The following is a 251,421-nucleotide window of genomic DNA, read 5'->3' on the forward strand; positions in this document are numbered from 1 at the left end:
AGTATTGACATGGAAATTTGTACCATTTTGTCTCAAGTGTGGCGGCTTTGGTTCAAATTTGAAAGAAGCCTTTTTAACTGAAACACTGATAACAGCGCAGCTGTTGATATTCCATATTATAGAAACCATCAGGATAACAGAACATTGACAAATGTTCATGTCACTTGTAAACTAATGTTGTATACCTCGGTTCCCTATTTTACCTTCAAAATCATCCATTCTAACATGTTATTCATTTTCTTTTGTTTTTTGTTTTTGTACCGTTGCAGTAGCAGCAATCAGAAATATAGATAAGATAAGAGGTAACACGTGAGTCGAGGAACAATATTTGCAGTATATCACTGATTTATCTATGTGGACGGAAATGTGTTTGGGATTAAAGATTGAAAGGGGACCGCTTATTGTGCTTGTAGTCGTCAAGGGAAACTCTTGAAAAAAAAAAGTATACCAAAAGAAACGAACTAATTACAACTGTACTGAACAAAGATGCACCCAAGGCAATGCTTTAACACTAGTTAACACTTTTTTAATTTTACGCAAATGAGCCATAAAATAAACAAAAAAAATAATGTATGAACATGTTCCATTACTCCATGCTTTGCACCAAACAAAGATAGTTAACGTAAATATTCGCCTTTGGTTCAAATCACCTCATCGTAATTTTATCACAAACTAAAGCGATCATTTCTAACTTGAATTCAGTCCTGAAAATATGCGATAATTGGGCGTGGCAGCTGTTTTCACCTTGAATCAGACTGAATGCTGCATATGTGACGAATCTTTCTCGTTGCCATGGAAGTTATGCACCTTTAAACGTTAGGAACACGTTTGTCACTCTCTGATACAGACTGTAAAACGTTTTTGATCAGGTGAAAATGAATTTCAGCTGCACTTGCCTTGCTTGTATTATCTTTTAACCTTTTGAATTCTTTGATTACATCTCCTATGTTCGGCAAATATGTTTGAGAGTGCAAAACGTTTTTGTCGTCAATGATAACGGCAGGTCAAATTCCAGTTTCCTTTTCTTTTGTCTCTGTTTGAATGTAGTTATGTAATTTCATTCTTCCCCTTTTTTGATGGTAAAGATTGCTGTATATAGAAAACTTTTCAGTATGCTGTTTTTATTATTATTATTATTATTATTATTTTCGTTTTTGTAGACCAAGAAAATATATTAGTCAGTAAACACTCCATAAAAGAACGAGTTCAAAAGACAGTCATCTGTGACGAACAATCTTTTTCAGTAAAAAAAAGTTTCACACGCGTGTAGATTCAAGTGGTGGGTGTACTTTCAAGAAAGAGAGATCCCTTTCTATCTTCTCATCTTAGAAAAAAAAATTAAATATCATGAGATCATATACAACGCTTTAGACATACTAAATAACTGGAATTTGTGTAAAACTGCTGTTTTTATTTCTCTGCTGTCAATAAAGCTGTGTGTTCAAGGCTACAAGTGATTTGCATTGTAGATTTATGACAAAAATATTGATAAGAACTCTTTTCAGAAAACAAGCGAGAACTCAAGTGAAAGCTACAGGTACATACAGAACTTCGATGCAAAAAAAAATGATAAAAGTGATATCGATATAGTATTCCTAAAAGAGACAAATAGTTAAATTCGCAAAGCTGGAGAATGTGTTTATGTTACCATCCAAAATGGTTTCAATCTTGCAAGCTACAAAAGACTAAAAGATATAAAAGAATAACGATATCAATATTAATAATTATAATGATAATTTTACACGTGATGAAAATAACAGTTACGATAATGATGACGATAAAACTACTGATAAGGATAGTGGTAGTAATGATGATAAAAATTGAGCTATTTCTGACAGCTCGTCACGGTCAGCTATTTACTTCTTTCTCTCTACTCCGTGTAGGTCTGAAGGACTGAGTGATAAAGCTAAAATGCCAGTTTTTAAACCCAGTTTTATCGTAGATAGGAAAACATGTTATTAAAAGATCTGCTGAGATGGCAACCGCGTGATTTAAAACTTTTTTTTTAGGCGGCTTGAGAATAAATTTTATTCTTTTGTTTTCATCACAATGGCAAATTTTACCCAGTAAGGTGTCAGAAGCATCGGAGGTTAAATAAATTCAGAGTCATTCAGAACCAATTCTGTTAGCTTTTTTGGCGCCCAGTTTGTGCACTAGTGCGATGTATTTAAATAAACAAGTGAACTCGAATTACTGACAGTCAACAAGATTTCTCCATTAAGCGCTCACTATACAACTAACAGAGGTTCATGTTAAATTAAACTAAAATAGATGTGAGGTTAGATCGTAATATCTTGTAATTGTATCGGTCGGAGGTTAATTCATCTTTTTAAAACACTTTATTCAATAAATCGCCCATAAATGAGCCACTTTGCGGGTGGAGGCTTAACAAGTCAATCTATTTCAATGCAAAAAGAAATAAGGCAAAAATGTGTCACATCTGAGCTGAAGTGCGAATAAGACAAAGAAAAAACATTAATAACGCTTCTGTCAAGCTTGAACAAACAAACGTAAATTTTGTTTACAATAACATAAAAGCTAAGCTTTTAAGTGAGAACAGTTCTTTTGGCTGAGGAACTATGACCCTCCGGTTTATCAAATTTTCTTGCTGAAATTCCTCCTGTAAATTTCTATCGAAGGTGAGGAAACTTGCTGCTGAGCATGATCAGACGTGCTTTACATTTTCTTTATTTCTCGGGAATGAGGATAAAAATAATTTTTTTTGTTTTTGCAGGTGTTTGACAGATGAATTAAAATTTATGTATTAGTTTAAAATCTCTGAAGCCAATGAATATTTAAATTTGTGGTTTTTAAAAGAAAGGATATAGACTCGTGGCTTAAGGGCGTATCATATGATTGACTCAAGCACAAGGTAGCATAACGGCTGAACAAAAAAATTCCGTCCTCAACACGTTGACAAACTTGTTTTTTTCGAGTGAGGAATAACCTTCAAGTTCTGAAGGCTGTCATGTCGTGGTACACATACAGCAGTCTGGCTGTCAGCCTCGTAGCTGTAACAGGGAATGGAGTCGTTGCCTGGTTGATTATAAGGCGATCTAGACTACACACCTTAACTAACTGGTTTATTCTCTCCTTGGCTGTGAGCGACCTAATGGTTGGCTTGAGCATAGCGCCCGCGAATATTGCGTGTAAGAGGTTTGGCACATGTGACATTTATCTTAAAGGTGCATTTGAGGAACTTTTTCTATACGAGTCTATTTATAACCTGTGCGCCATGACAGCCGATCGCTTTATCGCCATCGCCTACCCACTCAGATATCCATATTTAATGACTTACTGTTGCACTAGGACGATTATTGCGATCTCGTGGTTTTTACCCCTGTTCAATTTCTCCCTTCATTTTTGCTGGCTCTACGCTGAGCCTGAAACAAGAAAAGCCTGGTATCGCATTTTTACTATCACAGAAACGATTTTCATGGTGGCTGTTCCATGCATTTTGCTAACTGTTGCGAATGTGAAGATAATCCGAGTAGCACAGCTACAGTCAAAAAGAGCTACAGTTCAACTGCGTCAAGTAAACTTTAATAACAAGGAAACATTCTCAAGAAAGCCTCCAAGAAAGGCTGTGTTTAAATACAGAAAATGGCACTCGAGGGTGTATACGGAGTCAGAAGAAAGATCCTCATCTAATAGTAAGCACCTTTCATGGCTGGAAATGAGAAGCAAAGAAGAATTTCGCCGAAGATTTCCGAGACGAAGGCTGCCGAGATCTTCCGTTAAAGTAACCGTTGCAGTCATAACGATCTTTCTTGGGTGTTGGACTTTGTCCTTGTATGCATCATTGTGCAGTTATTTCGACTTGTGCAATCTATCGCCAGATTTGCTTGATATCTCTTGGCTGTTAATGTTGTTGAATCCTGCGATGAACCCCATCGTGTTCATCGCGTTTAAGAGTGATCTAAGGGAAGAATTGAAAAGGAAAATGGCTACCTTGAAGAGCTCATACATCTTTAACAAAGAGACTCCTTGAATAACAAAACGACTAAAGAACAAATTAATATCATAAATAATATGAAAAATAGTGACAACAAAAAAAAGTTAACGTTTGACTCATGAGTCACATTGAATTTTAGCCATGAGTACAATAGATTGTACTATGAGTTGTGTCATTTTGTTTCGTGATCTAATGAATTATACAAACTGCAGCTTCAATGATTTATATTTCGTTAGAATGGATCAGCAAGCTGAAATGAGGATGCAAGGAGATGGTTTTATCAGACACAGCTTACTAGTGACGAAATGCTTTCTGGACACAATATTCAAAGACAAGGAATTTTAAAGAATAAAACACATGGTGAAAAACAGAAACAAAATTGAAGAAAAACTTCAGTATCTGCTCAACAATCGCAGGCGCCGCTTCCTGAGAAGTTCTCCCAAATATTTGTACACTCGAGGACCTCAATGTCAGTGTAGACGATAGTTCTGTTTAAAAACCTTCGATAGTATTTACTGTTTGGGAGAATGGCTGCATTCACAGTAATTGGATAAAATCGAATTTTCATTTGCTTGACTGTCAAGGTACTCATCCACGCTCCTGACAGAGGTTAGAAAAAAACTGGTTATTACGTAACCTCCTCTAGCAACATCCGGGTGACTCAATGGGGTTTAACCATCATTCGCCAACAGCCTGAAATTTAACCGTCAAAATGGATAAATTCTTACCGTCAACCACCAAAAAAGTACTTCTATACTAACCATCAAGCAGTTGAAAGGTCTTGCAGATCTCACTCTTTAAACCGATTGCTAAGAGCAGTTCTAAATATCGAAAAGTCTTAAGAATGGTAAAATATTCTCTTGTTTTTGTAATGTACTCATTGAACGGTTATTTGTAACGAGTATCGACAAAATTTTGATCATTAGAAATAGCTTATTTCATTTATTTATTAATTTATTTCTGACCACGCCACGCCGTGTCATTCCCGCCGTTCGACCACGTTGAGATCACGTCGAGCGTTTTAATAGCCGTCTTTATCATTTATCGTACAGTCGAAGATAGAGCTGTCGAGCGATACAATACACGAGTTTCTATGGGAAAAAGGCCAAAAACACAAAAGTAGTTATCATCAACATGTTATTGATCCGCTCGGTTTCAACGACTTGATTACATAATCAAGCTTGAGTTAGGTTCATTGGGAAATTGCAGCACAGCAATTCAACAACAACTCGACTTAGTGCTACTAAAACTATTTACTAGAGGTAGAGACGTTGAATTAAACGGTGAGACGTGTTTTTGTACGGTGCTATTAAATTATAAGTATTAATTTATAGAACTACGAATTCAAATTTTTTATTTTACAAGCGTAGAATTCTTTAGCAAAGCGATCGCTTATGTTCGAGTTCTGTAAATTGCTCGTTGCTTTAATTTCGTTTGCGGTCGGAGGTCACAATAATCAGATCTAGGAAGTTCTGCCATTGATATTTGCGCCTCTAATACAGGGAGTAAGATATTGGTAGAAACCAATGATTAAAGGTCGTAGAGATACGCTTCACCTTACTTCGTAAGAGAACGACTAAACAGGTCTGGATACAATTAAAAAATGCAAACAAGCTCTATTTTGAATTAAACTTTAGACTTGCCGTAAATGTTCCCTGATAATGTATTTTTCGAAAACTAATAAAAAAGATAGGTCTCCGTACCAATAATGAGATATGATGCGCTTTTCTGCGAATTGAAGTCAGAGATGAAAAAAAATTGAGAATAGCTCAGGTATGCACTTTTTTATGTTTGAAATTTTTGATCAGCGCCGATGAAAACTAAGACAAGAAAGTAATGCTCTCGCTTCGAAATAAAATGACAATCAACTTGATCTTAGCACGGCTTTCTAAATCTATTAATTTAATTCAGTCTTGAACGACTTCATTCGTTTAAAAAATTAAATAAAAAAAAACCAAAAAAAAAAAATAAAACTGGAACGAAGTCTTACTCCTAAGTCTAACCGTTTCGTTGATGACTAGTTTAAATTAATTTCGTTCTTTCACATAGGAACTCGTCGTAAACAACTCCATCGTTGGGTCACTTGATTTCTACATGGTTTCGCCATAATTCCTGATAATTCCGTTCAAAATGCTTTTCAACTCGAAGAAGGTGGTGCTTAAAAGAGATGTATTGTCATAATTGAGAAGAATATTCAGTAAACAAGGGGAAAAACGACGACAATTTCCAAATTATCCTTTACAAAATTATGAAGAAAAACGAGTAGTGCTGAAATCTAGTAGCACGAAACGAAATGACAGCGACACAAATCATAGAAAAAAAACTATTTAGTGGGCTTCAAAATTTAATAGATGAATCAGCAGACTCGAGAATAAACTGAAATGTACTAGTTTAAAAGTTTAATCGCCCATATGGATTCATAGTTAACAACTTACTTGCCGTATCTATAACTATCCTCTGTTTGCGCTCGTTACATAACTCTCAAAAAAGATAATTTCGTTGTCCTTAGTGTGGTCTATAAAACCGAAAATTCAAAGGTGATGGTGATCTTTAAAAAGCCGAGGCGATGATTCTCGTTGCAAGGACTGCTAAATCACTTTTCAACACAACGCGACGGCGTTCTCGACCCAGTTTCTATCGGCATTTTTGCTGCGCGCGCCGTTCTGAAATGACGTTCCCGTCCTCTTGCTAAACCACTCTATCATTTGCATCCACGAGTATTAAGTTCGTCCACGCTTTTAGCTATTTTTCCTCCTTCGATGATTGGTTTAAATTTCTCTAAATTAGAGGGGAATAATAAGTACACCAAAATTATGCACACAAAAAATGTAGGTCACCGCGCTCGTTCAAGAACTTAAGATCATCGTACCCCTTAACCTAGTCCATTAAAAAACGATACCGTGGTCACTGAATGCGCGCGCGCTTATTCGCCTGATTACGTGATTTTTTTGCGCAGTTCAGGATGTGCAGTGCAGTATTTAGGAATCACCTTAAGCTGCAGAGTTTTCCTGGGAAGTATTGGATTTGCCTTATTAAGCTCCACAAGGCTTTTCGCTTTTTGATTTTCGGCGACGTTATTGCTGTGAATATAATATTTTCAATTTTATAAGGCAATTTTCGTCCTTTTATACCAAAGCAGAGTTTAAATTGATTAAATTCACTGAGTGGGATGCGGTTTAATGCGAGCTGCAGCCAACAGTTTATATAAGCCTGAGATAAAGTGTAAAGCTATCTACTCACAAACAATTAGTGACTCGTTACTTGCCAAACGTCTGCAGGAGAACTTAAGAAGTTGCAAGTTAATGACAGCTTTCTTATCTCCTCATCCTCATATTGCGATTTATTTACTCGATCAATTTTTAATATTTCGTGTTTGGCTCGGGGACTTAAAAACACTCAAGAAAATTAATTCAGAAATGCCTAATTTCGGTAAAACTGAGGAACACTTTTAGACACAATTTTACAGTGCTGTGTTTAAAGGATCACATCGACACCTTCCAAGAATTTGCTTGAATTGAATTTGAATATGATATGTCAATTTGAATTTTGATGTGTTATTTCATATAAAAAATTCATTTTAGGTATTAACAACAAATCCTCTCTGTTTAGGTAAAGTGACTGAAACAACTTCCTATCAACGGACTGAGTGGAAGCAACTGATGTTTGATATATCCTGCTTCTATTTTCAGCCTCGGCCTCGGCCTCGGCATCACAAAACTGATATTGTCAAGGTGAGTCAGAACTGAGTATATATTGACAACTTCGCAAGGTGGTTTAAATATTTTGAATAGAGTTTGACTTTCACCTGGCATACTTAACTAAGATAAATAGTTAATCTCCCTAGCATTCTGGCTTGTGGTGTGTTTGATATAAATGAAACAAAAAACAACAAAAAAGATGTCTTCACTGACTGAAGATCGCTGACATTAAGGAATGGTAATGGTTTTTACTGAGTTAACTGAGTTATAGGTCAGTGGTTCGATGTAGGTTGTATATCGCTATATGTAATCGAAACTGAATTATTAAAATTTAAACAAAAAACACAAAAACAAACTGAACATAAGCTTCTAAGCCACGATCACGAAAGTCCAAGATGAGAACTCGTATATGCATACAAAATGATTTCCAGTAACCTTGTATTAATTAAGCCGCTGGCTGAATAGATGCGATTATCAATTCCATGCTTTTTTCCCTTCAAACAATGAAGATAAACGTTGGTGATGAAAATTCATCTAGAGTCCTGCGAGGTGTCTGATCGATAGTGAAGGCCAATGGAACACTTGAACAATTTTCAGCAAAATTTTTACCATATGGTAATTTTAAATAGTGGTTCATTTACTTAATTTGAAAATTTCTGAATATATCCCATACATAACAGGCATGGGAAGGATTGCTTTCAACTCAGCGTACTGTACACAATGCTTTTGAAATACCTGATCGGTTCCAATTTATTATTTCAAGTTTTTTTTTCAAATTTTATGTGTATCATTTTCTTCCCTCATGTATGCAGAGGTGAATGCAGAATATTCCTACACTCCTTCTTTTTCGTATTCGTACAAACCAGAAATATTTACGATGAAATTAATAGTATCTATTCATTTCGTTGTGTTTCGTAGGAGATAAAGACTATCAAAAAAATTGCATCCATGTCAGCAACCAACACTATTGAGGGAAAGGGAGCCTTTTGGTACTGGATCCTAGTCTCTGTAATGGCCTTTGTAATAATATGTGGAAATTCCCTGGTCATATTTTTGATCGTTACACGCGCAAGACTTCATGTGACGCCAAATTGGTTCGTGCTGTCGTTATCGATCGCTGATCTCTCTGTAGGACTGATTGTGGCGCCATCATACATCGCTTACACGTTCTGGATTGATGCCAATTTCGGAGTGCTCGTTATGTTCTACAACTTACTTTTTTATGCTTCAGTCGGGAACCTCTGCGTCATGACTTTTGATCGTTACGTTGCTATCACAAGACCTCTTCGGTATGCGTCTGTAATGACAACTTCAATGGCACTGCAACTGATCGCCCTGGCGTAGGTTCTGCCCATGATGATAACGCTGATGCCTCTATGTTGGAAGGATCTCAAATGGAGTTCGCCAGCTGCGCAAGATGCATCCAACAGCACGTTTGATGGAGCAGAGCGGGCCAATCAAATATACTTAGGGATAGTCCTGGTTTTATTTGAAATTCTCCCTTGCATTGTCATGCTTTTGACTTTTGCTCGTCTATATTTCGTTGTTAGAAACCAAAGTCGCCGAATAAAGGCTTTAGAAATAGCCATTCGCTTTAATTTAGACATCAGAACCCAGCGGAAGAGGAAGATTGAAAGATCAACTGTCAACGCGTTTTTCGCTGTAATAATCATGTTTGAGATATGTTGGGTGTTATCGGCTTACAGGGCATTTTGCAGTTATTACAACGTCTGTACAATTTCGCTACTTTTTGTCCAAACATCGAGGTTATTTCTCTTTTTCAATTCTGTTGTGAATTTCTTTGTATACGCCTTGCTGAAGAGTGACATTCGAGATGAGATAAAGCAGTTGATCAGATTTTGATCAAAGGTTTCAGTAGGAACAGTTACTATACAAAAGGAAAAGCAAAGAACACTTTTACCAAAGAAACCAAGTGTTTTCATCATGCGCCAGCGTGCGAAAAAGAAGTTATCTAGCCTCTTGCACGAAATGTTTTAATTATCGTAAAATCATTTGGAGGCGGCGGTTGATTGCACCTACTTACGCCCAAAAGAAATTGGGCGGAGCTTGATCCAACAAACTTATACAGGTTCATTATTAATTTGATGATTGTAAAGCAGTATGTGCATATCGGTTTTGTTCGTACGTGACGGGGCTTTATTAGCTATCTATCTACTAGTTCTTCCATTGTCACCTTAGTTCACTCCTAGCTCATTCTAGCTCATTAAACCCAGTTATTTCAGCATGAAGGTTGAAACATTTCTGTAAATTGAAAAACTTTTTGATCATTGACTTTAAGACAAGCAATATTAAAGGAGAAAAAAATTGATTCCACACGTGAGGGCATTATAAAATCTCTCCCATTATAAATGAGGTAATTAGCAAAACATGAAACAGCAAAAAAAATTCATAGAGGTTTATTACCGATTTTAATGTAAAAGCTATAACGAGTAAAATGTCAAGGGCTCAAAGAAAGATTGACATACAAAATCCGTTTGTATTTTTTCCTAAAAAATTGTCTCCGATTGATCACTTTCAGCAGCTTAAACGCCCTTTTCTTGTCATAGAGAGTAGTCTTTGTACCGATAATAAAAAAAACAACAACAACAACAACAAACAAAAAACCAAAAAAAAAAACCAAAAAAAATTATATTTGTCTTCTTGCCAAGCAAAAAAAAAAATTCGCTCCATTCAGTCTATTCAACGTAATTTGTTTAGCGAAGTTATCTCCCCAAGTGACAGGCTGTCTCCTTTCATCATTGAGGGTGAAAAGAATTCGTTCAAGGTAACCGGAAAGTTTCGTGGGCTCCTCTTTCAAATGAAAGGAATCATATTAAGATATTCAAAAAGAATACGTGCGCATCTCACAATCTTGCTGCTTGCAACAAGAAGGCTTAAGTTTGTGAGTATGCCTCAAAGCAATTTGCCTAGCCAAAAGCAAAAAAAATAGAATAAGAAAAAAAAAATTGTTTCTGTGTCAATGCGTTTGACGTCTTGATTTTAAACACCAGGCGAATGACACGTTTTTGCTCCGTGACTGGCTTAGCTTATCCTACTATTTCCGTTAGCATATGTATGCATATCGAGCACTGTCACAGACCTCGCTTTGCAAACATCGGCTGAAAGACGAAATTATTGCTTTCCTCTGTGGTTTTTTCTTTGAACTCGATTAATCCACTTTACTGTTTTTCATCATTTACGGTGCTGTCAGACTCTTATTAGGAACATTTTAGCACGATAAAGCTTGTCAGCTTTAGTAGTTAATAACTGGAAATGAGCATCAAGTGAACATTAGACAAAAGAAATGGGAAATTTAGCTGTTTTTGATTTATTAACGTGGATGCTTTTTCCTTTAATAACTTATATTTGTTATTGAGCAATCTGAGTTCAAAGCGGCAAAAACGTATACAAAAGTAAACTTCAAAACTAAAATTACCTTATTTGCATGTTCTTCAGAAAATGTTGCGAGGGAAACAGCTGCTCTTACTTCCGAGGCAATCTAAAGTTTGGAGATAAAAATTACATGCGTCAACAATTAATGCTAAAGACTGTCTGCCGAACCAATGAAAAGATTGAAGCGCTATCTATAAGATCTTAATGTATAACTTTTACGTGGTGGTGTTGATATAAAAATACACAGCCAGGAGTCGTTAGGCATTAAAGTTCGCGTACTGTGCATCATAAGTGTACAGGTTATCACGGGCTTGTTAGATACCAGCACGCAGAGGCTTCTCTTGATCTTAAAACGTCTGGCGACGAAAAACCGATCCAACTTTTTTCGGTTGTAAGAATTAAACTGAAGTGGTCACAAATTTTGAGTTTTATGGATACAAGGAACGAATCTGTTAATGCAACGCAGACTTCACCTGCTAAAGGCTTAAAGAAAGATGAAGTTTGGTTTTGGATTATCTTGGGTTCTACTGGAGTGGTTGCCATCCTTGGTAATTCTATAGTCATATTCTTGATTACAACTCGTAGAAGGCTGCAAACAACCTCCAATAGCTTCATTCTGTCCCTCTCTTGTTCTGATTTGTTAATATCCATCACGACAATACCGGGAGCTTTCATTTGTGATCGCTTTGGAGTACAGTGCTCTCTCGTATTCTGGAACTTCTGCAATTACTTTCTTTGTGCCTCGGTAGTGAATGTTTGCGCGATGGCAGGAGATAGATTTTGTCGAGTGGTATTTCCTTTGCGCTATCCCGTCTTAATGTCTCCTAAACGAGTGACATTAACCATTTGTATAGGATGGACGCTGCCCATATTTCTTTACCTTATACCATCGCTTTGCATTACACTGATCTCAACTACCGAAGCCAAAGACGCCGAAAGGATTTTCAGAGTTATACAAATATTTGCGTTCGCCGTTTTACCTTGTGCTGGGCTTTTACTTGCCTTCGCCAAAATATCACGCATTACCCTAAAGCATTCAAAACGTCATCGAGTTCAAGTGGAGCAAATCACTAGCAACTCGGCAATTCCGCAGCGAAATGTTAGACAAAGCAATCGAAAGTCTTATTCCGTTCTGGTTCTCGGCGCAGTAATTTTCTTCTTCGTGTTATGCTGGTCTTTCACTATCTACAGAGGCCTTTGCAACAGCTTCTCCTTGTGCCATGTACCGCTCACAATGGTGTACGCTTCAAGGATTTTTTTGGTGGGCAATACCGCAGCTGATCCAATGGTATATGCTATTCTTAAACAAGATATCAGAAGGGAGCTCAATCTCACGTTTGCCTTCATTAAAGGGAACAATTTGCAAGTGCAAGAACTGAGGACGGAAACCCGATTTGCTGGACAGTCGTTGTATTACTAATCAACCAAGCAGTAATACAGTTATGTGGACCATACAGTCGGGGTGTTACCCAAATAGATCCTATAGTTTACCAAGGGTATTCTTCTATGTGCTCTCTTGATTTCTGTGGTGTGCTTCTTTTCATATAAAGTCTGTGTCTACGAAGCATTGGAACCGGAAAATCAAAGAACAGAGAGAAAAAAAGCGCTCAATTTCGAATAGCAACAAGCGGACGAGGGTTTGAAACAGTAGAAATAGCATTTCATGAAGAATAACCTGAAATGGCAAAAGACGCTTCATAGTATTTATGCTTTTCACGTGGTGTTCCATTATAAAAGTGATTCATGCGTGTCAATAGTGCTGAAACTTGGTAGAATTGCGTTAATATCTGACAATTTGAGACAAACACAAAAATAAGGAAATTTAGACAATAAGTTTGCAATCATATTTAATTCGAAATAATAGGAACAAAGATTTTGCGGAATGTCTGGTAAGGAGAGATAAAAAAACCATTATCATAACTTTTAGTCAACATTTTTGAAGAAACTTTTGAGGTTTTTCTCTTGCAAACTTTCCTTTGAAGTATAAATATATCACCTATCAAGGCAAGTTTCCAGAGGGCTTTTGATTAGGAAGCTGTTCAAAATCGATGGTCGAGCAAAAGTGAATCCAAGCCTTTTTTCAAGGAAAGCTAAAATTTTTTTTCAAATTTATTTGTAAACGTTTTGATTTGTGAAGTGTTTGTTATTTCACAATATTTTCCTTACCAACACTTTGCAGATTTTGACAACGAGCTTGCTCAAATTGTACTTTTCTGTTGAATTAATATTGACATAGCTTTCTGGGGCATATTCTTAATAAGAATGACCATTAATTGTCATGGCATCTAAATTTCTATCTCAGTGCGCGTGCATATCATGTTATGGACGGATGAACTTGAAACCTAAAGTGCCTGACTTTCACTCTTCCTTCTGAGAGCAGTAAACTTTCGAGAATATGTACCTTGGTTCCTTAAGATACATCGTATGATTTATCTATTGTATTGAAAAAATATATTATTGCTGTTTTCTATACAAAACTGGAATTAGTGCCATCACAATGTCTCAAAGACGTTTATTGTGTGGTGTGCATTTTGTGTTTTATTCTATTTGAAATATATTTTAAGTTATGCCGCCCACACGTGTGAATTCTTTTATGCACTTTAGCAGAGTTCCATTTGTCGTACTGACGATTCGATTTTAAAAATTTATCGAGAAAATTTTCCCCCTTCTATTCTTTCGCATTAGCTTTAAAGTTTCACTTTAGAAACCCAAGCTTCCAGCTATCGAAAACGTACGAGGAACCAATGAAAAAACGCACGTGGTTATAACCAGTACTGTCATAAATGGGATAAGACTGGCCCATCATATCTCTTAAACTAGCACGATGACCTATCTTTTTAATGCGATTTGGTAAGGATCATTTATGGAAATTTTTAAAAAATAGTTAATACCTTTTTTTTTCTGTGGAATCACCTTAAATATGTTCTTCAAGTACACCAATTCTACCAAACCTTGTTAAACGAACAGATTTCTCTGAAAGTACTCATCTTAAAGCTGCTTAGGCAGTGAAAAGTCTTTAGGGGATTATGGAAACATAGTGCCACAATAAAATAGAGAGGGAAACATTACTTTGATTCTTAAAAAACATAGTCACTTAAAAATGATGAAAACAAAGACGAAAACGCAAGACACGAACCATAATAGCGAGTTTATTGGTTAGAACACCGCGTAAGTCTTCGTATCTCAGTTCGAATGTCTCTTTTCATCAGTTGACACCAGAGTTTGTGCAGATGAAATGCAAGGAAATTCGGTCTAAGACATGTTTTTCGACGGAACACTCCAGATAATACCTGCATATTGACTTATAGATATCAAACTTCCAGCACATCACAAACAGGATAACCACATACCAACAACTCGTACAGATCTCTCCTGAAGTCGTCTTCTTGAACTTGGTATGAGATTGGCATTAGAAGCTTGGTTGAAACTCAGTTGAGCTATATCGCTGTTTTTCTCCTGAGTGCTCGGATCGTGAAAGGTATTTTTAGGTACATTAATAATGAAATTTCAGGTGGTAGAAATTCGAAAAGCATCAACATAGCTGCGGTACAGGTCTTCTTCGCTTGGTTTTTGTCTTCGTCAGAGATGTGGTTACGCCAAGTGAACGGTAGAAAAGCAAGTGTTGCGGGAAACACCCAGGCATTTATTATCGCTTTGCGGTCATGAACATTTGGTATTTCAGGGCACGCACGAGCGCTAAGTATCTGTCGAAAGTCATCAAGCGGGTATTGGCGACATAAATGGCTAATATGGAGTTAAATGCCGTAAAAAAATACAACAGCATTACAAGAAATTCCTTCCTTCTGGCAGATGAAAGAACAAGATGGAAGCAGTTGACCAACACACAAGTCTACCATAGACAGGGATAGGACGAACCAGTTGCAAGCGGTGTGAAGATTTCCTAAAGTTAAGATAATAAAAACAAAAAGGCCATTGCCATACATTGTTAAGCTAAAATTACACATTGCAAGATCCAAAACCACGTGGGTACTTCAATACTTTTGCCGACTTTGGATCTTTCGGCTGCGTTGCTCATTCGATTTTCTATAAAGTTTAAGGTCATTTCCTTGATGTTGGCTGTCACTTGAAAACCTACCTTTGGAAAAGAGTAAGAAAGTTTCATATATAATCTTACGTGGTGTTTTTCTACCAATCTCAGTAAATAATAATTTCCAGTACAGAAGAGAGGATGAAGAAGAAAATACAGATTTCACCATTTTTTCGTTAGTAAAATTGATCTTATTACCTCCTTTTAGCTCGGCTTTCCTCGAGTATAAACGTTACTCTATTGAGTGTAGTATTCGTAGCATCTTTGATTAAAAGATTGATCTTTACAGAGGTTAATAAGATAGCACATAAAGAAAACATATTGTATTTATGGAAAGTTACTAATTGGAGATTCTGAATTTCTTTTTTTTTTTTACCTTGACGTGAAATAAAGAAACACAGAAAGGTTTGAGGCAGTCGATCAGTTGAACGGTTAAATGCGACACTTCATAAAGGAGTATGTGCATCTACTTTGAATCTCCTCCGGTAAACTTTTTACTATGAAATCTGGTCAAGCTATTATTTTTTTATGGCACAATCCACTATGAAGTTAATCTCCTTCTTATTTGCGGTGTTTGCTTATCAAACAGGAATCGAAGGTAAAAACCGCAAATAAATGTTGACCCTGGAAGGCGCCCGGTTTTTGATATGGAAATGTCAAAGTCATATGCAATTCAATCAAAAACATTGTTTTATTGTACCGTTCACGATGACAGAAGATATTACTTTTCAACGTTGAAAATCAAGCACTCTTCTATGTCTTAAATCCTTATCTATCTTTATTTTTTATAAAGCAGGCCGTCTTTGAATACAAATCACTCATCTATGCAAAATAAATAACTATTTAGGCCTGTATTTTCTTTTCTATTTGATCTTCTCTGTCACATCCTAACCCAACAACAGCACAGGTTCTTAACAAAAAACGGCTTTCGAGGCAATCATTTTGATTTCCACGTTGCTTTTTCCACTTTGATGAAGAAACTATGCTGGTGCTTGAAATCAAAATTTATTTACATTCAATACAATGTCAAATTGAAATCTTATGCATTTCCTCCTGTTCGATAGTTGTTTTTTTTTTTTTCAATTTCACTCATAATCTTTATATTTCTAAGCAGTTTTCCGACTTTTGCTATGCATCAAAGTCGCACAACATTCGAAAATTCTTTTTTATTTTACATTTTCAATATTGACACTATCAAATTATTTTGCTTCACATATCCATCTTCTGTTAAAATTTTGTTGTATATAAATTAGAATTATAATTTCTTATTCAGTTGTCAATTCAATTCAATACAATTGTTAGTCCCGAGGAAAAATCGAGATTATTATCAGTAAAAACGTAACCTCCGCTATTGCGAAATTCTTGAAAGAAAAACAACCCGGACAAATATAGAGCGCATTTATAGATCTCTATTGTAAATAGAAAGAGGAAGAAATCTCATATCATCATTTGGTTTATTTACCTTACGTGTTTGCTTTTGGTGCGACTGTTTACCGAATGCAAAAGTAGTCATTCGCAGTATTAATATTTCTCTTTTCTCATCAACTTTCCCAAACGGCCGATAACTGTATATCGTACTTCGTAAAAACTAAACTGGACAGACGTGTTTTTTTCTTTCGCGGTTTCCTCTGACATATGTTAAGTTCGATGTTTTATATTTCAATATTTTGATTCAATTTTCTCTTTTTTTTTGTTTTGTTTGCCAGATCAATCATTTTATTTCAGTTCTTAATTTCAAGTAAATTCGAATGCGCATTTCAATTATTTAGCCAAATTCAGTCTAATTCGCGGTATGTTTTTACCTGAAAAAGGCGTTTTTTCTCTAATGATAGAGCAAGAGAGCATTTTTCCCCACGCATTTGTATAGGAGTATGTATCATTCCACATATTTGTATTGCTTTTCAAAGTCCCTGCCTTTTCATGATGAGTCATGATGAGCCTCCCCTCAGCTAAGCGGCGTCGAAGTTGTTTTATTACGCCTTAAATAAAAGGAAAGTAAAGCAATAATTTATCTGACATGATGCTCATTCTTTGTCTTTGAGCTGGAGTTTTCAATTTTAAGCGTTTTCAACTAAATTTTACAGTGTTTTTTTTTTGCGTGTGTTGTTTTGCTTGGTCCTCAGTCAATATTATTCGAGACCCAAGCTGATCAGTTTAAAATCTTCCTTCAATAACGTATGTTTCGTTTGCGAAAAGCATAAAACTCCCAAGGTATAGCCTGTGGCAGGCTAGGAAAACCTTTTCAAGTCAATTATTACGGGTTATAGCCCTGAGCTACGGGAATACATCTGTTTTCAAGTATTCTGAGTGAGAAAATTGTAATTCAGTTTTGCTTTTCCTGAACGGAAATTTTAGCGAATTGTGAGTATGTCTCCTGCTAATTACATGTACACACACAACATCCCCTTTACTCGCCAGCCCGTCAAATTTAACATGCGGTGATTCCTCAGATTACAACTGGTTGGTCTGAAGAGAAACACAAAAGAATCGACGGAAAAGTGAAGGATCCATCAAATATTCGAAACCGTTAAACCCCTTTCAGGATTTTTTCCCTTATTGTGCTGATTAAATCAATTACCGAGCATTCGCTGCAACGAAAATTTAAAACCTTGTACAGATAAATGCTTGTTTTATTGATATCATATGCAAAACTCATTTACGTTGTTGAGTTATCCAAGAGCCATTTCCTTAGATCTCCCCTTTATTGCAGTTATCGCTGCCACAACAAGAGTAAACGCAATCCTGTTTGTCTTTACAGAACTCTTTACACACTGACTCTTCACTGCACGTTCTTCGGTAATAGTACTCGTTCTTCCCCTTAGCCTTCTCTTTCATGATTACGCATTTCCATCCGGGTTCACAGTAACGAGGTTCCTGATGGTTCGTGCACTGGTCCCACGAGGAAGATTCCAAGCACTCATAGCAAGACAAACCTTCCCCTTCGTATAACAAAATAATAAAATGATTCATACATCAAAATAATACTTCTCTGTTTTCTCTAGATACTTGCCTAGAACAATGTGACGCTAATGTCTAATTAAAAAGCCCTTATACAGTTGGTGATATGATGATTATTTAGCAGTGTAATACTAACGGTATATCAATGGGATAGAAATCAAAGGAGTTAAATCATCCTCAGTTGATACATGTCCAGAAGCTCATTCGAGTGAGGGAGGCAGAGGTTCATTCGATTGAGGAAGGCAAAACCGAGACAGCACTTTTCACAACAGCCAATCAGAACAGACGTGAAAATTAGAAGGAACCATTCCATTATGACTCAGATCAGAAACAGGACACAGCCAACAATAGTTGGCTGCAAAACCATAAAGGAAGTAGTTGAATCATCACGGCATGACCAGAGAAAAACTGGTACAACATGATTTATTGCGGTATTCTTGAAAAATTGTATACTTGCAGCAGTTGAAATCATTGATCTCTAAACCATTTTAATTAAGTATTCAGTGGTTTTGCACTACTATTTATGTCATTAGTGTTTCAAGTTCCAGATGATGGTGTAAAATGATTTTAGAACCCATTATAACGATGCTTGACTCTAATGTGCAATTATAATCCAACGGAACAAATCTAACCATGTGAATGTGACCAATTGGTCTGTTCCTTCGTTTCGTATCCAAAAAGGCGCATCCCTGATTGTATTAATTCTACAGAAATTATTGTCTCATCAAACGTTTGGATTTTACATCAGAAATCTTTTGGTCCAGTATAGAATTAATCAATTATGGCAACCAATGTATCATAGAAATCATGAATTTCTAAATTTTTTCGTTAAAAGATAACAATTTTTTGCCCAAAAATCGGGGGCAACCATTGAAGCTCCTGTTCTTCAAATAAAGGCCGTTTTTTCTATTATTTCATATTAATATTGCGACCATTCATTAGCCATTTTAAGTCCCTTGTACGAAACACTTACCACGTGGAAGCAAAAGCAACACCAAACAAGTTACGGATAAGGGCACCTTCATGGTCTGAAACTGTCTTCACTATTCTTCGTTTCTCAGTTGAGAGTGAGGGTGTTTTAATTAAGGTGAGTGTACTATTCGTACTGATTAAATTTTTTATTTTTTTCAATTAGCACTACAAATTTGGAGTCATTTTTTAATTGGCAGGGTTCTTATGAAAATAAATAGCCAGTGCAAACAAAGCGTATCAATATCAAATCATCTGCTCGTTTCGTGTTGTTTTTTTGGCGTGAAGTAACCCTAGATTTAATTAGTAAATGATCATGCAACAGAGCCCAAGTTTAACCTAGCAGCTGAATCAACAAGAAAAAGAGATAAACCATGACGTTTGGAACAATATATCAAAATTAAATCACAATTAACTTCTGGAAAGAATGAGAATTTCAGCATTCTTCCTAAGTCCATTTTCATATCTGTCTTGGGCTATATCGATATTTTGTTACATTTCGATGAACTAAAAAACTTTTTGTCGTGACTCAATGCAGATTAAATATATTTAAAATACTGCACACCGAAGGTTGAACAAACATGCCCATTGAATATATCAGGGAAGAGGAATTATACCACTTATTTACGTGTTAAATAAGATAAGTATTTGCCTTAACTTTTTCTTTTTTGAGGGAATGAAAAATGAATTCTAATGGTATTGCTCTTAACAAAATTTTCTTATAAATTTCCCTTTTTTCTATTTCCGACTATCTAAGGTGTATCAAGTGTTAAGAACGAATCATCTAAATCATCATTATCTTACAAATCATACTTGTCTCGACTTATTGAATACTGAATTATATATTGCTGAACATTTGCGCAAAGAAACTTCAATGCATCATCCTTATGGGAGGGCAGTATCGTTGATGTAGCATAATCGTTGTTAATCGATCAGTGTGCTTTCAGCTCCTTAAGTTCATCGGCATACGAAACAGTTCCGGAAGATGGAAGGTTAGAAATGGAAGAAAACCAGCCCTGAGATTCCCTGCAAATTGATCGCTTGAACATTTTTCATGCATCCTAGAAAAATTCAGTGCGATTGACGAGTCTGATGTATCGTCAAAGGTGCACAAGCCTAACCTTTCTGGTTTGAAATATCAAGACTAATGGGTCCTACAGTATGTGCGCTTGTAACAGGACAGTGCCTTCACACAAGGAATCACCCTACGTGCGCAGAAAGTTAATTTAACAGCCCCTAGCTTGATGTTTTCTCTCCCTTCCAAGATTGAGAGGGACAATGCTGGCGGCTTGAAGGAAGTATTGAAATAAATAGAGGCATTAAGAATCAAAATACAAGCACATAGATGGTTAAAGAGAGTTAATCAAAGAGTATAACTTGGCCGCACCTTTGACAATATCATAACCTCATTTTCTGAGTACAATAGTTCATAAGCACTCAAAAAGCCATAAAATTTTACGAAAAATGATTCTCAGTATAAAAACACGAGCCAATAAAGTTTCCTTTCGGACCAAAGTCTTTTTTTGTAGATTCTTAGTTCATCGCACCACTCTTATCGAGTTACGATTCGACTCACTGCTGGCTCTAGACGATCGCTCTACTAGCAAGATGTTTTCCTTCGATCTTCTCGCTGGCCTTTTGCACGCGTAGTACAGTTCTTCCCGGATATCCTTTTTCAGAAACGCATAAACAACGAAGTTTATTCCCGAATTCAATAAAATAAGAAGCCGCGAGGACTTGACCAGGGCTTCAGATACATTACACAAATGAAAAGTTCCACACACTGCACGACACACAGAGGGGATCCAACAAAGTACAAAAAAGGCTATGACAGCACCGAGCACTTTGACTGTCGAGGAACGTTCACGCCGTCTACGCGATTGATTTCGCCGACTTTCGGCTGCATTCCCTTCATTAAATCTCAACTGAGTGATATGCTCGGCCGATAGTCGTCGCTGTTTCATAGCTGCAAAAAGTATCCGAATGTACGAATAAACCAGAAAGATAGACGGAAGAAAAGAGACAAGAAATATTAGTGTTAAGATATGAACTTTATCAGCTTCTTCTTGAATGTGATTTGGAGCTTCAAGCCAGAGAAGAGAGCCAAAGGTTAAAATTCCTGGAAACATCCATGACGTGGAAATAAGACCTACGATTAGTTTCGAGGTCATGCATCTGGTATATTGTAAGGGCCTAAGCACGTAGAAATAACGGTCAAATGTCAGCACGCAGAGGCAGTATATCGATACGTTGATTGGATAGTTATAAAACGACGCGCGCACTTTAAGTGGCCAGATACACATTTGTGCTTTCCAAAGGCAAAAAAGCTCTGATGGTGTAACAATCAAGCCGGTACAAAAGTCCGCCGAAGCTAATGCTAGAACAAACCAGTTTGCTGTACAGTGCAAACGCCTTCTCGTACAGATCAACCACATAACCAGTCCATTGCCAAGAACAGCTACCAATGCTATGACGGACTTTAAGGGCCAATAGACCACATCGGGCAGAGATACTTCGCTTAGCAAATAACTAGTACTCATTTCGTCCACTCCAGGTTGAGATAACTGAAATAATAAATAATAACAATAATAATAATAAATAATAGAAAAAGGTCACCTACTCTTTTCGTTAAATCTAATAGCATTGCCCTTTCTACAAAAAGGATTTCGTTCCATAAAGAACTAGTAAATAAGCAGAGTACATGGACTTCTTTTCAAAAAATCTTTTAGTGGCTGCGCCAATAAACTGAGTAATGATTTCAAAAAAAAATTTTTGGCACTGCGCATTGAAATTTATATGAATATTCAACTCGTCATCGGAGAATCATTGTTTAACTTAATTTTATGCGATAAGCTCAATTCCTATAACAAAAAGTTTATAAAAGGAATAGAGCCCATAACATACACCTCATTTTTGACAGCTTCATTTGGTCAAAGAAGTTCGAAAGGCTAGGCCTAGGACTGCTCTCAAATTATCGTCTCTTAGATAGCCTGGAAAATCCAAGGATACCAATCGTCATTTTCTAACGGGTTGCAACTATTTTTAAAGCTTGGATTGCGGTTTTCCTATCATCTACAAATACGTGATTTCATTTCAATTTAGTTTAACCAAAGAAATTAGATATGAATTCAGTTAAAAGCGGCGTTTTTTCAGTATATTCGTTACAGCCGCGATCGCGGTTCAATACAGAGCCCGTATACTTTTGTCGATTATCATATGTGACCATTTGTAATGTCCTCGGCTGACGCTAAGTAAATTGGTGCAACATTCTCATGGTTGTTGAGATATGGTAACTTTCAGTCTTTTAAGGCAGCAATACATGAGATGAATATTCAAAAAGAACCTGCCCATGGAAACATTGAAATCACTGATAATGTAAATAGGTTAAAAATTAATCTTACTTCATGTGACGAGGAAGTGAAATATGAAAATTATGACCACCAAGTTGCTTACCTTAACTCAGGAATTAAATGAATTTGATGGTAGGTTTTTATATATCTAAAATATATTCGGGATCTTTCCAAAATCTCTGAGCGCCAGAGTAATTGTATTGAGTAAATATTCAACACTGAAGCAGTGTCACACGCATGCATCCAGTTTGACAGCTTGCCATGCTGTGTTTACTCTGATGTGTGCTTCATTTGAAATATAATGAGCTTTACTTAGGCTTGCATTCCAACTTTAACACTATGCTCTCGAATGAGTACTCAATCGATTTCCTTAAATACATTTGGGGAAGTTTAATCAAGCTGAATTTTGTAAAACGAATAAAATTAAATTGGGTCATAACTTTTTTTAAAATGCGGTTCCATAAGAGGTAACACCTTAAAACAAATTGCAAGACTCTATTTCGAGTGCACTTCTACCACTATTGAAACAGCTGTAGCTTCAACAAACCCGACGCTATTGTGAATGTGTTTGTATCTTCCAAATACTTCTTAATTTAAGCGTTAAAGGAGTCTCCTTTATTCATTTGATTGAATTCAATGGTGATACTTTATATCCTCTCGGCGTGTGGAATTCAGAGAATATTTTGAGACTCTTGGAGAGGAAAAGCCGAATCAAACAAAGTCAATTCGCTATATTTGCGTAGATTCTCTCATTTTATTGCTTTCTTACATTAGCAAGTCGATAAAGTCACCTCAGTTGATAAAAATATCAACATAACAATAAACTGCAGCTAACCTCAGCTGTTGATTTACTATCTGAATTGGGATAAGAGGAGGGTAAGCTAGGTGATGGTCTAATAATTCTTTCTTATTCCCATCATATTATCTTCCCGAATATCCATGAGTCAATATCATTTTCACTAACTGATGTGCTAAGATAGCTAATGGATTATGCTTCTGAAAGACGCCATTGTTATTATCGTGCGCGGATCACTGACGTCTGGGATCCTAAACGAGTTAGTAAAGGATTAAGTCACTACATCTTACCGACATCCTAAGACATTTAAGGCCCTAAAATCGACCATTTGGGCATTTTAGGATAATAATGAGACGACTCAATTAATATTTACTCCACTTGCTGGTACCTTTATGCAAATCAAGAAAGCAGAGGCTCAAACAAAAAACGCCAAGTGCGCAAGTCTAACATTACCTTATTACCCTCCGGTCAAGCACACAATCCACTTCCAAAATCCGCACACCTGGGTCCCAGGTCATCGTCGGCAACGTGGGAGGGGAAAGAAGCTGTCCATCCACGGTTGAAGATTTCTGTTTACTGAGGTAGTAGTAATCTAACTGCACGCCGGCCATGTACTAAATTCAACACGTCTTGGCGGCATTTGGGGCGTGCTGATGAACTATCCGCCATGTTGAAAGTGCCTTCCAGAGAGTCTCCCTTGATTTCGTAGTAATTTATGGTGGCTGTGAGCCTGCGATACTGAGTTTTATGAGAACCCTTACGTTTCTTCGACGCTATTGGAGAAAATACAGAAAAGATTCGGTGATTCCGTTAGATTACAGCAACCGGGGGTCATATCTGAAGACAATAACTATAGAAGTAGTAGTAGTAGTGGTAGTAATAGTAGTAGTTTGTTACAAGAGCTATTAATTATCCCAGTACTCCTGCAAAATAGTTTATTGTAAATACTGTGGTTCACATAAAAAATGAAAATGTAAAATAATTAATTATTTACCATTAAATAGAAAAAGAGTTGACCCGTCAGCAGCTGGAGAGCAGATTGATGATTTTTTTTTCCTTAGCTTAGTGAAAAAGGCCACTGAAAAATTATTACGATATTATTACGAACTACGGCAAATTGTAATTATGGTGGTTTTTACGTTTATTATAGAGCATCCTGGTTTAAGAAATGCAGAACTGACTCAATGAAGTAATCATACTACAATAGAAGTACTGGTTACGCAAATACGTTTCCAGAGAAAATTCCTTTTTCCTATTTCCTATTTTTTATTTTCGAGGTAGGTTTTAAAGCCGTTACCACTCAGTTGCTAACATGCTTTTAGTTCATTTGTATAGCTTTGGATTATTTTAAACATTCCGAAATCTTCTAAATAAAACTTCTAAATTTCTTTCTCATTTATTTCCCTTAAATAATGAGAAGATTAGCACTTGTTCTGGATGTAGTGTAGTCAGGAGAGAAGTGTATGAGTTTACCAAACTTTGGAGGTAAATGGGAAAATTTCTTTTCGGCAAGTGGTCTCGTGGTTTCCTATTCACATTCGGAAGAATCAAAGAAACGGAGAAACAGCAGGGGACCTCAAATTCTCCCATTACGGCAGGGAAATATCTAAAAAGATCAAATCTCATTGGAGTTTCACAATTGAACTAGGAGTTATGAACGGAAAAAGCGCCATGAAATCTGATCAAGATCCTTCTTCTTAATTATTTTTAGTACTTAAAAGAATATAATTTATTTCTTGATTAACAAGATTGAAGAACGAGGTTGAGTTTAGTGGATCAATGTTAATTGAGAGTAACTTGCTTCGATAGCACAATTTTCAAAACGTTTATTCAACCTTATAGAAGCGTCTTCTTCGTAAAGTTACCTTTACTTCATTTATCACTTCAGAACACTTTTATTTGTTTTAAACTAAAGCACAAATGTCAAAGGATTATGAAGCCCTTTAAAGATTTTGCAAGGAAAGATATAGCTACGCGAGTCTTTCACAATTATAACCAGCCTGAAAGAGCAAGTTAGTAACGTGCGTCATAATTTCTCCAGGATGAGTTGTCCATCACATTCTCATAAAAGCCAAGCCCACAATTTCAGGAGGGTTCCCTGTTTATTTTACATAATCACCATCATGAGAAAGTTACTGACTGATAAACATTTACAAAATAGTATTTTAACGATAAAATGGTCTCATAGCTAAAAATAATGCAAATAATTTTCATGTTGTCAATAGACTGTCAAAATTAATTTCGGTGCAGTTTTATCGATACCTGCTCATTTTCAAAAGTGTTCGTGGTGCTACACAATCAACCATGTATTATGATAACTGAAAGTGCATCTCCGATCTCCAATAAATTCACCCCGGTGACACAAGTTAAACTGAACAAAATAAGCCTAAGGATAAATGGTGAATATTGCGATTGAATAATCTGATTTGATAGCCACTGGCTATTAAAGAAAACTGCCTAAATGGTCACTAAGTGTCAGGCATGATAAAGAATTGGCCACAGAAAAACTATTAAATGCCACAATTTGCATGAATTAACTCGAAGGCCAGTATATTGGAAAAGACGGGCTTGAAAAGCAGCACCTGACACAGTTTGTTTCACTGGTTTATTGTTCTTGTCTTAGTATACAACGGTTAAGTGGCTCGTCTTGGAAAGAAGGAATTGTGGACGCACATCTATTGGTTGTTAAATTTTTTCAGCATGTGGTTCTGGATTATCGCCTTCCTTCTAACGTTCATAGCAATTTTCGGTAACGCTCAAGTTATTTATCTTATCTTGACGCGAAAGCACCTACGCACAAAATCAAACTGGTTCGTGTTGTCACTCGCTGTAGCAGATCTCGCTTTAGTTTCTGTCTTTATACCGCCTCACTTCTCTTGCAGCATAACCCACTGCAGCCATCAGATTGTCATTCTTCATTTTGTGTCATATTTTGGAGAAGCGTCTGTTTCCAACATGATCGCCTTCACAATGGACCGTTACTTCGCCATAGTGAGGCCACTGAAGTACCCGCTCATTATAACAAAAACAAAGATTGTCCTTCTTCTTATCACCGCCTGGATGGCGCCCTTGGTACTGGACCTTATTCCTACGTTTTTACTGTCCAACGAAAATATTTCTCGTCTTCTAAGCATGGTAATTTTTCAGATAACACCTTGCTTTTTGTTAGTGATTGCAACAAGGAAAATGATCAAAATAGCGAAAAACCATTCGAGGCGCACGTCAGTGCTGTTGAAACAGTTAAGGTTCAACCATCGGAAGGAGCCAATCAGGAGAAGCAAGCCAGAGGCATCTTCTGCTCGCTTGATCACTGTGGTGGTGGGAATTTTTTTAATCTGTTACATATGTCAGTCTTTATCTTCACTGTGTGCCTGTTTTCGATCTTGTAAAGAATCACAACCCCAAAATCTTGTTCAATATACCTTAGCATTGCTACTGATCATAAATTCTGGTGCCAACCCTTTCGTCTATGCGCTTTTTAAAAGAGACATGAAAAAGGAACTTTTTCAAATCTATCTCTGTAAATTACGAAAAGGGAGATGAAAATTCAAGTCGGAAACTACACTAAGATCAGAGCTAGTAAGAGCGAAAGACGCTATTGATCCGGCTAAACAAGACGGTTTAGTTAACAGGATTCCCTGCAAATGCGGCAAAGTTTAAATCGGTGAGACTGGAAGACCAATGCAATACAGAATAAAGGAGCACGACCGACACAACCGACTAGCCCGTACCCAGACCTCCGCCGTTTCAGAGCACGCCCACAACACAGGATACCAACCGCTTTGAAGTAAGGTTAAGTTTATTGATCGTGGAAGGGCCAGAGAGGCTATTCACATAAGACTTCACCCTAGTGACATCAACAGGAACAGTGATATAGAAATTCCTGAAGCGTGGATGCCCACCTCCGAAAAACGAAGACGTAAGACAGCGGACCGTCGAGGGAACAACTCACTAACATCGAGGATCGAAACTCGCTAATCACAACTGTGGAAAAAACCAACCGACCACAGCGGAGAATCCTGCTTTATAAGACGACCCGAAACCAGGAGCCTAATTACCTGACGTAGACTAGTAGTAGCAGTATGCAGTCGAAACGTCCCGATTCACAACACAAGTACCCACGAGTACCCACAAGTACCCACATCGCGAGACAAACGATAATACCCTATTATTTATTATTATTATTATTATTGAGATGAAAATTTTTACCCTGAAGCTCTTCCAGACATTTCTGGTATGTAAATAACTTCTTTTATGAGCCAAAATGTCTTTGCATGTAAATAGAGTTAATAAAGGCCAGTTTAGAACCAGAATAGGCCAAATTGATGTACAGCTTCATAAACTCCACAAGCAAACAATTGTGTTACAGTAACACCTGCCTGACAGTATAAAAAGAGAATTTACATGATTACATAGCGCAAATGTATGTAGCTTAAATTAGTATTCCTCACTCTTAATGGGTTTTTCATTCATATTTAAAACATTGGACAGAATCAATCAATTTTTTTTAGCATAATGTTGTAAAATACGGCTTGTGTCAACAACCCGCACGTAATTGTGTTCCGTTAGTTATGGCCCAAAATGAAGCCATTACAGAAAAAGTGTGTTGAGATGCCATCTTTATATCACCTCAAGGCAACTTTTGTCAACTTCGGGATCCATGTTTACAATTTATTGCCGCTATATATTTAACTAAGCTCCGGTCTAGCTGTTTTAATTGAGCTTCGTTCTTGAATAATAAGCATTTTACAACCCTGTGCGTCTACGACGTAAATGAAAAAAGGAAATAATTGAAAACCCACTGTTTATCTTCAAGATCTCAATAGTTTGTTTTTATACTGGCTATCTAGCAGTTTAATGGCTGGCGGTAGAGCATAATACAAAGATGACCAGCTTAATTTTTGGGAAGAATTACCGCTTAAATTTCGTATTCAAAATGCGGAGAATGTTGGGAGGCAGATAGAAATAGCACAGATAATGAGAGAGATGAATCTAAAAAAAAGGTTTGATAAAGTGGAAAGCAAAGATAAGCTTATCCTTCTATTGGTAAACTATTAATGTAAAGCAATTTTTAAAAAAAATCCTGCTGTATTTTTAATTGCTATTTTCCTTTCTCTGTAATGTCAATGCTTTTTAGTTTTGTTATTAATTATTAGTTATCTAAATGAAAACCTCTTTATTCTGATTGGTTGTAAGCAATGTAGTTATTAACTGACCAAAATACATACGAAAGTTAATAGAGGGTAGAAAAGACTGAATTCAGTACTAATTCAGTTTCTCCTGAATTCCAGGAGAAACTAGCGACAGAGCGCACCACCCCAATCGAAAGGCACCAAGGGTTCTCAACCTGTGTTTTTTTAGCCGTCTTTACTCTCTGTTCTCTGATGCAGAAAATTCACTTTCCTTTTTTGTTTTCCCTTTAACCATCCTCACTCTGATTGGCTGATTGACTCTGATTTACTCTTACTCTGAGTAACTCTGGTCGACTCTCTTCAGTTATTCACTCGGTTGACTGACTCCCTCTCTCTCTTTGATTCTCACTAATACTAACTCAAAAGCTCATGCTTTTATACACACTATTGGTAGGCAGAAATGTGAATGTAGCCAAAGCAACCTCGGAAAATTAAACATTTCACAGGACGAAATTGCAAGAATCCGTAAACGGAAACGTGGCAGAAACATGTTAAACTGTTCTGGAAACACGACGGATAACTTGTGTTTCCGTTACCGGTTTCGTGACGTTTTCTCGCGTTTCCGTTGCTGCGTATACAACGGAACCGGACCACTTTTTGTGCATGTTAAACATAACGGAAACATGGAGTTGCATGTTTCCGCCACTTTTCAGAAATATGGAAACATGTGATTTCGTCCTGTGTTTGTTATCAGAATAATAGCACAAACACTGTCACAAGAAAGTGGCAAATGAACAACAACTAATCAAACGATCAATTTTTAACTGAATGCGATCCAAGGAGAAGTCAGCAGACTAACTAAGCACGTCAACTAATAAAATTCAGACCTGACAGGCTCAATCAGTCATTCGTCACGATAGCTGAAATCCAAATTAATTCGGATTTTGTATTCAAATCTTCACCAAAAGCTATATAAGCAAACTCCTAAAATCTTGATTCATTAATTACAAACTTTACATCAACATGTTCAGCGGAGCTTTGAGATTTTTATGGTTTAGAAATTTCTGAAAAAAAAACATCATTTAGGAAATTGTACGTTTGACTAAAAAATTGTCTGGTCTTGTCTTGTTTTAAGATACCATTTGCGGGTTTAAATAATTTTTTTTCATGTTATTTGCGCAAAATGCTTGCTTTTAAGTTATAAACAAGTAACGAAATGATATTTTCCATGCAATCTAGAATTACTTAGCAATCGTACTTTTTTTAAAGACTACTTATCCTGAGGGGTCGTGCATTTTTCCTTGATAAAAAAAATGACGCGTATTCCTTTTTTTCCAAATTCCCCCCAAAAATTATTGGATTACTGGGCTGCAAAAAGTAAAAGAAACGAACTGAAACTCGTTTTATTGCAAAAATGTTGAAGTCTTCTTGAAAACCCTAATTCTAAGGGAACCATTACTATCAGTTATCGATACATCCAACAAGATATAATGTAATTCTACGACAAAAGTGTCCATAGCAATCGCACTTATAAACCTGTTGTTAAGTGAATCGACTTCCTTGCAGATCTAACAATGAGAGGGTAGGTTTCGCAGATTTAAAATCAAGAAACTAACATAAATGAACTGACTTAATTGTGCTTTTCTGTCTTCGTTTGAATAAATGCCACTAACACTTTAGGGTTGCTGTCGCTCGCTAAATGATTGTTTTTTTTTTTCTTTGTTTTTTTTTTACTTGGTCATCGAAATGCAACATAACTCTATTTAAATTTACAGGGAACCTACGGGTCCAAAGCTCGCAAAAGCCCCACACGCTTTTGTAGTCCATCGATCGTTTTTTGATCGGCACTGTGAAATGTATTTTCTTGTGCATGCGAACGCAAAGGCAGGTAATTCAATTTGTCAATCATCGTTAGTTTTGTGTTTAATTGCTTGCGCGCACTTACCATTGGACCAAATCATTAAAAATTTAACAATTGGTTCATACGTCAGCGTGCGTTCATCGAGATATGAAGCACGCGGGAAGTTTGGAGAGCACGAAAGATGCGTAAGAGTTGCTCGAGGCGTAGCCGAGAGCAACTCTAGCTTCTTGAGTGCTCTCCAAACTTCCCAAGTGCTTCATATCTCGATGAACGCACAGCTGATGTATGAACCAATTGTTTTATAACATTTTCAACCCGATGGAAAATTTTTTTCGCGAGGGATTTGTTTGCTGACGTCATGAGCGTGCTCAATAGGAATATGAAGCACGCTCGCGCAATTGAATTTGATTAGACAAATTTACTAGCTATGTTATTATACTTTTTCATTTTCTGCTTTTTCTTAACCTTAACGATTTCGTCAAAAGCGACGCTTGTACTTAGTAGTTTCCGAAAGACACCCCTGAAGATCAACAGGAACCTTAACTTTATTTTGAAATTGTAAAGTTAATAGCAAATAAGTTATGGCATATTCTACTGCGATCACCTTTGTAGTTGCGTAAACGTTTGTCACGACATCGAAGATTTCAGGTGTACGCGGCAGTTCATAATTACATGGTTTAAGAAAAACTTTATGCATTGCAAAATGTAAGTCGTCTGGTTCAACATTGCATAATGACACTCCTTTCAAATCTTAATTTGGTTCAATGAACGGTGAGAACCCCAAGGCATTTCCACTGTTGCTATTGGTTTCACCGTTTTATTTATCTAACGGGTAATCTTTTTTACCCAAAATCAGTTGCTTAGTACTAAAATTCTCACTAACAGCCATCGTGAACCTTCTTTGAATTCAGGTTTATCCAGACGCATACAGTACTGCTACAAAAGTAATGTAAACGATAGGCGTCCACTATCGCGTTAATCGCCATTTAACGACGATATTTGAATAATATTTTAGTTGGAACAATGTATCGGCATATATCGCAGAACGATTGTCTAACAGCCCCAATCTATTGAAATCATTTAACTCGTCAAGAAATTAAAATGTGACAGGCAACCTTTTGTGATGAAAAGTTCAGTCTTAAAAATTCTCCACGGCATTTGATCTATCTTCATCATTATGAATTTGATGATCTACGCTATAAATAAAGGGGTAAGTTTCTAAAGAAACTGTGGTGCTGCGTCGGTGGGAGAGTATAGCAGGTAATTTAGTGTTAACAACAGGTTTGAAAACGTAATTAGCCACCGTAAAGGGTAAAAAAGCTGACGTTTCGAGCGTTAGCCCTTCAGCAGCTAATGCTCGAAACTTACCCCTTTATTTATAGTGAAGGTTATCAAATTCATGATGAAGATAGATAAACTGCCGTGGAGAATTTTTAAGGCTGCATAAATATATAATTATCTTTATATATAAATATAAATAAATATATTTATAAATATAAATATCTTACGTACCAGCTGACGCAGCATGGTAGTTTCTTTAGGAACTAAGCAGCTGCCGCCTTTATAAAAGCTACCTTGGTCAGGGCAAAAAGTTTTCACAATCAGTAACACGCAATTGCTGATCGCGAGAGAGCCACCCTTCGATATTTTTATCCATCTGCAGTCAAATTATTTACACACATAATTAACAAGCAAACATCTGTTTGCCTAGTAGTACAGCATGGCCGACGAATTATGTCTAACGCTCCCTACATCAAAGTGGAACATTGTGTTGACCACGACTCTCGGCCTGTTGATCTCCATTATCGCGTCTACAACAAACGTATTAATACTCACAGCAATCTATAAGAAGCCATCACTTCATACTATCACATATTACTGCCTAGCTTCCTTAGCAGTTGGTGATTTATTTGTCGGAATCGTTGCTCTTCCGCTTTGGATTACAAGATCTTTGTTATCAATCGCCGACGAGGAACACCCCCTTAGTGTAGCTGTAGACTGCGTTTATGTTCTGTCTGTTGGTACATCAACATATAACTTGTGTACAGTCAGCTTAGAGAGATACGTCGGAGTTGTTTTGCCTTTGCGGTACAACGTCATTGCAACCAGAAGACGACTTCAGTATGCAGTAACGACCGTATGGGTTCTTTCAAGCAGTATCGCCTGCCTTCGTTTGGTTATTGATGAAGATTCTTACTGGTTGGTGGCCATATCTACATTATTTTTTTTCCCGGGAATAACCATTTCTTACAGTTACGTTTGCATTTTCAAAGAAGCGTCCCGACATTCAAGAGCTATTGCTCAGCAGAGCGGGTTCCCTTCACCAGTGAATCAAATCCACAACAGAAAGGCGTCCTTGACCATTGCGATAGTTATCAGTGTGTTTTATTTGACAGCCTTACCAGCTTTGGCCTTTTCCATAGCTGAGCTGGTCTCACAAAAGCAAATGTCTTGTGAACAGAAAAAATCATTCGAGTCTTGGGGAACTTGGGCGCTCTTTTCTGCCTTCTCGAATGCAGCCATTAATCCGTGGGTTTATGCTGCCCGGAAAAGTGAATTTAAAGATGCTTTAAAGGTGTTGAAGATTTGGAACTACATGCGTTAGGCATAAGTTATTATGGGCTGGTCAGTTTGTGTAAGTTATTTTTTAATCATGAAGATGGAAAGCAAATAAAAAAGTTTTGGAAGACCACAAAAACAGCCCCGTGAAGATTAAGAAAAATTGAAATACAGTGAGGCTATGTTCCACGAAAATGGAAACTTCGCACGGAAGCAGAATTTTGTTTTAATTTTTTGTTGGAATAATCAACTCACGTAGATTTCAAAAAAAGTACTGATGTATATTTTTCGGTGTCAATAGTTTTTGTTTTCATCGAGAATAAGTTATTCCTCCTTGAACAGCAAACGTTGATATGCAAATAACACAAACAATTCAATCCAAAAAAAAATAAATAGCTTAAATTGTCGGATCTTGGCTTATCAGTAAAACTTAGGCATTCTGGAGTTTTTAAAGCTTCACCCATTACATTTAATAAAGCGCTGAAATATGTAATGGCTTTGAAATAAAAAAGAAAGCTGTGAAGACTTCATTGAAACTGGCTGAGTCAGAAGATCTCAGAAGTAAAATTTGCATTTAAGCTGAAAGAGAAAAAATATCTAAAACAGCTGCGGTGACATAAATATTCAATTTAATCTCCTTCCTTTGTCTAAACGATCTCGCCTACAGTTTGAAAATATTCAATTTAATCTCCTTGCTTTGTCCAAACGATCTCGCCTACAGTTTGAAAATTGGGTCCTTTAAAAAGGAAAAGGGCTTTTCCAAGGGTCGTTGATCGATATTTAATTGACTGCAATTTCTTTTAAGTCAAATGTGCCCCACGTTTTTAGAGAAAATATAAAACTACTGTTATAAAAGGCCTATAGCATTGTTCCGACGTTCTTGGCCTGCAGAAATGGTACGTGTTTTCTTTTGTGAAATCAGCTTCATGGCGCAGGCTGACTGAGGATAAAAGCCTTAGTAAACTTTGTTGAGCGTTTGGTAAGCAAACACAAAAAAATATTGGATCCATGCTGATAGTCATACGGTCTTTAAAAATTGCTAGAGCTCGTTTCCATAGCAAAACAGACCTTCAGTTTCATAGGCCAAGTGGTATGCGGTAACATACAGAATTTCTTCAAGAGTTCCAATTCTTTCCTTGAGAAGTTAGCTGAAATCATATCCATCGATATCGGTATCGTTTTCTGCATCTTAAGTCAACTGCTTGTAATTTTGGAAAATCTGCCTTCCATTGTTTTAATAGATTGTGCCCCTTGCATTACTTTTTCTTCAAAATGAACTTTTGACTTTTCGCTGGCACAGTTGCATTTCTGCCAGTGATGAAAATTTTCTTCATTAACGATTAATCCTTTACACTAAACTGATTGAAGTCTAACTAAAAACAAAATGAACGTTTTTGACAAATAATGATAATGTCTGGTGGGCCCATAACGTTACTTTGAAAGTGAACATAAGATTGGTTAGAATAGCACCAGCATTTCTCTAGCTTCTCTTTTAAGATATGTGAGCTTTTATAAACTAAGCACCGTTTTGACTATTTTTTGATGCATCGTATTTAAATGTTTTGAAATTTCGTTACCTGCCGTTCAGTAATTAGTTCGAACTGTGTTTAAATTATAATGTGGAACTTTCATAAAACGGGTAAAATCTTATTTTAAGATGTTCATTACAGGGAATAAAATAAATTTAGCGTTGACATCCTTTAAATGTTAATTCACGCTGCAAAAGCTATTGATAACATATATCTATCCATGAGTCCAAAACAAGTCCTTTGAATCAGACTCGTTTTCATGGGTATGTATAGCCACATGGCCCGTTATTGACAGCCGGAACTCAATATCTTTAATCTTTAGTGAAGTTTTGCGTTGGATGTCAAACGTGGCAGAATAAAATTAACGGCATACTTTGGCCATCGTCGTCAACAGAAGAAAGGAATGGCCGACCAAGCGTGCCAGGCCTTACCAACAGAGGGATGGAACATTGTATTGACGACTTTTCTGGGTCTTTTTATCTCCTTTATAGCTTCTACAACAAACGCATTAACAATCCTTGCAATCTTCAAGAAAAGATCACTCCATTTTGTCACATATTATTTCATTGCTTCTCTAGCAGTTGGTGATTTCCTTGTCGGAATTGTCGCCCTTCCACTTTGGATAGCACGGTCTCTTCTAAAAGTCGCCGACGAGGAGGACCCATTAAGTTTTGCTGTGCGCTGCTTTTACTTTTTTTTCGTCGGGATTTCGACGTATAATTTGTGCACTCTCAGCTTAGAAAGATATGTTGGTGTTATCTTGCCTTTACGCTATAACGAAATAGTAACCGTTCGACGTTTTCAGTACGCGGTAGCGTCGGTGTGGGTTCTGTCAGGCATCACCGCTTGCCTTTGTTTGGTCATTCATGAGGATACCTACTGGTTTGTGGCCGTTTTTGCAGTGTTCTTTATGCCGGGAATTGTTATTTCGTACTGCTATGTCTGTATATTTAAGGAAACATATCGTCACTCGAGAGCAAATGAACAGCTGCAAGCCGGTTCGGGATCAACAAACCAAACGCACAACAGAAAGGCGTCTTTAACGATTGCAGTTGTTATTGGCGTATTCTACATGACAACCTTGCCTGCTCTGGCTTTTTCCATCCATGAGGTTGTTTCAGGGAAGAATGCTCCGTGCCAAACGAAGAAAACACTCGAATCCTGGGGAACATGGGCGCTGTTTTTCGCCTACTCCAATGCAGCTATCAATCCATGGATATATGCTGTTAGAAAAAGAGAATTTAGAGATACTTTAAAAATCTTGATGTTCTGGAAACACTAGGCAGGACTTGGACGATGTCTTTGCTAATCACATGAAGGAAACAGAGAGGGAAGAAGAACATGCCTCGATCTGACTGAAACAGCAGCTGGTTTAGATATCTTCAATTTCTTTAATCAGTTAGCGAGCACAGAAACAAAGCCGGATGTTAATTATTTCTTCGCGAACGGAGCAAAACTTTTTTGCGTCCTAAATCAAGCCTTAGCGTGGTCCACAGAAACTTTTGTGTTGTTTTAAACAACCCTTATCTCTTTATCTGGAAAGAAAAGTTCAGTTGCCTGCATACGTTATGGTTCATTATTTACTTTGATGCAGACCAATCATATAAATGCCGAAAAGACCATATTACTAATGGCTTTGAATAAAGTGACATTAGATTCTAGGGCTGACGACGTTCTAAGATATGAAATGGACAGGTGAGAGTAGAAAATAGAAAACTGAGAATAATAATCGATTAGCAGCTGCACTGAACTCTATTTTGTATATATTAACTTACTGGTAGAGTTCGACAGCTCTGTCTCAGAACGGTTCGACTAAGTCGGGTAGCTTTGGCCCTTTTACTCGCCCGAGTGACCATATTTATACATTAACGAGCAGAAAAGTGACCAGAAAAAAGAAAAATGTCAGTAAGGGGATGATTGGTTGATCCAAAACCAAATCCTCTGAGATAACATCATTGGAATTGTATGACAGAAAGAAAGGAGAATTACTACTGAGATCTAGGGAGTGAAATTTAACTCTTTCGTTTTTTCAGCTGGCCTGACTCTGGATTAGATGATGATAAGTGAAAACAATGAAGGAAAAGACAGAAAAATCATCGAAGGAGATTTTCGTTTATTTGCTAATAGCGTTTTATCATATAAAATGTCTTGAGAATCTTTACGCTAGTTCTCTTGCTAAGAATTTTTAGCAAATCTTCGTTCTGCTAGGGTTTCATAGGCCTAATGCAAGAATGTTGTAGCCTTAAGCAAGAAAGCTAATCAAGCAAAGCCAATTTAATTAACAAAGGCAGCATGCGTAAATATCAGAGATGGAAATTGTCGGAAATATGCTTGGAACTCATGAACGAAAACGAACATAAGTACTTAAGCTGTAGAATAAAGATATCTCAAATACACACGGAAAAACCTTCACATTTGATAGACTGAAATAAATCGAGAAATGAGCATCCACTGTTAAGAGTTATTACATGTTACACAAAAGCAAGAGACACTCCTTTGATAAGGTTACAAGCCCCGGGAAGGGTTACTGACTCGGTCGCGTTTTAGTCACCCAAAACCCTAACCCGTAATGAAATTAATCATAAGGTAACCCAAGATAACTTGGTTAAGCTGTTAATGAAATTCATCTGGCAACTCAAGTGTTTACTTGGTCGAAGTCCTCACTTAAGAAATAAAAATATAACCTCTCTTTTTAACAATTGGTTATACATAACAAATGGGCGGTTAATCCCCACAAAATCCTGATTAGGGAAACCACTGGTGTTTTAAATTTAAGCTGAACCGATCACGTATCAAATTTAAGTCTGTCACAAAATTTCCTCATAACCTTTCCCTTTTTGTAATGAAAATAGTCGACCCGATGATGCAATACCTAAAAAAGATTAAAAAGTTACTTTCTTCCCTCCTTCCAAAAAAAGCCTTTTTTAGGCTGAATGATTAGTTACCAGCCACTTTACAAACACTTAGACCTGAGTGCGGATGAGATTAAAACTAGGTCAACGATATTTTTAGTGAAGATATTCATAGTAACTTCTAATGTGGCTGTCGTGCATCGTTTTATGAGCAGCCGGATTTAAATTATGAACCAATATTTGTAGATCTCTGTAAGCACACAATTTAGGCTTGAGGGATAATCTTCTGATAAAGAAGAGCGCTTTTACTTTATACGGTCATATGTGGATAAGACCGTATAAAGACTTATTGTTTGAGCTATCGCATTGTTCCTTCTTCTGTTTCATCGGTTTATGAAAATTTTCCTCTGGCGACAAATTGATTTGATATGAATGAATTATTCTGTCATATGGGAAGTGCCAAGTGATGACACATTCAGAATTGCATGATAGGGGGTCTTTCAGCAAATTATGTGATTATGTCAACTTCCTTGCACCAGCGCCTGATCTTCGTTTCATATCGATTATAATCTTAAAGCAACACCATTTGTGTACATTCAGAAATGAATTGGTACTGGATTCTTGGCTGGATTCCTTCAGTATTTGCTATTTTTGGAAATGGAGCGGTGATTTATCTGATTTGCGCGAGGCCCAGACTCAGAAACGTCCCAAACCACTTCGTACTGTCTCTAGCCTTTGCGGATTTCGGTGTAGGTGCTTGTTGTTTTCCAGTGCAATTCATATGCAGTTTAAATGCATCAAACTGCAGAAATCAAATCGCCGATGATATTGCCGTGCTGATGATTTACTCTTCGAATATTAATCTATGCGCGATGACTATCGACCGCTACTTGGCCATTGTACGGCCTCTAACCTACATGTCATTGATGACAACGAGGCGGGCTCGATATCTGGTCGCCTTCTCGTGGTGTGCGCCGTTGTTTTCGTATTTTGTCCCTGCGCTCTGCACCAGTCTCTGTGGTTGTACTATAAACGTCAACATCACTGTCGTCGTGTGGACCTCCATGTTCGAGTTCATTCCATGTGTTTTACTTCTGACTGTAACCTCAAAAATAATAATAACTGCAAAGAGACACTGTCGACAACTTGCGAAGATGAATAATCAATTGCAACATAACCAGCCGAATCATAAAGATCAAAAGGGGGTTTCATCGGCGCGTGTAATTGCAACAGTTGTGGCTATTTTTATTGCATGCTACGCGCTTGAAGTGTACAGCTCTTTATGTCATTTTACCAAGTTCTGCGAGTTAACAAAGGATCTGCGCAGAGCTGTGTTTTTTCTGGTCGTAACAAACTCGGCAGCAAACCCGATCGCCTATGCCTTGTATAAACGTGACATAAAAAGAGAGCTCAGGAAAACATTCTGCAAATGGAGATCAACTTCAGCAGTCAGGCGATCCACAAGTCTTTCAACAAAGGCATGAACATTTGAAAGGGGCAGGCGAAATTAGCATTTCATTCCCTTGTGTTTCAATCGTTGTCAACAAACGTCGTTTAGCAGGAAATATGTATGTACTTGTACAATTAGAATCAAATTAATAAGATTTAGGGGGCAAATTCGTTTGCATGTTATCGGATATTTGGATTATCTCCCCACATTACTCAAGGACTGAGAGAAGTTGATTTATAATTAATTTTACTGCGTTTAGGTTCTCCTTTCCCCTTAATCATGTTTATTTTTTTTCTCAAAGCTCCTTGAGCAAACAATGTGAAAAGTAAGCCTCATTAAAAGATCATTTCAAATAAACCGTTTTGATCATACTTGACCCACGTGAAGTTGTTAGGAAAACATTCTGGAGGAGCGATTTGATTCGATTATAAATGGACTGAAATAACACTTATCGGCAGCGTAAAATTTGATGTTCTGCATTTTTGATGAGTTCTGAATTGTTTGGCATCATAGTCTTACATTGGAACAACTTTAACACTTTCAAATTGGGGAATGGCGCGAGAATCCTGATGCGATTACAAGTCACGTTGCCTCAATCTTTTCGACATCAGCAAAATGGAAGAGGAATTTCTGATGTCTCTTGGTAGGCTAATATCATGACGTTATGATTATGTATGTAATTAACATTTTTACAATCGGATATTTGGAGTCCAAGTACTTTTCCCACGGGAGGATCCTGGTCTCGGCCTGTTTTCCATTGTAAAGAAGGATATGCTATCACAAGCACGACTTCACATTATGAAAATAACACGCCCTTGCTTTCCGTCTATCCTTCGTTTTTATTTCATTTTAGCTGAGTAACACGTTTTCTTGCGTCATTCTGATGGGTTACTCCCTTTCTCAAAAGGGGATGCGAAAAGGTATGGTTTGATCCTTTTACACGGTCACGGTAGTGGGATCACATATTAAATCACTGGGTGCGAACGTGGTGTAAGCATTCCCAAAGTTTCCTACACAACTTTGCTGACTTTGAATAAAGGAGGTAAGTTTCTAAAGAAACTGTGGTGCTGCGTCGGTGGGAGAGTATAGAAGGTAATTTAGTGTTAACAACTGAGTTGAAAACGTAAATTGGCCACCGTAAAGTGTAAAAAAGCTGACGTTTCGAGCGTAAGCCCTTCGTCAGAGCGATTGAAATTTTGCTGACTTTGACTGAGCAAACGTTTACCAACATGTCAAAGACAGACACTAATGATTATGTGACAACAACAACTGTCGAAAAGGCAACAGTTGAACAATTTAAGTAACCCTAACTCGCAATCATATCTACACATTTTGAGGTTACATGAGTGAAATACCTATCTTAGAATATGGGGCAAAACTAACATAATTAAGCTACACGTTTTTGGGTTTTTGATTCTTAAACTCACCAGCCGGCGTGGAAGCATCTTCAACTCAAAAGTGAATGTTTTTCCCTGATTCTCCCAGTTCCTTTTGAGCCCTCATGTCAATATGCACAATTAATCCTTGACTGCCTTCAAATTAAAATAAAAAAAGAAGAAGAAACCACAATAAGTTGTTCAGCCCGGCAAAAAGTGCAAATATCTCTGGCTGATCCTCGATGTGATAGATCTAGCGCATGGCTATGCTTCAAAGCGTGCTTTGCATGCAGATTTAGATATGTTAATCGCAGTCCAAACAACAAAGGTTGTGAATCAAAACCGAACGAAGATGTACAATTGTGTTACATTTTTGTACATTGCTGAAATCTCACTGCAAATTTTAGCGACTGCGGCAAATAGAAATAGGATGCAACAAACAAAAGGTTTCTTTGAGCCGAATAATGATTTTGAGCCTTTTTTTTTTTTATTTAACCACGAGAAATATAAAATCTTGATTTTCAAGTATGATTCAAGCCTAACTCAGTAAACAAACATAATGACGACCAAGTTTGAATTGAAAATTGAAGAGTAGAGGATTTTTTGAAGAGCGACTGCACTCAAAATGAGCACCATATCGTATTTTGGGTCAGGTAAAATCGGCCATAACGTTTATTCGTGCAATGGTGGTCTCACTTTCTCAATTCAGTATAAGGCTTAAATAGCTTTTGTGCTATCATTAAGGCTCCACTTGAAAAAAGGCTTTTATGGGCCCGTTTAATTTGTCAAAGGTCCTGGTTTCTTGATAAAATTTGTCCGAGACTTTTGAGAAACGGGGTCCTGCTTGGCAACGTTAGCTCGTAAGTTCCTGATTTCACTCGTTGACATGACATTACTAATCCCCAATTAAGTAGCTAGCGGGTGATTCCCGGCGAATTAACTAAACCGATGAAACCAGTGCACCAGTCATTATAAGATACCTTAACGAGCGAAGATGAATTCCAAATGATCTTTACGTTGAGAAATGACCATCACATTTCGTTCTTCCACTCATTAGCCAATAGCCCACTAGACACCAGCTATCCCCCTCCCTTTCTGCCTCTCATCCACTACCGCCTCCTGAACCTGAGACCATCGGCCGTTTGATTTTTTAATCGCTTCCAGTCTGCCGGGTTAAAAAGAATGGAGAGAAAAGATACGTGTTATTCCCTTCTGTGAATCTTTTAGACGAAATTCTTATCAGGATCATGGGTTAAGCTTCCCCCTTATTTACAAAAATTTGCCAAAAGTATCTGCCGCTGCGAGCAGGATTCGAACCTGCGCGGGGATACCCCATTGGATTTCAAGTCCAACGCCTTAACCACTCGGCCATCGCAGCTCCTTAGTGCTACTGTTGCCAGGAAAAGTATAGATACTTACGCTTTATGAATAATACCAAAATGGCTCATAATTACAGAGTTTATTTTTTCACCTTCTCGAGCACAGGAAATTGAAATGCAAAGAAATACATGCATTTCAACAAAACAATGTTGCTTCTGTAACCTTCCAAAACCTAATAGTTGCATGAAATGTTCAAATTTAGGTTCAGAAAGCCTACAATCAGTTCTTTTTCCCATTGAAATTTCAGTGTTCGTTTATGTAAATTAGAGAGAATCTTCCTTGTCTAACAACCGTTACCATGTTATGAAGTATGCCACCATTGGTAAGTCTTGGTAGAACTAATTTAAAGCAAATCGGCTTTGAGCAGAGAAACTGAGCGATAAGATTCAGTAAACCCTAGTACGATAGTTGCAAGATTTTTATCTGAAACTTGTTCGGTTCACTTTTGCCAGCTCAAAGTTAAAATCTCTAGTAAGTTTCAATATTCAAATAATTGGTTCTTTTTTCAATTAGTCGTCCTGCAGCTACGCTTTATGTCACTCTCTTAAAGTAAAATCATCACTGAGAGGGATTGGAGAAAAACATTTCTTTTGGTCAAATCGTGTTTGCTTCATAAACTAATGAGAACAATAAGAAAAATTTTAACTTTAAACTTTGAACAACAGTTTGGTAATATATGGTTCAATTAATAAGTATTTCATATGCAAAACTCCAACAAAGGTAAACGTATTTATCCATCTATTTTTCAACCAATTAAAAAGTCTCACGCTGCGAGCAGGATTTGAACATGCGCGGGGAAATCCCAAATGGCTTTCATATCCAACGCCTTAACCATCGCGACGCTTCATAAACTAAAAGTTAAGAGGGCTTTACATTCACCTTGGACAAGGATGTTACATATGTATAATTTGAAACATTTTGTATCAGTGCTACAAATGGTGCGCGCTTTGGCGCCTTTTCCGCTTACATCAATCAAATCACACCACTTTACAAGGATGTACCCATGTAAGAATCTACTTGAGAAACTTGACGAGACCAACCCCACCCCACTGCACTCGCTCTCATTTAGCCTTAGAGATACCCACTCAAACATTTTACTTTGGAGGCCATGAATCATGGCTAATCTGTTCCGTATACATGTGGTTAAGATTCTAGAGTATTATGCCCTGGTAAGACCTTGTAGACCTTTCCATGAAATTCTAGGAACATTAGTTTTAAAGATTTGATGAGATTCATCACCTCATTTTAACGTGAACATCTCTGATATTGCATCTGATAATATAAGTACGACATACTATCATATTTTCTGTTTTGGCACAAATTCTTGTCTGATTAGTTACGTGAAGTTTTATATGAAATAATTCATATTTGTACTGCGGTTGTAGATGAAAGTGAAATGTGATCATCGCAGTAAATTTTCCAATTTAAGCACTTGGAAAGAAGAAGCCTGAAAAAAAAAAAAAAAAAAAAAAAAGTTAGTTACGGTTGCTACGTACGGTTTCGTAAGAACGCCATTCAAGACATGTAATAAAACAAATGAATAAAAAGTGAGGTAGTGCTTCAAATAAGCTTTGTCCTTAAGTCGTGATGCTGAGTAAACGGTGATAAATGACCTCTCCATCAAGTCCTTTGTGACACGGTAGTGTAAGTGTGGTACGAAGAAACTCAGCGAATGCTGATCACTTTCCCGTTTGTTGGTCGTCAACAGAGCAACTGAATTTAACGAATTAAGAGTGAATTTCAGTATCATGGGGAGCTTTTCCAACATGTGGATAAAATATATATTCTCAAATGGTACATGTAAAGTGCGTTAGTACTCTTCAAGCATTTTCTTTTCGAAGGCTTTTCTTGTTATATGGACTTATCTTTGAATCTATGAACTGTTTGAATATTTATGTTTCCAACATTGAAAAACGTTGCTAAGATTTCTTATAAGTTCATTCGACCTTCACATTTAATCACAGCTGCGATGGCCGAGTGGTTAAGGCGTTGGACTCGAAATCCAATGGGGTCTCCCCGCGCAGGTTCGAATCCTGCTCGCAGCGTGCACTACGTACCGTTTTGCCTTAATTGGTAACAAAGAAAACGAAGATTACTGCTTTCCTGCCACAGAGCAAATACTTTTCGGGTTGCTTCCAATTTACCTCCCCCATAACCTCGTTTTATACTGAATCTAAAGCTATTTCAGTAAAATTGATTTTTGTTACTGCTGGCCTGTTAAGACAAAATGCAACTCTTTAGTCGCTTTAGTTTGCAATCTCGTCAAGACACTAGCTAATTTTGCATCTTCGTTTGTGATTATATTTTTTTTAAGTAGAACGTAGACTTTGCATAATTATAAGAAGAACTGGTGAGCATGTAAGAATAATTTTACCAACTACCTTACATAACTAATTAAAGATGGATATAGAACGAAAACAAATCGTGCTTTATGTACAAAAATGTATATAAACTCCGAATAACTTGCTTAGCTAAAGCAAAGGAAAAGTTCACTGATAAAATCATCAACATAAAAAGCAACTATCTAGAATTCAATATTTCAAATACTTGTGAACGATAAATAGTCTAAAGGTCAATATTTACGAAGAGAATAATAAAAAAGGGAAAATATAAAGGTTGGTTTAAGCGAAAGTTTCTTCCCCCCGTTCGATTGGAATTGTGGGCCTCTGGAGGTCTCCTTGTTAGGTCTTTGTGTAGACTTAATGTTCATGCAAGATGACTAAAATAGTGACAACGATGATGATGATGATGATGATGAAGTGCTGAGGTGAAAGAAACAGAGACATGTCCAAGCTTGATCCTCACTCGGGCACCAATGATTTTATGACTTTTGATGATTAATGACTATAGCAGCTTAACTTTACATTATAAATAAAGCCATCTTGTAAGTTATTATCCAAATACAGTACTTATTGATTAATACCCTCATGCTACGTTTACTCTAAGATCAGTCCAGCAAATGAAATCGGGTCACTGATTAGCCTATCAGATTTGAGAATTGTACGGTAGCATCAATGAATGTGATTCTGGCTTTGAAAGCAATTTTTCAGCCTCGACCAACCAGTAAATTTAAAACATTTATTGGCTTCACCCCATGAAGCAGTCCCGAGACAATTAAGAATGTCTTATGCTTTAGAATCTACAAATGTTTTGCCTTTTTCTAGAATTCTAAAATCGAAATGGGATTTTCCCTCTCGGTGACAAAGGGTCCTCACTGGAAGGTAAAATAACTATATATATTATAAGAGCAAAAAACTTCAAATGTCTTGGTAAATCAAGCTGCTAGCGAGTATTTCATGCCAAATGCGTTGAAGTACAATTTACCACCAGTGATTTTTACCCCACAAATTATCATAATACTTAGGATGCATAGTGAGCTGGATAATCGAATGCATTTTTTTAATTCAATAATTCACTACAAAGCATCAGCATGTGTTCAAATACACGCCTTAATATCATTTACAACTGAACATAAGCCAATAACCTTAAATAAAGTGATTCAGGAATCGTTACCTTAATTCCTAAACTAGAAAACGCAACCTCAAGCTTTGTTACCCATTATCCATCATTCAAAACATCTGTTGTAGGTCATTCGCAACATTTCCTTAGCCATCCTTGGTTAATTTTTCTCGCAAAAAATTAAAGTGCCCACTGCATCTTATTGATTTGTTTATTACCTTCTCAAAATATTTAGTCGCGTCAGTTTGTCTTAGCGTAAACATCATTCTTATAAAACAAACCCAAAATTAATTTAATTAGAAACCTGTAAAAGCTATTATGTAGACGATAAGTTTATTTATTTCGCAACCCGCGTAAACAACATTTTTTTCAAAGAAAGCTGTAAAGCTTACACTTTGGTTGTTCTTTTCGGAATTTGAATTTTACTGCAAAAGCTACGTAGTGTCCAATATATCCCGATGGCAGCATGGTACTGGATTACTGGTTGGATTCTTAGTGTTATGTCCCTCGTTGGCAATGGTTTCACGATATGCTTAATCATAACCAGACGCCGATTGTTCACTCTTCCCAACTGGATTATTCTCTCGCTGGCCTTGGCCGATTTCCTTTTTGTCTTGAGCTACTTTCCGGCTTCGTTTTTCTGCAATGTGTTCTTCCATTGCCATCGTGGACACCGCATTATGATGGCGTCCGTCTTCATGTATGCTTCTGTAACAAATTTGGTTGTTCTGACCATCGATCGGTATATCTCCATTGCACTGCCATTACGATACGTTGTTATGGTGACTACTCGACGTGTTTTGGCCGCTATCATTTCAGCCTGGCTTCTTTCGTTATCCCTTGCTCCAATTCATTATTTGGTAGAGAGGACAGAATCAAAGGATTTACAAAGAACGTTTGAAATAACCCGAATAGCAGTCATGGAAGTAGTACCCACTGTTGTTTTAATTACTACTACTATTCGAATGCTATTGATTAGAAAAAAGCACCGTCAACAAGCCGCCATTCAAGTCGCTCAATTACGTTACAACAAATGGAGGGGGGAACCTGATTGTCACTTCAAACTGTCAAGAACGCGGAGAGAGATGTCAACTGTTCAAATAATATGCGCTGTAGTAACTGTCTTTGTCGTTTGCTATGCCACAAATATTCTTTTGTCTTTTTGTATTGATCTTCATATCTGCGACCCACCGACTGAGATCCGGGATCTTTTAGGGATCTTGTTGATTGTGAACTCGTTAGTTAACCCTTTTGCTTATGCATTTTTGAAAAAAGACATAAAAAAAGAGTGCGAGGGGATTTTATGTCGAAAACAAATAGCTGACAAAACACGATGAAGTTCTGACGATTCGTTTGTCAATAGAACCGGCCACTAATATTAACGACTTTCTTGAAAGGTGTGGGTTTTTTTTCCCTTTTTAAAGTTTCCTGTCGTAAAGAACAATGGCTGTTTACTGTATGTATCTAATAAGATATCAACCAAAACTAACTTGTTCGCAGTTATGATAATTGGGCTGAGGCCCCCATAAATTCCAGCAATTATAGACATGAAAATTTCACAGAATTAAACAACACAAGTCTGGACGCTTTAAACCAGCTAAAAAATACTGTGTTATTGCTACCCAATGCATACCAGTTTTAAAGAGATTGCTAAATAGCTACTTTGATGTACAAATTATTCAAAAAGAGAAATTTGAATGGCCTCGTTTAATCCACAACGATAACAACTTGGTTTCTACTAATACCAATATAATGAATTTAAAATGGTTCGGTGAAGCCAACGCAACCTGTTAAAATACTAACTACTTGGTGTGTTTCTCCTTAATTACCTCTTCTTTACAACAGTTGTGTTTATAATTCATAAAAAGCAATAAAAAAGACGATTTTAATATTCAGGTTTGTCAATAAAAGATGAAGTCTTTATGAGGGGCAACAGGACAAATGTTTTCATCGATAGAGGATTAAAAATATAGATCTGAACTGGTTCTAACATGACATAGACATAGGAATATCTTATAGCAGGCAGCAGCACGAAATAAAAAGAACAAGCGACTTTGCCGGACACCTCAGCCATTGATGATAAAATCGTTATTTATATTTACTATCGACAAACATCTTAATTGCAACGCCTTAAAAATCTACTATTTGATAAACCAGTCAAGATAATGATATTCTGGTGGACTCCTGCTTTTTTCATCGCCATTGAGCTGTAGAAAACGTACACTTACAACTGATATCAATGATCTATGTTTTCCTTTTCCTATTGTTTTCCTTCTAAGTCATGGATATGATACCAAGTTACGTAACTATTGCATGGCTTTTAACCATCACAGCAATCATTGGAAACGGTCTGGTTATTTATCTCATAATCATCACAAAACAACTTCACACGACGACAAACTGGTTTATTCTGTCGCTTGCTGCGGCCGATTTGTCTTTTGCCGTTTGTTTTTTTCCCGTGGCGTTTTTTTGTGAAACAACTTTCGCCTGCGACAACGTTCTCCGTGGCATAATTGCGTGGCAATTCGCTACCGTCGCCATTGCAAATCTCTGTGCAATGGCTACCGACAGATATATCGTCATCGTAACTCCATTCAAATACGTTCGTATTATGAACAAAAGACGAGTTCTCCTGCTCACTGGTTGCGCTTGGGGAGTACCCCCTCTTCTATATCTACCACCAAACTTATACATGCACTTTGTCGGCGCAACTGAGAACATTCACCTATTATTCCAAGTCATATACAGTGTTCTCTTTGAGATATTGCCTTGCGTCTTTCTCTTAAGTGCGACAGGGAAAATTCTGGTCATATCAAGACGTCTTTACCGACAGACTGCAATAATGCATGCGCAATTGCGTTTTAATCAGATTAATCTCAGGCAGAACAAAGGACAATTTTCCGCCACAATTATTATTATAGTGGTGGGGCTCTTTGTTCTACACGATGGACGTAGTGGGATCCGCATGTTTCTACTTTGATGTCTGTGGACTAACTGATGAATTTCATCACGTTAGAAAGCTATTGTTGATCGCTAATTCCGAGGTTAACCCTTTCCCGTACGCTTTTATCAAAAGAGACATTAACAAAGAATTTAAGAAAATGTTTAAATTTCGAAAAGAAAGGCCGTAAGAGACATGACTGTACGAAGTCTAAGGACTCATTTCTTCATCGACAATTCCGAAAACTCAATTTCGCCGCTCGGTAGTTAAGACACAGCGGAAGCCGGCATTAAAACAGAGAAAGTTTGAACCAGTTTGTTTCGTTTTGTTTTCTTCCTCACATATCACCGAAAGACATATTCATTGATGGTTAAAAAGGATAATAACTTTGCACAACTCGGGAAAGTTCTGCGAAATATTACACAAATAATTCAACATGGATTTCTACTGAGATCAACAGTGGTTACTGTTCGTGATGTCGTTCCTTTTTCAGTTCAGTTGATTTAAATAAAAGCAGGCTTATACCTTTAAAACATGGAATTCACCAAAATTATTTGCTTATTTAAGTTATGGAATTAGTTACTTAAATAATGTAATAATACGCACTATTTTGGAACAAGTGGTATGAAGCTAAGATTCTTTTCATAATTTCATTTTCAAGTTATGCCTTGACTGCCGGTAAAGTCTGAATTTATCCTTACACTTAAAGCAAGATCACTGGGCGAGCTGTCTAATCGGTACGTTCTAAGCAGTTCTCTCCTGAAATCTTTCTTTAATAATCCATACGCCACAGGATTTGCTGCGGAATTGGTTAAAATTAGAATGGAGGAAATTACATAGACGGATTCAGGTGGTAGATGTTCACCAAAAACGGCCGCGATCCGGACGCAGACACCAAACAGGTAACAAATTAAGAACAAAATGACAATAGCAACGATGAGCTTTGTGGAAGAAATATCTTGGTCCGGGAAGGATTGTCTTCTGCCTCTTGCCTCAGAATAATTGAAATCTAACTGGGCTATGACTACGCATCGTTCTATGCGACACCTTCGAGCTATCAGCAAGATTCGCACAATGGCCAGGGGAAGAAGAAGGCAAGGAATAATTCCATATACGAATAATGTGCCGATGATGAAAACTTTCCAACAGGTTGTCCTTTGTGCCATTGAATTGGCCAAGTACGTCCACGATAAAGGCAGAAGCGCCGTGGCAGCTGGAAAACACCAGGCGGCCAATATGCCGAACATAACTCTTCTTTGAGTCATAGTGGTCAGATACTTCAGTGGCTTGATGATCGCGATGTATCGATCTACAGTCAATAAACAAAGGTTTGTTACGGAAGCACAGAGGAAAACATCAACACACAGCCAGTGAATATGTCTCTGGTAGCAGAATTCTTCCGCTTTACAAGCTCTGTAATAAGGAAGGAACGAAGCCCCAACAAATAGATCAGCTGCCGCTAAAGATAAGACGAACCAATTTGCTTTGGAGTGAAGCCTTTGCCTGAATGTGATCAGATATATAACAAGGCCATTGCCCACGATTGCGGTCGCAGTAATGATCCACTGAAGGACAACGACAAAAGTTTCTCTCCCTTGCATAGTGATTCGTTCGATATCTTCGAGAACACTTCTTCCATTCCATTACGTTTTAATAGATCAGGTTGTTACGAATGAATAAGCAAACATTAATTTCACTTCACTTTCTTGTCGTTTCGTTTATAGAAGAGCTGAAGGTCACAACATATTAATAAACCATAAGGGAAGATTGGCTGCTCTGACCACCATGGCATTAATAGAAAGATAAGAGTCTAAATTTAAACCACGAGAAAAAAAATAATCTTACGCTTCCAAATGCCATAACGTAGCTACGCAAGGCCATTTCCGAGTAAATCTCCCTATTTTGGACTGAGACGAGTCATTTTTCTCTCTCAAAAGCGTGATTTTTAAAACGCTCCTTTCCTTTGTCACGAATACCCTCTCAGCTGGGGACCCTCTGGAAAGTACCCTTGACATTGTTCTAAATTTGAACGACAAATCATTTTTCATTTTGCTAAGTGAGGTTACCCACATCTAAAACTTCCAAAGAATATCAGCAGCTAAGAAGCTTACATGGAGCTGTTCGACAAATTCAAGTTAAAATATACGGTATACACGCTATTTGAAAAAACTATCTCTATCTCAAAATCTAAGCCACTCGCACTATTAATATCAACAACGACAACGGGTAGTGAAATATCGAGTTTATTATAAACAGCTGGGAAATGCTCTTTCTTGGATGTTAATGCATTGAATATGTGCTGGCGAGATTCTTGTAAACTGTGGTTCGAGTGAACGATTCAAAAAGGGAAAAAACTCTCACTGAAAGGTCGAGATATCTGCACGATTCAGTTGAAAAAGGACACAATTCATACGCCACAAAGATCCTCAAACGATCATCCAGGGACAGACGGTACTCCACTTCATAAAGATCTTGGCCTATAGCAAGATTGTCTCTCACACAAAAATGTTAGAACTTTGAACGGAAGCGTAAACCCGCGAGGTGCCGTTTTCTTCGCTGATCAAGCTGAGGTAAATTGCCTTTTCAACACAAAATAAAGCAAATTGTTTAATCGTTTACTTGATTATTATCAGTTTTAGATCTTTTTTCAAATAATGGGATATTGATTTATCCTGATCTTATCAATTTCAATATTGCAATGTTTATGCAAAAATTTCGTAATAAACTTTATCCTTCGCCAAGGCTTTTAGTTTCTGAACAAATTATTGTGTTGCGTTGAAGGGCAAGTTAACCAATCGGTTGGTGATCACATATAAATAGATAAAGGCTGGTTAACCAAAGCAGCGAATTTTCAAAAGCTGAGGGTTAAGAGACCGATGAGAGCTAGCTCTTGGAAATGTTAATACTTGAAACGTAAGCTATTCAAAATTCGCTTGGGCGGTTGATGATTATACGATTGTTTTGCTTCACACCTTGATGTATTCTCACCAAGCACCCGTCTCTCACGAGAGCCCAGCCCTCTCCTCCCCCCTTGTCATTACGCTTATGGCTTACACGGGTGGTGTAACACACATTTTCAAAGATAACATGAATTATATGCCTCTAAATCCACATAGAGTTATATCTTGCGTTTACAGGGATTGGAACTATCGAGCACGACCTGTGTGTTACGTCTATTGCGGCAACACGGTTTTCCTGTGATCAAGAGCTTTTTCAATGTTACGTTCCTTAAACGTGCTTAGATATCAGTAACCCTTCATCTTTATTATTTGATTAATGAAGAAGGACATTAACTATCGCCACTATCGTTGAAACTCCGTTCAAAATAATGGAAATGAAATAGAAACCGCCAAACACCTAGAGAAGGCAAACGCAGTTTCAGATCAGTTCCCCAATCCATTTCTTTTACAACCAACCTCAAAAGTGGATGAAACAAAACGGAATAAAAGAGTTAAAACAGAAACAAAAAGATCGGGGAGGGGGGCTTCCGTTATCGAAGAGTCTAATGGTCAACGTCAATAACTAATAGTCAACGTCTTTTTTAAGGATACATATAATGTACTCCATACCATTTAATTAAACAAATTACAGTGCAAGGAATATTTATCAACAGCCTTATTTAGTACTTTACGCCACCAATTCACTTTATTGTTTACAACAGTCTTTTACGTTCTATTACTTAACTATTAACCAAATCCACATACACACTCAAATGTGCTGAGAAGATTCAATTCAAAAGGAAAACAAAGTATTTCCTCTTACAAGCATGTAAAAAGTGTCGAAAGAATCTTTATTTCATATATATTGGGATTTACACTAGTCGTTCGTGACTCTGATTGGACGAACGATGTATTTTCACAGTCGTTCCCTTCCAATCACTGAATTGAAATGTGAAAAAATCTCAGTTCGTATAGATTAAAAACATCATAGCATGGAAAGTGCTTGAACGATTTTTTACAGTCGTCGCGATGCATCAAAATACTCACTCGTTCTTTTTTTTTCAATGCATCGCAACTCGCGCATAACAATCCGTTCGTGCGCGTTCTCCACGGAATAATCTGTACCAAATTATCCTCTCTCAAATAAGCGCCGCTCCTCTCCCTTCGAGTTTCTTCAAGGGCGAAGAGACAAGGAAAACCGTCAAGATTCAACCCAAGGAGAGTTACAGTTCGCCGAACGGAATGATTACAAGACCCTCCCTTCACCACTACCCCTGGTTTATTCATTATTTTAATCAGTGCCTAGGATTTCCATTCATTCAAGGAAATACATTAACTCAGGGAAAAAACGAAAATGATCTCAAGCACAAACTTATCTTATAAAAATTCAATCAATAGTATTTGAATTATTTCCATCAGAGCTCATTTTGAAACTGAAGCAATCTGCAAGTTACCTTAAATTACTTTAAGTGACTAAAACTATTACTCAAGCAAATAAAGGGCGTGACTTTCTTAAGAAACAGTGGTGTAACGTCAGTAGAGGGGTATAACAAGATAATCTGGTTTTATCAACTGAGTTAATAATGTAAATTGGTCACCGTAACGAGTTTCTAAAGCCAACGTTTCGAGCTTTAGCCCATCGTCAGAGCGATGACGAAGGACTACCTCTCGAAACGTCAGCTCGCTTAACCGACACGCTCGCCATTTTTCACCGAATGAACACAGTGTAAGTACGAAGGATATGACTAAAATGTGTAAGTGGAGGAGAGAGGATGAACCGAAGCTTAAGTACCTTTAAGACGTGACGATGGGACGAAATTGACGGGAGAGGAAAATGGAGAAGAAAATTCATGTATTCTATTAAATATCAATGCAGAGATCCTGAGTCCGATGCAGCCGAGTTGATCATTTTTTTAAATCACTGTAGGTTTCCAGAAGTCTTCGCTTCTTCCATTCTCCTGATGTAATTGGTGGATATTTATTTGAGCCATCCACGCACTCAATAAGTGCATCATGGTCTGGGTCGACAAATAATACTAATGAACGGCGAGGAACAGAGTGTTTTTGTTCAGCTTCTGGAATCAACACACGATGGACCTGGAAGAGAGAAATTGGTTGACAAAAACAAGAAGTTTTCATATTTGAATGTAGCTGAAAATTTAAGCTGAAATTGCTTGAATCTAAGCTGAAAGTAACAAACATTCAATGAAAATGAGAGAACTTATCATCTAAAAAAAAGATAACAATCGGTGTAGATTAATTTGGATGAACACCACAATAAAAATTAAGTTCATAGTAGGAAAATAAATGTTCGCTATTAGTGCTGTGCAGGAAAAAGGAAAAACCTCTATTTACTTTTTCGTCATCTCAAGTGGTTGTCACACAAGCAAGCTACTGTATACAACCTGGACAAGTGTGGAGAGATGCTATAAAAATGTGACCTTGTGCCTCAAAATTAACGTTATATGTAGCAAAAAACTGCGTACTTCACATCAACATACTACATGCTGTTATAGCCGAAAATATTTCTCACTGCACGAGTGCATTTTGTTCTCGTTGACCCCCAATTAGAAAATATCTAAAAAGATTCGTTCCAAAACTAGCCAATAAAGGAACATTTAATACCGTGGACTTAAGTTTATCAGCTGTCCATCTCTGCATCAGGTCTGCAATATTCACCACTACTGTGCCTTTCATGGGTGTGGCTGGTATAAACTGGCCATCGACATTTTGTACCTATTGCGACATTATTCAGAAGAACATTTATTCCCACCGGTAAAGCCCAGCCAATTTAAACACAAATCATAAACAACCTCTCAGGTAAGCCCCTCTCACATTTTTGATCATAATGGCTACGTTATTGGCCCTGATTTAAGCTGTCAAAGTTTTGAACGGCTTGGCTTCAAAATGCATTGACTCTCAACTAGTAAAATATTTTTTGCAGTCCTGTGTGAATGTTGCAGTACATTCCATGGTCTCAGAGTGAGGACATTATTAACTCAATTTTGACTCAAGTAGATGATTTTTGTTTTCGGTTTGTTTGCTTTTTTTCCCCTTTATTAGGAAAAAGTGAAAGGTTTCTATAAAGATCAAGTATAACCTTTCCATTAAAGTAAAAATATGTTAAAAAAGAAGAAAATTAATAAGTGCGAGGTTAAAATCAAACACATGAGTATCATCATTTGCCCAAAAGTTTCCAAGGTTCTTAATACTCCTCCTCAAGTGAGCCCCTCTCTAATGAGCTCCCCTCTCTCAAACAAAGTCATTCCTCTTCTGCCACCCCCTAGGGGTATAGATGAACAAATAAACATAACATGTACAAATATGGATGTGAATTTTAAAAAATTGCAATCCATCATCATGCAGTGAAAATGAATACAACATCTGCAAAGAAAGGAAATGACTACAAGACTGTTTAGATATTTGATTGTGTGACTTTTCCAGTTGTCAGGCTGATGATCAAGTGGGGAAAAAGAGAAGCCCTGAAAATATACCTTTAAAGTTAGTTATCACATTATTATTATGGGAAATTTGGGTAGAAGTGTGACTAATACTTTGGCAATGGTAATGAGTTTGGTTTTAGTAAATCGTGGTGTAATGTACATGAAAACGTATAATGAAAAACTCTATAATCACATTTGATGCTGTAAAATCAAGCATTCTTGTACCTCTAAGCCACCTATGTCATCTTGAAACAGTACTGAAATAGCACCATAGTCAGTATGCTCTCCACATCTGATCTGGCCAGGTTTGACTTTACTTAGATCTGATATCTTTGGATAAGCATTATACCTCATTTGAACTGCACCCTCAGTGGTTCCCATCTTATTAAAGAATTTGGTAAATGTATTGGATTCCTGGAAGAAAGAATGGCAAAAGAAGCTTAATTTTTAACTCATGAAAGATGACAGGGCTACATCTTTGGTAACTCCATCAACTTGACCAGTAAGCCACATGATGGAAACTGGGCCAAACTTTGTAATTCCTGGGAGTGTACAAATTTGTACTAAAATAACATACCAGTTGAAGACCAATGGCCATTGCAGTGAGAATCCTTAATGCAAGATCACTCATAGACTTGTAAAAAGAGTGCACAATGCTCTTAAATTGTGGTACTTCTGCACTGGGCCAGTTCTATAAGGACAAAGAGAATTTACATTCAATACCAAGTGCCAAATGAAATAATTTACTTGATAACATAATGCAAGAATTGAAACAGCCTGCAGAGCATAATTTGTTAATTCCTCCAAGCCAAGTGAGAGCTTGTCATGTTTTCTCTGACTTTTGCAAATATCTTTGCTTGATGCCTTCTTAGCTCACACTTCTTAATCTTGACAAAATGCTGAAGGTTAACTTGGGATGGACTGGCATCTGATCCAGGATCAGTGGATGATTCTTTCCAGAGCTTATCCCCATTTCCATAGCACGATGTGCCTTACTACTACTCCACCTGGACACCATTCTAGGTCATCACATGTTTAACCCCCTAGTATTTCATCATATTTCCCTGAAAGTTCCCTGGAACCAATTTATATTTCCAGGAGGATGAAGATATTTTCTGGTCCAAAACACAACATATGTGACCCACCCAGGTCTTGACCCTCCATCAATCCCCCTCCCCTATCCCTTAATATCATAGAAGATGAGATAAGCCCTAACAGTGTAGACATAATTACTGTCTAGGGCTGAGTAGCACTCATACTTGCTTCATACCATCCAACATACATATCAGTGCAAGTCAAACCACTGAATGTGATTCTGCAGCAGGAAACACAAAGCTATAATGATCACAAGGACTGTAACATACTGAACCATATTCTTCACCCTTAAAATTTGTTACAAAAAAGAAAGACTTACAAAAGTTCCATCATCAAATGACTCAAGATCAAAAGATTCCTTCAAATCTCCAGGTCTGTCTAAGTTTGTTCTATAAAACAATAATACAGTATAAATACAGTATATACTATATAAGACCAAGCATCGTAAAGAGTTAAATATACAATTAAATACATTTCAATGGTATCACATACCTTTCAGCTTCTACAGCATCCCAACCATTTTGAGATGATACATTTTGGGAAGTGATTTTTTTCTTCCTATACTTAGCTTTCACTTCAGGACTTAGATTAAAAAACTTGTCATATGTTTCAAACACAGCATCCAACTGTAGAATGGCAAAGGAAAAAAGAAAAGTGTTTTCATTATGTAAGGTACTGCAATTCTAATCCCAGAGCAGACAACTGCGTGATTAAAGGTACATCAGCCTCTGAGATTTAAAATCTAGAAATATTAGATTTTGGACAAAGTGACCTCTTCCTCCCCTAAAAGCTGAAATTCACTAAATGCATTTCTTCAGAAATCATAAAAGACTCAACTTGAATATGACTACAACAAACAACAACAATTATACTTTTGTGGAGATAATGTGCTTGATTCAACCTCTTTTATAGAAAAAATACACTGTTTCTCATGATTTTATATTTCCAGGAAGATTTAGCAAATTGTTTGGGAGACCAAGAGACACTGTTGTACAATCAATTTGTACAACAGTGTTAGGTTATCAGGTTAACCAGGATACCATGTTAGGTTACCAGGTTATCCAGGAGACTCCTGGATAACCTGGGAAAGTTGGTTTATAATTTCATGCAATGTTTGGGAGATAGTGTTAATACGAGTATACACATGGAATATACTCAGGCAATTTGTAGAACGTTGATGTGTGATAGATTTTCATTGAACCCTGACATTGACTTGATCAGAAAATTAATTACCTCCCTTGGCCTTACAAAACAAATAACTATTGAACAACTTCAAACAAAACAACTGAAAAATAAAACTGACACTGAAATTTAATGCTAATGAGACTTTGGCTTGTAAGCACGACCACATAAGTTTACAGCTGATTAAAAGTCTCTTCTGCACGTTTTAGGAGCGATAAAGAGTGAACGGAAAGATTTCCGTATAGTTAACCCCCATATTATTTTAAAGCAAGCCGTAGTTCCGAAGCCAATCCATTGTATTCACCATTCTTTTCTTTATCCTAGAGCTGTATGAATAACGAAGTATGGGGCTGTGTGGAAATTTTGCTAAGTGGACAAACTTTGAATTTAAATTTCATCTTCCATATATGAGTTCTGTTACATCATACATTTACGCATAGTTAAGGGGCAGCACGTCGAAACCTGCACTCAACATTATTATTATTTTTTTTTTGGTTTGTTTTTCTTCTTTATTCTAATAAAAGAATATCACTTGCGATTATTAAGCAACAAACTTACCTCTTCTTGTGGAATTCCATGATTTTTAAGGTACACAAATCCAATCGTACTAAAAGCTCGATATAGTTGATCAGCAAGAGTTTTAATAGCTTGGCTGTTATTGTCTGGAAGATTCGCGTTTTGAAGGCTCATGGCACTGAAGTCAACAATCGGGATTGCACAAGTCGCAGCCGCCATTTTGATCAAACGTTTTAGAGTAGCCCTGGGACGAGCTGTTCAATGACTAAGGGTTAGTCTTTCGGGTAACTCTTTCGGGTAGTTCGGGTTGCTTTCGGGGGGGGGGGGGAGAGAGAGGACCCTAAGAACGAGGTTGCTCAAAAAAACGACAGGAAAACAATCGTTGCTAGGGAAAGGCATAAGGGTATCTAGATTTCCACAAAATTTGCTTCGAAAGATTAGCCAAATGTCGTTGAGAAATGCTTATGAAAACTGACAAATAGGTAAACACAACAGGCCAAATACCGAATACTCGTACTTTTAGTAACACGAGGAATCTTACAGCGTTCAAATGGTATCAACACCACACTGAATTAGTAATTTCGAAAGTTGCACAAATAGCTTGACTAACTATGGCTTGGTCGATACCATTAAAAGAAGTTTTTAACAGGGTGTTCAAACGTAGATTTACAACTAGAATATCCATTCGCAGTGGTATCAGTGGGAATCCTGAATCCCATTCAGCGAGCAAGATCCATGCATCACCTACAATTTTCGTTTATCAAAACTAAAAAAAACTATAAAACTTACCTCCTCTATGCAACTTTCGGAAATAAAGGTAAGTCTTGTGCTAATGCGTGTATAGAATACACGCCTAATCCGACAGTTTTAAAAAAATCTTCTGTCAGTCAAACTTCAATCACAAAGCCTCTTTGGTTCATGGCCTGTTCTCAGAGCTGCAACCGAACTGATCACATCCTACATTTAAACAGTGAGTTGATTATTGATGTGTGACTGATCTTAAGATCATCGTCTGCATAGACAAAAGGCGTGCGTCATTTAATGATCGTCTTCCTCTTTTCAACAACATCCGTTCATGGCGTGCCGTTTTAAAAATGATGTTTGCCTGATTCTTTTGAGAAGAGTAAGGTAACCCAAAAGTATGTTCCGTGGGAAAAGTTTGATTTTTTTTATTCCAAACAGCTGTGTCTTCAGCTGCTGATCACAAAAGACGTCAAAATGAGTTGAGAACATCACTCAGACACACAGTCACTCAATTCTCATTGGCCCGCCGACATCTACGTGATTTCCGTTTGTCGTTTCTCTTCAAGCCAGAATCCTCTTTGCCAGCAAACTGATTTCTCAAAAGCTACTCAGTTTCATTCTAACCATATTTATCAGTCATATTTTATCGAGCACATTACGCCTCAAAATAAAACTTCAGCAGGAGCTATTAAAAAAATTTTCCCCACAATAAATGTCTCTTTGGAAATAGATTACAAAAGATCTCAAAATGGATCAAGAGTGTCAGCTTGACACACTCGCTTGAGTTTCAATGGCCTGCGAACACATACGTGATTTCCAGTTTCCGGTTTCCGATTCTCATCTGAGCGGAAATGCATTGGCTTTCCAGTGGCTAACGTCTCAAGAGCGCGACTCAGTTTTATTCTTAAGAGATTCTCGAGTCATCTTTGCATCGGCAGAGGGAGAGTTCAGCCTGAACAATTTGACCCTTGAATTATCGTTATGTTTCTTCAGCTACAGATCACGGAAGAGCGGATGTTTATGTATTTCTAGTTGTCGCTTTTTTTTCTTCTTTTTCGGCCATGAACGCGTTTACCTTTGTGTGCGACCACAGTTAAAAGCTATCTGTGATCACAAACAGTATGTTTGTGGTGCTGTATTTAAACAGTGGCTTGATTATTGATGTGTGACTGATCTTGAGATCATCGTCGGCATACACAAAAGGCGTGCGTCATTTCATGATCGTCTTCCCCTTTTCAACAACATCCGTTCATGACGTGCTGTTTTAAAAATGATGTTTGCCAGATTCTTTAGGGAAGAGTAAGGTAACCCAAAAGTATGTTTTGTAAGAATAGTTTAACTTTTGATTCCAAACAGCTGCGTCTTCAGCTGCTGATCACAAAAGACGTCAAAATTAGTTGAGAATATCACTCAGACACACTCACATAAGTCTCATTGTTCCGCCGACACCTACGTGATTTCCGTTTGTCGTTTCTCTTCAAGCCAGAATCCTCTTTGCCAGCAAACTAATTTCTCAAAAGCTACTCAGTTTCATTCTAACCACATTTTATCAGTCATATTTTATCGAGCACATTACGCCTCAAAATAAAACTTCAGCAGGAGCTGTTAAAAAATATTCCCCACAATAACTGTCTCTTTGGAAATAAATTACAGAGGATGCCGAAATGGAACAATGGACCTTTTTACAGTTCCCGGCGCCATATTGGATTAGTAACCGCGCACACACGATAACGAGGCTGGGGCTGACCCAGTGTCACAGCGGATTTGGGCCCCTCGCGGATTTGGACCCCTGGTCCAAATCCGCTAGCGGATATGGACCCCCCCGGTCCAAATCCGCTAGCCGATTTGGACTCCCCTCCGCGGATTTGGACCCCCAGCAAAACTGAGTGAAACATCATCCTTGACGTTCTAGTAGAAATACTTTACGTTCCAGTGCGTATTAAAGTATGTTTTTGATTCAAAACATGCAATTGGCAGCTGGAAATGACCCTTTCTGCGAAAGTCGAACACCGTTAGATTCAATGATAGACAAACTTTTGACTTTAATTTATTTTGTTATTGTTCAATGCCCGAGTGTTTGGACGACATGGTACAGTGCGAGTTGTGCGAGGAATGGTTGCACATGAGCTGCGAGGAATATAAGACTGCCCTGGAGGGCAAGCGGCTCTGCATTGTCTGCAAACCGCTAGACTCTAAACGTCTTCGTAATTGTTAAGATGTTATTTCTAAACGGTTAATATTCGTTGAAATTAGAAAATAAGATTGAGTTCGATGTAATAGTCACCACTTTAGATAGGACGTAGACATTAATGTTGATTTGCCTTTGAAAATAAGCTGAGAGTTCCAATTGCTCAGAATGGAAACATTTTTACTTACCATAGGCTTTACGAACGACTTTTAGTAGGAGTTGTTACTTCGTTCTTGTTCAGAAACTGTTTAATGTTATTTAATTAGAAAATCAGACTGAGTTATTTTTGTGACGGGATGCAACAGTTTGCACTAATGTTATGACGTTTCGTATTAATGTTGATTCGCATCAGAAGAAGCAAAGATTTACTGGAACAATTTCAAGAGTTCGAATGCAGTAGTTTGTTTGCATTTAATTATTGCCTATACTGGACGACTCGCTATAATACATGCGGCAGAATTGGAACGAAATGGCTGTTTTTCTTTACCTTTACTGAGGAATGTTGTTCTGTGATGGAAAAGAATATCGGCAAAAAGCTTCCAAATAGAATTAGTGACCAAGTATGATACAAACTATGCTAAAAAGAAACGTTTTGTAGGGGTGTCCAAATCTGCGAAGGGGGGTCCATATCCGCTAGCGGATTTGGACCGGGGGTGTCCATATCCGCTAGCAGATTTGGACCGGGGGGTCCATATCCGCTAGCGGATTTGGACCGGGGGTCCAAATCCGCGGGGGGTCCAAATCCGCTGTGACACCGGCGGTTCTTTCAAACAGCTGATATGCTGACATTTCACGTTCTAATGCACTTTTCAATGCGATTTCTCCCTTCAAAATGGTTCTTTAATACAACAATATGGAAATTTCGTCATTAAATGACACCCAGAAACTCGAAGCAAAAGATCTCAGGGAGATTTTAAAATCTAATTCAAAATCGACGGGCGGAATTAGAGCCGACTTAAAGTTCATGCTTTGCTGATGTGACACGTCCTTCCATCAAGTAGTGGAGAAAACTGAGAACTTCTTACAGATGTCTAGGACCTAGAACAAAACCAGAGCGACTTCAGATACTAAGCAACTATTGTAAGGATTTCAGCCCTTGGATGGTCGAGCGATCTCCGTAATTTACCTTGATTAATTTCATTCAGCTTTACGATTACCTTGTTGTTTCACGAGAATATCGCCACATCGTGTTAAGAGGAACGCATCACAGGAAGTACCACAGAAGTTGTTCAGTACGGCTTAGAAAGCGAGGCAAAGGCTGTAGCCCTCTAGGTAGAGGAGATTTGTTATTGCTGCTGTTGTTGTTGTACCATATTCTTCAGTTAAAGTTATTCCCATTTTGTTTACCAAGATGTATTTAGTTTGCCATTTGTACATTGTATCTTATGGGAAACTATACAATTCAAACGTGATTTCCGGTTTCCGATTCTCTTCTGAGCGGAAATGCATTAGCCTTCCAAGGCTAACGTCTCAAGTGCGCGACTCAGTTTTATTCTCAAGAGATTCTCGAGTCATCTTCGCATCGGGCAGAATGGGTTTCATGTAAGAATAAAGTTTAGCATGAGCAATTTGACCCTAGAACCCTCGTTATGTTTCTTAAGCTACAGATCACGGAAGAGCGGATGTTTATGTATTCCTAGTTGTCGCTTTTTTTTTCCTTTTCGGCCATGAATGCGTCTACCTTTGTGTGCGACCACAGTTTAAAGTTATCTTTGATCACAAATTGAACGGGTGCACAGAAAATGGAATATTGTTATCTATGGGTGTGTGGCTGATAAACAATGTAGCGCTGGACTGACTGTGTGCACTATACAAGCCAACGCTTCTTTCCTTCTCCATTTGAATTTCTCTCTCTTTGTAAAAAAAAACAAGGATATTGAGTATACTAGATCATGGAAAAGGTGTCAAAATGTGTTCAGAGTTAACCATAGAGATGCAATCTACCTCTCAAGTTCCACTAAGTTTTATTTATACCACATAATGACGTCATTATTATTGACTATCATTGTCATCGTTTCGTCATGATGGGTGTATAACTTATATATCTAATAAAATAAATAAAGTATTGTAAAGTTATATTGGTCATTTCTAACTTCTCTTTAAGTAATAAGAAAAATTATTCAAGCATTTTGATCTGTAATTTTCGCCTACGATCTATAACACTGCAACAAATGGTTGCTTTGTTATCATTCAAAACAAATAGATTCCATATTCCCGTGGGTATGTACAGTACAGACCGCACAAGATGTCCAAATGTGGTAAGAACATCAGTGACACACTCGGCTGCGCCCCAAGTGCCGCTTTTTTGTTCTCACCACATTTTGACATCATCTGTGATCTGTTACTGAACAAGCACACAGAAAAGAATTTTGATAGATCGTTAAACCAAGATAACTACATCGGCCAACCAGAAAAAAAAACAAAAAAAAAACATCAGAAGGAGCCAATAAAAATGAAACTTAAAAAAACAACCAAATTGTCTTAAGTGCGAGAAAACGCGAGCAACCATGGTTAAATTCATTGGTCAAGGTGACATAAGTTCTGTCTAAACCAATCATTGAGCACCATGAGAATTATCAAAAATAAGAGACCCAGATTTTTCTCGTAAATTAATGGAAAAAAACCCTATCAATATGTTAGCATTAAAAATGTATTCTTCACTGAGATAAAGATAAACGTAATCCAATAGTTAAAATTCCAATTGCATTGGCATGTTTGTGAAGTTTAGGTTCACTTGCCTCACTGTCAATAACTATATGTGGCAGAGAGTTTTCCCTTGATCCATTCTCCAGCTGTAATCGGTGGATATTTGCTTGAGCCATCTAAACAACTTATTAGTGAAGACGGATCTGGATCAACAAAAAACACCAATGACCGACGAGGAACACGCCGCTTGATTTCTACTTCAGGTATTAGTACTCGGTGAACCTGAAAGAAGATTCAATTCGATAAACGTTCTGATTATGCACTATATCCAAACCATTATGCAAAGATCACGCTGCATTATCAAGGTCCTTGTAAGATAACTGTGGGTGGAGTAAAAATGAGGTAAGGAAACGTTTGTACTCAAGCAAAGTGGCCCACCCAGTAAAAGCTTACCTTACTTTCCATACCATGAAGTGTCAAGGAGTGTCACTACCCCTCTCCTTCCAACACTGGCTGGGATGCTAATCTATTGCTAGGTTACCCCCCAGTATTTTATCAAGCTACCCTGAAAATTTGCCAGTACCCATTTATACTCCTGTACAAAGAAAGGCAAAGTGAAAGTAAAGTGTTTTGAACCTGGACTGCTTGACTGATCAATTGATTTATTTGTGGCAACAAATTTTGAGCATGAGCCTGACAAAAATTTACTGGTGAATACTACGCACTCCAAAGAAAATGTATCAGGAAAAGAATAAAGACAAAAAAAAAGGTGCAAAATCAATAATAATAATAAAACACATACACACATGTATGCACACAAAACAGGGCATACAAGGTACAGTTACAATAGAAAGCCCTAACAAATGTAATATTTGTAAAATGCTGACTTCTAAGAAATGTTCTAGTACACATTTTAACACACAGAGAAGTTGTCATGATTATCTATTGTCTGCTAAATTCATACCGTAGATTTAAGTGTGTCACTTGTCCATCTTTGCATCAAATCACCAATATTTACTAGTACTGTTCCTTTCATGGGTGTAGCAGGAACAAATCGCCCATCATATTTAATGTTTGAAACCTGCATTTAGCAATAAGTACAATTTAGTATGATACTAATCAAAACTATTAAAAAATCATTGGACATGATTTGTCTTGGCCAATGTGACTTGAGACCACTAGAGACAATGCAAGAATCATTATTTTAATTGAACAATGCAAATAATTCATTTGTTCTGTTTTAACTATTTCTCCCTTAACACTATAAAGCACCTGGATTCTTTTTGAACTTTTAACTTTCACCTTTTAAGTTCACGTTCAAAGATTTGCTTTTTTGACAAATGAAGTCTTAATTGTGCACTGGGAATTATTTTGCTTTCATCTCCCAAGTACAAGTGTCCCCTTGGATAAAAGAAAAACTTTATTCTAACCTCAAGTCCACCCACATCATCCTGAATAAGCAATGTAATGCCACCATAATCAGTATGTTCCCCACAGCGTATCTGGCCTGGCTTCACTTTCCTGATGTCTGCTATCATTGGGTAGTAGTTGTATCTGAGCTGAGTGCCACCAGAGGATGTACCCATATTCTCAAATGCATAGGCAAATTTGTTGGGCTCCTTGTTATGAAAACATGTGGTGGAAATGTTACCTTAAGTTTTCAATCAAAACCATTACTTTAAATTGAACCATGGGGTAAAGAGTCAAAGAAAGGGCAGAGTAGCAGAGCAGCAGAGCAGGGAGTGCATTCAAAACTACAGATAACAAATGTTTAGCACATGATATGGTACTCAATTAATTTTATCAAATGAACAAAACAGGATATGCTTTGCATCAGTCCATGGTCAATCTTTGGACTTCTATGCTTGTGAAGTGGCTGTACAAAATCTTAAGATTATAATAGATAACATGTGATTATAATAATGTGACTACAAAAGATCAAATCTTACTTATCATCAAAAGTTACCTTCAAAATAATATGTAAGATGGAAATCAAACTTATGGCAACTTACCATTTTTAGGCCTATAGCCATTAGAGACAGCACTCTTTTACTAAGAGCCATAAGGGACTCATACATAGGAGTAATAGTTCTCTGGAAAATTGGGACATCTTTGTCGGGCCAGTTCTGCCATGGTAAAGTTGATTTAAAATAAGCCAAGTGAAGCTACTCCATATGTGAAATTAATGATCATTTGTGTGCATACTAAATTTGTTGGCTGTCATTAAAATCATAAGTGTGTTTTTGTGAAAAATAACTTTAGGTGATCACACTGCGTGTGAGAGTTAAGTTTGCAATATTTTCCAATGGATAGAATGACAACAAACTTATTCTACATGCTTGTTTTGAAAGGAAAGTAACAGTGCCACTCACAAAGTTTTCATCATAGACTGCACCCACATCAAATGATTCTTTGAGATCTCCAGGTCTCTCTGGATTAGTGCTGTGCATAAATTAGACAAAGAGACTTCAATCATGATTTTATAATCTGCACTGGACTGTTAACTTGCAAATAATACATGGTCAGTATGGTCAGTTCAGAGCAAAGGAAGTCATCCTCTTTAAGACACTTGTTGGTACTGGCTGTACTAAAATAGGTAGACAAAGGTATTGTAGCAAAGGGAAGCCAAGAGAGACCTTGGCTTCCCTTCCCCTCAGAAACACAGAAAAAGAGTGAGCACATCCATGTCCGCATTAGAACTTGGAAATGAATAGAAACTAAGACTAAAGATGGGTAAACTTGAGGAACATGTTGACATGGTAGGTCTCTCCTAGCAAGGGATCACAAACCTTTCTCTCTCAAGAGCATCCCAACCATTTGAAGATGTTCCTTTATCCTTAGTGTACTTTTCCTTTACATCTTGGTTTAATTCAAAAAACCTGTCAAACGTTTTGAAAACGGAGTCAATCTGCAAGGTAAAACAATCAGAAAAATGACAGAAAAGTATCAACAGACCTATCACCACCTCTCACTCATGGTATTGTTGTGCCTGGGCACTAATAGCTAACTTCTTACGAGTACATGCTGGAAAGATGCCCCCCCCCCCCCCCCCCCTTGATAAACTTGATCAGCAAGGTCTTCAATGTCTTTACTGAAGGATCTTTGTTTTCTAGACTCAAAGCACTGAAGTCCACGACTGGGATTTCATCGGTAAGCCATGTTATATTTAAGCGAAATGTTCCAGGCTTTCGTGCCCAATCTCTTTTCAACCGAGTTTTCCTTGTTCGGTTGTCTAATAGACGTCATGGTCTACTTTTCATTTAGCTACGTAGTAACTTCATATAGTTAAAGTTAGGAATTTAGAGGGAAGTCGTTTTCAAAAATAATCAACCTCAATCTCATAAGCACTGATGGGTGATATAACGTATTTCCCCTTGGCGCAATTTGTCCACATCGTAAAGTAGCGTAAAGACGTAAATTTTCTTTCGTGTGGTTAAGTTTGATTCGTGACGACATCTACTTCGCACCCTCGTAAAAAGCTGAATTCGCTTACCACTTCTTGGGGAATACCATGGTTTTTTAGATAAACAAATCCAATTGTACTAAACGCTTGATAAACTTGATCAGCAAGCTCTTCAATGTCTTTACTTATTTTGCTGAAAGGATCTTTGTTTTCTAGACTCAAAGCACTGAAGTCCACAACAGGGATTTCGTCGGTGGCCATCTTGAGCAAAATGTTCCAGGCTTTCGTGCCCAATCTCTTTTCAACCCGGCTATACATTGCTGATTTGATTCCATGTTTGGCTCTCTAATAATCGTCATACTCTACTTTTCATTCAGTTACATAATAACTTCATAGTTAAAGTTAGGAATTTAGAAGGAAGTCATTTTCAAAAATAATCAACCAACCTCATTTTGGAAACGAGCACGTGGCTCCAAAAAGAACCAAAAAGAAAGGCAAAAACTGGCGATAAGTTTCTCTTTGAATCAGAGCAAAAATCACAAAATAAGTTATTGCTTACCAATGTTCCCGGGTCTTGATTACTAGCTATATCAAGAATTACGGTCTAAAAAATTGTCTTCTATTCCAACGATCTTGGGTACACGGGGTCTTATTCTTAACTGAAACCTTCACTATAATTTTCTATCTTAAAAGTAATAATCACGGAGGCGTCAATCTAAACTGAAAATATTTCGCAGCTTCTCTCGGAAGCGGTAACATTCAGTTTTATCGGAAGCGGTTACAAAAAGGGTCAGAAACCTGGGGTTTTTGGTAAGTTGTGCCAAAACATATCAATGTATATCTTCAACTTACCCATCTACGCACAGTGTGGGTCTGTTATTGCTCCTTGGCCAATTTGAAGGAAAAAATTAAAATCAATCATGAATTGGTCACTCGCATCTCCCGCACTTAAAGTAGTTTGCATGTAGCTATATATAGTAATCACGAGTATCTGAGTGTAACAATTTAATTTGTCACAGTGCTGATTGAGCGTTTCCTTTTGGTTCTTAGACACTCATCAGAGGACACTTCTAGTAGTTGGAGGACGGAATACAATAGAAAGAATTTGACAAGCATTAAAAAGCACTTCAGTCTGACAATATGTGCAGCACACACATCACCTACTACACTGAAGGTAAATTATGCTTCGAAAGTACCCGAGTTCATCATTCGGTTTCGCCAGGAAAAATGAGGGACAAATGTCGAGATGTTGCACTGTTTCATGAAATACTGAACCTCATTAACCAAGGCTTAACCTGTGTCGGCCAGCACTAGGTACTCTACCTGATTTTTATGTTATGACCCGATCGCAAGCCCAGAAAATCCTATTTAAATCATCGCTAACTGTTCGTGCCTTTGACACATATTCATCTTCTTTCAATCGTATCTGGTGCAACGCGTCTTCGGAAAAAGAAACCCGTATACCCCTGAGGAAGAGAAGCAAGATGATCCTGACTCGAGCCCGAAACTTTCGATCTTGAATTCAGCCAGCAAACCATTAGGCCAGCCACAAAAACCAGCAATTTCAGTATCGTCACAGATTCACGGTGAGAAGAGCGATACCGTATGAAATGCTTAATTCTGATAAAGAGCTATATTGCTTTCTCCAAATGGCTATAAACTTGATGTCAACATTTATTTCGCCAATCCTTTCTCTATTGTATGCTTCAGTCTTCTACAAATCGAACCTGACATGACGAACACAATCAGTTACTGGTTTCAATCACCTCCTAGTATCCAAAATCTTGTGAACTGTTTCAGTATTCGTAAGTCGCTTTGAGCCGTTGCCATAGGTAATCATAGGCCGTTATTGGAGGATACTTCTGAGATCCATCAAGACATTCAATAACCGTGTCGTCATCGGGGTGGACAAAAAAGGCTAAAGAACGTCTGGGAACGCGCCGTTGACACTCTTCTGATGGAATGGAAACTCGATGGCGCTGAAAAAAAGAAACCACAAGGAAAAGGAGACATGGAAAAGTAGGAAGAAACTTATTTTAACTTTGAAGTGTTCTTCTACCACCTTCTTTAGGGGTGTGGGTAGATGTTATGACCAATAGCCACCTTCTGGATACCCCATCGTTATTTCCTTCATAACGTCACCACTTTAATACGATTAGCCACATGAGGAATAGGAATTTATCCCTACAATCACAATTTATCGTGTAATAGTTCTGCTTCAAAAAGTTTACATAATTTTCTCCATTCTACTGAAGGCAGAAGTATTGCTAGTCTAGGTAAAACCATTCTCTTTAGAAAACTTAGTATTTTTTACACAATCCCACCCCTTTTATGCGGCCACAGTGGTGGTAATATCAACAGATTTCTGTATCAGCAGGTATCTCCTTACCGTTGACTTCAGCCGGTCACCAGTCCACCTCTGCATGAGGTCTGCTACATTGACCACTATTGCTCCTGGGAGGGGAGGGGCAGGTACATACTCTGAACATCCAAGAGGTAAGACCTGCCAAAAGGAGTTAAATTAATTTAAAATCAGGGTATTTGAGCCACACAGGGTTTGAAAATTTTATGTGTAAACATTTTTTGATTGACTTTTGATCCAACCAGGGGTTCACTGGGTTAATCAAAACTATAACAAAATTCTCTTACGTTATTGGTTATCACCAGCCCAATTTAATCACTAATAGAACAGTGTGCTCGTCTTGCCAGTAGAAGTGGACGTTTTGCGTCATGTGCGCTAGCTGTTGTCGTGCATTTTTCCGAGTATCTGTTGCTTTTTTTTATGAAATTGTATAATCGATGTTTAGTTTCTTTCTCAAATGTTGCCATAGTTTTGATTAATTGATCACGGGGCTGAGTGGAGTTGTCCGATTTTGTTTGTCACTCGTATGATCACAGACCAAATTGGACTCTACTCAGTCCTATCAACATTATAAATGGTAAGCACTTGTAGTCTTTGCAAGTGATATACTGAAACAAGGGAGAATCATTTTGGCAGCTGATTAGCTTTAATGAAAGGACTCTTCAAGGTATAAGAAGTAATAGTCATGATACCTCAAGTCCCGGCATATTATCTTGAAAGAGGAGAGTTATTGATCCATAATCAGTGTGTTCTCCACAACGGATTTGTCCTGGTTTAATTATCTTGTCATCAGGAAGGCATGGGTAGTGTAACAGTCGTAAGGTGGTGCAGTTCTTAGAACTGGCCATTATCTTGTGAGTGTTTGTAAAAACATCTGGATCCTATGAAAAAAAAAAAATTGCAGAATTTTTTCTGATGTACCTTACCCTTTAACTCCCAAGATCTAATTATCAATTCTCCGCTCTAGTAGCTACACATTTCCTTGTAAATTTGTTGGGAGAATTTGGTGTTAAATCAAGATAACAACTTCAATTTGATAAGTTTGAGTATTCTCACTCCCTGCTCACTGGATAATGTACAGATATTATAGGGAGAAATTACATGTTATTCACTTCTGAGAGTTAAAGGGTTATTAAGAGGGAGGCCATATTCAAAAACAAGTTTAACTGATGAAAAAATTTATGTTTTTTGCTGTTGAGCTGAATGTACAATGACTTACATTTTCCTTCAAATATGAAAAAATAGTAATGATCACAAATGTTGGTTATCCAAGAGTTTATATCTCAAATGACTTTTCACCCATTCATTAATTTTAACCCCTGGTTGCTCTTCCATTTTCAGAAATTAAGATTGTGTCCCTTAAAAATCCACAGTCTTAGTTGTAGGCCTGATACCCTGTTTCAATTAAGACATTTCAGCACATTTTCACAGTATTACAGTCTGTAGCACCTCAAGTTGCAGCCCAAGTGCCATGATGTGAAGGATTTTCAAAGACAGGTCAACACAGATATCAAAGAAGGAGGCAATCTCATTTTGGAAATTTGGTACTTCATCATCTGGCCATGCCTATAATATAGGTCAAAGAATGCAAAGATTTGTAAGGTAATCAGAGTGAATAGCCAAAGAGCAATTATAATACACTGAGTTATGATATGAGGTGGCATCTGGTATATATGGTGACATCTTAACCCTTTAACTACCAAGATCTCATTTTAGTAATTCTCCTTACTGTCTATCATACAGTTGTTGTGATGTTAGTTTGGAGAATTTGGTATTGGGTCAACTAATAATCCCCTTATTGATATTTTTCTTTTTTCTCATCACTTGTCTGCCTCAAGATTGTCTTGATATTGTACGGAGAAATTCTGTCTTGGTCACTCATGGTATTTAAAGGGTTAAAGGATAACACATCATTCATCTTTTCCCTTAGCTAATGTCTTCATTTGTAACTATTTGAACATGAATGATAACTTGATGAATAACCAACTACATCTGGCAGATGCTCAGTATGAAACTGATTGAAGGCACTGAGTTGAAATTAGAATGATATCTGTTCAAGTAATTAAATATTTCTTGTGCAATTTGGAATATATAAGATTGCAATTTGCTTTCACTTGGACAGGCTTGAGAAAGTTTTCAGTTGTTAAAAAATGCTTTCACGCTCAGATATTTCAAATTATATTTAAAATCACTTGATTATCTGTATCTATACATACAAATTTCTATCTACTTAAAAAAAAAGAGATGGCCTTACACGCTGATGAGTTTGAGGCTCTGTTATGTTAAAGGCTTCCTTGTGATCAGCAGGTCTGTCTGGACTAACTCTGATAACAGACAAAAGGCAGAAATGTACTTGCATTCATTGAGTAAACTTGAAAACATATTTCAGCTCACACCTTGAAGGGTAAAACTCAGTTTTCCTAGTAGAGCTTCCATCTGGGAAACTGTCTGCTTGTCGGAACAGATTATGTCTGCAAACAAATACTTAAGCATATTTTGGTGCCACATGAAAGCTTTAATTTATGTTCATTTATCGAAACACAGTTAATACTCAGTAATTCATTGATCTCTTGAATTTTGCATAAATCTTGAAAATGAGAGAAGACATTTTTCATGCCACATTGTATCAAACCAAAAAAAAAATTTGAGAAACACCTTACTTTTCTCTCTCAAATGCCACCCATCCATGACCACTACCACTGGCCGGCCTCGCATATTTCTGCTTCACAGTAGGATCCAGTTGGAAAAACTCATCACATAACTTGAAAACTTTGTCAATCTGCAAAAAATACCAACTGAGCCTATATAATGGAAAAATAGTTTCTCAAAAAACATGTGCGCTACTCTGTGTAATAAGATCATGAATGTTGATATCATTCCTCATTGATAATTTTATCTATACATCATGAATATTTAAATTCATTCTATGTTGTGTTGATGATTTGTTAAAAAATAAAACCACATAAAATGGGATCCTTCTCAGTGTAAAGCCAGAAAAATAATCCTTTCAATAATTCAACAAAACCTATTAAAAGCATGAGATTCTGCTCAGTAGAATAATCAGTATTCAGAAGAGCACAAACAAGATTTTTACAGCAAGAATCCTTTTGAATGTGAATGTTCAAAAAAGCAAGCTAAGGAGCAATCAAAACACCAATAATCATTCTTGGGTGAAAGACAAAACTTATTTGAGAAGACTCAAAATTGACATTCTTCTCTTGAAAACAAATATTGGGTCTACAGGAAGAAATGTAATTGTTCTCGTAAGCTTGCTTAAAATATAACATAAGTATTATCATGAAAGGTATTATTATCTTAAGAGAAGAATAGTGTTTCATCTCAGAGGAATACCTTATTCACTGGATCTTAACCAAAGAATGTGTTTTCTTGGGGAAAAAATGTATTCTTCCAAACAAGAATGCTAAATACATGTCTTTGAGTTTCTTGGATTACATAATTACAATGATGATGCAATCCCCTCCAGAAATGTTAACATTGCAAAATACTTTTCTCTCTCTCTCTGTTCATTCATGTCATTCATTTTGTTGATCTTAAAATTTATTTTATTATGCATTTATTTTTATCATTTGTATAACCACCTGACATTACTTTGATCACAATAGTAATGCAATCTTGTGTCATTTGCTCTTTGTAAATTGAATACAAAAACAGAAAATAAGGGCATGAAACACCCCTACAAAATATCCAACTTTAATTTTAAGTACCCTCTGAAAAAGGTTAATGCCTCTTCTGAATCTCTTGGGTAGTCAGTCCTATTTGGACTATTGTTATCTGAAGGCAGAACTGTTCATGTTTTTTCATCTGCTTCTGTCTCTTTTAGGTAGTTGGTCATTTTAGACTGTGCAATTTTATGTTAAGACAAACCAAGTTTGGGTATGGATCTCATATAAATTAAAATGTACTGGTATTGATTGTACATTATTCTTTGCATGTTGAATTTTACATTAGCCATGGAAAACCCCGTTGAAAAAGCAATATTTGTTGTAGTAGAAACATTACTTTTCCTCTTGCCATGAACAACCAACTCAAAAATTAATCAACAATATTGTAAGTGCATAACCTGTTGAATTTCTCTCTGGTGATTTTGCCATCATTGTTGTTTTCTGGGAAACCGTCTGCTTGGAACAGATAATGTCTACAAACAAGTCTTTGAGCATATTATGGTGCCACATGAAAGCTTTAATTTGTTCATTTATTTGAAATACAGTTATTCCTCTGTAATTCATCAATTTCTTGAATTTTGCATAAATCTAGGAAACAAGAAAAAAATTCTTCATGCCACATTGTTTCACCAAAAAAGAGTTTGAGAAACACCTTACTTTTCTCTCTCAAACACCACCCATCCACGACCACAACCACTGGCTGGTCCTGCATATTTCTACTTGAGTAGTTGGTAATTTTAGACTGTGCATTTTTATGTTAAGACAAACCAAGTTTGGGTATGGATCTCAAAAAAATTTAATGTACTTGTCTTGATTGTACATTTTTTCCCTCTGCATGTTGAATTTTACATTAACCATGGAAAACCCTGTTGAAAGCGCCATATTTGTTTTAGTAAAAAAATTACCTTTCCTCTAGCAATGACTAACCAACTCAAAATCAGAAATATATTGTAAGTGCATGACCTGTTAAATTGTCTTTCTGGTGATTTTGCCATCCATGTCATTTTTGTCTTTTTAATGTAGGTGCTGCCCTCAAATCTTGTAGATATTTCATTTACAAAAAAAGTACTGAATTAATGGTTAAAATAACCTCGTGACACATTCCATCACATTTACATTTCCAATTCTAACCTTTGAGATAAAATTTTAAAGCTCCTACAAAACCAACCTAATAATGACATCTTTTATTGTCAAAAATAAAATATGGAAGTTTTAAGGAGGATATTTAGATGCTTGTTCTTATCCTAAAAAAAAACAATAAAATTAGAGAGTTCGTTGAGAGCAGTACATGCTTTGTACTAGCCTTGATTACATCAGTTCAGTTTTTTTTCTTTGCAGCTGGTAAAAAAGCATTTAACTAAACTGATTCTCAATATAAGTTTGCATTGATTATACTCATTTTGATTCATTAGCCTCCTTTTACATTGACCCTACACTGGGAATACTTAAAATTAAAGTTGGATAACAAAGCCATGTTTTGCACCTGGATTTTATGTTAAATTTCATATTCTTTTTTCTAAAGAGCAAATGACACAACTTTCCATTACTACAATGATCAAAGTAACTTTAAGTGTTTTTACAAACCTTTTCTGCATTAATAAATTTGATGACTAACATAATGAATGACTTGATTGAACAGCTTGGAGAGCTGATAAAGAGTTTCACTATGTTTAAGTTTTTTCCAGGGATTAAAACATTAGTGTTCGTAAACCAGGCCTGGAAGAAAGACAGAGACAGAGAGACTGGGAAGCCGCTAGAAGACCCATAGAGAAATAGAGACCCAGAGATTCCAGAGACCTAAAGACCCTACTAGAGACCCAAAGACCCAGGGACCCATAAACGTAGAGACCAACAGACCTAGAGAGCTAAAGACCTAGAGAACTAGAGACCTAAAGACCAACAGACTCTAAGAGACCCTGAGGCCCGAAAAACCCCAAGACCCTAAAGAACCACAAATCCATTTGATCGACGATACAATTTGTGACATTACTTATGCATTTTACACCACATATGAGCCCAGATTTCTCCTTCAGAATTGTACGCTTTTCTCTAAAGACGAAGAATCTGAACTTATTAATTCTTCCTTGAGGAGAGGTGAATCTTTCCAAATAATTTAATTTCTTTTCAAAAGAACTAAACCTAAGAATGAGATCCTTACCTTTTCCCGTGGAATACCGTGGTTTTTAATATAAACGAATCCAACCGTACAGAAAGCCCTGTATATTTCATCTGCGAGCTGTCTGATTTCTAATGCGGTGGACGATTCAGCTGTTTTCCCCAAACACATGGCGCTTAAGTCGATGATTGGTATGGTTGACTCCATGGCTGCTTGAATCCCTGTTAATAACTTAATATGTGAAAATGGAAAGTCATTGCTAGTAATCCTTTAGAAGATGATGATGAGCTGCTGATCTATTAATATTAGAAGTCTCACGTTCATTCGGGTGTGTAAGATTCACGAAACGTCCTATAGAGAATTACTAAGACGACTTACATTGATCAAAATTCGCGCTCGAGATTTTTTTTCCTCGCGCTCGATTTTTTTTCCTCGCGCTCGAATTTCTTGCTTTTTTCGCGACTTTTTCCCTAACTTTTTTCTCGACTTTTTCAACCGCTGGTCTTACTCGTCACAGGCTCATTCCTGCACGAAGGGGAAACATGACCGACTTAAGCACAATCGGCCCAAGCTTCAGGTAGGAGATGATTAAGTCATGGCGAAATTATAAGAGTTTGTATAGGAGCATTTACGACCGCTCTTAGGAATAAAACAATACGGTCAAATTCTCAATAAAAATACATAAATGGATTCTTTTCAACATCGTAAGCGGTTAGATAACAAGCAATGCATTGTGGAAGTAAGGTGAGGCCGGTAATGAGGGAGCAATGTTCCAGCTAATAGGGGAACCGCATGATGTTCTTAGATTTGTATTCTTAAAGAAATTTAAATGATATTAGTATCATCTACGACAGTATTTTGGGTTTGCATTTGAAAATAATACAACTTGAAATCAAGAAAACAAATGAGAGAAGAGAATTATGTAAAATAATTTTTTCTGCTCTGCCTATTCCTGAAGACACGCATTGTAATCAGTCAATAACAGTCACGTTTTACTTATGTGTACTAACGTCCCATCTTAAGTGCTCCTAGGTGCTTCATACTACAGAAATCAGGTTAAGCTCCAGCCGCATGGGCCTCCTTGGCTCGTATGCTCCTTCACCTTTTTAACTAATTAGTAATTATTCATTTCATGCTTTCTTATTGCATAGACTCGTCAGAATTCGGAGGGTGCAGGTTGTGTCTGATATGATTGAAGTGTTCAGGGATCCATCACTTATGGCAGCTCAACTAAAAGTGCACATGCACATGGCCAAGAAGAAGTCGGAGCAGATGAAAATGGAGTTTTCAGGGACGCACTGTCAGCGTTCTGGACAGCATTTGAGAATTCCAGCACAGTTGGATAAGATAAACGACATGACTTTCAAACTCCAGAGTGGGAAGCCATAGCTAGACTCCTTGAATTGTAAAGTTAAATAGGTCATTCCTGATTGCTACACTTTTTGGAGAAAGCGAGGTGACACAGCAAGTGCTACTCGATTCTTTCTTAGCCTATTTGTCAAGGGATAAAAGGGCTTTGGTTGTGCATGCTTTAAATTAACGGTTCTTTGGAAGATGAACACAATGACGAGTGGCTTGATTTCTTATATAGATTCGAATGTAAGCGAGCTCCAAAGCCTGAGCAGGGATACAATTTTAAAAATCGTTCACAAAGAGCGAATACAAGCTTGTCAATACATTATTGACATGACATGAGCCATAACGTAAATTGAGGACAGCCACCCTTAACTTCACGGAAAACTTATAAATTTATTAACTAGAACCATTCCAACAAACAAAACTGATGAGGTGATCGATCTCCTTGAAGTTATCCCACAACCGCAAAATGTTGCCTGGAGAAAATGTCATATTCTACTTAAAAATTACCTGAGAGATCTAGATATTGAAAGACTGACACCATATGTTTGGACAAAATTAAGGTTACTTTCACTAGTCTAGATGGCTTTGAGAGGCGTCCCACTGCTCATGCGTGGGCACCATCGGTATCTTTAGAGTTGCCCTCAACATACTAAAACTTTGCAGACTTGAGACAAGAAATGAACAGCATCATCGACCGTGAATTCTGGGAAATGAACATTGCTTAAAATTGCTCTTTACTTGTTCTTCTAGTTTACATTTAGTTGTCCCAGTTAAAAAAAAATGTATGTATAATGTTTGGCCCTAGTAGGACACTCTCATTTTTATGACACTGCTTTTCAGATTCCCTTTCTCGTTCAAACTATAATAACGAACATATTATTGACAACAAAATATTGTTCCTTCATGGCAATGTTATTGTATTCGCAAGATGAGTCCACAAGGGAAATTTATGTCTACACCGTCAGGATCAAGAATTTTTAGGAGGTTCCTGAGAGTATCTTTGTCAACACAAAGGCCGTAGACCTGTGAGTCTTTGGGTCATTTATCGTATTTCCGCTACCACACAATTCTATCTTTATGCATCCACCAACCTCACGGAGATTACTAAGATTTTTCCGTCGCCCAAGACCACGAGACTTTAAAATTCTCTTCAATTGGCGCATACTAAAGTAAAACCCGTGGGTTTTTAAATCGATAAGAAGCAAGATTTCTTTGTAATGCATTCCCAAATGAAAATAACTCTCAGTGATATCTTGCCTTGTTGTAAGATAGGCAGGTATGGAGGTAAAACTACCCGACACTGACACATTTATAATAATAATAATAATAATAATAATAATAATAATAATAATAATAATAATATTATTATTAATTAATATCTATATTGCGTATTTTCCATGAAAATAATCAAATGCTCATAAGAACATTTCCAGTGACAAATAGAATAGTGATAAAAGTAAAACCAAAAATCAAACTCGCCATCTCTAAGTCTTTCTATTCCTTCTCACTACGCGGAAAGAAGGATGCAATTTATGACCAGCGGTTGAAAAAGTCGCGAAAGAAGTCGCGAAAAGAGTGGAGAAAAAAATTGAGGAAAAAAAATCGTACATAAATTTTGCATGGCACCAATCGGGTTCCGGAGATAACAGCAAAAATGATAATAACTTAAACAAAAACCGGAGAATCATTGTACACTTTTGGTGACTCCTTGGGAGATGATGATGAGTTGCTAGCTTTTGCTAATCCAATAGCTTCACGGCATGTTTGTGACACGTGTTAGCTACGTGATATTGAAATTGTTAGGTGAGAGTCACTACATTTTCCATCGATCTCATAACTTAGTGTTATACTAGAGATCTGACCTAGCTGACCTCCAATAATATAATTAATTTATTCCAATAATTGTCACAGAATTTCATTTTATAACTTTTTTTATTATAATCTGATAGTATTGGAAAAATTATCAGTAAGTACACTTTCAGTAATAGTGAACTGCAGTACAAAAACAGTACATCAAAGCTAGCACAGGAGAGGTAATTAAAAATTGAAGGTAACATTATTGATATTTTTAAAGATATTAGGCAAATGGCAACTATTTACATTAAACAACTAAAAGAAAAATTGCTGTAACTCTGAATAGGAAAATGTATCAAGCTGCAAGTTACCCTCATCCTCATGGTGTTTATCTGAGGGAGTTATTGCATTGTTGCACTCAGAGATCTGATAGAGTTCCTCTAATTTGCCTCTTACTTAAACTTAATATGGATATTTTGTCTTTAATCCTTCTAATTAAATGTAAAATTTGCAAAGTTAATACAGTATATACAAATTATAGCAACAAAAATATTTATAAAGCAGCTGTTATTGAGTGTTTTAAAACAAAGCACATTTCAAGGCTATTAGAAAAGATTGAACATGATCATTGAGAAATGTGGTTCAAGTTCAAGGAATGGAAAACAAAAGAAGTTGATTTAATAATTATGTACATTGAACTAAGTACCTCTCCAGGACTGATTGTATTTAGAAAGTTACTTTGTCTTGTAATGAGATTGTGAAGCACAGGCTCTTAGATCCATTAAATTAACACTAATCAGTAATAAAGTGAAACAATTCCCTTTTAAAAATACATGAAATGTAACATATGTGTCATTTTCTAATCAGTTTTAGCACTTATGTCTACAGATAACAAAAAGGCTGATTAATTGGCTGAGAAAATTTTGAGTTCTTTACATTATGCAAAAAAGAATACTAAGAGTGTGATTTATAGAAAGTGTAGAGCTCTGTTCTAAAACATCATTCCATTCATTGTCATTTCTTTGGTGGCAGGAAGGGTTGACAAGTCCAAGTCATTGAAGTAAGGATGATCCAAAGCTGCTTTGGCTGATATTCTTTTAGCAGGATCATATTTGAGCATTTTCTAAATCAAAAAAGGAAAATAAACACTCTGGCTTGAAAAGTAAACTTTAAGACTGTGTTATCAGTGGTCTAATGAGGGTTTTTAAGGCCTTTTGCCTTTTGAGATTTCATAAATAAGACTTGTAGGGCTATAACGTAGCCACAGGCAGCAATCCAACCAACTTGTGAAAAAAGCTATTGAAGACACAATTGATACCTCACCTCCTTGCATTGGCAAAGCCTCATTATAATAAGCTGTATTGCACATCCATTAGCATATATTTTTTAGCAACAAAAATAAGCTTACACTGAAAGTTTACTACTTTCTTCCCTAAACAGGCAGAATTAAGTAAGCCAAAGTAATAAGGAAGATGTACCTCTAAAAGATCAAGCCCATTATTATCCAACTGTGGTACTACTTTCCTCAGTCCTTCTCCACTCCATTTAGGAAAGTTTGGTTTGTAATCAGGAAGTTGTAATACTCCAGGCCAGTTCTGCTCTGTTGGTGTACCTAGGATTCTTTGAGAAACGAATGACACAGTCTGTAAGAATCACAGGGCTCAGAACAATTTAGGAACAGCTACACTCATGTTGGCCATCTGAAGATGCTTTAGCATAGTAATGTAAGAGACCACTTAGAATGACATGCAAACCATAGACTGGTGCATTTAGGTCAAATCTCTTCTGGTGGCACAGTGTTTGTAATGCAGCTGTTGTTTTTAGCCTCAGAAAATATGTGTACTTATAGTATATAATACATAAAATATAGGTAGTATAACCATATAACCATACGGTAACTATGAAATAAGCATGATGAAAGCCTGTCTTGTCAACAGTTGAAACTTTTCTCAGTGTTCTTGAGTGATTCTGATTCTGTGAAGCCTTTGAGTGAAGGAGCCAATTTTGTAGCAGAGTATCATGCAGGTAGAGGCTGGGGAATTTAAATAATGGATTTCAGAGAACTGCATACAAACCTGAAAATACGGAAAAGTTGATCAATTTCTGAATCACCATGAAACAATGGTTTCTTTGTAACCATCTCTGCAAATATACATCCTACACTCCAGATGTCAATTGGACATGCATACCGCTGGCCTCCCAGGAGAACCTCAGGTGCACGATACCACAGAGTTACCACCTGACATAAAAAATAATATTTTAAGCTAATTTTTTAACAAAAGAAAAAAATTCATAAATAACTATGTTCAACATGCACAGCAAGTTGCAAAAAATCTTGAAAACATAAATTCAAATGAATACTACTCTGAGACCAGTCTATATTTTAATATACATTTTAATAAAAAGTTGGCCAAGACAGGGTTCAAAATAAACAGAGATGGTCAGCAATGGTTTGTAAGGTAAGCATAGAGAAGACTTAAATGCTACAGTTGAACTTTAGATAACAAATGCCTCATATCATTGTCTGTGATAAGAAGAAATATGATTTGTATCCATCAAGTAAATTTTCAACATATTCTGCCCAGGGAAAAGGTGAACTATCTCATAGTTATTAAAAAACTAGCAGAAGGTTTTGAAGTCAATTAGTACTTTTTGCACAACAGTTACCAACAGTTAAATTTAACATAAACATTATTACAAAAACATTCTAAACAAAAACTTATTGAACAGGTTATTTTATCAAAGTATAGCTGTTATTTGATAAAACCGCTTTCTAGGCAAACAGCATCAAGAGGGCTGAAAGCTAACAGCGGAAGGACAATTGTTTTAGAAGAGAATCACTAAAGCCAACTGTTAACCCTTTAATTCCCACGAGTGACCAAGACAGAATTTCTCCTTACAATATCAACACAATATCAACCAGATAAGTGATAAGAATAAAGAAAAATATCAATTTGGGGATAATTAGTTAATCCAATACTAAATTCTCTGAACTAACATCATATGAATTGTGTAGTTGATAGTAAGGTGAATGAAAAATTTGATCTGGGAGTTGAAGGGTTAATGTAAAACCATGATTTGGGTTAGACCTTGTGTAAATAACTAGCTGCTTGAGTTCTATGGGTTCAGAAAACCCCATTTTTATGATGATTTTCTAAAGGGGTTGAAATTGTGTTGTTTTCTCTAGTACATGTACATGAAGTCTGTGCTCCAAAGACAACAACTGCAAGATTACATACAAAGTTTACTATTCCTACCTCATGAGTGTAAGCTCTTACAGGGATTCCAAACCCCCTCCCAAGGCCAAAATCAGCTAACTTGATGAGCCCATGCTCATCAATCAAAAGGTTCTGGGGTTTCAGATCACGATGCAAGATTCGGCGACTGTGGCAAAAGTAGAGGGCATTTGTGATTTGGTAAAGGTAGCTCTGTAGGAAAATCAACCTAAGATATTAATTTATTTTACACATGTCACATCAAATGTCTTTATTCTTCAATGTACCGGTACACTCCTGTAAATCAAGTCACCTCACCAGTCCAACATTTCACAATATTAGAAAAATAACACAAGTTGCACATTAGATCACTCATTTGTTCTCTCTTATCATACATTCCATCTTAGAAAATTATTTTCATTGGTTTCATCATTGCACCCAATAAAATTTTGAATTTTTCATTTTCCGCTATTGCAAGTTGTAATTTGACCATCATCTTTACAGACAAAAACTTGAAATTAATTTGACTTCAGCAATGTTGACTTGAATGCTACCATCATCCAGCACTGGCACCATTCAAACCAGCTTGTGACTGAACTGGCCAGCATGGGTAAATATTACCAATAAATAAAGCAGTCCCTACTGATGTTGTTAACTTTATTTTGGGAACTCTTATGCACTTGTACTCATATAAAGGCCATCTAAGAATGCTCTGAAGGCCCATTGCCTCCATTAGTGAAACAACAATTGTCAGTTTCAGCTGAATGATACATGCATATTTGGTACTGAAAACTATCATAAGCATACCTTGATTAACATATGGTCTAGCGATCCTTTTGTTGAGTCCAGGTGCTTCTTAAGATCACACAGTAGAAATTCAAACACCAAATATAGTTTAGAATCTTCATGTAGAACATTTTCTAGATTGACAACATTGGGGTGTCCATTCAGTTCCTTTAACAATGAAATTTCACGCACTGCTGTGCTTGGAATTCCTTCATCAGCTAGCTCAAGTCTAATTTTCTTCAATGCAACCAGCTTGTTATTCCTGTTATTGCGGCCTTTGTACACAACACCATATGTGCCTATAATGACAGAGTTTGTATGCAAGGTAAATTTCAAAATGACAACTGCGATATAAAAAAACTTTAATCTCATATGTTGCTATCAAAGAGAGTGCTCTCCTTTGAGGTGGGTCACGTCTACATGTAGATCAGTGATTACAATGTTGTAATTGCAACACATGGAATCAGGACAAGAATTCAAGCCCTGAGCATATTAATTGGCTAACTTGATAGGTAATGTTGCATCACTGATGCTTCTCCAGATCAGGCTACAGAAAAGCATACCAAAACCCCTCAATAAGTTTAAAAGTCACATCTTAGCCACAATAAAGCTAGATAAGCAAAAAAGTTTTCTTTAAGCATCATTTTGTGACTCCCGTTTAAACTTCTTTCATCAAACAGCTGTTTCATTACCTTCCCCAATCTTTTCTATCTTGGTAAATTCTGACATCTTCATTTCGTCAGTTTTGGATCCCATTCTCAATTGTGTTTTCGATTCCCTGAATTCAGAGAAACCTACCTACAAAACAAGATAACAAATCAGTAAAAACATACTTAAAACGGAATTACATATGCATCAATTTTTTCAATCACTTAAAATCTAAAAAGAGGTCAAATCTAGGGTGAACTAACATCTAACAACTTCACAAATAATTGTTTTTTGTCGTGCACATACAGTAAGGGTAACTTCACGTAGAGTGGTTTAATTCGACCGAAAGTATAACGCTTTTCGCCAGCCTCTGCGATAAATTGTGCGGTAAATATCGATTTCGGCTACAGCGTGTTTGCAATCTTGTTGAACGGCCATCCCTGTGGTAGATCGCAAGCATACGCAGTGGATGTATCAGCGTGATCTACAGCATATTCGAACTTCAGCCATAAAACGTGCGCGCGACAAATTACAGTGTAGCTCCCCATCGCAGGAGCGGATACTATTTTTCCAAGACATACTGTTAAAAAGCAAAATTTGTTTTTTCCTGCAAAATCGATGCAACAGTCAATAAATGCTACTTTAAAAAATCTGAAATCTACATTTCAAAGTGTGCTAAAGTTGTATTCCTAAACTGTAGTTGCGAATAACTTTGTCAGAAGGGATAATACTTATCGAGCTTGCATGCATAGCTTATAGGGTCTTCAATTCTAACGAGTGAACTTATACATCGAGAAATCGGAGTTTACGGTTGGAATTCGGCTGGCTGAAACGAAAGTCCACAAAAGGTGATGGTTAACGGAAAAAAATTAAATGCCATTTATCATTGGCGAAGGAGGTTCTCCTGATTTGAAATGAAAACTATAACGACCACCGACTGCAAGCCTTAGTTACGTAAAAGGTATGTTGGATAAATCGTGGCAAAAAGAAGATAGTTAGATATTCAACTATAAAAGAGATGTTGACAAACCTTTACGAAGCGTTCCCAAGATGAAGGCCAAGTGCGTGCTTCCGTAGATTTGTATTTGAAAATAGCGGCGTTTGAATATTATTGACCAATGAGATCCCAGAATTTAAATTCTTTCTCAGGTCACCACGGATAGCTTCAAGGCAGACCATGATAAAACACCAGCTATAATTGGATGATAACTTACAGCGTTGGACCAATCAAATTTGTTTTCATACCCATCTGTCTTCTCTTCTTTCTTTTCAAAATGGAGGCTTTGTATGGGATACCCTTTCACATTTTAGAAGTCCCTAACCTCAAGTTGAAGAAGCCAGGATGGGTAAAACCACCATCGGCTATGGTGGTCTTCGCCTTTGTTCTCTTGTCGTATTTCTTGGTTACTGGAGGTAAATTGTTCGAAATAGTTTCTTGTTACATGCCTCGATCTCGAAAGGATCCAAAATCAAGCCAACCAGCAATGCAAAAAAAAAAAATTATCAAAGATAAGAGTCGATCATGATTTTAGATTCTAAAGTCAGAATTCTCCTCTAACTTTAAGCTTTCCTGCAAACTGCATGCTGATAGCAAGCTAAAGAAAATAACATGTGGGTTTGTTTACTAAAGTAGATCGGTCCCAATTAAGGGATACGTGGCACTCAAAAACGTGACATAAAATGTATTTCGGAACTAATGATCAAACAGTGCCCTGAGACAGGCATCGAGAATGATCATTCACTTTAAAATCACGTGCATTGCCACATGGCGAGTATAACAAGACATATTTAATTGACAAAATGTGTTATTGATTCCTGTTTCCTTGCATACATGATCCTGGATGAAAAAAAATTTTGACTAGATTTGTTAACATTTGATTGTAAAGTGCCTTAAAACTTCTCATGGATCTTTGATGTTGTCTCCCAGGTATCATCTATGATGTGATTGTGGAACCACCCAGTGTGGGAAGCACAACAGATGAGTTTGGTCACAGTAAACCGGTTAGTACATGCCCAGAACACTGAAGTCAAACATAGGACATGTGTGAAAGGATTAATTTTAGGCTCCTGAGAACCAATTTTCTGCACAAAATCTCTCAGTCTTGACAAATAAGCAATGAAAAATGAATCGTTCATAAAAATATGTTAAAGGAAAGAAAATTAGGGAAAAGGAACACTTTTGGACACAAAGCTTACCCAAATATGGGTATCCTGTTGATTAACCATTCTGTTTTGAGCTTTTCCCAAAAAGGTATACATTTCTGAAGCACCCTGACTAACTGGCTTGTGCAGTTATTTGTAACTTTTGTGAAACTACTTTGTTCTGACACCCTGAAAGCAGGCCACCTAGTCATTGCTACATTCACACATGCACAGGTGCTTGACCACTGTGGTCATTTTCTGAAGCCTGCAAAACATTTTTCTGCTTCTCAGAAACCAAATAACTTGTAAAAAAAATTAGAATTTTTTTGTGTGCTTTTTTCTGTTTTTAATGGTAAATGAGCTTATCATAAACACTCATGGTCATTAAAGCAATTTCTTGTATTCCTTTTCCTTCCCAGGTTGCTTTCATGCCTTACCGTGTAAACGGTCAGTACATCATGGAAGGCCTGGCATCAAGTTTTTTGTTTTCAATGGGTGGATTAGGCTTCATTATCCTAGATAAATCAAATGCTGTTGGCATGTCTAAACTTAACAGATTTCTCTTGCTGTTCCTGGGCTTTGTCTGTGTCCTAGTGTCATTCTTTACATGCAGAGTTTTCATGAGAATGAAACTGCCGTGAGTATCACTTGTTTTTTTTTACTTACTGCTAGATTTACTGGTGAATGCATACTCCTTACTAACCCCATGTTCATGGTCCAGGGTCCAGACTGTTTGTACCCCCCCCCCCCCTTCCCCTCCTCACTGCCACATAGAGGATTGATTGCTTAAAATTACGAAAGACAAGGTCAACAAGATATCTCTGCTTTGCATGACAAGTTTGGAAAACAATTTTTTAGTGATAAGAGACAGCTGTAATTGAATAACTCACATCAAGAGCAAATGGGGTCAATTTGAAATTTTTTGTTCAGGTTCAGCAAGTTGAGCAGTAAGGAAAATTAATGATTTAGCATTTCCTTTTTCCCACAAAAGTAAAAAACCTGCAGTAATAAATGAAAGATGTGGGAACAGTAAAATAGCTGAAAATTCTTGGTGGTGGTCACAGTTAAACCCAGGAAATTAACAATCCCAGCATACGTGGCATCTGAGAGATGTAATAAAAATGATTGAAGTACAGAATTGTGATTAAACTCAGGCATCTAAGGTTTCTTTTTTAAAAAAAAAACAGTTTAACCTATGCTTCTAGATAAATTGCAGGTTTAACAAATGAAGTTAAATCTGAAGTGCATCTATATTGTAGAGGAATTTTACATGTATATCCTTATCACCTCTGGGATTGAGTAGGTTATTAAGTGGGTATGCCTCCTTAGAGGAAGCATGTCAATGCTTTAATTGAAATCTTGTCATGGAAAATTGACTCAGACACATAGTTTAAGGAAGCTACACAAAGCTAACTTTATGCCTTTTCATAAGTTAAAAGGTTCTTCTGTCCCTTCTTTGCTTTTTGGGGGTTGTGGATAGGGAAGTCTGACATCAATACAGTTCTTGTGATGTTAGTTTGGAGAATTTGGTATAGGATCAACTTGTAATCTCCTGACTAATCTTTTTCTTTATTCTCATCACTTTTCTGCTTGATATTGTATTGATATTGTAAGGAGAAATTCTGTCTTGGTCAGTCATGGGACCTAAAGGGTTAAAGGTGCATCCACAAGTACACTTTAATTAATTCCTATGTGGTTGTTAATTAATTAATAATTCCTATGTAGTAGTTGATCAAAGGTGCATCCACCAGTACACAGTAGTTATTTCCTATGGCTTCATTTATCATTCATGAAGTTAAAAACATCCAGTGACAGAAATCAAATTATACTTTGCACTAAAAAATATTTCTGAACAGTTTTTAATACTAACCTTCTTATTTATTAATCTAGGGGTTACATGCAAGTTTACTAAAAGAAGATCTCAAGAATCACACCATCCCTACTGGACAACAATAAAATTGTTTTGCATTAAGCTTAGCCTATATTCTCTTGTTAAATAAAACCATTTTATAAACAAGTTTTGTTTGCAGCCATCCAGTTTTGTATTATAGTCTTATTAAACTGGGAGTTTCATCAGTCCATCAGCAAATTGGTGTTTGAAGGCATCAACACTAATTTGAGCTACCTTAGAGGCCATGTCAGATAACATGTCTGTTTATTCTAAGATGTGTAAGAAAGAAGCTTATCCTTATTTCTAATTTCATCAATGAGGTGGTGGATTCCCTGTTGTTGAATTGTAGTGGTGAATTTAGGATTAAAGTCTTACAAGCCAAGTACCTCTCACTTCCATCACCTACAGAAGGTCCCTTCCCACTGCAGTGAACGGGGATGCTGCCTCTCCGCTTGGGACGGGATACTGGTCCATCACAGGTTACCTCAGGAATTTTTTAGATTTTCCCTAAACGTTTACCGGTACCAGTTTATACTCCTCGGTAGAATGGAGCTTTATGAGAGTGAATTGTCTTGCCCTAGAATACAATATGCACTGCACTAGAAGCACTAGTTCCACTGTAGAGAACGGGGATGCTGCCTCTCCCCTTGGGACGGGATACTGGTCCATCACAGGTTACCTCAGGAATTTTTTAGATTTTCCCTAAACGTTTACCGGTACCAGTTTATACTCCTCGGTAGAATGGGGCTTTATGAGAGTGAATTGTCTTGCCCTAGAATACAATATAATCACCCAAGCAGAGCTCGAAGGCAGACCATTTCATCTAGAATCCAGCGCGCTACTCACAAGGCCACTGCGCCTTCCACTATGCACTTGATCTGATCCAACACCAATTTCATGAGGAACGATGTTTACAAGGGGTGAGATTTGGTAAAGATGCCCTGGAAAAAGTTAGAATGATGAATTGATAGGAGAAGATACCTAGAGCAAACATTGAAAAAAGAAGCGGAAAAACATGGACTGCCAGATAAATTTTGAATAACTTCTTAAATCTTACCCATTTAAGAAGAAAATGAAAAAGTGACAATTCATGATGATTCGTAAAAACCCTTTCTCAGAAAAAGGTAATTCGTGCACCACTGAAAAAACTATGTTGAGCGAGGTCATTTTTGGTCAAGTTAAAAAATGACAAAAGTATTCTTAAATTTCGAATTTAGTGGGGTGCGTAAGTCTTCCTGTTGAGAATTTACCTTTTCGATTTAATTTCAATTCAATGTTTGCATAGTTATCATTCTGCCCTCGGTATTTAGACCTCAAAATAATAGAGCATGCTATTTGAAACTACTCATACATAATCTAGTTCAACTTTTTCCATCTGTATGCTTTAATATCCGAGATTGACTTCAACTTAAATGAAAATAATTAAAAATTGAGCAAGCCTTTTGGTTCATATTTTAATTGCAAGCAAAAATTTCGATTACAAAATAGGTATGACAAGTCAATCAGAGGCTTTCATTCCACGTGTTTTGGGAGGGTTACCAGTATTCAAAGTTCGCATATAGAATCAAAAAGGGTTGATCACAGAATTCTCTTTTATCCCCCTAGCCACCACAAGGCAGTGGGACCGTAACCCTTGTTAAGGGAGGCTAAGGGTGTGCTAACACTTGCCCAAGGTGTCCACCCAGGCTAGTGGAGGGAAGGAAGCGCCTTATTTTTCCTTTTCTAGACCGGCTCCAAGCAAGGTCTAGCCACTACCCATTAGTGTCTGTTAGCTGGAACAAGTTTTCTTTAGCTGCCAGTGCAGAAGAGCGTCTCCAGAGGATTATCATATTACAAACAGTACTCAATTTAAAAGCAGTGCAGTGTTACTGGTACACAGCAGGACAGCTTCGACTCTCCAACTACGCTGGACGTGATCCGACCCCTCAAGAGCTGACCCTCCCTTAGCGCTTTCCGCTCGAGCCTTCTTTCCCTTCTCCTCTTTGCGCTTGCCACTCGAGCTGCAAACACCTTCAGAAGCAATTCATTCTCGCTTCCTCTGGGGTTTTTATTCGCATCTTTCTTCGAATGTATTTGTTGTACTGGCTAAATGTTTCTTCACCATTTATGTGAGTTAGGTGGTTGTTCACACGTCACTCAATTCGTCATCACTGAGCAAGCTGCTAAGTTCCTCTAATGGTTAAAACTTTCCAAAAAACCTCAGGTGACTTTGAATTAGAAAAAGGAAATATTTCTATGGCTTACGTTGCCTAAGTTAGGATAACTGGCGCAAAAGTTCGCGTGCTTTTGCATGCATTCTGATCACAAGGAATTATTATTCGGTAACCAAGGAGATGATTGCTCGAAAACCGGGATAAATATAGCTCACGTGATTTCACAGACTCTAAAATGCTAAGTTATCGAGTAATTCTGTTCCCCAATTCTGTGATCGATAAGATGCCATCTCCACCTCCAAGGTGTTCTTAACTACTACTTTCTATGTCTAAAATCGAATACCGTACCGTGCACAGCAAAGTTAGCCAAGGGATCGACTGGCAGACTAAAGGCGAAACACTCTTGTCGCTATGTGGAGATCTAATAACGGAGGGAAGTGAAGTTCCTCGATCATCAAAATCGAATCAGGTCTGTTGTTCGATATTGTCCGGGCCATTCTGCTAGGTCTCTGGTGAAAAATAAGACCGTAGCCTTATGTCGTTCACTTGTTGTATGGATGTAAGCTTTCTTTTGATCACGATCTTTTGTAGTCTTGAGGCATGAGCGACCAGTTTCCTGTAGAACTAAGCAATATTTCCAGGGAAGCCCTTACCTCCTCTACTGATTTTGATGACAGCATTTTTTTAAGTCTATATTAATTTCCTGAGGCTTACCAAATTTATTAGACCCCGCTGAGCCTTGCTCAATTTTATGGTTTACCCTATCTATGAATGACAGAATCACAATTTAAATTTCAGCTTGTGCTGCAGCTGTTTATGCTGTACCCAGAGTGGTTGGAAGACTAATGGGAGGTAAGTGGTGATTAAAAAAAAATAAAGACTGTGACCCCACAATGTATCACGTTTTGTGCTCCACAGCTAGTTGATGTTTAGGAAATGAACCTACGCACCTCTCACGCGGAGAGAAAGATTTACATATATATATATATATATATATATATATATATATATATATATAAATATTATGAGAGGAAAAAACGACGCAACTACATATCCCGACAAGCCTGTTTCGTGAATCGCTTCACTCTTCAGGGGTTTAATGAAAGAATATTCATGTGACTATCGTTTATATACTAGGAAAATTTACATAATACGCGGTAAACTTAAAAACTTTAAAGTTCAGCTGTTGCGTAGCAACGCTTTGTTTCTGTGTCGGCATGAAGATACGAGTTCGTTACGCTTATTTAGTGATGAGAGGTCGGGTCGGTAAATTATCAGGAATTTTTCTTTTAGGCAGAGGTTGCATCTTTTACTGGAGCTGTTGTAAGGAGAGTTAGATGATAAGACGCGCCATGAAATAGAGTAGTCAATGTTGTCGTTCTTGAGTGTCCAGATGTGTTTGCTAAGTTCGGTAGAGTTTTTGTGCTTGGCGTGGCGGAATGATGCGGTGTGATTTCTGTGTCTTGTTTTGAAGTCGGTTTCTGTGAGTCCAATGTAAGTTTCAGAGGTGTTGTTGTCGCTCCGTGTGACGGTGGCTTGATAAACGACTGAGGATTGAAGGCAGTTACCATTGAGCGGGCAATTGTTCTTTTGTCGGCAGTTGCATGTTTTGTTGGTTCCCGTGCCGTCTTTGTTGTCTTTTGTGTAAGGTGAGTGGGACGAGTGTAAGATGTGCTTGTTGTGGTTGTCGATGACCTGTTTGGTGTTGTTCATACAGCTGTAACTGATTTTGATGGTGTTGCGGTTAAATATCTTGCGGAGGCTGTGATCCTTAGGGAAATGTTTGTCGATTAGGCTGAGGAATTTGTGTCCGATATTGGTGCTGACGTTCTTGTTAAATGGAGGGTTGTACCAGATCATGCCGACACAGAAACAAAGCGTTGCTACGCAACAGCTGAACTTTAAAGTTTTTAAGTTTACCGCGTATTATGTAAATTTTCCTAGTATATAAACGATAGTCACATGAATATTCTTTCATTAAACCCCTGAAGAGTGAAGCGATGACCTGTTTGGTGTTGTTCATACAGCTGTAACTGATTTTGATGGTGTTGCGGTTAAATATTTTGCGGAGGCTGTGATCCTTAGGGAAATGTTTGTCGATTAGGCTGAGGAATTTGTGTCCGATATTGGTGCTGACGTTCTTGCTGAATGGAGGGTTGTACCAGAGGATGTTGATGATGAGGATGTACAACCCTCCATTCAGCAAGAACGTCAGCACCAATATCGGACACAAATTCCTCAGCCTAATCGACAAACATTTCCTTAAGGGTCACAGCCTCCGCAAAATATTTAACCGCAACACCATCAAAACCAGTTACAGCTGTATGAACAACACCAAACAGGTCATCGACAACCACAACAAGCGCATCTTACACTCGTCCCACTCACCTTACACGAAAGACAACAAAGACGGCACGGAAACCAACAAAACATGCAACTGCCGACAAAAGAACAATTGCCCGCTCAATGGTAACTGCCTTCAATCCTCAGTCGTTTATCAAGCCACCGTCACACGGAACGACAACAACACCTCTGAAACATACATCGGACTCACAGAAACCGACTTCAAAACAAGACACAGAAATCACACCGCATCATTCCGCCACGCCAAGCACAGAAACTCTACCGAACTTAGCAAACACATCTGGACACTCAAGAACGACAACATTGACTATTATATCTCATGGCGCGTCTTATCATCTAACTCTCCCTACAACAGCTCCAGTAAAAGATGCAACCTCTGCCTAAAAGAAAAATTCCTGATAATTTACCGACCCGACCTCTCATCACTAAATAAGCGAAACGAACTCGTATCTTCATGCCGACACAGAAACAAAGCGTTGCTACGCAACAGCTGAACTTTAAAGTTTTTAAGTTTACCGCGTATTATGCAAATTTTCCTAGTATATAAACGATAGTCACATGAATATTCTTTCATTAAACCCCTGAAGAGTGAAGCGATTCACGAAACAGGCTTGTCGGGAAATGTAGTTGCGTCCTTTTTTCCTCTCATAATATATATATATATATATATATATGTATATATAATTTGCACAATGGAGAATGTGCTTCCGTTTTCAACGCTTTATTAAAGACCCGACGCGTTTCGGCATTTGCCTTCCTCAGGGGCCTTAACATGCAATTGTTACAGAGTCGTAATTGGTTAATTGTGTGACGTAGTACAGTGCATGTTGCTTAATTAAATGCTGAGTAAAATCTCTCGTAAACAATTAGTGTTTCTAATTGGTAAACAGTTTTAAAACCTTTATAACGTATGTTATAAACAATTTATGTACCTAAAACTTTATAAAGGTTTTCGCGTAAAAGCTTTATCCAGTTCTTTTGTTTAGTCCATATGGCTGAAAGGAGTTTAATGTTCTTTGCCAAAAAATCTCTCTTTCTCTAAGAACTTCTTTCTTTTTGTCAGTCTCTAAATGATCTTTTCGGATTTGCTCTATAATGGTTATGGTAACATTATTGTTAAAGTCGTGAGTTCGTTTGTTATGTAAAAAGTGTTCCGTGAGTTCGCAGCTACTCACTCCCTTTTTAATATGGTTTCTGTGATTGTTTAACCGTAGGTTAAATGCAGTTTCGCTTTTACCAATGTATTGAAGTTTGCAAATGTTGCACTCGATTATGTAAATGATCCATGACGATTGGCAGTCCACTGTATGAAATATGGCATAGGTCTTGTTGTTATTGGGACTGGTGAAAGTTGTGGTCTGATTGATCTTTTTACACCAACTACACTTCGTTCTTTCACATGCTCTACATCCCTTTGGTATCAAATTCTGAGGTGTTTCATTTACAAATCTTGAACGAACAAGTCTGTCTCGTAGACTTTTCGGTCGTCGGTAAGCTACTAAAGGTGGCTTGTTGAATTCGAAGATGAGTGATAATCTTTCTTTTGATTTGAGAAAGTTCCAATTTCGTTTAGCAATCTCTGCAATAAATGTGGTATGGGGGTTGAATGTAGTAACCAGAGGAATTCGATCTGTTGGTTCACGTTCTTTGGTCTGTAAACATTCCTCTTGAGTCAATGTTAGCACTTTCTGCATTTCGTGGAGAACTTTGCGTTGTGCATAACCACACGCTACAAAGAAATCCGAATATTCCAGGATTCGTTTCTTCAATGTGTCTGTTGAAGAGCATATTCGCCTCAACCTCAAGGCTTGACTGTATGGGATGCTCCGTTTCAGATGAGGTGGATGTGCTGATGTCCAATATATATATATATATATATATATATATAAATATTATGAGAGGAAAAAAGGACGTAACTACATTTCCCGACAAGCCTGTTTCGTGAATCGCTTCACTCTTCAGGGGTTTGAGAGAGTGAAGCGATTCACGAAACAGGCTTGTCGGGAAATGTAGTTACGTCCTTTTTTCCTCTCATAATATTTATTCTGCTCTGCTTCAACGTATTGAGCACTGTTCCACGCGAAAATCGACTTGCAGACTTCCTATATATATATATATATATATATATATATATATATATATATACGTACGATTTTTATTCACAACGAGTGAATAAAAGTCATACACAAGCGATCTAACCGTGAAATAACTTATTTATTATATATATACCGAGATTCATAGGCGAACAGAACTCAAGGATGAACATATCTTCATTTTCTTTCAAAGGAAAACAACGCGCGGTCATGATCAAGCCGCCTCACAGTTCGAGAGTTGCACCGAAATGGTTTCCTTGTAAAATACTTTACATTTAAATTATCGAGCAAAAATGCCGTTAAAATGCAGAACTAGTTAGAATAAAATAAGACATCCTGAAAATATGTCGAAATAGTTCTACGCTAGTTCAAAATTCAAAAGATGCATTTGGCTTGTTACCCATTCCTTTCCGTTTAAGGTCACTTTGCTTTGACTGAAGCGTTTTCCGAGTTTGCTCGAACTGGATGTCTTTCATAAGGCAAAGTCTATAGTTTTTTTTCTTCAAATGGCGCTCAAAGATAGCGAAGAATGCCCTTAAGGAATTAGGTTTGTATTCCTCGTTGTCTTCTTTTTTGCGATCCGTTATAAGAAACTCGCTAAGAAACTTGTTCAGCTCTTGAGGAGTCAATTCATCAATTTGTCTCGTCTCGCCTTTCAAAACAAGAAATTCGTGGAACAGAGCAACATCGTGTTTGGTCTTTTTCTTGGTGTTTTCATTTTCTTGTCCGTCTATGAACTCTTCTACTGATGAATCCAGGCTCTGAAAACGGTTAGTGTGATTTGAAGCCATCTTTCTAAAGAAAAACGCGCCTAAGCTATTAGAAATGTGCTATTTGTCAGTCAAGAGGAGCGGCGAGCGAGCGACACGGTTTTATTCACTGGTGAAAATAATGATATAGCCAATCAGAGCGTCGACACATCGTTTTTCACTAGTGAAAAAAATCGTTGACCAATCAGCTGGCTTCTCTAGCGCGAAGAGACTATTTTTATCTCGATGCTTTTTGGCGCGTAAATCTCGGTATGTATATAATAGATATATATGTAGGAAGTCTGTTTGGATTTTTCTGTTGAACAGTGCTCGTGCTCGATACGTAGAAGTAGAGCGCGATATATATTGGTGATTTTCATACGGATAAATATATATACCCGTTTTCAAAAACGCTGCAATTTGAAAATATATATCAAATATATATATACCTTTTCTTTTCTTATCAAAAAGTGATGACCGCTTTCAAGTGATAACCTAGCTACCAGGTTTTTGCAATGTCGATTGAGCCCTCTCCCCCAAAGGCATGCTTTTGACACTCGGCCACCCTCCAGCCATGGAGTGTTAGCCCAGTGGCTGAGATGCGACAGGGTTCAGGCATGGTTACCAATCCTGCAATGCAGGCTTTCAACCTCAATGAATGAGACAAGCTTCTTCCAGCCTGCGATTCCCGCCTTCAAGCGAAAACTTAGCCCTCAGGTTTTTGCAGCACCTCCTAAGCCTGCTGCCTTGGACTTTCAACCACCCTCCAAATGCAGGATAATGTAAAAAATAACTTTATGATTATCGAAAAACCATGACCCATCTCTGATTCGGTTTGCAGAGAATTTCAACTATTTATCAACTTTGCTTGTTATCCCTTGAACAGCTGTAAATGTTCACTGTAATTTTAAGACCGTCGGTGGTGTGGTAATGGCAGTTGGTGCTGGTGTTGTCCTGTATAAATATTCCAGAGGCGACAACGATATCCAACAATTTGCAAATCTCTTTAACGAAGCAATCCTTCCGGCAGCCAACAGCTTGAGGGCGATAGGGAATGGGTCCTTATGCTTTACAGTCCAGGCAGAAGATAGAGCAGCCCTCCAGTTGCTATGGGAACAATACCAGGACAACACACTACAGGCAAGGCTACAAGACTTTCTGGTGACAGAAGAAATAAAACAACTGGCAGATGGTGAAGATGTGATTGTGACAGTACACATTGATGAACAGGAATATCAAGACGCCTGTTTGGATTTTATGATGGACTCTGAGGTGAAAGGTAAATATTTCAATATCGTGATTCGACTTGCAGTGTTTAACGAAGATACGAAGGTTTTTCTTAAAACGCCAAAAGGCCAGATACAACCGAGGACTATCCTCCTTAAGCAATGGGCGGTTATGGCTTAGTTCCACTCTCATAAAAAGACAAGGGAGTCTACTTCAATAACGTCAATTACACTGCATGAACAACAATGATCAAAAGCAACTCGGACACCATGGAAACTACATATAACAGACGTGCGAAGTCTTTCCTCCATCCAAAAATTTGCAAAAATTGGAGGGTTGTCAAAAAGATGTTAAGTTATTATGATTTTGTTGCAATACGTTGACCATGATTGGAGCAAGTAAAATCTGGTGACAAAAATTCAAGACTGAGTTTCTGATGGCTTATTTTGTGTTTGTCTGTTTGTTTGCTTTTCATTTTGATTTCCAGTCTTTAAAGACGAGGAGTATGGTCGTCAGAGGGAAATAAATAGAAGGAACTCAGATTCTGTCGTCTATATAAAACCTAAAGAAAATGAGGCGGCAGCTGTACTGTCTTCATTAAAAACAGCAGAAATTAAATTTCAGCTAGAGAAAATTGAAACACTGGAAAGTAAAATCGACAGGATTTCGAAGGTATACAGAGAACAGGAAGAAAGAGATCTAGAAATTCATCAGCTTGCACATGTCGCTGATCAGCCAGACGATGGTATGAAATAGCACAATTCATTTTCTATGATAAAGATAATTATTAAATTTGTCGTGTTGCTTAAAATTTTTCCATACTTACTTCCTGCCTACAACAGGAGACTAATTAATATCATATCTTTCTTAGAATCAGCCTGACAAAGCTTAACAAATAGAGAAAACCTAAGCAAGTCATTTATTTAGAGTCTTTTCCGCGAAACATTTAAGATCAAACACATGGTAAAAAAATCATGCACGGCAATCTTAAGCCCCGTTAAACAATCAAAGATTTTCGTTCAATATCGTGTGTGTTCCACAAAACTTCGGTTGGCTAATTGATCAAATATTAACTCGTATGCAAAATGTTCGATGAAAATGTTTGATCTGGATCAAACATCGAAATACATTAAGATTTAATGTTGGAAAAGGCGGCTAAACAGCAAAACATGTTCTTCCAACATGATTTTGAATGAAAATGTTTGATGGCATAGCTGTGACTTTAATTTATATTATCTGCCCTCAGATGGTGCACATGCTTATTTCAGTTGGAGAACGTTACGACCACAAGGCAGGGCAATAATGAAAACACCGATTCTGAGTATTAGAATGCATTTGGACAGGTGGAGGTCCACATAAAAAGCTGTGGATGCCCACCGAAAATAGAATAATAAAATGGCAACGAAATTTGGGATGTAATTGGCGATTCACGAAAGCGTTACCGCGGCCCGTGGGCAGAGATAGGAAAATATTGACCGGGTAAAGAACCAGTCAGCTTGCAGGATTCGTTACCGTGCCCTCTAAAAAAAAAAGTAAAGTAAAGTTATCGCATCATGATTCTCATGATGATGTCCCTATTTTACTCTTTCTCAATCTTCTATCTACTTATATACGAGGGAAGCACCCTTGGGGCGAGTCGAAAGACAAACAAGGAGTAAAAATACTCAGCGATACTACATACCAAAACGTCTAATAAGTTATTTATTATCCAAGTACTTTTTCTTCTGCTAAGTCTTTCTGCTAATTTCTCAAAAGGAATCATCAGGATAATGTAAAAAATAACTTTATGATTATCGAAAAACCATGACCCATCTCTGATTCGGTTTGCAGAGAATTTCAACCATTTATCAACTTTGTTTGTTATCCCTCGAACAGCTGTAAATGTTCACTGTAATTTTAAGACCGTCGGTGGTGTGGTAGTGGCAGTTGGTGCTGGTGTTGTCCTGTATAAATATTTCAGAGGCGACAACGATATCCAACAATTTGCAAATCTCTTTAACGAAGCAATCGTTCCGGCAGCTAACAGAAAATGTTTGAGTCTAATTTCTCAAAAGGAATCATCATTTTTATCACATTATTTGAAGGTGTGCTACATTATTTCTATTTTGTGACGGAAACTACGCCTTAAACACTAAAAGGATCCTATATCTTTTAGGAGTGTTTGCACTACAACATAGCCACATGTAATGCAGGAGCTTCTGGAATACTTGCAGTTCTTTAATTTAATCCTAATAGTTTTAATATCAACTTGAACATATCTTTTTTAACAGAAATTCGCAGAGATGCACCACCTCCTCCTTATTTGGACTGGTCCAGAAGGGAGAATATCGATACATATTTAAGTCATCTCCCATCGAGACGCAAATCGGTTTCGAAGGACAGCAGTTACGGTTCAGAAAAGGAATTTGGAAAAATTTTGGATGATTCTTCAAGCGATGAAGATCAAAGTAAATCATCGCTTTTATCTCTTTTGCTTTGGTTTTGTAATACACCACTAAATTAGTACCTATCTTGCCTTCAAGCTATCAAGATGCTCATCTATTTTTCAAACCTTTTATCGGTTAATCCTCGGCTCCTAGTGGAGTTTCCCAGAATGCTTCTTGTCTAATTGTAAGAGTGCCTTAGCTGTTAAAGATGGCAATAACGGGCAACAACGATTTTGCGGAATAGCAGTGAACAAGAAAATCACGATATTGAATAAAACCAGTTTTAAAGCTTAGAAGTCCGGCGGAGAATTCCTGATAGCACTTGAGATGCTTGACGGAAATGTTAAATTGGAACGCTGACGAAGAACGAGCTGCTTGTCTGACCTTGATTTTTGTACATTCCTAAAGTTATGCTGAAATGTTGGAAATTGTTTTCCCATGTACACTACTCTGATGAAGGACCTGTTCATATTTCAGACCTCTTTCATAGATGGAGGCTGAGTAACGAAGGAGAATTGTTCGGGGAGCTACCGATGTTCGGGGAACTACCGAGGTTCAACGTACAAAAGCACGACCTTGGACCGCCGACATATTCTTTTCAGGCCGAGGAAATGCACGGTAACTATTGTAATCAATCTTTTGTGAACTCTGGTTGTTCGAATCTGCGTGCAATATCTGGGGTGGGCTGTATTTCTTTGTAGACCTTATTCTATTGTTGAACTTTTAATGAGGGCAATGAGGAAAATGTTATTTTGTATTCTAATCGTATGAAAGATTTATTAGTCAACAACCATTTCATTTGCCCGTATTTTAGCTTTGAACCTAGTTTTTAAAAACAATCTACAGCATTGTTTGAGAATCGTACCTATTGTATAAGGCGCCCACCCGCCCGCGAAAGACGAAATCAGCACAAAAGAAACCATTTAGTAACTTTTGTGAAAACCAAAAAAATTTATTTCATTGAAAGTTCGTCCGATTAAAAGTCTGGAAAGTCAGGTGCAGCAATTTTATTTCTCTGCTTTCCGTTGGTATCTTTGCTCTACAGTGCAATACCGTAATACTGTGCCTTATTTTGCCCTTATTTGATAAAATCGCCTTGTGGGATATCACGATGTCTTAGCGTTGGTTAACACTAGGGTCAGATAAATTATGCCGGCATGATTTGGAGCAAAATGCTATAGCCAGAGCATCGAGCATAATGTCGGCATAGTGACTAAACTAATTTCGATGATGTTTCAGCTTAACAATCTGTAGCCTGATTGCTGTCGGCAGTGAACCTGCTCCTTTTACTTGCACTTTGAGTTAATCAGGCGAAATGATATGTCCTGAGATTCTTTAGGCGTTAGTTTCATCCTTAGTAAGTTTTACCTCTGATAGTAGGAGTGGAAGGGGGGGGGGGTGCGGGAAGGAGTAGGTTGAAGTCTCTCAAAAGCTCTACAATTGAATTAATAATTATCAAAGGAGCATAATGAAAAAATTATGATCGTAATGCCATTTTTTTGGGGGTGACGTCAAAGCACAATGCTCAAATTTTCGAGCTCACTTTTCTGGACTGGTAAACAATTTGAGAAGTTTTGGTGCGTGTCCAATTCGTTTTGCCGTTTTCACACTATATAGACAAACTCGTGATGAAATCGTTCAGGTTTGGTCGTTACTACGGATAACTTTAATTCTGAGTTTTAAGTGCGGTTCGTGTAAACTCAGCTAATAACGTCACTTTAGCCGTGATGTTATTGGCTGTAAGTCTCAATCACGACTTATCGTAAGTCAGTCGTGTTGGTCAGTTTCGATCCGTCGGTACAGTTAGGTCGTGCTGTTCGGTTCGTTTTAGATGTTAATATCGTACATAAGTCATTTGTATGGAGCCGATAGTAATTGACATCTGTTTAGGGGAGTCTGTAAACCAGCTTTCCAGATTCAGTCGTTGAAAATAATTAGTGCTGCGCAGAGTTCCAGTCAATACCGTGGTTCGTAAGTCGATCATGTTCAGCAAGTTGATTGTTGACATCGCCTTTTCTCGTCATTCGACTAAACTGACCAATCAGCTTACACCATGCAGTTTTACCACAAGCCGAACAATCAAAGGGCAATTCGTAGCTGTAAGCAAGAGTCACCTATTTAAAGAAAAACTTTCAAATGTTATCGTTTAGGACATACATGCACGTAAAAAAAACAAAAACGGAATAGTGAGTTCTTTTCTTTTCTCCTGTTAACAGATGTGTTCAAAGCAGAGGCTGGAAGAAAAATAAAAATCTTGTTTTCGACAAAGGATGCGAAAGGAAATATTTCTTATGAGGCAGATAATCAAGTGGATGTAAGAATTCAGGCTTCGTCAGGAAACTTTGTAAAAAAGAAGATTGAAGACAATCTGAATGGTAACTACACTGTGAGCTTCACATCAGATGTTGTAGGTCCGCACAGCGTAACAATCACAGTGAATGGTCAGCCGCTGACTGGCAGTCCCTGGAGTGTAGAGGTGTCTCCATATCAATACAAACGTGCGTTTGATATAACAGTGGATGAAGGGTCGTTTTCCTCTGCTTTTGCGGTTAACAAGGAGACTAACGAGATCGCAGTCATACGGGATAAATTCATGCTAATACTCAGTGCTGATCATTCATTCGTAAGGCATTTTTGGTTGGAGGACATCATACTTTCCATGGACTTCACAATTAATGGCAGTTTCGTTGCAATTCTGCTTTCCAACTTCCACAGAAAATTGTACTTGATTGAGGAAAGCGGAAAGTCAACTAAAGAAATCGGCCAAGGGTACCTGACATGGCCGATGGCGGTGTCTGTTTCGCACGATGGAAGCATAATCGTTTGTGACTGGGGTAACAGTTCAGTAAACGTCCTCTCCCCTGATGGTACAAAATTATTACAGTCCTTCAGCGATCCACACTTTCTAAAATTCCCGCGGTTTTCTGTTTATCATCAGGACATGTTCTTTGTGTCCTATGGCTGGCGGGATGCTTGCGTCAAAACGTTCAACAAAGACGGAGTGTTTCTGTATGATATTGGTGGTGATGGATCCGCTGAGGGACGGTTGAGGAGGCAAGGTGGTCTTGCCATTGACAAGTTTGACAACCTGATTGTGAGTGAGGATCATAATAAGACGCTTAAGGTGTTCACAGTGGAAGGCAACTTTCTTTACAAAATAGAGGCCGAACAGAAAGGAAATTCAATAGCTGCATCTAATACCGGCAACTTGTATGTCGTTGATGATGACTGTATTCATATTTTTCAGTAGCTAGTGAGCCAGTTACTGTACACCTCGTCAGCTTATCCTCGTCCGGAAAAAAGGCCAATAACCCTTCGCTCGTTATCAATGGAAAGGAAACTAAAAAACTTCCACACTGAAGAGGTTCCTCATGTAACTTAACCACTTGAGGACGACTCTTATTACAGGCATGGGATGTTTAAATTGTCGCAACAGTGTTTACTTTGAAGAAAACGGTGACGATTTAAGGATGAGGACATCTGAAAGTTCTTTAAACTTTGAGCAAAACTTTTAAAAACTCCTTCTCTGATATTTCGCTATTTCTGCCTTTTATTCGTTGTTGAATTGTTAAATTTACTTGCGAATCTCATTGTTTATCGGTTTGAAAAGACAGAAAACGTTAATTTGAACAGTAGACTAAAAAATAGTTGGGTAAAATGTATATCTATAAAATAAAAAAACACAACGCAGATGTCACCTGAAGTAATTTCAAAGATAAAATAGTTGAACGAAGCAAACCGAACAAAGCTCAACGAACGCTCATAGCAGAATGGGATGGCATAATTTACTGTACCTTTAAGTCTTAGTTTTTAATTTGAGAAAATAACACGACTTGTCATTGTCATTGTATTTCTTCACTACTATATGTAAAGGTCATAACTGCTGCAAAAATAAAGATCAAAGGCGAAACAAAATTTGTTTTTTTTATTTAGCGGTACCTTGCGATCGTGACGAACAGTTCCAAACCATGGGTTTGTGGGCTCCTAATTGAAGTTATAAGGAAATAGTTGCGCTGGTTTTTTGGCTTTTGTTATCAACATCTCGATAATTGAGCTCAAAGGTTTTTCATATGGAAAGGACCAGACTAAAATCTTACTTTTAATTAATCTAGATCCTCATCGATAACTGAAATTTTTTTCTGGCAACCCACAGGGTACCCAGGCTAGAGTCCCGCTGCAACTCTTGCTGTCATGACGTCAACTCCTCTTCCACACTTTTAACCTTAAAAATGTCCACTGATCATCGAGACAATCTCATTAATTCCCATTCCGAACAGTTTATTACAAATACTTTGCAACAGCAGTCACACCTAAAATTGTACCCCAAACCCCATCCCAGCTTCACCTGATTTACAGTTTTTTAGGCTCTCGCAATTTAATGTTCCGTACAACGAGCTTCAAACTCATCTAATAATTCCCAAGCTAATGGGTAAGAGATAAATATTGCACAATGCTGTATATTGTAAATTTGTTTCCATTTACACATGAGCATACTACTAAAGCCTCCACTAGAGACTCGCGAAATAGAGCTCCGTTTGTCTCAGTGGCGTGCCCTAATACTGACCTCAGTCTCTCGCGGACGCGACTTTCTGCGCGTGCGTGTCACTTAAATCAAAAGCCTATTACGTATGCTACCTTTACTTACAGCGCGGAGTGGAAATTACTTCATTACGCAGCAGTGATTCCTACTGAAAGCATCACCCAGGGAAATCGTTATGGTTCGGAGATGTGGGAATTTGTAAACAAATCCCAAAGGTTTCCCAGGGGAAGAACCAAGTTAGAAAAAAGGTTGCACTCAGTACTGGCGCAAACACATCAGATGAGATATTACTGAAAAAGATGGCCGCGAATGCAGTCAGCTCTCATCGTCACTGCCCTTAACCAAACGTGAATTATAGAACAGCACAATTGGCTGAAAGCAAGCAAGAGGTAGCATACGTAATAGGCTTTTGATTTAAGTGACACGCACGCGCAGAAAGTCGCGCCCGGGAGAGACTGAGGTCAGTATTGGGGCACGCCACTGAGACAAACGGAGCTCTATTTCGTGAGTCTCTAGTGGGGGCTTTATTAAAAGGTTATCGAGTAAGTTGCCGAACTTTAACATGAACTCGTGAGTAATTGACAAGAAAATTGCAAGGTTAAACGAAGTAAGCGTGGTCAGTGAGTTACTGCTCACGACCTAAATCTTCGTCTATTATCAGTTACGTTGAGACTTTAAAGCGAAGGGTAACGGCGTTGAACACTACCTCTCTCTGTATGCGCTAGAATGGGGAGTTACTCAGAATAATTTTCCGTGTGAATGATAACAGCTAGAACTGAGCTATACACTTCCGTGTGGTAAAGATTTCACTTACAAACTCTTGGTCAAAAAGAAATATGCGCTTTATATATAAAATAATTACGATGCGTATTTCAACAAAATAGTACTCAGACTCTGTGTGGAATAAATAGCGATTTAGCTCACGAATGCGACACATGGTCATCATTAGTAGCATTGACTTCTGCTTCTGGCTGCACTGAACCATCGCCCCTCTGGCTGTCTTCAGAGTCTCCTGTTTTTGTCTTCTTAAACCGATGTTGGTGTTCAATCTCGAGGCACTCTCTTTTGGTCAGCGTTGTTCCCATGGTAACCACACTGAAGGGGCGGTCGGTCAACAGCGTCTCCGTCGCTTTCGACAAGCAGCAAGAATTACCTGAGCCTGCAGACGCCGGATCATCAGATCCAGCTGACAATCGACTATTCTCTTCGCTTGCGCATGTGTAGCTACTCAAGCCACCTAGGATTAAAGACAAGGTTTGTTTGGTCACGTCACTGTTGCTGGTCTCCAGTGCCTTCTCTACATCACCTTCTCCAAAACCGTCATCGCTGTTATTTTCGCTTTCAACGCTGTGATTAATCGGTGACATGCCATTGTTTGCTGTTGTCTGGTGGCCATTATCAATACTTTTTTTAACTCCTATCACATCCTCGATCACTCCATCCAACTGATCGCCACCAGCTTCGTTATCATCGATTTCTCCCACACTGTCGCTGTCACTTTCCTCACTTGTACTATCTAAGAAGCTCGTCATGTTTCTTGAGGGGGAGGGTGAGGGAGAGGGGAATGGCGAGTCCATCAATTCGGCACCGTAGAAAATATAACGGCTGGGCGGTTTAAATATGAACCGGGGAAAATCTGGAAATGATGAGTTATGAAAATAAACATTATTAAAATTAAAAAACTCAATATGAGGGAGTTTCTACTACTCCCAGTTAATCTATATTAGGTCAGAGGACAGTCGATCCGGTTCTTTTCACTGCTGCTATGTGTTAAGTTTCATGGATCTTCCCTAGAAGACTACAAAACTATAAAGAGCATATAAAATATACCTTCTTCACATTTTGTGTCGTTGTTTGTAGGATGTTTATTTTCTTCTCCACTAGCTGAAGCTCTCGGGTGCTCTCGGTTTAACTCGTTACCAGTGTCACTACAGCCACTACTCTCACCAACAGTCACGTGACCGTCGAGTTGATTGGGTGTACTAACAGCATCTCGCACTTGCGTTTCATCGGGCAATATGTCTTCATTGTTTGGTACATTCTGCAGTGTATAAAAATCAACATTTCGTCTAAAAAAGACGGCCAATGGTCTGGTAATCAATCAATGCTTTAGTTTTAACTTGAAATCATCATCAGGGAAAACTGATTAAAGTAAGGTTAGAAACAGAAATGGGGGGGGGGGGGGGGGTTAAGAGAGAGGAACATTGCCTAAGGGGTATTTCCGCGAATTTGAATTGTACTAGCAGCACCAAATCAAAACTGAATGAGTTGGTTGAAGAAAAGAAAAGGCAACCATTAAACGAAACCTGATAAGTACAAACAATACAGTTTGTAGCAATCTTGTTCGAGCAATTTTTAAAAGGGTTGATCACGTGACTTCTTTTTTCCCGTAAACTCGATGATTAGGCCGGTATTGACTAATATGAATCACCACAGTCTTTCTATTTTTGTACTTCATCAAATTTTAGCAGCAAGTTTACCGATAAATTGTCACGTGATCAGCCGGTCTTTGTAGAGCAAAGGCACTCCGGGATTGTACTGGGCTTGCTTCATTTTCTTCAGTTATTGTTCAAGAAAACTAAAACCGATCGCAGCTTAGCCACTCCCAATTTCTCGCAAATGAGACAGTTGTTTAATCTGAGTTCTTGTTGCCCCTTGGAATAATACTTCTTGTAATTGGTCTTCCTGGTTACTTTGATTCTGTTTTTGTTGTTGTTGTTGTTGTTGTTGTTGTTGTTGTTGTTGTTTGTTATTCTTTAGCACGCAAACAAAAACGCCCTAACACCTATCCATTCTACTTACCTCAGAAGTTTCTTTCTCTCCCAACGAGTGACCCCTCTCTTCGATACGTTCCTCATCTGAAGTCAGCTTCGCTGGCAAAGATCGCAATCTTTTCACACAAGGAATTTCCAAATCATCTGACAAACCGCTCCAAGTCCCACCCAGCCGCTGACAAAGCTCGGAGATGATGACGTCACAGTCGCCCAGTAACTCGACATCAAATGTCAGATGTCTAAGCGGCTCTCTGTTGATAAGCACCTGTGGAACCTCAGGTGGCACGTGACCTATAGTGAGCAGCACCAAAGGTAAACAAAACTACCATTCACTAAGTGATAGAAATTCATACATCATTAAAATTTCTATCGTTTTAATTCAAGGTTTCATCTCATAGCACAAATGCCACTACTGTGCACTAAAATATAGAGTTGATGCGATCCTGCTCTCGATAACTATGAAATCAATGGGAAGCAATACTGCTTTGCACATGAAAAACAAATCGTCAGCATCAACAACTAAGAGCCGTTACTTTTAAACTGGGAGCGGTTTAAAGAAAGGAAAAGTCTGTTATTCCTCAATCAATTTCCTTATTTCGTGGACGGAATCGTGAGCGGTTAATAGGAAGGAAAAAGACAATTAACCCTCAATTAATTTCCTTTTTTTCGTGGACGGAATCCTACGCTTTCACCGGCTTCCGATCAAGTCAACAATAAATATACAAGACCAGATAAATTGTACAAAAACTTACTTGGAATCAGAGCAACTGGTCGAACTTTTAAGGACGATCCAATGACTATCAAAAGATCAGCCTACAACAGAACAGAACAGTGACACAAGAAACTTCAACTCTGCTCACTTAGGCCGGTGTCCCAGCGGATTTGGACCCCCCTAGAATTGGACCCCCCGGTCCAAATCTGCTAGCGGATATGGACCCCCCCGGTCCATATCCGCAAGCGGATTTGGACCCCCGGGGTCCATATCCGCTAGTGGATATGGACTCCCCTCCGCGGATTTGGACCCCTTTAACAAAACTGAGTAAAAACATTACCATACATAACTTCCTAATAGAAATAATAAAAATTTAGAAAGTAGGCTTTCAAAGAAAGTTTTTTTTTTCAGAAAGTAGGTTTTTATTTTAAAACATTCTCGTAGACGTGATCTTTTTCTCAGCATTGCGTCTCAATTTAAGATTTTCGTTTAATTAACCTGCAGCTGTAAGTCTGTTGTTTACCTCTGGAATGAAAATGAAACGTAAATTTTGAAATCATTTGTTTGCTTGCCAGTTCTCTTGAAAAAGTGTGAAATATAAATACGACATTGGCCTATTTTGTTATTGCTCGATGCCCGAGTGCTGGGACGACATGCTGCAGTGCGATTTGTGTGAGGAATGGCTGCACATGGCCTGCGAGGGACTTAAGACTGCCCCGAAGGGCGAGTGGCTCTGTAGTGTTTGCAGACCACCAAAGTCGAAACGCGTTCGTTATTGTTAAATCTAGGCGTCATTTCAATAGTCCAGAGTATTGCAGACTTAATGAATGACTTACGAACGCTAGAAACCGTTAAATGATCGCAAAAATTAGAAAATACGAATGTTGTTAAGATATTGATGTTGATTTGCATTTATAAATAAGCTGAGTTCCAACAGTTCACAATAGAAACGTTTTGACATGTTGTAAAAGAGTAAAGTAATAGTAGTAAGAGTATTGCTAGTTTCGTTCTTGTTCAGGATTATACTATTTATACTGAGACGAAATAATTTTCACTATTATGACGTACTTTACGAAGTAAAGTAAGAGTAGTACTAGTTTCATACTTGTTCTTCAGAATTGTATTGCAACAGAATAAGAAAGGATTTGGTATGAGTTTCAATAGTTCGAATCCAATAGTTTGTTGTCATTTAATTCATGCGTAGGCTATTCTACCAACTTAAATAAATGTGTCAGAAATGAAAGGATATCTGCCCTTTTCTTCGTCAATTATAGTACGCAATCTTGTGTTGAAATTTTAACGGACATCGCCTAAAAGCTCGCAGTTGGAACAAGTTACGAAAAAGGAATGTTTAGTTGGGGGGGGGGGGGGTCCAAATCCGCGAAGGGGGGTCCAAATCCGCTAGCGGATATGGACCGGGGGGGTCCAAATCCGCTAGCGGATTTGGACCGGGGGGTCCAAATCCGCGGGGGGTCCAAATCCCCTGTGACACCGGGTTTCATAGTTTTCCACGAGTTTCTCTTCCGGAAAACAGTTTGCTTTTTGCAACACATAATGTCCACGAAAAAATATGCAAGCATATTTTCGAGCCAAGTGAAGGCTATTGTTTATGTATATGAGATGTTTATCGGGGGATCGCTATAATAGACAGAGCACAATTAACTTTACCTTCTGATCGCAGAAGGTAGTTCACTCAATATTACCACAAACAAATGAGGTGATATTCTGCATAAAAAACACTAACCCATCACTTTACATATAAATACCTTTTCTGAATCCTCATCCAAGTTGTGATAGAACTCAGAGGGAAGACTCTCGCCAAAGAATACTATATCTAAAACACTCAAGTCAAGAGACCTGTAACTTTCTGAAAACTCATTCACTATTACTTTTAGCCTAATCACTTCTGAAACAAACATTCACTGTGGCACCTGCAGTGTATGAATTAATCAGATTCGTGTAATTCTCGTAAAGAGCATGCAAATGTTCCACAGCAAGGTTCACAACACTGAAGGGGTAAAATTCAACCTTACTCTAAGCCCTTAAAAGTTACATCCTAATAAATATTAGGATCTTTTGGAGGCAAGATCTAAATTGCCCCAGATAGCATCTATTTAGGTTTACTGAAAGCAAAGCATTGAACAATACACGGAACATAAATGCATTGCTTGTTACTGATCTAACAAACAGTTGTGCAAAAATGGAAGATGTCATCAATATCCTGGATATTAAGAATGAGGAAAATGTTCTTCTTTGGTCCATTCCAGAGGTAGTTTCATATGAAAAAAATGCATATAAAAATGTATATGCAACTTCCTATTGATGTGCAGATCATGCTACAATGTCTCTGTCAAATACAGTTTTGCTGAAATGTTCAAAGGATACCAGGTTTCATGATAGCAAAACAGCTTCCATCTTGAGGGCACTTTGGGCAGAGAGGAATGACCTGAAAAAATCACATTAAAACTCTATCATCATGACTATGCCTAGAGGTGACAAAAAAACATCAAAAACAAGTGGTATAACCAACGACATTATACCATCTTTCAAAGCCAGGAATCAAGGGTTACAACAAAACAAAGAAAATCAATCCTATCAAAAAATTTAAGCAAAAGGTCCTAACATTTTTAGATCCAGTCCATCAAATGATGAGTGCAAAACAGACAAATATTGACTGGTTTCATTTGAGCTGAGTTTGTGCAACATTAGTCTCTGTTGAATTTCAAATTCAGACTGCTGCTTTTTTAGTACATTCTCGCAGTTTGGAGTGATACATGTAGGAGTCCACATTGGAAGAACTACAAGCTGCCTTCTGTTACATCCGAGTAACTGAGCAGGTTGAGAAAAGCTTTCTGAGAGAGCGTCACCTATTAATTCATAATTATTAGCAAAGCACAAGCAGGGTTTGAATCATCCAGTACATTGTACTGGACTACAAGCAGTCCCTCCATTTTGGCCAAGTCCGTTGCTGAGTCAAAAGAAAAATCAGAGGAAAAAAAATTGAGAGGAGCTCTTAGATGTCATCAATGCACCATGGGAGCTCCATGAGTCAGTTTTGAGTCCCTCACCTATAGAGCTTCAGGGACACATCGGCATCACAACAAGAGCTCCCTGTAGAATGTTAAAATCAGTTTCGGACATAGCCGAAAAGGAAGGACTGCTCATAGTCTAACACTGTACAAAAAATGCCTTCAAATAGGCTTCAGTTGGGGCAAACCAAGTTTCAGTAAAAGCCATGTAAAAAATTATTTTTCTCCTTTTGAATTGTGTGTCATGTATTAGAAAATGCTATCCGTTTACAACAAAATTACTATGAGAATTTCTTTCAACAAAACAATAGAAATAAACAAACCTGGTTAAAAATATCATCTCTTATGGCCTCACAAGAAACCTGGTACTTGCAGTTTGTACATGATGCAGTAGAAAATGACCCTGTGGTTACAGTGTAATTTATCACATTATGTTCCAAAAATCACTGAAGTATTAATAACAGAAAATTTCAGTTCTCTGCCTGTGTGTATACAAGTGGTAGAGCTTACAGATAGTTATGATATGCCTGCTGGACAGCAGAAAGGCACAACATCTTTAGGCCACAGAAAAGTAACTGAGTTGTTGTAGTGGACAAAAAAATTCACTTAATTCATATTTTGTCAACAATGAGTGTACAGGGTGTGAGCACATTGTCAGTGAGACCCCACAAATTACTGAGGCATTGTTTTTTGAAAGAATGTCATTCCACCCCTAATCACTTTATGCAAAGGAAAAGCTTGGACAGCCATGTTATTTAGTTGCATGTGCAGATCTATTTGCATCTTCCTGTTCCACACAGTAAATTAACCATTTACACACTACAAATTATATGTTGTCCTGTAGAAATAGGCCCTGTCCAGCATTTGCTTCTTTCAAAAATACTTGACAATGTCTAGAAAACCTCAAGTTAAAAAGACTTCAAAGTGGAAGAAAAATCTAGCCTGTGAGTAAATTTGATGTTAAAAGGGTTACTTAGGGACTAGAAAATTGGGACATATGTTACTTTTGATTTTTTCTCATCTAATCTCCAAATGTTTCACCCTGCTTTACCAATCACACTCTCATAGCTAACCATGACATTGTATGACCCTTGATATGCCAGCAATCTGTTCCAGAGTGTCGATATTCTGGGTATAATTCTTCAAAAGTTGGCCATTCAATTCTAGCTGCCTGATAAATCTGTGACTACGGGAAGGTTTAAATTTTCCTGGATATATTTCCTAGGGTAAAAATAATGCATCAAAAGTTAACCAGCAAGCAAAATAAAATATATTGCATTTGTGGTGGTTTGCAATAACACACACTCCTCCACAAATTATGTATTATTCAAAATTTGAGCTTAAATGAAAGTCCATCATGTATTCCCCAAATAACTTGCAATCTAATTTCAGAAAAGTGGGTGGTGGTTCCTATAAAACACAAATGGGAAATGATAAGTATATCATCCTGCAATGAAAGCAGTTCCTGTTTCTTAAAGGTGGAGGATCATGATGTTTAAGACAATGCAGTCTTTGTTTGAAACAGAGTGCACAAGTTTTGTAACTTTTAATTCATTCTTAACCCTTTAATTCCCAGGTCTGATAACAACTACTACCTGATAAGCTTGGGTATTCTCTTTACCCATTTGTGAGATTATGTATAGATACCATATGGAGAAGTTACATGCTAATCACTCCTGGGAGTTAAAGGGGTAAGAAGGGAATTGTGAGCGATTCTCACTACAAGAAGTAAGTTAAATAAACAAAAGAAATAAGGTGGAGCAAGAAACTGTCATCCTCATTAAATGTTTGCTGTTACAATATTGAAAATAGCTAGGCCTAGTGAAATTGACAATTTTCTGGTCCAATCAGGTCCTAAACAATGAGCCATCTTTCCAAACAGAAACTTTCATTTGCCTTGATTCATAACAAGCAAAGATGGATTTACTGTTGGAACTGTTACACTGTATTATAAGTGTTTGGATTAAATGGTATATAGTACATTTGTACACTATGTAAAGGGAAGATGACAGACTCCTGATTACATCCATCCATGCCCACTTGTATGAGTCATTAGATTACAGAAACTGGGACAAACTCTCATCTAATTTAATGAATTAATGGACTGCAACTTACTTTTGCAAACTTGTAAAATGGTCGTGGATTCTGACAGAAGTATGAAATGTCAAACATTGCCTGAGGGTCTGGAAGGTCAGGGTATTCAACACTTAATTTAGCATAGATACCATCTCGAGAGCGAAAGTCTGGAATACCACAGGACACTGATACCTACAATGTAATCATACGACATATCCAGTTTCTCATAAACAATGCAGACAGTAAATCTGATAATTTGCGCAAAAAGTTACTGGATTCTACGTCAATTAAATCCCAAACCAAAGTAAAAACAAATGAACTTCAAACTATGCAACCAATGAGGATTCAATGATTGATTTTTGAAGTGTTAGTACAAAAGGGAATGAATCAGTGAGAGTGTGAAGTCACCTTAACCAGTTTAAGTTATTTTGCAAACAATATCCATGGGTTTTGTGGCACAAAAATAAACATACAGATACAGTAAATGGTTTAACCTTGTGATTCTCTTGAGAGGGTAAATTTGCATACTTCATCATAAAGAAGCACTATATGGCTATTCTGCAAACAGCTTCCAAGTTGGCATGCATGAGAACTCAACTGGTCAGTTATTTTTCATCATATTTCACCTCTAAATATATACAATTATTGACTGAATATTGTTGTTGCACACAGGTATAAGAATTGAAAAAAATATATAATACTAGTAAGAGTAATGTACTCTTACTAGAGAGAAAAGCTACATACCCCAGCTCCAGTTAAAACAACTATGTTCTTTGATCCTTTGAGAAGTTCCACAACATCATCAAGAGTATTAAAATGGTCAAGCTTTTGTCTTGGAGAGGGCTCAGTAAGAATGTCAATGATAATCTTCCATAAAGTTGTTTTATCGAGGTTGGGAGGCTTAAATGAAGAAAATATCATTGAAAACAATAAAGACCACTCAACCAGAGACAATGAAGGACATTTCATATTCAATTCAATTTTTTAGACCAATTTTGTGCTACAAGTATATAGAGCTGTATCTGACCAGTCACCTCAAATAGTCTGTTATAAAAAAAACTTGCAAAATAGCTGAGAGAAAACCACAAGGCCAAATCTCATCATCTTGCCTCTTACCACCAGCACAGTGGTATTCATTTTCCATCTCTAATATCTATGTTGATTCACCACATACCTGTATAAAAACCACTGAAATGCCAATAAATTCATAACAAGGTCTCAAAAAAGTTTTCTTTTAATTACTATCTTAATTTTCACTGAAGATACAAGCTGAAAAGACTTATAACTGTAAGAAGAAGGATAGGAATGTTGGTGCAAGTTTAAGTGGGTTTTTTTTTTTTTAAATTTTTGAGCAGTTAATGAAACATACACATCCCATGAGAAATTCATGCCAAAAAGTTGTTAAGTATAAGCAGAATAGTTTTACCAATTGAGCATGGGGTATCATGTAGGTAAGAATATCCTCTGGATTAACATCATGACTCATCTGCTGTTCAATCCATCCCATGGGACCTAATATAGCAAATACCAGGAATGATAATCATTAGGAAAGACCAAATTTGAATCTTAATACACCCACAGGTAGAAACCTCAAGTCTCAAAGTCAGTCTCGAATCTGTTACACAAGCAAGGTATATTGCCGTAAGTATAATTTTGTTATCTGTTTTCATTGAAATGGGAAATTAAATGTCATGGATTGTCATGGATAAGTTCTAACACCATTCCAAGTCACAAAAGTGATTTCAATACATACACAAAACATTTTTTGTCAACACAGGTCAATAAAAGTCAGTGAAAGGCTGATGTGGACCTGCCTAATTAAATACAGTAGGATCTGTTGACACTAAAATGTAACTAAGATGTGTTTTTAAGAATAGTACTTTTTAAACAAGTTAATAAATACAAAAATAGGTTAAGAAGCTTAGGTATGTATATTGAGTTGGTAACCAGGCTTCACCATGAAATTGATAACAATGAAATTCTTTGTTCTTGTTTGTGATCAGACACAACTCTTTGTCAAAGATCAATATAACTATAAGTGCAAATCCTTTCTTAAGACCTTACAAATTTGTGCAAATTTGCTGTATTCATTATGGAGGGGACAGAGGGTGAAGAAAATTTATTAACTACCACAATCAAGGGTTTCGGTTTCCCAATAGCGCCCAGAGTAGCATGCTTTTTCGAAGAAAAGCAAGTTTTGATTTGAGAAGTGAAATTTCAAAGCGACCATTTGAAACCGACGAACAAAAACAAAATGGCGGATACAAAAACCGTGTTGATGTAATAATTTGCGGGTATTCAAGAGCAAATAAATTATAATTACCGGCAACAGGCTGATAATGATGTTCATCAATATCATCTAAGCCTTCTTCTACGCTGAAACAAGTCGGAAAGTCATCAATTTGACGTCTTTCTTGTCCTCCGTGGCCGACATGTTGTTCACGTGACGTAGACTCAGACGACGGCTTTTTCGAATTATCACCTTCTCCAGTTGCCGTGAACTGCAATCTGAAATCTTTTTCTGGTTCAAATTTATCTTTATCATCACTATAGCTAATATTTTGAGCGAGAGAAGCGTCAGATGACAAACGAACCCGCTTTGTGTTGGTGTATTCGTCCATTTCGTCTCGATCCGCCATCTTGGATTCTAGCTAGTTTCAGGCTCTTGCATACCACTCATGCTTTCAATATTTTTGACTACTCGACCCAGTGCTTTACGTCCCAACAAGAAAAGAAGCGGGAAATCACATGATTCACCTGAAGTAATCTATAAAGTCAACAAAGGTCAACAATGACGACATTGAGCAAAACCATTAGCTAAAGGGTAGAATCGGGAGATAAGATGATTGAAAATCAAAAGATCAGAAGGTCACTTCAGAAAGGGTCCTTCCCTTTAAGCCTAACCTACTGAAAACATAACCAGTGTACTATTCACTACTCTGTTCATGAAAAAAATGATTGATTGAGGCATTTTGACCTCATGAAGCCACAAACAGAACTTTCTTTGTACTCATATCTCACTTGTGGATCATGTGCTACTATCAGCACCTCTAACACTAAGAGTTTGTTACATGGTAAAATAGTACACCCTTTTTATGATTGAAAACCTTGATATACACTGTTGGCAGCACATTTGTTTCTAAGCCAAGTGAAAGTGTCCTTCTTTGCCCTGGCATAGAGAAGGAAAGGAAAATTTCCATGGATTGAGCATCTCAATTTATTATTTTTTATTGCCATCCTCAGCTCCTCCCACCACCCAAAAAAAAAACTTCATGCCAATATACCTCCTCCATGCTGGGAATTAGCCTCTCCACAAACTTTCCTTTTTCTCCTAAATCAATATGCACAAAGTGAGAAAAAAGAAAGCCACAATTTACACAGTGTTCATGGATCCAATATGGCGGGGTTAAGTTGCACAAAAGTGAAAAAAAGAAACAAAAACAACATAAACAACAAAGAAATAAGTACAAGAAAAAACTGAAAGGCTGAGAGCAAACCACCATGGATGGACTGCTTGCAAGTTGTGATCCCAAAACAGATATAATGTAAGAAAAATGGAATAATATCATCACATTGAAAGGGATAGGATTTCTGATATGTGGTTCACTAAGGTTCATTGCAGACCAAAAAGGTATTGCTATATCATCTGCTAGCTACAGACAATTCATTGATATGTGTAGGTGACAAAAATACAGTCCAGTAATTGCATAACATTACATGTAGGTATTGCAACTGCAGAGAGCTTTATTATTAAAATAAACATAACAGGAGATACATCATAATATTTATTAACAGTTATACACTACAATTCTGCCAATTTATACTGATACAAAGAGGATTTACAATACAAAACTTCAATAGTAAAAAAAGTGGGTGATGATATTTTCAGTACAACAGACAAGCACCTAACTTCTCCTTACTACTGGTAATCACAAAAATGTGTATTCACAACTTGTTATATCATACTAGATACCAAGTGGCTTGTAAGTCCATTTTCTGAGGAGAATTCAGGTGTTGAATACAGTTTACATGAAAATTCTGAAAGTGTAAATTATGTACAAATGGAAAAGACTTAGTCACAAAAAAAATTCACTTCCAATAAAAGATGTAATTTCAAAAATCAATATTCAGAGCAGCATATTGACATTTGAGGCTGTTTTCAAAAAAATTAACATGAAGGCAAACAGATAATGCACACTTTGACTGACTCCAGTACAAAAGATCTTTACTTTCTCCACCAAATCACTGGATTAAAAAGTGTGATCAAGGAGCCACCAACCAAGGTAATTGTGTGAGGAAGGATCACAAGTAAAGTTGTCCTGTCTTGAGCCAAAATTTTTTATACTTCCACAGGATGAGGGTGGAGGGGGAAGGAAGGCTGCTATCAAAACAAACTGGGGCTAGTCTCAAACCCTCATCACCACTGAGAGTATTTTGTTCTTGCTCTTGCCACATAACCTAAGTTGGCAGTTACATGATCCAGCATGATGGCCAAACCACTTTGCAGAAATTCAGTAGGTGAGGCTTTGTGCAAGGTCCAGTAAACAATCAAATGGGTGCTAATTCATTATTTGTGCATATGGCAACAAGCTTTGAAGACTGAGTCATAAATAGCCTCTGAAAGCCATTAATAACACTGGCAACCAAGCTTAAAATTTTGAAAAAATACAACCAAAAACAACCGCGCATGTATTAGAAAAAAATTCTCCTGCAACTGACCAAGACATAGTAAACATGAGTTTACAATTCACAATTGCATATCTTTTAAACATCTCCTACAATATTTACTTAATGCACACAATTCAAACTCTGGTACTGCCTCTGTATAAATGTCTACCTAATGCATTCTAAAAGACTGCGCTGCTGTAATTAACACCTTTTTAAATTTTTTTTTTTGGTTAAAGCTTTATGGTAATCACAGGTTGATGCTACCATAAATTATTTGAGGATACCCCATTCAAGTTTTGATGAAATAGAGACATTACCCATGACGTCAGATAACTGTACAAATGGTATAGTACATACAAAGTACTAACAATAACTTACAGATTAATGAGGAACATCTGTAGAGATAAGGATAGACAGTTTTAAGACAAAAGCAAGACTTTACTTCTAGCACAATACAGAAGGAGAGACAGAAACAAGAATCCACCAAACTTCACATGGCGTACTTCCGAGTCCACTCCTTAGCTTCAGTTTCATATTTACCCTTGTCTGATTTGTATAGACGTGCTATATCTGGCACTAATGGATCATCTGGATTTGGATCTGTAAGCAATGAACATATTGACAAAAGAACTGCAACAAAAAAGAAATATCATAGGTCAAATAACTTTATAACATAGCCAGTAAATTTGTCGAATCAATTCAATCGCGCAAGTATGCTTCATATTCCTATTGTGCATGCTCATGATGTCAGCAAACAAATCCCTTGAGAAAAAAATTGCTTAGGGTTGAAAATGTTATAAAACAATTGGTTCATACGTCATCTGTGCATTCATCGAGATATGAAGCACTTGGGAAGTTTGGAGAGCACTCAAGAAGCAAGAGTTGCTCTTGGCTACACCTCGAGCAACTCTTACGCATCTTTCATGCTCTCCAAACTTCCCACATGCTTCATATCTCAATGAACACACGCTGACGTATGAACCAATTGTTAATTGGAAAGTTATGCAAATACTCTCTCAGAGCATTAATGCATCAAGCATCAATCAGCTTGGTCACTAAAATAACTACAAATTTAAGGTCCTGAATTTGGCAACCTGTGATCATGTGACAGATACCAAGCTGCGGCCAGTCCGCATTTTTAGCCTTCCTTCTACACAAGAGAAGCATACACCCATGACTTAAATCTACAACCTCTAATTCAGTTCACATCATTAGTTGTCTGAGAATTAAGGCTTGATTTGACATGTGTGTCCCCAATTTGAGGGTGACAGTTAAAGGACCATTTCAGTTATTTCAAAGACAAAGTCTCATTGTGTAGTCAACAGTTTAACCAATCATACATTTTAGTGAAAAGAGTTTATTTCCATGACTGACCAATAATCTACCTGTTACTTTGGTTCAAGGTTGCCAAAAGGCAACTTTGAGAAAAATTTGCATGTCTGAGAGAAAAAAATAAATATTGTCACACTATCCAAGAAGACTATCACAATTCTGCATAACTCAGGCTAATGTTTTTTCAATAGGCCTTTCAGCACCCTTACCCTTAGAAATTGTTAGTGCTGGACTCCACTGCGATCGTAATATATCAAGACAAATATTACCATTGCTGTTTATGTTAGGGTGATATATTTTTGTTGTAAATGATACCTGAAAACAATGAAAGATACACAAGAAAACAGTTTACTAAGACTGCACAACTGAGTACCTCTCATTACTCTACAAAGTACATCCATTTTGAAATCACTTGTTATCCTAACCATCAAATTGATCATCAACAGAACAATCTAAACACAAGTTACACTAAGTTTTGCTCTCAACTGCACCTTTTCCTCTGCCAAGCAATTTTAACATAGAGCTCCACACTAAAACAACCAATCAGACTTCAGACTTCAGCTGTTAAATTAATTAAAAATTTTTCATTTTCTTTCATTTCAATAAAATGTTTGACAAATGAAATTAGGTGATCAAATTGATTGATTTCAAAATGGATATAATTACATGTAAGTGGTCAATGAACTTTATGTCATGCAATTTTGATCTCAAACCATTCTCTCTTGTCCCCTGAGTGTGACAAAACTTCTGAATGTAAGTTAAAAGGAGGGAACTCAGTAATAAAAACTGATCAGTGACTGAAAGGTCAAAAGGAGGTTAAAAGAAGCATAGAGAGACCTGAATTTAGCTAGCAACCAAGGGACACTTGCTAGACTCACCCAAATACAGTATGTCAACTTAATACAGGTCAAGCAAATTATACTGTAACAGTAGCTGTAAACCCCCCCCTCCAAAAAAAAAAAAAGGAGAAAAAAAATTGTGGAAAGTCAATAATGTATCTGATTGTTTCATGAAGACAGAAATAATGTAATTATGAGAATAACTATTTAAAAGGTACCCAGCTTTATCTTTTACTGAATTCAATAGAAATAATAATAAAAAATCTTTCATCAAGTAATGTCTTCCTAACAAAAAAAAAGAACACCACATACCCCTGGCCTCTGCAGCCACCTGTTAGAGGTATATACTGAACTGAGGTTTATTTTACTGGGACCAAAAATTTGGGAAAAAATTTGGGTTGTTGTCTGCTTAATACAAGGTGGCCCCTCTACTGTTTATTCAAGTTTCATTGCAGATCCTCAAATCATACCCTACTGGGCCATACCCATAGTTTATTCAGTCCCTAATGCAATATTAAAATCATGGTGTTGTACAGTCATGTCAATTAATAATGGTAATAGTACTGAGTCAAGTCCAATTTGGTCTGTAATCATAGGAGTGATAAACAAAATCGGATGATTGCAAAGTGGAGTCCAATTTGTTAATCATGAGCGTAATTGCAGACAGAATTGGATGACACAAAGTACTGTTGCCTATTAATCAAAGCTATGACAAAATTTGAGAAAGAAGCTAGATATTGATTGTACATTTTCATAAAAAATAACAACAACAACAGTTAACTCTACAAAATGCAAGAAAACAGTGTGCACACATGAAGCATTTGGTCCACTCAGACAGGCATGACATATTAACTGTCCCTTTAACTGTCCAATTACAAGCATGATGCCTTCACTGTCCTATTAGTGCTCAAATGGGGCTGGTGATAACCAATCACGTTCAAGAATCTTGTTGTAGTTTTGATTAAGAGGTATGGACCTAAGACAGACTACTGATGTAGAGATTTGGAAATTTACAGAATAGCTGTCTGCTTTTGCAAAACGATCGATCGAATTCACTGATGTAAAGAAACAATCTGCACACAAGGCGCCATTTTTTTCAAATAAATTAGGGTTAATTTCAAGGAAAAGCCTGTCTGAGTGAAACTTGCATGCGATCGACTCGCATGTCATGACAGTACTGGAATTGAAGTCCATTACCCGACTACATCAAAGCTGAGACAAATTCTGACCGTCAAGCTAAAGCATTTTAAAATACTAAAGGAGCTAACTCAAACAACCACAAAATACCTAACAATGAAATTCACCGGAAGAGAGGTGGAAAAGGGCACTTTCACTGCAAATCGATCGAAAAGCTTTCTACGTAAGTGTTCCTTCAGCACGACAAAACAAACTCCACTTCTCTTCCCGATATATTTGATTAGTTTCACTCAAAAGATATGTTATAAACAAATAAGCTGAGGAGTTTATATTAAATACTTCAATTTTACCTACCTTTGGTGGTTTGAAGGGATAATCTGTTGGAAAATGTATCGTAAGGAAGAACACTCCACCTTGGTATGGACTATCAGGCTGTTCACATAGAAACAACAAATAGAGCTACAACTTAACAAAGGCCTTTAGGAATGTTTTTCATAGAATCTACTTATATGACAGCAAAGATTCAAATATATAAAATTTCCTTACCGGTCCCATTATTGTCGCCTGCCAGTGAAATACTTCATTCGTACATACCAAGTCAAAAATATACGAGGAGAAAACAATGTTAACATTTACAGATTGACGCAATTGAAATACAGTGAGCTTAACAACACGCATAATCTTTGAAATGCTAGCTTTAGAGAATCAAATAGTCTGTGAGCCAGAAATTTCTACGAAGTCCGCGAAACATACCAAATCTTGTCATGTGAAACATATTTCACTTACAATCATCTCCGACTGGTCCTGCGGAACATTGTGCTGGCGGGTCACGTCCTAAATCCTGCAATTCCTGAGAAATAACGATGAAACTCAACAAAAATTCCAACTCATCCAAACAACTAGATGGGCCGGACACCGCTCAACCAAAACTTTTCAAAACACTCTTAACAACCAATGTGGATCGCCCATACAATTTTCATGCACGACCGAAAGGGTACACCGTAGCCATGGGAGTTAACATTTACTTTCAACTCTCCATTCGCCAGAAACGCCGATACAAAAACATCAACACTTACTTTGTTTATCCTTTTTAACGCCATTTTCTATAAACCCTATTATTCTGTTGAAGTCTCGAGGAAAATATAAATTTTACTAATGCGTTAGAGATCGCAAACTTCCTGTTAATGGAGGCCAACAAGAAACGTGTGAGCTGTTTTCCTCTTCACCCATTGGCCGAAAGACAGTCACGTTCACAGAGAAGAACCGGCCTAGTTCCAGTTCCCTAATGGGTGTTGTTTCTCGAGAGGAGCACGAGATTTTCTGTCCACCGCCAGGTCCCCAACTGATGACTACTTTGCAGTATTGTGTAGGAAACACTCAAATTCTAATGTACATTGTAAATGATCTGAGTAGCTTTTAGGACGTTTTTCCATACATTCTCAGGTTAGAATAGCTGGCGGTATTAACTGCCACTAATGAGTCACTCAGCTCACCTGTACTTCAATTAGGAAGTCCGACTAAAGGCTGAGCGTTTGGGGTGTGATGAGACAATCGCGAGACTAGGTTTAGGAGATGTATGAAAGGAGGAGATTTGATGTCCACTTGTGGGCTTAATCTGCTGTTATGGAGAAGGGGAAAACAGCAGAATGGATGACTTATCAGCCATTAGACATCCGGGCAGCATTAGTTTGCATGGGGTCACCTAAGGATATGCGTTGGAAAGGGTGTTTAAGAAGAAGGTAAATATTGACGCATTCACGCGCGACTTGCTCTGTCTCAAATGTTTCTGATGTTAGGACCAAAGTAGAGGGAAGGATTGCATACGTGAGGCATTTTACTTCTTTTTCCTACTCCACCCTCAGTTTAAGAGCAGTATTCCCTGTTGAAATTACCACCCTCTCTCTTCTTTGGCAAGGCCTAAACCTAGTCTTCCCCAGAAAGAGGAATGACAATTACAACATGAAAATATTCCCCACCCCCCCCCCCCCACTTTTTCTTGACCTCTGTTTCCTGATCAATAGTAGATCATAGGAAGAAGCAAGCAGTGGGAAAGAATAGCTATATTTATACTGTGTAATACAAAATGACCTTAAAATATTTCAAACCATAGTATAGCTTGATTTGTATTTTGTTTCAAATTACACTCACATCTTTAGCTCAAATGAAAGTACATCTCTGTAAAAGGCTATTCTAACCCAAAATTCAAATCTGATTGTAACATATTTTAATCCTCTCCCACCAACTATTCATTTCATTAGTAATTCAAATTTGGGATTTAAATGATAACTTTCCCTATTCCCCTTGGTTTTTTCCCTTTTTTTTTGGCATATGAAAACACTGTAATGAGATGGATAGAAAGAGAAATTACTTTAAATCACTTTTGGGACCGTAAGGGTTAGTTTAAACTTGGTTCTTAAAGAAAACGAAAAATTTCAAAGACTAATGAAATTAATTGCATTGAGGTTAATTTAAGCTAGTCTGCCTTTTTAAAAATAATGTATCTATTAACATATATTGGTTAAGATATTTGTTTCCTTTGTTTAATACTATTAACATTTTGGAGAACTGAAGAGAATGTAAGAAACTAAAGCAAATCACATTCAAAAGTCAATCACTAAATTGTCTGTTTATTTACCGCTTCCAAAAGGAACAAAGAGACAACAAATGTCAAAGTTTGAAGGTGTTGCAGAAGCCCTAATTAAAATCATTAGCTGTAACTTAAACTATGACCATAGGATAAGTGTTGAAGGTTTTTCCTGGAGGCGGTTTGCAATTAAATTACTAACACCTAAACAATGTCACTGCCAACTAAGACCAGGTGGAAACTGGAGTTTCAGTAGTAATACAAAACAATAATATACCAAGAAGTAATTTGACCTCACCAATACAGGTGTACAGAGAATACTTATAATTCCAACTCTTGGGAAAACAAAGCACAAATATAGAGTCAACTGTGGTTAATGTACCTGCTTAAAGTTGGGCAGAAAGTGCTCACAACAATTTGTATATACAATGAAACAAGTAACACACGCACAAAACGTACAAAAACAGTTGCTGCACTTATTCAGAACAATGTAATTTATTAAAATCTGAATCTGCTACACAAAACATTAACTTGATTTAGAAATATACATATATACTTGCAAACTCCTGTTTATGGCATTCTCTACATTTATTTCATCATATGACTGACAGTATATACCTTACACGACAAAGACAAATAGCTAGTAAATCATTCAACAATTCTAAAGAAAGTACTGTAGGACATAACATATATTGCACATCACAACAATATGACTTTGCCACAGACAATGCAACAGCAGTGTCTCAATGAAGTCATCATTGGGCAAACTTCCTTGTCCATTCTTTTGCTGTTTCATTATATTTTGGTTTGTTTGTTTTATAGATACGTGCTATTTCTGGCACCAAGGGATCATCAGGATTTGGATCAGTAAGCAAAGAACAAATTGACAGAAGTACTAAAAAGAAAAAGAAGTAATTAAGCATATCAGTTGACATTTCACTGACCAAATGATTGTGGTGATTAAAACCTGGAAAAATACAGCATACTTAAAGGCTTAATACATGACCTGACTTAGAGTGAAATATACTCCACAGAGTATACATGTATTTCATAATAAATCATGGAAAATAATTCAATTGTAACATAAAGTTGAGTTTATACGATAGGCAAAATCATACAAGCAGTTTTGATTGCTATTCAATGATGACCTTTTGGAGGACAGACACTTACGTGTAGATGACATAACATTAACAGTATTTTTTCTTTTTCTACTACATAAAACAAATAAATCCCATGTTACCATGGGTGTGTACAGTAATAGATCACAGAAGACCTCAAAATATGGTAAGAGCATCAGTGACACACTCAGATGAGACTTGCATGTCATTTTTTAGTTATTTACATATTTTAACATCATCTGTGATCATTTCAACATCATTTGTGATCTATAACTGAAGAGATGCATAGCAAGATGGAAGTTATTTGTTAAATTGACAATGACTGAATTAAATTGTCCAAAAGTGTACACCAAAGTAAGCATGTTGTTAACACATACAGGAAAAAAATAAGATAGAGCTGCAAGTCTCAGGGTACAAGCAGCCTCTTATTTATCCATTTTTTTTTTTTAACTTATCCATCACAACTGATTTTTTTCAACACCTGGGCCAGGTCATTCAAACCAGGGTTAAGATAACCCAGGGTTATTGTGAAATCTAATTTAGGATTTAAAGCTTTAAGAGAAAATTGAGTACCATTCCATTTGTTTACAATTGGATGATTGGATACCCTAAAAATAATAGAGAAAATTATCTGAAAAGGCTTTAAAAAAGCATTAAAAAAACCTGGATAAAAATTTAACCCTGGTTAACTCTAATCAAATTTTTGAACTACCAGGCCCTGAAGTATAATTGTAGTCCCCCTTATTAACTACTCAAAATGTTGCCATTTCCTGTTCTTTACCTTCTCATACCTGTTTCATCAGAATACAGTGCACGTGAAATTAAAGTCAATGAGTAACTGAGGAAAATGATCTCACCTTTAGAAATGGTTAGTGCTGGACTCCACTGGGATCGTAAGATATCAAGACAAATACTGCCATTACTGTTTATGTTAGGATGATATATTTTTGTAGTAAATGATACCTGCAAAATAAAAATCAATTAATCACAGTATTAATACAACAGGCCCTGCTCATTTAAAAGGAGGATAACACTCACTATGAGATAAATTACCCAGCATTCAATGATATTTGAAGTATACTTTGAGCAAACTTATCCACATAAATTGTTTTATCCTGAGCCTGCTGTTATCCACACTGTGCATTTCTCTTCTTAGTCCTGAAAACCCGTCTAGTCAAAACTACCCCATATCCTTTTTTTCACATTTTTCTTTCCCTTTATCATTGTCTGTTCGACTACTCATTCAAATTGAAAGGATAATTTATAAAACTGAAACAAAAAGGAGACTTAAACTAATTTAAATTGCAGAGAAAATACAACCATCTATTCCATACATATATAGACATCTTTCCAACTTCCATGGGAACAGCAGACAAGTCCATTTGAATTGTCAAAAAGTTGATTATGCATAACATATAAAACATAAAACCATGTGACAAATCAAAGTTACAAGACTGCACAAATACTAAATATAAACTGATGTAAAGCAATTTACACTTATAACTGACTTCTGCAATTCAAAATCCAGGGCTCAGTTGTTCAAAGGCAAATTGGCACTAGCACAAGGTTAAATTTTTATATGGGTTTTTAATTCCTTTGTTCAAAGCCCTCTTAAGATAAATTTCTCTAGTCTTTTTAGAGCATTCATTCATCAACTTGTAGCATAAAAATTGCATTGAATTTAATTTTAAGGCTTTCAGATCTGAAATCCAATTTCCCATTAACCCTGGGTTATCTTAACCCAGCTCCAAACAACCTGGCCCAGATGTTATGATTCTTTGTTTTTGATTGATATGTTTTCAAAACTATTTATTTCTTTTTTAAGTAAAGGAACTTTCCACAGCAACTAAATTAGACAGCATAGAAATTGCAAATTTTAAGCAAGAAAAGTTTAAAAAATAAATTAATCCAGCTCTATAATTTATTGAAATAATTCTTCACATACAACAAGAAAATGGGTCTTATGAATTAGCAATGTAAGACAGTATCAGAAGACTTCAATTCTTAAATTCCATGTGCATTGCCACAGTTAAAATTTCCATATAAAGTTTTCAACATTCTTATTGAGAACTTGCACAGACAAGTCATACATGACAAATGGAAAATGCCCTCATACATATATTGGACAATCAAACAATTGGAAACAGCAGAAAATCCTAGAAACAGGGATATGTTGAATCTTTGTCAGGTATTTAGTTAGGACAATAATTTAAGGTTGAAGCATGCTTCCTCTAACACTGCTAAATTTGGTTTTAGTTAACTTTCCTATATGGAACTTGGAATTATTCTTGTTAATCTCATCAGTTTCTAGACTTGAAAGAGTAAAAGGGCAAATCAATACTCTTCTGAATAGAGAGCTTAGCATAGGCAAGCTTTACAGAAATGAATACTGTAGGGGGATAATTAAGTTGTTTCAACAGTCATTTCAAAGAATACAACCATAACAAGAAAAGAAAATCTTGACAGTATTCCATGAGAAGCTTAAAACTATATATGACTCATATGGAGGGTGGTTTTAAAAATATCCCGACTTGAGATCAGCGCAGGATAAATTAATAAGAAAAACATAACCTAGTTTCTAATGTGGTCAAAAGTTTGACTTCAACAGTAACAATATAAATCCTAAGAACTGAATGATGCTCGCTTACAAAACGCTAAACTTGAAAGAACTCCTAAATTACAGTCGTTCATTTACGGTATGTTGTAAGCAACTTTATGCGTGAAATGTTGAGCAATCTAAGATCGTTATACTAAAGTTTCACGCCTCTGATGATAGCCGTTCTATTCTTAAAAAAATACATTTCGGCTCGAGGAATATTAATGAATCAATATATAAGACACAAAACTTGATTCGCTAGCAAGCCAGTACAATGTGCCTACCAACGTTACTGTGGCCTTCTACAAATATAACCTTGAATTCATCACGAACAGTTCAAAAAATACAATTCCTCAGGTCCTTTGAGAGCTGTTTAAAACAGATTAACTTTTTTTATAATACAATAACCAAGTCACCTACCTTTGGAGGTTTAAAAGGATAATCTGTTGGGAAATGTATTGTAAGGAAAAACACTCCACCTTGGTATGGGCTATCAGGCTGTTCGAAAAGAAACAGCAAACAACACTGCTTAGCATTACAATTCAACGATGTTTTGTAAAGATCGATCAGTGAAAATATTTCAAAAACACCAAAGGCTTCATAGGTATTAGAATTCCTTACCGGACCCATTATAGTCGCTTGCCAATGAAACACTTTATGATCACGCGATGACACAGATTTCAATGAAAGAGAAAAATAATATTTGAACTTTAAGGACTAGCGTTCAGACATAGAACACAAAGTTGAACCACTGAGATACCAAGTAAGGTAATTATATAATTAAGAATGGTGTGTGGTAAAAAGTTTGCTTTTTAAGTGATAAAATACGGCGACATATTCTGCTTACAGTCATCTCCAACCGGCCCAGCAGAGCACTGTGATGGTGGATCACGTCCAAGATCTTGCAGTTCCTGAATTGACAGAAAAAAAGAGTACGATATAACTTTTATATTTCGATATCCAGGTGTTACGTAGAGTGTAAACAAAATGCACTGATGGCCATCATATGAACATAAAAAGGCAAAAGTGCTGTGTGTACATTTTCATATCGCTTTTGCACCGCCATCGATTCTGCCATATTTTATCAAAATTAACTGTATTTGTAATCCCTCGTATTACATCATAGATCATATAAACGAAGCCAGAGCTTACTTTGTTGATCCTCTTTAGTGCCATTCCCCCGAATAACTATTACGATGTAAAATAGAATGGGAACAGGCAAACGTCGTGTACTGCGATGAAGAATCGGGAAACTTCCTGTAAAATGGCGACGATAGCTGCGAAGGAAAAAATGTCACAGTTTATTGGTTAGTGGCTGTCACATGATCAAATCTTCACCTGCGCAGGACCTTTAGTTCCGTAGTTCCATTCTCCTGTGGAGTGACGCAACCAGAGAAGATTTCAACCTTTGGTGCACCCCGCCTATTAATTTAAAAGTATCATTCCTCATTACAGAACGGCACGGGAGGGCAATACGCGATATATATTTCCACCTGCAAGGGGAATGGGGGAGAGGGGTGGAATGGGAGGGGGGGAGGGGTGGAATGGGGGGAGGGGTGGGACCATGAAATAAAGCGGCGGAGGATCGAATTCGAGAAGCTTATGGTCCAGTGGTTTCTCCCACTATTTCCCTTTCAAAGTCTTCAAAGCGCACTCACAAACGCCATCTACGCCGACTAATATACACTTACTTTTGTCTAGGGGAAAGAGTAGCATACAAACTCCGTAACATAACAAGCTCTCAGCTGAAGCAGCGATCACGGGTGAAGAAAAACTTTTTAAGAGTAGGAAATAAAAGAGTGTTTATTTTGGCTGGTATGAATGAAAATGAAGTTCCTATTTCTACATGTTGCCGAAGATGGGTCTATTGTCTCTCTTTTTGGTAGCACAACTTTAACTCGAACAGCGTAGAGTCAAAAGGAATATCCGGTGAAATAGGAACAATTAAAGAGTCGCGATTGCCGGAGTCAGCAACAGCAACATTTTAGCATGAAGCAAAACACACCGAAAGTTTATAACAAGGGAGATTATTTCGTCAATATTTTTTTTCCACAATTGATTTATTCGCTTGCCTGGGGTATACATGGAGGGAGTAGGGAGTTAATAGGAAAGCAAAGCGCAGAAAGAGTGCGGGCCGCGATCGTCAACGTAAAAGAGCCAGAATATCGATGAAATGACGCGAAGTAACTAGAAGTAACTGTTCAGTGTTTCTTGTCACCACCTAACGAGGTGGAAACGTGTCTGTGATAATTAAACGTTGAGTGACCTTGGAGTGATATGGATACCAATAAAATGCGTTAGCGTTAAAAATACAAAAGAGAAGATATGCATCACTAAGAACGAATGCTTAGACACTTGATTTCATTCTAAAATCAAGAACGGTACCCAGTTGTGACAATTAATCACCATGTTAATTGAAACCTCTTGCACTCATCCTAAGGATAGTGCTTCCAGGCGCCTCGCGTCACGTTGCTTGTGCAAGTGCAAGCGGGACTCTGAGTCACGCCCGATTTGTGAGTTTGGCTGTTAGTGGTCAGGTGTTAGATATGCATAAATCAGACCTCCGGGATGAGGAAGTTGGCTTTACCTTTCTTGGTAAGTTTTCATTGAGCTCTCTACTTCAGCCTTTTTTGCCGTCAGCCAACTGGCTGATACCCGATGGTGCACATCGCGTGGCTGGCGCGAGACTACGCTCATTGAGTTTTAGCTTTTTTTCCAGATAACGCTTCCGTGCGGAAGACAAGGATTTTACCTTTTTTAGTAATAGTGCTTTCAGTCTTATGCACAAGGTCAGGGTATTGGTAAAACCACTCAGAAAAATAAACCGCGACGTAAACCTTCAAAACACGCCCATAAAACTCTTCCTACACTAGAGAGGTATATTCTATTTCTTGCAAACAGTTTTGTTTCAGTGGAACGTGACCGTATAATGTTCGAGAACTGTACATGTGTTACAATCAGTTCAAGTTCTAGGGTCGAGAGGCGATTATTTCGCACAGACCCTCTCATTCGCTTATGTCATTCATTTTCTCCAGCTGTTGGGTTGCCAGATAAACATACCGCCATCATATCATTTCATCGAGACACATTAACCAATTACGTGCCCGAGGATGGAGAACGGCGGATGTGACGTCATCCATCGGCCTTGGACACTATTTAAATACAGATTTGACGCACCGACGGCTAAGTTATAAAACGAATGTGCGACAATTTGCCAAACCCTTCGTTAAGACTGGTTGTGTGGTGTTCGAAGTGCGGAGCTTAAGTCGCGATGAAAAGTGGGAGGGTGATCAGCCTGTTCGTGGTTTGGTTACTGCTCTGTTTAGCTGTTTGGATTGAAGCAAGATACTCGAAGACGGTAATTATTAATCCATCCCATCTTGTAATAAACATATCTCAGTTCACCAAAATGCGTGCATTCGGAATAAATTCTTCTGTCCTTTATTCAAACTTTGATACGGCAAATTTATAGCATGTCGATCTATTCCTGTTTTTCCAGGTAAAAGAAAGTCATCGCAGCGCAGAAGAAAAGCAAGGTAAGTCGATCAAAGCGAGTAAATCACAAAATTCTTACCAACAAGTGATCGGATTCACGTTGGTCTGAAGACTGCAGTCTACATTGAATCCGATTAGTGCTTATATCCTATTAAAAATATATCCCCGCATTTGCAAGGAACACAAAAAATAAAGAGATCTTGCTGCCCAGCTTGTCAGCAACCCGTGCGCAGAAGATTCCGCCAATTTACCTTTGTCATTTGTCTCACGCACTGAGAAAACCTCACCCTAACGTAAGGAGTTGTATGGGTGGCTTTGGTCGAAAGAGTTATCATTTAGACATCTGGCCGGCTAGCATGACAAGATCCTTTTTCTTTTCTTTCTAGCACAATCCCGCACATGCAAAAAATTTTCCAATCCTTGCCTCACCAGACACAAAGGGGAACTGTTTATTGGTGGATTTCCTTACGCTACATGCACTTACGCTAAGTGGTTAAACATTAAGTTTTATCGGCAGATAGTACGACCTCAGTGTAATGATAAACAAAGGAATCAATACATTCTGTCGCTCATTTTCTAAAAGTTTTAAAGCTTAAGGTCAACCAAATGTCATAGGGGACTATTTTGTGTCTTTTTTCGCGTGCAAACGAAGATAGTCGCCAAGTGTAAAGAACCATTTGGTTTCTTCACCACGCAATACTAGCTTTGAGTAGCGCGCGCTATGTTTAAATAGTCCTGCTTCCTTGGATTTTTTTATTTTATATCGAGTACTCTGTGGGCTGTCCGTGGCGGCACGTTACCGACAGAGGTTATATAATTAACTGAGGTCCTCTTGAAACACGCGTTGAAAGCTAAATACCGGAAAATTTTTCAACACGCAAATTGAGTGACGGGATAAACGTGAAAGCTAGTGATCCCAGTGCACTATGTTTACTCCAGTAAAGGGAAGAACAACGCTAGAGGGTGTTTCTTTGACTAAACGATTTTTTATTCGGTCAAAAGAACTCGGTTTTAAAAAAAAACATTCAAGCCTATTTGGGGGTTCTTGGCTTTACTCCATGTGTATTTAAGTTTCTTTCGAATAACACCCACTGCAAGTGACCTTTAAATTGTACATTGTAATTTAACCCTTTCGGTAGTAGTTACGGTTTCTTGAAAACAATGAAATGACGCAAGTTACTGCTTGGAAATGGAAGTTCATATCGGCGCAGTGTAGTATTCAGGTCCTAAAACGCAATGCGTTATTTGATGATTGAATCACGTCATAGGAAGTTCCCAAACATGTGTACGTTATTTGATTAAGTCATGTAATAGGAAGTTCCCAAAAAGATGTGCGTTATATGATTTAATCATTACATATATTTTGCAAGCTTTTTCTCTCTAGTAATACAAGTTGCAAAAAACTGATTGCGACCTGCATACTGGCAACAGAAATGCCTTACGTCTTGCAACTGAACAAGACAAAACTAAAACGGACGCGGTCCCAACTACTTATGCACAAGAATGCTAAACGTCTTCCTCAGAAAGCCGGCTTACGATGATTCAAACAAGTAGTGTAGTTGATGATCTCGCATATGAACTGGTTGAAGACGAATCCGCAACATAAAAAATTTGAAACTCATAACGTAGATTAACAAACGGTCGTTTTATTCGAATCAGTTATGTTGCGTGTCAATTCTAATTCGTGTTTTCTCACACTCGAGTGTTTCCCCAAATAATTAGGTACCTTAAGCAAACCACAACGGCGACGGCAAAGCAAAGAGGTCAATTTAATGAGTAAAACAATAGCTCCACACGTGCGTTTTTAAGACTTGTCACGTCTCTTAGCCTTCCTCTGCCAAACAAAAACGTCAAATCACCAAAATTCGCGTGGTCCGAGAGCTGAAACTCCGAAGGCCAATCATTGCAGTTTCATTCAGTTTGGAACTAAAAGCTGCTCGCATACGTCAAGCTAAAGTTCATGTAAGGTGCTGTAAGAGACGGTAAAAGCATCCGGTCATTCTTAAAATTATATGTAGAGATGTGGACTAATTTATTAATCGACGTGTTCCTTGACGTCGCCGCTACGTACCCTTTTTTTTTTTTTTTTTTTTTTTTTTTTTTTTTTTAAGGGCATAGCGCGGTTTCCAGTTATTTTCTTTCAAAAGCAGAAATTTCAAAACGATTGACACCAGAATTTGTCAGAAGTAAAAGCTTACCAAATGCGAAAGTAAAAAACAATTACAGAATATCGTCATTTCCAGTCCCCGTGAATTCCACTAACCACAACTCTTTTGAGTCTGTGGTTAGCTGTTAGTGTTTAAATTAAAACGTTTACGCACATTAAGTTTGCTTTAACGAAATTCCTCCTTAGAGCATGTTATGCCAAACCACTCATACCAGAGCATCAAGATATTCAAAAGATATGGAAGTGCCATTGTTTCTAGTGAGAAGAGGCGGCAGCACAATCTTAGAATGTAGTAGTGCTCTTATCTTCGCGAAATTGCGTAATTTGTTTTGGTATGGGGTATACAACAGATTCAATGTTATAAATGGATGAATTAGAGGGTTAAAATGAAGACCATAGATCATAACTTTTATGCTTTCATGCTCCATTTCTACCAGTATCGGAGCTGGCGTTCAGTCCTCTGATTTGCTTATTGGTATTGAAAGATGAGAATGACTTAACTGCTGCAGCAAATCTTGTAAAAGTCTGACGTTACAAGTGCACGGTGCATTTCATCAGAGGAAAGGGCGAATCAGACAAATTTTCTGCGGTATACTTAATGTATAATGTTCAAACTAGCGCTAATGTTTAAACCAGCGTACACAATCCATATATTTCACCTGGCACTATCTACAATGACAGGTTAAACATGATGTTCGGACATGTTTCAGAAGATTATTGTCGCTTATGTCTATCTTTTGTCAATGAGAGGCAGGTTTATGTGTAATGTCCTCCTAGTTGATTCATTTTTAAATGCATCATCATTTCCGAGTAATTTATTGGATTATATTATGAATTATTTCCTGAACAAGCTATACCAAACGGAAGTAAGTGGAGTGGACAAACAACTGCTGTTTCAAAGATGGATAATTAGAGTTTAGACGGCCAAATAACTGGAGTTCATAAGTCGAAGGTTCATGAAGACCACGCCTTAAAGTGCTGGCTACAGTGCCATAATGACCTGCCATTACAAGTTTTTCTCTGATTTCCAATTTCCGCATTAGACAAAAGAGGTCATCAAAACGCCAGTAAATATTTCACTCACAGCCAAAATACCTTTTTTGAAAAAATATTTCTGGCATGCTTTTGTCTCATACTGCACAATCCTTTGCCGACGCTCATTCACGCCTCTCCATCCCATCATCCTCACGTCTACTCCTTTGTGACCATGCATAAGAAAAACTTACTTTAGCGTTTTTCCGTTAAACGGGTAAAAGCTAATGAATGGTTAACGGACGGATGATAGCATGCAAACTGTTCTGGCGAACTTGCAGGAGCTCAATGAAATGAGCGGTTTGATCATTGCCAAGACTGTCTCTGAAATTCCAAGAGCAATCTTTTTAGCGGAGATCGTTATTTATCATCAGATGCAAACTCTCCTTTGCTGTGTAGCCGCCGAAAACTTCTCAAAACCAGTTCCACCTGAACGAAAAATGTAAACTTGTACTGATCTGAGGGCAATATCATAACCATATAAACCGGATTGTACTCATGATTTATACCTACGGATAAAGTGAGCCTCTTTGAGCCTTTTGAAAGATCTCCGCAAAGTCGTTGAATTTATAAAGCATATCTAGCCATGGCCATCGATGGCTTTATTGATTTGAAGGAGTTTTAAACATCACAAAGTTGATCTTAACGCGCGAAGTCTTGAACAAATGCCTCCAATATCGCTAAACCTTTCTGATGTGCTTAGCAGATTGCTTCAGGAAATTGGACCCCTCCATCTAGAGATAGCTTTTCCATCTGTCTTTTATACAAGAGAAAAGGCCTTACGTATTGTCAGAAAACGTGAGAAAGACTTTTCAATAATTTGGCTCTTGTGTGTCATTGATTAATTCGTTGACTGATCTGCTGAATCATTTTTAATAGATTTCTTGATCAAAACATTGGGAGAGTTTGACATCACTTACCCAACTGAGTTAGATCACCGTGATGAGGTGATCGATCATGTGACAACCCTTTCCAGCCATCGACGTCGCCGGAGGAGCCTGACAGAAGAAGCTGGGCCTATCATCTATCAGGTATCATTAGACCCTTTCCAACAGTTGCTCCACCTTAAGTAGGAATTGTCAGAATACTCATGCGACTCGCACGTTGTAACTTTCAAAACTTCAAGCATAACTTATTATATTGGGATAAACGTGCAAATCTGCATTGAGCATGAAGGAAGGCGTGGTATATTAGTTTGGTAAGGTAGAGGTATGTTATGATGAGAAGAAAAAGCTTAAAAGGAACGAGGATGGGAATGAATGGAGAGGACTGAAATTAAAACGGATTTAATACTTATAAACCCAAGAATAAAAAACTGTGACATGACGTTAGTAAGGGTTTTGTTTGTTAAAGGCTACTTACATACTTGCACTCAGAATGAACCTATGCTTGAAAGTGTTAGAGGCTTACCAGAGAAGGCGTACGGCTTGGTTTTCAACCTGGATTCGTTGATTTGTCTACCCGTCTATCTATTGATCATTTAGATTTTGTTTTCTTTTTTTTGTTTTGTTTCTGCAGGTCCAGTTTAAAGGAAAGACTATTAAATTAAACCTACGAATAAACACGTTGCTTTTCGGATCAGATTTCACTACCGAGCGATATAAAGAAGACGGCACTATTGAAAGAACCAAATCCTCAGACCTTCACTGCTATCTTGTCGGCGAAACAGAATCATTTTACAGTAGCGTGGCTATAAGTGATTGTGATGGACTGGTACGTATTGTACTCTCAAGGATCTACGCTTGATCCGATAATTACAACTCGTTCGCTCTTATTGTAATGATTCGATTTAGCACCCAGAGCGCTTATTTACTTAGGGTATTTCAAGAGAGGGCGCTTATCAGGGAAAGGCGCTTTCTCTCTTTTGAAATAGCACAGTGTGTGAAACAAAGTTCTGATGTTTTTTCAAAATGGAACATTAGTAGGTAATGTATAAGTAATGAGGTAGCCATCCTAGGGAGGAAGGGAGTGTGATAAGCCTTGCTTATCTGTCTGAAAGGGCATATCATTACTATTTAAAAAAAAAAAGAAATGTTAGCTTGGAGTACTCAAGGTGACACAATCCAAATTATGAAATAAAGAAGAATAAAAAAACTGTTGGTCAGAAAAAAAACGTTATTTCCAATCTTTTTGCCGTGAAAAAATGAAGCTTGTTTCTGCTTTTTACCAGCCGTTGATTTACTGGCCGACGATGTTAAGGAGTTATTTTGACGGGTGGAACGCGCTTTAGTGGCCGTTTTCGTTCTAGAAATACAGTAAGATTGGGACAGTATGAGGTTCCTTTGGGAATTAGGAACTGTAAGGCCGTGGCTAAGGGGGACCGCTTTTGGATGTTTAACTTTACTCTTTTTAAAAGCTTCATCGACTAGAACTTCTTGTAATAAGAATCACTTCATGAATCGTCAGTAAATAGTTTTAGAGATTATAACCCTCTAGTTAAAAAAAGGAAAAATTATCTCTCTTTTCCAGGCAGGAATCATAGATCTCGGAAATGACACAATTTATATCGAGCCTGTGCTTAACAAAAGCCTGGTGACGCATCGAGGCTGGACCAGACCAGGAAGACCTCATCTGATGTATAGAAAAGCTGTCTTAGAAGAGGAAGATCCACACAACTTGGAGTTTGACGAGTTTCAAACGGAGGACTACCCTACAGGACTGAAAGGTTTGTCGACAGATAAATGCCCCATTCTATATTTTTGAATAATAAATAAATTAATTCCTCTTGACAAATGAGCTGTAAACACTAGTCTTATTTTTTTGACTAGCATATAAAAGAATAATAGAACTATTGCATCGAACCTATACAAAGAGTTCTTTGCAGAAGCTTTTTGAGTGAACTTTGTGAAACGAAAATCATACTTTTGAGAACTAGAAATCACAACAAAGCAAAATATTTCAAGGAACCATTGAGAATTCAAAGCAAAAACATTCAATTGTTTGAAGCTCGGTAAAGAGGTATAGATCAATGAGTCGTCATTGGTGTGATTTAACGTGAGTTTTCCAGACCGATCACGGCGCGTAATGAGGAAGAAAATTAGAAATTGCTCTCTGGATTCTTAAACAGATATAGCCTTTGAAGCAGATAATCAGATAATCGGACAAATGTTATGTCAGTGCAGGGGCGTTAGCGTGAGTATTTAAAAAAAGTCTCAGGTGAGGAGTGGCGCGCTATAGTGCGTCTCTACAACTCGCATTCCACATAGTGGGTTATCTGAGCGCCTCAGCAGCAAAATATCTATCAAAAGTTACTCCATTTAGGATCGTTAGGATAAACACGACAGTTTCTTCGTGGTCCACGTCCCCAAAATCTTTATGTAACCATTTCTTGAAATAAGAGCAGCCTAATCGTTTTTGGCGCCCAGACGACGTGTATTTAACATTCCAACGTAAAAAAGGGGAGTGATAAAAATAAATAAAGATAAAAGACAAACAAACGAATGGCGATTATCCCAGATTACGACTTTTCAAAGAAGGAAAAAAAATTTTTTTCATCACATTTCAAAAGGAGACTATTGAGGCGATGATAATTCTCTTAATTGAATAATCGACTTCGTTGAGTTGTGGAGTGCCCCAGTTGTTAAAAAATTTACACTTTCTCCTAAAGCAAAGCAGGCTGGATGATACGCATGACAGAATCATGACAGAATCATTTCCGTAAACTAGCGCAGATATTCCGGTGTGCTGAAGTCGATGCAGTCTAAAGTATGCTGGCCCGCTAATAGACCAGAAAAGATAGAACAGAACTTTTTAGAAAGGACAAAATATGTTGATTGTTTTTTCTTTATTTGATCTACATATGTAAAGCTATTTAACCAAAGTCAAATTGTCCGTATTATGGTCGGCGGATAATTCGAGATAATTCGTTTGAGTCAATCACCCGACGACAAAAAGTTGAACTTTTGCTTTCAGTCATAGCTTGCATTATAAACACGGGTTTTAGACGGCAAGTGAAGTATAATCCGCTTCCAATTCGATTTGTCAAAGAACTTTAGTTTGTCGCCAATTCACAGGGTGTTACCGTCTTGCCGACAGATCCGGATAAACTCCTCATCAGACTGATGACTAGCCATTAATTATCTAAATCTTAACATATCACACAAGCATTATTTCCGATGTTTCCGATAAGAAAGCGGAAATGTTGATGCGGTACGTTTATCACAAAGCTTTCAAATAGAAATGATCGGCACTCTCTTTACCGTCGCTATGTTCATCATAGAACGAGCCATTAGTATAGGAATTATAATCCTCTTAAAGGAGGAATAAGCTCCGAAGTCTGGGTAATTTTTTCATAGTTAAATCAAATAAATTCTATTTTGACCCACCGATGACATCCAAATAAAGAAAGAATCGTTGTAGGTAAACTGCAATTGCAGTAATGGTAGAAAATTAAAGAAGCATTCGGAAAAGAAACCCAGGCGGCGATGGGATGCTAACCTGCGCCTGCTAGACACTACTTGGTTCTTCATCTTCACTTTTAAAAATATGTACAGTGTTGTGTACTGTGTTCTGAAATGCTCGAGGGTTATTGTATTCAAATGCGCAAAATTCGACTCTGGACGCCACCAGTTTGAAAACAATTCAATTAGATAAACGGAGAGTGAATATTTCCGACGCAAATTGAATATATATATATATGTATGTATGTATGTGTTTACGCGAGTTTTAGATTGACCATTTCGCCAGTTCTTATTCCATATTGTACGTGTAAGTTGTAAAATTCGGGAGTTGCCGAGAATTTGTAATAGGTCAGTTTCTATTGTGGTATTTGCTAACTTTTGGGGAGAAGCTATGAAATCAAAACAATGCCCTGTGAAATGTCCTCACGTAGATGGTTTTCCTTTGAAAAAGAACAGACCATTCATTACTGAGTTTTAAATACATGTTTAGTGCAGTTTGTTAATCAATGGTTGGCTTGTTGAGCCGCCTCGCCGTAAGCCTATGAATTCCCCACCCCGCCTCCCCGAATCAATAGCATTAAAATCATCATCATCATCATCATCATCAACTTTGGGCCGAGTGATTAACGATTTAAATTTAAACCCTCGTATCTTTTGTCTAGCAGTCTAGACTGGACAAAATATCTAGTCTGTTTAAAAAAATAGCTTTAGTCTAGTTTTAGGACATTTCTTTTGTTACGTATTTTCCTCATGTATTAATTGCAGATATGCTGTTGTTGTGTGCTGAAGATTGTTGCTATGGCATGTTTGTGCAGTAATAACAGCATTCCACCCTCACCCTCTCCGCCGTTCCCCCACTCCCCCCCCCCCCCACCTAAACCTTTCTTTCAAACGGGGGTCGAGTGTGTTCTTAATCCTTGTTTTCAGTTGTTCGAAAGGTTCTTTCCTGGGTTAACGAGTTTTTTACCACCACAAAAACCGACTCTCTATAATCTGATTTGAAGTGGAGACAGTGAATGCGCAACAAAAATTCCATTTTTTTTTCAGTTGTTTTATTTTGCTTTGGTAATTGCGTCACTTGAATTAAACAAGTGTTTAGTGCTTTACAGCTTCACTTTCTAGTGATTAAACTAAGTATGTCAAACTCCACTGGAGCATAATTAACAGGGAAATTCATTTAAGGATGTTTCACTGATGACCTCCACACATATTACAACATTTTCCTTGTAGCGGACGGAGAACCGAATGAAGCCGAAGCAGCTCGCTCTTTAAGCGCTTACCTTCAAATAATAAACCGCTCAGGCCGAGCGATCAAGGTGATCTTGATATACATTCATCATTCTTGAAAATGGTTGAGAAGGCTGCCTTTAGTTAAAAGTGGCTTATGAGACCACTCCATTCATGAAGAGTACTCCATTATCAAGAAGATTTCCACCTAGATCGATCAATTCTGAAATCGTCTCCTATAATCTAAAAGAATGAAAAAGAAAAAAGGGTAAAACCATCAAAAGATAATTAATCCTTTGTGCCGGTCTGGTAGGTCTATACCGGAAAATGGTAAACGCCTCTGATATCAAATGTAAATTGTCGTCACCCATGATTTTACTCGGTATATGTAACCTCTTTATATTCTTCATATTTTCATAAGGGGGCTCGCTTAATATTTCATTTGACGTTCCCCTTGTAACGCTCACTTCAATAACTATTGATTAATGGTCAGTTAATTTACTTATCCTTCGCTCTGACGAAGGGGTAACTTTCGAAACTTCAGCTTTAGAAACTCTTTTAAGTGGCCATTTTACATTATCAACTCTGTTTATAAAAACCAAATTGTCTTGTAATAACTCTCACCGACGCAGCACCACAGTTTTTGTAGAAATTTAACATATTTAGTTCACTTATATGTCAATCGATCAAGGAAGTAAGCAATCGGCCGTGACCAAATAAACAACGGTTGACGGGGCATTTTTTAAAATATGGTATATTTTCATTGATGACAGATGTATTATGTCTTCGAGGGAAAAGAAAAATACTTTCGAATCTTACCAAAAGGAGCAACACTGGAAATAGATACTTATACGGTTCATAAATGGATAGCTAGAGACTACGACACCGGCAAAGCGTTCTTTCTCAATAGGGAAAAGACTTACACACCACCAACAGGCACCAATGCTAAAAAACCAGCCAATGTTTACGTCACTATACCACGTGAGTTACACACCAAGTTTATCTGTCTCGACAACGACATATGTGGAACACAGCAGTCAAACGTAGGGCATGCACGAGCTCGAGGGTATCAGTTTTGCGCGCTTGCTCGCCAATTTCCCGCGCGAAATTTCCAAGGAAAAGATATAAAGATCGCAAAACAAGAGTTAGAAATCTGGAAAAGCAAAGAAAATAGGGAGAAGGAAAACTCGAGACTTATTGAACACAAAACTTATTCAAGTAAGCGCATCAGGTTAATTTACCGTTCTGTTTTGAGCCTCACCAAAAAAGTTAGACACTTCTCAAACACCGTGATTTACTGGCTTGTGTGGTTGTTTGCAACTTTTGTGAGACAGCGTGATTTCGACTGCATGAAAGCACGCCACCCAGTCGGTACATTGTTCGTACATTTTCAAATGTTTGACCGTTGTGTTCATCTAAAGTGGTTGGATTTATTCGCTTTGCTAGATTTATTGTTTAAGAGAGATAAGATAAGTCGTGAGAAATCATTGGCCCATTTCTGCCCGTCCAGATTATCCTTGTTTTCACAGAGGAACACATGTAGGTGTTGTTCTAAAATGAATTTTAGTCTATAAAAATAGGAGGATTAGCCTCTAAGGGCTGGTATATAGCCCTTGATCCTCCATTAACCTTTAAATCCTTGCTGTGAACCCATCCAAGTCCATCGATGGAATCTACACACCTGTCATTCTTTCCACATGACGCAAGCATTTTGTTATTTTTTAGCTGGACTTAAGCTTCCCGACCCCTTGGGTCCCGCTCAGCCAAACAGCCACATAACATTCATCAACAAATCAAATCGCTTTGTGAAGGTGAGGCGTCCTTTGCGTCTTGTCGATATTATAAATTAAAGGAACAGGAGTATATTTTCCTTATATTCAGTCAGTTCTCCTAAGAAAAAATAACGCATTGTGAAACAGGTAAGTGAGTTATATGAACAAAGTAGATAAACAACTGAGGGGTGTCTTATGTTGTCATCTAATCTTGAGCCAAGCTTCTGCTTTACTGGAAGCATAATAAGCAGGCTCGAGAACAGACAGCGTTTGAAGCGTTTAGTGTTAAATCCTCTAATAATTGGCTAAGAACTCGTTCGAAAATTTTGACCATCAGTATTCAGGTTTCCATAGTTGAACATCGAAGAACCAGGAATATTCATTGGAGGTTCTTCTTTTTGCTCCCAAACCAAAAAGAATGCAAAATTCTGCCCTGTGGTGCACTACACTGTTTCTTCATTCATTTCTTTGAATCTGTTTGTTTTCGGTTTCCCTTATGTTATGCGCAAGTTCTGCAAGATCTCAGACATTTTTCTTATGTATGATTTTTCCTCTGTAATGTACGTAACGATGGAGGCTGCCTGTACTTGTGCCTTTTGTTTGATCGTGACCGCTGCATGATAAGTAATCCTCGCGAAAGAGTCTCTTGACCTTGCTTAATTTTCTTTCCTTTCCGTCTCTCGAAGATTTACTACATCGAGGATGGCGAGACGAGATTTTTTAGCAATCTTTCTCCTGCAGAGGAAATGCATGTGAATACTTTCACCTCTCACCGGTGGTTCGCCAAGGACCTGGATACAGGCAAATCTTTCCTTGTGAACGGAGAAAAACAGTACATCCCGCGGGAATCGCATATTGATCGTCGGATACATGTTGCCATTACCGTGCCAAGTTCGTGATATTTTTGCCGTAAAAAAATTTATTATGTTTTAAGTGACCCAAAGTTGTGGTTGATGATAATAACAATGATGAGGATAATGATGCTGATGATGATAACGATACTGCTGCTGCTGCTGTTGATGATGATGATGATGAGCAGCTGCTTCATTACGTTTCCCTAAAATATTAAGATTTTTTCGAGATTTTTTGAAAGTGCCTCTCACTTTCATCTAAGCGTTATACACTTACACCAGAAAGCCAGCTCTAAGAAGCACGGACTGTACTCACAACTTAGTGCTCTCATGTTAAGAGAATATCAAATATTTTCAGCGTACGTACATGCTTACTGACCCTACTGCTTTGTCAAGTAAACAAATTGCGGTTTTCATTGGTAAACGATCTCCATTGCTTTCACAGGTACAATCTCCCTGCCTGATATGAAGTTCCCTGAAATGGTCAAAACCCAACCAAAATACATAGAAGTAATGGCAGCCGCTGATAGTTCTGTGGTGAAGTTTCATGGCAAAGAGAAAGCAGAGAAATACGTCTTAACTTTGATGAACATAGTAAGTAAATTCTTTCATCTTTTCTATTACCTTTTTACGGCGGCAAATTTATATTATCAACTTAGTTGATAAGACAAAATTATGTTGCTATACCCCACAGATAGAGCACCGAAGTTTCTTTAAAAAACTGATCCCCCTTATACCAAAGGAGGACTGTTACCGACAGTAGTGACTACCATTTCTACAAACTGAGAGGAAGTCACTATCAGAGAGTCAAGACTTGACTTGACTAGAGTACCTTGACTGATGATAACTCCCGCTCAGGATGTCGAACGTCAGTTGCGGACAAAAGCCCATTTCAGAACTGCTCTCACCCAAAGACACCCATCACGATCAAGTGAAGCTAATTAAGCTGGTCCTTTTGTGGGGACTCTCTTTTTGCATCAGGGAGGTGGATGTAATAGAATATCTCTATAGTGATATAACTAGTCTGTAACTGTCCTTTTTCAATGTTTCCTTTGTCACAGGTCTCCAGAATATTTCAGCACAAGTCAATTGGTGCTCCTATCTATTTTGTGGTCGTTAAACTTGTTCTTCTGGAAAGAGACCCGGTAAGACACGATTCCTAATAATTTATAGAGTGTGAAGTTTTCTTAAATTACGTTCACTTGGACAGGATGGCACGGAAAAAAGCTTGATTTTGCTTAACTTTCCCGCTCTAATCGTTGAATCACGTTTTCACGTTTGTTTGTAAATTGTTTCCAGTGCTGCCCCTTCAATAATTTCATCATTCAGTATTGCGAATGAAGGAAAGTATTCGTGCATATCCGGATATGGACGACGCGATTCATATGGTAAATACATGGTAAGCTGCCATGAGAATGAACAGAACATCAGGATTAGGGCAAGAGTGTTTGTGGCTCAAAGGTTCAAATCTCACCCTAGAAATAACGGTTCCAGCTGATTTTCATACGCTCGTATTCTGCACGTCCGATGTGCAAAGAAGGGACCGTAGTTTAACCCTTTACCCACCAACATCAGTATGCATATTCTCCATACTGTTCTCTATAAATTTCCAAAGAGGCTGACAGGGAGAATTTGTGTAACAGTCAAGAGCTTCTTTAGTTGATAATCATCTCTTCTTTTCTCATAACTTTCATGTTTGATTCAGGGGTGATTAAGTAAGGGGAAACAAGATACTAGTCACTCTTGGGGGCTAAAGGGTTAAGCAATCAGGACGGCAACGCTTAGGAAAACGTCGATTAAAAAAAATTAATCTGTCTTTTTCTTCTAAGAATGTCTAGAATGAGTGGATGCGATTACCGTCTTTAACGGCGTCAGACCTCATCTTCAGCATAAGATTTGTGAGCAACGTTCAGTTCTAAATGGAAACATAATAATTAGCCGTCAGAGCCGCGCAACTTTTGGTGATTTCACGTTGTTGTTCTGCAGAGGACGGCTAGGAAATGTACAAAATTTTAAAACGCACGTGCCGTTATGTGCTTATAAAATATTCTGTTTTGCCACTTTCTCGTTGCCGTCGCCATCGTGGTTTGTTTAAGTCTCTACTGAGACGTTTTGATCGAGTTTGCAGCGCGGGCTGTGTAAAGTTAAAACATATTGCAATTGTTTGTTGTATCTTAGAGAGAAATCAAAATTACCGGCAAACCGATGGCAAGCTTATCAAGTGTTTGTTACTGGGGCCATAAGACGAGGAAAGGCTTTGACAAAGTCGACAAAGATTTTTACGATCAGACCGTGTTTCTTACAAGGTAACAGTCTTTCACTTGTACCATATCATATGCATATTGGGTAATCTGAGTGAACGTAATCTGCGAAATGTTACTTGCGTCTGTCTTTAAGGGCATCGGTAGTCAGGGGCGCCGTCTACAAAGAAGCAAACTTCGATCCCACTTGAATAAAATACATATACGTTACTGTCACATTTGTGTCACCATTGAAGGGACAACTCTCTTTGGAGGACTTCTGGCGGATATTTTCATTTATTCTTACAAGATCGTCGAGGCTTTCCGAACACTTCGGAAAGTGTCACTTATTATCGTAACTGCTTTGTACCTGATCGAATGTGTATCTTATTATTGGATGCGAACCGTATCTTTAGCAGGAGCACTTAATTGCTTATCGTGTATACCGCTTAACTAATGTGCTTTTGTTTTGTATCTTTTATCTTTTCACAGAAAAGACTTTGGACCTTCAGGTACTAGACTTAATCGAAGCAGTTTCTTTTCGACTGGTCTGTTGAGGGATGCGAACGTGAATGTACATTCATCAGTATACCTTTCATTGTCTTTCGTCATTGAAAACTGAATTCGAGCTAATTAAACCAATTTTCATCTTTGATCTATTTTTTTTTATTCTGAAGGCTTGTATCAGTCTGAGGTTTTCCTGTCAATTGAAATTAATCATTTGATTTTGCTATGTTGACGAGAATATTATTATGAGAATCGTAAACGATGAGGGAAAACTGGAAAGATGTTCATAAGGTCTCCAGGTGTGCCGGTTTCAAGTCTGTCATTGCCGCTGCTCGGTAGTGTAAAGGGTCTGACGCATGCAAAGCATTTATTATTGTTCTCTACCAGTGTTTAAATCATTCCATATCCAAACGTTGCAATAAGTACGAGTTTTAAACCAATTGAATTGCCGATCTCCAGGTTACGCCCCAGTTCACGGCATGTGTTATCGAGTACGAAGCTGCACTCTGAACGAAGAAGACGGATTCACTTCATCATTTATCATCGCTCATGAGACAGGACATACGTAAGTTGTAGCTCATAGCGCATAGATTATTGTGCATTTTGCAACATGCGCTGAATCTTCGTTACGCATTAAGCGTTGCGCATGTTATACAGTTTAAAGAGCTTGGTGTTTGCGTATATATATATTGCCCGTGAAGTTTCAGATCCCATAAACCTACTTTTCTAGTTACATAAACCAAACAAAAACACGATACTTTCTTATTATAAACAGGCTAGGAATGGAACATGATGGAGTGAAGAACAACTGTTCTAATGACGTCATCAAAGGCAGTATCATGGCGCCTCTGGTGCGCTCCCGGTTTGACCGCTTTTACTGGTCTTCCTGTAGTCGGCGGGATCTGATTACGAAACTCAGGTACGTCACAGGATTATGTAATGCCATTTATGATTAACTGGTCGGTTGATTTGTCGATTATTCCCAAAAATGAAAATATTTTATGCCTCATCATCTTACCTCGCATCAAATAACCCGTTAGCGTTTTACACCATTTTATCTTAGTTCTCCTCCTCATAAAGAAAATTAGATTGTGTTTTTATAATTCTTAGTCACCTTAAAATTTTTTTCACTTTTTTTTTCTTGGTGTTTTTTTTTTTTCGTAGAGCTCTTTGGTGTATAGATGACGTACCATTTAGAAATGAAATACCATACTTGAAGAAGCTTCCAGGCCAGATTTACTCTATTGATGAACAATGTCAGCGTGAATTTGGTAAAAATACCAGATTCTGTAGCGGGGTTAGTTCAACTAGTTCATTTTGTGCGATAGAAGATATCGAAGGAACCGTAGGTCCATGATAAAACTCTCTTGGGTCTTAATGAGTGTCTTATGTGAGGTGATGGTTGTTTAGTTCGTGCATCTTGAAAAATAGGCGTATATTTGAGTTGTTTTTATGTACGATCCCTGCCACGTTTTTTCTTCTTCGTCTTTTTTTTTAGAGCTGTTTTCAATTGAGCGTCGAAAGTAATCCATGATAACCTTGGTTTTGCTCAACTTAACTTGACGATTGTCTAGAAAACTGAGGCCACCATCTCGATCAATCAAATTCAAAACTAAAATCAATCCTGATTTGAACAATCTCTTGTTTTCCTGCCTTTCATGCATTATTTCTTGGTGCTCTAATTGACTAATCAAGACCTTCGCTCAGACTGATTGAGGTTACATTGGTTTTGGTTTTTGGAAACTCAGTGAAAACTGCTCTATACTTGTTCCCTTTTACTTTATTCTTGCAAATTGGGCGTCTTTGCACAGAACTATTGTTCTGACACTTTTTATGCTAGTTTACATTTCAGAAACGACTGAAGTTACGGTGATGTAGCTCGGCTATAGTCCTGTAGTTGCTCTCCTTCGCAAATTGTAATTTGGATTTTTTTTCGCTTCAACTTGGCAGATGAAGCGCGATCCGTGTAAAGAGTTATGGTGCAGCCGTTTGTCCTTTTCAACTTATAACAACCGCTTTTGTCAAACAAGACGTACAGCGGCCTTGGAAGGAACAAAATGCGGAGTTGATAAAGTGAGATATGAATTAAGTTTTTCTGCTTGATTCTGATATATATTATATACAGCAAAATTATACCGGTCATTAGCTGCACTTGAAATAGGGAGGACTCTTGACACACATTCAAGAAAAATTCCTGCTTTATCAGTCTCTAATAAGCCCTTTAGCAGTTACAAGAACCTATACGGAAGATTGATCAAATTGTCAGACTGCGTTTTGCCGATAAATAAGACCTTATCATGTCTCGACGTAATGCTTTTACTCTACCAGTTGTGCGCGTATAATCCTTCATGATACTTACTGTTGTAACGGTTTTCTTCTACGCCAAAGAAAGGTCCGGTTGATGTTAAAATTTTATTCTAAAGCATAAATGTCACATGCATTTCCAACGAACTCAGCGTTCTTTCAACCGCTCTTACGTTGTCTCAATTAGAAGGCGATGATTTGGTACATATCTAAGTCAACCCAAGACAGGACTCTGTTTCTATATGTCATTTAAATAGCGACTGTCTGAAGAACAACTGAATGTTTCTATTCCCCAGTGGTGTCGATTGGGAGAATGCGTCCCGGTGGATGATGATGAAGATATCAGCATTCCTCTGCCTCGACCAAAAGTTAAACCGGTTCATGGTGGCTGGAGTGAATGGAGTGGACTCAGTGAATGTTCAAAACCGTGCGGTGTAGGGATCCGTTACCAAACAAGGAATTGCAATAATCCAGTGTAAGTGTTGTCACAGTTTAAAGAATCGAGTCAATATTTAGCACCGTATGTTAGATTGAGAGGATGTAACGGATTTCATTCACACAGTTAAGGTGAATGTGCACGATATGTCTTTTACGCACCCTACATTCTGAATTTCTAGAGAGTGTCGTTCTTCTCTGGAACAAAACCAGCCAACGGTCAAGATTGGCTGTTATTTTGAATTTCTCTAACCTTTAAACAGAATATAAGCTTTTGCTGGTGTATTATGTGGTTATGAGTGCGGGTTTCGAGTTTGCCTTTATCGTTAGCTTTCAATTTTGGAGGTTAAGTACGTAACGGCCATACTTGAAGGGCGTGGTAAGTTCGGCCTGATGCAATTCTGCCAGTTTTCTGAACAGAATTAATAGCGGTAATTGAACTAAGTGCAATTTGGTCTGAAATAATGCTCGTAATTTCAAAATTAAATCTCCATTTGGTATGACTCCTTTAGTGTGTTTTTCTATAACTTTGTATCATAAATTTAATTTTTGATTGTATCAGTATTTACAATGTAACTATTGTATTGTAGCCTTTTACTCAGAAGAAGAATAATGATGTAGAAAATTAATTTATTTTGCTTGTAGGCCTCAAAACCTCGGGAGACCTTGTGAGGGGGAAGATGCTAAATTTGAACTTTGTAACACTGAGGTACGTTTTAATAACATCTGTTGCGTCATCAATAGCATCGTAAATGCCATAATAACCAACCAATGACTGCTTACCGGCTAAAGATAGCAGCATGAATAAGAGCCAACGTATGCAAGTGACTTACATCTACGAACTTGAGGACTTTTAAACTCTACCATAATGGCTTGTTTATCTTTTTCACCAGGACTGCCCTGGTCAGCTGTTAACGTTCGAGGCGTCAAGAAATGAACAGTGCAAGAGACGCGCAACTTTGATTTTACCAGAAATTGCCGGCAACTGGGCAGCACATGATATCTTTAAAGGTTAGATCTCACTTTATTCAGGTTTTGTTATTGTTGTTGTCATAAGTTTTCCTGCATGCTTGCTTTCTGTTTTCCTTGTTTTTGTTCTTTTCTTGCGGAGTTCATTCTTCAAGAAGTTAAATTTTATCTTTAAATTCCTGACTTGCCTGCTGATATCAAGACCCTTTGGAAGTATCTTTTTATGTTTTTAACTCGTATTCTAAACAATTTCGGAAACAAAAAGGTGGAAGACATGTGGTACAAGCGTGAATCAAAGAAAAACGATCGATATGACTTTTCCGTAAAGAAGTGTTGTGTCTGTCGCTAGGATCAAAATGCTGAAGGCTTCCTGTGTGGAGATGGAGTAAATAGATTTCAAGGCTGAGCTTGGTCCTCGGAGAACGAAATGTTTCCAAGATTATTCTGATAGGGAATGATAATATATATCGCGGGAAAAATGTATTAGTCTTGGTATGACCTGCTCTATGATTAAACAGCCACGGCCACGGAAAAAAGGATGAATACTCTTGCAATTTTCAGCGCTACTTACCGAGTACCATAGTTTTGGTTGCGTTTAATTCTTCTTTCAGAAATTTGCTCAATGATAAGGACTCCATTTCCCCAATGCCTCACGCTATCGAATTAAAGAGTAAATTCATCAAACCTTATCTTTCCTGGCTAATGCTGCTTTTTCATTTCTCTTAAAATCACTTAGCGAGCATCGACTGTGACTTTGAGACTGGTCTGTGTGGCTGGACAAATGATGCTCATGATAATTATGACTGGAAGCACAACAAGGGTCGCACCCCGACCGCTGGTACAGGACCCTCCGCAGATCACACTAAAGGAAGAGATGGTGAGGAAGGAAAAACCCAGCATTTGGTTATTACTGTAATCCTTACTTATTTCCCTTTTCTATTCATTGCTATTTGGTAGTAAGGTAATTTGGTATCATCAACTGAGTTGATAACGTAAATTGGCCACCGTAAAGAGTTCCAAAGCAGACGTTTCGAGCATTAGCCCCTCTCAGAGGGAATAACGAAGGGCTAACGCTCTAAACGTCAGCTTTGAAACTCTCTACGGTGGCCAATTTATGTTATCAATTCAGTTGATAATACCAAATTACTGTGTTATACTCTCACACCGACGCAGCAGTACAGTTTCTTTAGAAACTTACCCCTTCATTGTTATTGTGTAGTGTTAAGTTCTGCAAGCTGGTTGAAATGAAGACAATTTTGGCTCATAGAAGTTGGTTGTTCTTCTACATCCAATATTAGCTCCGTTTTCATTAACTCTTTAATCCCTGAGGGTGACTAGAATCTTATTTCTCACTAAGGTATCATTATTGAATCCAACATAAAGGCCTATGAGAATCAAGGGAACGATCACAAACTTGGACAGCTCTTGATTTTTATGTCAGAGATATGATTTTTTTTTTTAAATTGAGGTATATTTTTTTAAAATATGGCGTAAATTTGCCTGGAGTAAAATCGGAATCAAATAAGAACAAGAACACTGAGCAGTTTTCTCATCAACAGGGTTATGTGACTGTTAACATATGTTTCTTCGTACTTTGTGTGTAGGCCATTACGTATTTTTGGAGACCTCTCGGCCACTTAACCCTCAAGACAAGGCCCGTTTGATCAGTCCGTATATAGGACTTAAGGTTGCATGTCTAAAGTTCTGGTATCATTCGTTTGGTGACAATGCACATATGGGAGAGCTTCAACTTATCATCAAAAGCGATACAGTGAGTATAATTCTGAATGCACAAATGACTTACATGTGGTGATGAAATCAAATAATCCTTGCAGTTAAATCGCGTCAATTTGAAGTCCTTAAGGTATTTTTTTCCGAACTCTTATGACCAGTTTGAGTTCAGAAGGTGTGTGTAAATAATGTAACAGCAACTTGTCGTCAAGGAAGAAAAGTTCCTCAATCCGATCCGAACCAATGTCAGTTTAGGGTAGTCAAGCGAAAGAAAAAAAACTTGTGTACCGTTCATAGGTTTCTTATTTAGTCTCGAGCCTAGAAACATGACATGTGGCTGCTTTTTTTTTTCTTTTCATGTTTTTCTTCTCTGACTCTTTTCAGAAAGAGATCCGGTGCCAAAAGAAGCAAAATTTTTGACATACTGTGCGGTTCTTTTCTTGATATTCTACGATAAACTTTTATTCAAGCATTTCTTCATTTTGCAGGGCGAAAAAGTTGTCTGGGCGGTTAACAGGAATAGAGGAGACAATTGGGTATGGAGGCACGTCACGATATTCAGCAAGAGGCCATATAGGGTAAGTAGTGCTATAGGTTGTGCAGTCTGAGAGGTTTAACCCTCAAACATCCAAACATGTCAACGAGAGAACTTCGGAACCTATTATTAGCTAAGCGTGGACCATGTAATCATGAACGGAGGCATAAAAGAGTTTACTCGCTGCCATTAATCAGGACTAACAGATTTAAGAACTCATTTATTATGCGCAATGTAGTCAGGGCCACTTGATAGTCCAAATTTCATTATTATATTTGCCGTATATATATAGATTATCCATTATTTTTTTAAAACATGTAATTCAGCCTCACGACTGCTAGATATTATTTTAATAAACGAATTATCTCTCAAAAAAAATTATCTTTCAAACCGGTCTTCTTAATCCCTGCAGTATCTACAAACGTTTTTCATTCTACTAATTCGTTCTTGTTTTTATGTTACCAAGTTTCCATCAATAGAGTGGCTCCATTTTTCTGCATATAAAACACACACAACCCACAATTCCTCCATTCGCTCTGGCAAAGGGCTAACGCTCGAAACGGCAGCTTTAAAAACTCTTTACGGTGGTTAACTTACATTATTCACACATTTGATATGTAATATCCCCACTGAAGTAGCAAAACAGTATCTTTAGAAACTACTCCCTTTCTTGATTAGCACATAGTCTCTTCCGCATCGCTCTACACATGTTCAGCCTCGTCACATCCAACGCCCTCTTTTCCTGAGAAGAAGTTAGGTGCGCAGACTCGGCAGTTGCTTGTCATACATGAAGATGATAGATTTTCGAGCTCATCAAACCTCATCATTTTACCCATCATTTCATTGTTGCAGATCGTATTCCAAGGAGTGAGAGGTGACGGATACCTCAGTGATTTCGCTTTGGATGACATCTCACTTGAAAACAACCCATGTGGCCTGGGAATGATGAGATTCACAACAATTAACAACAGTATGTTCCTCTTCAGTAAAATCCACCCTCTAAGTAATATTAGAAGTAAATCTAATCGTTTCTGTTTTAACTGAATTGGGTGACTATGAAATGTTGCATGGTAACAGTCTCAGTAAAACTTTTCTCTTTTTATTCGTCTGACATTTGTAGATAGACTGATATTAAGGGTGTTTCGACCACACAGTACATCATTTGCTAACGACCACATCTCTACAAATACCACCTCACTACAATAGCTACATTTATTGTCCCGGCCGAAGGTCCATACATACACACCTCTCTACGACGACCACCTCTCGAGAAAGACATAGGCCTTTAGGCGCGTTCGAGCTGCGAATTACCAGAATATAACAGTCAATTAGTAACCGACAGTCAGGCGAAACGTGCGACGACTCACTCACTCTTGACGTTTGTACGTGGTAAAAACATCAGTGACTCACTCGGCTGCGCCTAAAGGGCCACCTTTTTGCTCTTACCACATGTTGACGCCATCTGTGACCTATTACTGAAAAGACTCACGACAACATAAAATCTATTTTTTATCACCTTTCTCTGACAGCACTTTTTTTTTTTCTTAAGGTGTCCGTTTTAAGAAGGTTCAACTTTGAGTTAAGATTAGTCTTGTTTTCTCTACAGGACTCGACCTCAATCCTTGTCAACAGTTCTGTGAGGCAACTGAGAACGGCAGAAGGGTTGATATCGTACCACTGGACGTCGAAAACGGAACCAAATGTAACGACGATCTGACATCGTTTGATGTCTGTATTCAGAGTAAATGTCAGGTAAGTACCGTTTCGATCAGCGTAAGCGCTGTTAACCTTTAATTCCCGTGAGTGATCAACACAGAATTTCTCCTTACATTATCACAACAATATCAAGCAGACAAGTGATGAGAACGAAAAAAAATATCAATCAGGGGATTGTTAGGTGACGCAATGCCAAATTATTAGAAATGATATCATAGGAATTGTTTGGCAGACAATGAGGAGAATTACTATTTAGATCATAGGATTGAAAGGGTTACGGTAAATAACTTCATCATTCTCTTATTCATCCTTTTTGGGAGATACAGTCGCCCAATGATAAGCGAATTTAACTAATTGCGGATAAAACTTTTCCCGATCCACAGAAAGTCGGATGTGATGGCATCGTTGGATCAAATAAAACTCTGGACAATTGTGGCGTTTGTGGCGGCGACGGTCACTTATGCACACCAAGTGAAGGATCCATCTCTTTGTTACCTAAAGAAGGTATTCTATCTTGCAATCGAATAAGGACCTTTCGTTCTTTAAAGAGTAGCGAAAAAAAATTAGTTCTGGTGGAAATCTTGCGGTAATGATGTGAACTGTTGTTCAATAGAGGTTGGCAAGAGTAATTTAATTGCGACGCAGAGTAACACTCGAAATGTTAGCTTTGTTATGATTCTCTGGTTTAGTGATCATCAATCAACCGATAGCTTTACTTGCGTGCCACTAGTCCGAGGACACAGCAACGCAGTTTCTTCAGAAAAGAAGGACTTTTGGTCATCCACAAAGGCTGGTTTTGGTTACCTTCATTTCAACTTACGTACCCAGTTGTTACCTATTTCTGCGTGTTATGTCTTCTAAAAGTTATCACGTGTGTCTTCTATTGTAACTGTTTTGTTTTTAACATCTCAGATCTTCAGACATTACTCGAGTGTCCGGTGGGGTCAACCAACATTATGTTGGAGGACACATCCCCCAATTTCTTAGGTTAGTATTTTGCATGTTGTGGTTCAGACTAGACAAACATTATCTCTAAATAAATAACGGCTTATGGTTAATCCTCCAATTTCAAAACAGTCATAAATCAAAGTTCCACGATCTTATAAACCCAACACTTTACCGTGAAAGAAAACTTTCTGTATGTAAGGTAATCTTCGCATGTCCATACAAGTGACTCATTAAACGAGAGTTGATTCTCGAAGCATTAGGTACACACGTAAAAGGAAGGATAACATGTAGATTGAGTCTTTTGTATGAAACCTGCCTCTGTCAGGAAGCTCGGTACAAAGTAGTGGGCGTCCATATGTTTTTTTTCGCTTATAATGGTTGCATTTCATAACGATGGTGAGGGGTATTTTTCGTGTAAAACGTTGAAAAGAATTGCAACAAACTATCACAGCATGATTGATTGATCAACAGTTCTAGAAGCTATGGGTGCAGAGAAACAGTATTTGAATGGGGCCGAGGTGAAATCCGTCTCCTCAGTGTACAAATTTGCTGGCGCGAAGTTTATTTATACACGACATGGAAACAAAGAGAGTCTCAATGCGCTGGGGCCTCTCACGGATAGGATCAAAGTGAAGGTTAGTCTAGAAATTCAAACAGGTATCAAAACATTTGAACGTGACAAAATACGTTTGAATTGCTCAACCATGTCAACATTGGTTATTATTAAGACGCATCCCACAGGCACCAATTAGGGAATACAAAAATAAAGTTAGTATCTGTGGAAGAAGTGAAAATGGAGTTACGTAGTTTCTAAGAGGGGTGTCTAAAAATTTGTCAGATTTTAAATGATATTGTGGGCCTGATAACATGAGCCGGGTTGGCCTTGTTTTGCCAGGTTTTGACGAGATCTCGTCACTTTTGTTTAACGTAACAAAAATCAACTTCGTGATTAGATGAAATTATGACGATGATTACAGATAAAAAATGAACCGTCAGCCGTAGAATGACCAAAATTTAAACGGTTAACCATCACCCTATTAAGACCCTCCACTTATAGCTCACGAACAAGAAGTATGTGATTACTTTATACAACACCTATAGTTTACCCTCCACCTGTGATGTAACGTATCAAAATAATAAATTCACGAGCCTCAGGATGACATGTAACCTTTCTTTTGGAACATCTCTTAACAAGGGATGTTAACTTCTGTCCCAGCAAGAATAATGTTCCTGTAACTCCTTTACCTGTAATCCACACTCAAGGAACACATCTGTGCAGGGAACACTTTCTCTAGTCCCAAGGGTATCCACCTTACAGAGGATCCTACTGTAGCGAGAACTTGATAATTCTTAGTATGTAAGATGAGATTCAAATATCCATTTACCGTGCAGTTACCCAGGAGAGTTTCCTAAGTTGTTCAAATTAGTACTCGTTCTTTCCCCGGCTACAACTGTTCAATTAAATTCATTCAGAAAGAAATGCTCTGTTGTTGCAGGTAAAGATTAGTGAGTCACCAGCGCCTGTAACTCTGCGTTATTCGCTTAACAAACCAAACAGCAATGAAAGTGATTTCTATTGGTCTCATCTCAAATGGTCTGAATGTTCCAGAACCTGCGGAGAAGGTTTGTAAATTAACAATAATGAATGAATTTTCCGGGTTCCACTTCAAGGAAAGAGAATGCTATTTAGGTTGTTAATTTTAGCGAATGCAAAGAATTTAAGAGAATTTTAAACGTGAGCTGAGAGTTGACAACGAAATCTGTTTTTTGCTAAATAGAGGCAGGAGTTAGTGCATTTCCTTGCTTGTGAAAATGATGACTTTTCAGTTTGGTAAAAGTGTAACACTTAAGCGTGCATCGATCGGTTAGTCGAGCTGCACTTGCCAATTCAAATTACCTACCTTTTCTGCTCTAACTCAAAAATCAATATCTTCTCTATTTTTAAGGAATACAAACACGCATATACAGATGCCTCAAAAGAGAAGACGACAGTGAAGTTTCAGAAAAAAACTGCTTTACCGTCAATAAACCCGAACCTTTGACCAGAACTTGCAATTTAACAGCATGTGAGAGGTATGAAAGCAGCTATTTATCTTGCCTCAGGATTCATTTTCTAATTAAGGTTAATGTTAATGTTTTTCCATGTCCTATATCTGTAACCACTGCAACACAAATTTATCAAAACTGTACTGATAGAAGTGAACTTTTTGCGGAAAGATTTTTCAGTTCTTGTGAAACAAAGGCTATTCTGCCTTTAAGCCGTTCGCATAAAAATCCGCCAAAGTGATTCGCGTTGTGGTATCATAAAGTCTTGAAATGATATTTTGCTATGGTCAGCAAACATCAAAGAGGCAGGAATAAATTATAAAGGTCTATGATAATAAATGATGTTAAATATTGACATGTATTGGTAATAACTTAGTTACAAGATCTTGGCCAGGATTTTGCGATGTACAAGCTGTCTTGTAAGTCCAGGAACCCTTTAGGCCTGACCATCAGTATGCATATCCTCCGTACTGTCCTCTTAACATTTTCTTTGGTACTGTCGCTTGGTCACGATCAAGAGCTTCTTCAATTACCGATCATATTCCCTATTCTCATTACCTTCCCGTTTGATTCATCTGTAATACTTGAAGGAGAAATTAGATGGGTATGATCACTTCTGTGGTTGAGAATCAGCTCTACAATTAACTTGTGTGATTCAGGTATGAATGGAGTGTCTCTGAGTGGAGCAACTGTTCAAAGCCATGTGATCGTGGAAAGCAAAACCGTACTGTAGAATGCAAAGGTGTCTTGGGTAAAATGCTGGTTAACTCCTCACTTTGTACAGCGGATAAACCTGAAATCGAACAAATATGTAACGATGATTCGTGTCCTGCAAAGTGGGTTACGGGAAACTGGTCAGAGGTGGGTGATTACGTTTGTTACATAGTTAACAATTATGAAAGATGCTGCCTCAGATGTTCAGTCAGTGACAACTTCTTTTTCGGAAAGCTACGCTGTATTGAAAACTGCCCCAGAGGATACGTATTTTGGTGCTTGAATAGACTAACTGTTCATTCTAGTACTAAGTGATTTGATTTTTTTTTCGGTCCAAAGTGTTCACGAACGTGTGGAAGCAGTTACCAGTCTCGCTCAGTAGAGTGCCGCGATATACTGGGGGCCTTGTCTTTGAATTGTCCAAGGGAAACAAAAGAAGGCATTATTAGGAGATGTAGGAAAGAGCCATGTGCAGGTGAAGGTGAGTATTCAGGGTGCATGTCACGCATCTTAGAGGAGTTAGAGCATCTCTAAAAATTGAACTTAGGTATTTCGAGTTCAACATATGGCTGTTCTATACTCGTTCCATTTCAGTTAAGAATATTCTTCCTTAATTTGTGCCTCGCTGGCAAAACCGACTAACTTCTTCAAAGGAGCGGAAAATACTGCTAGGAGCAACCGTATACGCTGTACTAATATGCTATGTTTTGCCCTCATTTCTTTCAGATTTTGTCAACATTTCATGTACTTTCGAGCAAGGTCTTTGCGGTTGGGAGAATGTACGTGGATCTAGTCTAGATCAATTTGACTGGACTCTGTGGAACAGCAGTACACCAAGTAGGAAGACAGGCCCCTCCGTAGATCACACTCATGGGACATCCAAAGGCGAGTCCCTCAACTCTTGGCACTGTATTTTAGATGTATCTTTAGTATTCTGTAAGCGACTTTTGGTAATGAACTTTCTGAGGAATTTAGTAACGATTTCGGAGATATGTTTTATCATGCAACTACACCAGTAATGTTGTGAGGTCTGGAAAAAGCTTTGAAAGAAGTTCAGCTACGACTGTAGGCTAAACTCACGTCTTCGAGTTTCCTCCTTTCGGATACTGCAACGCGCTCTCAATAACATTGAGACAGACAGAGTTAGACAGACCATGCCAGCTGACAGGCTACCTGATGAATAATTAAGCAGCTCTGAGGCTGGCTAGTTGATTGACTGACTACTTTATTGATTTCTGCAGGTTTTTACGTTTACATAGAGGCATCAGATCCACAGAAACGAAATTATCGCGCCAGGTTAGCAAGTCCACTGGTGAAGGCTAAAAGAGTGTGTATTGACTTCTGGTATCATATGTACGGGGCAAATATGGGCTCGCTCCGGGTTATCCACAGGGACCCAAAATCCAGAAGAGAACGGCGATTATGGTATAAGTCGAAAAACCAACTCAATGAATGGCATAATGAGCGACTTCTCATCTCATCTTACTTGCCTTATCAGGTAAAATGCAATGCCTTGTGTGGCTCATGTGAGTTTAAGAGTTTTCGTGAGGAGAATAGTAAGCTCTTTCTAGACGCTTATTTACAAAAATTAAGGTACCACCGTAGCAAGACGAACAGTTCTGACCAGTTCTTTAAAATTCTGCTGTGCAGAAAAAAAAAGAAAAACTAACTATCGTGCCTAGTCAATCACAAAGGAATTTCCTTTAGTTGGGATTCTTATAATCTCTCTCTAATTCTTCTGGCTAGTAAATGACACATGATTCTCTTTACTACCAGAAAGAGCGTAAACACTAACACGATTTGGGCGGAAACACCAAGTCTACTGTAGTACCTGGTCATTGATAAGGTGACATACCGTTGCATTGACATATTCTTTGTTTTTATTCTTAGATTATATTTGAGGCAGTTCGAGGTAGAGGATTTTCCAGTGACGTAGCACTAGACGATATTAAAGTGTCGAGCGGTAGCTGTCCTTCCAAAAATACCAAAACACGTGGGTTTGTTCAATGATCTGTTACAAAGTCGTTGCTATTGCGCTCTCTTGCGCAGATCATCATAGCTTTCAGAATAAGCTCTAATTACATAAATTAATTGCATCTAATTAAATAAGCTTTGGATGGATGTGACATGCATTGTTTACGGCATAACAAAAAAATTTACTCAGAGTTGATTCACTTTTCCTATTATCCTTAAGTAATTTTTGAAGAATTAGCTTCAACCGTTTTATGTCTGGGGCACTCACTCGCCTGGCTTCATTCATTATTTCGGCTTCCCCACACGCATAACGTAATATTCACAAATTTCTTTCTCTACCTGAATTTTTTCCTTTTTTTAATTTTCATTTTCCCTATTTTTAAAATATGAAGAGTGCTCTTTTTCAGTTACACAAAGTCTCTTTTTCGCCGGTCAACTTAACTTCTAGGAGCAGTCAAGTCTCGGATTGTCAATAGATAAATGAAATTTCAACTGGTCACTCTTTCTAAAACGTCTCTAATCAAATCAACGCAGTTGCGTGATTCCCACTAGCGTGACTAGTTTCAAGAACGTAACGCAAGTAGAGGTTGTAACTTTCTTCAGTTACTTAACATTGTCTATACGTATTTCCCATTTCAGCTCAAAATCGGTGTATCGGTGACCGGTCCAAATACTGCAAAACTGCACTGCGTCTTAACTGGTGTTCTTCGAGGAAATGGGGGCCAATTTGCTGTAAGACTTGCGAACTGTATGCACAGGGCGGATCGAAATGATCTCCTCACACCACGATACAGCATCATTCGAGCAATTGCCTGTTTTGTGTTTATTACATATGCATTACGTATTACAGATGTAGAATGCAAGATTTGCACATGTTGAAAACGAATATCTGTACAGTATAAACTGAAAACAATTATATGAAAGGCAGTTAAGGATATTTATCCAAATCAAATTGTAGGCATTCTAAAGGCAAAATTCAAACGAAATTACTGAATTATACAATTATATCCTATAAACGATTTTCTATTAACAAACCATTTTTGTGGGAATTTATCAAATTGAGTTTACTGACATGGAAGTGTCCTGGTTGGAAAATCTTTCTATCTTGAATAACTGCATGGTTCAGTTCATATGCAGATGTACAAATAGGTAGATTTTTGTAATTGCTGCAGAAAATGAAAGTTATTAATGCCTTAGCCTCCCTTTTAAGATGCCCTATAAGGGGGTGTTGTTGTATCAAAGGATAGTGTTAAGTGTCCACAGCTAGATAGGCTTCAATTCACCCCTTAGAGTATCCACTTATGGAGCAAGCAATGCTCACTCATGAAGCCTAGCATCAAATGTACAGAAAAAGGACATGTTGCCTAACTGTAGAACTTGTATACCATTTAGAGCTCAAGGTAGAGGAAAATTATGTACATCAACATTGTATAGACTGTGGTTTTTAAAAGTGATATTAAAAAAAATGGGCAAAATAAAGATGTAGTAGCCAAAAGAATGTAGACATAAATTGATTGCTCCTTTTTCCATTTTCCCAATTCTTTTTCCCTCTCAGAGAGGTTTATGGCAGTTCTTGCACCCTACTTCACATTTAATGGCACTAACCACACAATGCCTATCACTTTGACTCATGAAAGCCATATTCACAATGAATTTCTCTTCACAATTTCCACACACTATCCAGCAAAAAGGTGACAAGAATTAGGGGTATAGCTATACCGGTATGTCACTTTCAAGGTGACAACATGACTGTCATGTTGATATTCACACTATGTTTTTCTTAAAGTAAGGTTTTGTTAAAGTGTATTCCATCATGAAAGCTATGTATATATTGCAATTTGACTTTTTCTGCATCTGAATTATTCTGTTTGTGTGGTTTTGAAACAAAACATCTCACCAAGGAGAGTGAGGCCCATAACAACCCCTCTCCTCCTCCTGTATGTCCCTGAGGAGGAAAAAGTATCAACTGCAGCGTTCAGTCAAGATGGAACACCACATGCTCTTGAGTAAATAGTAGAAGAGAGATGGTACGTTTTGAGCTCAGTAAAGAAACAGAGAAAGATGTTTTTCATCTGGTCTCAAGCCATGGGAGAAAGACAACATTACAAGTCCCCATGCAGAATTGAACCTTGGACCTTTACATTCCCACTCTATTTCATTACTGAGCTCAAAACTCACCATCTGTCTTATTTTACTTACTAACATGATGCTATCCACATCACTGATCCTAACATGTCACATACAAATCTCATAATAGGCCTTGCTCACCATAGACTCTCTGTGGCTAAGTGGTAGGGCATTAGAGTGCAGAATCCAAAGGTCTGAGGTTTGACTCCTCATGGGGATTCAGAATTGTACCTTTGTCCCATGCTTGTAACATGATGAAAAACACCTTTTCTCTACTCTCTTAAGTAGTTCATAAGGACTGTATCAATACTACAAGGTCCAGGTGTTGAACAGGGCTCATGGAAGCAAGTATTAAAAGTAGTTTCTACTTTTCCATAAATTGATTTACACAGGTGAGTTTAGTGGTCGAGGTATTGAAGAGGAAGAGATACTTATCCACTTTCCTCACCAAATAACAGACCCCTTAAAATCATAGAAGGATTCTCCTTGTGTAACACTTTACACTCTAACATCAGTATGCATATTCTCCAGACTGTCCTCTACACATTTCTTATGTTGCTGACAAGGAGAATTTTTTTGACAATCATAATCCTCTTTAATTGGTGATAACTTTCTTCATTCTTGTGACCTTAATAAATAACCTTATCAGAATCATGTAAACTCAATCCATCAATAAAGAATTGCAACTACAAATAGCCTAACTACAACATTCCAGTGCATCATATTTAGTTCTCAACTGAATGTTATAAGAAGGTGTTTATTATGCACCTTTTTCACAAAGTGAGGAGTTGAAGTTGACCTACAATCTCTATCACACCTTTCCTTTGCCAAAATAATTATTTTCGTTTCTTGAACCATAATATCTGGTTGTAATATTTATTGAAAACACTAGACCTTAACAGTTTCTGATAGGTTCAACCCCTACAAAAAGTGCATCATGTTCTTAGTGGAACATCTACATGTGCCAAAAATACACTCAGTATAAATTTGTGTTTGTTTATAGATGTGCAGGGGTGTACAGCTGTAGGTGCAAAATTTCAAGAAGCCTGTTAAGATGAAGGTGTGGTTGCTGCAGCAGGTTGAGGCTTCTTTCTCTTCAGCACAAGTGGTCCCACATTGTCTCCTGTTTCTTTGTTGTGCTTGGTATGTGAGCCATCACACCTTGGGAACTTAAGATTAGAAAAAAGTGTAAGAGTTAGATTGGATTCATTTCTCAGATGAAAAATAAAATTTCTGACACAGACCTTGCACACTACATACTCTATAATCTCAATAATAGCTTGGTTGCACATCACCAACTGTAAGTCAGCATCTCTACTGGTGTACCATTCTCGAGTGACCAGCTCACAAATACAGAACATTATGGGAAAAAAGAGTAACTAATGATTGTATGTTTAGATCATCTGAGTAAGGGTAGTCTTGAGAATAACTGTTGCCACATAAAGTGAGTTACATTTGGACAACCTGATTGGCAGTCTTCCAGGGCTATTAAGATGATCTTCTATCAGGTTTTCAATATGTCAATCCCTTCCACTGACAACAGTTCCTCAACAGATAACCCTTACTATGACAACCATACTGTATGATCCACAAATGTAGGAAACAAACTTATAATGGGGCTCAATTTTTCAGGGATTGGTTTGCCTCCAATCTCTCATTTCAGTAACTTAAACATCAGACTCCTCCATGGATTCGTTGAGTATGACACACTGAGAGAAAAAAAATTCGTCCGAAGCGAGTATAATGCGCTAACTAGTGGATAGCACCGTCCCTTTGTTGATTCACACTGGGTATTATGTAATACTCTGTCTCCAACTTTTTGATATAGTGTCGTTACCGAACCCACCGCAGAAGGAAAAATGCTGTTAATGAGAGCGAATCAATATAAAAAAGCTTGCAATCTCCCTAACGAATGCCACATTAATACCAAAAGAGTCTGCAAGGTCAAATCAATTTCTGAAGCCTAATTTACCTACTCAACTTGTTTTGTTTAAAGCCTGTTGGCTGATTTTACCTTTTTCGATTTCCAACAACGACAGAAAGCATGATAAGCTGCCTTCTCTGCTAAATCTTCAATCTGAATTGTATCAGCAACTTTCTCCTTGTCCTTTTGCTGTGTTTTGTTGACCCAGTCTTGATCTGGGGTCTTCTTCCCAGTGGGCTTCGATGCTGACCGCCGAGTAAACTGCTTAATTACGAGATAAATGAACAACGATAGAGTGAGTAAAAGCGGTGCAAGCTGCCGCCATTCCTTTGCCGAGAGCTTTAAAAATCCGCCGAAAGTAGAAGGAACCGGCAGAGATCGAAGATAGTTTGGGAGCTGCACTTTGATTACACGCGAAACGGCTTCCATCTTAGAACGCGCTTCTGTCACGTGACCTATTAATTTGGATATATTAGTTCTTCTGCGTCCTTAAGAATGTTTAAATTGCCTGTTGCTCACTGTTTCCACTTGTGCACTGACATACTTGCACAAATGTGCGTCAATAGATCAGTTTTTGCAAGGCAGATTAATGAAGCTAAACAATTAGTGATGATACAATGACTTGACATAGTTTAAAAAAATTTGTCATGATATTTATCAGAAGTTGATGGCTTGATGTTTCTTTATACGCCCACTTTTTAACTCTTTGTCGAGGCTCACCTGGTCTTCCCTTAGACTTGAAATGCTCTACAAGCTGGGTGGGGATAAACTTGACAAAATTTTCAATGAAGTCTGATCCAATGTCCTTCCAAATAATATTTTTACCAAAAATATCATCTTCTCTTAGCTCCTAGTTTACCTAGACACCTCTTTGGAAAAGGAGAGACTAAAACTTTTTTATTTTTAAAGATTACGTTTTGAGCATTAGCCCTTTGTCAGAGTGAAACTTGTCCTTTCATTCACAATGTAGAGAAAATGTTGGAACCCAAGAGATCATTAGGATCACATGTACCTCCACTAATGTCATCTACCGCATAACTTGCACTTATTGCAAAATGTTATACATTGGTGGAACAGGAAGACAACTAGGTGACCAATTCCAAGAACTCCTTCGCCAAGTAGAGAGAAATGACAAGGACGCATCCAAACCAGTTACTAGACACTTTAATCTCCCTAAACATTCTAAACAGCATATGGCAGTTTGTGAACTTTCCTCACATCTGGACAGTTTGGAAAACCGTGGCACAACCGTTTGTGGCACAAAACTGTAGAACAAAAAATTATCTTTCAAACTGGCATCATCGATCCCCATGCCATCAATAGGCACTTTCCATTCAACTAATTTATTATTGAGGTTTAATTCCTCATGAGGACTCAGAATTTTTTCTTTGTCCCACACTTGTGACAAGATGAAAAAGACATCTTTCTCCAATTTATTCTTGTTTTCTCATCACCATATCCCCACCAATAGCATAGCTCCACTTTCTGAATATAAACACACACACAACCCAAAAATCCTCCGATCGCTCTGACAAAGGGCGAACACTCAAAGGTCAGCTTTGAAACTCTTTACAGTGGCCAATTATGTTATCAACTCAGTTGATAATACTAAGTTACCCTGTTATACTCTTCCACTGATGCAGCACCAAAGTTTCTTTAGAAACTTACCCCCTTTGTTATGATGAATTTGGAGTTTAGATTAATACCATGGTGGCTAAAACTTTACAAAAGTTAACTCATAAAATCCCTAATCACTGGCCTCAAGATACCCATTCCAAATTGAATCATAAATTCAGAATCCATACCACATAGTAACAATAGTCACTGCCCCACAAACAATGAAAGCCTAACTAACAAGCTTGTATCTATGTTCATATTACTTCTTAAAACAACCCCCAGATGGAACAATAAGTAAACAAAGAAGTGTCTACATCAGTTTTATTCAGTTGACAAAATAAGTAGTAGCTTCACAATGGAAAGTGTTTGTCATATGCAAAATATCTGTATCTAAAATACATTCACTGTGATCTTTGAAAAAACAGAGAAATTTTGAAAAAACCCAACACCTAGCCAAGGGAATCAATCCATGCAACCTGCACACTAAAACTGGAATATCTACAAAATTTGACATTTACTTTAGACTTTCTACTTAAGACTACTTGCTGGCTGAGCACAAAAGATTACATTTTGCAAGGCACAGAGGAATCTCTTTCAAGAGGAAGGGTTTGCTCTCTTGACAATAATAGGACCCACATTGTCCCCAGTTTCCTTGTTGTGTTCATTGTGGCTACCATCACAGTAAGGGAACTGAAAAAATAAGAAGACAAAACAGAGTGAACTGATTGTTGACTTTGATATAAAAGTATAACATGGTGAAAAAATAATAATATCCTAAAACATCTGTGAGAAATACCATGAAAATGATAATACATTTTGTAAGAAAATCCAAATCGAGAAAAATCAGGATGCCTGCACAGAACATGGCAAAGATCTCAAAAATTCATATACTCAAGGAGAAATCACTTTTTGTAAGTAACTTACAACATTACTTGATTAAATGCCACCCTCTGATAAATGCTACCCTTCATTGAACACCAGTGATGGAAGCAAAATTACTAATAAAAGACACTCTCCAGTAAAATAATACTGAAATCCTCAATCAGAAGAATGCAGTTGTTATTTGGGTATTATTGGTGTAACTTATAAGTTGTTTTAAAACCACGCAATCAGAATTCCATCCCAGCAAAAACATATTACATATAATATTCACTGATTAGTAATGTAAATTTTGTATGTGACTTTCAAAATGTGATTTTGAAATCAACACTGTCCTTGACTAAACGCTGCATTGGAAGCCTTGATTTGGTATGTCAAACAATTTTGAGAGCTGATTTACCCCCCGCCCCCACCGATTTCCATGTCCGAGGGAGGGGCCCTATAGATCAAAAGGTTTCGCGTCAGACCTCACTGCCATTTTACCTCTGGTTCTGGTAGAAGTACTAACCTTCTTCGATTTCCAGCAACGGCAACAAACCATTTTGTCTCCTAGGTCTTCAATTTGAAATGTATCAGCAACTTTTTCCTTCTCCTTCTCTACTGTCTTGTTCACCCACTCATGTTCTTTTTTTTTTGGCTTCGATGGAATCAGAGCTGAAACTACGAGGTACACAGCCACAGAGGTTGTCACCACCAATGGTACAAGCTGCACCCATTCACTGCCAGAAAGCTTTAGAAATCCGCCAAATGTGGAAGGGATTGGCAGGGATCTCAAATAATTGGGGAGCTGCACTTTAACTCCGCGAGACACAGCGTCCATTTCGGTTTCAAGAATCACGTGAACGACGTACCGGGTGATTGTTTTGTTGTTCTTTTGTACTCTTTGTTTCTTCGCATCGTTAGCGGCTAGTCAGCAGCTTCTGAAAGTAACGTGTAATACGTCATGTTTGACGATGTTTAAAAGCAGATTTTCATCATGGCGGACGAAAACAACTTGCAAATTCGAAACCAAGAAGCTGCTATAACTAGCAAAAGAGCCAGATTTTTACAATTTATTGGACTTTTTATTCCTCCTTCAGGGTTTTTTGGACAAACTTTGACTCGTGCTGTGATTGTCATTCTCAGCTGGGCAGTTTTATGGTCCATTCTTGGTGCTGAACTTCTACCAGGAGGCAACATCTTCGGAATTTTCAACGTGATAGTGCTTGCCGCTTTAGGTGGCTTTATGACCAGAAAAATCTCTAAAGGCACCTTGCCTTCGCTACTAGGAATGCTTGTTGTTGGATTCATTTTACGTAATGTGCCAGGGATCAATGTAGCGCGCCATATTGACAAGAAATGGTCAGCAACTTTGCGCAGTATGGCGCTTGTTGTAATTCTTACGCGATCAGGTTTGGAACTGGACCCAGGAGCTTTGCGGCGGCTTAAATTCACTGTAATTCGCTTGGCTTTTTGCCCATGTATTGGAGAGGCCATCACGGTGGCTGTTGTTGGTAAACTGTTATTAAACATGCCTTGGCTTTGGGGGTTTCAACTTGGGTAAGTGTCAGCGATATCCGACCGCAAGCGCTAGACGAGCCGCTGCAAATGCCGCTTTTAAGACTAACAGGGTTTTTTTTATATCAAACATTGATTGAAATGAGTGCGGTGCTATCCAGGATAAAGGGGCATGTGATCAATTAGAATACGTACACCATGAGAAACATATTTCAATGTTTAAAATTATTCTAGGAGCAATTTGTTTGATAGAGTTAAACATTTTTACACAATAAGAGATTTTACCTTAGAAAATTTCCTCAAGCTTTTAAATTTAATTTTTCCTCAGTGTCCTATAATTAAATTAAATTAATTTCCTGTACAATTTTGTAAAACCCAATTGGATATCAGAGGGAATTGTGCTCTTCAAATAAAGTATCATAATTGGAGAACCTATCTCCATAGGAAAAGCCCTTTCCATCTTCCAGGCATTGTGCAGACAGTTACATCACATAGACCTTTAACTCCCAAGATCTTACCTTTTTCTCCCCTTGTAACTTGGTTACAAGAATTAGGTGATTGATCAAGATAACAACTTCTACCTGATAAGTGTGAGTATTCTCACTACCTGTTTGCTGGGTGATGTATAGATATTATAGGGAGAAGTTACTTGTTGATCACCTCTGGAAGTTAAAGGGTTAACTACACAATTGGTGCAGAAATGGTTTGGGTGCAATTGAATGACAACACACCTAGTTTGTGGTCTGGTCTCTCAACAGAAGATTAGATAAACTTCAAAAGGATGGTCACTAAGCTCATGTTAAGGTATTTCATGTAGGTTTATTGTTTGCTGATTATGAATTCCTTTCCTTTTCAGGTTTGTTCTTGGTGCAGTCACACCAGCTGTTGTAGTTCCCCAGCTTCTCACTTTGCAGCAGAGAGGTTTTGGTGTTGAACAAGGAATCCCCACTTTAGTTATGGCTGCATCATCATTTGATGATGTCATTGCTATAAGTTTGTTTGGAGTTTTTCTTGGAATTGCATTTTCAGAAGGTTAGTTATAGTGTTCCTACATGTGCTTTGGAAAAGTGTCATCTTTGTTTGTCCTCATTAATAAGTAATTGACACATACCTCTAATGGTGTGTGTTTGGGTAATTAATATTGCTGTAGCTGATGTGTGTGGTTTTACACTGTGGTTAGGAAACATAGTGTTCAACATCTTCAGAGGTCCTATTGAGCTGTTAATGGGTGCTGTATTTGGAAGCTTGGTTGGAATTTTGTGCTGGTTCTTACCAAACAAATATGAGGTAAAGTATTTACACACCAACAAAATGATAGGGGAATGAAGCCAGTTTTTACTGGTCACCTGTAGCTTTCTCCCCACTGTTGATATACCAGAAGTGTTTTTTTATTGAGTGCTCATGATGCTGGATTCAGCTTGATATTCTCAAACTATCATCATGGTTATAGTACTCAGTAACTTCATTTTTCAGGCAATGGGTCATTTTTCAATTTACAAAGAGAAAATTATAGCTTTATTTAAAGAAGATGATAATTGAATTGCAGTTTATATGTCACCATTTACCCACCTATATGTTACATGCGCAATCTTGTTGTGTGTTAATTAATTATACCAAACTATGGCTCCTAAGAAATATTTGCATTATTGTCATTTACATGTCTGTGTACCATTTTTTTTCTACTGTCAGCAAGACAGATCGTGCAACAGATTTGTGATTCTCCTTGGCTGTGCCATGCTCTCAGTCTTTGGCAGTAATATGGCTCAGTTTTCAGGGGCAGGAGCCCTTGGTGTTCTTGTTCTAGCTACAGTAGCATCACATGGTTGGGGAGACATTGAGAAGGTTAGTGAACAGTACACATCAAGCTTTTGTTAGATTTGAAATCAACCATGGCAACATACATGTACACTATCATTCTGGTCTGTTATCTTTGTTAAGTTATCCGCAAACTGCTAGCAGGAGTCACCAGATAACTCGATTTTTATTTCTCTATTCTAGCATAAGACTCTACAAGATCTCAACAGAACTAACCACGTAACTCTCAATCAATGTCTTATTATCAATTGTTCATGCTGTATCTAGCCTCTAGTGATCACGTGTAATTGTAACATAACACAACAATCTTAATTTTATTATCACATAGCATTATGTTTAATTCAGTTAAAGGAGTTGCTCTCTAGCTCACAAATCTTAATTTTATTTAATACAGTTTGGTGCTTTCTCATGCTCAAAGTGCAAAAAGTTTCAGTCATAATTGCAAAATTTTGTGGGCTCAACCAAATTTCATCAGCCAATGGGCGTTAAAATGAATCAAGCAGTGTACAGCGTATAATAATATTATAAACAGTTGCACTCAGTTGAATATATAACTAAGAAGTATACATGTATGTAACTATTGGTTTGCAATTGTGCCATGCTTGCTCTAAATGATGATAGCCTCACCTGTCTGTATATAAATTTTAAGTATTAATTTGTGTGTTTGGGAAGGTAAAAAGCATTTGTTACAACAAACTGTTTTTCCAGGCTCCAATTGCTGATGCTATGGCTGTAGTTTGGGAATTCTTTCAGCCTCTGCTGTTTGGTTTAATTGGTGCAGAAGTCAGTATTGAATACATGGATAGCACACTTATTGGTAGGTCTTAGGAACATGATTTTGTGAATAATGTCCAAGTTTTAATAATACTCACTGTCTGATGCCACCATCCAACGTTGCACTTCTTTTCTCTGCTTCTTCCACAATCACTCAGATAAATTCTCCAGAAGCATATCAGATTTGATTTGATAATAATGTGACCATGCAAAGAGTGTAAGATTAATAGTTTGTAACTCATGACAGTTTTTCAGTAAGAATTTATAGTGTGGGGTGTCATGCACCCAGTGCAGCGGACATGGGTTGTTGTGCACTGGAGTTCGGGGAGTGTCAACCACAGTGTAGGTATCAACAACACAAGTTGATTCAACAAGATATAATGCTATCACCTGAATATCATACACATGCATGAAATTAAAAGGGGAAACTGCAATGTACAAGATTAAAAAATTGGCTGAGGCTAATCACAAAATAAGTGAAATTGAAACGAAAATTAGATTAAATACAATAGGCTGGAACTTACGTCTGATCCTGTCTTTAAGGGCTTAGAGAAACTGCAACATTATGTAACTGGAACTTAATCTTATGTAAAAAGAAAGTCTGATCTAACTCCATTGATCTCCTTACTCCAACTACCTTGATAATTAATGGGCGTACCATTATAAAGGTATAATTCAGGTGTACAATTGTAAACTGGTTTATCAGGAATGCTAGCCAAGTAATTAATTCAAACTGTGAACAATAGTATACTGTATCTAGAAAATAGGGGCATAAACTTGACAAGAAAACAAAGCAGAACTTCTTTTACTTTAAATCAAAGCAAAGACTTGACAAGAAAACAAAACAGAACTTTTTCTACTTTAAATCAAAACAAAGGTGTCTTCTTCAAATGTTTATTACATGGGAGGTGTGCTTTAATAAGCAGTCTCTCTGCAACCTCTTGGTCTCACATCCCTAACATTTGATCATGAATTGTGAACAATTTTCCTTAGTTGACTTCTTGTTTGATGTTTGTTTCAGGAAAAGCATTTGGTTTACTCACCATAGCAATGATAGTTAGACTGATTGTAACATTCTTTGTTGTATCTGGAAACAATCTCAGCATAAGGGACAAGATTTTTGTTGCTATAGCTTGGTCTCCAAAAGCAACTGTGCAGGTACATTGTAAACTTTAAGGGAATAATTTGTAAAAAGTAATTTGTTCTTCCTAGAGTCAAATTTAACACCAGCTCTTTAACATGCACCAGTGACAGAATTCCTTGACATGTCTTCTTTCAAGGCTGCCATTGGCTCAGTATCACTGGATATTGCTAGGGAACGAGGTTTCACAGGATACCATCAAGAGGAACTTGGAATTCAGGTAAATTTTGGTTATTTTCCAGTACTGGGTAACAATAGCGAACCTAATTGAAGTTGTCAGTATTATAGCCTAGCCTTCATCTTTCTTCTTCATACCAATTAATATAATGAGGCTTTTTCTCTCCCTTTTAACTGCTTTGGCAGAATTGTCAGTCCATGGCTCATACTTTCTCTTTCACAGTCAAGAGAAAAACTGAGTGATTGGGCAAAATTGCATGGTCTAGTTTTGTAAATCTTCATTACAACAGAATTTAAACTGGTCAAGTGTACTTTATCCTTAGCAGCTTTTTTTAACTGCTCTGTAGATCTTAACCATAGCTGTGCTGTCCATTCTCCTCACTGCTCCAACTGGCGCAGTGGGAATTGCCATTTCTGGCCCTCGATTGTTACGCAGTGCGGTAGAAACACAAGAGATTGGGAGCAAAAGAGAAGTGGAACCAATTCTTGAGGGACAGGGTGCAGGGTTTGAAGAAATGAATACTAATGTGTAATGTGGCTTTACATTGATCAGTACGGAGAAAAAAAAGAGCTAAGAAACAATTATAGTAATGGAAGAGAGAAACAAACAATGGGAGAGAGAGAGAGGAAAAGGGCTGTTTTTTTGCCACATTGTGGTCTGGTCCTTCTACTCAAAGAACAAAAGGAAAGGTTGGGTATTTATGACTATGTCAATCCTTGGTCTGTATCAATTGTTTGATAATTTTGATCAAAGAGAGTCTGGCATCATTGTGACAGCTTATCCCAAGGGCCTGATGCAATACATGGGACTGGGACTGAGAAGGACAGATTGGTATCACTGGCAATCTCTTATTAAAAGAAAAAATTGTTATTGGGATGTGGACAAAAAAAGGCTGGGAAATGGAATTTGTGCAATATTTTGACCAAGAAATGACATTTATTTGCCCCACCCATCTTCCCTTCCTTAAAAACACCTTATCTCCAGTTATTTTAATGGTGGTTAGAAATTGAGAGAGTGACTGACCCTTATGAAATCTTTATTTTTAGTATTTATTCATCATATATTTAAAGTTCCATTGTTGTATAAAGATATCTACATGGTTTACAAGAGATGTCACAAAACTTGAACATGAAGTCTGCATTCAGAACAAGAATGCCGTTCATTCTTATTGTTTTTCTCTGCAGTCCCCTTGATTCAAATCTGCTCATGAATAATAAATCTTGAAGCTTTTAAGTTCTTAATTTTACCTCCAATAAAAGTGCGATTTCTTTAACCATCACGTTCCACATCAGAGTTCTTTTATTATCACAGCACTCATTGATTGCAGGAGGATTGTCATGGAAGAAAACGTTAAAACTGTTTTCTTTTACATAATATAGGGCACCATGTAATTTCCGAGATTGGTTCTTGACCTAGATTCAGTGCAACCCCCATTGAAACTTTCCCTCCTCAGAGGGGGAGGAAAGGGAGTTTGATATATTTGTAAAGTGTTCTCAGTTGGGCAACAACTGAATCCCGAAAGTCCTCAAATTTGACTTCTTTATGTCTTCCCATTCCCCCTAGCCAGGTAGCCTACGTGTAAAGACTTCGACATTGTCCTTTGAGACAATTACAGACCATTACAAGATGTAGCAACTGATGATGGGGGTCTATTATTATCTTACCCTACCAAATTGAGAAATCCTCCATCCAAAGTGAAAACTTTTTTTTTCGCCGTTGTCGCAAACTATTAGGTTGTTGTACTTGTCAATGGCAAGATCAGTAGAGTTTTTTAGTTTGCTCATCGCTGGATCTTTTAGAGCCAATATCGTAGAAGAAATCACCGTCATTGTTGAACACTGTAAAAGTTACTGAAGTGGGTTTGTCGTTATGTTTTTCAAAGTCATACTCTTTGATTAATTTTCCATTAGAACTGAAGAGCTGTACTCTATAATGGTTAGAGTCTGTAACTGTAACAGCCTCGGTGACATTACTGACTGCCATACTTGATTGAACCTCTGGTACCCGAACTGGTAGGCTGACTCATACCAGTGTGGAGGCCCTTGGACACACTAAGGGCTGCTAGATAGTGGTTAACCGTTCAATGTGATTCCTGTGCAATATTCCTTTGCTCTACCAAAAATATGTCACAGAATATTGATCTTTTTTTTTGTCCTTCATAGTCACGTTTGACGCTATTTCTCCCTAAACTTCATCCTCGATTATAACTTCCTCTTGAACATGTTTAACTGTAATGTTTACACTGTAAGACAAAGTGTAAACATTGGGCAACTGCGAGTTACGCATAACCGCCGAAGAAATCGCACGCGAGAACGTCACATGATATCGTCTCGCGATATCTGGAAAGGTTTCTTCTTTGAGAGAGTTTGGTGTACTTTTTCGTTCTTATTTCTTAAACAGATTTCGGCGTCACCTGAGTGTTGGCTTCGTAGTTATTTTAAACTCAATACGTAATCTAACAGAAACCGTTTATTATGCAGGCTCGGCGAGCACGCATCCTGTGTACCACCTCTGTTGATTAACCACAATTCGGTGCAAGGTAGTAGGTGTTATCTATACGTTAGTCAATCGAATTATCCGACCAGAAGTCCTGGTATTCGAAATTCATTTCATGAATCACTAAGAAAAAAGGATGCCCTTGTGTCTTGAGGTGACTATTGGGTACAACTTCCCTGTGCTCGGAGCGCTCAACAGCACTAAACTCCGACAGAGAGGACAATTACGTATATCTCTAACACTTGTTAGGCATTGGTCCAATCCAAAGTATTTTAGAAACTGATAGCATGTTCACGAGTGTGTAATTTGCCGTTTTCTATTTCTGATGGGAAATCTTAAAACAATCGTAGTAACACAGTTTTTCAGCAAGTTTTGAACTTTTTTTACCAGAAGTCAATTGATATTCAAGTACGTATGGAATTACCAGTAGACGTTATAAAACTTTGTTATTGTTGTTGTTGTTTTTTTTTTTAACCTAAAGTTTTAGTGAGTAAAGTGCGGCACGCTATTGTTTTTATTTTGATGATGACGACGATGTTATTACCGTCACTTTTCCTTTAGGTGTCAAAAGCAGCTGGCTCCGGCTGTGCGAAGGATGGATAACGCTATTCACCTGATAAATCTCCATCTATCTAGTACGTTTTAATAACTCCTATCCGCTGGATAGCTGTTTATTCGTTGGATAGCGCTATCCTCCCTTTGAACAACTCGCCCCAAGTCTGATCTCGTTCCGCAGTGAAAGTAACTGATAATTCATTTAAAATTTAGTAAATCAGGCTATTGCGAATTAAATTAATAAATAAATTAAATTTTATTGCTTTTAAATCGACTTTAAATAAAAAGATAATTTTTTTTGCACAAGAAATTTCTAAAAAACATAAGATGAAAACCTATTAATTGAATTAAATTAAAGCAAGAACAATGATTGAACAATGAAAAGAGCCTTGAATAGAGCGGATCTGGCCTTTTGACAGAGTAGAGTACCACGAAAAGGAAATGATCACTTAACAACGCCATGAACAAAGATCGTGAAGGAAATCAAGGTTTTAAGCGTGTCTTATTAAACGTCTTCAGTTCTTCAGGGGCATCTTTGAAAAGCCCTTAAGATCGTCAAAATTTACTACAGTGAGAGCATGTTGAATGGGTCGCGGTCAATCACAGAGCCACAAGTCGGACATCTGGCAGCGATGTGTGATGAAATCTTACGCACGCGTGGTGAGGAAGGTCTTGATGATGCGTCGGATAAATTATTACAGTCGTCAAATGGTTCCATAACGTTCATTTTCGTTGGAAGGTTGGGAACTATCCCTTTGGACTTGAAAAATGTCACAATTTGTTGTGAAATGTTTGCAAATACATCTCGCGCCTGAAAAACGAAATTCAGAGACGATATCAAAAGCAAACAACGATTTTTCTTGATAAACCCATCATAATAGAGATAAAATCACTGGAACTGATTTTTCAAATAATTTTCTTCCCCTTACTCAAAATTTACGCACACTTAATGCGCACTTAATTTTTACCTTCATGTCCTTCAAAGTTGGCGTCTCGATTCATCTTTGCTTTTTACTTTAACATCTTGAATCAAAGTGACGTTTACGAAAGACTGCACCTCTTTAATTGTAGACAACTGTTTTCCGTTTAAGTTAGATCAAATAAGAACTCGAGCAGCCTTTTGAAACATCAGACCAACCAGAGCTGATGATTTCTTTTCATTACTCTCTTATCTTCAGACTCTTTCTAAGCAATCCATTACTTGATTTTTGATGTCGCTCTCTTTACCTTAGACACTCACTTTTTCGATATAGCTATAGTGCGTTGTGCTAAAACATCGCAAACCCTTCAAATGAAAGAGGTCTTACCATTGAATCATTGACTCCTGGATTTGCAGCGTGTCTTCTTAGAGACAAAAAGTCCGTGTTTATGCGACTCGCTGTCTTTCCTCCTTTAGATCTTAGCTGTCTTCTATTTCTTGAAAAAAGTTCATTCTAATGATAAAAGGAAGAATATAGAAGAGTCATCAACAGTAAAGACAAACTTCAACCATACTTCTCATTGACCTCATTCTGAACGCCTTCTTTTTGCTCTCTTTAGCAGTTCATCTCTTTGAATGAAGCTAGTCACACTCCTATAAGCAGTATTCAAAATTTTTCCCAAGAAAACTCTTACAAGATGAAAGAATAATCTGGTAGAATTTCTTACCATTAATCTAAAGTCTGCGGGCCCAACGCCTACAACAACTAAAGAGAGAGGCGACCGTTCCACATCAACTAACACGTCTATCAAATGGTCTACGTCATTGACGATGCCGTCAACAATAACAAGTCCTATTGTGTAATGCTGAGAACACTGGGATACTTCTTTCTCGGCGTATGCCGCTATCCCTTGGATGATGGGCGCAAGATGGGTGGGTCCGCCCAACTTGACGTCTTCCAGTCTTTTCCAGTAGGCGTCAACAACAGCCTGACACAAGGAAGAGAGATAACTCCGTGATTAATGTGTATGTTGATATTGGCACAGGTACAATCTGAAATCCTATCTGGCTGACTGACTGGTTGGATGACTGAGCTGATAAGCTAAATGATTCTCTCACTGACACATTTATTGACTGACGTTTTGGGCGAGGGAATGACTGACTGTTGACTGGCTGATCAGTCAGTGACTAATTGACTGACTCACTCACCTTCCTGGTTACCGGTAAACTGACTGGCCGCCTTGACTGCACTGATTGATAGGCTGACTGATTGACTGGCGGACTTAATGACTGACTGATGGCTGACTGAATGAATGACTGATGGTCTGACCGCCCGACTGCCAGATTGACTAAGTGAACGACAGAGTAACTGACTGACTAGACATCACACACGAATTAAGGAGTAAATCAACTGAAAGACTGATGGACGGACGGAATGACTGAGTAATTAACTAGCTGACTGACTGAATGAATGAGGCTGTAACGAGTATAATGAGAAACCGAACAGTAAAAATTCATATTAGTACCTCTACATTCTCCAGCTCAGATTTTCCTGTTTCACTATCAAGAGCAAACATATAAGGTAGTGCTCCTGTTGAGCAGGCCTGGGCTCCAAATCCATACGCTGCAATTTTCTTATCTTTCTCAAAGCTTGATAAAACCTTCCCTATTGACTTCAAGGTCTGAGAATACTCATTCTAAATGAACCACAGATTGAAATCTTATGTCATTACGAAATATTTACTGATCCATCCTCATTTGGGCAAAGGTCCCCACCCTTAGTAAGTGGAGACGAGCGGAAAAGAGGGCAAGAGACTGGCTTGCGTGGCTGGCGGGTTTGTGCGCACTAAAGCAATAATGAGCAGCTAACGCACGTGAGACTTGGGACAGAAGAAAGATTTATAAAGACTGCCAGTGGTTTCTCTCCTCTCCTGCTCTAGCCACTTTTCACTTAGGGCACACAAAACTGTAAGTCTGATTCAAAAGAGCCACACAGGCTAACGATAGACACTCAGTGGTAGTGTGCCATTTTTTACTCGTAAGAGAACCCGGAGAAGTTTTTCTCTAAGGTATGGGCGGCAAAGAAACCATGGAAAAGTACCACAGAGTACTTTTACACAGCACAGAGTGGCTTTATTATGGGAATCTTTGGAGCCACAACAGGGACTGATTACTCATTTAAAAAATATCCGGGATAAGTAATTAAAGCAATAGCTAAGTGGAATAGGAAGGCAAAGGGCACATTTCAATCACTATCAGGAAAAAAAGTGATTACGCACGATAGCAACAACAACGTGGCATGTTCTTAAGATTCAAGTATAGGACTTCCTTCTTGGGAAATCATGTCTATTCTCTCGATCATGGGAAAAGATGTTTGATAAGATTCGGTAAATATCGAGAACTCTCACTTTCTCGGCAAGAAAGACATAAACACTGTATGCATGTTGCATAAACCCAAAGTGACATTATTTTGATAGGAAGACAAACAATACCATTCGTAACACTTTACGTTCTGTTCGTCACCAAAAAAAAGCATCTACCTTTGATGCACAATCCTTAACTTAGGAGTTACTATGAATCCCCTTACAAGCGTCATCTTCTCACCTTCTCCTCGTCCATCGTATGCAGGGAATCCTGGGTCAAAGGCGGACCGTTGGAAATGGTGAAATCAATGGCGCATACCATTCTGATGACGCAATTTCCTCTGACGTAATCAATAAGACTAAATTGTTTATCCACGTAGCAGTGTAGAATACGAAGAATCCCAGAGTTTGAATAGCGTTTATTTTTAATCTGCTTCTTTGGATTCACTATATCCACTTGTTTGACTGCTCTGTGGAGAGAACCAAATAATGGAAAAGTCAATTTTAATGATGTTAACCCTTGCGGGGAAGACGCGCGTGGAGTCGCGTTCTTTACGCGCGTAGTTCCTCTTGTAACGCTCCTCAGCAATATCAACAAAAATCAAACTGAAATAGTTTTCTTAGAGGATAAACGATTGCGTTATCATTTCTTGAATACAGCTTTATCTCCACATATTGCTAATAAGTCCTTTACGCTGAAAAAATTCCACATAACCTTAACAACCGGTACCTTTTGAAGCAAAACTTAGTTTGTGCACTAATTTGACATAAGCTTCAATTTTTGTTACGGGATACTTGTTCTAAACACTGTTTGTTTACTGTAACTAACTGACATATGTTTATGAAATACTGCGAAGATAAACTATCCCGAGGAGAGAGCAACTGTCAACGATCTCAAACCAGAGTCAACGATTGCATAAGTAACCCATAAGTCTGTCGTATCTCTACCCTTGACCGAGTGAAGCTTCTTTGAAGCTGAGAGAGGGTAGAAGTGCTATTGGTGGTGGGGGACAGTGTTAGTTCAGCTAAGGAGTGGGTTTACCAGCCAGGTATTGAGCACTTACTTTTGTATTTTGTTTTTCTTTTAACATTCGCACATTATTTCATACCCTACCTCTTAAGAAGTAAATTCAATGGTAACTTGGCTTCCCCCACCAGGGTGTGGTTACCAGTGTTAGAGAAATGCCAACACGTTAGCACAAGCTGTCCATCAATGTTTTCATTACACAACTTCTGTAAACTAATATCCAACGGCGCCCACCTGAAAAAAATAGTGGTCAATACTGATCATGTGCACGTAGAGAGTAAACCAGAGTAGACGTTAAGAAAGTTTCTTGGGCGCAAAAGAAAATTTGAAACAACAACGAAGTGATTAACAATGTCGTGATAAACGCCTACAATAATTTGTCTCTTAATTACCAAGTTACCCGTCCATCTACAATGAATTTCAACGGTAGGATTGATGCTTTTTAGATTAAGTTATAACAAAAAAAAACCTCGCTGCAGAATGTTGTTAGTAACCCAATAACAGCGCCCTTTTTCACACTTCAGATTGCTGTTTAACTCTTCTAAAATAACCGCGAAAGCGGAGAAGCCGGGTCCTATTAACACGACCCCCCCCCCCCCCCCCCAGCCCTTAGCAGGTAACCCTTGTCGTAACCCAGGCCGACATATGGATTAATTCTCGCCCAAACGCTAACTTGGGTCAGTACTTTTACTCGCACAACCATGCTTGCTACATCTTTTGTTTTGTTTTCGTTTTTAATTTGTTCTGTTTGTTTTATGTTTTCACTTCACCATTCCGTTTTTAGCTAGATTTCTTCACCACCTTACAAGCCATTATCATTGGTTTTTCATCGTCAGAGAGACCGACCTGGTTCAGTCTCTAGGTAAACAAATTGCATGTGCACCAGATTATGACCAACCACACTTGTTTAAAGTGTTCATATTTGGCTCTCTTTGCGGCGATTCATTCCGAGCTACGAAATAAGCCCGGGCTTCTATAAAAAGGCCATTAGTGTGGCCACCTTTATATCAGTTTTCTAAGATAATTTTGTCTTTACTTGAAGAATGAAGATCACAGCTCTGGGCCTCACTTCCCACCCATAGAGAAACGCCACTTATCTTTGATGGTGGATTTTCTTTGTAATTGCCATACACGAGGTCGGGTAGCACAAATGATTCTCGTTTAGCAGACGAAGGTTTCATAACTTAGCATAGAGCGACTAGGAGTATACTCTCTGCTCCTGGAATGAAGTTCATCGCTCATACCCAGCCCCCAATCAGCTTTCGGGTTCCTTCGACAATGAGTGAGCTTTGGGCCAACGATGCAAGTACGCAGGAAGGAATGAGATGAATTCACGAAAAAATGCACCATGAATCTACTTACTTGGGACACGCTGTCCTTGTAACCACTTCAGATCTATAAACTGGGTGATGATGATTACTCCTTGGAAGAAGTCGATTAACCTCAAAAAACGAATCACATTTTCCTAAAAGGCCTTTCTTCTCCAGATTTGTGGCGCCAAAATGAAGTCTAACATTTGTTTTATCATCTCTCACATCGTCCACGTAAATGTGAATATAACCACGTGACTTGACGTCTCCTGGCACTCTCAGTGTTCTTATCAACGTACCACAACTTGATTCTAACAATGTGTCGAGCTCGATTTCAATCGAGCCCACAAAATCGTGTTTACGGAGATCTTTGGATGTAAAGTTGGCCAAGTCGAACACTGAAAACCTTAACCTTGGATAAACCGTAGAGTTGGCCTCAATGATAAATGTTTCTACAAACTACAAGAAAAATAGAGATAATATTAAAACATGCTACAAATGAGATAAAAAATACAATCTTCGAAGATCTTGCTATTAATTAATAAAGATACAAAACTTGAAACAAAAGAAATATAATAAATAAAACGTCATTTATTGTTATCTCTCCATGAAAACGGTTTTCAGGTGAAAGAACATCGTTTTTTAAGACTTAGTTCGGTTTGTTCAATTTCACGTTCTTTGATCTCGTCCGTTATTTGTATTTTTTTTGTTGTTGTTGTTTTTTTGTTTTTACACTCTTGACGGTGGAAGAGGACAGATCTCGGCCGGATTATTGTGGTATTGAGATTGAAGTACACCCGTTAAAAACTTTAGAGAGCAATATCCAAGAAAGGGGGGGACAAAGGAATGATAGAGGGTATAGGTATTGGCAAAACGGAGTGAATTCGTATCCGCAAGTTTTCTTAATAGTCAAATTTTCGAGTCAATTTTGTTTGACAAGATTTCCACTTAAAAGTTGTGTTTGGTGGTGAGGATAAAAACTGCTTTAGCCTGTCAAACTCCCGTGTTCAGTAAAAAATTGTCGCAGACGAAATTTGCTTGCTTGAATGACTTGAAAAAATAAGTCGACAAGGAAACTTAAACGGAAAAATCTTCTCCAGCAAATCAGTTTCTTGACAAGTGTATTAGACTTGAATTTTTCCTTTAAGAGTGAAGTTTCCAAGGAAATGTTGCTTATTTGAATACGGCTTTACATTGTCGGAGAGTTTACTAATGTCGAACGATATGAATGACAGAGCGGAAACAACTATTGGTGGGTTTTCTCTAGAACGGAACGAAAGATATTTTCCCCAGCTTATCATTATTTACTAGTTAAAATAATGACTTAGATTTAGAGAGAACATCGTAGATATGTAAAATAAACGTAAAAAACTCGGAACCTAAATGCAAGTCATGGCCTGCCAACAGTTTGGACAAAGCAACTTATAATTACCTCCACCTGAGAGCTATTTACATAATACAGTATACATTAATAACTTCGAAATGAAGACCCCAAAATATGGCTTCAAAGGGAGGATTATCCTCTCCCAATCGCATGCATTGATGAAAATCTAAGAGCGCCGACAGTTTAACATTCAAAATGAAAGGATTCCTACTCTTGGCGGTGTTTAATCCTGAGTGGAGAGCGATAGGTACCAAATAAACGCGTTTAACTGCGTAAAAAGTAATGAATAAAAGAGAATTTAAACTACATGACTACATCTCACAGTTCGCTTTTCTTTTTGCGTTATTTTTTAAAAATTAAAAAAGTACATTTTGGCGATCAAAAGGAACAGAGTTTTTAATTAACTAGAGGGATAAAGGTGAGTTCTTTTGATATTCAGTAATCATCTTTTCTTGAGAGCCGACCTACGCTAATTAACTGGATGATAAATCTCACATTTTTCTTGGAAAACCACTGCGACCGCATAATAACTGTAGAAGGTTAACTTGCTCGAAAATTCATATCGTCATTCGATGTGATCGGGATGAAAATAACAAACATCTAAAACTGAATATGATGACGAAAAAAAAACTGTTTCTTATCATGCGCGCAAGGGGCTTTTTTGTTTTCGCTTCTTATATAAATATATTGGTGGCAGGTTCTTTTTTCTTTTTTGATGTCTTATTCAACCTCTCACTAACTTAGCATGTTATTCAGTCACTTATCGCCCCATTAAGACAAAATAGAAGCATAAAGGTAAATAAAAGTCAAACAGATTTTTTTCTTTTTCGCCCTGAGCATGCTAACGAAGTACTGCAAATTGATAACTCGATAATTAATATCATATTGCGGACCGTATACCTTTGGATGAGACATGTTTGGTATGGATTCTGTCCGTCCGTATTCCATCCATTGCCCGAGTCTTTTCGCATACAGCACACACATGGGGTCTGTTCTCGAGAAGGTGTCCAGTTGTACGAGGTCTGTACACTCAATAAATAACTCCACTTTGCGCTTGTTTTGAAAAGCGTTCGTCTGCAGCGTGACGTGACCATTCTGTACAAGTTTGGATTGTAAACTGCTATGGATATTATCTTCAGAAGCGATTTTGTTCCTAAAGGACGGCATTGCTTTTCTCTCCGCCATTCTGTAAAAAAATGGGTTTCTATCATCATAAGTCTTGATAGGAAGACCGCTTAACTTTTTTGCAAATTAGATCCAAAATCTAACAACTGAAAAAGCAGACACTAAACACTGAGTCATCGATCGTCAATGTTGGCCTTTGAATCATAATTTTGGAAATATATTCAAAGAGCTTTTAGATATGTGATATCGTACCTGTTGGAGGTACCTGCTAGCAATTTGACTAGCCTCCGCGTTATTCAGCCAGAACAAATGAATCAACAATTTCCTCCAAATTTTTTTAAATGTCAGTACGGACTCCAAACTGATTAATTGATCTCTTGTTGAGTCAAACTCTCTTTGAAATGAATCTCCGGCCTTCAACTCGAAAAACAATAAAATGTCAATTCGTTGACTTCAGTTTCTGTTCATTTTAAAGTCGCAAAATAAATAAATTTACTTTTTCTTTCACCGCAATGCAAATGGTCTTTGTTCACCTTTTTTTTTTTCATGCTTCATGACTTTGTCGCCGTCATAATAAACTCTTGGCGAAAGTAATTATTTGATAAGAAAAAGGAAAACAATGAACAATTTTAACTCGAGCAACTTAAACCTCATTGGTTCTCATTGTTTGTTACACGGCCTGAAATCAATCGTACAAAATGCAAATTTCGATGAAACTTTCCTGCGAGGTATTGATCATTAGCACCTCGCATGAATCGAGATTACCCTTCAGTCTGTGTAAATAAATCACGACACATCACTCTGTCTTCCCTCCTCTTGTGAATTATCAATGGTTCAAAAGACTGTGAGGTATGCTTGCTAGTCTTCTACTTATTACCAAACATCCCGAAGAATATAATGTTAACTTAGCATTCTCCACAGTGAGGGCTTCTTCAAAGCACCCGAGAAATCAAGAAATGATGAAATTGCAGTCGTTTTTGTTGTATTTTAGAGTCAACCAAGCTAAGTTCGATGGCCCTCTAACTTATGACAACAGTTCGAATGACTGAAACTCGGCGTGTTTAAAGGAAAAACACCTACCCCTGTTAGAAAATTAGAGTAAGGAACTCATCTTCTTTCCAATTCCAGTTCATGGCCGATAAATGTCAAAATGAACCCGCTAACCTCTGCTCTGCCGTCTTCACATGACGCACTTTCCAACTGTGCTTTGGTGTTGCGTGACAAACACTGCTGTCGTTAAGGACATAATTATGTCCCAAAGTTCATTACGTGACGTACTTGTTGATGTCCCAGAGGCCCTGAATGTCGGTTTCCTGATTGAAAGGTTTCAGCGAGTTTATCACGATCAGTTCCCTGATGACTGTGTTGTCCAACTTCGATCAGTGGACGTGTTTTTTAGTGTATTGACTTTGCCATGGACCTACACTTTAAGTTCGTGTGATGGTTTTGGCAGTCAAAGATGCCGGATCATTTGATCGGCAGCATTAAGTACGTTGTTGTTCATATGTGATATTCTTGTGGACATTTGTTCGTTATTGTTCTGACAACAAATATTTAATCCCCTGAGTTAAGTTGGCCGGCATAACCATTCATGCTTCAAATAGTGAATAAATTAACGTGTACCGTAAAGTTCGCGGTCACTCGATCAAAGATACTCAGAGTAAGAATCGATCATAGTCGATCAGTCAGTCAGAGTCGGGATGGTTTAAGAGGGAAGCGAATTTTTTGTATCAGAGACCAGAGATTGAAAAAAGGACTGGTCGAGTGTCCTCGGTACATTTTATTTGAATGTGGAGTGTTGTTGAATGTTTTCTAGCTGTGTAAATATTGGAAAAAAACAACTATTTTAGGTCACAAGAACTTTACAGTACACATAGGTCCCAGGCGCACTAGGCTGACAAAATTTGTTTTGATCCACCAAGAATCTCGGTAAATTTGTCGCCGCTAAATTTTCAATTTGCCAATCGTGGGCGCAGTGAAAAACAGCAAAATGTTTTTTTACTACCAAGTGCCAATCACATGGATATATAAATTGAGCAGTACTTTAGACCTAGAAATACAGCTTAAATGTAAACTTGAGAGTCATAATAGTTGCATTCTGAGTATCCTGAATTCTGATCGTCACACAGCATCCTGAGGTACAAATCTTCTTTCCTCACCGTTTGATTGCCGCGTAAATATTAAATATTTTAACGACGTTCTGCTTGATAGCCTGTGTACAGCCGCCCCCCCCCCCCCCTCATCCTCCAAAAGGAAATCGTAGGGGAAAGGCTGTACACAGGTTATCTGCTTGAAAGTTCACAAAATAAACAAAAATTTCTCCCACTACGCTTTTGCCCTCAGCACGCTACTGATAGACCCAAGTACCAGGTTTACCCGTGCGATGGAGAACACCCCCAGCTAGCAAAATGTTTTTGATGGAGGGGATTCGTCTCGGTAACGATCGCTAGATTTTACAGGGACAAAGCTATCAGTCAGTGTGGGGTTCCCTGAAAATATTTAGGGGAATAGGGTGGGTTAGTAAACTAGTTTACTACTCATCGACTGCTTGTTCTGCCCCCCCCCTCCCACCCTTCGAAGGGAAGTTGGACTCCCCTTCTCCCCGGGCCAAGTGAGGCACCAAAAGCAGAGAGGCTCAGTCAAGGCATATATCAGCATAATTTACGTGGACAGGGACAAATTCCATAGGAGTGGGATGCTTTTCCTGGAATTACTAGTAGCAGAAGCACTGGGTTTTATATATTAAGTTGCTGCTTGAATTTCCGGCCGGTAGTTTTCTTCTTAGAAGCAATGCTCTATATTGTTGCTTTTGATAGCAGTTGATCAAATTGTTACGTTAGTATCTCGTGTATCTTTGATCATAGTTGATCAGATTCCTTAGTTAGTATCTCGAGCATCTTTTGACTGTAGTTGATCAGATTGTTACGTTAGTATCTCGCGAATCTTTAGATTGTAGTTGATTGTTACATTAATATCTCGCGCATCTTTTGATATCAGTTGGTCAGATTGTTACCTTGGTATCTCGCGCAACTTTAGATAATGATTGATAGGATTCTTTCATTAGTATCTCGCGCATCTTTAGATAATAATTGATCAGATTGTTACGTTAGTATCTCGAACATCTTTTGATTGTAGTTGATCGGTCCGTAATCAAAAGAGTGATTAACAAAATCAGACGACCGCGAAGCAGGTGTCCTATTTGTTAATTAGGAGTATGATTACCAACAGAATTCAACGACACGAAGTCCTGTTACCATTAATAAAAACTATGACATAATTTGAGATAAAAACTAGACATAGGTTATACGTTTTCAGAAAAAAAAAAACAGGTAACTCAGGGAAATTTGAGACAACAGTTCACGCACAGGACGCGTTCTGTCAACTTGCACAGTCATGACGTGTTAACCGTCCCTTTAACTGTCCTATAACACTGTCCAATTACGTGCATGACGCGTACATGGTAATAGGGCCGAGTGGGGTACAATTCGGCGTAATCATACGAGTGATTAACAAAATCGGACGACCGTGAAGCGGGAGTCCGATTTTTTAATCACGAGTATGACTACAGACCGAATTTGGCGACACGAAGTACTGTTACGAATTAATCAAAACTATGACAAAATTTGAGAAAGAAATTAGACATCGGTTGTACATTTTCATAACTTGAAATCAACAGTTAACTCGGCGAAATGCGAGACAACAGCGTGCACTCATGACGCGTTCTGTCCACTTACATAGGCATGACGTGTTAACTTTCCCTTTAACTGTCCTATTACATAGTCCAACTACAAGCATGACACACAAACTGTCCGCCTATTAGTGCTCGAATCGGGCCAGTGATAGCCAATCACATTCGAGAATTCTGTTACAGTTTTGGTTAATGATGGTTATAGGACCGAGTGGAGTCCAAGGAGTCCGGTTTGAAATCATACGAGTGATTGATAAAATCGGACGACCGCGAAGCGGGAGTCCGATTTGTCAGTCACTTGTATGGTTACAGATAGAATTAGACGACACGAAGTCCTATTACCAATTAATCATAACCATTATAATTTCCGGAAAAAAAATACATTCAGGACAAACAGCTCCAGTAGGGACAATGTCTAAAGCAAATAATTTGGAAATTTCCTAGGTTTTTTTCCGGGTTAAGTGGTTGCAGCTATGGTTATTATGAACAATTCTGTGATTGTTGGATTTAGCTAAGTGGACTTAGTATGATCGGCTGCTTCGACTTTTCGATTACAGGTGTCCGATTACACCGTTCGATTACAACTGTACAGAGTGATTAGTGAAATATAAAGCAGCTGATCCACCAATCACATTTGAGGAAATCGTAATGGTTATGATTAATAATGGTAATAAGACCGAGTGGAGTCAATTTGTTAATCAAGAGTATGATTACAGACAGAATTTGGACAACACGAAGTCCTGTTACTAATTAATCAAAACTATAATAAAATTTGAGAAAGAAACTAGACATCGGGTATACGTTTTCATAAAAATATCAACATTTAACTCGGCGAAATGCAAGACAACAGCGCGCGCTCATGACGCGTTCTGTCCACTTACATAGGTATGACGTGTTAACTGTCCCTTTAACTGTCCTATAACACTGTCCAATTACAAGCATGACGCGTACACTGTCCTATTAGTGCTCAAATCGAGCTGATGATAACCAATCAAGTTCGAGAATTTTGTTATAGTTTTGATTAATTGTGTTATTGGTCAGATTGTTGCGTTAGTATCTTGCGCATCTTTAGATTGAAGTTGATCAGTTTGTTACGTTAATACCTCGCGCATCTCTTGATTGTAGTTGATCAGATTGTTACGTTTGTATCTCGCGCATCTTTGGATTATAATTGATCAGATTGTTACGTTAGTATCTCGCGCATCTTTAGATTGTAGTGGATCAGATTCTTTCGGTAGTATATTGCGCATCTTTTGATTGTAGTTGATCAGATTGTTGCGTTATTATCACACGCATCTTTAGATTATAATTGATCAGATTCTTACGGTAGTATGTCGCGCATCTTCACATTGCAATCAATGAAATTGTAACGTTAATATCTTATGAACTTTTTGGTTGTAGTTGATCAGATTATTACGTGTCTGGAGTACGTTAGAGTACTACGTTGGAGTACTACGTTGGAGTACTACGTTGGAGTACTACGTTAGTATCGTGCACATCGTTAGATAATGATTAATCAGATTATTACGTGTCTGGAGCATCTTTTGATTGTTGTTGTTCAGATGATACGTTAGTATCCTACGTAACTTTTGATTGTAGTTGAACAAATTGTTAGTCAGTATAGAATGTCCCTTTTACTCTTGTAGATCGGATTATTTCGTTAGTATCCTGTGCATCTCTTGATTTTACTGCGATCAGGTATCTACGTTGGTATATCAGACATCTTTTGTTTGTAGTTGATCAGATTTTTACGTTGATAACTTCCTCATCTTTTGATTGTAATTGATCAGCTCGTTACGTTAGTATCTTGGGCATCTTAAGATAGTTACTGATCACATCTTTATGTAAGTATATCACGCATCTTTAGATTGTACTTGATCAGATTGTTACGTTAGTATCTCGTGCATCTTTTGATTGTAATTGATCAGAGTTTTATGTTAGTATCTTTCGCAGTTTTTTATTGAAATTGATCTGATTGTTACGTAAGTATCTCTTGCATATAGTTAGATTATAATTGATATAATTGCAACGTTAGTATCCCGCACACAATTAGATTTTGGTTGATCAGATTGTTTTGTTGCTATATTGCACATCCCTTGATCGTTGTTGATAGAATTGTAACTTTAATATCTCGAGTATCCTTTCATTGTCGTTGATCAGATTGTAATGTTTGTATCGCACTCATTCTTTGATTGTTGTTGATCCGATTGTTACATCGTGTATCATTTGATTGTTTTTGATTGTGTTGCAAGGTTAGTGCCTTGCGCATCTTTTAATTGTAGCTGATCAGCAGATTATTTTGTTGGTATCTCGCGCATCCAATGATTGTAATTGATCAGATTGTTACCATAGTATCTCGCTCGTCTTTAGACTGATTCACTGTGTAATTAATCGGATCCTTTTGCGAGTATCTCGCACATCTTGTGAGGGTAGTTGATTAGATTGTTACGTTAGTATCTCACGCATCTTTGGATCATAATTGATTAGAATCTAACGTTAGTATCTCGTGCATCGTTACAATGCCATCGGTGAAATCGTTAGTATATTACGCAACTTTTGATTGTAATTGAACAGATTGTTACTCTAGAATATCCCACCTATTAGATTGTTGTAGATCAGATTGTTTACGTTAGTATCCTGCGCATCTTGTGATTTTACTGTGGCCAGATATTTAGGTTAGTATATCGGACATCTTTCGATTGCAGTCGATCAGATTATTACGTTAGTATCATGCCCAGATGATTACCAAAGTTGGAGAAGAAGGGGTGTTCACAAGTACCGCCGTCAAGTTGCTAGTCAAAATAACTATCTAATTACGAAACATGAAGGGTATCACATGTTTACACCTTTAAGAAAGAGAATTGTCGATCGTGACCTTTTACCAGAGAGATTCACTCTTCCTGGATTAACAAATTTACTTAATTAATTACATAGCTTTCCCAAGACACTATCACGAGTTCTAATTACCGTAGAAACTGAACAACTATTTCCATGTCAACTTCACGATCATAACGAGGAAAACGTGACCAAACTCTACATTTAAGATAAGACTTTCAAAAAGGAATAAGAAGTAATCAACCTGCCTTTTTATAATTTTTTTTGCAGGAATGGTTTAAAGTAATATAATATTTCCATTCCTTTCCCCAACACCAATATAAGGAAACCCTTACGATATTTCAGATTAAATATAATTGTATTTTTATCGTTTAACATACGTTAGTATCCGCCTTGCGCATCTTTTGATTGTAGTTGATCAGATTGTTACGTTAGTGTCTTGCGCATCTTTTGATTGTAGTTCAGGATCAGATTGTTACGTTTGTACCTTACGAATCTTTTGATTGAAATTGATCAAATTGTTACGTTAGTATCTCGCACATCTTTTGATTGCAGTTGATTAGATTGTTATGGTAGTATCTTGCGCATCTTTTGATTGTAGTTGATCAGATTGTTACGTTAGTATCTCGCGCATCTTTTGATTGTAGTTGATCAGATTGTTACGTTAGTATCTTGCGCATCTTTTGATTGTCGTTGATCAGATTGTTACGTTAGTATCTCGCGCATCTTTGATTGTAGTTGATCAGATTCTTACGTTAGTATCTCGCACATCGTTAGATGATAGTTCATCAGATTGTTCGATCCGATTGTTACATTTGTAGCATGCTTATCTTTTGATTATTGCTGATTGTATTGTATGGTTATTATCTCGCACATCTTTAGATTATAATGGATCAGATTCTTACGTTAATACATCTTGCATCCTTACATTGAAATCAATGAAATTGGTACGTCAGTATCCTAAGTATCTTTTGGTTGTAGTTGATCAGATTGTTACGTTAGTATCTTGCGCATCTTTTGATTGTAGTTGATCAGATTGTTACGTTAGTATCTTGCGCATCTTTTGATTGTAGTTGATCAGATTGTTACGTTTATACCTTGCGCATCTTTTGATTAAAATTGATCAAATTGTTACGTTAGTATCTCGCACATCTTTTGATTGTAGTTGATTAGATTGTTACGTTAGTATCTCGCGCATCTTTTGATTGTAGTTGATCAGATTGTTACGTCAGTATCTCGCGCATCTTTTGATTGTAGTTGATCAGATTGTTACGTTAGTATCTCGCGCATCTTTTGACTGTAATTAATCAGATTGTTACGTTAGTATCTCGCGCATCTTTTGATTGTAGTTGATCAGATTCTTACGTTAGTATCTTGCGCATCTTTTGATTGTAGTTGATCAGATTCTTACGTTAGTATCTTGCACATCGTTAGATGATAGTTCATCAGATTGTTCGATCCGATTGTTACATTTGTAGCATGCTTATCTTTTGATTATTGTTGATTGTATTGCATGGTTAGTATCTCGCACATCTTTAGATTATAATGGATCAGATTCTTACGTTAATACATCTTGCATCCTTACATTGAAATCAATGAAATTGGTGCGTCAGTATCCTAAGTATCTTTTGGTTGTAGTTGATCAGATTCTTACGTTAATATCTCGCACATTGTTAGATAGTAGTTGATCAGATTATGTCTAGAGCATCTTTTGTTTGTAATTGATCAGATTTTTAGTATTTGTTTCATCTTTAGATAACAACTGATCAGTTTGTTACGTTAGTATCTCGTGCGTCTTTAGATAGTAATTGATCAGATTGTTACGTTAGTATCTCGAGCATCTTTTAATTGTAATTGATGAGATTGTTACGTCAGTATCTCGAGCGTCTTTTGGTTGTAATTGATAAGATTGTAGCATTAGTGTTCCGCGCTGTGTAAACTGTAGTTTATCAAGTTTGTACCTATTTATCTCCCCCTAATTTGATTGTTGTTAATTGTATTGTTACGTTAGTATCTCGCGCATCTTGTGTTTTTTTCTTTCGATGGGACTAGTTTCGTTTGAATTTTGTTGATCAGATTGTAATCTAAGTATTTCGCCCGTAGTTTGATCGTAGTCGATCCGATTGTACCATTTTACGGCTAACGTTTCGTTTCTTTCCATTACGTTAGTTTCTTTTGAATGTAGTTGATCAGATTGTAATCTTAATATTTCGCGCGTAGTTTGATTTTAGTCGATCTGATTGTACCATTTTACGGCTAACGTTTCGTTTCTTTCCATGTTTTTGAAATGAAAAAACTTTTTCAATTACCTCTTTTTACGACTAACGGTTGAAGAAATGTTCAATTGTTACGCTTAACGGCTAATTGTTTTTCCGTTTGCCTTTAACGGTTAACCCCATTGATTCTATCCATTGGTATCTTACTCAACTTTTGACTGTTGTTGATGCGATCATTACCGTAGTATCTTGCACTTGTTTTGATTGTTGTCGACGAGAGTGTTACACTACTAGATTGCTCATATCTTTAGACTGTTGTTCATCGGATTGGAAAAATAAAAGCAACTTACACATACCGAAACCGTATCGGGAAAATTACCACAGAGACCCAAAAAGAGAACTGCTTAGAAAAAAATAGAAAAAGGAAAAAATAAGATAAATGATTATAATAAGGGGAGAAAAATAGAAAGCAAAAACAAAATGCGAATTTCGTGGGGAGGAGTAACTCGGCCCCCAAGCCAGTTCGAGAGTTTCTCCTTGTCCGCCAGCTCCAAATCATACTCGGGGAGAAGTTATTCGGCCCCCAAGCCAGATTAAGACCTTGATGATCTCTGTTGCATTCGTTGCGCGCCCACGATTACCACTCGACCATCCCGAAACTGCATATTATATTAGCATAAATTATCGGTGTAGAGAGTTTTGAAATACCGGGTTGGGGGGGAGGGTTAGGAAGTTTGTCTGACTAAGAGTGCAATCGAGCGTTTCCGGTCATATAGTGTCACACAAAGGACTGATAAAACCGATAGAAACGAGGAATATTAGCGTATGTCGTTATGGCGGAAGGCCTCGTTTGCCCGGGCTCAGATATCAAGAGTGTGCATCGGGACAATGTTACACGGCAGGTATCACGCATTTTTACCTCAGTGGATGCATTTATTATACATAGATTTCTTTTACTTTACGTTAACTTTTCATCAGACGTGGCGTTTGTTGAACTCCATTTGTTAGATTAATCAGCTAAGACTTGTAATGTACGTGGCTGTGCTGATACACGAAAGGAACATTTTTCATTTGCTTTTCGTCTATAAAAAATTCCATTTTTTTTGCGTTTTTTTTTTCATCTTAAGGATCTGGTGCTAAAATAAGATCGCAAATTTGTCGGCGGACATAATTTGTTGTGAGGAGCCAACAGTATTGCTCAACAAATGTGTGAGAAACGCTCACTAGTGAATTTATTCAAAGCTTTTTTAATCTCAGAGATCTTTTCTTGGTTACAAAATAGTCTATACACTGCAGTTGACGCTGATTCTTTGCATTGTCTCATATGTCAATTCATCTCAAACAATGTTTCTCATTCCCCTTGATTCTCGATTGGCTCCTAAGCGTGCAAACAAAGCTTCGCAACTAATCAGTAACGTATCAGTCAATCATTGGCTGCAGCTGTTAATCCATATTCATCAGGAATTGTAGAATTTTCAGCAAAACACGCCGTCTGTCGAAGAGTGAAGACGTGCCTTCCGAAAGACTGAAAGTAAAGTTACACTCCGGAAAGAAGACGACGTTGGACCATTACAAAAGAGCCAGTACTAAAAACAATCCGGTGTCAGTAACAACACAAAGTGAGTTTTTTTTCAAGAAAATATTGTTTAAATTTCCTTCAGAGAGTTCAACTTGTTAAACTTAAACGATTAAACGCGAGTCGGTTGCTTGTCTAACCGGCTTTTCAACTCGAACTTAGTTTAAATTAGGGTTGTGGCTTCGAGGACTACAGAAGCTATGATTATAAAATATTTTAAGAGAAATTCATAGCTATCTTTCGCTGAATCATTGAAATGAAGATTTCAAGGAGGACATTTTGTAGTTGAAAATAGCCACGTGGAAGTGTGACAACTCGAGCTCTTCTTCAAATAACTCAGTGGTCTTTGCTTCATTGAACATTACATTTCGTAAGGTTTTTGTTTTCCCATTCTTGTATAATTGTGCTCTAGTGCGAAGAAATTAAGTAGAACTTAAATTTTAAGGTGCCAAGATTGTGTGTCGACGTTCTGAGACAATACGCGTTCGCTGATCACATTCATAAATTAAATTTTCAGGAGAAGCGAAGTTGTTAGAAGAATGGGAGGACGAAGAGTCACTGGTCAAGAGGATACACTGGAATGACTGCATTATTAGTGAATTCTGCGAAGATAAGAATTTTGAAATAATTGAGTAACAGTAGCAAAAATGGTGACTGTTAATATCTTATTATTGTATGAGGTCTTCATTCTTTCACTGAGAGTCTTGGAATGGATAAACCTTGTTACCTGGTCAGTGAATAGTTTTCAATTAGCTACCATTTTTGGAATAGTTTGTTGTGATACGTTTGTTCAGCAGACCTTGAGTGATGGACTGATTCGTTTAAACTATTAGCGTTAATTTGGTACAATTTATCTGAGATTGTCTCATTCCATCGAAATAACCAAAGTAACATCGGGAAATTGGTTAAAAACTTGGCCAAAAAAAGTTGCAACTGAAATTGTTAATTTCAAAGTTTTAATCACTCGTTATATCGTTTGCTTAACAGTTTGTATCACGGATATACCTCAGCTGTCGTAGCAATAAGGTGATATTTGTTAAGATGGCACTCCAACAAAAGACCTCGAACAAAGACTGATTAAAATTCAAAATTTTTCGAAGAGTTTAAGTTTTCTTTCTTGTTTCTAAACTATTTCAAAACTCGCATTTCTGAAAGCGCCGACTTACAAACCACATTTATGACTGGTTCCGGTTGCTCGATGTTCAACCAACAACTATTTAAAGCAACTGAATTTGAAAAGCTTTTTAACTTGCTAAGAAAAGAGACTGCTCTCAACGGATTACAACAACCACCAGCACCTTACACACTACTTAAAAGCCAAGAGGAATACCAACGGATCAAACAAAAAGAAAACTAACTCAGCTACTGATCAACGGACGAACGCCAAACAAGTCAGACAGGCATTTACCTTGCTGCATAACAACTCTACAGTCGACTCGGATAACAAATTCTGCTAAACAACTAGCACTTCTTTCGACAGCGATCTTTTAGGATCCAAACTCGCGCATGATTGTTCTGCCAAGTGTAAACGTTGATCAAAAATACATTGATCTAATTGGAACTTCATCAAAACGAATTTTGATTTTGTATAAAAAATTTATTTTACAGATGAAGGGATAAAAACAATTGCAGTGCCATCTTTAAACTTAAGTCACCTTACTGTGAATCAACTGAGGTCGGTCTTAATGTAGAAGTAACGGTTGAAACTCAAATACCTGATGAAGAGCTTTTCCAGAAACTGATTAAATAGAAATATGCTGTCAGTCATACAGACCGGCATGGATTAATTATGAAATGTAGATTTCAATATTAAGCTGGTGGTTTTCGTTTAAGACTCTCCCAAAGGTATACTCTTGTATTCTTCTCTTTCGCTCTGACGAAGGGCTAATACTCGAAACGTCAGCTTTAAAACTCTTTCCAATGGCCAATTTCCGTTATCAACTCAGTTGATATTACTAAATTTCCCTATTGTTTTATTTTATCAAATAATTGTAGATATAATTGACAAACGGGCTTAAACGTAAATCTCATCAACCTAAGATGTTATGACGGAATATAATAGTCCCATCTTAGTATTCTCAGACGAAAAAGAGAATTGAAGAAACTTTACTTTTATTTGCTTTTAGACCATTTGAAATTTTGACAAAGCACGTTAATTTTTACCGGACGAAAGTGCGAATCATTCTCTGACGATCAGAGATGCAAATTACACAAAATTGTCTAATTCGACGATTTGCCGAACCAAGTGAGTTGTGTCCTGTTTTCTTTAATGATGAAGAACAACAAAGAAACTGATTTAAGAAATTTGAAACATATGAACGTAGAAATCCTAACAAAAATATCGATATTTGTGTAGAAAGCTCGTTGATTATATCACACTGAGATGTAAAGTAGTTATATCCAAATTCAAGGTGAAGTTTTGTATCCTTGCGTTAAACAGCTAGTACCTTTTTAATTCGTATATCACAATGGTTGAATTTTTGCTGGTTGATATATAGTTGTTGTTTCAAGACGAACTTCTTGGTAGTCCTCTTAACCTTTTGAATTAAGTTGAACTCGAAAAAGGGAATCACTTTTTGCTCTTCAGGCCAGGCATTTGGTTTTAAAATAGTTAATTATGAATTCATTTACTCCTTATTATAAGTGAAAGTAAGATCCTATGGGCAGTGACTCGGTGTAACACAGGAATACAAGGGAAAAAAAACATTACCAAACATTTGTAGTTTCATCTTACGATCACAGTAAAACAAACAAAAAATATAGAAACATTTGCTGCAATCGTACCAAACGTGGAGCTCAATTGTTATTTGTCTCGGCTCTTATGGCTAAAATAGAATCAAAAGTTTGCTCCAGCGCCAGAAACTATTTTAATCAAAGTACTTCGCAAATTTGGTTTAAGAATCCTGGGGCCTAATTGTAAGTTGTCTAAGCCTCCATGGCTAAATCAAATTCAAAGAGTTTGCTCCAGCACTAGAAACTATTCTATTTCTCAAATTACTACGCGAATTTGGATTAAGAATTTGGGAGCCCTAATTGTAAGAGTTCTGAGCCTTCACGGCTAAAATCAAATTCAAAGAGATTGTCCCAAAACTTGAAAATTTTGTTTGTCACATTCATTCACGAATTTAGTTTAAAATATTGGATAAATTTTTCCTATGCCTTCCAACTTGTTTCCTGTGGTGCATTTGAAAACTGTCCGCTAAAGAGATGGATCTTTTTCTCTGAAAAAACATCATGGCAAGCTATAGGCTTAAAGAAAAATTTTTTTTTAAACAGAATATTTAATTCTTCGAGTTTCTGATTAGGCTCTCTATAGTTTGCCAAGATGTTTCTTCGTTTACATCTTCCACACATCTCGTGCAAGGGATTGCAGTTAAAAAAAAAAAAATCAAGGGAAGACATCATTGAGTCAAAGTTAAAGAAAAAAGACAGAAACGGAACGGAATTTTCTAGACTGTTTTGATTTTTTCCAAGAAAAGATAAATTGGCGTTCGCTTCAATTTCGTTTTGCACGAGATGTTGTTTGATTATTTTTTGGCGGGAAATTCAAAAGGAAGATTTGTTAAAATTTTTGCCGAAATTGTTGCCAGGGGAAACTCTGTGCAAATTGGTCCAAATTTTCCCGCCAAAAGTCTTAATATATATACGAAAAAAAATTCTTGACCCCTTTTTAATTGGTTTAAATTACTTACTTAATTAAAGAGAATGTAAAGGTAATATATTCTTTGTTAAAAGTGAAACTTTTGTGGCTTATTGAGTGAGAGACAACAAAGAAATAAAAGCGTACTCTTTATTGAAATGTTTACCAAGAGCAGACGATAACAATACAACATGGGAATAAAGATGAACTTTATTAGCAAACTACTACTTTTAAAAAAAAAAAAAAAATTGGCGCATGCGTATTTTGGGCGCCGTGTTTTTCTAAGTTTTTTGGCGGGAAAATTTAAAACGTTTAAACAGCCCATACCATGACCGACATGACTGACAAAAAAATTCATAGTCCAACAAAATCGCGAAATCACATTTGCTTACGATTGGCTTCAATTAAGTTGTCGATTTTAGTGAATGTCTCTTGGTTCTGACTCGCTGTATTCTTCAGAGAAATGTGCTGCATCTATTTATACCTCTGAATAGATCCTGTCTTTTACCTTCGTGTTTCAATCAATCTGCAAGAAAATGAAAAGAAATGATGAAGTCGTAATGATCGAGTGTGGGTTTCTCAGTATTAGAAACCCCAACGTCACAACTATTTCGCGGTTTAAAATAAGTATAAATTAGTTTTTAAATCTTACAGAGTCGAGTCGCTCTAAAAAATAACGTGAACGCAACCTGAATTTAACGATAAATTTAACATGATGAGCGATGGATGTTCTCGTAAATTATAGAAATTAAATTCAATTGTGGCCTTCCTTCTACATGCGTTTAGTTATTGTTATTTATATTTTAATAAACGGGTCATTATTTTGTATTCAAGTAACAACAAGCAAAAAATCTAAATGTTTGGCAACAATTCCTTTGAGATCACCATGCCAGAATGTAAATAACGATTATAGGGACGGAGTTTCAACCACAATTTATTACTCTATTTTCCAATCGCTTGCTTCTTCTGTATAAATCCTTCAAGCCACAAACAACCGTGTTCTTCTTCATATTTCAAATTAAAAAATGCTAATAACTATAAAAAATATCAAGGACTAATATATTTGGCAAGCTTTTGGTCACACCTTATAAATGTAAATCACCGTGCGGAAAAATTGTAAATATTGTTTCAATGAAAATAAAAATGGCACTAAATTATTGTGAAAAAGTTGTTTGGCAACATAGTGTAAGATCAGTCTACCGAATTTTGACCGCCATCAAATAGAAAAATGCGGCCTTTATAAGATTTATTAAAGAAAATAACAAGAGCGACAGAACTCGGCAATATTTACCATCCTTGGAAAATCATAACAAAAAAGCGCGAGAGAAATTTTAAAAATAAGTTCTGTGTCACATTGATTTGCCGTAATCGGCTTCAGTGGTAAAAGATATGATTTTAAAATTAACGCCGCCCTTGAAAAACGCCACATCGCAAATGCTATAAACTAAATAAACGCTGAGGTGCTACTTCGGGTAAGTACTTTATACTTCTCTATTCAATCAGTTTTTCTTTATTTCGACTTTCATAATGGGTCTCTACAATGTACCAAGAGAGAGTAGTTTGAAAACCACGGAATAATTGTGACCAAGATTGAAGTTGAATTTCCAAACCCAGCCACGCCTATATCAATAGAAACATCCGTTGTTGTATTTTGGTGTTTGCCAGAAGAACTAACTACGTTGCAATAATGTTCTCAACTGAAAATCAAAATCGTTTCTCAGATTTATAAAATGAAATCTTTCAATTGTTTAAGAATGCTAAATTTTTGAGGCACAAGCTTTAAATTTGGTGTTAGCATCTAGAGCCAAGACATTTAACAATTGGGCTTCAAAATTTCAATTTAAGTATGCAGAAAAATTCTCTACCGCTTAATGATAAGCTCAAAAAGTATTTTATAGAAAAGTACTGTATATTTTTTATGATGCACCTGCCCTCAGTAGATTACAAAGAACGCACGAATCGAGTACAAATATCCTGCGATATTGTTCAGTTGGTTATTCCGTACATCATGTAAGGAAAAAAAAACCTGTTTGACCGGTCGGCTGCGCGCGGTACACTTCGTTTTTCCCAATTTTTTAAAAATGCGCATGAAATAAAGAAGTCGATAACAAATAACTTTTTAGACGTTTTGGTGTGTAGTATCAGTGAGCATTTTTACTCATTGTTTGTGTTTTGACTCGCCCTTTACGCTCAAATGCGGCACAACTCGTAAAAATACCTAATAATACTATACACCAAAACGTCTCATAAGACATCTTTTGCGAGTACTCTTTGAAGTTGGTTTTAGTCTCAAGGGTTGAGACAGTAAACATTTAACCTTCAAGATCTTTTCAGTATATCAAGGTCAACATCAGTTACTAATTAAATTTCGTAGCTATTCGAGAAAAAAGTCATCTTTTTTGGGGGTGCGCTACATAAATTTGGTCTTTAGCTTCAACAGCAAAAAAATTTGTCAGTTGGGCTCTAAAAGTTTTATTGAATGACGAGAGAATATTCTAATTTTGTCAACAAAACTTTACCTAGCCACTAAAATTATCAGAGGTTTGAAGAAGAATTCAAGAAAAATTTTGAGAAATAACACTTTTTGGAGCTTGAATTTAATATTAGCTTCAAGACATTAGACAATTAGGCCGCAAGGTTTTTACTGGATGAAGTGCACAAGATTTAATTTTGAAAGGGAAATCATAACACCATCAAACTTTTCAAGGATTTAAAAATAGTTCTAGACAAATGTTTAAAACAACATCGACTTTGAAACGTATTCAATTCAGTTTGAACATCAAGAGGTGAGACATTTGATAATTAGGCCACGCATGATGATCGTTTGCACAACAAAAACAAAATATTATCATAAATATCATACTCCATTGTTTTACGTTCAACAGAAACAACGTGGTAGTATTGATTCATCAACCTAACAGTGCTGTAAACGACTGAAAATCGCCATAATCAAGAAAACGTTAAAGAAAACAAAATCATTTCTTTGTTTAAAGCATTCCTACATTTTTAACTCTGAATACTGAATTTTGAAAAGCAGAAATTCGTTACATCCAGGTTGAAGCGTTCATTACAGATCACAGACCACACTCACAAGTGCAAAGAGCTAATTTTTATAAACAAACAAAAAGTAATAACTTACCGTCTTAAAGGTTTTCATGTACTCCTTTCCTCTCTTGAATTCCTCGAGTTAGTGATAACCCCATTCTACGCCTGATGCTGTGCTGATGAGAGAAGTTAGTGAAATTTATATTGTGAAAATGTGCACACCTATTTCAGGGTTAATCATAACCATTACAGTTTCCTCAAATGTGATTGGTACATTAGCTGCTTTAATTTTCATTAATCAGTCTATAGAGTTGTTATTGGACAATGTAATTTGACAGTTGGCTGTAATCGGACACCTTAATCGGACAGTTGAAGCAGCCAATCATGCTTGGTCCTTTCAGTCAAATCCACCAATCACAGAATTGATCTCAATAACCATAGCAACAATCACTTATCCTAAAAAATTGTATAATTTTTCAAAGTTAAGGAATTTTTTACTTAGACGTTGTTTCCACTGCACATATTTGTTCTAAATGTATTTGTTGTTTTCGTAAATTATAATAGTTATGATTAATTGGTAACAGTACTTTGTGCCGTCCAATTCTCTCTGCAACCATACTGCTCATTGACAAATCAGACTCCCGCTTCGTGGTCGTCCAATTTTGTTGATCACTCGTATGATTACAGACCAAATTGGACTCCACTCGATCCTATTACCATTATAAGTACTTTTCATTTAGCATGAATGATGAGGATCATTCTCGGGATCACAAGACTCATCAGATCCATCATCTTTTCGATTGACAATCAATCGTCCCTGATATATTGAACGATGGTATAACAGGAAACTTCAAATTTCTCGGTAAATACTCCTTTACAATAAACAAGGATCTCCAGGCTCACTTTGACTCTTGACACTCAACCTTAAAAATACTTGGGTATTTGGGCGACCAAATCGTTGCCATGGTAATTTGGTGATACTATTGTCAAGAGAGATAGGTTTCATTGCTTTATCAAAGAAATAAAGCTGTAAACCATAGCAGACAGAGATCGAGGAAGTCACTGACTGAAGAAATATTTTTACTGCTTTGTTTGTAGTTTCTATAATTTTCGACTTTGGTTAGCTTCAGATTACAAAATTGGTTACAGCCAGACTTACATGTTGGAAGCCTGGCTAAGTTAAATCAGCGAAAAACTACTGAAATAGCTAACCTTGTTAGAAATCATTCTTTTCTCTTTCCTTCCTTACAGTACTTGATTGCAAGATTTTTTTTCCATCCCATGACGCTGTCCTAAGGAGTATAAAGAGAAATGTCATAAGAATATATGCACACCCATCCCAAGGTAAGTGCTCTCTAAAAGTAAAAGGAAATGTTTGAAAGAAAAACTTAGTCGGATCTCCTTTATCTGATATCGACAATGGGTGTCAAATGGAGGAAGATATTTTCTGGGAAAACTCTTCACAGAGGTGCCCATAAAAACTACCAGATTATAACAATGATATGCAAGCACGTTCAAAATTTCCATATGGGATACTGGTTCATAATATGCTACCCGCAAGTATTTTATCAGTTATTTCTGACAAGTCACCGGTAGCAAGTCGCACTCTCGGGAGGAGAGAGCCGCTGAGAGAGTCAGGTATCGTAATCAAGGTCACATGACCTGATATCCATACTGGTGTTGTCATGCATTTTACAAATGAGCCTCTGGCTCGGATGTAAGGGCAATCTCATTCCACGTCATGACGTTTATAAATCGATTGAGTCATTGATTCATCGATACAGATAATGGATTCTAATTAAAAAAAATATAAGCAACTCAACCTTTTTTTTTCTGGCGGAGATTGGAAGTAGGTAAAATAACTGGAGTGTTTAAACAAATTTAACGTTAAAATACTACAGTAAAATTAACTTTGTACGAATAATAAGTAAAGAATTAAAAATAAATGGGTCATTAAGCGATCAATACATCCTCACATTTCTCACTCCTGCTCCAAAAGTCACGTGGTTCATCAAGAACTGTCATGGCGGCTACTACCGAAGATTTGTCTCACTCTGAACTGTGAATGACATGCTCTTTTTTAACTCTTAGGTCTAAGAATTAATTTCACTGGAGCAACAACGAGAAACACGAACACGATATTTCCATCCAAAATGAATGCATGTGTAAGTTATTTACCTTGAAAGAGCCGTGACAAAATGACATCCATCCGTCCTTCTTCTTTGTCCAATTCAAACCGTCAGCGACCTCGAAGAAACACTGTCCCGCCTTGGAAGAACAGACGATATCCAAGGTGTTTGGATTGGAACGAAATATCGAAGTATTTCCTGACCCCAAAGAAACTGTAAAAGACGCTGACATTTCTTGTAGCTCGTGAGGTCTTTCCACGTGCTCGACTGGTCTCAAATATAAATATTGATGTTTCGAAATTTATTTGTAATTTAAATCAGCTTTCCGACCGAAAATCGTCGGAGAACACATCGTTAACTTTCATTAAATTTTGAAAGGACATGGATGAGGTGAATAGCTGTAGAATAACATTTAACTCAATCATTGAATTGCAATCTTTTCGCCCACAATTCGATTCGCTAGCTTTCAGTTCGCCAACGTCTTAGATCAGTTCGCAAACATCTCATGGGTCACTTCAATAACGTTTCCGGTTATTTCACTGACGTCTCTTTTTAGTTTTTTTTTCTTCGAAGTAACGACAAATGAAATGTTGTACTATAAACATACGAGTAAAACTCGGCCTAGAATGGACTGTAAAAGTCGCAGCGAGTTCGAGATCAACCTACCCTGATACATTGAATAAAGGCTAGTACATGTTCATGATCGACTACATTTCATGACAAACTGAAGCGATTCAGAAAAGGCTATTATTTTTCCCGGATCGCGTGTTACGCGAGTCGCATGCGTGTGAGATTCGCTCATTTTCGGCGCTTCATACTTTGGTTTGTTGCACCGTCAACGAATCAGTGAAAACCTCCAAACTTAGCCTTTTCTATGCACAGAAATGACTTGAGTCGTATTAAATCGAATTTCTAAGGGTATTGAATTGACTTTGACGATGTATCAAATCGACTTTAGTTTGTCTTGAATCGAATTACATCGAATCGACTTTCAGTTTGTGTCGAAACGACAAAACTCCCCAACGATTATTTAGTCGATTGGAAGTATATCAAGTTCTGCCGATGGAATCACTAACAGATGATAGGAAAATGCCCTGATACGTTGGCGAACTGGTCGTTAGCGAAACGACTCGTAGGCCGCGAAACAACCGGTTACCCGTATCTCTGTTGCACTATATCTTTAAGTTTGGGGGGTGGGAGGCACGCGGGACGTAAACTTGATTCTTAATTGACCCCTTTCAAGTAAACAAATCTTAGAATCATTTGTCTTTATTGGGTAAAAAACTTTTTTCAATCATTAGTTACTTGCACTATAAAACAAACTACTCAAATAAATAAACAAAAAAAATAATAATACTAAGGAAATATTTAAATATACTCAGATCAAACAATGGGAAAGTTCTCTGATGTTCAATCGTAGCACTGCGAATTACGTCTATGAAGAGAAAATCAAACGTTCACCAAAGTTGACCATGCTACGCTACGCTTTATTGTTAATGTTATCTCAGCAGAAAGTAACTTCACATCAGGTTTTCAATGTTGTGAATTCGAAATCTACAATAGTAAACTACTTTTGTTAAGATCTTCTCTTGAATATATCATATTTAGAAGAATACTAATTCCTATTAAGCAGACGAGTGTTGATATTCCACCCATTACAATATACTAGTTTTCATAATTACAGCTGTATAAATAGCTTTAAAAGGATGACTGAGTTTGTCGCAGTAAAAACACGATTTCTACGATCCTAACTATGATGAAGACGACTCTTGTCTACACTGTAGGTTCCTTTTGCCATCTTTTCCTGCTCAGTGTAATTTAAGTGTAACTACGTTGTCAAAAAAGTGAATAAACTACATCATCTTCAAGCCAATATAGGACTATAACGAGAACCCAAGATCAACCGTCTGTCCAGGTTCCAAACGGACGATATGGGTGTGTTGCCTGGGTGCACCGTAGCGGCCAGCGGAAACTGCATAACTGCCAGGTGCTACTTCTACCTGGACGTCTTCCATTCGTTGGAGCTTGAGGTGAAGAGAATTAAGAAAAGGTATATATATCGAATATACGCTACCACAATGCATAACAGACAAAATGCTATTTGATTGAAAGATGCCACGAACTTGTATGCTTTCAACAGTCATTCTACTTTATTCGACGGGTAAAAATATATGATCAATGAGTGTGAAGAAAAATTGAACGGGGAGGGTAAAATAAAAAAAACAAAATTAAGAGTAACAAATTGCCTTCCGGAAAGGAATGCTGAATAATATACCAAAAGTGCTAAAGCTTCCGTTTGTTAAAAAGAGAGAGAATATCATTGACTTAGGAGCAAGTAAAAATTGGAGTCACTCCATTGTCTTTCTAATGCAATTGTTTTGTTTGTCTGTGATTGTGGCATTGTCTGAGTTACCAGTAAATATGAAGTTCAGAGTCCATGCATATTTTGTTACGTTCAAACCTTTGATATTAACTTTTCTTCTAGTGCCAGATGATCTGTTGGTTTCGCCAATGAAATTCCATAGACATGACGCACAAGGACATTTATAATCGACATTTTGCTTGTCATTCTCACGAGGGCGAAACTTGGCGACTAAAATTGCTAGTTGTAGTCTTCTTATGGGTTTATTGGTAACTTAAGAATAATAAATATCTTAGAAAAAATCGAGGAAATCTAAAATAGAATACTAGTTAACACAACACCCTTAAACGTTAGAGCTACAATGTATTTACTTACGGGGTGTGGTCGTGTGACTAGGTTGTAACCTGGTTGATGAAATCTGTTGCAGTGATTTACATCCTGAGCATTGCAGTCTTCCGTTGATCTACAGCGGAAATACCGCTAGGAAAAACAAACACAATACATATAGGGGAGTTGATGGCTTATCTCAGCCCACACACTCGTTTTCTCTCTCGTTTGAGCAATTTCAAAGCAGAGTTAACTTTAACGTTATATTGTAAAGATCATTTGGATGAATCTTTTTTGGTCACAAGCTTCCGTATTTGTAGTATGTCATGTTTGAAGGGAAAACTTGAGATTTCTTAAGCCTTTCATTTCCTATGCTACAATAAATAGAGATCAAGCATTCAAATAATTTTTTCATCCTCGTTTTATAAATAGTCTACTCGACTTTGGCGATTTTCAAATGAAGTTGAAAACACTAATGTCAAAAAGCACCTTAAGTGAATGTTAAGACCAATCCAATTCAAATACAAGCCTATCTTGGTGCTGTTAATCATCACCAAATACGGTATTAGTATGAATGTTATTAATAGATTATAATCTCCTGTGTTATACATTTTTTCCTTTCCATCCATGATGCACGGTAAAACATGCAGCAAACGAGAGAGTCAATCAGAATGCATAGCCAGCGAGCAGGCCCTGGTTATCAGCGCTTCTACACGAGCGTTTCTACACCCGCGGGAAAGTATGAGACCTTGAGCAACGCAAGCAGGCGAGAGGTCTGTGATAATAATGTATGACAAAGCGTACCATTGCAAGCTAGTTTAAGTATAGCCATACCCTCCCCCCGCTAAGATGAAACGGAAGAAGGGAGGGCACAGCTACACGTAGGCTACCTGCAGGTATCATCTCGTTATCAGCGCTTCGATACCTGCAGGGAAATATGAGGCCTTGAGTAATGCAAGGGAGGTCTGCATGGAATCTGGCACTGATAGTTAGTGCCAAACCCCAGCTATCCTCTCCCCGACTTGTTCCAAATCTTCTCGCGGGAAGAGAAACGCACGCCCTGAAACACTAAGACCAGGGCCTGTTTGAAGGCTATCAGAATGCACTGTTTGGATTACATACATATTACTAAAAAGAGATTCACCAACATTTGAGGTTTCAGTGGGTGGAGAATAATTGAAGTGCCTTGCAAAAAAATGTTCAACCAATGGCAAGCTCATGGGCAGGACCATGGGACCAGTTGTTTGAAAGAAGTTAACTTCCAATTTTGAATTGGAAGTTAAACTTGATGTAAGTTTCTCATGAATAGAAGCATACAGTGTATATTTGGTGGATTTATTTTCCAAACTTTAATAACAAAAGTTTTCAATAGTCTCTGAAAAAAAAAAGCTGCTTACAGTGAGCTGGTCAACATATTTTAGGGCTATTGACATATGGGGCTCCATTCAAGTAAAGAGGAAAGAGAAAGAGCTGTCTAACCCTGACTAAGTAAAAGAATGTTCTAAACACCTCTGTGTGAACTATGTGATCTATGGTGCAATGCAAAAGCCTTGAGGCTACCTTTTTATAGCAAAGAGAAGGATAGGTACTGGTAATTTTTGTACCAAGCACAGCTTCCAATGGCTTACCTTGCACTGTCTGCTTGTTACATTCATGTACTGCAGCACTGTGTCAAATGCATCTTCTATTGTGGTGTGCACCATGGATTCCTACCATAACAGTTAAATGATTAGTCATAATAACATTAGGTATACCTTAAGATGTTCAAAGGTCAAGAATTCTCTTCTGCAGGTGGATAACTTAGAATGTAAGGTCTACAAGATCTTAGTTTCAAAGCTTGAATACTCAAATAAATTGTGGGTCAATGTGTAGAAAGTCACAGTTGCTGATCTTCCCTTTCATAGAAAAATACCCATGGGGTAGGAATTTAAAAAGAGAAATTTTCAAAATTTCAGATGCCAGGGGTGGTTGCATGGAGGGGGGATGATAAAACTTTGAATTGATCAAAGCATTTGTCAAAGAGTTCAACTGAGTATTTTCTATCATTATGTAACAGAAATAATTTCAGAATTTTTTCTCTTAAAAAGGTTGACTAGATCAATTCATCATAGCAAGCATTGATAGCAAATCGTAATCATGTACCACTCAAAACTGTGATTCTAACCAAGAAGGAAAAAGTCAAACTATGAAGAAATAAAAAAAAAACTAAACTATTGTCTCTTTTTTCAAGGAATAACCTAAGGGGAAAGAATCTTTTTGCATGTGGGAATGAATGTATGAGCCCAAAACAAAATCAGCAAACATAGAAATATACATCTGAGTGATTTGGTATTCAAAAGCAAAAAGGTGTCTTCATATTTGTATATTGTACTAATTCAATAAAGTGGCCAACTTCAAAAAAGTGCCCACCTTGAATAAGCTCCCACCCCTCCCCTCTCAAAAAAACTGAAGTGCACAAGATGAGTATTGATTGCTACTTCTTTACTGGCTTACAATATCTAACTTCACTGTCTATATTATGGTGCATCTTCCCATTTTGTTACTATTCATTGTTTTGTGGCAAAATACTCTAACTACTGTAACAACATGTACTTACTGACATACACTTGCTGAAAATGGTGAAAATTGAATAAGCACCCAGCCCATAATAAGCACCCACCTCACATATTAAGCAACCACTCTTGAGGGCTAAAACTTAAAGAGGCACCAAGGGGAATTATTCAAATAAACATGGTAAACATAAATTTGTTTTTTAGGCTACCTGTGAGGAGTGAAATGAGGTATTTGTTTGACTTGGCCACTCCACTTTTCTTTGCAAAGCTTTATTAAGAGTGGATGCACCTTGCCTCCCTGATCGACACATGGTACAGTGAAGCCAGCTGTCTTCATTCTGCAAGGAAAATTAATGCAAATGCCATGTTACTGGGTGAGGCAAATAAGCTTTGAGCCCTTGAAACTTAACTTGAAACTTGCGGCTTGATTGGCAAATTTCAAATCCACAACTGATAAATGTATCACTTATTTTAGCGAACATATCTGCAAAAATCACCCTAGTTAGTCATTTTAACTTTATTTTGAAATAATTAAGGCAACTTTAAGAATGTAATTAATACATGTGCTGATTTGTATTGAATTTAACACAAATCACATTAGCCAAGTTTGCCATTGTCAGCAAAATTAAAATCAGGCAAACCTTAACCCTTTAACTCCCATGAGTGACCAAGACAGAATTTCTCCTTACAATATCAATACAAAGTTAACCAGATAAGTGATAAGAATAAAGAAAAATATCAATTTGGAGATAAGTTGATCCAGTACTAACATCTCTGAACTAACATTATAGGAATCGTATGGTTGATATTTAGGAGAATTTACAAATTTGATCTGGGAGTTAAAGGGTTAAAGCTCTCTCTGGACATGAAATTGTTCAACTTACTGGGCTGGCTCACTGAATCATCCCAGATTTGTGTTATTTAACCCTAACATACACCTTTTAATCAATTCTATATAACAAAATTTTTGAACAAGACTGGTTATCACTAGCCTAATTTAAGCACTACTGGGTCAGTGTATGTATCATGCTTACAACCACAGAGTGGGAATCCAATTTGTTAATCACAAGTATGATTGTATGATTACAGACAGAATTGGACAACATGAAGTCCTGTTACCAATTAATCAAAACTATGACAAATTTGAGAAAGAAACCAGACATCGATTATATGTTTCCATAAAAAAAAAACAATTAACTCAGCAAAATGTGATACAACTGTGCACAAAAATGATGCCTTCTTTCCTCTTACACAGGCATGACGTGTTAACTGTTAATTGTGTACGTGACTGTTTTGAGCATATCACTGAATTAATAGTTTCTTAGTGTTATGAAAACATGTGGCTAGTTTGTTTCTTACATATTGCTATAGCTTTGATTTATTGGTAACAATTTTGTGTCATCCAATTTTGTCAGTAATCATAATCATGATAAACAAATCAGACTTCTGTTTAGTGGTTGATTTATTTTGTTCATTACCCATATGATTACAGACTTAATCAAAACTATGACAAAATTTTCTAATGCAATTAGTTATCACCAGCCTGATTTGAGCACTAATAGGATAGTGTACACATCATGCTTGGACAGTGTAATAGAAAAGTTTAAGGGACAGTTGACATGTCATGCCTGTGTAAGTGGACTGAATGCATCATGTGTGTGTGCTGTTTCTCATATTTTGCCAAGTTAACTGTTGCTTATTTTTTTCATTAAAGCATATACCCAATGTCTAGTTTTTTTCTCAGATTTTGTCATAGTTTTGATTAATTGGTAACAAGACTTTGTGTTGTCCAATACGGTCTGTAATCATACTCGTGATTAACAAATCGGACTCTCCCTTGGCAGTCGTCTAATTTTGTTAATCACTTGTATGATTACAAACCGAATTGGACTCCACACAGTTCTATTATCGTTGTGAATTGGCTCCAATCAGTTCTATCACCATTACAAGTAACTGTGTCCCACACGTGTTGTGGACCTATAAGTGCAGCTCAAAGTTAAGATAAGGGGAACAAAATATGCGCGTTAAACTCGTATAAAACACGTATCTATTATCCATCCACGTGAACATGTCCTAAAGTGAAATCGTTCCACTTCAAAACCTTACAAATGTGAAAATTTAAGCGAGCTAACCTACACCTAACGTGTTTACGATAAAACTAAGTTATAAACACAGAGATTCCTCTCGAGGATCGATGGAAAATATTTGGCCATAGAACTCGTGGACATTTATGACTCAAGCACTGAGTGATGCATGTTTGTACGCTTCTCGATATGAATATCTTAATGAAGTTCAATTAAATTCAAGGCGACTGGTGTGTTGTGGTTTGTTGCCTCTGCAATAAAATTCCTTCGACGTTGATGTTGAAGGTAAGAAAGTCCAGAGGTGACATTCAAAATTTGGACCGAGATAAGTGTAAAATAAGTATTCTAAAAATATAAGTATTCTATATTCTATTTTAGCAAGGATTTATCAAGTTCAAGTATTACCTTCAAGGGCATGATGTCCAATCCTTCTTCTATCGTCGCCTCCGCTTTTAACCGTTGTTGTCAAATGCAGTCGTGCAACGCGCCAAGGACGCGCGAACCATTAGGCACCTTCGGGGGTAGGGATAGTATCAACAACATGCAGTATCAAGTCCTCAGCCTTCAAAAACATATCTATCCAGTGAGCTTCGGTGTTTCGGTTTGAATTTTTGGTTTTATGAGTAGTTTCTAATTTATCTAAAAAGCGATTGAATCACGACTCAAGGCAACATTGTAGTTCAATCGTAGGCAACACCTCCCACTTGGTAGGAATTTGTCCTGATGCGAATGTCAGCGGTATCTGCGTTAGTCCCTTGGCGACTGCATGGCAACATAACATGCTTGGCACGCGCTGAAATGTATAAGTGTATTCGAGTGTGATTCTGTACATTGCGATCAAACGTTCCTTTACAAAATGGTAAGCCCTTCTTATGGCCAACTAGTTGCCCCTCTTCGTGGAAGGCCAACGATATTCGGTAATGTATACGAAAAGAATGTTGTGTTTCTTCTCGACACATCTGGTTCCATGTACCATAGTCTCGATGTTGTCAAAGAACACTTGCTCGAAGTTCTGTTCGCGCGGGCGATTTCTGACAGAGATACCATGTTCAACATCATTGAATTTAACGAAGAGGTAAACAAATGGGCGGACAGATTAGTGACATGTACTCCGAGGACTGTGAGTGTCGTTAGTGAATGGATCCACGAACTGAAATGCGGAACATCAACAAACACCATGGAAGCTTTGATCGAAGCTTATGAAGATGATGGAATGGATGCTATCTATTTAGTCACTGATGGCTTACCCGATCAGAGTCCTCCAGTTATAATAGAAAACGTCCGTCGCCTGTACAAAGGTCGGCCAATACACGCGATATATCTTACTGGAACACACTCTGATCCAGCGGCAAAGGAATTCCTTGAAGAGCTGGCTAAAATTACCAAGGGTTCCTTTCACTGCATAAGCCTCACTCTTTATGGTAGGATACAGAGAGTAACACCGATCTTCAATCAGAGGACTGAATTCATAAGGCATTATGATGGTGAATTCTTGTCCCCCAACCTCACTTCAGTGTTAGGTACCAACACTACCCTACACCGTCCTACCTCAGCACCCCCTGCATCAGGGTTTGTTCCCAGAATATATGATCCAGGAACTCCAGTCACTCTCCTCAAGGCACCTCATGGAAGTGTCCCTATCCCATATGTCTCTTGGAGTAAGTATGATCAGGACAGAGGGACATCACAAGTCCTGCAGTATGCTGATGCAGTGCTGGCATCACGAGGGCTGTCAAAAGACAGTGATAAATCTATTGGTAACACTAGTGTACCAGTAGCTGCCAGTGTAATGAAGGGAATGAAGGTATTGGCGAGGAAAGATTCAGATGGTCTTTTCTACATGGCATCTGTCAAAGAACAGGTAAATGAAGGCCACCTTCAGGTTTAATTGTAGCCTGATAAAGATATTTTTTGTTATGGGAGTACATCCAACTTTGTAGTTGTGATATAAAGATGTACTGGTTACAAATCAAGGCATTAAGCCCTACTCCTTTTCTGTTTCCAAGGAAGAGGTCCCCAGCCCTCTAGCATTAATAATATTAATGTTATATAATATTAATAATATTAATTATTATATTAATAATAATAATAAATTATGTGCTTCTGCAGTGAAGTTGACAATTCTATGTTGACGTATAAGAGCCAGGTAACAATTAAGTCAACCTTATGGTATCTACCATACACAAAGCCTAATACGGAACATAAATTCAAATCAAGTGTTCAGATCTGAGTTATACATTGTAAGAGAGGATGAGATTGCTGTTGTTCTTAAGAGTGTTTCTCTCCATGCAGGGGTGCGAAAAATTTCATACAGAAAGTAATATCAAATTATTGATTACTCCAGATTAAGTTTTTCAATCTATAATCATGTAATTATAACTAATAGAATCACAAAATAAACGAAATTTTATTATTCAATTAAGGGGGAAAACAACACATTTGTAGTTGAGTTTGAGAAGTGTCCTGCCCTTCGCAAGTCACACCTTCAGGAGACAGCTCTGTATGACATGATAGCTTATAAAGATGCCATACGACACCATGTGTGTATTGGAGATAAAGTGTTAGCTCCATGGCAGGATGATGGACGATATGGACCAGGTACTGTTCTTGATGGAGTGGATCGAAGGGATCTTCAACCACAAGGTATTAAAAAGAAGATCACATCCTTTGTGCCTCATCATATTCCCAGTGACTGTAAATCTGAACAGGAAATGTGCCTAACTTTCAGTCACTTTAATGATTAAAGCATGAACTAATTTCTTGAGGACTGAATGGTTATCAAACTTAAAGAAAGACATTCTGATTTTGAACTACTACTTGCATTCATATTGCTCTATCTAGCTGTTGATAATAACGATTTAATAGATGATCATGAATGTTACTGCATATAAATAAGAAACAAATTTAGCTCTCTAATAACTCTGGCAAGCTGAAGTCAAACCCACCTTTTCCATGTACTCTCACACTCCTGCCTCTCTAAGAAGATGTCATAGGGAGCAGGTAAAATTCTTTTTTAAAAAGGTATCTCCAGGTTAAGTTCAAAATTATTTTTGTATTATTTACAAAGAACATCACGACAGACTTTAAGATTCTCCTTAGTGAGGGTGTCCCTTTCCAGATCATTTTCAAGTGTAGAGCATACTTTATGAAAACAAGAATGGCTCTTAATCGCAAGCATCCTTCTGACTTTTGTTAGCTCTTTGCATGTCTTAAACCACTATTAATTGCCTCTTTCATTTTCCTCCTTTTTTTGTCTTGTCTAGGTTATGAAGGAGGTAACATTCTTGTAGCCTTTTACAATGGCCAAACAGTGCAGTTATCCCCAGGTGTGGCTGTACGAATACCACTAGCTGTGTTTGATCGTATCGTGACTGAGCTTCAGCTTCCAGAGTCCCAGCGGCGGAAAATACGACTTGCTGCTGACACCTCAACCCCACCGTACCAAGGAAGACCCCCACCAGTTCACACCACATGGCAGCGGCCATTCAGCCCCCCTCGGCACCAAAAACAGACCTGGTCTGAACATGATTCAAAAGACGCTCTCAGTGAGAAAATAAAATCACAGCTTGAGAGAAACAGGCATCTTTTGGAAAGGGTGAAGTTCGAGGAGGAGGGAAAGGATGACGGGAATCTGTCTGATGCAGATGCAGAAGAAGCTAATGTGGAAGATGACGATAGAGAAGATACTTTGAAAAATGCGGAAACGTTTGATGTTTGTGTTGGAACTGAAGATATAGGTGAAAATTCATTTGTTATGTTTACTGAAAGACATTGTTGTCGAGGCTTATATCAGTCACAACAACTGAAACTAGTCTTATTAAAAGAGGTAAACATTTTGATCCTCAAAATTGAAAATAGCGAAGAAAGATTTATTGCACAGATAGAGCGCTCTGTAATCGAATGTTGTCGAGAAAAAAGCTAGAGCAATAGTCACAGCAACTAATCGATCGGTTTTTTTTTAAATAAAAGCACGCGCTCTAGAGACTGCAGAGTGTTCACGTTCGTATTTTCCCTTCCGCTCTGGAAGTTGATATAGAGGGAAAAAAGAAAGTCTTTAAAGAAGTTAGGGCCAATCACGAGCAGGACAAAAGTAAACTTTTTATGGAACCAAAGAGAACTCACAGCACAAGTACGCTCTACTACGAGGAATGGCTTAAGTTACCAGCTTTACTGATACTAAAAGCCTACTGCGTGAAGCGTGCTGATTATTGCTTGACAAGTCCAAGCTCTAACGGAGTGAGGCTTTTGGAGTTATAATTTGATATGTTTTAACCCAATCATCAACTCTTTGATTCGACAGATTTTAAAAGATATGTAGATCCAGTAATACCTGTGGGAACTCCTCTAGCAAAAGCTGGTGGAAAGCCAGAGACTAAGAAACGCTGGCGTTGGTGGAGTTCTGGGGTACCTCCTCGACCCCCAAGGTTCCGAGAGACAGCACTGGCAAAGCCCCCCGAGGTACGGGATGATAAAAATCAGCGTCCTATATACCAGGAGTACCAGACTGTAGCAGGTGTCCCCTTCCCTCCCGGCACAGGTAACGTTCAGTAGTGACTTTTTCGGGTTGAAGTCATGACGAGGATGTAATTGTGGTGGTTGCCCATAACTAATGCTACAAATCTACCAGCATGCTATCGCAAATGAGTCAATCTTATCGGCTACACCACTCGCCCTGTAGACAGTGTGATTATCCGCAAGTCTGAAGCCCATGTGATGAGTTCATGTAGAGTTTTGCCAAATACATTCAATGCTTCGGTCTCGTTTTCTATGCGCGATGATAGATTCAGGCTTACCCCTCATTGACTACTACGCTATAAAAATCTCGAACTAACAATCTAACGCTGGAAAATATGTAGGCATAGTATGTGAAACTCATTGGTGATTCTGTCACTGTTTGAAGTTGTCCTTCAGTAGCATGTCGTTAAATGGACGATTCGAATGAGGCCTTGAGCTTCTCTATTTTTATTTATTCTGAGCTTTCGTAGATCTACGGCATCGTCAGAAATACAGAAGCTCAAGGCATCAATCGAATCGTCCATTTAATCATTGGTGATTGTTTGTTGCGAAAGGAGAGGCTTGTCCACGTTCTTATGTGGGCTCACTACGAGTCATAACTGACTGGCCACATGGAGAATTTAATAATTAATCAAAACCTCCCGGCTAGTTCACTCAATTCTTTACTTTGTATCCACGGTTCTCTTCGATTTTCCGCAACTAAAAGTTCAACGGCTCAGTTCTGATTGGAAATATAATCCCTTACAGTACTGGTCAAATATAAGTCGATTATCTCTCGACACTAGCTTCTCGAGGATCAATTCGAGTTCCGGAACTTTCAATCGCGTTTGAGAAATTTTCAGATCCAGTTTCGCGACTTTCGAGACGATAATACAAATGAAATTTCGCGGGTTCAATGTTGCATATGACTCCTTTGTCTTCTTTACAGTGGTTATTTGCTGCTGGTGAGCATTTACGTTTACATCATTTTGCGTTACAAGCATATAGCCTACCTACAACCTAGGAATCGCTTCGCGCATGCAGAAGCAACCTAGTGTATGGTAAATCGTTCATGCGCGCCAACTAATTATGGTCATTGCAATTGATTATTTATTAGTTATTGCTATGTATTTTACAGATAAAAAATTCCAAGATGGAGAGTGGCATCCCCACCATCAGTGGAAAAACACCGGTAAGGCCCTGGTAAGATCCGGTCCACCACTGCTCAAGCATCACGAATACCAGACATCCAAAGGAGTGCCTTTCCCATCGGCAACAGGTAACTTGGGTTGAAGAGACAACATGGCCCATGATGAATGGTAGGGCATGCGTGAACGATGTGAACCTGCTATAACTTCAGAGGTTGCTTGACTGTTTGAGGAAAGCTTCCTTTTCGGTCGATTACTCTGAACCAAATAGTCGGTGATTATACTTTTCTCAAGTTTCATTTTCATTTAAATAAAAACGCAGTTTTGTATATGAAATATACGAATTTTTGAAAACAAGCGTCACCAATTCTGATCACGTCTTCTCACGCTTCACGATCTGCACCTTGATTTGACTTTATCTTGTTACTTCTTATCTCCAAGACAACAAATTCAACACCGGCTCCGATGGAAACTGGCGACCAGAAGACAATAGTTCCTCAGTTCAGCGGTCTACTAATTGGGAAGATGGCCTTGGACATGGAGACATCGAGAAAAATAGGAAGGAGAGAAGAAGACTGGAGACCAAAAGAGACGCCAAGGAGAGATACCACGCACAAATAGCAAGAGAGTCCGTGGATAAACAACAGAAAGAAATGGCCAGACAAGAATATCACAGGTTAGAGTCTTCACTTATATGCCACTCCTCTATAAGATTTTTGTTGTTTCAAATGTCAGAATTATGTCTGATATAAGTGTTCGGTTTTTGCAGAGGTCTATAGATGATGGGTAAATTGAAGAAATGCTGATGACAAACTTTGACAGACTAAATCCTAGTATTACGATTTTTTGTCGTGTTTAAGATATTATTAGTATAATAATGATAATGATAAAAACTACAGCTGTCTATTTTTTCAAATTGCTTAATATGAAATGAAGAAAGCATTTCCATCGATTCAGATGCCACTTGAACAAGGTAAATTACTTCTACCGGCCGCATACAGCATTCCGCGCTAAAATATACGGGAATGAGCGGATTTCGATTCTGTGTCATGAATTTAAAATCAAAGTAGAATTAATTGCCAGTCAGAAAAAGGATGATATTACAATGACCCTTAGAAAAACCCTAGGTAAGAATAAGCAAACGGTAAAACGCGAGTGCACCAATTTCGGTCGCTCGTAGTTTTGTTTTCTGATTGTTTGAGGGGTTTGCGCGCGGTTTCCAATCACAGAGCGCTGTGAAGCAACACTGAACGATACTGAGAGGTAAATTGTCTTCAGTTTATAGAACAATTATTGAATTTCTCATATCCTACTGCAGAAAAAAGGTCGACGAACGAACTCGTCAAATTTCGGAGCAATCTGCCGAAAAAGCACGCCAAGAAAGCCAGAGAATGGAGCACAAGAAACAATCAACTGAAAAGGTTTGCAAAAAGGAGCAAGAGAGACAAGAAAAAGCCGAGACATGGAAGCACTCCAGGATAGAAGCCATGAAGGAACGGAGAACCCAACATGAAGAAATGGAGAACAGTTACGAAAGAGCAGCGCAAGAGCAAGAGTCGCAAAGACTGGTAAGTGTAGGAAGTGATTAATTCGTGAGAGAAAATTCGTAGAGCTATATATTTCTCAAACTCGTTGAAAATATATTAGAGATAGAAAAGATTTCTTATTTAAGTCTCCTTCTCGGTCCTTACTAAAAACTACGGACCTCGAATTCGGCCGGTTAGTATAGCCTACAGAGCAGGCGTAATTTTGGCGAACGAGTGCTCAGTATTTTCTTTGTGAAAATTTTAAGCTGCCATCTTTGATTTTTTACGACAGCGGAAGGCTGAAGAGGAAAATGAAACTTGTGAACGATAGTTAAGAGGAACGAGAGTGGAGGAGTTTGGGCAAAAGAAATTTTTGCCTTTGCCAGCCCCCTCCCCTCACCGACCACTTTAACTCAAGATCATACATGACAGGTCGAGTAATAGATCGCCAGCTTAGAACATTAGCTCACTTTAATAAGACGTCTCCATCGTTTTTGTGCAGAGTGGACTGAAGGACAGAGAACAGAAGAGAGTAGAAGCGCATCACAATCGATTGGAGACCGAGAGGAGAATGGGAATAGACCGAGAAGACCAGCTGAAACATCGGGAGCTGGATCGACAAACGAGAATACAAAGGATAAAGGGGGAAGCTGAACGGAGAAAAGAGATGAGAATTCACGTGAAACAACAAAATGAACAGAGATACCGAGCCAGCATTCTCCCCTAATCACAGAGAGAAATTACAAAAGGACTGTGTGTTAGTTGTCAACGAGAAGAAATCAAGCGATAGTCAACCACCGGAGAACGGTTCGGGTATCACAACTATTGAAAGTGCTTCGTTCGAAGCCTAAAAATTGACCACGTCAGAGGAAAATTCTAGGCACAGATTCCTCAGACAACTATGCGTATCTGATTGAACTTCTGTCAACTTCAAATAGAAACAAAAAAGATCTTACTTTCATTTACAAACGGCGAAAAAAGTTGTTCTTGCCGTTGGCGAGAAGATTTTGTGGATTATTCCGTCATGAAATATCGATTATATATGTCAACAAGTTACCAGATTTTAGTGACGCGCTGACAAACTGGCAGTGAGATAGACTTTAAGCGGCACAGTTTTCGCCCAACAATGAGGAAAGCCATCTTAAGCAATGGACTTTAACTTGGCAATTATGTATGTTTGTCTTGTAGTATTTGCTATTGAAAAATTTGCGTCCCTACAAGATAATTGCAGTGATCTTTGGTCTTTTTCAAGGAATTAGACCTAAACAGTTAATTGATCAATAGTGTTATCGCTTATACCCATTTAAACCAAAAAGAAATTCTAAAAAGTGAATCATTTATCTTATAATTTCGTGTATTGAAGAGCTGGCATTCATAAGCTTGTGTTAGCTCAAGTGTTGAGGCAAGAAAATCTTTCTTCCCCATTTTCAAGTTGCAACGATATATTGCGCTTCGCAGCTGAATGCATCAGTGCAGATAACCTCTCTGAAGCGGTCAATGAAGGGAACAAAAAAAAGTCTATTTTAGAACGTTTTCCTTTTTTATTGTGGTCACTACAATCACTTTAAGACTCTAAGACAGTTTCTGTGTGTCTATTTAAGGTACATATGTTTCTAAATTTGCTAACATACGGTACAGAAATTGTCTTAGAGGATAAGGAAAGGAAATGCAAAGCAACACTGCGCCTACATTGAACGAAAAGAGTTCATTTCTGAAAAAAGAAGCGTTAGAGAAGTAAATAGTAATTTAAGTAAGAAACTAAAATAGAGACGGCTGCTATTAGTCTTAAAAGGACGATCATAGCGATTTCAACACAAAAAAAGAAATCTTCGGATATCTTACGCAAACGACGGAGGAAAAGTAGAAAAATGGAATCGTGAGACGAAATGTTCATTCGAGAACAGATTAAAATTACAAATACCAATTGCGTCTCAAACGAGAATTTGCGATGTATGTCCGGATCGATGTCGGTTCGTCCCCAGTATCAAGGGCAGCGTTGTTACACATGGTATATTTTGCGCTTATTGTCTGCCGTTAGTGAAAACATTACTGGTGAGGCGAAATATATGTTATTTTGAACTCGATTGCCATGTCAAATGTCACTTTATTCGCTTGTGGAGGTATTTATCAGGGTCAAAAATGTTTTAGTGAGGTTTCAAGAGGAAGGCGATGCGTTGATGAGTTGATGAGTTCATCGGCCTCAAGCAAGCAGTAGTTTACAGTTCAAAAACAATCGATAATATCTTACTTAAAAGAAAAAAGTTTTACTGAAGTGTACTTGCAAATGGTGATATTCCCGATGCAGTGTCGCTTTCAGTTTGTGACCTGCTATTCGCTTCTGCCGGTCGCGGAGTTCGAATAATATTAACCCTGCGTCGGAAAGCTCCCTCAATACCGATGCTGCATCATACTCAAGTTAATTCACGAACTCTTGTCAATCTCCTGCTACAGCATGTCAGCTCAGAAAACCCACTCACTGCAGTTAATGATTGCAATTCACTTTGGGCAGTGAAGCCGAGAGGCACCAGTTGAAGTCAATGTTACACATCATAACTACTATCGAGGCGTGATCGGATTGTTCTGCTATTTTTGTGATCCTTTGCACTTTCTGGTATTAAATAAAAATTCAACGTGGGATTTGTTCTTGAGGGATATTGGACATTAATTTTCGCGCAAATGTATTGGCTACTTTACAATACGAGGCGTAAAATCATTGGACACTCATCACGCATTAAGTCCTTTCTACGTCCAGCGGTTATTTCCATCGGAAAGAAACAAAGCCAGCTAAAGAATGCCAGCGCAAGAGTCTCATCTTTTAATCGCCATTATTTAGTACAGAGGAAAAACGCACTCGTTTTGTAAAGTCCAGTAATGGTGACATGAAAAAGCTGGTCGTAAATATGCATGCACCATTAGATCAACACGGAGTGGTTTACGCGTGAGCTGAAAATAAATGGAAGGGTTCTTAAATAAATAAACCCCTTTCAGGCTTGCTGGTATGTCCGCTGATAATGTCCATGGCGGACCGGGATTGTCCTCTAAGTGTCATATCTTCTCTTGAGGCTTTGCTTCTCGGTCAAATTTGACAAACAATCCCTTTCATATTTGTATTTTAATCTATAACTTCGACTTCCTTTGCATGAAAACATATACGCTAAGGAATAAAAATGTATACAATAATGTCAACAAGATTCCTGTTGTCTAATACAACAATGACGGAGACAGTGGAGCTGTTTCACTGTATTCAGTTTCCTGAATCTAAATAGAAAGGTGTGAAAATTACGGATTTTACTGTACTAAGTTCGAGGAAATATTTCATTTTTGCGGGTTCCACTGTACAACTGTTCAGTTGACAAGAGATGAAAGACGAAGATCATGGGAAGAAATACATCCCAAAATACTATCTTCAAACACCCGTTACTGAAGCTTTCTTTGGTCATAGTGGCGATTCTTCTTTCCTTCCTTGGTGGATATTTCATAAACTCAACTTCTTTATCAAAATCCTTGGAAACGGAAATAAAAATCAATTCAAATGAGCAGCGGAGTGCCTACGACGTTCAAACAGAACTTTTACGTTCATTTAAGGCGGAAAATCTCGAAAAAAATTCAAGGTTAGTAACTCAAGATTACTCTTTTAGCCCCACGAAGCTAGCGTTTCTACCAAGCCGGGTTTTAACCGGGACCTGGCGTTTACCAACGTAACGCAACTTTCTGTCATATGTTAAGCTTATTTTGTTTAGTACACATCCTCTTATGAATGCGGGTAATTAGTCGAGGCAGCAAGATTTTTCATTCCGTTCAGCTGCAACAAACTGTCGTTGGGTCTTCTCCAGGATTGTTATTTCTCCATTAAACATTTTCATGGATAAAATTATCAAATTAAAGCAGCAGTAGGTCACAGCAATACTATTTAATAGAAAGTGGTAATTTGACCGCAATTAAAAGTAGGGAACCAAACAAACTCCGTAGGCGTTGATTAAACGCCCTCGACGTTTACAACTAAATTTTGCCCTAGTTTCTACATGAGGCCACTGTTTAATTGTGGTCCAGCCTTTAATCGAGAAGACACGGTTTACTAAATTGAAAAAGGACTGCTTTTGAATTAAGCAGGACCATAACATTGTTCTATTTTGTATACAGGTATTTTTCCAGCGAACCACATTTTGCTGGTTCAAAACGCAACAACGATTTAGCGCGCTACATAGCTGAGAAATGGCGGAAGTATGGCTTTGATGACGTTAAAATGCCAAAGTATAATGTGCTCATGAATTCCCCACGAAAAGTCTGGGAGAGCAAAGTGGAAATTCATCGTAATGATCGTGTAATCTTTAAATCGAAGTCCGTAGAAAAGGTTTGACAAGCTTCTTTTAATTTGTACCATGCACCCTTAACCCATCAGCCATAACATCAGTATGCATATTCTCCACACTTATCTTTGTACATTTTCTGCGGTACTGGCAAGAAGAATCCGAGCTTCATCTAAATTGTCATATCTTTCATATCTTTTATTCTCATGATCTTAATATTTGATGCAGGGATAGCACTGTTAGGAGAAATGAGATGCTGGGTCATTCCTATAGGTTAACGTGTTAATAACGCATTAGAATTATTTCACGCGTGAGTAATGCAACGTTAATAGTAACTGGTAGCTTTTCTTTTATGATGGGAGCAACCAGAGAGAAAGGTGCGGAAACCTACCGTTATTTTTTTCTCCCTTTTAAATAAATAATAACTCTCTTCTTGTAGAATAAATACATTAGGATCCGATCATTTTCGCTCTGTCAGGGAAAGATGGGAAAAATTAGTGGAGTTATTGGGCGGCTCAAAAAATCGGCAGTAAATGACAATGTTAGACGGAGGAAGGGAAACCACTTTTGTTTCGAATTAATGCGAATTTATCAGCAAAGTGGAGTTCGAAACCAATCTTCACAAAAATTTAATCTAGATTAAAACGCGCATGACGATCGAAAATCCCTCCTAGGTGAAATGAGATGCGTATAACAAGTGTCTAACCTAGGTAACCCGAGAGCCCCCGCCCCTAATGTCAACATACCTTAAGAGTTCAGGCCACCAGAAACTAGTTTTCGAGTCGTCCATTCTTATTCTTAACGACGAAGTTGAGTGGATGAAAGGAAATTGGCCAAAGGAAAAGGCTCATCTCCAGTTTTAGGGCAACTGTTTTTTGGCCGCTTGTCCACTTTAACTTTTCGTTATCGCTTGACAGACTAATTTAAACAAAATCGTTACTTTCAACACCTATCGCCCATTAATAACATTCCAAACGCTCAATATTTTACCAACAGATTTTACGTGAAGATGAAAAGAAAGGTAAAGATACCCCAATTTTCCTGGCTCAGTCCCCTAATGGGGTGGTAGAAGGAGAAGTTGTGTACGCTGACTATGGCAATAAAGAGAGTTTCTTACATTTGCAAGCCGTGGGCGTGTCCGTGAAAAATAGAATTGTCCTTATGCGAATTGGCAAGATGTATAGAGGAAACAAGGTATGTATTTTGTAACTGACTTAAGAGACCATTCGTCATTAATGGTCTGGGGGGGGGGGGTGGAGAGTCTAGAAAATTGACTGCCAGTTAGGTGCCTATGAAAGGGGGAACAGAGTCACATTACAGAGCTTTAGGGGTATTGGGTTAATTTTATCATGGAACAACCAAAATCCTCCGAAACTGTTCCAGGAGAGCCTGTGAAACTTTCCATAACGTCTTTCGCCCACGCTATATATCTAGACTAGAATGTATCCTCTTCAGGGTTAGATCAGTTATCATGTAGTAATAGAGTTGTTGGAATCTCTGCTGATGGGCATCTCGTCATAGAAAACCTTTTACATTCAACCACTGATAGAGGAGCACCACTGTTACACAAACACATGCTCTCTTTCCCAAGAATCTTAGTTTTCGAAATAATTTGATTACTGAGTGCAATCAGCTCCTTAATTTACTTCCTGACCACTCTGCCAGTTCGTGTTCCTAACGCCGCACGGTTTTCATCCTGTAGCGACTGAGTATTAGTTAAGCTTTGGAGACCAAGGGTTATTATCGCCAAGAAAATGTAAAGGAGGACTATAAAATATTGACTCCCAGTTAGCTGCCAATGGAGGGTTAGTGGGGTCAGAAGAATGTTACATATTATACAAAGCCTTATGAGGGGATAATTTATTGTGACACAACCAAAATCTTCCAACCTCCCCCCCCTCAGCAATAAATAATGACCCCTTCCCCCCTCCCTTTTTCCCTTTCATCAATATAGTTACACTGCAGGCTCTCGATCGAGTCTTGCACTTAACAACAAAGGATCTTACTTTGAATTAATCCAAAGACTAAAATCATTTTCTAAAGGTTCTCAATGCTGCTTCACATGGTGCATCTGCGGCCATCACCTATAACGATCCTGCAGAGTATGCACCGGAGGGAACCGGTAACAACACTTTCCCTCACTCTTGGTGGCTTCCTGACTCTGGGGCCCAGCGTGGAGCAGCAAGAAACGCAACGGGGCTTGGTGACCCACTCACCCCAGGTTTTCCCTCTGTGGATGGTATTTACCGAGAGGTACTTAATAACAATGGTTCTTCGCCAATCCCTGCCATTGTGCTATCCTACGGGGATGCGCAGGAGATACTGCGTCGCATGAAAGGTTAGTACGCTTCAAGCACAGGAAGAGGAAGGTGTTACTAAGGGCCTGAGGCCCTACCAGGTTTTTTCAAAGAAGAGAAAGAAAAAACTGAAATTTCCTACCCTGTGTAGCAAGAAAACCTTTCTGGCTAAACTGTTACGATAATTCATTAAATCGAAAGTCCGTCTGTGCGTTTTTATGGAGAGTAACTGCATCTGGAAATTTTTAGAAAACTTATTAGTTCGATCAATTGACGAAGTTTTGTCTTGCATGCTTTGTGTTGCCTTGCTAATTTCCTCTTTTGATTTAGTACCACGCACATCCCTTGTCTTTTCAAATGTTTGAAGAGTAGGTAACGCCTAAAAAGAAAGTGATCTTTCCAAAACTTTATATGTCTACAGGGTATAAAGGAAGTTTCTATTTAATTTGATAGGTCTTAAAGCACCAAAGAGTTGGCAAGGAGGTTTGCAGTTAACTTACTATATCGGACCTGGATTTAAAGACAAAAGCCTCACTTTGCGTGTGGATGTCAACAGCAGCTTGGAATTCAAAACCATTTACAATGTGATCGGCCAGATTAGGGGCGCAGAAGAACCCGACCGTTATGTACTCCTGGGAAATCATCGAGACGCCTGGGTATTTGGTGCTGCCGATCCTGTTAGTGGTACGGCTGTGTTGATGGAACTATCACGTGGTTTAGGAGAGTTGATTAAAAAAGGATGGAGGCCACGCCGGACAATAATGCTGTGCAGCCTGAGGCCCTACCAGGTTTTTTCAAAGAAGAGAAAGAAAAAACTGAAATTTCCTACCCTGTGTAGCAAGAAAACCTTTCTGGCTAAACTGTTACGATAATTCATTAAATCGAAAGTCCGTCTGTGCGTTTTTATGGAGAGTAACTGCATCTGGAAATTTTTAGAAAACTTATTAGTTCGATCAATTGACGAAGTTTTGTCTTGCATGCTTTGTGTTGCCTTGCTAATTTCCTCTTTTGATTTAGTACCACGCACATCCCTTGTCTTTTCAAATGTTTGAAGAGTAGGTAACGCCTAAAAAGAAAGTGATCTTTCCCAAAACTTTATATGTCTACAGGGTATAAAGGAAGTTTCTATTTAATTTGATAGGTCTTAAAGCACCAAAGAGTTGGCAAGGAGGTTTGCAGTTAACTTACTATATCGGACCTGGATTTAAAGACAAAAGCCTCACTTTGCGTGTGGATGTCAACAGCAGCTTGGAATTCAAAACCATTTACAATGTGATCGGCCAGATTAGGGGCGCAGAAGAACCCGACCGTTATGTACTCCTGGGAAATCATCGAGACGCCTGGGTATTTGGTGCTGCCGATCCTGTTAGTGGTACGGCTGTGTTGATGGAACTATCACGTGGTTTAGGAGAGTTGATTAAAAAAGGATGGAGGCCACGCCGGACAATAATGCTGTGCAGCTGGGATGCAGAAGAAATTGGTGCTGTTGGGTCAACGGAATGGGTCGAGGAAAATACTCAAATTCTTCAAAATCGCGCTGTTGCTTACCTTAACATAGACCAGGCTGTTAATGGTAATTTCAGTCTTAATGTCGATGCCAGTCCTTTACTCAAACATTTGGCATTACAGTTGACGCAAGAAATTTGTGATCCAACAGTTCCAGATACTTGCAAAAGTATGTACGAAGTCATGTTGGAGAGAGATATAACTAAACATGTTAATGGCCGCGCAGTATGTAACGATTTGTCATTTGGTAGTGATTATGGAGCGTTTTACCACTTCCTTGGGATTCCCTGCGCAGATTGGTCTTATATCTTTGGAGGACGATACAACATCAGGAGAGCGTATCCCGTTTATCACTCCGTGCACGACACGTTTTACTGGATGAAAACTTTTGTTGATCCTGAATTTCAAACTCATCTGGCCGTGACAAAATTTGCAGGGGCATTTCTTCTCAAACTTTCCGACTCTGAACTGTTACCTCTCAACACAACCAGTTACGGAGAATTCTTAAAATCAAAAGCAGTTTCCTTGGAAAAGAATGCTACTCTAAGGGTGCATAACATCAGCACGGTTTCTTTTTCTCGCGCAGTGAGGATATTTGCAAAAGTTTCGCGTCAGTTTGAAAGAGGCAAGTTAAATGAGAAACCAGAGAACTACCGCATCCTGAACGATCAAATGATGCAAGTGGAAAAAGCTTTTATACAAACTGTAGAAGAAAACGACTGGAAACTTTCCAGACATGTAATACATGGCCTCAACATCGATGATCTGTACGATAACTTGTATTTTCCGCGTGTACATTATGCCATGATCAAGGCGAAAAAAACAGGAGATTGGAAATTGGTGGAAAAAGAGATATCTTTGCTGACATATGCCATTACTTCTGCTGCAAATGTTCTGAAACCCATAGAAAGACGAAGATATTTTTGAACTTTTATTTGAAAAATTGGTTTCCTTCGTTATATTTTAATACCCTGAATATGACAGCTTCCAGCTTGAGAAAACACAATCTTTATTAGTCCTATAGCCAAAATGTAACATGTGTGTGCTAGCCTGTTGATTAAGGCTTCAAACTAGAGCGGTCCAGGATCGAGTCAAGATCAAAGCCCGGAAAGAAACTTTACTCTTACTACGCAACCGATACCCGGGAGAAAAAAATTCATAGCACAAACGAACTGTAAGGGAGGCCCTGACAAAAAGCTAGAGGTTAGGCTCCGTCGCACTATGATTCCGAAATCGGGATGAACTCTCAAGCTGTGCAAACCAGGCTGTTTCACAATCTACAGGTGCTTTGTTTGTTTGCCGACGTTTGTTTGTTTGGATTTACTCCTGGTTTTTAGTTTTTCTCCTGTACCTAGTAAAGTATTCCATTTTGGCCATGAAGGCAACTTCATGATGGAGAAAGCATAGTTGCCCGTTCGAGTGGGACAGTTCTTCTACCGTTAGATAAAATAATCAAGTTGAAGTCCCAGTGCATTAATGCTCAATGGGGGTAAGTTGTTAAAGAAGAGCTCAATTAAGTATTCATAGTCCATGAACTAGAAATGAATGACCTCGGTAATGATACTATCAGAGAAGAGAGCCGAGGAAACGCCTGATTCGTTAGCTTCTAGCGATCGAAAAGAAGCCTGAACCTAATTTACTTGTGTCAACTCTACCCAAGATCCTTGTAACTGAGACACTCATATCAACAGCTAGTGTAGCTCGGCCAGCTAGCTCCCAGCTATTTATTTATTTATTTACGATATTTTGACAGGCTGGCCCAGTTCAGCTTTAAAGCTACTTTAAATTGGGGCCTGCATGTATAAAAAATAACAAGGCCAGACCACAACACTAGGAGCTACGTGCCTGCTCTTTGCGGGAAGCGAAGTTGTACAGAGGAGACACTAAGGTTGAGGTTGTACAGAGGAGACACTAAGGACCGGTTGTTAAAACAAAGTTTAGCCGTTGTTTAACGAAATCGCGTCTTAAACAATCATCAATTTAGCTGGACCTTTTATCTGCACATTTGTTCTTGTGAACAGTGTTAAGATGGCCGAAAGCTAAAAGTCGAAGGACTTTTATTCAATCAAATTATAGCCTGCAGTGTATGTTTCGTTTATCAGATAGGCGTTGCCTCTTGTTGACAGATTTACTTAATGACAAGAATCGTGATTGACATTAATTCTTTAGATTGATTTAAAAGCGTTAGATTATTATGTTTCAAGTCAGTTTTTCACCGGAATCGAAGTTAGAGAGAAGTTATTTTGTTATCATTTTTTCTGTCTCTAAATCCGCTTAGCTGGAGAATCTGCTAACCTGTAAAGTGAGATTGTATTTTAGATCGAATGATTATTAAAGCTTGGCTTGATATTATACGGTTTGTGGTGGTCATTTGAGCTAACCAGTTCTGAGTAAGGAAACAGTGTAGGCATCTTATATTAGGGCAAGTTAACGTTTAAGAAACGTACGTTTATTCAACCAGCCATGATTGATTTGAAGTTACAGTCGACGGTGAGGGAAATGTCGGGGAAAGGTAAAAAGGCGGAGTTATATTCACTTCCTCACCCCCACCCCTCTACTTACTTTTTACTGTCGCTCACCTCCTTAACACTCTTTCACTCCCCAGCCTTCCGCTGCCATGAAAATCAAAGATGGCTCCATGATTTTGGCTAAGAAAATACTGAGCACTCGCTCGCCAAAATTACGCCTTCTCTGCGGGCTAAACAGATTTATCCTCTCATAGAGAAAGCCTGAGGCCCACTGATTAAGTAAAAACCGTGGTTTGGGTTAGACCTTGTGTAATAAACTGGCCCCGAGGTTCGGTTATTGAAACGAGGTCTAATTAGGGCCGCGGCTTTTAATTTGACGATCAAAACTTCGAATGTTCACCATTTGTGGGTTTTTTCCAAGAAATTTGATTTTCTTTTGGAGCTTTATATAAATCTCTTTGACGGTTTCGCAAAATCTTAACGATTGAGTGAATTTTTCTGCTTGTCTCAATATTGATTAGAGTGCGGTTTGGATGAATAATAGTTAAAATTTTATTTAATAAAAGGCCTAAGAGTCTGTAAACTTCATGGTTTTTTAAACAGAATGTATACCGAGTGCTTTATTGATTGGCTTAATAATTTCTTTATGTCAGACTATTGTAGTGGACGGAAGTGTTCTTGAATGTATATATGTAAAATAAATCAAGAATAACTGTAAGCAGTCTCTAAAATATAGTTTTTTAAGTGAATTTACGCCAGCCAAAACATTTTTAATGCTATAAGACTGTGCATGTCTACAGTAAACGCGAACACAACATTTTCTTACAATTTCGCCTAATATTACCCTAATTGCGTTCAAAGTAGAAGAACGCTTACAATTCGTGTCTATTTTCAGTCCCGTGGACATCGATCCGAAGTCAGACTCTTTCAGCTTTTCGACGCCATCTTGGACTGACTGATACACCTGGTCTTAATCTCACGCGAGAATACATTCTCCTCGATTTCATGCAGGAGTAGATAAGTTAGGCAGCCTTTGGAAGATATGTAGAAAAATTGCACCCAAATCGGAACTGTGAGCCGCACCACAATTTGATGTTTGCAGATTTAATTATGCCTTGGATTTTATTACGCTAAGAAAAAAAATACTCATTCCTAGGCCACATCGAACACACTTAACTAATCCATGATTATTACTGAGTCTCGCGAATTCATTCTACGACAAGGGTACATTCTACAAGATATTCTTTATGTCAAATATTAACTTCTTTATTGACTAGCTTCTTCAGTTCCAATGAATTTAAACTGGCTTTTTTCACAATTGCTTTGTGACAAATCTCAAATGAGCATCGGTCGGCGAAAATGCCGAAAAAGAACGTAGCAAATTTCTAACTAGCATAAACAAAACGGCTTAGAAAAAAATTCAAATTTATCCACGGTAGTTCTTCACACGACAAATTTAATACTATTTTACAGCTTTCTTGTTTATCATATCGGTTTCAAAACCCTCGAGGCTGAGTTTATGGCAAATGTCAAAAGTGATATTTCTTTCTCCACCGATTTCCAGTCTCCCGTCTTTTCGGCCTTCATCGTGGCATAATGTACGCGTGGGAAATAGATACCGCCGTAAAGATTGGCAAGCTTTGGACCGTATATAACATGTCGTAATTGTTTATGATCATTCACTTCCACAGTTTGAATAAACGCCTTCTCTAGTTGTATCATTTGATCGTTTAACGTGCGGTAGCTCTCTGGTTTATGTTTTGACTTACTGCTTTCAAACTGACGCGCAACTTTTGCGAAGTTCTTTACCGCGCGAGAGAAGGCAGCCGTGCTGATGCTGTGTGTTTTGAGATGTTTGCTCTTTTCTATAATAGTGGATTTTTTCTGTAACAGTTCTGCATAGGTTGTAGTGTTGAAAGGCAAGAGCTCCACGTCTGCTAATTCAAGAAGAAAAATCCCTGCATATTTTGTTACGGCTAGGTGAGTCTTAAACTCGGGATCGACAAAGGTTTTTATCCAGTAATATGAATCGTGAATGGAATGATAAACTGGATACGACCGCCTTATTCCATACAACCCCCCGAAAATGTAAGACCAATCCGCACAAGAGACTCCGATGAAATGATAAAATGACACGTAATCACTTCCGAACGACAAATTATCGCAGAATGGGATCCCGTTCTCGTGTTTCGTAACATCTCTCTCTAACATGACATCGTACATGCTTCTGCAAGTGTCCGAAACTGTTGGATCACATACTTCTTTGGTCAACGATACAGCCACGTCTTGGAGTAGAGGATTTGCATCAACGTTGATACTGAAATTGCCATTGACAGCCACGTCCATGTTGAGGTAACCAACAGCGCGATCTTGAAGAGTTCGAGCATTTTCTTCAACCCATTCGGCTGATCCAACCACAAACACCTCCTCCGCGTCCCAGCTGCAGAGCATTATGGTCCGGCGAGGTCGCCATCCCGTTTTAAGAAGCTCTCCCAAACCACGAGACAACTCCATCATTGCAGCCGTACCGCTAACTGCATCAGCAGCACCAAACACCCAAGCGTCCCGATGGTTCCCTATGAGTACATAACGGTCGGGTTCTACGGCGCCTCTGATCTGGCCAATGACGTTGGTAATGGTTTTATTCTCCATGTTGTTCCTAATATCCAAGCGTAATGAAAGATCTTCGTCTTTAAAACCCGGCCCGACGTGATAAGTGAGTTGCAAGCCTCCTTGCCAGCTCTTCGGGGCTTCAGGACCTGTCGAGTAAAATTGTAAGAACATGATAGACATTGTATTGGCTTCTGAAAATACGGATATAGTCCACGTGGAGAGAGGTAAATAAGTGGAGTCCTATTACAAAATTAACTCCTTCGAACACTGTTCCACTATCTCTTTCTCGAATGTCTTAATCCGAACTGCCAAAGGCGCTGACAAGCAGACAGCACTTCTAAAAACAAGACCTTATCAATTTAAGAAAAAAATTGAGAGGATAGGCCGAAAGCAAGTCAGTTCCGAATGTCATAAAAATAGCTTGAAGTTTCAAAAACATTTCTGAATTTTGGATAAAGTTCAAAAGTGAAGGGGCCTAGCGTAAAAAAAAATTAAACCCCGGAAGGAAGAACCGAAAGCCCGAGTGAAGGTGCACCTAATTTAGATTCTGCGTCACTGCAAGTAAAACACAAGAGAAATCAGTATTGGTCAATTGAATGAGTCGCTCTTTACCTGCAGCGACTCACAGAATAATTAACTAAAAAAACGACAACAACAACATCTCGGCGTCACTAAGCTTCTAACCTTTCATTCGCTTTAATATTTCTTTGGCGTCGCCATAAGATAGAGCAAAGGCAGGAATTGGTGGTAAGCCACTTTCGTTCAATGGCTGTCGGTATATACCATCCACAGAAGGAAAGCCCGGGGTAAGTGGGTCACCAGGCCCCGTTTCACTTATCGCTGACCCACGCTGTGTGCCGGAGTCTGGAAGCCACCAGGATTTGGGAAAAGTGTTTCCGTCTCCCTCTGGTGCAAACTCCGCAGGGTCAGTGTATATGAGGGCCCCAGAGGCGCCGTGTGAATGAGCATTGAAGACCTTAAGGAAACAATGAAGTTTGAGTGACTATCATAATCAAGTGCGACTAATTGCAAGGCGTTGTGCCCTTGGGACGTGCGGGAAAAAAAATTGCGAGCTCCGCTTCTAGGCTTGGCTAAATCTATATATTAATCCATCCATAGTTTACCAAGTAATCAAAGATGGAAGAGTACATACGCATTCTTTTGACAGGAATTGCTTGAAAATCAGTTTCAAAAGATTTCAAAGGTAGAGAAAGCCATAGTTCCTTAAGATGTTTTGTAATAGCAAACTGTAAAAATTTGCAAAGGGAATGGAGCGGATGTTGCTTTCTTCTCTTTCGACTTTCAGTGCACTTACATTGGCACCAGAGGTTTTCTTTGCTCGCTAGAGTATGAAAAGACCACACCTGACTCTGAACTCAGCACGCCGACAAACTTTTATAAGCAGTTTCTGCAGATTAGCCAATGGGAAACAACCTAACCCTGATCCCTTACCCCTACGACCTATTAGCGCGCGCAGACATAACCACGATTCAAAGAACCGACGAAAAAAGAAATAAATTGCGTGCAACAGCTATTGCAGTGTTAAAGACAACAATTCAACGAAGCTCTCAAATCACAACTGAGTAACATCTGCGCTAAGGTTGTTAAGTTCTAAATACAAATAGCATACCTTGTTTCCTCTAAATACTTGTCCCTGTCGCGCTATAACAATCTTATTTTTCAAAGACACTCCCATAGCTGTCAGTTTCTCAAAATCGTCTTCAGTGCCAAAGTTGGCGTAGACAACTTCACCTTCCACTACCCCACTGGGAGAATAACCAAGAAAAATTGGGATATCTTTACTTTTCTTTTCATCTTCACGTAAAACCTGTTAAGATAAACAAGAAATGTGACATGTAGCAGCTGTGAAAGGATCTTTTTGTTGGAGGTGAAGTTTAAAGACAGCTTGGCCGTTAGATGACAATGCACTTCTTTGTTAAAGGGGGTAAGTTTCCGAAGAGACTGTGGTGTTGCGTCGGTGGGAGAGTATAACATGGTAATATGGTATTATCAACTGAGTTGATAACGTAAGTTGGCCACCGTTGAGAGTTTCAAAGCTGACGTTTCGAGCGTTAGCCCTTCGTCAGGGCGACTTCACTAACACCTAACAAATTTTGAATCTTTGTATAATTTTAGTTTTTGGTGGTCTGCCTCGAAGCGTAAAACTAAAAAAAAGACTCAAGAATCTAAATGCGAAACTGATACACTCAGATTTTGTAGTATCACAGATGCCTCGTTAATTTACATTTTACAGGGTTTGCAAAAGGATAAAAATCAAAGCCAGAGTAGTCAAAATAACAAGACAGTTAACAAGCAAACCGTTATCACCTTTTCATGAGACTGTGATTTAAAGATCACACGACCATTACGATGAATTTCCACATGGCTCTTCCGATCTTTTTTAGGTGAACTCATGAGCACATCATACTTTGGCATTGTAACTTCATCAAAGCCATACTCTCGCCATTTAGTAGCAATGTGGTGCGCTAAGTCGTTGTTGCGTTTTGAACCAGCGAGATGTGGCTCCTTGGAGAAATACCTGTGAAGAACAAACAAAAGCAGTCGGTCGGTTTTCGATAATGGGAGTTGATCTCTTGCCAGAAAATCGCAATTTCTGAAAAGGATTACTTGGTTTCCTCACCTTAACGTTTCTTCTAAATTTTCTGCCTTGAACGAATCCAAGAGTTGCTCTCGATAAGGACGCAAGTGACGCGAATTTCTCCGTTCAATCGGATTTGTTTTCGTTCCAATCTCTAGATGGTTGGTCGAATAACTCGAATTCAGGAAGTAGCCACCACAGAAAGAGATAATACATACCAGAGCAACAGAAAAACATTTGAAGAAAATATTTGGCAAAAATATTTGGGACCTTTTTTCCGTTGTAGTATTAGTAGCTCGTGTCATTTCAGCGATGTGTGGTTGAAAGCGCTGTTAATGGTACCTGTTTGAGGGCGTTTAACCATTTGAAAAGACCTGTAATGTCTCATTTGTCTTCAAAATGTAAGTTCTCCTCTTTCGTAACCTTTGCAATGGGGCAATAAATATGTAAGTGCAATTGGTGACTGGTTCACAATTCAGCTGTAAAGAGTGTGGAAAAAAGTGAAGCAGTCGAGCGTAACACTGTAAAGGCCAAGTTATTTGTATTCAATGAAAAAAATCAACGTTCTACGCCCTTCCGTATCAAAAGCTTAAGAAGTCTTATTTCGAGTTTGCGAGAACTCAAAGTTTTGGTCCAAGCTGTTTCGTTCACATTTCAATAAAATCGCAAAATTCACGATGTTATTTGTCAGATGGGGGCCACATTGAGAAACCATGTACACGGGGCCGGGTCTACAAATATCGCCTGAGGTTGCAGCCATACTGAGGACAAACGCTTTGTCCGAATACGAGCGCGTGACTGTTGCCATCATTTGAAAATCGGCGATCTCGAGAGGGCTGAGCATTTGTTTCAAAGCTAACTTCCATCAGATTTATCAACAGTTGTTTTTTAATTTAAGTTAATTTCATCGTCATTTTTATGACCTTCCTATTAGCAATCTTCGCCCCTTCAAGCCATTTTCACGCTAAGTAGCCTCTTAAAGGCGACAACATGACTGCCAGCATGTGGTCAAATGCTTTAATGGGATTAGATGTGTGCGGATGAATGACGTCACTGCCCATGACTCAAAGCCACGTTCTACATGAAACATTTTCACCGCGATTGCCCACTTTAGGACGCTTCACAGTATACCAATCACCACTCAAGGCACATTCATCCACGTTTAATAGTGGTTTACAAAGTTGTAGTCAAATCTCGCTTGATGTCCCCTATGGGAAAGATTTTGTAGTACTCTTACTCAAAGAAGGGCAAAGAACAAAAACTCGGCTACCACAGACATCTCATCTCCTAAGTCTTTTTGTGGCGCAAATAAGCAAATATCAATTTAATCACATTTCAAATTATTTCACGATAAGCCAAATAACGCCAAACGCAAGCATATATAAAGTACTTGTGACGCTATACTATTTGCAACTGCTCAATATGAAGGTAACTGATAAATTCGGCCCTTGCAAGTTCGCCCCAAATCACTGACCTTTGCGAGTTTGCACCCTTACAACAACAAACTACCTGTTAAGAGCGTTATTATGCAATACCGTTGAAGCTTTTGGGTCAGCATGAAGTTCCAAGGAAAGACAAAATAACTAGGTTTAAACAGTGCTGTGAGTAAAGGCACAAAATTCTGTCAATCCCGTTTGATTAAGACTGGAGTAGTTTCACGACTTTGCATTACTCGTGCATTAGAAGTGCGTTTGTAAGGAAACGAGTCGAAAGGGGTAAACTAGTTAAGGTGGAGGCGAACTTGCTTTGGGTTTGGGACCGAACTTGCAATGGGGAGAATTCACAATAAACCAATGTAACAAGTGCAGCGGTATTCTGACTAGTAACCATATTTCTCTGTTATGGATCTCCAGCCATGACAAAAGCTTTACAAAACAACTTCCAAAATACCCTCACTACGTCAGATCTGAGTGCGCGAGACAGTGCTTGCTTTACCTTAGGACAAAATGTCACATTGGAAAGAAGGTAAGAAAAATTTAAGCCGTTACTATGAACTGTTAATTAAAACTTTTCATCTCACAATTGTCCTTTAGTCTTGCTCAACATTACGATGTATTGTCATGTGACCAGAACAAACAATGCTCTCCTTTCCTTTCAGCTCTGACCGGCAGTATTTGTTCACGTGATTACTTGCCTGTAAAACAAAGGAACACACGGAGAAAGTCAAAGAGGGATTAATTCAAAGCAGGTTTTTAAGAAAGAATCCATTCATCAGGTCGCTATGATCAAGGCAAACACCTTGAATGTGATTTACGACATTCATCGTGTAACGCGGCGGTTAGAGTAACAAGGTTCAAAGAAAGGAAGTGATTAGACTGGAATTAGTAATTCTTGAGAGCACAGCTGAACTGTTACTGATCTGTAACATAGTGCCCTCTATGCTCTACAGGTGATAAACAAGTAATTGAAAACGTCTTCGTGCAATTAAAGATTAATTTCACCTCACAGTTCTACAAATTGCCTTAGGGCAATTTTTTGAGAACTTCGAAAATCCTCGTGCAATTAATCCCTTTCCTGCCCTTGGACCCATGCATACAGCAAAAGTAGCTCTTCCTCCATTAGAAAAGGTCAAAATAGCGGAGAGTTAATCTGTCACGAGTTAGCCCCTATCAATGAGGATTCAAGCAATGTTTGCACTTGCATCATGGTACAGAAACCGCGGTAAACTACAGTTTGGTTGGTCCACCCTTGCCCACAAGTTATCTCACCTACAAGTAATTTTCACCTACAAGTCAACTCGCATACGGGTCGGTATACAAGTTGGTCGCGTGTATACAAGCATTTGTAATAAAGGGGCGTCAAGTTGACAGACTGTTCGCATTTAAATTCCTATCAAACGGTAAAATCCTTGTTAGGAGTCACAGGCCTATGTAATTGAGGTTACCAACGTTATCAACTTTAAAAAAATTAACTGTTTGAAAGCACACTTCAGCAAACGCACAACAACGTAAAATCGAAAATATTTCCCGTTTTCTTAAAATAAAATGTAATTGCATCTGATGGTTATCAGAAAAGAAAAATAAGGCTGAAATGGGATAGAAAATTAACAAGAGTAGCTGATGTCCCACACAAAAGCTAGCTTAATCTAAAATATCAAAGATGGAAAAACTAGTCAAACTATGTGATATAGCTGACCTTTAGGCTCTCAATTTAGTTTGTAACCACAACATATTGATCGTTTAAGAAGTTAATGATTGCAAAACAGCAAAATACTGAAAACAGAATTTTGTCAATTGTAATTAAGTAACACATGCAGTGACAAACTGAATAATAACGTTCTCATTCACCACTAAGCGTACCTTGCTTCCAACTAAAAGTTCTTCAGTTTCAAAGTCAATTTCATTTGATGTTAATGTACAGTTGTCACCACCAGTCTTCATAACATGTTTAAACACCTGTGATTGATTGAATATGTATCAGTATACAAGAAATAGTCGTATTTAGCTAAGTCTGCACTAGGGCCAAATTAAGAACTAGTAGACAGTATATCAGCTAGTTGTTTCATGATTAGGCCATTAGTACTAAATTCAAAACCTTCAGTGTATTTAGAATTGTGTAGCATGCCTCCAGTTTGACTGCCTATGGCTGTGCATATTGGTCCAATTCTTGGGGAATTACACATTTCAAAGTAGTGTTGATCACATATAATGCCATTTCCATGCTGCTGATTCTGAAGGTATTTTGATACATAAGGCATATCCACAGCAACCTTTTTTGATGCTGTAATGGTTACACTTGTAACAGTTACATGTCTTTCCCTGAATATGATGAAGCCTGTATGATGAGAACCCCCATTAAGGGGGGGACTTTTACTGAGAGCTTGAGATTTCTTTGTATTTAACCACAGTTAAGATTACAGATCTCTTACTTTTATTAATATTACACTTACTCTGACCAATAGCTCAGGGTCATTCTGTTGTAAGCTTGTTGATCATTCACTCTATCCTATTTGGGTTTTAAACCACTGTTGTGCAATTTACAAAACCTTAGGTAGCTAAAAATGGTTACTGAATCACCAATTTACTGAATTTACCAATTTCAAGGAAACATATAAAAAAGTGTGAAAATAATAATCCATGGAAAAAAGGGAGTTAAAAAGCAAAAATTAAATTTTTGAGCCACCTTAAGTAGATGCAATATTAATATGAGTCATCCTGTAATTTACTTAGCCCTTTAACTCCCAAGTTTTCATCTGTAATTCTCCTTACTGTCTGCCATACAGTTCTTGTGATGTTAGTTTTGAGAATTTGGTATTGGATCAACTAATAATCCATTCATTAAGATTTTTCTTTAATTTCATCACTTGTTTGCTTCATATAGTGTATATATGTATAGTATATAGCTATTGTAAGGAGAAATTCTGTCTTGGTCACTCACAGGAGTTAAAGGGTTAAGGTAGATTTCACTTTAGAGAATGGTAATGCAAGACCAGGATCAAACTGGCACTTTTGCTCCAGAGTTTAGCATTGATGACTGGACCAGTAACACTTGAATATTGTATAACACTTTTCTCAATGTAGTTGTTCTTCCAAAAGATCCCTACCACTGATTTTAACAGGATGATATGTGAAAGCAATTGATTCTGACGCACCATTTCTTCATCATCTTGTCGGTCAATAATGGTAATCATGTAAAATAATGGTTCTTCTTCAAAACAGCATTCAGCAAACCCTTCCTCTGGTGGGCCACAAGCTGTTGAGAATTAATTTCATTGCATATCAAATAAATAAAAGTAAAATACATTGGTATAAAAACAAATATAAAATGAAGATTGCTTAATCATAATTTCATAAGCTAACCACATCAACAGCCTGACAGGCTGAGAAATTATAATATGTTGCTCTCACAAAGTGGGAGTGACAAATACCTGCAGCCTGAGAGAATTATAGCAGAAATAATGGCAGCTAATAACTGCTATTTGCATGAACATGAATTGGATATTAATTGGTGAATATCAAATGAAGTGCTTGGCACTGAATTCGCTTAAACCCTCCACTTTGTCAAAAAAATCAATAACTTCTTAAACTATTGAGAATTATAGTCTCAATAAAATTTCAAAAATTTTTGAAGTTCATGTCTATCAAAGCTTGAATGGTGAAGTTTGAGTGCTGCATGGTGGTTTCTATGTCATTAGCTGAAAAAAAAACACCATAATTTAAGTTGCTATGTTACATAGTTATTACGGTCCTGATTTCAGGCTAAAAGGTTTTAGAAATTCCTAAGCTGTCTAACTGAAATGGCCTCATTTAAACAAAAGCTTGCAAGGACCGTAAAGAGTGGGCTATCTTTAGTTTATCTGTCACAAAGTCAGGCCTGTAGGCACAGCACAGGACCAAAAAGAAAATGCTGGATAAATGTAAAGGCCTTCAATGTACCATGCTGGACAAAAAAGAGGATGAAAATGATATTGGTAAACATTTGACCTAGTGATTTTATAAAACTGGTACTTCTGTAGTGGGTAAAATCTTTTATTGGACAACTTGCTCAGGGCTTCATGATTTCTTAATTTTTAATTGCTTACCTTCACCCATAACACCATACTGTTTTTTATCCCTGGTTAGCAGTGTACCCTGAGATCAGCAAAATCAGCACAGGTTTACGATACACCATAACACTATAGACTGATTGTAGCTATTCTTGAAATTTGAGCAAAAATTAAAAAAAAACTCATCCCTAACCATAAAGCCTATTAACCTTACTAAAGTTTTCAGATGACCTAATACAGATGACATTTACTCTTGCAAGTGCAATACACATTCAAAATTGCAATCATTATCACTGAAAAGATACACATTTATGTCATGTTTACAAAGTAACACTGTCAGTGCACCCCAACAATGGTAAAGTTTCATATCCCATAACTGATTCAACCTCCCTTATATCATACAGCTAAATGGGCTGCTTCAAAATTTCAATACAGGTTACTTTTTAATTTACCACTTAGAGAAGTTTTACTATGACTAATAGACAAACTCATAATCCATCAAATGTTTTTCCTTGCACACAATTAGTCTAATGCATAATGTGATTGAAGATAACCCAGTTAAAACTGGGAAATATCCAAGGATACACCCCAATTTTCAAACTAAACATCTCTTATGATAAAGCATCTTGTGTTTAAAATTTAACTCAAGATGAAAGAGCATTTAGCTACTGTTACAGAAGATGGGATGTGTTTGTTTGTTCATGAAGTCATACCACAAAACATTAAAAAGATTAACATCCCATGCAGAAAACAGTTAGTTGTTCATAAACATTTTTCCCATGTGCTTCAAAAATATTTGAAGGAAAAGAAGAGCCTACATTTGGCACAGAAATATGCTTGTGTATTTGTCTTTTTACACTCTCTGTTTCTCAAAGCACACATCTCAGAACTGATAACATTGGCAGACAAATATCCGTGCATATTTTTATGCCAAATAAAGGCTATTATTACTAAGCATGGAAACTGCTTCGTTGCTCCATGGGGGAGGGGAGGGGAGGGTTAATTTAGAGAGTTGGAGTCGTCAGTCTCCAGTGTAATATTAAGAGAAGAAGATAACCTACAATCTCTCATTCAAATAGCAAGTGCAGTGGCTATCGAGATCCAAATTCACGCTACTCATCGAGGAACGGGAAATTACAGAGGGACATGTACATAAAACTTATATTGTTTCGTCAATCTTGAAAAGATCCAATGGGCTCTGACCTGAACCATTAAGGTCATTAGTGTACATGCAACCATTTACTAGTAACTGCGCAACACAGAATAGAAAGAATTGAAACCAAACTCTACCTGAAACCAAGATCCGTCGTCAAAGAAACACAAATACGCCAAGCCTTCAAGCTCTACATTGGTCATAGTATTAAGGCAACGGAAGTGCTCAAACTTTACCTCGCCCCAGGTTTCCCTCCTGATACGCGGTCATCTTGGGAGAGACTTGATCGGGGGTATAGGAAACAAACAGCGCCGAGAGGGCTTTACTTCAGCAAGAAGAGTTAGAAAGGAAGAGTGTTCCTTTAAGGTTAATCTGATAAAAAACGGAAGGGCTGAAAAAGATTGTTGTGGATTTACTCAGAGGGAGCAGGTAGCGGTCCCCTCCAGGTATGTTTGTGTGTCCAATTATACATTTATTTATAGATCGGTTATCTTTTTTCAACCTCACGATCTTCACAGTATCCGCTAATCAAAAGTTTCGTTCCCGTTTAAAATCTTGCTTAAGTTTGATCAACTACATATGAATAACAACATGACAACGCATAACTGAATACTAAAAGTTTCATATCAAACCTTACGATCTCGTGCTCAAAGTTTCGTTTTTTTTCAATGATTTTGGTAATTTTACGGGATTCAAATTCAATTCGTCAACTTTAAGCGAACTGTTACAATGTCGCGTTTACGATAGTCTCCATAACCCAAAAATCATGCAGCTGGTATACCAAAATGACCCAATTGTTAACAAACCGCTAAGATTAATACCATGAACTACTCCTCATCGTTACCTAAAAGCGGTATTTGCAAGAGCTGATTCGCCTCAGTAATAATTAGCTTTTAGATTATTCGAGTTGAATTAAATATGACTAGGTTTGAGGAAGGAGGGTAGAAACAAGATAAGCCACAGAATCTGCGAGTGAAGAGGACGGTGTAGTCTGATAAATACATTTCTTTTAGCTTGTATGGCCTGATAACGTCTGAATTACCCTTACAGCTTCCACTACGTCCAATTTTGACATGAATACGCATGAATTCCGCTTTTGCACTCACCTAAGACGCTTCCACGGTGAACGAACACTTGAATTATATCAACTCTAATGTCCAATAACGATTCAGTTACAAAATACATTGTCATCGGCTTATTCAAACTATAATATTACCAACCGAAAAGGAAACTCGTAAGTTTCCATTCCGTAAGAGGTCTCGGGGGTTTTTATGTCCGATAACCGAAAATGACAGAGCTCATGCAACCGCATCATCAGTAGTCAAACAAGTCGGGCACAATCGAATTATATCGGGATTGATTTTGTTTTCAGGACTTCGTGATTTTTTCCTCGAATCTGATGAAATTTGAGTGATTTAATATGCAATCTGACAATGGCATAACGTTTGATAGACCTTTATTTTACTGTCTGACCATATTCAACAGACAACTGACTCTATACTCGATTGATCTATTTCTCTGGCTAATCAAAGTATGTTAAATTACCAATCGTTCGGTTTCACACTTCAGTACGTTATGGAGATTTTGGCTGGGATAGACTGAGAAATCATAATAATCATAATGCTACAAATCTAATATCTTATAGCGTGAACTGTATTAGGGAGACCTCATGTTGAACAGTTACAATGCGTGAGGCGGACACTGACTGAGGTAAAAACCCCCATTTTACGGCGAAATAAATCTGTTTCCAATACCCCCGTATTATTCAATGGACTTCGACACAAAAAATGAACTGAACGAACTTTCTACACGAGGCCGGTACTGATAAACAGACAGTTGTTTTTAGATATTTGAAATTCATCAGTTGAAACATTTATTAACCAATTTTTTTAGTTTCCACTCGGTACCAGTTTGTGACCAAATAAATTGCAGTGATCATTGTCTTGGGCATTTTTAACTTCTATTTAGCAAAATATACCGAAAGAGCTGCTATGTAAGCCATAGATTGATAATTTTGGCGGAATGCTTGAGTGAGAAACCGAAGGAACTTCCTCGCATGAGAGAAAGTTTAACTATTAATGTTCTCAGCTATCATTGTACAACAAAACTACTCATCAAAACAAACAGCTCCTTTAAGTGGAAATATTCCGAGGTGCCGAACGGTTTCAAACGAGAGGTTAAATTAAGGATAAATGTGCAATAAAAACTTAACGATTTCCCGGCAATTTCAAAACAATAACCCAATTTATTTTTTTTCTCAGAGGGCACGGTAACGAATCCTGCAATCTTATTGGTTCTTTACCCGGTCAGTATTTTCCTATCTCTGCCCACGGGCAAAGGTGACAGCATTTTCAAGACCTCGGTCACAGTTTTTTACCATACGGACCTCCCAGCCGGCAAATAACATATATATCTGCGGCAGATATTGGGTAATCATATTCAAAAACCTAGTTTCAAAGCCCCTCATCGGTGTGGTGTTCTCAAATTTTCGCAAACTCAGAGAGAAGTGTCCTCTTTTGCGATTGTTTAAAAAAGGTTATAATAAAGCACTTATTGAATTCAATTTTTGCATGATATCCTGAATTATCAAACCTCGTGTCTGTGTTATTTGCCTCGGCCTTCTGTTTCGGCAGATGACTCAGACCTCGGTTTTGATAATTCATGATATCATGCTACAGCATATCCACTAACTGCTTATTATTTTTTTTTATTGTTGTTATTATCATATTCACAACGAAGTGCTAGAAATCTTTGTACGCTCTAAGTGCACTTTACTTGAAACGCTTAGCAATGAACGTTGATCGTATCAAACGAACCAAGCGTTATCATCTTCGAAGTATTTTAAAAGAATATTTTTTTTGTTTCACTTGAAAAGCTTGAACTTGGAGGTAGTGCAATAAGGAAGTCTTGTTTTCCATTTTCCTGCGTCAAAGACGTCACATATTGCTTCTGGGCTGCAAGCTCTAAAGCTCACTATGAACGCACGAAGCAGTTTTTGCTTAAGTATCTCGTTTTAAAAAGGGTCTTGTCCAGCAATCCTAAGCGTTGAAATATTCTTTTTCTGCCCTAGGTTTGCCATGGCTACCGCAGCACCAACAGGTTCCTCGAGCAAGGAGACAACTAACTACGCTCGCCTATGTCGTCTGCTGGTTGATGTGGGTACCCAGGCCCTTAGGGACACATTTGATGTCATCCATCCACCAGCCAATCTTCACACAATTTTGACAGCCAATAAAACCATGTTACAATCTCTGAGAAAAAGAAAGGTAATAAACGCGACCCAATGGGGAATGCTCTTTCCAGCCATCCCTTCTTCAGTTTCATCGGCCAATTTCGACATCACACTTTTAATGGTTCTGTTGCGAAACGTATGCAGTCTACATCCTCCTACAACAGGCTGGGATACGCTTCCTGCTGTTACAGACGTAAGCCATGCAGCTGATATCGCCCGCGTTAAATATTACAGAAACACTGTATACGGTCATGCTGAGTGCGCTTCAATAGATGATGCAACGTTCAACACATACTGGGGTGACATCCGTGACACTCTGGTGAGAATTGGGGGTGCAAAGTACAAAGTAGACATTGACAATCTTGAAACTGAGTGTATGGACCCTGAGATTGAAGAACACAGCAAGGAACTTCTCAGCCAATGGAAGAAGGATGAAGAAAACGTTAAAGCTAAATTAGATGAAGTCATCAAAAAGCTGGATGATTTGAAAACATCAAGTTTGCCTCAAAGGAAGGAATTTGCCATCGAAGGTTAGGGAGGCTTTGATTTTACTACTTTCTTTCTTTCTTCCTTTCAAAACTTAAGCATGTTTTAAAACTGTATTGTTAAACACGGTTTTGATTTTTTTCTTCATTTATTCTTCCAATGTAGAACATTGAAAATATACTGAAGCCAGTTAATTACAACTTGAAACCTATATGGAAAATGAAATTTTTTAGTTCTCTGTTCCTGATTTCACTCAGTCAAATTCGGTTAAATTTGAAATGTTTTGCTTATGTGAATGGGGGTATCAGTTACTTTAAGTTCCCCTTTATGTACAAGTAGGTACTTAGTACATGTTACGTTCACAATATCATTGTAATTGTGAGATTAACGTCTGGCTTATAGGTGTGTTTAAACATCAGTCTGAACCCTTTTGCTCATCAGGTTTTCATTCGAGAAGGAAAAGTTAAGCAGTATAGTTTTACTAGGTAGATGAATGCGCCCTCTTTATCCCAACAAGGCATGCGCAAGACCATTCAAGATGCTGACCTCTTCCTCAAGTACAAATGTTAACATTTGCGTTGTTTGACCTCAGTCAGTTTGATGGCAATTATAGTTTCTTTAACACGTACAATTAATTCCAAAGTTTTTTTTCGTGCCGATTCATTTGCACTCGCAATGGTTTAGAATGAAAGGAAATACAACTGCACATCCTTGGTGAGATCTTTTTTAAAGAAGAAAAAACTTACTGTTTCAATATCTTTCTGAAATGGGACAAGACGAGAACATTCCATTACTCGCTGAATAATTCTTAACTTTCATTTCAAATTTTCATTTGCTTTTTCTTAAGGCAAATCCACTGTACTGGAAGAGCTGTCGGAGGACTCAGCAATGTGTAAAGAAAAAGGCCATGAGACCGAACCTCTGGATGGCTACTGTAACAACTGTAAAGTTTCCATTTGTGACAGGTGTGGAGAGACTCGTCACATACATCACACCAAAGTTAACATCCAACAGGCTACTGAGGAAGAGAAACTGAAGTTGGAAGAGACTGTAGAACAAGTGAAAATGCAAATTGTTGACCTTGAGGTGGAAATTAAAACAACAACAGAACTATTTACAGTATGTAAGGAAAAAATCGCTAAAGCTCGTAAGGATGTTGGGACAACGGTTGAAGAACTCATTCGTGTATTAAAGGAGCACGAAAGAAGCATCTTGACCGAGTTAGACCTTATTGAAAAAGCCCAACAAAGAGATTATTTGACACAACTGGAGCAATTGCAAGCATCTGTACGTGAATTAAAAGGCTCTGTGCGAAATTGCGAGGAAATTCTACACAAAAACGTTTGCGTTGAAACTGTGCAAGCACAACAGGCTGAAATTGAGAGGTCTAAAGGTGTTCTAACAGAATTAAAACTAGACATTTATCGGCCATGTCACCTATGCTATGGGGCAGATAAGGACTATATTGAGAATTTGACAGGTAAAGCTCCGGGTAAAGTTCTTGTCACTAAAACTGATCCTTCACGGTCAATTTTAAGATGGCATTATGAGAGAAAATTTAGAGCTGGAAAATACACACCCTTTGACATTGTAACGTTTGATTCAAGTGGCTGGGAATGTTACTACCAGGAGATCGATGAGATCAAGGTGACAGTTCAGACTCCGACGGGGATGGACCTTGACCTGAAGTGTATGAGTTATTGCCAAGGGACATATACCTATCATTACAGACCACTCTGCGATGGAGAACATAAAGTGACAGTATTAATTAACAGTCAACCACTTTCAGGTAGTCCGTGGACTTTACGAGCGAGTCCATATGAGTATTCTTCCTTTAAATTATTTGGAACAGCTCGATTCGAAGAACCCTGCGCTGTTGCAATAGACAAGAGGACAGAGAATTTGGCTTTGGCAGATCGAAAGAAACAAAGGGTGCAACTTTTCAGTAGGAATTTGGAATATCTTACAGAACTCGGTCAGAATGGACCAGCAGCGATTAAACTAAAAAATATTACCTCACTTGCATTTACCCATTCTGGTGACGTCATTGTCGTTGCCTCTGGAAGTGTAATTTGTTTTACAATTAGTGGTGAATTTACAGGGTGCATCAACAACAAAACTCTCAATTCTCCTTTTTCACTGACTATTGCGTTAGATGGCTGTATGATAGTGTGCGATACAGGTGACAAGTCAGTCAAGGTTCTCTCCCCTGACGGGACAGAAATGCTACAGTCCTTCAGTGCTCTAGACTGTGATAACTCCCCGTGGGAAGCTGTTTGTTTCCAAGACATGTTCTTCGTGTCTTACCCCACAGCTGGTTGTGTTAAAACATTTAACAATGACGGGGATTTTCTATATGATATTGGGAATGGAGGTGAAGGTCAATTGAGTAAGCCTCGTGGACTCGCTGTTGATGTTTTTGGAAATTTGATAGTTTGTGACGAAGGAAAAAAAGCTTTGAACGTTTACAAACTAGATGGAACTTTTGTAAAAAGCATTAAGAGTCATCTTGTAGGCTGTCCCTGCTCTATTGCTGTCTACCCAAGCATTGAACTGGTTCAAATGATCGTTTCTGATCTTGAAAAAAAAAGCTTTATTAGAGTTCTATAACTGCAAATATCAAGCGTTCTAAATTAAACATTACCTTTTTGTCGCATAATAGAAAATATCTTCAGATAGCTTAAGAGAGCTCCGTAGGCGTTCTTCCTGACCGAACATAGATTTCCTATTTGTGCGATTTTAAAGATGAAAAAAGGAGAGAAGTTGATGTTACATTTGCTAACAGAATTCTTAGCCCCTTTCTGGGCATCCATCTATATTTTACTAACCCGGCCTTCGACAAGCATGAGTTTGGGTCTGCCATAGTGTTGTTATTTGAAATCGTTTACGATCACTCGAGAGACGAATGGCTGTAAGGGTTGGTTTTTGATATCTAATAAGGTTTGTAAGCACTTTTCAATGCATAGTTTTAGTATTGCAATAATAAAAAAAAAACTATTTGGAGAACTGACATAGGGTTGTTTTCCTGTAAGTAGATGAAAGGGCTGCCAATTTCCAGTAAAAGTATATTAAAGGAATACCTTTTTAGTCAAAAACCATGATGTTAATAAAGTTACGAACTACCAGCAGGCGTCCCTGCAATGATTTTATTACAGGCATTGCCCCCTTCTTCCACAGAGTTGCCAGGCTTCCAACACGGCTTGCCGACAGGAGTGAAACTTCGTCCGTAGTGAAGGAAAAACCGGCTTATAAGGACAAGGTTTTGAGCATCTGTGATTATTAGAGTTATTCCCTTCATTGATTGCACTCTCAATTCCTTATCAGCTTGTGGATCCCAACCCTACTCGTGTCTTTACACTTAAACTCGTGAACGGCTAAGCAGAATTAAGTATTAGTATTTTTACAAGTCTCCCTCAGGCTTTTTTGTGATAGATTAGACACTGCGTAACGAACTGCATGGCATAACTCATAAAAGTTTAATAAATACATACTTAATAAATACTTATTCGGCGCAAATATCTATATGAATATATTCAGATGCCCCTTACAAGTTACAAACCCACCCAACCCAACCCAGGGGAGGACATCTATCACACAGTAATCTCGTGCGTGGGAAATTAACGTCTCCTACCCCAAACCCTGCAGGAGACGGGACCTCCGGCCTAACGTCTTATCCGAGAAGACGAAGCAAGGTGAGTGAAGCGACTTGCTTAAGGCCACAACGTAGTGCCCCATCCAGGACTCGAACCCGGGCCGTCCGACCCAGAGTCCAGCGCTCTGACCACTGGGCCACTCACGCCTCACCAAGGTTTAGGGACAACGAGCTTGTGTGAGGCAACTAATCAGTGAGAGAACATTGTAGGTCTGTTAAGTACTACATTGCCCATGTATTTGAAATGCATGGTAGTCAGTGGCATACAACCTACCCCCCCCCCTCCACACACACACACACACACACACACACACACACACACACACACACACACACGCACACGCACACGCACACGCACACGCACACGCACACACACACACGCACACACACACGAATTTGGGGCGAATTCACCATAAACCAATATGACAAGTGCAGCGGATCTCTGCCTGGTAACAATATTGCTCTGTTATGAATCTGCATCTTTGCAAAACAACTTCCAAAATACCCTCACTACGCCAGATCTAAGTGCACGAGACAGTACTTGTATTACCTTAGGACAAAACGTCACATTTGAAAGTAAGCTAGAAAAAGTGAGCTTGCTATCAGGAATTGTTAAAACGTTCATCTCACGATGTATGGTCATGTGACCAGAACAAACAATGCTTTCCTTTTTTTTCAGCTCTGACCGGCAATATTTGTTTACAAGATTACTTGCCTGTAAAACAAAGGAACACAGAGAGTGTCAAAGAGGGATTACTTCAAAGCGAGATTTTGAAGAAAGACTCCATTCATCTGGTCGTTAGGATCAAGAAATACACCTTGACTGTGATTTACGACATTGATCGCATAACGAGGTTGTCAGACTAAAGAGGTTCAAAGAAAGGAAGTACTTGCACTGGAACAAATTATTCTTGAGAACAGAGCTGAAACGGTACAGGTCCAGAACATACTGCCATGTCTTCCCTGTACGCGATAAACAAGTAATTGTAAGTATCCTTGCGGTACAATCTAGGATTAACTTAAATTGCGTTTTCAAAGTTCAAGAAGTTACCCTCGTCTCAATTTTTTTCTTACAGATTTTTGAAAATACACGTGAAATTAATCCTTAATTGTCCTCAGGCCCATGCGATTGTATATGTAAAACGTGACTCTTCCTGCCTTGGAAAAGGTCAGAATAGGGAAGAGTTAATCTGTAACGAATTAGCCCCCATCTATGAGGATATAAGAAATATTTGTGATTGCTTCAAGGTATAGAAACCGCAGAAAGCTACGGTTTGGTTGGTCCACACTCGCTCACAAGTTTGCTCGCACACAGGTCATTTTCACCCACACATCATCTCACCTAAGGGTCACTTCGCTCACATGTCATCTCACCTACAGATCAGTTTCGTTACGCGTCATCTCGCTAACGGGTCGGTTTGCCGAAAAGTCAACTCACCTACAAGTTAGTTTTGCCTACAAGTTAGATAACATTAGACAGTTTTGTCTACGGTTAGATTCGTCCAATAGTCAACTCGCAAACAGGCCAGTTTTGCTTAAAAGTTATCTCGCTTAAGGGTTGGTTCGCCCACAAGTTGGGATTACCAACCTTATTAACTTTATAAAAGCAACTGTGTGAAAGCAATCTTGAGAAAATGTTCCGCAACGTAAAACCGAAAATATTTGTCAATTTCTTCTCAAATTGTAGAGGTTTAAACAAGACACTGCGAAGGAATCCTTAAAATAAGAATTAAATAGCATGTGATAGTTATCACTAACACTACAATAAATAAAATGGGTTAAAATAATATTATAAATTAACACAAATAGCTTATGTACTACTGGAAAACTTCAGTTGAAATTATCAAAGATGGATATGATGAGGCTCTTAACTTTGCAACCACAGTTACTTGGAAAACAGCAAAATACTGAGAAAATAATTTTATCAACAATAAAGTAATACAGTCACAAACTGAAAAAAATTTCATTCACACTAAGCATACCCTGCTTCAACTAAAAGTTCTTCAGTTTAAGGTCAATTTCATTTGATGTTAAATTATGTACAGTTGTCACTACTAGTCTTCATAACATGTTTAAACACCTGTGATTGATTGAATTTGTATTAATGTACACAGATGGTAGTATTGAAGAAAGTCTCTACTTAGGCCAAATTAAGAACTAGGAGACAGTGCATAATGCCACCATCAGCTAGTTTCTTCATGATTAGGCCATATGTACTTAATTAAAAACCTTCAGTGAATTCAGACTTGTCTCACATGCCTACAGCTCAACTGCCTAGAGCTGCGTATACTACTTCAACTCTTGTAGAAGTACACTGGTTGCCAATTCAAAAGAGATATATTGTCAAAGTCCTGTTAATCACATATAAGCCACTTCCATGCTACTGATTTTGAAGTATTTGAATACATAAGGCATATCCACAGCAGCTTTTGGTGATGCTGTTAATTGCATTTTTAACAGTTAAGTGTCTAGTTAACCTGAACATGGTGAAACCTTTATGATGTGAACCCCCCATTAAGGGGGGAGAATTTGTACTGAGATAACACTGACCACAGTAACAAATCAAACACCTTGAGATTCCTTTGAATTTAATCACAGTTAAGATTAAAGATTTCTACTTCTTCTTCCATTTATACCAATAGCTTTGGGTCATTCTGCTGTAAGCTTGTTGATCTTTCACTCAATTCTATTTGGGTTTTTAACCACTGCTGTGCAATTTATAGAAACTTAGGAGGTTAAAAATGGTTGGGCATTTTACTGATACCAATTTCAAGGAAACATAAAAAAGTGTGAAAACAACAATCCATGGAGAAAAGGGTGTTTAAAAATGAAAGTGCCATTTTGAGCCACCTTAAGTAGATGCAATATTAAAGAGAGTCCTCCTGTGATTTACATAAGGTAGATTTCACTATAGAAAATGACGATGCAAGACCAGGATCAGACCAGTGTACTTTAGCTCCACAGTTAAACACTGATGACTGGACCACCAAACCACTAACTCCCCTCCACCACACAAACCCTGAACATTTCTAGGAATAATACTTTCCCCAATGTGATTGTTCTTCCAAGAAAACCTTGACATTGATATTATCAGGATGACATGTGAAAGCAATTAATTCCAACACACCATTTCTTCATCAACTTGCTGGTCAGTAATGGTTAACATGTCAAATAATGGCTCTTCTTCAAAGCAGCATTCAGCAAACCCTTCTTCTGGTGGGCCACAAGCTATTGAGAATTAATTCCACTGTATATCAAATAAATGAAAGAAATTCCTAAGCTGTGAAAGTCATAATGTGTAATGGTCCCATTTCAACGAAAGCTTGCAAGGGGTGTAAAAAGTATAAAGGGCTAAGTTTCTAAAGAAACTGTGGTGCTGCGTCGGTGGGAGAGTATAGCAGGTAATTTAGTGTTAACAACTGAGTTGAAAACGTAAATTAGCCACCGTAAAGGGTAAAAAAGCTGACGTTTCGAGCGTTAGCCCTTCGTCAGAGCGATTAGAGGAATTGTGGGTTGTGTGTGGATTTATATGTAGAAAGTGGAGCTACGCCATTGGTGGGAATATGGTGACGAGAAAACAGGAATAAATTAGTTGAATGAAAAGCGCTCGTTGATTCCGTGGGGATTAAGGGTGCCGATTTGGAATATAAATTTTTGCTCTAGTGTTTTACGGCTTTCCGAACTGCCTAGATGTAAGGAAAGGCCACAAACTGCCATATGCTGTTTAGAATGATAAGGAAGATTAAAGTGTCTAGCGACTGGCTTGGATGCGTCCTTGTCATTTCTTTCCACATCGCGAAGGTGTTCTCGGAATCGGTCACCCAGTCGTCTTCCTGTCTCGCCGATGTATAACGTATTGCAATAAGTGCAAGTTATGCAGTAAATAACATTGGCGGAGGTACACGTAAAGTGATCAATGATCTTAATGGATCTTTTGGGTCCCGATATTTTCTCTACGTTATGAATGAAAGGACAAGTTTTGCATCGTGAGCGAGCGCATTTAAAAGTTCCAGATTGGTCATTGGTTTGAAATGAACTCCTGACTAAAAAGTTGCCTATGTTTTTGTCACGTTTGAATGAAATAAGTGGGGGTTGCGAAAAGATAGTGCCAGTCTCTGAATCGTTTTGGAGTAATTTAAAATTTTTAAGAATGATAGATTTAACTGCGTGGTTGTGAGGGTGAAATGTAAGAGTAAATGGAATGCGGTCAGTGTTCTCCTTCTCAGCCGTTTGTAGTGCTGCCTGTCGATCGATTTATCTTTCGAAGTATCTTTTTAAATTGAATTCAAGGTGAAAGACCGTTTAGCTGCTGTTACAGAAGAAGGGACATGTTTGTTTGTTCATGAGGTCGTACCAGAAAACACTAAAAAAGGTAAACATCCCATGCAGAAAACAATTTGCCGTTCATAAACATTCTTCCCATGCGTTTCAAAATATTTGAAGAATAATAAACACAATAGCCTATATTTGGCGCAGAAATATGCTTGTATATTTGTCCTTTTACATTATCTGTTCCTCAAAGCACACATCTCAGAACAGATAACATTGGCAGACAAATATCCTTGCATATTTTCATGCTAAATAGAAGCTATCATGCCTCGTTGATCCATTGGGTATGGGAGGGTTGAGAGAGTTGGGGCTCGTCAGTCTTCAATGCTTTCTTGAGAAAAGAAGATAGCCTAAAATCTCTTATTTAACGTCAGAGAATAGCAAGCGCAGAATGCATGCGTGGCTATCGCGATGCAAGTTTACAGTACTCATCGAAGAACGGAGAATCATAGAGAGACATGCATAAAGCTTGTCTTCATCTCGTTTCGTCAACCTGAAAAGATCCAATGGGCTCTGACCTGAACCATTAAGGTCATTACAATACATGAAATCATTTACTAGTAACTACGCACCACAGAGTAAAAAGAACTGAAACAAAACTCTACCTGAAACCAAGATCCGCCCTCAAAGAAACACAAATACGCAAATCCCTCAGGCTCTACCTTGGTCATGGTATTAAGGCAACGGAAGTGCTCAAAATTTCCCTCCTAGTTCGCGGTCATCTTGGTAGAGACTCGATCCAGGTTTTAAGGAAATCAACCGGCGCCGAGAGGGCTTTACTTCGACTAGGAGAGTTTGCGGGGAAGACATTCCTGTAAAGTTAATCCGAGAAAAAAAACGGATGGGCTGAAAAAAATTGTAGTGGATTTACTCCAAGGGAGCTGGTAGTGGTCCCACTAAAGGCCGGTGACGCGGATCCCAAAACAATTACACTCATTCTTGGCTACCCCTCCATGTAAATTATAGCTACCCACGGCACCTAGCATCTAGTACTCCGCAATCACAATTAGTGAGCTAAACTTTAAAACAGTAAAGGGGGTAAGTTTCAAAGGAAACTGTGGTGCTGCGTCAGTGGAGGGTATTACAAAATAATTAGGTTTTAGTAATTGTTCAAACAGTACTAGTGGATAACGTTGAAGGCGCGCTTTGATTGGCCACTCTAGCAGCACCCGAATATCCTTTGTTATATACTTCCGAATAACATGCACGTAATTTGCGCCCGAAAATATTGTGATCGTAGGAGGAATAAAGGAAAAAAATCTTTTTGTTCTATATCCTCTCCATGAATTCGTATATAGTAAAAGAAATATTCACTTCTTGTTCGACGAAAGTCTGTTAAGTGGCGATCTCTGTAAGAGCGGTCCAGGGTATTTCGCATCGGAAAAAAGTTTTCCCTCAAACTTTGCCCAATAAACTATCTTTGGTAGCAAGTAAATAAAACCACATTAGTTTCTGGAAATACGTTAAAATAAAATTTTGAGAGCTCTCAAAAGTCAAAGCTGCTAAAGGCCCTTTTTTGACCTCTTGCAACATCGAAAATTTCAAAAGTTGAATACCCTGGTCCTCGTATCACACCGCATGCAGCAAAAAATCTTTTGTATTTTTAAAATCTTAGATTTTAAACATTTTAAGTTGAAAAGATAGTAGGACAGAGCTTTTAGACTACGCCGATTGATACTCTAAACATTTCAAAAAGCCAGAATTTGACAAATTTTACCTTATCTTTTTTCAACCTCACAATCTTCGCAGTACACGCTAACCAAAAGTCTCGTTCCTAATTTAAATCTCGCTTAATTAAGTTTGAGCAACTACATATGATCATGAATCACAACATGACAACGCATAACTGAATACTAAAAGTTTCATATCAAACCTTACGATCTCGTGCTCAAAGTTTCGTTTCTTTTCAATAATTTTGGTAATTTTTACGGGATTCAAATTCACTTCGTCGTCTTTAAGCGAACTGTTACCATGTCACGTTTACGATGGTCTCCATAACCCAAAAATCATGCAGCCGGTATACCAAAGTGACCCAATTCTCAATAAACCTATAAGGTTAATACCGTGAACTACTTCTCGTCGTTGCCTAAAAGCGGTATTTACAAGAGCTGATTCGCCTCAGTAATAATTAGCTTTTAGATTATTCGAGTTGAATTAAATATGACTAGGTTTGAGGAAGGAGGGTAGAAACAAAATAAGCCACAAAATCTGGGAGTGAAGAAGACGGTGTAGTCTGACAAATACAGATATTTTGAGTTTGTAGAACCTCATAACGTCTAAATTACCCCTACAACTTCAACTACATCCAATTTTGACATAAATACGCATGAATTCTGCCTTTGCGCTCACCTAAGACGCCTCCATGGTGAACGAACGTTTGAATTATATCAGCTTTAATTCGATCTAATCGGCTTATTCAAACCATAATATAACAAACCACAAGTGAAACTCATAAGTTTCTCTCTCAATAGAGGGTCTCGGGGGTTTAATGTTCGATAATCGATAATGAAAGAGTTCATGGAGCCACATCAGCAGTCAAACAAGTCGGTCACAATCGACTTACATCGGGATCGATTTTGTTCACAGGACTTCATGAATTTTTTCCCTCGATTCTGATGAGATTTTAGCCATTTCATACGCAATCTGACGGTGGCATAACATTCAAATAGACCTTTATTTTACTGTCTGACCATATTCAATAGACAACTGACTCTATAATCGATTGATCTATTTCTCAGGCTGATCGAAGTATGTTAAATTACCGTTCGTTCGGTTTCACACCTCGATGAGTTATGGAGATTTTGGCTGGGATAGACTGGGAACTGATAGTAATCATAATACTCCAAATAGATTATCTCATAGCGAGAACTGTATTAGGCAGACCTCATGTTGAACGGGTACTCTGCGTGAGGCGCATATTAACTAAGGTACGAACCCCCATTTTACCACCAATTAAATCTGTTTCTAATACCCCCGTTATATTCACTAGCCTTGACGCAAAAAATCAAACGACCTACTTACACGAGGCCGGTACCGATAAACAGACAGTTCTTTTAGGTGTTTGAGTATATTGGTTAAATCATTCAATAATCTTTTTTTTCAGTTTCCACCCAGTACCAGTTTCCGACCAAATAAGTTGCAGTGATCATTCTCTCCGGCAATTTTTAACTTCCATTTAGCAAAATATACCGAAATATGTGTTATGTAAGCTAAAGATTGATAATTTTGGCGGAATGTTTGGCCAAGAAACTGCAAGAATTTCATCATATGAGAGAAATTTTAACAGTTAATGTTCTCAGCTATCATTGTACAACAAACTACTCCGTCAAAACAAATAGTTTCGTTAAGAGGAAATATTCCGAGGAGCCGAACGGTTTCAAACGAGAGGTTAGATTTAGGATAAATGTATAATAAAAACTGACTTAAATAATTTCCCAGCAATCTCAAAACTTAAAATTTGGCTAGGATTTAACCTTGCTGTGCTAGTTTCCAGCAACGAAAACTTAATTACCCAACACTTTTTCCTATGGATTCCAGTGAACTATTTGAATTCTTTTGAAAATATGCGTAAGTTTTAAAGTGAGTAAAACTTTATTGACTATTTTTTTAGGCGCCATTCTCGGTGGAGATACATGTAAGCTGAAAAAGTATTTTCTGCCTTAGATATTCAATGGCGTGTGCAGCACCAACAGTTTCATCAACAAAGGAGACAACGAACTATGCTCGCCTATGTCGTCCGCTGGTTGATACTGATACTGATACCCAGGCCCTTAGAGACACATTCAATGCCATCCATCCACCAACGAATCTTCAATCAATTTTGGCAGCCAAAAAAGCAATTTTACAGCCATTAAGAAGGGGAAAGGTTATCGATGCAACGCAATAGGGAAAGCTCTATCCTGTTATTCCATCCTCAGTGTCTTCCAAAGACTTTGATATCACACTTTTATTGGTTCTGCTTCGAAACATATGCGGCTTACCCTCTCCCGCGGCAGGCTGGGATACACTTCCTGCTGCAACAGATGTGAGTCTTGAAGCTAATATCGCCCGAGTTAAATATTACAGGAACATTGTATATGGTCATGCTGAGTGCGCTTCAGTGGATGATGCAATGTTCAACACATGCTGGGGCGACATCCGGGACACTCTAATGAGTCTGGGTGGAGCGAAATACAAAGCAGCCATCGACGATCTTGAAACTGAGTGTATGGACCCTGAAACTGAAGATCACTACAAAGCATTTCTCAGCCAATGGAAGAAAGACGAAGACAATGTGAAAGATAAACTAGATGAGGTCATTGAAATGCTAGTTGAATTGAAAACATCAAGCATGACTCAAAGAGAGAAACCTGAAATTGAAGGTCAGCATCTTTTAATGCTGGTTTTTTTCTTCTTTGATGTTTTTTTTTGTTTGCGGTTTTTTTCTTTCTTTCTTTCTTTTTTCGAGAATAAATATTGATAATTTATCGATAAATATCGACATGGGGGGAGGGGGAGAGGGGAATTTAAGAACAAAGTCTAGCCTGTTCAGAGTTTGTGAACCAGCTTTCGAGAGTCCGTGTTTAAGAATAGTGGGTGCTATTGGTTAGGCGTTGCGCAGGGTCTCAGTCACTAGCGTGGTTCGTAAGTCGATGATGTTAAGCTATGTGATAATTACCACTAGCTTTTCTCGTTTGTGTTTGGTCGGTCTTTTAGTGAGGTTTCTGCCAGTGACCTTAATGTGAGAGGCTTGGCAGTCGGAGCGCTCAAAGCAAAAGCTAAACTGGATGAGATTATGGAAAAGCTTGATTATTTAATGCTATCGTGCTTTTCTCCAGAAAAGAAACCTGGAGTTGAAGGTTAGATACACATCTGTTTTAGTATCCTTTTGCTTCTTTGCAATCGAAATAACGCCAACAAAAGAAAACGCCAGAAATGAGTTTAATGAAACAAGACTGGTTCGTGTATTTGAATCTCATTCCTGGAAAAATCACGCTGCAACACTGCTTTGTAACCCTTCGATGGACAGTCCACTTTGAACGTAGAAGTATAAAAACACCCTTGTGCATTAGTCGACTGAACATACTTTTGAGTTCCCATTTTGATTTTTTTTACCTAAGGTAAATTCATTGAGTCGGAAGGGCCGTCAGAGAGCACTGCCATATGTAGAGAGGGACTCCACGAGTCGGAGCCATTCAAGTATTATTGTAAGGATTGCAAGGTT

The 251,421-nt window shown here is 37.9% G+C and overlaps 30 protein-coding genes, 1 long non-coding RNA gene, 2 other non-coding genes and 2 pseudogenes across 43 annotated transcripts; 17 read left to right on the forward strand and 18 right to left on the reverse strand.

The window, feature by feature from the left end:
• The first annotated feature begins 2,830 nt into the window (after window positions 1-2,830).
• LOC113674796 (octopamine receptor beta-2R) lies at window positions 2,831-4,099 on the forward strand. Its single transcript, XM_027191290.2, has one exon. It carries the CDS (start codon window positions 2,969-2,971, stop codon window positions 3,989-3,991), a length of 1,023 nt encoding a protein of 340 aa, XP_027047091.2. The 5' UTR covers window positions 2,831-2,968; the 3' UTR covers window positions 3,992-4,099.
• A 3,363-nt stretch (window positions 4,100-7,462) lies between these two features.
• Window positions 7,463-9,987, forward strand: LOC113674814 (beta-2 adrenergic receptor). Of its 3 annotated transcripts, none has more exons than XM_027191310.2 (2): window positions 7,463-7,686; window positions 8,572-9,987. In XM_027191310.2, exons 1-2 carry the CDS (start codon window positions 7,615-7,617, stop codon window positions 8,995-8,997), a joined length of 498 nt encoding a protein of 165 aa, XP_027047111.2. In that variant the 5' UTR covers window positions 7,463-7,614; the 3' UTR covers window positions 8,998-9,987. The 3 variants fall into 3 exon arrangements, with proteins under 3 accessions (XP_027047111.2, XP_089054800.1, XP_089054801.1); XM_089198674.1 differs by lacking the exon at window positions 7,463-7,686 and adding an exon at window positions 8,045-8,268; XM_089198675.1 differs by lacking the exon at window positions 7,463-7,686 and adding an exon at window positions 8,331-8,467.
• A 1,268-nt stretch (window positions 9,988-11,255) lies between these two features.
• Window positions 11,256-13,620, forward strand: LOC149049998 (octopamine receptor beta-2R-like). The gene has a single exon (XM_089198673.1). The coding sequence runs from the start codon at window positions 11,477-11,479 to the stop codon at window positions 12,464-12,466; it is 990 nt and encodes a 329-aa protein (XP_089054799.1). The 5' UTR covers window positions 11,256-11,476; the 3' UTR covers window positions 12,467-13,620.
• A 559-nt stretch (window positions 13,621-14,179) lies between these two features.
• Window positions 14,180-15,681, reverse strand: LOC149049999 (uncharacterized). Its single transcript, XR_016184498.1, has 2 exons — window positions 15,471-15,681; window positions 14,180-14,947 (listed from the first exon to the last, which is right to left on the reverse strand). It is a non-coding gene; the product is annotated as an uncharacterized LOC149049999 (long non-coding RNA).
• Window positions 15,682-17,706: 2,025 nt separating this feature from the next.
• LOC113674802 (uncharacterized) lies at window positions 17,707-19,169 on the reverse strand. Its single transcript, XM_027191295.2, has 2 exons — window positions 19,026-19,169; window positions 17,707-18,033 (listed from the first exon to the last, which is right to left on the reverse strand). Exons 1-2 carry the CDS (start codon window positions 19,075-19,077, stop codon window positions 17,783-17,785), a joined length of 303 nt encoding a protein of 100 aa, XP_027047096.1. The 5' UTR covers window positions 19,078-19,169; the 3' UTR covers window positions 17,707-17,782.
• A 1,279-nt stretch (window positions 19,170-20,448) lies between these two features.
• LOC113674797 (5-hydroxytryptamine receptor 6) lies at window positions 20,449-22,559 on the reverse strand. The gene is made up of 2 exons (XM_027191291.2): window positions 22,475-22,559; window positions 20,449-21,585 (listed from the first exon to the last, which is right to left on the reverse strand). Exon 2 carries the CDS (start codon window positions 21,559-21,561, stop codon window positions 20,560-20,562), a length of 1,002 nt encoding a protein of 333 aa, XP_027047092.2. The 5' UTR covers window positions 21,562-21,585; window positions 22,475-22,559; the 3' UTR covers window positions 20,449-20,559.
• A 3,172-nt stretch (window positions 22,560-25,731) lies between these two features.
• LOC113674850 (octopamine receptor beta-2R) lies at window positions 25,732-26,844 on the forward strand. The gene has a single exon (XM_027191351.2). It carries the CDS (start codon window positions 25,868-25,870, stop codon window positions 26,708-26,710), a length of 843 nt encoding a protein of 280 aa, XP_027047152.2. The 5' UTR covers window positions 25,732-25,867; the 3' UTR covers window positions 26,711-26,844.
• Window positions 26,845-31,691: 4,847 nt separating this feature from the next.
• LOC113674824 (melanocortin receptor 4) lies at window positions 31,692-33,126 on the forward strand. Its single transcript, XM_027191320.2, has one exon. The coding sequence runs from the start codon at window positions 31,881-31,883 to the stop codon at window positions 32,763-32,765; it is 885 nt and encodes a 294-aa protein (XP_027047121.2). The 5' UTR covers window positions 31,692-31,880; the 3' UTR covers window positions 32,766-33,126.
• A 1,430-nt stretch (window positions 33,127-34,556) lies between these two features.
• On the forward strand, window positions 34,557-36,699 carry LOC113674827 (melanocortin receptor 4-like). Its single transcript, XM_027191325.2, has one exon. It carries the CDS (start codon window positions 34,652-34,654, stop codon window positions 35,528-35,530), a length of 879 nt encoding a protein of 292 aa, XP_027047126.2. The 5' UTR covers window positions 34,557-34,651; the 3' UTR covers window positions 35,531-36,699.
• A 909-nt stretch (window positions 36,700-37,608) lies between these two features.
• Window positions 37,609-39,012, forward strand: LOC113674798 (adenosine receptor A2a-like). The gene has a single exon (XM_027191292.2). The coding sequence runs from the start codon at window positions 37,703-37,705 to the stop codon at window positions 38,582-38,584; it is 882 nt and encodes a 293-aa protein (XP_027047093.2). The 5' UTR covers window positions 37,609-37,702; the 3' UTR covers window positions 38,585-39,012.
• A 2,210-nt stretch (window positions 39,013-41,222) lies between these two features.
• Window positions 41,223-41,304, reverse strand: Trnas-uga (transfer RNA serine (anticodon UGA)). The gene has a single exon. It is a non-coding gene; the product is annotated as a tRNA-Ser (tRNA).
• Window positions 41,305-43,269: 1,965 nt separating this feature from the next.
• Trnas-cga (transfer RNA serine (anticodon CGA)) lies at window positions 43,270-43,351 on the forward strand. Its single transcript has one exon. It is a non-coding gene; the product is annotated as a tRNA-Ser (tRNA).
• Window positions 43,352-48,020: 4,669 nt separating this feature from the next.
• Window positions 48,021-49,638, reverse strand: LOC113674829 (beta-2 adrenergic receptor). The gene has a single exon (XM_027191327.2). The coding sequence runs from the start codon at window positions 49,305-49,307 to the stop codon at window positions 48,363-48,365; it is 945 nt and encodes a 314-aa protein (XP_027047128.2). The 5' UTR covers window positions 49,308-49,638; the 3' UTR covers window positions 48,021-48,362.
• Window positions 49,639-51,324: 1,686 nt separating this feature from the next.
• On the reverse strand, window positions 51,325-58,355 carry LOC113674774 (uncharacterized). Of its 2 annotated transcripts, none has more exons than XM_027191270.2 (8): window positions 57,671-58,355; window positions 56,924-57,135; window positions 55,676-55,809; window positions 55,503-55,572; window positions 54,666-54,779; window positions 54,314-54,502; window positions 53,271-53,381; window positions 51,325-52,742 (listed from the first exon to the last, which is right to left on the reverse strand). In XM_027191270.2, exons 2-8 carry the CDS (start codon window positions 57,098-57,100, stop codon window positions 52,551-52,553), a joined length of 987 nt encoding a protein of 328 aa, XP_027047071.2. In that variant the 5' UTR covers window positions 57,101-57,135; window positions 57,671-58,355; the 3' UTR covers window positions 51,325-52,550. The 2 variants fall into 2 exon arrangements, with proteins under 2 accessions (XP_027047071.2, XP_089053849.1); XM_089197723.1 differs by having other exon boundaries at window positions 56,924-57,236; window positions 57,671-57,865.
• A 3,405-nt stretch (window positions 58,356-61,760) lies between these two features.
• LOC113674737 (uncharacterized) lies at window positions 61,761-66,310 on the reverse strand. The gene is made up of 7 exons (XM_027191230.2): window positions 65,953-66,310; window positions 65,249-65,367; window positions 64,832-64,901; window positions 64,472-64,585; window positions 63,890-64,078; window positions 63,424-63,540; window positions 61,761-62,741 (listed from the first exon to the last, which is right to left on the reverse strand). Exons 1-7 carry the CDS (start codon window positions 66,178-66,180, stop codon window positions 62,559-62,561), a joined length of 1,020 nt encoding a protein of 339 aa, XP_027047031.2. The 5' UTR covers window positions 66,181-66,310; the 3' UTR covers window positions 61,761-62,558.
• On the reverse strand, window positions 65,249-74,528 carry LOC113674738 (uncharacterized). Of its 2 annotated transcripts, XM_089197736.1 has the most exons (8): window positions 74,066-74,528; window positions 70,885-71,003; window positions 70,479-70,548; window positions 69,674-69,790; window positions 68,917-69,105; window positions 68,252-68,365; window positions 67,629-67,841; window positions 65,249-65,367 (listed from the first exon to the last, which is right to left on the reverse strand). In XM_089197736.1, the coding sequence occupies exons 1-7, from the start codon at window positions 74,228-74,230 to the stop codon at window positions 67,659-67,661; spliced, it is 957 nt and encodes a 318-aa protein (XP_089053862.1). In that variant the 5' UTR covers window positions 74,231-74,528; the 3' UTR covers window positions 65,249-65,367; window positions 67,629-67,658. The 2 variants fall into 2 exon arrangements, with proteins under 2 accessions (XP_089053862.1, XP_027047032.2); XM_027191231.2 differs by lacking the exon at window positions 65,249-65,367 and having other exon boundaries at window positions 66,857-67,841.
• Window positions 74,529-75,208: 680 nt separating this feature from the next.
• On the forward strand, window positions 75,209-76,253 carry LOC149050000 (uncharacterized; annotated as a pseudogene).
• Window positions 76,254-77,295: 1,042 nt separating this feature from the next.
• On the reverse strand, window positions 77,296-83,076 carry LOC113674739 (cyclin-dependent kinase 1). Its single transcript, XM_027191233.2, has 7 exons — window positions 82,856-83,076; window positions 81,870-81,975; window positions 81,199-81,476; window positions 80,434-80,604; window positions 79,252-79,415; window positions 78,655-78,796; window positions 77,296-78,299 (listed from the first exon to the last, which is right to left on the reverse strand). The coding sequence occupies exons 2-7, from the start codon at window positions 81,931-81,933 to the stop codon at window positions 78,168-78,170; spliced, it is 951 nt and encodes a 316-aa protein (XP_027047034.1). The 5' UTR covers window positions 81,934-81,975; window positions 82,856-83,076; the 3' UTR covers window positions 77,296-78,167.
• A 14-nt stretch (window positions 83,077-83,090) lies between these two features.
• On the forward strand, window positions 83,091-85,984 carry LOC113674801 (oligosaccharyltransferase complex subunit OSTC). Its single transcript, XM_089197739.1, has 4 exons — window positions 83,091-83,238; window positions 83,753-83,826; window positions 84,387-84,604; window positions 85,858-85,984. The coding sequence occupies exons 1-4, from the start codon at window positions 83,100-83,102 to the stop codon at window positions 85,877-85,879; spliced, it is 453 nt and encodes a 150-aa protein (XP_089053865.1). The 5' UTR covers window positions 83,091-83,099; the 3' UTR covers window positions 85,880-85,984.
• Window positions 85,985-88,254: 2,270 nt separating this feature from the next.
• Window positions 88,255-100,785, forward strand: LOC113677826 (uncharacterized). The gene is made up of 6 exons (XM_089197731.1): window positions 88,255-88,863; window positions 94,104-94,496; window positions 94,932-95,189; window positions 96,715-96,891; window positions 97,348-97,488; window positions 99,087-100,785. The coding sequence occupies exons 1-6, from the start codon at window positions 88,857-88,859 to the stop codon at window positions 100,118-100,120; spliced, it is 2,010 nt and encodes a 669-aa protein (XP_089053857.1). The 5' UTR covers window positions 88,255-88,856; the 3' UTR covers window positions 100,121-100,785.
• A 339-nt stretch (window positions 100,786-101,124) lies between these two features.
• On the reverse strand, window positions 101,125-112,724 carry LOC113677824 (NAD-dependent protein deacetylase sirtuin-1). Its single transcript, XM_027194664.2, has 12 exons — window positions 112,325-112,724; window positions 111,428-111,513; window positions 110,746-110,901; window positions 110,041-110,193; window positions 108,999-109,146; window positions 108,249-108,328; window positions 107,282-107,342; window positions 106,663-106,730; window positions 104,937-104,997; window positions 104,213-104,475; window positions 103,241-103,451; window positions 101,125-103,046 (listed from the first exon to the last, which is right to left on the reverse strand). Exons 1-12 carry the CDS (start codon window positions 112,638-112,640, stop codon window positions 102,331-102,333), a joined length of 2,319 nt encoding a protein of 772 aa, XP_027050465.2. The 5' UTR covers window positions 112,641-112,724; the 3' UTR covers window positions 101,125-102,330.
• Window positions 112,725-113,721: 997 nt separating this feature from the next.
• On the reverse strand, window positions 113,722-119,247 carry LOC113677823 (ubiquitin-conjugating enzyme E2-17 kDa-like). The gene is made up of 6 exons (XM_027194663.2): window positions 119,054-119,247; window positions 118,764-118,827; window positions 118,524-118,555; window positions 118,332-118,409; window positions 116,211-116,316; window positions 113,722-115,299 (listed from the first exon to the last, which is right to left on the reverse strand). The coding sequence occupies exons 1-6, from the start codon at window positions 119,075-119,077 to the stop codon at window positions 115,160-115,162; spliced, it is 444 nt and encodes a 147-aa protein (XP_027050464.1). The 5' UTR covers window positions 119,078-119,247; the 3' UTR covers window positions 113,722-115,159.
• A 1,337-nt stretch (window positions 119,248-120,584) lies between these two features.
• Window positions 120,585-125,733, reverse strand: LOC113677819 (ubiquitin-conjugating enzyme E2-17 kDa). Its single transcript, XM_027194659.2, has 6 exons — window positions 125,428-125,733; window positions 125,123-125,186; window positions 124,897-124,928; window positions 124,696-124,773; window positions 122,537-122,642; window positions 120,585-121,456 (listed from the first exon to the last, which is right to left on the reverse strand). Exons 1-6 carry the CDS (start codon window positions 125,449-125,451, stop codon window positions 121,317-121,319), a joined length of 444 nt encoding a protein of 147 aa, XP_027050460.1. The 5' UTR covers window positions 125,452-125,733; the 3' UTR covers window positions 120,585-121,316.
• Window positions 125,734-126,577: 844 nt separating this feature from the next.
• On the forward strand, window positions 126,578-156,833 carry LOC113677815 (A disintegrin and metalloproteinase with thrombospondin motifs 2). Of its 4 annotated transcripts, none has more exons than XM_089197726.1 (37): window positions 126,578-126,870; window positions 127,311-127,633; window positions 127,775-127,811; window positions 131,849-132,000; window positions 132,488-132,682; window positions 133,439-133,634; window positions 136,600-136,685; window positions 137,370-137,577; window positions 138,322-138,407; window positions 139,055-139,259; window positions 139,665-139,813; window positions 140,281-140,364; window positions 141,398-141,525; window positions 141,952-141,971; window positions 142,426-142,531; window positions 142,742-142,885; window positions 143,131-143,263; window positions 143,917-144,039; window positions 144,567-144,745; window positions 145,351-145,414; window positions 145,599-145,716; window positions 146,411-146,551; window positions 147,279-147,445; window positions 147,894-147,983; window positions 148,793-148,910; window positions 149,547-149,692; window positions 150,040-150,160; window positions 150,569-150,643; window positions 151,076-151,239; window positions 152,101-152,227; window positions 152,551-152,677; window positions 153,310-153,511; window positions 153,704-153,845; window positions 154,091-154,249; window positions 154,606-154,862; window positions 155,255-155,361; window positions 155,978-156,833. In XM_089197726.1, the coding sequence occupies exons 2-37, from the start codon at window positions 127,547-127,549 to the stop codon at window positions 155,997-155,999; spliced, it is 4,665 nt and encodes a 1,554-aa protein (XP_089053852.1). In that variant the 5' UTR covers window positions 126,578-126,870; window positions 127,311-127,546; the 3' UTR covers window positions 156,000-156,833. The 4 variants fall into 4 exon arrangements, with proteins under 4 accessions (XP_089053852.1, XP_089053851.1, XP_089053853.1 ...); XM_089197725.1 differs by having other exon boundaries at window positions 155,255-155,357; XM_089197727.1 differs by lacking the exons at window positions 136,600-136,685; window positions 137,370-137,577 and having other exon boundaries at window positions 155,255-155,357.
• Window positions 156,834-158,036: 1,203 nt separating this feature from the next.
• LOC113677818 (CDGSH iron-sulfur domain-containing protein 2 homolog A-like) lies at window positions 158,037-159,840 on the reverse strand. Its single transcript, XM_027194658.2, has 2 exons — window positions 159,480-159,840; window positions 158,037-158,634 (listed from the first exon to the last, which is right to left on the reverse strand). The coding sequence occupies exons 1-2, from the start codon at window positions 159,816-159,818 to the stop codon at window positions 158,515-158,517; spliced, it is 459 nt and encodes a 152-aa protein (XP_027050459.2). The 5' UTR covers window positions 159,819-159,840; the 3' UTR covers window positions 158,037-158,514.
• A 1,473-nt stretch (window positions 159,841-161,313) lies between these two features.
• On the reverse strand, window positions 161,314-162,778 carry LOC113677820 (CDGSH iron-sulfur domain-containing protein 2 homolog A). Its single transcript, XM_027194660.2, has 2 exons — window positions 162,394-162,778; window positions 161,314-161,696 (listed from the first exon to the last, which is right to left on the reverse strand). Exons 1-2 carry the CDS (start codon window positions 162,703-162,705, stop codon window positions 161,601-161,603), a joined length of 408 nt encoding a protein of 135 aa, XP_027050461.1. The 5' UTR covers window positions 162,706-162,778; the 3' UTR covers window positions 161,314-161,600.
• Window positions 162,779-162,789: 11 nt separating this feature from the next.
• Window positions 162,790-168,535, forward strand: LOC113677817 (sodium/hydrogen exchanger 9B2). Its single transcript, XM_027194656.2, has 8 exons — window positions 162,790-163,424; window positions 164,239-164,414; window positions 164,563-164,669; window positions 165,072-165,224; window positions 165,906-166,014; window positions 166,993-167,129; window positions 167,252-167,332; window positions 167,637-168,535. Exons 1-8 carry the CDS (start codon window positions 162,862-162,864, stop codon window positions 167,820-167,822), a joined length of 1,512 nt encoding a protein of 503 aa, XP_027050457.2. The 5' UTR covers window positions 162,790-162,861; the 3' UTR covers window positions 167,823-168,535.
• A 1,609-nt stretch (window positions 168,536-170,144) lies between these two features.
• LOC113677821 (copine-1) lies at window positions 170,145-179,871 on the reverse strand. Of its 3 annotated transcripts, none has more exons than XM_089197732.1 (9): window positions 179,550-179,871; window positions 178,245-178,530; window positions 176,013-176,419; window positions 174,738-174,884; window positions 173,865-174,093; window positions 172,787-172,957; window positions 171,989-172,249; window positions 171,649-171,774; window positions 170,145-171,152 (listed from the first exon to the last, which is right to left on the reverse strand). In XM_089197732.1, exons 2-9 carry the CDS (start codon window positions 178,527-178,529, stop codon window positions 170,907-170,909), a joined length of 1,872 nt encoding a protein of 623 aa, XP_089053858.1. In that variant the 5' UTR covers window position 178,530; window positions 179,550-179,871; the 3' UTR covers window positions 170,145-170,906. The 3 variants fall into 3 exon arrangements, with proteins under 3 accessions (XP_089053858.1, XP_089053860.1, XP_089053859.1); XM_089197734.1 differs by having other exon boundaries at window positions 179,634-179,765; XM_089197733.1 differs by having other exon boundaries at window positions 178,722-179,621.
• An 18,980-nt stretch (window positions 179,872-198,851) lies between these two features.
• LOC113677811 (A-kinase-interacting protein 1) lies at window positions 198,852-206,423 on the reverse strand. The gene is made up of 5 exons (XM_027194649.2): window positions 205,329-206,423; window positions 203,049-203,177; window positions 201,916-201,996; window positions 200,336-200,440; window positions 198,852-199,622 (listed from the first exon to the last, which is right to left on the reverse strand). The coding sequence occupies exons 1-5, from the start codon at window positions 205,338-205,340 to the stop codon at window positions 199,479-199,481; spliced, it is 471 nt and encodes a 156-aa protein (XP_027050450.2). The 5' UTR covers window positions 205,341-206,423; the 3' UTR covers window positions 198,852-199,478.
• Window positions 205,681-214,174, forward strand: LOC113677812 (uncharacterized). The gene is made up of 8 exons (XM_027194650.2): window positions 205,681-206,784; window positions 207,347-207,566; window positions 208,187-208,660; window positions 209,224-209,460; window positions 210,556-210,696; window positions 211,007-211,241; window positions 211,884-212,133; window positions 212,594-214,174. Exons 1-8 carry the CDS (start codon window positions 205,780-205,782, stop codon window positions 212,816-212,818), a joined length of 2,787 nt encoding a protein of 928 aa, XP_027050451.2. The 5' UTR covers window positions 205,681-205,779; the 3' UTR covers window positions 212,819-214,174.
• A 1,211-nt stretch (window positions 214,175-215,385) lies between these two features.
• Window positions 215,386-221,229, forward strand: LOC113677822 (N-acetylated-alpha-linked acidic dipeptidase 2). Its single transcript, XM_027194662.2, has 5 exons — window positions 215,386-215,702; window positions 216,232-216,442; window positions 217,395-217,592; window positions 218,442-218,736; window positions 219,837-221,229. The coding sequence occupies exons 1-5, from the start codon at window positions 215,467-215,469 to the stop codon at window positions 221,126-221,128; spliced, it is 2,232 nt and encodes a 743-aa protein (XP_027050463.2). The 5' UTR covers window positions 215,386-215,466; the 3' UTR covers window positions 221,129-221,229.
• A 2,690-nt stretch (window positions 221,230-223,919) lies between these two features.
• On the reverse strand, window positions 223,920-228,322 carry LOC113677813 (N-acetylated-alpha-linked acidic dipeptidase 2). The gene is made up of 5 exons (XM_027194651.2): window positions 227,924-228,322; window positions 227,611-227,821; window positions 226,913-227,110; window positions 225,967-226,258; window positions 223,920-225,428 (listed from the first exon to the last, which is right to left on the reverse strand). Exons 1-5 carry the CDS (start codon window positions 228,184-228,186, stop codon window positions 224,155-224,157), a joined length of 2,238 nt encoding a protein of 745 aa, XP_027050452.2. The 5' UTR covers window positions 228,187-228,322; the 3' UTR covers window positions 223,920-224,154.
• Window positions 228,323-228,886: 564 nt separating this feature from the next.
• On the reverse strand, window positions 228,887-234,784 carry LOC113677814 (uncharacterized). Of its 2 annotated transcripts, none has more exons than XM_089197738.1 (5): window positions 234,657-234,784; window positions 233,403-233,451; window positions 232,473-232,573; window positions 231,181-231,276; window positions 228,887-230,015 (listed from the first exon to the last, which is right to left on the reverse strand). In XM_089197738.1, the coding sequence occupies exons 1-5, from the start codon at window positions 234,720-234,722 to the stop codon at window positions 229,911-229,913; spliced, it is 417 nt and encodes a 138-aa protein (XP_089053864.1). In that variant the 5' UTR covers window positions 234,723-234,784; the 3' UTR covers window positions 228,887-229,910. The 2 variants fall into 2 exon arrangements, with proteins under 2 accessions (XP_089053864.1, XP_089053863.1); XM_089197737.1 differs by having other exon boundaries at window positions 232,425-232,573.
• On the forward strand, window positions 234,726-241,363 carry LOC149050001 (uncharacterized). The gene is made up of 3 exons (XM_089197730.1): window positions 234,726-234,965; window positions 237,590-238,281; window positions 239,085-241,363. The coding sequence occupies exons 2-3, from the start codon at window positions 237,597-237,599 to the stop codon at window positions 240,845-240,847; spliced, it is 2,448 nt and encodes an 815-aa protein (XP_089053856.1). The 5' UTR covers window positions 234,726-234,965; window positions 237,590-237,596; the 3' UTR covers window positions 240,848-241,363.
• An 8,473-nt stretch (window positions 241,364-249,836) lies between these two features.
• The window catches only part of LOC149050002 (uncharacterized), a 3,270-nt pseudogene continuing 1,685 nt past the window's right edge, over window positions 249,837-251,421 (forward strand).

This window comes from Pocillopora damicornis, chromosome 2 (genome assembly GCF_964200805.1).
Source record: "Pocillopora damicornis chromosome 2, jaPocDami1.2, whole genome shotgun sequence".
Classification (NCBI taxonomy): Eukaryota; Metazoa; Cnidaria; class Anthozoa; order Scleractinia; family Pocilloporidae; genus Pocillopora; species Pocillopora damicornis.

What these genes read in the sequence shown, in the direction of transcription:
- LOC113674796 (XM_027191290.2), top strand. Translation starts at nt 2,969, where the DNA reads ATGTCGTGGTACACATACAGCAGTCTGGCTGTCAGCCTCGTAGCTGTA.
- LOC113674814 (XM_027191310.2), top strand. Translation starts at nt 7,615, where the DNA reads ATGTTTGATATATCCTGCTTCTATTTTCAGCCTCGGCCTCGGCCTCGG. An exon ending in ACAAAACTGATATTGTCAAG is followed by an intron (nt 7,687 to 8,571) that starts GTGAGTCAGAAC and finishes TGTGTTTCGTAG; the next exon opens with GAGATAAAGACTATCAAAAA.
- LOC149049998 (XM_089198673.1), top strand. Translation starts at nt 11,477, where the DNA reads ATGGATACAAGGAACGAATCTGTTAATGCAACGCAGACTTCACCTGCT.
- LOC113674802 (XM_027191295.2), bottom strand. Translation starts at nt 19,077, where the DNA reads ATGAAGGTGCCCTTATCCGTAACTTGTTTGGTGTTGCTTTTGCTTCCA. An exon ending in GTTGCTTTTGCTTCCACGTG is followed by an intron (nt 18,034 to 19,025) that starts GTAAGTGTTTCG and finishes TGTTATACGAAG; the next exon opens with GGGAAGGTTTGTCTTGCTAT.
- LOC113674797 (XM_027191291.2), bottom strand. Translation starts at nt 21,561, where the DNA reads ATGAGTACTAGTTATTTGCTAAGCGAAGTATCTCTGCCCGATGTGGTC.
- LOC113674850 (XM_027191351.2), top strand. Translation starts at nt 25,868, where the DNA reads ATGTGGTTCTGGATTATCGCCTTCCTTCTAACGTTCATAGCAATTTTC.
- LOC113674824 (XM_027191320.2), top strand. Translation starts at nt 31,881, where the DNA reads ATGGCCGACGAATTATGTCTAACGCTCCCTACATCAAAGTGGAACATT.
- LOC113674827 (XM_027191325.2), top strand. Translation starts at nt 34,652, where the DNA reads ATGGCCGACCAAGCGTGCCAGGCCTTACCAACAGAGGGATGGAACATT.
- LOC113674798 (XM_027191292.2), top strand. Translation starts at nt 37,703, where the DNA reads ATGAATTGGTACTGGATTCTTGGCTGGATTCCTTCAGTATTTGCTATT.
- LOC113674829 (XM_027191327.2), bottom strand. Translation starts at nt 49,307, where the DNA reads ATGCAAGGGAGAGAAACTTTTGTCGTTGTCCTTCAGTGGATCATTACT.
- LOC113674774 (XM_027191270.2), bottom strand. Translation starts at nt 57,100, where the DNA reads ATGGCGGCTGCGACTTGTGCAATCCCGATTGTTGACTTCAGTGCCATG. An exon ending in ATGGAATTCCACAAGAAGAG is followed by an intron (nt 55,810 to 56,923) that starts GTAAGTTTGTTG and finishes GCCATTCTACAG; the next exon opens with TTGGATGCTGTGTTTGAAAC. An exon ending in TGGCCATTGGTCTTCAACTG is followed by an intron (nt 54,503 to 54,665) that starts GTATGTTATTTT and finishes TCTTTCTTCCAG; the next exon opens with GAATCCAATACATTTACCAA.
- LOC113674737 (XM_027191230.2), bottom strand. Translation starts at nt 66,180, where the DNA reads ATGTATAGCCGGGTTGAAAAGAGATTGGGCACGAAAGCCTGGAACATT. An exon ending in ATGGTATTCCCCAAGAAGTG is followed by an intron (nt 65,368 to 65,952) that starts GTAAGCGAATTC and finishes TTTACCTTGCAG; the next exon opens with ATTGACTCCGTTTTCAAAAC. An exon ending in GTGACACACTTAAATCTACG is followed by an intron (nt 62,742 to 63,423) that starts GTATGAATTTAG and finishes ATCTTCTTTCAG; the next exon opens with GTTCACCGAGTACTAATACC.
- LOC113674738 (XM_089197736.1), bottom strand. Translation starts at nt 74,230, where the DNA reads ATGGAGTCAACCATACCAATCATCGACTTAAGCGCCATGTGTTTGGGG. An exon ending in ACGGTATTCCACGGGAAAAG is followed by an intron (nt 71,004 to 74,065) that starts GTAAGGATCTCA and finishes TATTTTTTGCAG; the next exon opens with ATTGACAAAGTTTTCAAGTT. An exon ending in CACTTGGGCTGCAACTTGAG is followed by an intron (nt 69,106 to 69,673) that starts GTGCTACAGACT and finishes TTTTTTTCATAG; the next exon opens with GATCCAGATGTTTTTACAAA.
- LOC113674739 (XM_027191233.2), bottom strand. Translation starts at nt 81,933, where the DNA reads ATGGGATCCAAAACTGACGAAATGAAGATGTCAGAATTTACCAAGATA. An exon ending in GATAGAAAAGATTGGGGAAG is followed by an intron (nt 81,477 to 81,869) that starts GTAATGAAACAG and finishes CTGTCATTATAG; the next exon opens with GCACATATGGTGTTGTGTAC. An exon ending in CAACTTTTCCGTATTTTCAG is followed by an intron (nt 78,797 to 79,251) that starts GTTTGTATGCAG and finishes CGTTTCTCAAAG; the next exon opens with AATCCTAGGTACACCAACAG.
- LOC113674801 (XM_089197739.1), top strand. Translation starts at nt 83,100, where the DNA reads ATGGAGGCTTTGTATGGGATACCCTTTCACATTTTAGAAGTCCCTAAC. An exon ending in GTATTTCTTGGTTACTGGAG is followed by an intron (nt 83,239 to 83,752) that starts GTAAATTGTTCG and finishes GTTGTCTCCCAG; the next exon opens with GTATCATCTATGATGTGATT. An exon ending in AGTTTGGTCACAGTAAACCG is followed by an intron (nt 83,827 to 84,386) that starts GTTAGTACATGC and finishes TTTCCTTCCCAG; the next exon opens with GTTGCTTTCATGCCTTACCG.
- LOC113677826 (XM_089197731.1), top strand. An exon ending in GATGGACTCTGAGGTGAAAG is followed by an intron (nt 94,497 to 94,931) that starts GTAAATATTTCA and finishes TTTGATTTCCAG; the next exon opens with TCTTTAAAGACGAGGAGTAT. An exon ending in TTCAAGCGATGAAGATCAAA is followed by an intron (nt 96,892 to 97,347) that starts GTAAATCATCGC and finishes TTCATATTTCAG; the next exon opens with ACCTCTTTCATAGATGGAGG.
- LOC113677824 (XM_027194664.2), bottom strand. Translation starts at nt 112,640, where the DNA reads ATGGCGGATCGAGACGAAATGGACGAATACACCAACACAAAGCGGGTT. An exon ending in TGATACCCCATGCTCAATTG is followed by an intron (nt 110,902 to 111,427) that starts GTAAAACTATTC and finishes TCTTCATTTAAG; the next exon opens with CCTCCCAACCTCGATAAAAC. An exon ending in TGGATGAGGATTCAGAAAAG is followed by an intron (nt 104,998 to 106,662) that starts GTATTTATATGT and finishes GTTCTGTTGTAG; the next exon opens with GCTGATCTTTTGATAGTCAT.
- LOC113677823 (XM_027194663.2), bottom strand. Translation starts at nt 119,077, where the DNA reads ATGGCGTTAAAAAGGATAAACAAA. An exon ending in CGTTAAAAAGGATAAACAAA is followed by an intron (nt 118,828 to 119,053) that starts GTAAGTGTTGAT and finishes GTTATTTCTCAG; the next exon opens with GAATTGCAGGATTTAGGACG. An exon ending in AGGCGACAATAATGGGACCG is followed by an intron (nt 118,410 to 118,523) that starts GTAAGGAAATTT and finishes CTATGTGAACAG; the next exon opens with CCTGATAGTCCATACCAAGG.
- LOC113677819 (XM_027194659.2), bottom strand. Translation starts at nt 125,451, where the DNA reads ATGGCACTAAAGAGGATCAACAAA. An exon ending in CACTAAAGAGGATCAACAAA is followed by an intron (nt 125,187 to 125,427) that starts GTAAGCTCTGGC and finishes CTGTCAATTCAG; the next exon opens with GAACTGCAAGATCTTGGACG. An exon ending in ATCCTTTTAAACCTCCAAAG is followed by an intron (nt 122,643 to 124,695) that starts GTAGGTGACTTG and finishes TTTATTTTGCAG; the next exon opens with GTATCATTTACTACAAAAAT.
- LOC113677815 (XM_089197725.1), top strand. Translation starts at nt 127,547, where the DNA reads ATGAAAAGTGGGAGGGTGATCAGCCTGTTCGTGGTTTGGTTACTGCTC. An exon ending in CAGCGCAGAAGAAAAGCAAG is followed by an intron (nt 127,812 to 131,848) that starts GTAAGTCGATCA and finishes CATTTTTAATAG; the next exon opens with ATTTCTTGATCAAAACATTG. An exon ending in GCTCATGAGACAGGACATAC is followed by an intron (nt 142,532 to 142,741) that starts GTAAGTTGTAGC and finishes TATTATAAACAG; the next exon opens with GCTAGGAATGGAACATGATG.
- LOC113677818 (XM_027194658.2), bottom strand. Translation starts at nt 159,818, where the DNA reads ATGGAAGCCGTTTCGCGTGTAATCAAAGTGCAGCTCCCAAACTATCTT. An exon ending in GTTGTTGGAAATCGAAAAAG is followed by an intron (nt 158,635 to 159,479) that starts GTAAAATCAGCC and finishes TCTAATCTTAAG; the next exon opens with TTCCCAAGGTGTGATGGCTC.
- LOC113677820 (XM_027194660.2), bottom strand. Translation starts at nt 162,705, where the DNA reads ATGGACGCTGTGTCTCGCGGAGTTAAAGTGCAGCTCCCCAATTATTTG. An exon ending in GTTGCTGGAAATCGAAGAAG is followed by an intron (nt 161,697 to 162,393) that starts GTTAGTACTTCT and finishes TTATTTTTTCAG; the next exon opens with TTCCCTTACTGTGATGGTAG.
- LOC113677817 (XM_027194656.2), top strand. Translation starts at nt 162,862, where the DNA reads ATGGCGGACGAAAACAACTTGCAAATTCGAAACCAAGAAGCTGCTATA. An exon ending in TCTTACCAAACAAATATGAG is followed by an intron (nt 164,670 to 165,071) that starts GTAAAGTATTTA and finishes TTCTACTGTCAG; the next exon opens with CAAGACAGATCGTGCAACAG. An exon ending in AAGAGGAACTTGGAATTCAG is followed by an intron (nt 167,333 to 167,636) that starts GTAAATTTTGGT and finishes ACTGCTCTGTAG; the next exon opens with ATCTTAACCATAGCTGTGCT.
- LOC113677821 (XM_089197732.1), bottom strand. Translation starts at nt 178,529, where the DNA reads ATGGCGGAGAGAAAAGCAATGCCGTCCTTTAGGAACAAAATCGCTTCT. An exon ending in ACAAGGACAGCGTGTCCCAA is followed by an intron (nt 174,885 to 176,012) that starts GTAAGTAGATTC and finishes TATTTTTTTCAG; the next exon opens with GTGGGCGCCGTTGGATATTA. An exon ending in CAGGAGTCAATGATTCAATG is followed by an intron (nt 171,153 to 171,648) that starts GTAAGACCTCTT and finishes TTCGTTTTTCAG; the next exon opens with GCGCGAGATGTATTTGCAAA.
- LOC113677811 (XM_027194649.2), bottom strand. An exon ending in TAACAAGCAGACAGTGCAAG is followed by an intron (nt 200,441 to 201,915) that starts GTAAGCCATTGG and finishes TGTTTTTCCTAG; the next exon opens with CGGTATTTCCGCTGTAGATC. An exon ending in TAGTCACACGACCACACCCC is followed by an intron (nt 199,623 to 200,335) that starts GTAAGTAAATAC and finishes CTTCACCTCAAG; the next exon opens with CTCCAACGAATGGAAGACGT.
- LOC113677812 (XM_027194650.2), top strand. Translation starts at nt 205,780, where the DNA reads ATGGTAAGCCCTTCTTATGGCCAACTAGTTGCCCCTCTTCGTGGAAGG. An exon ending in TGGCATCTGTCAAAGAACAG is followed by an intron (nt 206,785 to 207,346) that starts GTAAATGAAGGC and finishes TATTCAATTAAG; the next exon opens with GGGGAAAACAACACATTTGT. An exon ending in GCCAGACAAGAATATCACAG is followed by an intron (nt 211,242 to 211,883) that starts GTTAGAGTCTTC and finishes ATCCTACTGCAG; the next exon opens with AAAAAAGGTCGACGAACGAA.
- LOC113677822 (XM_027194662.2), top strand. Translation starts at nt 215,467, where the DNA reads ATGGGAAGAAATACATCCCAAAATACTATCTTCAAACACCCGTTACTG. An exon ending in AATCGAAGTCCGTAGAAAAG is followed by an intron (nt 216,443 to 217,394) that starts GTTTGACAAGCT and finishes TTTTACCAACAG; the next exon opens with ATTTTACGTGAAGATGAAAA. An exon ending in AGATGTATAGAGGAAACAAG is followed by an intron (nt 217,593 to 218,441) that starts GTATGTATTTTG and finishes CATTTTCTAAAG; the next exon opens with GTTCTCAATGCTGCTTCACA.
- LOC113677813 (XM_027194651.2), bottom strand. Translation starts at nt 228,186, where the DNA reads ATGACACGAGCTACTAATACTACAACGGAAAAAAGGTCCCAAATATTT. An exon ending in AATCACAGTCTCATGAAAAG is followed by an intron (nt 227,111 to 227,610) that starts GTGATAACGGTT and finishes TTATCTTAACAG; the next exon opens with GTTTTACGTGAAGATGAAAA. An exon ending in AAGTATTTAGAGGAAACAAG is followed by an intron (nt 226,259 to 226,912) that starts GTATGCTATTTG and finishes TGTTTCCTTAAG; the next exon opens with GTCTTCAATGCTCATTCACA.
- LOC113677814 (XM_089197737.1), bottom strand. Translation starts at nt 234,722, where the DNA reads ATGACCAATGTAGAGCTTGAAGGCTTGGCGTATTTGTGTTTCTTTGAC. An exon ending in GTATGGTGTTATGGGTGAAG is followed by an intron (nt 232,574 to 233,402) that starts GTAAGCAATTAA and finishes AATTCTCAACAG; the next exon opens with CTTGTGGCCCACCAGAGGAA. An exon ending in TCATCCTGTTAAAATCAGTG is followed by an intron (nt 231,277 to 232,424) that starts GTAGGGATCTTT and finishes AATCAATCACAG; the next exon opens with GTGTTTAAACATGTTATGAA.
- LOC149050001 (XM_089197730.1), top strand. Translation starts at nt 237,597, where the DNA reads ATGGCTACCGCAGCACCAACAGGTTCCTCGAGCAAGGAGACAACTAAC. An exon ending in GAAGGAATTTGCCATCGAAG is followed by an intron (nt 238,282 to 239,084) that starts GTTAGGGAGGCT and finishes CTTTTTCTTAAG; the next exon opens with GCAAATCCACTGTACTGGAA.